Genomic DNA, 288,358 nt, shown 5'->3' with positions numbered 1-288,358 from the left:
ACACAATTGAGGCACCAGAATTTCTTGGAAGTTTTTATAGTATGCGTCTGTTAGACCGTCAGGCCCCGGTGCTTTAAAAGGCTTTAGGTTCTTTATTGCCCTCTTAATTTCAGCTTCCGTTATAGGATTGTTCATAATTTCATTCTGGTGTGTAGAGATTTTTGGTAATTGTAAATCTTGTAAAAAGCAGTCTATATCTTTAGTATTGGGTATTTTATTAATGGAGTACAGTTTTTGATAAAACTCTTTAAATAAGGAAGAAATTTTTCCAGGGTTATGAGTTAATCCCCCATGTGCTAATCTCAGAGGGTGGGAGGTATTCGTTCTTTTTTTTTGCTTGGATTTTCCTGGCTAGAAGTGTGTGCGCTTTATTTGCTAGGGTGAAGTATTTATGACCCAACCAGAGGAAGTTTTGGGCCACTTCTTTAGTTAGAATCGTATCTAATTCTTCTTTTATCCTCTGAATTCGTCTAAGTATATTAATTGTCATGTTTGAAGCATGTGTTGATTGCAGTCTATTGAGTTCTCTTTCCAAATTATCTTTGATGCATTGCTTATTCCTTTTCAGGTGTGATGTAAGACTAATTATTTGGCCTCTTATGAAGGATTTGTGGGCATTCCACCAAGAAGAGGTGGAGGTGGAGTCCGGAGAATTAATATGGAAGTATTCCTGGAGAGAGGATGCTATTTGTGTAACATTGTGTTTAGAAGAGAACAAAAAAGGGGGAACTCTCCATTTCGGTCTCGAGGGAAAATTTGAAAATGGTGCAATTTTGGATATGATCATGGAATGATCTGATATAGAGTTATGAATTATATCGGATTGCTTGAGGCCATTTATCAAGTCTTTGGATAGTAAGATATAATCTATCCGGGCAGCGCTTAGATGGGGATGGGAGAAGTGGGAAAAATCCATCTTATTGGGGTGGGACTCTCTCCATGAATCAACCAGATTTAATTCCCTCAGAAACTTAAAAAAGGATTTTGGTGGTTTTGGCCTGTTTATCTTAGCACTTGAACTGGAACAGTCCACTGAGGGGTTTATTACTAGATTTAGGTCACCTCCTATAATTAAGCTCCCTGTGCAATGTTTCCTTATAAGCTCTAAACATGAGTTATAAAAGATACTGTTTTTTGTAGAAGGGCCGTATATATTGATTATTGAGATTTTCTTGCCCTGAATAGTGCCCGTTGTTATAAGAAGTCTACCTTCTTTATCCCTGAATACTTTCTCACAGGTAAAAGAGGTATTTTTGTGGATCAAGATTGCTACTCCATTAGTTTTAGTTTCGGAGTTATTGGACAAATAAAAAATGGGGTAATCTTTATGTAAGAAGGTAGGAGAGTGATGGCGTATAAAGTGGGTCTCCTGTAGCAGGAGAATGTTTGGCGCCTTGGCAGCGTATACTTTAAAACACTTTGCTCTCTTAAAAGGACTATTAAACCCCTGAGTATTATGGGACAAAATTTTCATATTTTACTAAACTGAAGAGATGATATCTAGAGCTAAGAGACCACAAGCCTTTTCCCCTCCCTGTCATGTGAATGCAAGAACACCTTGTGCATCTACCCCATAGCTGTTTCTTATGTTCTATCTTAACCATTTTGTAAGCGTAACACAAACATAAAACAAAACGAAATAACCAACAAATGAACATTACACTAATGTTTAACCTTGTGTAACTAGAACCCAATCGGGTGGTGTGGGAACTTCAGGTGTCAGGTAAACGAAGTACCTGTACAGAAGCTCCAAGTGGAGTGCCACTTCCTCTGACCCGTCATATGGGGGTATTGTTTAAAATGTAACACAACTTCTTAGTCCACCTGAAAAAAAAAAGTGATAAAAGAACACAACTAGTGGGTTGATAAGAGCTCGATTTACCTACATAGACCAGCCTTATTAGAGTTTGAGTTCTGATTAATTCACAGAAAGCGAAAAAGCAAGCCTGCTTTTAGGAATAAACAACCTTTAAATCCCAGGGAGATTGTTTATTGAGAGTTAAGTGCTGCTGGTTTGCAAGGATAAAGTCTTTCTTGCAGAGGGGATCTTGGAGGGAGTCACTTGCTTCTCTCTGAGTTTCTTGGAGGACGAGTAGTGAACTTCAGTCCATTCTCTCTGGGTTCTCTTGGCCGAGCTGGGGTTTTCCACTATCATATCTTCCTGTGATGAGAGTAGGTTGTTCTCCTTTAATGCTTTTAGGCCGGCCTGGAGAGAGGTAATTTGGTACTTTTTTTGTCCCAGGGTAACGAGAAGGGCGAAGGGGAAGCCCCACTTGTACATTATGGCTTTTTTCTGCAGAATTGATGTCACCGGTTTCAAAGATCTGCGTTTCGCTAAGGTTATTGGCGAGATGTCTGGATATATTTGCACTCTGTATTCCCCAATGCCCTGTGAACCCAGATCTCTTGCTGCTTTTAGTAGAAGTTCCCTGAGTTCGGGGTAATGAAGCTTCATTATTATGTCTCTGGGTTTGCTTGAGTCTCTGGGTGGTTTCAGAGCCCTGTGCATGCGATCCATACGGAACATTTCCTCCGGCTGGTCTGGGATCAGAGCTTTGAACATGGCCAAAATATACTCTTTAAAGTCCTTGATGCTCTCTGGGACTCCTTTAACCCTTAAATTTTCTCTACGTCCTCTGTTGTCTAAATCCTCTAACTTTGCTTCTGACACTGCGTTAGTTTCCTCCTGTGCCTCCATTTTATCCTGTAAGCCATTTAGTGAGTCTGACATGTCGTCTACTCTCTTCTCTAAGTTATTGGTCCTCTCCCCTAGTTCTTCAATCTGGGAGGACAAGGTGTGCACCGCCGCTCGAATTTCCAGTCTCAGTGACTCTTTTAATTCGTTCAGCAGGTCTGAGATATCTTTGAGTGTAACAGTACTCACTGTGCACGCTGCTGTCACTCCTGTGGCGGGCGCGTCCTCCTCTCCCTGTCCCTGTTGTTTATCCGGCGCCATCTTTGTTCGATCTCGCGGCTTGAAGAAGTCTGTTGAAGAAGGCGGTATTCCTTTGTTCTTTCCGGATTTGGCTGTCATACCCGGGTGCGGCAGGCTCTAGTCTACCCAGTAGTATATGGGTCCGAGCTTCAGGTGGGCATTTAATAGCACAAAAGTCCCTTCGTAGACGGGTCAGATGCGGAGCCTACAAGAGACACGTCCTCTCCATAGCGCGCCGCGCATGCGCTCCTTTACCTTATTTTTTTATCCAGTCCTCTTCAGCATTAAATTCTAAGCGGATTTGCCGTATCCCCGTGGCAGAACGAGTGATTTATGAAATAGCCCTGCAATGTTCCATGGCTTGAATATTTTTCTTCCTGGTAGAGGCAGAGCAGTGCACAGTAGCTCTGCCTCCTCTACAGTCAATCTCCGCCTCTCCCAGCCCCTCTCAGTCTTTTTTCACTGAGAGGGGCGGGGAGAGGCAGAGATCGGCGGAGATTGACTGGAGAGGAGGCAAAGCTACTGCGCACAGCTCTGCCTTACCTGGGGAGTAAAAAAATCTGCAACCTGCAATTAGTCGTGGAACATTGCAGGGCTATTTCTGGGCTATAAATCACTCTTTCTCCAGTGGGATTCAGCCTAGAATTTAATGCTTAAGAGGACTGGATATGAAAATAAGGAAAAAAAAGAGACTTCAGTTTTTCTTTAAAGTATGAAGCAACCCATTATTACCTACCTATTTCTGTCTGTAACTTGTTTCTAATAGAAAAAAATCAAAACAAGCTTGATTGTAATCATGGCAAGTTTTGTTAAAGGACTTCCCATAATTCCCATCTCTCTGTTTGTGTCATTGGTACAGAACATACCCAGAAGTCTGCACAAATTAGGAAATCAAATTTCTTGCATCTGTCAGCATCTAATTTCTTAGTACAGGTGACAGGAGATCCCTTCACATAGGAATGGACAACTGTTGGCCTATGGAAAAAAGGAAGACCGGGAGCCCTTATGGTGCAGTATCATTTGAACCAATAGTGGCAGAATGTTGTAAGGTGATTATACTCACAAATATGGGTTTCAGTCCTGCAACCAACGTATGTGAAAAAGAAACCGTTTCCGATTGGTATCCTTCTGGGTCTGGTGGGTCGCTCTCCTCCTTTGGTCCTGTCTACTGTTGAACTAGGTCAACTAGTAGTGGGGAACATGCACCTCAAAGAGGTGGGGGGTTACACTGGGTAAAGTATTGGGGAGGCACCCATGGGAGTAGATATGAAACTCAAAATAATATAAGGAGACCACTAGATCAGCAGAGAGGATCATTGGGACCCCCCCCCCCCCCCCTGACCTCATTCACAACTTCAGACTGGGTTCCAAAACAATGAGGATAACCAACCACCCCTCCCACCCAAAGTAACCGGCTGCTTCTTCACCCGTCTCCCACCAGGTCTATCAGGACCTCAAGGCACAGGAACACATTCTTGCCCTCTGCTGTTGAACTCCAGAACTCAAAACAAATTCCGGTACAACCCTGTCATACTTACCAAATAAAACCAATTCTGATTCATTTATTACTTTGGAAATACAGTATATCTGTGGGGGATGCTCTCTTTTCCAGAATAATTCATTGCTTCCTCTGATGATGACCTCCTGGCAGAAAATGCATCACTTTGTTACAGGGGCGTAACTAGAGAGGAGCAGTCCCTGCAACCATAGTGGCCCTAGAGCTGTGAAGGGGCCCCAATTACTAATCCTCCCTTCCTTCAATACAGAGGTCCATCCTTCCAATGAGGAGTTTTTGTGGCTACATCTGTTATGGGTGTGAAGGCCATGATGGCCACACTTGTTGTATGACCCTTCCAAGTTGGGTCCCAGGCTGTGAGTGCCACTAACGGGAGGCAAGGGAAGAGATGCGAATATTAGAGGGAATCAAAGTGTTGCTGGAGAGCAGTGACGTAGCAATAGGGGGTGCAGAGGTTGCGACCCCACCAGGGCCCTTGGGCCGAAGGGGCTCTAAGGGGCTCACCCTCAACCACTGTATTAGCTCTCTATTGGTCCTGTGCTAGTAATAATCACTTCTATAGATGCTTTGAATAGTAGTAATCATTAACAAACTGTTCCCCATCCCCTTCTTGCACCTCTTTCTTGTCCTTGGCAGGTTTTGGTATGGCATATCAATTGTTCTGTATAGAGTGCTTGGGGAGGCCCCATTTAAGACTTGCACTGGGGCCCATAGCTCCTTAGCTCCCTTACTGCTGGGGCCCCCCATGATTTGTAATTATGTCCCTGCATGCTTAGATTCAGAGCGGAGAAAGCATGCAGCTTTTTCGATAGAAGCACTGTATATAATTGATGTGGTGGCTGGATAGTGTTCTGGTTAAGGGCTCTGCCTCTGCCCCAGGAGACCTGGGTTCAAATCTTGTCTCTGCCTGTTCAGTAAGCCAGCACCTATTCAGTAGGAGCCCTTGAGTAAGACTCCCTAACACTGCTACTGCCTATAGAGTGTGTCCTTGTGGCTGCAGCTCTGGTGCTTTGAGTGCGCCAGGAGAAAAGCGCGATATAAATGTTCTGTGTCTGTGTGTTGATAAAGATTAGGAATGCTCATTCGGATGCCGCAGAATTTAAACTTCCACATTTCCGATGGGAATTTACCATTTTCCATCGGAAGTTTGAAAATGGATTCCGTGGAAATCCGATTATTCACAACTCGGTAATTTTAGCCAATCACAGGACTCGGAAGCATTGAACCAATCAGAGAATTGGTCAGAATTTTTCTGCAGAAACCAGATTACCGCAGTCATTTTAGACCAATCACAAGATTCCGTTTTTACAATTTTTTGTTTCATTTTTTGCATTCTCAGCTGAAAAAAATGACAAATAAAATATTCCTCGGAAATTCAGAAATTCAGAAATGGTAAAAGTATAAAATTGGAATTCTGTAAAAACGGAAATCGGAAAAAAGAAAATAGGAAAAAACGGAAGTCGTGAATGGGCGGAAATTGGAATTTCTTCAGAATCGGAAAAATGGGGGCATTTTCAACCATGCCTAATAAAGATGGCTTTTGTTGTTGTTATAGTAAAAGCGGAATGACACTTTAACTGGAAAAGCCCCTCATGGACAGAAAAAAAAAGAAAATCAAATACTTGTGATGTTAAATTGGTAATTAATATTTTTCTCCTTTTTTTTGGTATGTGTTCCAACTTGCTCCATACAGTTTAGCCTACTACGAGCCTTGCCCCGAGCACTTTCTCATTCCTGTTGTATCATGGCAAAAACACAGCATGACAACCTCACAGCATAAATCACAGTGAAACCACCTACTGCCGTATAAGAGGGGCTTAGGTTAGCTGTCAGGTATTTGCTCTCCTGGGGTTCAGAAGCAGAGGAAGTCCTGTAGTCTGCTCACTGTACAATGGACGATTTGTCTGGATTCTGCACACACACTGAGGCCAGGACCTGCTTGATTTGCACTAAATGGGATATGGTCTTCATTCTCTGTCTTCTGTTCCAGTTTGCAGGTAGGAAGAGCGCAGTATGCTGCATGTCCTGTACTGTTCACCGGAGATGCTCAGTGTGACGTTTCTGCATTGCTGTGACCTTACTATTCTTATGATTGATCCTCTAAACCAGGCATGGGCAAACTTGGCCCTCCAGCTGTTGAGGAACTACAAGTCCCACAATGCATTGCAGGAGTCTTACAGCCACAGTCATGACTCATAAAGACAAATGCATTGTGGGACTTGTAGTTCCTTAACAGCTGGAGGGCCAAGTTTGCCCATGGCTGCTCTAAACTGTCCCCTAGTGGCCATTTTACTAACACAAATATTTATTTTATCCAGTTCCCTAATGTGTTTATCTGTGATGCGCAGAAACGTATTCTAGTATGCTAATTTCCATTGACTAAGCAAGAAAAAGAAATGGTGCCTATTTAAAGCGGACCTGAAATCAGAACTTCCTTTCTGCTCTAAAAGATACACAACAGCATAATTACCTTTTTTTTTTCTTTATTACAGCTGATACAAATCCTGCAATAAATCTGCAGTGTGTCTACTTCCTGCTTTCATGGAAGCAGATATAGGGTTAACACCCTGGGCCATATGCAATTCACTTTTTCACCTGAGTTTTCTCCTAGGAGATAATTTTTCATTTTTGATTAAAAATAACTTTCCAGCATTTTTCAACTAAAAAAAAGTGCCAAAAAGTAGGTGAAAAGGTATTCTCAAAATTATTTTGAGTATTTTTTTGCTTTCTAGTGGTTTAACCACTTGAGTACCAGCACCCTCGGCACCCTTAAGGACCAGAGGGTGCTGGTCCAGTAAACCGCCGCTTTCCAACGAATTGCCGCTAAAATCCGCTGCTCCCGCCGGTCACGCCGCTCTCTCCCCGCCGCAGGCTGCTCTCTCTGCCGTCGCTACGACGGCAGAGCACTGTGAGCCGGGCAGGAGCAGTTTTCATTGGCTCCTGACCCTGTCACTCCATGTAAGCCAATGGGAACGGCTTACAGGAATGACAGGGCCAGGAGCCAATGAAAACGGCTCCTGCCCGGCTCACAGTGCTCTGCTGTCATAGAGGTGGCAGGCCAGCTGATTGTGGCGGGGGCAGAGCAGACCGCGTGGCGGGAACGGGCGAGGGCGCACGGTGAATGGGACGTAGAGTTTACATTGGGTCAGAACCGCAGCGCCCCCTGCCCGCCGTAGATTTCAACTACGCCGGTCCGCAGGTAGTTAAAATGCATTTTATTGACAAGTTTAAAAATATCACTTAGGAGAAAACTCAGGAGAAAAGGTTAATTGCATATGGGCCTCTGTGTTTGTAGATTAGCTGCTCTGCCATGGCAGAGGAGATTTCTGAGCTGACACAGCTGAGAGATCAAATTGCAGTGGAGATTAGTCAGAGATGAAGGGGAATTAGACAGGCTAAACTCTCTAAATACATACAGGGTGCATTTCTTTATGTTTTCCTTCTGTCCTGTGCAAGAGTTCAGGTCCACTTTAAAGAAAACATGTGAGGCCTTGAACCCACTACAAATCGCAAATCGCTAGCATTATTAATTAGTATTTTGTAAGCGGTTTCATGTGTGTTTTCCGGCACTTTTGGGAGCAATTTTAAAAAGTGTAAGCTTTTTGCCAGCGATTGTGTAGCGATTAACGATTAGCAATTTTAATTGTGACTGGTCCTTTCAATGTATCATACATTTTTTCAGTTTGCAGTAATTTAAAATCGCACTCAAATCACTATGTGTAGAGATTCATGAGCGATTTACCAGCGCTTCAATACATTACATTGAAGCACAGACATTACATTGAAGCGCTCCCAGAATGCTGCATTCCAGCGATTGTGATTTGGCTGATCGCAATCACTACTGTGGAATTTGTTACATTAATTTACATTGGCAGAGCGTTTAGAGAAAGCGCTAGCGATTGAAAGCATTCCCTAAATGCTCAAAAAATGCTCTAGCGGGTTCCAGGCCTGACTTCTGTAATGAAAATAAATGGATACTTACCTTGCGAGAGAGAAGCCTCTGGATTCTAAAGAGGCTTCCCCATCCTCGTATGCTCACTTGTTTCAGCCCTGGGAGCCCCAAAGAGTGGCTATTTGTGCATGCGCAGTAGCGCCGTTCAGCCAGAATAGTCAAGCCTGTTTGGGTCCACGCTACTGTACAAGCACAGAGGGTACGGACCTACACAGTAGCGCAGACTCAATCCTACACGGCCTTTTCCGAAAAATCTGAGTGAGATGGTGCTAGAGCGCCTGCGTGAGCTTCCGACAGGTCCTACTCGGGGGTCCCAGTGCTGGAATCATCCTGCAGAGGAAGAGGAAGGAAGCCTCTTTAGGATTCAGAGGCTTCCCTCTCCCAAGGTAAGTATCCCCTAAGGGCACTTTTTTTCCCTCCAGCTCCATAAGCACCGTCCTCCCCTGTGCCTCCACTAAGCGGCAATCAGCTCAGTAAAGTCAGCAGAGGACCTTCTGTGCATGCGCAGACCTTCTGCGCAAATGCAGAAGACCCCCGCTGATGTCACTGAGTCAGACTGGGCCCAACTGAGCCAAGTACCGGAGCTGATCGCGGCTTAACGGAGGACTACGGGAGAACGGCGAGGGACACATCCATGCTTATGGGACTGGAGGAAGCCCAGAGTAAGTAAAACATTTTTAATCGCTGACATCTCTGGGTCACTTAAAGGCCATGGTCATACTTATTTGAAACGCACATAATAATGGTCTATGGGCCGCACAAAAACGCATTGGTATGCATTTTTTTATGCGTTTTTAAATGCTCAGGAAGTTCATTCTTTCTGCAGACTGTATGCAGAATGCATGTGTTCTGCATGCAATGCATTCCTATGGTGAAAAAAATGCATGTGTCTAGCATGCGGTTTTGATGTGTTTTTGCCCAAAGGAGGTAAAAACTAATTTGAAAATTATTTATTTTTACTCGTTTAATATGAATATTAATGAAACAAAGCAAATGGAAACGCATGAAAAACGCATGAAAAACGCACATTCAAAAAAACACAAATGCAGGAAAAAACGCATAAAATGCCCATAGCAGAAAACTGATGGTTTACGGCATGGACAAGTATGACCTTAGCCTGTGTAGCTAATTGCTGGTTAATTAGCCAACAGCAATTGTTAACACAAACCACGTGTTTTAATTGTGAACGTTCACTATCACATTTAAAAAAAAAAAACACTTCTGTGAAAATATAAATTGATGGTGAATGTGACAACCTCAGGCAGCTGATTAAGAAACCTCTCAGCATGGCCCACAGTGCAGTGCGGGAATGATCAGAGCTCTTTTCAACGGGATGTATGTTGCACCATTTTTAACTGGTCCGTAATGGTAAAGATTTCACTCAGTTTTTGTACAGTTGTAGAACTATTGACCTTTACAAAAACTTGACTAGAATCAGTTGAAAAGGGCTCCTCCTCAGCAATCTGTATTAAAAGGGCTCCTCCATAGACTTCAATGTTATTCTTTCAAATATGGGCTACAAGTATCCTTATAAAAAATACATAATAAAATGATTATATCGTAAAACCATGCGCTAATGCCCAGCCCCTGATGAGTCCGCACGGACGAAAAGCATAGGGCGGAGCAAGGTGCGTCTGATGTCACTGGACATGGAACTTGAATGCTGGCCGGGTTTGAATACTGGAAAGACGAGTGGATGCGCCGGAGTGGATATGGGACGCCGCAGCCACACTGATGGTGACACCGCTGGGCTATCAGCCTGATAGGCTTGCAATACATCTGATGACGTGAGTGCGCAATACAGCGCAGGGCATTGTTGCATTTCTTAAACAGAACCCGAGGTGGGTTCTTAAAATCCTAATAGCAGACCGTGGCTGGCTGTGTATAATCACCAGCCTCTGTTGCTATATATCGTCCCTCCAAGGCCCCCTTGTGCTCTGCTCAGGGCCGGCGCTACCATAGAGGCAAAGGAGGCAGCTGCCCCAGGGTGCCAGAGCTTGTAGGGGCCCCCAGTGGCTACAAGAGGAAAACATTTTTTTTCAAATCGACCTTATAGTTCCTGAGAAAATCGATTTTAAGGTTTCAAAGGAAAAAAGTACACTTTTAAATGCGGTAAATGTCACTTTTAGTACCTAATGGTAGTGTAATTTTACATAAATCAAAGGAAAGAGCAATACATTTCCTGACAGAGTTTCCAGGGGGTCCATATGCAGCCGCAGCGCTTTGGCCAGGTATCGCTATACAGCCGCAATATGGCTGTATGAAGATCCCTGGCATTTTTTTCCTATTTTCCCTTTTTTTTATGTTTAGAGTGTGGGAATTTTTTTTTTTAATTATGTGGGGTCCCCCCTCCTGAAACTTTTTAACCCCTTGTCCCCCATGCAGGCTGGGGTAGCCATAATGTGGAGCAGCAACCGATTGGGGCTTCAAACCCTGACTATACCCAGGGCCGGATTTGTACTTTCCAGTGCCCTAGGCCTGCTGTCATCTACCCCCCCCCCCCCCCCCCCCCGCCACCACTACCAAAAAACATTCGGACCAACACTGACTATCAATCATTGGTTTGAATGGGCTCATTTCAGTTGTGCTGCTCTGCCTCCCATTCAGCCAAGAATCAGAGGATGCTCTGTCTGCTCAATAATTCCTGCAATTTGTGCTCCTGCCCGAATGTGCACAGCAGCCAATAGTGTTCTGGGAATGCATACTTGAGAAATGACGCTGATATATGTACTTGTCAAGAATGCATAACACTATACTGGCGTTGGTTGCTGTGCACATCTGGGCAGGAGCAGAAAACTTGCGCAAGTCACAAGTGGCCAGAGCATGCGCTGCTTCTTTGTCCTCTGTGCGACTGGCTGCAGTCATAGCCACATACAGGTGACAGGGAGCGTGAGTGGCCAGAGCATGCGCTGCTTCTTTGTCCTCTGTGCGACTGGCTGCAGTCAGAGCCACAGACAGGTGGCAGGGAGTGCGAGTGGCCAGAGCATGCGCTGCTTCTTTGTCCTCTGTGCGACTGGCTGCAGTCATAGCCACAAACAGGTGACAGGGAGCGTGAGTGGCCAGAGCATGCGCTGCTTCTTTGTCCTCTGTGCGACTGGCTGCAGTCATAGCCACAAACAGGTGACAGGGAGCATGAGTGGCCAGAGCATGCGCTGCTTCTTTGTCCTCTGTGAGACTGGCTGCAGTCAGAGTCACAAACAGGTGACAGGGAGCGTGAGTGGCCAGAGCATGCGCTGCTTCGTTGTCCTCTGTGAGACTGGCTGCAGTCAGAGCCACAAACAGGTGACAGGGAGCGTGAGTGGCCAGAGCATGCGCTGCTTCTTTGTCCTCTGTGCGACTGGCTGCAGTCAGAGCCACAAACAGGTGACAGGGAGCGTGAGTGGCCAGAGCATGCGCTGCTTCTTTGTCCTCTGTGCGACTGGCTGCAGTCATAGCCACAAACAGGTGACAGGACAGCTCAATGGAGAGAAACAGAGAACAGGTATGTAGCAAACATCCTCTCAATACCCACTTTTATATGTTTGGTTGTAATTAGAGCGGACCTGAACTCAGAACTTCCTCTCTGCTTCAAAAGATACACAATAACATAATAACCTTTAAAAAAAACATTTCTTTGTTACAGCTGATACAAATCCTGCAATAAATCGGCAGTGTCTACTTCCTGCTTTCATGGAAGCAGACATATTGTTAACATCCTGTGCTTTCAAATTAGCTTAGATGTTGTGGCAGTCAGGGGACACAGGAGAGATCAAATTACAACGTCAGATTAGACACAGATGAGGGGGAATTACACAGGCTCTCTAAAAAAATACAAGGTAGATTTTTCTATGTTTTCCTTCTGTCCTGTGCAAGAGTTCAGCTCCACTTTAAAGCATCTGAATGATATTTATTTATATTTGAAAAATCTATGTATCTCTTTTGAATGCTGAATGTACATGGTGGTGTGCTCTAACATATTGACAGTATACAGGAACAAAGTCTTAAGAAGGCTTATTCACAGAAAGATTACTCTTTTTCTTTTAAGCCAATAAATGGTATCATCCTCATTTAAAACTCTCTGCTTTCGCTGTGGCTAAAATGGTACAATGCTTTACTGCTACAGGAAAGGAGAAGGATGCCAAACTATACAGACTAGCATAGAGGTAGTAACAGCTCAGGTGACAGTGACAGTTTAGCAATGAAATTAAAGCAAACAGCATTTTATTCCTCTCATAGATGGTAGGAACAGAAAATGAGTCAGGAAAGAGTTAACTGAGACCACTGCTGGCTAGGAAGAAAAAAAAACCCTAAAGCCATAAATTTAAGTAGACTAGAGATAAGAAAGTGTAATTTACAGATGCTGGGGTCAGTGTTACAACTGTAAAGGAGAAAGTGAAGAAATTAGCAGGGTTCACTGATGTCTTTGAATGCCTGCATTAAAACTCAGCGGAACTTAGTTCTATCTGCTTTGTAATGTAAATCCCTGGTATTTCTCACATCAACTTGTATGATCATGATAAGAGGAATTGATCATCAGATGTGGTGACAGCAGATGTTGATTGAGAGAGAGACTTGCTGGAATTGGGGAACTCTGGAATTCAGCTATTAGTGCAGAGCAGGGCGCTGGCTGGCTGCGCTGCGGGACCAGAAGAGGTGATTAATTTTGACATATGACCTCTTCTCTCTCCAAGTCATGCCGCCCTTCTTATCTTATCTGATTTTATCGCCCTAGGCCGTGGCCTTTGTGGCCTTTCCAGAAATCCGGCCCTGACTATACCAGCTGCATAAAAAGGTCCCTTAATGCCAATTTTTGCTCCGGGGTATCTGTTGGGGGGGGGGCAGGTTTATTTTGCCCTGGGGCCCCATTGTTGCTTAAACCGGCCCTGGCTCTGCTCTGCCCCCCATAAATCACAGCCGTGCTGTCGACACGCAGCGTGTCACCAGCCGACTGTTTACAATTGCCTATCAATCTCCGCCGCTCCCTCGCCTCCTCCATAGCTCCGGTCCCCGCCCGCGTCCCTTTCCTTCCCGCTGATTGGAGGGAAGGGATGCAAGCAATTCTTCTTCCCGAAGCAACTATTCATGCTTTTAATCTCTCTTCTCCTTCTCTCTAGAGTTTCCGGTTTTCTGTTGCTTTTCAGAAGTATCTTTATGCATCAGCTCATTTGTTACAAGATATACTCATACAGCTGACAATCACTTAGATTGTTGCCAGGAACAGAGATATCTAGATTTCGCTTAAAGCAAATCTGTCAGTCAGAGCTATTTATTTTCTGCGGGTCATGTGTCAGATTGGTTAGCACTCTCGTCTTGCAGTGCTGGGTCCCCGTTCGTATCCCAGCTGGGGCATTTTCTGTATTGTTTGCATGGTTTCCCCGTGTCTGTGTGGGTTTCCTCCGGGCACTTTGGTTTCCTCCCATGTCCCCAAAAACATACAGATAAGATACTTGGCTTCCTCCTAAATTTGCCCTAGACTACGATACAGACACTACACAATAAATACATAGACATATGACTGGTAGGGATTACATTGTGAGCCCCTCTGAGAAACAGCTAAGTGACAGGACTATATGCACTCTGTCCAGCGCTGTGGTCTTATGGTGCCATATGGTCAATACCTTAATTAGGGGACAACAAGACAGCCGCCATCAATCTTTCAGCAGGCTCTCTACCTATTTATTACAAATGTAAAATAGTAGATGCTAACTATATGAGTGTCTTAATACAATATTACCTTCCAAGTGTTTTTGGAACTATTTGGTATGCTTCTCTGGGATCACAGAGAAGCATACCAAATTACACGGGAATTAATTACATAACCTATTACACGGGAATTAATTACATGGGAATTAATTCCTGGGATTTCCTGCTAACATCAAAATAGTGGTGATTGGCCAGAGAGAGAGAGAGCGATCAGCTGTTTAACACACGTCCTTGTCCACAGACATCAGGGTCTGCTTCATGGTCCCACGGAAATCAGTAGCAAGCCAAAATCAAAATAAAACAGTGATATAGGTCACGACCCCTAGGACCTGACGGGGTAATAGGGGATACTGGCAGAGTGGACCGTAGGTCAAGGACAGGCTAGCAGGACAGGAAGGCCTAACTCACAGGGAGCCCAGGAAGGAACTGGCAGGCAGGAGAAAACCCAGGAAGGGAGCAGACTGATTGGTTCCCAGGAGGCAATGGGGAGATAAGGGGAATCCCATGTAAGAAGCTGACAGCTAGAATCCCAGGAGGGGTACTGACTAACAGAGTAAGTTCTGGAGATACTGACAGTCAGAGGTGGTCCTTGGGAAGGGAGCTGACAGGCTAAGAACCCAGGAGGGAATGGTAAGGCTGGAGGAAACCCAGAGAAGCTGCAGGTAACTGGAGAGCTACCAGAGGGAACTGGAAGGATGAGGGAACCCCAGGGGAGCTGCAGGTGACTGGAGAGCTCCCGAAGGGAACAGGCATACTGGGGGAAACCCAAGGAAGCTGCAGATGACTGGATAGCTCCTGGAGGGAACTGGCAGGCTGAGGGAAACCCAGGGAAGCTGTAGGTGACAGGAGAGCTCCAGAGGGAACTCACAGGCTGAGGGATCCCCAAGGAAGCAGCGGACAGAGAGCTGACAGGGAAGATCCCAGGAAGGGATCAGATAGGCAGGGATACAGGCAGGGAAATGACTGGCAGTATAACCGACAGGCAAGGATCCCGTGTTAGGCTGCAGGCTGACAGGCAACTTACAGACACGCAGGATTAGCAACAGGCATTAGCCAATAAGGGGAAACGGCTTGGAAGGGGAGATCGTGGTGGTAGGGAAGCCAAAAAGGAGACAACTTGGAGGGGGAACATCAATGTAACGCCGTGGCTGATGACCAGGGATGCAACAGCATTCAAATAGAGTAAGGGCCGGTGCACACCAAAAAGCGCTAGTGTAAAAGCAAACGCTCTGTGCTTTTTAAAGTGATTGTTCTAGGCGATTCTAGGCATGTGCCTAGTGATTTTCTAATCATGCCTAGCAGGGATGCTCAGCAGAGCTCGAATATTCGAGTAGCTCGAATATTCGAGCTCTTTTTTTAGCCATTCGAGCTCGAATACCGAGCTCGAATAGCTACAGCTATTCGAATGGGCTATTTGAGTTAACTCGAATAGCCCACTCACTATTCGAGCTATTCGAGCAAACAGCGCTATTCGAGCGCGAATACCGAGCTCGAATAGCGTCATAGCCCAGATTGATGTCCTTAGAGCCAATCAGAGGGCTCCCAGGCCCTCTGACGGCAGCCAATCACAGAGGGGGACCCTGGCCAGCCCCTACCCTATAAATAGCGGCCGCCATGTTAGGTTTTTCCGTCCTTGCCTGACTTTGTACAGAGAGAGATCTGCTCCTTTGTGCTTTGGCTTAGCAAGAGCTCTATAGTGGTCAATTGCCTAGCGTTTTTGCTCACATACACCTCCTATACAGACCTATATTGTTGTTAGTTAGATAGACATTGTATTTTAGTTAGTAGCTTGTGTGTTACATAGAGACAGACAGCTGCTGCTGCAGGCAAGCTTACACAGCTTTAGGCCTCAGGGCCTTGCCTGTGTGGGCAGCTGTCCTCCTGTCCTCTGTTAGTTTATTTCTCATCTATACCAGTGTTTCTGCTGTCCTGAGTGATTGTATTTTGTAGTTATACTGTAACTGTACTAGGACACTCACTGTCACTGTTTGTTCATAGCTCCTGCGTGTGTGCATGCACTGTCTGTACAGTACACACACTCTATTTCCTTCTGATTACTACTGATTATTGTAATTTCTAGTTGTACTTACTGTTACTACTTACTACTAGGGACACTCAGTCACTGTTCATAGGCTAGCTCCTGCGTGTGTGTGTGCGTGCACTGTCTGTACAGTACACACACTCTATTTCCTTCTGATTACTACTGATTATTGTAATTTCTAGTTGTACTACTTACTGTTACTACTTACTGTACTAGGGACACTCAGTCACTGTTCATAGGCTAGCTCGTGCGTGTGTGTGTGCGTGCACTGTCTGTACAGTACACACACTCTATTTCCTTCTACTGAATCTGATTACTACTGATTATTGTATTTTCTAGTTAGTGTACTAGGGGACACACTCACTGTTCACTGTTCACACTTACTGATTACCGATTATTGTATTTTGTATTTGTACTGTACTAGTAATCACTTAGCGATCTAATCACTTAGTGATTAGTGTCACCTCACCCACCAACCCACTCCATTAAAGTACCCCACTTTTTCACCCGCCCTTTTAAAAAACTTTTTTGTTTACGCCCAAAACATCTAAGATGTCTGGAAGTGGCAGCCAGCGCGGTTTGGGCAAGGGGAAGGGCAGCAAGGGAATCAGGAGGAGAGGGAGCAGCATTGTGGCAAGCCGCGCCACCATGCACAGTTCTGCAGCAGCAGCAGCTGCGTCAGTGGCTAACATTCCTCCTATAGGCACTGGCCGTGGACGCCTTGGGCGCCCAGCAGGAGCATCTGCAACTCACGCTGCAGAGACACAGCAGCAGCAGCGTGTAGTACCTGCTCCTATTTTCCTCCAACCGGGTCGGAAACGTCCCATTGAGGAAAAGGATGCAGCCACTGTGGTGCAACTGATGACGGAGGATGAGCAGCCCGCCATCAGCTCTGCATACGAGGCCTCCACCCTCACCACCACCACCACCCCTGTTCGCAGCAGCCGCCCAGCAGGGCCTGGGGTGGAGGAGGAGGCCAGTTCACCGTCACAAGTTGGCGACCTGTCACTCAGCAGTATTTTTACCCCAGGCACCATCAGGGTATTGTCTGCTGTTGTTGGCGATTTTGAGGAGGAGATGCTGATGGGCACTTTGGGGGAGGAGGGATTGGACAGCAAGACTGTGGCGACAGTCAAGCAGCCCATCCATGCATCAGGAGAGGAGTTTGGGGGGTCATCATCCCAGCAGGACATGTTTCAGGAGGGGGAGGATGATGATGACACGGTGACAGACAAAGACTGGGTGCCACCAGCTCCTGGGGATGTCGTCATCAGCAGCTCTGAGGAGGAGGAGGAGGATGTGCTTGTGGGCCTTGCAAGGAGGCGCATCATTGCAAGCATTGGCAGCAGTAGGCAGGTCCCACAGCCTGCTGGTGTCTCAGGCTTAGCAGCAGCAGCAGCAGCAGCATCTGCCAGTACCACCACCAGCTGCACCCAAGCCCCCCCCCCCCCAACCACCACAGGGAGACAGGCAGCAGCGGCTCCAGGCCGTAGGGGGTTGTTCTTGTCACCAATCTGGCGATTTTTCACAATGCCCACAGTTGACAGCAAGTACGCCACTTGCAACCACTGTCAGCGGAAGTTGAGCAGAGGTGCAGACCCCTTAAAGTTCAGCACCAGCTCGCTCATCAACCACCTTGCTGCTAAACATTTCCACCAGCATGAGGAGTTCCAGAGGCTGAAGGCAACTGGTGCTGGCAGTGGCACCACACCCATCACTGCACAGCCTTCAGCAGAAGCAGCAGCAACAGCAGCCACCCGCCCTCCTGCTCCTCCAGCACCACCAGCAGGAGTGCGGAAACGCACTGCTCCTCCCCCCTCTGCAACTCCTGCCGCCGACACTGAGGCCTGTTCTGGCAGCCAGTCCTCAGTGGCCTCCTCTGCTGTGTCTGCTGATTCCCATGCTAGCAAAAGGCCACGCCAGAGCCTTTTGAGCGAGTCCTTCCAGGGGGTGGTTAGGGCTCTGCCTCCCAGCAGCCGTCGCGTGCGTCAGCTGAACGGCTTGCTGGCACGGGCCATGTGCTCCCAACTCCTGCCGTACACGCTCGTGCAGGAGGTGAGCGACATGCGTGCGCTGCTTGCTTGTGCAGCCCCAGACTGGCAGCTCCCCAGCAGACACTACTTTGCCCGCAAGACCATTCCTGCACTGCACCGCTTTGTGATGGCCAATGTGGAGCGAGGGCTGGAGCACGCGGTTGGTGAAAGCGTCCACGTCACCATGGACTCCTGGAGCAGCCGCTTCGGGACAGGCCACTACCTGTCCTTCACTGTCCACTGGGTCAGCTTGGTGGAAGGGGGTGAGGATGGGAGAGCAGCAGCGGGCACAGCAGCAGCAGCAACACAGTGGGTGGTGCCACCCCGCAGGGTCAGGGGAACTGCAGCAGGTTCCTCCGATCCTCTGCCATCCTCCGGCACACCTGGCCAAACCCCCCACCTCAGCAGCAGCGTGAAGGCCCGCCACTGCCAAGCACTGCTGCAGTTGGTCAGCCTTGGGAAGACCAAACTGACGGCAACCCATGTGTTGGCCAAACTCCAGGAGCAGGAGAGGATTTGGCTGACCCCCAGAGGCTTCAGAGTCGGAGAGGTGGTGGCCGACAATGGGGCCAATCTGGTTGCCGCAATTGACAGGGGAAACCTGACCCACATCCCCTGTCTTGCCCACGTGCTGAACCTGGTGGTGCAGAAGTTCTTGCGCACCTACCAGGGTGAGGGCGAACTGTTGGAAACGGCAAGGAATGTTGTGCGTCACTTCCGGCGCTCGCCTGCAGCCTGTGCGAGCCTGGAAGACGTGCAAAAGGAGCTGGAGCTGCCACGCCATTGGCTGATCCTTGACGTTCCAACTCGCTGGAACTCCACCCTGGCGATGTTGGAGCGTCTGGTTGAACAGAAGCATGCTGTCAACCAGTACCTTGCCCTGGCCACTGTTTCCGTCGCTCAGAAAAGGGACAAGACCAGCAACATCCCGTCCATCATCCCTGATGACGACTGGAGGCACATGCAGCAGGTGTGCTTAGTGCTGGCTCCCTTTCTGCAGGCCACTAACATGGTGAGCAGGGACCATGCTATGGTCTGCGAGTGGGTGCCCCTGGTTTGTCTGCTGAACAGGGCCCTTGATGCTTTGCTGGAACAGGGAGCGGCAGCCTTGGCCCAGCAGGAGCGGCATGCAGCTGCACAGTCCACCTCTGAGGGGGAGGAGGCGGAGGACTTGGTGGAGGTCCCTGACCTTGCTGCTGATGAGGGGGATCAGCACAGCGCGGCTGAGTTGGTGCGGGGGTGGAGAGAGGATGAGGCTGAGGAGGCAGAGGAGGAGGATGAGGACAGCACTGCCGTCGATGTGCCAGCACACGTGGCCCGCCTCTTCCCAATGGCAGCGCACATGCTGACATGCCTGCGCAAGGACCCCAGGGTGATCCAGATGAAGCAGAGGGAGGACATCTGGATCAGCATGATGTTGGACCCACGCCTCAAGGGGAAGTTGAGCCAGTTCCTGCCGCCTGCAGGAGGAGACCCAGTGCAACAAATAAGGAGCTTGCAGCAGGCCCTTGTTGAGCGCTTGGAGGAAGCCTTCCCCCAGCCTTCCACCCCCACTGTCCAGCCAGCACAAAGGCAGCAGCAGGTGCCTGCATCCAGCAGCAAGCGCCCCACAGACCTGCTGTCTCTCAGCAACGAGCTCTACAGGACTGTAGAGGCTCCGGCAGCAGTGACTAGAGAGGAGGTGCATGCAGCAGCATCCTCCTCCGGTCACAGCCAGCGCCTGACCCGCAGCAGCTGCGTCAGTGGCTAACATTCCTCCTATAGGCACTGGCCGTGGACGCCTTGGGCGCCCAGCAGGAGCATCTGCAACTCACGCTGCAGAGACACAGCAGCAGCAGCGTGTAGTACCTGCTCCTATTTTCCTCCAGCCGGGTCGGAAACGTCCCATTGAGGAAAAGGATGCAGCCACTGTGGTACAACTGATGACGGAGGATGAGCAGCCCGCCATCAGCTCTGCATCCGAGGCCTCCACCCTCACCACCACCCCCACCACCACCCCTGTTCGCAGCAGCCGCCCAGCAGGGCCTGGGGTGGAGGAGAAGGCCAGTTCACCGTCACAAGTTGGCGACCTGTCACTCAGCAGTATTTTTACCCCAGGCACCATCAGGGTATTGTCTGCTGTTGTTGGCGATTTTGAGGAGGAGATGCTGATGGGCACTTTGGGGGAGGAGGGATTGGACAGCAAGACTGTGGCGACAGTCAAGCAGCCCATCCATGCATCAGGAGAGGAGTTTGGGGGGGTCATCATCCCAGCAGGACATGTTTCAGGAGGGGGAGGATGATGATGACACGGTGACAGACAAAGACTGGGTGCCACCAGCTCCTGGGGATGTCGTCATCAGCAGCTCTGAGGAGGAGGATGCGCTTGTGGGCCTTGCAAGGAGGCGCATCATTGCAAGCATTGGCAGCAGTAGGCAGGTCCCACAGCCTGCTGGTGTCTCAGGCTCAGCAGCAGCAGCAGCAGCATCTGCCAGTACAACCACCAGCTGCACCCAAGGCCCCCCTCCCCCCCCAACCACCACAGGGAGACAGGCAGCAGCGGCTCCAGGCCGTAGGGGGTTGTTCTTGTCACCAATCTGGCGATTTTTCACAATGCCCACAGTTGACAGCAAGTACGCCACTTGCAACCACTGTCAGCGGAAGTTGAGCAGAGGTGCAGACCCCTTAAAGTTCAGCACCAGCTCGCTCATCAACCACCTTGCTGCTAAACATTTCCACCAGCATGAGGAGTTCCAGAGGCTGAAGGCATCTGGTGCTGGCAGTGGCACCACACCCATCACTGCACAGCAGAAGCAGAAGCAGCAGCAACAGCAGCCACCCGCCCTCCTGCTCCTCCAGCACCACCAGCAGGAGTGCAGAAACGCACTGCTCCTCCCCCCTCTGCAACTCCTGCCGCCGACACTGAGGCCTGTTCTGGCAGCCAGTCCTCAGTGGCCTCCTCTGCTGTGTCCGCTGATTCCCGTGCTAGCAAAAGGCCACGCCAGAGCCTTTTGAGCGAGTCCTTCCAGGGGGTGGTTGGGGCTCTGCCTCCCAGCAGCCGTCGCGTGCGTCAGCTGAACGGCTTGCTGGCACGGGCCATGTGCTCCCAACTCCTGCCGTACACGCTCGTGCAGGAGGTGAGCGACATGCGTGCGCTGTTTGCTTGTGCAGCCCCAGACTGGCAGCTCCCCAGCAGACACTACTTTGCCCGCAAGGCCATTCCTGCACTGCACCGCTTTGTGATGGCCAATGTGGAGCGAGGGCTGGAGCACGCGGTTGGTGAAAGCGTCCACGTCACCATGGACTCCTGGAGCAGCCGCTTCGGGACAGGCCACTACCTGTCCTTCACTGTCCACTGGGTCAGCTTGGTGGAAGGGGGTGAGGATGGGAGAGCAGCAGCGGGCAGAGCAGCAGCAGCAACACAGTGGGTGGTGCCACCCCGCAGGGTCAGGGGAACTGCAGCAGGTTCCTCCGATCCTCTGCCATCCTCCGGCACACCTGGCCAAACTCCCCGCCTCAGCAGCAGCGTGAAGGCCCGCCACTGCCAAGCGCTGCTGCACTTGGTCAGCCTTGGGAAGACCAAACTGACGGCAACCCATGTGTTGGCCAAACTCCAGGAGCAGGAGAGGATTTGGCTGACCCCCAGAGGCTTCAGAGTCGGAGAGGTGGTGGCCGACAATGGGGCCAATCTGGTTGCCGCAATTGACAGGGGAAACCTGACCCACATCCCCTGTCTTGCCCACATGCTGAACCTGGTGGTGCAGAAGTTCTTGCGCACCTACCAGGGGATGGGCGAACTGTTGGAAACGGCAAGGAATGTTGTGCGTCACTTCTGGCGCTCGCCTGCAGCCTGTGCGAGCCTGGAAGATGTGCAAAAGGAGCTGGAGCTGCCACGCCATCGGCTGATCCTTGACGTTCCAACTCGCTGGAACTCCACCCTGGCGATGTTGGAGCGTCTGGTTGAACAGAAGCACGCTGTCAACCAGTACCTTGCCCAGGCCACTGTTTCCGCCGCTCAGAAAAGGGACAAGACCAGCAACATCCCGTCCATCATCCCCGATGACGACTGGAGGCACATGCAGCAGGTGTGCTTAGTGCTGGCTCCCTTTCTGCAGGCCACTAACATGGTGAGCAGGGACCATGCTATTGTCTGCGAGTGGGTGCCCCTGGTTTGTCTGCTGAACAGGGCCCTTGATGCTTTGCTGGAACAGGGAGCGGCAGCCTTGGCCCAGCAGGAGCGGCATGCAGCTGCACAGTCCACCTCTGAGGGGGAGGAGGCGGAGGACTTGGTGGAGGTCCCTGACCTTGCTGCTGATGAGGGGGATCAGCACAGCGCGGCTGAGTTGGTGCGGGGGTGGAGAGAGGATGAGGCTGAGGAGGCAGAGGAGGAGGATGAGGACAGCACTGCCGTCGATGTGCCAGCACACGTGGCCCGCCTCTTCCCAATGGCAGCGCACATGCTGACATGCCTGCGCAAGGACCCCAGGGTGATCCAGATGAAGCAGAGGGAGGACATCTGGATCAGCATGATGTTGGACCCACGCCTCAAGGGGAAGTTGAGCCAGTTCCTGCCGCCTGCAGGAGGAGACCCAGTGCAACAAATAAGGAGCTTGCAGCAGGCCCTTGTTGAGCGCTTGGAGGAAGCCTTCCCCCAGCCTTCCACCCCCACTGTCCAGCCAGCACAAAGGCAGCAGCAGGTGCCTGCATCCAGCAGCAAGCGCCCCACAGACCTGCTGTCTCTCAGCAACGAGCTCTACAGGACTGTAGAGGCTCCGGCAGCAGTGACTAGAGAGGAGGTGCATGCAGCAGCATCCTCCTCCGGTCACAGCCAGCGCCTGACCCGCAGCAGCTGCGTCAGTGGCTAACATTCCTCCTATAGGCACTGGCCGTGGACGTCTTGGGCGCCCAGCAGGAGCATCTGCAACTCACGCTGCAGAGACACAGCAGCAGCAGCGTGTAGTACCTGCTCCTATTTTCCTCCAGCCGGGTCGGAAACGTCCCATTGAGGAAAAGGATGCAGCCACTGTGGTACAACTGATGACGGTCAGCCAGCGCCTGACCCGCATGGTGGCTGACTACATGGGGTCCTACAGCGGGCTTGACAGCAATGCCCCTGTTGATTCCATGGAGTATTGGGTCAAGCGCCTGGAGATCTGGAGCGAGCTGGCGCAGTACGCCCTGGAAGTGCTGTCCTGTCCCCCTTCCAGCGCGCTGTCCGAGCGCTGCTTCAGTGCAGCTGGTGGCGTGGTCAACGAGAAACGCTCACGTCTGTCTCACAAGTCTGTGGACAGACTGACGTTTCTCAAGATGAACCAGGCGTGGGTGGAAGGCGAGTTCCTGGCCCCTGTTGTCGGCGAGAGGGGGACATGAAGTGGCTGCCGGAAGAACCATCGTTAATGTGCCTTACCACCCTTTACCACCTCCTGGCTCCTGCTCACTAAGCCAGCCTGGTTCACTTTGACTATTACGTCGCCTGCAGCCACACATTTTACACCTACAGTGGGCTGCTGTGTACTGCCCTTCTGCTGTCTGTCTGTGTTTCCCACTGCCAGGGTACACAGATTTACCTTCTGCTGCCGCTCTGCCACCAGCTATTACGTCAAACAACAGCTGCCCCTGCTGCCTGTATTTACCTTTAAAAAAAAAAAAAAAAAAAAAAGGTTTAATTTTTCTGAGGTGCCCAGGTTGAAAACTGTGATGTCCCAGTTGTGTATTGGACATGATGTGGGCTTCACGACCGCTGTCTGGGACCTCCTGCTGTGTTTATTTACAGCCCTGGTATCACCGCTAGGTACCAGGGCTATTATGTCACGCTGCCTGCCTGCTGCCACACTCACACTACTCCTCCATTCCTCCTGCTGCTGCTACTGTCTGTCTGTGTTTCCCACTGCCAGGGTACACAGATTTACCTTCTGCTGCCACTCTGCCACCAGCTATTACGTCAAACAATAGCTACTCACATTACTCCTCCATTCCCCCTGCTGCTGCTGCTGTCTGTCTGTGTTTCCCACTGCCAGGGTACACAGATTTACCTTCTGCTGCCACTCTGCCACCAGCTATTACGTCAAACAATAGCTATATCTGTGTAATTTGCTGTAAAAACAAAACAAAAAAACCATTAAAAAAAAAGGTTTCATTTTTCTGAGGTGCCCGGGTTGAAAACTGTGTTGTCCCAGTTGTGTATTGGACACGATGTGGGCTGCACGACCGCTGTCTGGGACCTCCTGTTGTGTTTATTTACGCCCTGGTATCACCGCTAGGTACCAGGGCTATTATGTCACGCTGCCTGCCTCATTGACTGCCTGCTGCCACACACTCATCCTCCTCCTCCTGCTGCTGAATTTACCTCCTGCTGTCTGTGTGTTTCCACTGCCAGGGAGCACATACAATGGCGCTTCCACCATGCGCCACCAGCTATTTGTTACGCTCAAAAATAGCTGCATTTCTTTAAAAAAACTAAAAAAATATATATACTTTTTATTAATACTTTGTGATATTATTTTTAGAGGTGTCCGGGTTGAAAACTGTGTTGTCCCAGTTGTGTATTGGACATGATGTGGGCTTCACGACCGCTGTCTGGAACCTCATGCTGTGTATTTACGGCCTGGTACCACCGCTAGGTACCACAGCCTATTATGTCTCGCTGCCTGCCTCATTGACTGCCTGCTGCCACACAATCATCCTCCTCCTCCTGCTGCTGCTGCTGAATTTACCTCCTGCTGTCTGTGTGTTTCCACTGCCAGGGAGCACATACAATGGCACTTCCAACATGCGTGCGCCACCAGCTATTTATTACGCTCAAAAATAGCTGCATTTCTTTAAAAAAATAAAAAATAAAAGAGAAATAAGTGAAGAAGAAGAAGACGATATAGAAGAAGAAGAAGATATAGAAAAAGAAGAAGAAGAAGAAGGAGAAGAAGAAGAAGAAGAAGATATAGAAAAAGAAGACGAAATAGAAAAATAATAATATGAAGAAGATATAGAAAAAGAAGATATAGAAAAAGATATAGAAGAAGAAGATGAAGAAGAAGAAGATGAAGAAGAAGATGAAGAAGATGAAGATGAAGAAGATGAAGATGAAGAAGATGATGAAGAAGAAGAAGATGATGAAGAAGAAGAAGATGATGAAGAAGAAGAAGATGAAGAAGATGAAGAAGATGAAGAAGAAGAAGAAGATGAATAAGAAGAAGATGAAGAAGAAGAAGAAGATGAAGAAGAAGAAGATGATGAAGAAGAAGAAGATGAAGAAGAAGAAGATGAAGAAGAAGAAGAAGAAGAAGAAGAAGATAAAGAAGAAGAAGATATAGAAGAAGAAGAAGAAGATGAAGAAGAAGAAGAAGAAGAAGAATATATATAAGAAGAAGAAGAAGAAGAAGAAGATATAGAAGAAGAAGATATAGAAGATGAAGAAGAAGAAGAAGATATAGAAGATGAAGAAGAAGAAGAAGAAGTATATACAGTACTGAACAGAATTTTGGACACAACTTCTCTTTCCACCTTTTTTTTTTTTTAAAGGAACATCCCCACATAATCACTTGCTGTTGTTACTTGGAAAAAAAGATGTTTCTTGCATCATTCACCCTCAAAACAAGTGTTGGAAGCTATTTAAGGCCAATTCGAATAGTCAGCTCGAATAATGAGCTCGAATACCGACTCGAATAGTAAGCTCGAAGTCCGAGGTCGAATCGAATAGTAAAAAATATTCGACTCGAATATTCGACCGACCTCGAATAATTTACTATTCGAATTCGACCAAACTCGAATAATAAAAAGGGGTATCCGAGCACCACTGATGCCTAGTGATTTTCGGAACATTTTGGTATAGCGGTTTTTATTTTTTTGTTACAGTGGAGCTGTAACTGAGCAGCTTCTGTAACAAAACCGCTAGGAAAATTGCTCTGCAATGGTACTCGGCAGGGCTGTCCCCTCTCCCCGCTGATTTTTGTACTGACGTTGGAACCATTTTTGAGGAGGGTGAGGGCGGACGTCAGTATAGGTGGACTAAAGGTCGGAGCTACGGTTCATAAGGTCACCGCATATGCGGATGACCTCCTATTTTTTCTAACAGGTACAATGGTTTCCCTTCCATGTCTTATGGCAGAATTTAAACGATATGGCTTTCTTTCAAAATTTAAAATCAACTGGGCAAAGTGTGAGGCTCTGGGAGTAGCGATACAACAAAAGGAATTGGAACAGCTTAAAGGGAATTTCCCCATTAGATGGGTATCAGGCACACTGAAGTACCTAGGGATAAATATTTCACCCGACATACAGAAATTATATCAAAATAATTATAAAACTATGGCACAGGAAGTGAAAAGAGATTTGAATCACTGGAATAGACCAGAGTTTTCGTGGTTTGGAAGAATTAGTATTCTAAAAATGAATATTATGCCAAGGTTACTGTATGTGTTTCAATCAGTACCAATTAAGGTTCCTGTGAAGTTCTTTGTGCAGTTGAGGAAGGACTTCCTCAGATTTGTCTGGTACTCCAAACCACCACGGATAAATTATAAATTGATGACACAGCCAAAGGAAAGAGGAGGTCTAGCAGCTCCAAATCCTCAGTTGTATCACGCCGCAGCCTCTTTAATTAGAATAGTAGACTGGCATAAAAATAATAAAGAAAAAGTTTGGGTAGAAATGGAACAACACTTGATAAATATACCCTTAACAGGGATTCCATGGATGAATAAGAAAGTCCAGATAGTTCATCCAGCTGGTTGTTTTTTAAATAATTCCCTGCAAATATTTCATCTATATGTCAATAGGGCACAATTAATAACACCACCCTCACCCTTACTCCCGATTTCGGATAATCCAGATTTTGTTCCTGGATATAGGAAAAAAAGTTCGGAAAGGCAAATCATTGGTCACCAGCAATTGAGGGCACATATGTTGATCAAAGATGGCCACTGGGAATCCCCACAGAATTTAGGTGTGGATCAGTGGAGCATGTTGCAGTATAGGTCATTTATGAGATCACAAGGTACAAGAGCTGAATTCTCCAGAGGGCTTACGCCCTTTGAGAAAATGTGCACTGAGAAGACCCAGCTTAGAGGTCACCTCTCGAGGATCTACGATTTAATAAATTACCAACAAGACCCGACAAGGAAGTGGAGAACTAAATGGCAACTAGACTTACAAAAGGAATATACAGATACGGAATGGAAGAAAATATTATATCACACGTATAGGAGTTCAATCTCCACAAGAATACAGGAGTCTGGAGTTAAGCTATTAAGTAGGTGGTACTATACCCCTAGTAAATTAAGTAAGATGTTCCCAAGAACAGATCCGGGATGCTGGAGATGTGGGAGGGAGGAGGGGTCTCTGATCCATATTTTTTGGAGTTGTCAGAAAATTAAACCCTATTGGGCAGACGTCAAAAGGTATATGGAAAGAATAACTGGGCTGGCTCTGCCAGGAGACCCAGATTTCTACCTTCTACATGCCAATTCTTTAAGTATTAGAAGATATAAAAAATCTATATTGAGGCATTTAATAAATGCAGCGAGAATACAAATAGCTAGATGGTGGAGATCTGAACATGTTCCATCTGTTGGAGAATGGTTGAGAGAAGTAATGCACATATATTGAATGGAAACGCTAGTGCAAGAAAATAGAGAAGGAGAGACCATAGCACAAGAGGCCTGGAGGGGATGGAGTGACTTTATGGAAACTGAAGAATTTAAAAGATTAGGAAGTGAAGAGGAGGTGGAAGAAGATAGCGGCATTCATTAGGGAACTTAATTAATGGAAGTTGATGGACATGAACGGTTGCTCTGTAGGAATTGAAGCCTGGCATTCGGATCTGGCCTCCCTCGTGTACGGATGTGAAGGGATGTGTGAGAGTGGGATGTGTCTGAGATGTATGAGAGTTGTAGATAAGGGAGGTATCTATTAGTAGAAAGAAAAGGAGTAGGTTTGGGAAAGGTAGATAGAGCTTATAAGGAAGAGTTTGGTGACCCCTGACAGGATAAGAAGAAGATATTTATTGCGACCTCTCTTATATTAGATGTTTTGGTTTTTTTTGTGTTTTCCTCTTTTTCGGGATGTTTGGGGTTTGGTTTTTTATGTATTGAAATTAGTATTTTGATGACAATATAAAATGAATGATATGTGAAAACGAGTTATTTATATTTATAAAATTTGTATAAATAAAGAATCTATAAAAAAAAAAAAAAAAAAAGGAAAATTGCTCTGATCTAGCGCTTTTCAGAGAGATTTTCCACTTTCCAATACTTAACATTGAGGCTGAATCGCAGGGTAATGCAGGCTGCAGGAAGGAAGAGGATCGTGGGAGCTGAGCTGCGTGCCACAAGGAGGTTGGAAAAGGAGGAGGTCGGAACAGGAGGTCTTCTGACTAGGTAAGTAAATGGGTTTTTCTTTTCTTGTTCAGGTGGTGCTGCTGATTGTGGTCAGAACTGCTAAGCATTGTGCATATTGGGGTCAGAACTGCTGAGCATTGTGCATATTGGGGTCAGATCTGCTGTGCATTTTGCTTATTGTGGTCAGATCTGCTTAGGATTGTGCATATTGGGGTCATATCTGATAAGGATTGTGCATATTGGGGTCATATCTGATAACAGTTGTGCATATTGGGGTCATATCTGATAACGGTTGTTCATATTGGGTTGTGCATATTGGGGTCATATCTGATAACGGTTGTGCATATTGGGGTCATATCTGATAACGGTTGTGCATATTGGGGTCATATCTGATAACGGTTGTGCATATTGGGGTCATATCTGATAACGATTGTGCATATTGGGGTCATATCTGATAACGATTGTGCATATTGGGGTCATATCTGATAACGGTTGTGCATATTGGGGTTATTGAACGTGTTTTTTGTTCAAATCTGCTCACATTACGTGTATTTTCTTGAGAAAACCTGCACAATTATGTGAATTTTCTGGGGAAAGGGTCACCAAAACTTGGGCCCTCTGTCTTTGCGTTGCACTTTTAAAGGGAACCCGAGGTGAGAATAATATTGAGGCTGCCATATTTATCTCCTTTTAAGCAATACCAGCTGCCTGGCTGCCGTGTTGGTCCTCTGCCTCTAATACTTTCAACCATAGACCCTGAACAAGCATGCAGCAGGTCAGGGGTTTCTGACAATAATGTCAGAACTGATAAGATTAGCTGCATGCTTGTTTCTGGTGTAATTCAGTTCACTACTGCAGCCAAATAGATCAGCAGGGCTGCCAGGCAACTAGAATTGTTTAAAAGTAAATAATTATGGCAGCGGCCATATCACTCTCACCCTGGGTTCACTTTAAATGACAGTTAGCCCCACCCTCATCTGTTCATGACCACGCCCATTTTTTCGCCACGGTGCGCTTAGTGCGCCGCAGGTTGTAGCCACACCCATTTTTTGCCGGTCATCAGCTCCCCCGGAAATTGGTCCAGCACCTGCATAGCACCCCCTAAAAACAATTCCTGGAGCCACCACTGGAAGGTAGCGATTGTTACACTCCGCCACCATTGCAGGAGAGCCAGTGCAGGAGCGAGGCGAGGTAAGTAACGAGCAATCGTTACTGTAAGTTGTTCCTGATTAACTTTATTTTCAGTATTACTTTTCTTACCTTAATTATATTATATTTTGCTCTTTGGAAGCTTAACATATAACATAGGTAAGGTGAAAACAGGTGAAATTACTTTGTGAATCATGCTCAATCTATGTTGCCCACAACATGCTATGAGATGTTTCTTTTCGTTGCAGTAGAGTTATATGAAACTAAGATCATAATCTTCAAGCGATAGCTCTTTTTTCTTCGGAAATACTATTCTGATGTTCACATGATAGATCAGCAACTACCGTCCCCACCTTAGTAAGAATATAAATAAATGTGGTAGCAAATTAAAGAGATGCAGTGTGCACCCATCAGGCCTCGAAGTAAAAAGTAGTTTAATCTTTTAATTCTGATTGGTCTAAAACTATAAATTGATGCTTTTTATTTTAATTTTCCTTATGTATGTATGTTTATTGATTGACTGACTGTTTGGTACTACAGAGCAGGGCCGGGCCGAGGCGAGAGAGGCTCCAGGAGGGGGTGCACAACGCACTCAGCTATCATTCCCCTATTGTGTCTGAAGCAAAGAAAAATAAGAAAAGGGGATACATGGCAGTGACTGCAAGCCAGATAACTAGAGATTAACTGGTTCTGGCCCGACGCAGTTGGAATCTACGTCCTTGATCTCGCCGCCGAAAATCACTCGCTCTGCCGTTTATATGACGGCATAGCTGTGTGAGCCGGTCAGGAGCCGATTTCATTGGCTCCTAACCCAGTCATCACTGTTCACACAGCTCTGCCGTCATAAAGACATCAGAGAGAGGAACCTGCAGTGGGACAGAGCGGCGTGACCAGTTGGAGCAGCTGATTTTTGCGGCAATTCTTCGTTAAGCGCCATTTTACTGTACCAGCAGTCTCTGGTCCTTAAGAGGGCAGAGACTGCTAATACAGAAGTAGTTAAGGTGTTGGGGGCCCTGGGGCGCCTCTCAGTATAATAGCAATCAGTGTGTCACGGCTGGGGATGCTCATTCAGATTTTGCAGAATTAAAATTTCCGAATTTCAAAGCGGAAATCGGAACTCGGAAATCACCAAATTGGCTGAGTATGTTAAAGAGACTCTGTAACAAAATGTTCAGCCTTATTTCTTCTATCCTATAAGTTCCAGCAGTGGCTGGATGGTGTAATAGTTAAGGGCTCAGCCTCTGACTCTGACACAGGAGACCTGGGTTTGAATCTCAGCTCTGCCTAGGCAAGTCTCCCTAACACTGCTACTGCTTATAGAGCGCGCCCTAGTGGCTGCAGCTCTGGCGCTTTGAGTCTGCCAGGAGAAAAGTGCGATATAAATGTTATTTGTCTTGTCTTATACCTGTTCTAATGTGGTCTGTGGTACTGCTGGTTTTTTTTTAGTTGCACAGTGGCTGTATTATCTCAGTTATATGATCTAATCTTCTCTCTTCTGTCAGCTCTGTCGGCTGAGGCTGGAATGTGTGAAATGTGCTGCACTGCTTGTCATTGGCAGAAGCTATACACACCCTCTCCAAGCTCTGAATGAGTTAGAGACTGAGCTACTCTCAAGCCTATCACACTCTAGTTAGAAGCCATGTCTTTTTTTTGTAAACACTGCCTAAAAATGGCAATTTCAAGCCAGGATTGCAGCAGGGAGTGGCAGAAACAGCACAGAGGGGCCCAGGAGAACATAATGAATAGAATGGTATGCTTTTTATTGTAAGAATTTTAGAGTACAGATTCTCTTTAAGGAGAAAAGTGGATATAAGGAGAAAAAAATACTTTTTCAAAAAGACCTTATAGTTTTGGAGAAAATCAATTCTAAAGTTACGATAGGAAAAAAGTATACATTTATGTTTTTTTTTTTTTGTTAAACACCTCAATATACATTGTGATTTGAATTTTATTAAGTGCAGGTGTCAGTATTATTACAGAGGCAGAGGGGAGCAGCGGCTCAGTCAGAGTAACCATCACCCCCATAAGGCAGGAGAAGCAGGCAATGTACATATCCCATAAAATGACAGTGGCGGGGGGAGCAGCGGCTCAGTTAGAGTGTCTATCACCCCCCTTTAAAAGACAACTGTAGCGAGAAGAATATGGAGGCTGTCATATTTATTTCCTTTAAGACAATACCAGTTGCCTGGTTATCTTGCTAATCCTCTGCCTCTAATACTTTTAGCCATAGACCCGGAACAAGCATGCAGCAGATCAGGTGTTTCTGACATTATTGTCAGATCTGACAAGATAAGATATATATCTGACTTGAAAGGGCTCCCTTTTAGCGCCTCGCTCTCTAAACAGTTTTTGTTACAGAAGCTGATTAGTAACAGCTTTACTGTAACAATATATGAAATCTGTTACACAAAAACACTCCATAAAACGCTAGGCATGTTTAGAAAACCTCTCTAACCATGCTTAGAAACGCTCTGAAAATCTGCTTCAAAAACCTCTAGCTTTTGAAGATCTGCTAGAGCTTTTTGGTGTGTACTGGCCCTAACTCTTACCAACAGAGGCTGGTGTGTCAGAGAGCTAGTCTTCTCAGGGGGCTGTCTGTTGTCTGATTGGTTGTAGTTATATGGTTCCTGGGTCAATTCTGCTGCTAAGAATCATGGGAGGCCTAATATGGGGAGAGAAGACATTACTTCCTATCAATCTTCAAATTTTCAAGCTAAGCACATGTCGAATATAGCAGTTATTTTCAAAATTTGCTATTTGGGTGAAAATATGACACTCCCTTTAATTTCGCTATTTGGGCAAAAACGTGAAAATGTAAGCTTTTTTTTCGCAAAAATTCAGTGAAATCGAAAATGGTATTTTCGATGCGAAAATGACCAAACAAAAAAAGCACTAGTCAGAAATCCGAACTCGGAAATCGATCATAAATCTGTGGAATCGGTAATTGGCTGAGGGAGGAGGGATGGAGGAGCGCACTTTGGTGTCTCAACCTTGGGTGCTGGAGGACCTTGTCCCGGCTCTGCTACAGAGTATCCAGACAGCTCATGGTGACCCAGAAACACTAGGAAAGTATAATTGGCTCAAAAAAACCGAAAAGTCCTCTCGCTAAATAGTGATGCTAAATACAATTTTGCTTTCCTAAAATTAAAGAGATTTGCAATAATTCAGCTTTAAAGTGGACCCAAATTAAAAATACAAGATTTCAGAAATAAAATCTATTTTCTAAATTATAATAATAAATAGCAGCCTTTTTTCAGCTGCAAGATGACAAATATAAAATATTTTACATTTATTGGAGGAACCCCTCCCTTCCTTTCAAATTGCCGGGACAAAATCCGGCAAACTGGTGAAGTAGGTGGTGTCCGGCAATGGAGGAATTGCTAATGGCTGCCCCAAGTATAATCCTAGTTATGAAAAGAGAAGGGTGAAAAGCATGCACTGAAATGCTCATAGGCTTGAAGGAGTGTTTATTTATCATTGTATGTGTCAGAGTGGTGCAACTAAATATTTTTAATTAAAAAAAATGTTTGGTTTGGGTCCGCTTTAAGTGAGCAAGTCTAGTTTCCCATGATGTATCACTCCTGAATATGCAAATTATCTATTTCTGCCCCTTGAAGCCAGGCATATGTTTACTTTGGAAAAGTATTTTTTTAGAAAGTTAAACTTTGAGAGCATCCCCCTCCTTACAATTAGAACCCCTCCCCCCAAGCCCTCTACCAAGCAGGGAGGAGGGGCTTGGACTTCTTTTTTTCTCCACCGGGGGCCCACATTCTGTGCTCTCCTGGCCCTGCCACTTAGACCTAGAGATCAGTACGTCAGAAGTGACAGAACTTACCAATTTCTCTGTCAGGTCTCTCTGGTGCTCCCTCTGCAGTCACTAAGTGTCACTGTCCTGTCTTCCTCTTGTTCTGAATATTTCTGCATGACAACCAACGTGCACCAGACCAAGAGGATGGCAATGAGTAAAGAGGACAGTGACACCTAGTGGCCAGGGCTGAATTTAGGCCAAGGCCACTTAGGCCATGGCCTATGGCACCACAGGAGCAAGGGCCCCAAAGCAGCAGGCTAAACTGGTGAAGAATTTGCAAGCTTGCAAATGCTGCAATGCAATGAGATCAGGTGACCGCAGTACTCTGCTGCTAGCTGCCTGTGCAGCAGCCACCTTGCTTTTATGTGCACCTTTGCATTGTGGGCAGCGGCTATGAACTTGAGCAGCATTGGAGATGGAACGGAAGAGGAAGCTTCTGCACTGGAGACAAGTGGAGAAATAAGTGACACTGATGGCTGCTGCGTTCTGAAAGTGAGCTGGCTACCTATACTGAAAGTGGGGTGAGAAAAGGAGGGATTAAGGGAGTCATCTGTCTACCTATACCAGAGGGAAAGGTGGGAGGGGTCATCTGGCTACCTATACTAGGGGAGGGGTCATCTGGCTACCTGTACGGGGGGGGGGGGAGAGGTCATATGGCTACCTGTACTGGAGGGAATGGGTCATGTCACTACCTATATCGCTGGTGACAGTGACCTTGGGCAGCAAAGAGTACAAATCTGGCCCTGCTAGCGGCTGCAGGCAGCTGGGTTGCCAGGGAGAGACTCAATAGGGTGACTGATAAGCTTTGCCATTGCCACTGTGCTGATCTGTAGATCTGAGTGGCACCAAGCCAGGGGAGCACAGGAGGGAGACCTGGTAAAGAAGGAAGAAGGAATAAGTCTGGGCCCCTCTTCCTAGGATTCCCCCACCCCACCTCACTGATGGGCCAGCAGACCTTGATCACAGGGGCTGATGGCCGATAGTTACGCTAGTGAATATTACAAATCAATATTTCAGGGTTTTTTTCCCCTTCACCACTTGGTTTGACTGGCAGCTTTAGTACTGTATGTAGAAAATATTCTGGTTTTATTGTTCTGTCAGGTGAGTACATGAGGCCATTAGGGATGCTCATTCAGATTCCGTGGAAATGCAATTTTCAAAATTCCGATCGGAAATTGCATTTCCGCATCGGAATGTGGAAATCGGTAATTCAAGTGCGGTTGGCGGATTTCCGCCGGAAATCACGGAAATTTCCACTGACTTTAACATCGATTTTCTCAAAAACGATAAGGTCTTTTTGAAAACTTTTTTTGCATCTTGTTCACAAGATTCAGTTTAATAAACCCTGGAAATTTGGTGTTTTTAGGACTTACGGGGGCTTTGCTATTAACCACTAAAGTCAGTGGATTTTTACTGTAATGTAAAATGCAGAAAATCTGCATTATCCGACATGCGGTAATTTTAAGCCAATCAGAAGACTCAGAATGATTAAACCAATCAGAGAATGGGGATTTAGGCTTAAATGTCCGCATTCTCTGATTGGCTCATTCATTCTGCGTCTTCTGATTGGCTTAAAATTACCGCATATTGGATAATGCGGATTTTCTGCATTTTACATTACAGTAAAAATCTGCTGACTTTAGCGGTTAATAGCAAAGCCTCCGTAAGTCCTAGAAACACCAAATGTCCAGGGTTTATTAAACTGAATCTTGTGAACAAGATGCAAAAAAAGTTTTAAAAAAGACCTTATAGTTTTTGAGAAACTCGATGTTAAAGTTGGCAGAAATGTCCGCAATTTCCGGCGGAAATCCGCATCGGAATGCGGAAATTGGTAGCGGAAAGCAGAATTGGTAGCAGTAGGTAATTGGCAATGGCGGAATGCGTATTTACCAAGGAATAGGAAATTGGCATTTCAGACCATCCCTAGAGGCCATCCCTGTGCTCATGGATGTATACATGGTATGTAGGAGGAGTGCTCCCTTAAAGAGACTCCGTAACAAAAATTGCATCCTGTTTTTTATCATCCTACAAGTTCCAAAAGTTATTCTAATGTGTTCTGGCTAACTGCAGCACTTTATACTATCACTGTCTCTGTAATAAATCAATGTATCTTTCCCCTGTCAGACTTGTCGGCCTGTGTCTGGAAGGCTGCCAAGTTCTTCAGTGTTGTGGTTCTGCTATGAACTCACCCTTCCAGGCCCCTCTCTGCACACTGCCTGTGTGTTATTTAGATAAGAGAGAAGAGAGAAGCTGCTCTAATCTTTTACAAGCTGGATAAATCGTCCTCTGAGCTGGCTGGGCTTTCACATACAGAGGAATTACAAACAAGGGCAAAGCTGTTTGCAGGAAGAAAAGAGCAGCCTGAAACTTCAGTGCATGAGGGAAAGAAACACACAAATGATCTCTTGAGATTCAAAAGGAATGCTGTATACAGCCTGCTTGTGTATGGATGTATTGTTCTATGTGTGGACATACTGTACATCAACATACTTCCTGTTTTGGTGGCCATTTTGTTTGTTTACAAACAAACTTTTAAAAACTGTTTTTAACCACTTTTAATGCGGCGAAGAGCGGCGAAATTGTGACAGAGGGTAATAGGAGATGTCCCCTAACGCACTGCTATGTTTACTTTTGAGCGATTTTAACAATACAGATTCTCTTTAATGCTCTGTTTTAAATAGTTTAATTGGTGGGAGCTTTCAGCCGGGTGCACACATGGCAAAAATGCTTCATGGAGTGGGAAACGCTGCATTTTATGCAGCAATGTTAGTCTCTGGAAAGCAGAAGGACCAGCGTTGCACTTGTGATTTACAGTAAGCGTTCTGCAGACGCTTGTAGTGTTGCTTAATATACAGGCTGGCTGCCAAAACACATATAATGAAAGTCTATGGAAACGCATATGCATTGCATTTTTCATGCATTTTTAAATGCGTTTTTCATTAAAAAGTAAAGATCTGTGATGTGTTCCCGCTTCCTGTGGTCTTCCTAGTGATTTCCATAAATTTGAAAAAAAAAACGCATACAAACTGCATATGCATTTTCTATTAGTGAACCGCAAACGCATTAAAATGCACGCAAAATGCATGAAAAATGCATTCGCGTAATACAATCGCAAAAGCAAAACTCAGTAAATGCGCAATAGCAAATAACAAATGCACCATCCGAAAATGCTACTTTTCACGCTTTGTCATATGTGAACCCAGCCTTCCACATTGACAGCCCTTTTATATTCACACTGGCCTTGTATCCTTCTATGCATTTATTTTAGTTTTTGTTACCTTGTTTACAGATTTTTTTTAGACAGTGCTAGATTACGTCTTACTTTACATTATCCTTTGGAAGTCACCAGCTGCAAAAATGTTAACATTCTTCAAATTTTCTCTCAAGCTAGCTTTCTGACTCATTGCATTTGAATCTAACCACTTTACATCCATACCTTGTTTCTCCCTTATAGAGAACCCGAGGTGTGTTTAAAGAATGTTATCTGCATACAGAGGCTGGATCTGCCTATACAGCCCAGCCTCTGTTGCTATCCCAAACCCCACTAAGGTCCCCCTGCACTCTGCAATTCCTCATAAATCACAGCCGTGCTGTGAGGCTGTGTTTACATCTGTAATGTCAGTCTCGGCTGCTCCCCCGCCTCCTGCATAGCTCCGGTCCCTGCCCCTGTCCCTTCCCTCCAATCAGCAGGGAGGGAAGGGATGCAGGTGGGGACTGGAGTTCTGCAGGAGGCGGGGAGAGCAGCAGACTGACACTATAGAGATAAACACAGCCAGCTCTGACAAGCTGTTTGTCAGCAGCGTGGCTGTGATTTATGAGGAATTGCAGAGTGCAGGGGGACCTTAGGGGGGTTTGGGATAGCAACAGAGGCTGGGCTGTATAGGCAGAACCAGCCTCTGTATGCAGATAATATTCTTCAAACCCACCTCGGGTTCTCTTTAAGGACCAGAGCAGTTTTGACAGTTTAGCTATGTCCCTATTTAATCAGCAATAACTGTAACCCTACTTATGACACCTAAACCAAATATTTATAATTTATCTAACTAGACTTTCATTGTTTGGCATTTTGTTCCCTAAAACTATTTTGTATTCTATACATTTTAATCGGAAAAAAAAGGAAAAATAGAAAAAAAATCTCAATTTTACCAATTCCAGTTTAAAAATAAAAATTGCTACTATAGATAAAAAAAACACAAATTTTGTTTGGCTATTTCTACCGTTTATCACAAAAGTTAGATTTTGTTCCTGTCACAATTTATGGTGAGGATATTTGATTCTGAAATAATGCTATAGTGTGTATTTTTCACTATGAACTGAGAAAATGTATTTTTAATGGTAAAAATCAATCATATTGGCTAACATATATTCCCTTTCACCAATTAGTGCTGCAGCAGATAGTGCCAGAGGTGTGCACATGAGCAAGCCCAATCCTACACAGCACTGCTTCTGCTACAAGACGTATATCTACGTCTTCGTGGCTTTGCTGAGGTCACAGAGGACATAGATATACTGTAGTGGTGGATAAAGTAGTTAAAGGATTCCTGAACTAAGAGGAATATGTGGACTGCCATATTTGTTTCCTTATTCCCAACCACAAGTTATTTTCCCTTAAAAACCAGAGCAATTTTAGCATTTCATGCTCCCCATGCATTCAGAAATTACTTGACCACTACTTATCAGACCTAAATAAGCAATGTATTTTTGAGTGACAAATTATGCTTTAGTTGAGTGGTACTTTTTGTTAATTATTATTTTATTTTATATGCATTTTAAAGAGAATGAGAAGAAACAAATGAAAAAAAGCCCTTATTTTTCAGTTTTCAGCCATTGCAGTTTAAAAATAAAAAGTGGTACTGCAGATAAAACCAACACAACCAACACAAATGCCTTTTAATCATGCTGAATAAACAATTAAAGAGACACTGAAGCGAAAAAAAATATATGATATAATGAATTGGTTGTGTACTATGAATAATTACTAGAAAATTAGCAGCAAAGAAAATATTCTCATATTTTTATTTTCAGGTATATAGTGTTTTTTCTAACATTGCATCATTCTATAATATGTGCAGATTACACAACACTCAGCATTCAAAATTAGTCTTTCAGAGCAGTCTGTAAAGTAATGAACTCTCCTCTAGCAGAGGAAAAGTAAACAGTTCAATTACAGTTGAGATAATAAAAGTCAGATAACAGCCCTCTCCACGACCAAGTTAGTCAGAGAGCTTAATAGCTTTTTTGCATAGAGATAACAACTGGAGTTTCTCAACTCTTCCTGTACTGGAAACAAATTAGACTGATGTATCTGATCTTAATGTTTTATTTCTTAGCTGTGCTTAGTGGTGCTCAAATACCCCTTTTAAAAATTCGAGTTTGGTCGAATTCGAATAGTAAATTATTCGAGGTCAGTCGAATATTCGAGTCGAATAATTTTTACTATTCGATTCGACCTCGGACTTCGAGCTCACTATTCGAGTCGGTATTCGAGCTCATTATTCAAGCTGACTATTCGAATTGGCCTTAAATAGCTTCCAACACTTGTTTTGAGGGTGAATGATGCAAGAAACATCTTTTTTTCCAAGTAACAACAGCAAGTGATTATGTGGGGATGTTCCTTTAAAAAAAAAAGGTGAAAAGAGAAGTTGTGTCCAGAATTTTGTTCAGTACTGTATATACTTCTTCTTCTTCTTCTTCTTTATCTTCTATATCTTCTTCTTTTTCTTCTTCTATATCTTCTTCTTCTATATCTTCTTCTTCTATATCTTCTTCTATATCTTCTTCTTCTTCTTCTATATTGTCTTCTTCTTCTTCTTCTTCTTCTTCTTCTTCTTCTTCTTCATCTTCTTCATCTTCTTCATCATCATCTTCTTCATCTTCTTCATCATCATCTTCTTGATCTTCTTCATCATCATCTTCTTCTTCTTCTTCTTCTTCTTCATCTTCTTCTTCTTCATCTTCTTCTTCTTCATCTTCTTCATCTTCTTCATCTTCTTCTTCTTCATCTTCTTCATCTTCTTCATCTTCTTCTTCTTCATCTTCTTCATCTTCTTCTTCATCTTCTTCATCTTCTTCATCTTCTTCTTCTTCATCTTCTTCATCTTCTTCTTCTTCATTTACTTCTTCTTCATCTTCTTCTTCTTCTTCTTCTTCTTCTTCTTCTTCTTCTTCTTCTTCTTCTTCTTCTTCTTCTTCTTCTTCTTCTTCTTCTTCTTCTTCTTCTTCTTCTTCTTCTTCTTCTTCTTCTTCTTCTTCTTCTTCTTCTTCTTCTTCTTCTTCTTCTTCTTCTACTTCTTCTTCTTCATCTTCCTCTTCTTCATCTTCTTCTTCTTCATCTTCTTCATCTTCTTCTATATCGTCTTCTTCTTCACTTATTTCTCTTTTCAATTTTTTTTTTAAAGAAATGCAGCTATTTTTGAGCGTAACAAATTGCTGGTGGTGCACGCATGTTGGAAGCGCCATTGTATGTGCTCCCTGGCAGTGGAAACACACAGACAGCAGGAGGTAAATTCAGCAGCAGGAGGAGGAGGATGAGTGTGTGGCAGCAGGCAGTCAATGAGGCAGGCAGCATGACATAATAGCCCTGGTACCTAGCGGTGATACCAGGGCTGTAAATAAACACAGCAGGCAGGAGGTCCCAGACAGCGGTCGTGCAGCCCACATCGTGTCCAATACACAACTGGGACAACACAGTTTTCAACCCGGGCACCTCAGAAAAATTAAACCTTTTTTTTTTTTAATGGTTTTTTGGTTTTGTTTGTACAACCAATTACACAGATATATAGCTATTGTTTGACGTAATAGCTGGTGGCAGAGTGGCAGCAGAATGTAATTCTGTGTACCCTGGCAGTGGGAAACACAGACTGACAGCAGCAGCAGCAGGAGGAATGGAGGAGTAATGTGAGCAGCTATTGTTTGACGTAATAGCTGGTGGCAGTGTGGCAGCAGAAGGTAATTCTGTGTACCCTGGCAGTGGGAAACACAGACAGACAGCAGCAGCAGGAGGAATGGAGGAGTAGTGTGAGTGTGGCAGCAGGCAGGCAGCGTGACATAATAGCCCTGGTACCTAGCGGTGATACCAGGGCTGTAAATAAACACAACAGGAGGTCCCAGACAGCGGTCGTGCAGCCCACATCGTGTCCAATACACAACTGGGACAACACAGTTTTCAACCCGGGCACCTCAGAAAAATTAAACCTTTTTTTTTTTTTAATGGTTTTTTGGTTTTGTTTGTAAAACCAATTACACAGATATATAGCTATTGTTTGACGTAATAGCTGGTGGCAGAGTGGCAGCAGAATGTAATTCTGTGTACCCTGGCAGTGGGAAACACAGACCGACAGCAGCAGCAGCAGGAGGAATGGAGGAGTAATGTGAGGAGCTATTGTTTGACGTAATAGCTGGTGGCAGAGTGGCAGCAGAAGGTAATTCTGTGTACCCTGGCAGTGGGAAACACAGACAGACAGCAGAAGGGCAGTACACAGCAGCCCACTGTAGGTGTAAAATGTGTGGCTGCAGGCGACGTAATAGTCAAACTGAACCAGGCTGGCTTAGTGAGCAGGAGCCAGGAGGTGGTAAAGGGTGGTAAGGCACATTAACGATGGTTCTTAGCCAGTTCATGTCCCCCTCTCGCCGACAACAGGGGCCAGGAACTCGCCTTCCACCCACGCCTGGTTCATCTTGAGAAACGTCAGTCTGTCCACAGACTTGTGAGACAGACGTGAGCATTTCTCGGTGACCACGCCACCAGCTGCACTGAAGCAGCGCTCGGACAGCACGCTGGAAGGGGGGCAGGACAGCACTTCCAGGGCGTACTGCACCAGCTCGCTCCAGATCTCCAGGCGCTTGACCCAATACTCCATGGGATCAACAGGGGCATCGCTGTCAAGCCCGCTGTAGGACCCCATGTAGTCAGCCACCATGCGGGTCAGGCGCTGGCTGTGACCGGAGGATGCTGCTGCTGCATCATGCACCTCCTCTCTAGTCACTGCTGCCGGAGCCTCTACAGTCCTGTAGAGCTTGTGGCTGAGAGACAGCAGGTCTGTGGGGCGCTTGCTGCTGGATGCAGGCACCTGCTGCTGCCTCTGTGCTGGCTGCTGGACAGTGGGGGTGGAAGGCTGGGGGAAGGCTTCCTCCAAGCGCTCAACAAGGGCCTGCTGCAAGCTCCTTATTTGTTGCGCTGGGTCTCCTCCTGCAGGCGGCAGGAACTGGCTCAACTTCCCCTTGAGGCGTGGGTCCAACATCATGCTGATCCAGATGTCCTCCCTCTGCTTCATCTGGATCACCCTGGGGTCCTTGCGCAGGCACGCCAGCATGTGCGCTGCCATTGGGAAGAGGCGGGCCACGTGTGCTGGCACATCGACGGCAGTGCTGTCCTCCTCATCCTCCTCCTCTGCCGCCTCATCCTCTCTCCACCCCCGCACCAACTCAGCTGCGCTGTGCTGATCCCCCTCATCAGCAGCAAGGTCAGGGACCTCCACCAAGTCCTCCTCCTCCTCCCCCTCAGAGGTGGACTGTGCAGCTGCTTGCCGCTCCTGCTGGTCCAAGGCTGCCGCTCCCTGTTCCAGCAAAGCATCGAGGGCCCTGTTCAGCAGACAAACCAGGGGCACCCACTCGCAGACCATAGCATAATCCCTGCTCACCATGTTAGTGGCCTGCAGAAAGGGAGCCAGCACTAAACATACCTGCTGCATGTGCCTCCAGTCATCATCGGGGACGATGGACGGGATGTTGCTGGTCTTGTCCCTTCTCTGAGCGGCGGAAACAGTGGCCAGGGCAAGGTACTGGTTGACAGCGTGCTTCTGTTCAACCAGACGCTCCAACATCGCCAGGGTGGAGTTCCAGCGAGTCGGAACGTCAAGGATCAGCCGATGGCGTGGCAGCTCAAGCTCCTTTTGCACATCTTCCAGGCTCGCACAGGCTGCAGCCGAGCGCCGGAAGTGACGCACAACGTTCCTTGCCGTTTCCAGCAGTTCGCCCATCCCCTGGTAGGTGCGCAAGAACTTTTGCACCACCAGGTTCAGCACGTGGGCAAGACAGGGGATGTGGGTCAGGTTTCCCCTGTCTATTGCGGCAACCAGATTGGCCCCATTGTCGGCCACCACCTCTCCGACTCTGAGGCCTCTGGGGGTCAGCCAAATCCTCTCCTGCTCCTGGAGTTTGGCCAACACATGGGTTGCCGTCAGCTTGGTCTTCCCAAGGCTGACCAAGTGCAGCAGCGCTTGGCAGTGGCGGGCCTTCACGCTGCTGCTGAGGCGGGGGGTTTGGCCAGGTGTGCCGGAGGATGGCAGAGGATCGGAGGAACCTGCTGCAGTTCCCCTGACCCTGCGGGGGGGCACCACCCACTGTGTTGCTGCTGCTGTGCCCGCTGCTGCTCTCTGTCACCGTGTCATCATCATCCTCCCCCTCCTGAAACATGTCCTGCTGGGATGATGACCCCCCAAACTCCTCTCCTGATGCATGGATGGGCTGCTTGACTGTCGCCACAGTCTTGCTGTCCAATCCCTCATCCCCCATAGTGCCCATCAGCATCTCCTCCTCCAAATCGCCAACAACAGCAGACAATACCCTGATGGTGCCTGGGGTAAAAATACTGCTGAGTGACAGGTCGCCAACTTGTGACGGTGAACTGGCCTCCTCCCCAGGCCCTGCTGGGTGGCTGCTGCGAACAGGGGTGGTGGTGGTGAGGGTGGAGGCCTCGGATGCAGAGCTGATGGCGGGCTGCTCATCCTCCGTCATCAGTTGCACCACAGTGTCTGCATCCTTTTCCTCAATGGGACGTTTCCGACCCGGCTGGAGGAAAATCGGAGCAGTGCTACACGCTGCTGCTGCTGCTGTGTTTCTGCAGCGTGAGTTGCAGATGCTCCTGCTGGGTGGCGCCCAAGGCGTCCACGGCCAGTGGCTATGGGAGGAATGTTAGCCACTGACGCTGCTGCTGCTGCTGCGGAACTGTGCATGGTGGCGCGGCCGCGCCCGCGGCTTGCCACAATGCTGCTCCCTCTCCTCCTGATTCCCTTGCTGCCCTTCCCCTTGCCCAAACCGCGCTGGCTGCCACTTCCGGACATCTTCCATGTTTTGGGCGTAAACACAAAAGTTTTTGAAAAGGGCGGGTAAAAAGTGGGGTACTTTAATGGAGTGGGTTGGTGGGTGAGGTGACTGAGTGAGTGTCCCGACTCCCTAGTACAGTAAGTAAGTAGTAACAGTCAGGAAGTACAACTAGCAGTTACAATAATCAGTAGTAATCACAAGGAAATAGAGTGTGTGTACACTACAGACAGTGAGTGCACGCACGCGCAAACACGCGCAGGAGCTGGCCTATGAACAGAGAGTGAGTGAGTGTCCCTAGTACAGTAAGTAAGTAGTAACAGTCAGGAAGTACAACTAGAAGTTACAATAATCAGTAGTAATCACAAGGAAATAGAGTGTGTGTACACTACAGACAGTGAGTGCACGCACGCGCACACACGTGCAGGAGCTAGCCTATGAACAGTGACTGAGTGAGTGTCCCTACTACAGTAAGTAAGTAGTAACTGTCAGGAAGTAGAATTTACAATAATCAATCAGTAATCAGAAGGAAATAGAGTGTGTGTACAGTACACAGACAGTGAGTGCACACACACACGCAGGAGCTAGTAGCCTATGAACAGTGACAGTGAGTGTCCTAGTACAGTTACAGTATATAACTATTCAGAAGGAAATAGAGTGTGTGTACAGTACACAGACAGTGAGTGCACGCACACGCAGGAGCTAGTAGCCTATGAACAGTGACAGTCAGTGAGTGTCCTAGTACAGTTACAGTATATAACTATTCAGAAGGAAATAGAGTGTGTGTACAGTACACAGACAGTGAGTGCACGCACACGCAGGAGCTAGCCTATGAACAGGGACAGTCAGTGAGTGTCCTAGTACAGTTACAGTATATAACTATTCAGAAGGAAATAGAGTGTGTGTACAGTACACAGACAGTGAGTGCACGCACACGCAGGAGCTAGTAGCCTATGAACAGTGACAGTCAGTGAGTGTCCTAGTACAGTTACAGCAGGGGTGCCCACACTTTTTCGGCTCGCGAGCTACTTTAAAATTTGCCGAGGCCAGGAGATCTACCAACGTCCCAAATGCTAAGCACGCGTCCCCCCCCCCCCCCCCCGCGTTAGCCAGGTATATGTGCCTGCAGCATAGGTTACATGCCCTCAGTATAGGTTAGCCTGGTATTTGGGCCCTCAGTGTAGGTTAGCCAGGTATATGGGCCCTCAGTGTAGGTTAGCCAGGTATATGGGCCCTCAGTGTAGGTTAGCCAGGTATACGGGCCCTCAGTGTAGGTCAGCCAGGTATTGGTGCCCCCAGTATAGCTTAGCCAGGTATTGGTGCCCCCAGTGTAGCTTAGCCAGGTATAGGTGCCCTCAGTGTAGCTTAGCCAGGCATATGGGCCCCCAGTGTAGCTTAGCCAGGTATATGGGCCCCCAGTGTAGGTTAGCCAGGTATTGGTGCCCCCAGTGTAGCTTAGCCAGGTATTGGTGCCCCCAGTGTAGCTTAGCCAGGTATTGGTGCCCTCAGTGTAGCTTAGCCAGGCATATGGGCCCCCAGTGTAGCTTAGCCAGGTATATGGGCCCCCAGTGTAGGTTAGCCAGGTATTGGTGCCCCCAGTGTAGCTTAGCCAGGTATTGGTGCCCCCAGTGTAGCTTAGCCAGGTATTGGTGCCCCCAGTGTAGCTTAGCCAGGTATTGGTGCCCCCAGTGTAGCTTAGCCAGGTATTGGTGCCCCCAGTGTAGCTTAGCCAGGTATTGGTGCCCTCAGTGTAGCTTAGCCAGGTATAGGTACCTGTAGCGTAGGTTAGCCAGGGTCCTCTGGACTCCTGGAACCTCCGGCAGGCAGGCCGCTGGCCAATATGAATGGCGGGGAGAAGACGCGGCGAGGAGAGAGGCGGCGCGGCCGCTACGTCATGGCTGGGGGCAGCGCCGGGCATGTTACCAGCACGCACGTTGCAGGCTGCCCGGCGCCGCCCCCAGCCATGACGTAGCGGCCGCGCCGCCTCTCTCCTCCCTCTCTGCTCGCCGCGTCTTCTCTCCCCGTCTCCCGTGCATTCTTATTGGCCAGCAGCTAAACATGATGAGCTGCTGGCCGCAAAATTTAATGAGACGCGGCCAAGAGGCCGCGATCTACCGAGGAGGCGGTCGCGATCTACCGGTAGATCGCGATCGACCTATTGGGCAGCCCTGAGTTACAGTATATAACTATTCAGAAGGAAATAGAGTGTGTGTACAGTACACAGACAGTGAGTGCACGCACACGCAGGAGCTAGCCTATGAACAGTGACAGTCAGTGAGTGTCCTAGTACAGTTACAGTATATAACTATTCAGAAGGAAATAGAGTGTGTGTACAGTACACAGACAGTGAGTGAGTGCACGCACACGCAGGAGCTAGCCTATGAACAGTGACAGTCAGTGAGTGTCCTAGTACAGTTACAGTATATAACTATTCAGAAGGAAATAGAGTGTGTGTACACAGACAGTGAGTGCAAGCACACGCAGGAGCTAGTAGCCTATGAACAGTGACAGTGAGTGTCCTAGTACAGTTACAGTATATAACTACAATACAAAATACAATCACTAAGTAGTAAAGGACAGCAGAAATACTGTCTAATACTATCTAATACTGTCTAATACTGTCTAATACTAATGAGAAATAAACTAACAGAGGACAGGAGGACAGCTGCCCACACAGGCAGGCCCTGAGGCCTAAAGCTGTAAGCTTGCCTGCAGCAGCTGGCCTGTCTCTATGTAACACAAAAGCTACTAACTAAAATACAATGTCTATCTAACTAACAACAATATAGGTGTGTATAGGAGGTGTATGTGAGCAAAAACGCTAGGTAAATGACCACAATAGAGCTCTTGCTAAGCCAAAGCACAAAGGAGCAACTCTCTCTCTCTATGCAAGTCTCAGGCAAGGACGGAGAAACGGAACATGGCGGCCGCTATTTATAGGGTAGGGGCTGGCCAGGGTCCCCCTCTGTGATTGGCTGCCGTCAGAGGGCCTGGGAGCCCTCTGATTGGCTCTAAGGACATCAATCTGGGCTATGACGGTATTCGAGCTCGGTATTCGAGCTCGAATACCGTCGTTTGCTCGAATAGCTCGAATAGTGAATGGGCTATTCGCGTTTACTCGAATAGCCCATTCGAATAGCTGCAGCTATTCGGAGCTCGAATACTGAGCTCGAATAGCTGAAAAAGAGCTCAAATATTCGAGCTACTCGAATATTCGAGCTCTGCTGAGCACCACTGGCTGTGCTACACATACAAATCATAATATCATCATTTTTTTTTCGCTTCAGTGTCTCTTTAAATCTTTTTACATTAACCCTGTGGTTTGGGTTCTTCCATCTGGTGTGGTAAAGACACTTCCTTTGGAGGTGTTCACCTTCCGGGTGTGGTGTTATCTACAACCAAGAAGGACCAACCAGGAGTGCAACTATCCAGTTCCAGTAGGACCTGGAATACCGAGCGGGGACAGCTATTTCCCCGTTGGTGATATACGGTGGTTGCATATATAAATACTCTTGTACTACAATCTAACATCTAATACCCCACAATACTGCACCATTTGGTTTCTGGTCTCTCCTTGTCATACAGGTGACCGTGGTATCCCCACAGTGACCACCTTTTCTATTCATAAGCATAATGATGTTTATGTATATGCCTCTGGTTCGCAAGTGAAGTATATAAAGGCATATATATACATACATGCAGCAGTGATGGAATGGTTAAACAATACTAGTTGCCTGGCAGTTCTGCTGATGTCTTTGGCTGCAGTAGTGTCAGAATCACATGCCTGGAACAAGCATATGGTTAATCCAATCAGACTTCAGTCAGAAAAATCTGATCAACATACTTGTTCAGTGTCTATGGCTGAGAGTATTAGAAACAGTTGCTCAACAGGACCCCCCCCCCCCCCCCCCCCCTCTGATTGTATCTGAGCATTATAGTTACTGTGCTCAGTTGCAACATGAGGGTTTTTTTTGCTGCTGGGTCACCCTGCTCTGTGTTAAATGTGACATGCGGTGTCACCAAATGCTGCCATTCAGCTGTAATTTCAACCGAATGGCACTTGTGGCCTGTGGTCAGGCAGGCGGACTGGTCCAGGGCCTAGAGGCCTAAGTAAGCCAATTATGCACAAACTGCGTGGCCAATAAACTGGTAGATGAGTAATTAACCACTTTGCATCCAGACCTTGTTTCCCCCTTATGGACCAGAGCAGTTTTGACATTTTAGCTATGTCCCTATTTAATCAGCAATAACTGTATCCCTACTTATGACACCTAAATGAAATATATATATTTTTTTTTTCAAGACTAACTAGGCTTTCATCCTATGTCATTTTTTCCCTTGAACAATTTTGTCTTTTATGTATTTTAATGGGGATACGAGTTAAAACATGAAAAAAACAAATTATTTCTCCATTTTACCAAGTCCAGTTTAAAAATAAAAAGCACTACTGTAAATAAAAAAACACAAACTTTGTTTGGCTATTTCTACCGTTTATCACAAAACTTAACTTATGTTCCTGTCACAATTTATGGTGAGGAAATTGGATTCTGAAATAATGCTACAGTGTGTATTTTTCACTATGATCTGAGAAAATAAAAGTATTTTTAATGGTAAAAATTAATCTTCTTGGCTCAGGGAACCTATATTCGCTTTCACCAATTAGTGCTACAGCAGATAATAGTGCCAGAGGTTTGCACTGGAGTAAGCCCAATAATGCGCAGCTCTGCTCCAGCTACAAGACTTATATCTACGTCCTCTTGGCTTAAGGGGCCCATACACCTAACGATTTTCCCGCCGAAATACGGGCGTTTTGATCACAGTGATTGAAACGGCCGTGAAATCGCCGCGCACACCGCTGACAGAACGATGGATTTCCATCCGAAATCCATCATTTCCGTCGACTCCCGTCGATCCATCTGTGCGGAAGATTTTTCTCGGTCGCCGCCGGGTCGGGAGCGGGTCGGGAGTAGTGTTGGGCGAACACCTAGATGTTCAGGTTCACGAACGTTCACCGAACATCGCCGCGATGTTCGGATGTTCGCGCCGAACTCCGAACATAATGGAAGTCAATGGGGACCCGAACTTTCGTGCTTTGTAAAGCTTCCTTACACGCTACATACCCCAAATTGCAGGGTATGTGCACCTTGGGAGTGGATACAAGAGGGAAAAAAATATTTGAAAAAGAGCTTATAGTTTTTGAGAAAATTGATTGTAAAGTTTCAAAGGAAAAACTGTCTTTTAAATGTGGAAAATGTCATGTTTCTTTGCACAGGTAACATGCTTTTTGTCGCCATGCAGTCATAAATGTAATACAGAGAAGAGGTTCCAGGAAAAGGGACCGGTAACACTAACCCAGCAGCAGCAGCAGCAGCACACGTGATGGAACAGGAGGAGGAGGCGCAGGAGGAGAAGGCCATGCTTTTTGAGACACAACAACCCAGGCCTTGCATGAGGACAAATAGCGTGCGGATATAGCAATGCTTTTTGCCGCCATGCAGTCATAAATGTAATACAGATGAGAGGTTCAATAAACAGGGACCGGCAACGCTAACCCAGCAGCAGCAGCACACGTGATGGAACAGGAGGAGGTGCAGGAGGAGAAGGCCACGCTTTATGAGACGCAACCCAGGCCTTGCATGAGGACAAAAAGCGTGCGGATATAGCAATGCTTTTTGCCGCCATGCAGTCATAAATGTAATACAGATGAGAGGTTCAATATACAGGGACCGGCAACGCTAACCCAGCAGCAGCAGCAGCAGCACACGTGATGGAACAGGAGGAGGCGCAGGAGGAGAAGGCCACGCTTTTTGAGACGCAACCCAGGCCTTGCATGAGGACAAAAAGCGTGCGGATATAGCAATGCTTTTTGCCGCCATGCAGTCATAAATGTAATACAGATGAGAGGTTCAATAAACAGGGACCGGCAACGCTAACCCAGCAGCAGCAGCAGCACACGTGATGGAACAGGAGGAGGCGCAGGAGGAGAAGGCCACGCTTTTTGAGACACAACATCCCAGGCCTTGCATGAGGACAAAAAGCGTGCGGATATAGCATTGTTTTTTGCCGCCATGCAGTCATAAATGTAATACAGATGAGAGGTTCAATAAACAGGGACCGGCAACGCTAACCCAGGAGCAGCAGCAGCAGCACACGTGATGGAACAGGAGGAGGCGCAGGAGGAGAAGGCCACGCTTTTTGAGACGCAACCCAGGCCTTGCATGAGGACAAAAAGTGTGCGGATATAGCAATGCTTTTTGCCGCCATGCAGTCATAAATGTAATAAAGATGAGAGGTTCAATAAACAGGGACCGGCAACGCTAACCCAGCAGCAGCACACGTGATGGAACAGGAGGAGGCGCAGGAGGAGAAGGCCACGCTTTTTGAGACGCAACCCAGGCCTTGCATGAGGACAAAAAGCGTGCGGATATAGCAATGCATTTTGCCGCCATGCAGTCATAAATGTAATACAGATGAGAGGTTCAATAAACAGGGACCGGCAACGCTAACCCAGCAGCAGCAGCAGCACACGTGATGGAACAGGAGGAGGCACAGGAGGAGAAGGCCACGCTTTTTGAGACACAACATCCCAGGCCTTGCATGAGGACAAAAAGCGTGCGGATATAGCAATGTTTTTTGCCGCCATGCAGTCATAAATGTAATACAGATGAGAGGTTCAATAAACAGGGACCGGCAACGCTAACCCAGCAGCAGCAGCAGCAGCACACGTGATGGAACAGGAGGAGGCGCAGGAGGAGAAGGCCACGCTTTTTGAGACGCAACCCAGGCCTTGCATGAGGACAAAAAGCGTGCGGATATAGCAATGCTTTTTGCCGCCATGCAGTCATAAATGTAATACAGATGAGAGGTTCAATAAACAGGGACCGGCAACGCTAACCCAGCAGCAGCAGCACACGTGATGGAACAGGAGGAGGCGCAGGAGGAGAATGCCACGCTTTTTGAGACACAACATCCCAGGCCTTGCATGAGGACAAAAAGCGTGCAGATATAGCAATGTTGTTTGCCGCCATGCAGTCATAAATGTAATACAGATGAGAGGTTAAATAAACAGGGACCGGCAACGCTAACCCAGCAGCAGCAGCAGCACACGTGATGGAACAGGAGGAGGCGCAGGAGAAGAAGGCCACGCTTTTTGAGACACAACATCCCAGGCCTTGCATGAGGACAAAAAGCGTGCGGATATAGCAATGTTTTTTGCCGCCATGCAGTCATAAATGTAATACAGATGAGAGGTTCAATAAACAGGGACCGGCAACGCTAACCCAGCAGCAGCAGCAGCAGCAGCACACGTGATGGAACAGGAGGAGGCGCAGGAGGAGAAGGCCACGCTTTTTGAGACGCAATTTTGAGACGCAACCCAGGCCTTGCATGAGGACAAAAAGCGTGCGGATATAGCAATGCATTTTGCCGCCATGCAGTCATAAATGTAATACAGATGAGAGGTTCAATAAACAGGGACCGGCAACGCTAACCCAGCAGCAGCAGCAGCACACGTGATGGAACAGGAGGAGGCGCAGAAGGAGAAGGCCACGCTTTTTGAGACACAACATCCCAGGCCTTGCATGAGGACAAAAAGCGTGCGGATATAGCAATGTTTTTTGCCGCCATGCAGTCATAAATGTAATACAGATGAGAGGTTCAATAAACAGGGACAGGCAACCCTAACCCAGCAGCAGCAGCAGCAGCACACGTGATGGAACAGGAGGAGGCGCAGGAGGAGAAGGCCACGCTTTTTGAGACGCAACCCAGGCCTTGCATGAGGACAAAAAGCGTGCGGATATAGCAATGCTTTTTGCCGCCATGCAGTCATAAATGTAATACAGATGAGAGGTTCAATAAACAGGGACCGGCAACGCTAACCCAGCAGCAGCAGCAGCACACGTGATGGAACAGGAGGAGGCGCAGGAGGAGAAGGCCACGCTTTTTGAGACACAACATCCCAGGCCTTGCATGAGGACAAAAAGCGTGCAGATATAGCAATGTTGTTTGCCGCCATGCAGTCATAAATGTAATACAGATGAGAGGTTAAATAAACAGGGACCGGCAACGCTAACCCAGCAGCAGCAGCAGCAGAACACGTGATGGAACAGGAGGAGGCGCAGGAGGAGAAGGCCACGCTTTTTGAGACGCAACCCAGGCCTTGCATGAGGACAAAAAGCGTGCGGATATAGCAATGCTTTTTGCCGCCATGCAGTCATAAATGTAATACAGATGAGAGGTTCAATAAACAGGGACCGGCAACACTAACCCAGCAGCAGCAGCAGCAGCACACGTGATGGAACAGGAGGAGGCGCAGGAGGAGAAGGCCACGCTTTTTGAGACACAACATCCCAGGCCTTGCATGAGGACAAAAAGCGTGCGGATATAGCAATGCTTTTTGCCACCATGCAGTCATAAATGTAATACAGATGAGAGGTTCAATAAACAGGGACTGGAAACGCTAACCCAGCAGCAGCACACGTGATGGAACAGGAGGAGGCGCAGGAGGAGAAGGCCACGCTTTTTGAGACACAACAACCCAGGCCTTGCATGAGGACAAATAGCGTGCGGATATAGCAATGCTTTTTGCCGCCATGCAGTCATAAATGTAATACAGATGAGAGGTTCCGTAACAAGGGACCGGCAACGCTAAACCATCACAGATGTTCATTGGTCATGTTACTTGGTTGGGGTCCTGGAGTGTTGTGTAGTCGTTTCCAATCCAGGATTGATTCATTTTAATTTGAGTCAGACGGTCTGCATTTTCTGTGAAGAGGCGGATACGCCGATCTGTGACGATGCCTCCGGCAGCACTGAAACAGCGTTCCGACATAACGCTGGCTGCCGGGCAAGCCAGCACCTCTATTGCTTACATTGCCAGTTCGTGCCAGGTGTCTAGCTTCGATACCCAATAGTTGAAGGGTGCAGATGGATTGTTCAACACAGCTACACCATCTGACATGTAGTCCTTGACCATCTTCTCCAGGCGATCGGTGTTGGAGGTGGATGCGCACGCTTGCTGTTCTGTGGGCTGCTGCATGGGTGTCAGAAAATTTTCCCACTCCAAGGACACTGCCGATACCATTCCCTTTTGGGCACTAGCTGCGGCTTGTGTTGTTTGCTGCCCTCCTGGTCGTCCTGGGTTTGCGGAAGTCAGTCTGTTGGCGTACAACTGGCTAGAGGAGGGGGAGGATGTCAATCTTCTCTCTAAAGTCTCCACAAGGGCCTGCTGATATTCTTCCATTTTGACCTGACTGACTCTTTCTTCAAGCAGTTTTGGAACATTGTGTTTGTACCGTGGATCCAGAAGGGTATAAACCCAGTAATTGGTGTTGTCCATAATGCGCACAATGCGTGGGTCGCGTTCAATGCAGTCTAGCATGAATTGAGCCATGTGTGCCAGAGTCCTGCCAGAATCCTCATCATCCTCTTGTGAGCGTTGTGATAGTTGTTGTGATGCATCATAGTCGTCACCTTCTTCCTGGTCTGCTTCTGCTGACCATTCGCGCTGAATTGTGGAAGTCCAACGTTCACCGCTCTGGCCCTCGTCAGTGGTGGCAGGAAATTTCTGCTCCAACTCCAGCTGTTCCTCCTCCTCTTCTTCGTCATAGCTGCTGGGGCCAGCGTTTCCTGAGGCGGATGGCCTGATGTTGGTACCATCACGCTGATCGTTTTCTCCTTCAGATTCCCCCAGTTGCATCATGACAGCTGTTTCCTTGATTTTCAACATTGACCTCTTCAGTAAACACAGCAGTGGTATGGTAATGCTGACTGAAGAGTTGTCACTGCTCACAAGCAACGTGGATTGTTCAAAATTTTGGAGGACTTGGCAGAGGTCCAACATGTTGGCCCAATCGGATCCACAGAAGCTTGGCAGCTGTCCGGATGCGCCTCGGTACTGCCCTGTCATGTACTGGACCACTGCACTCTTCTGCTCCCAAAAGCGGGCTAGCATGTGCAGCGTAGAATTCCAGCGCGTAGGGACATCACACAGCAAGCGATGGTGGGGGAGATTGAAGCGCTCCTGCATCTTGGCGAGTGCCCCCGAAGCAGTACTGGAATTTCTACAATGTTTGGCCACTCGTCGCACCTTCAACAGAAGATCGGCCACGCCTGGGTATGTCCTCAGGAAGCGCTGAACTACTAGGTTCATCACGTGCGCCAGGCAAGGGATGTGTGTCAGCTTAGCCAACCTTAAAGCGCGAATGAGATTACTCCCATTATCACACACAACCATGCCCGGTTTCAGGTCCAGCGGTGCCAGCCACAAATCCGTCTGTTCCTTTATTCCCCTCCAAATTTCCTCCCCTGTGTGCTGCTTATCCCCAAGGCAGATCAGCTTCAGCAACGCTTGCTGACGCATGCCAACAGCTGTGCTGCACTGCTTCCACGATCCTACTGCTGCTGGGTTAGCGTTTCCGGATGAGGTACAGCTTTGAGATGCATTGGAGGAGAAGGAGTCAGAGAGGTAGGTGCTGCTGTTGTTATCCAGTGGGAGGGACTGCGGTGCAGCTGTTTGCGGCGTGGGCAACACCCGCGCCGTAGCAGGCGAGGAATCGCTGCCAGGCTCCACAAGGTTCACCCAGTGCGCGGTAAGGGAGATGTATCGACCCTGGCCGAACGCACTCATCCAGGTGTCAGTGGTGAGGTGAACCTTGCAGGCAACGGCATTCTTCAAGCTTCGGGTTATTTTGCTGACCACGTGCTCATGCAACTCAGGCACTGCAGAGCGTGCAAAGTGGTAGCGGCTGGGAACCACGTAACGTGGGATGGCCACTGACATCATGCCCTTGAAGCTGTTTGTCTCCACCACTCGATATGGCAGCATTTCGCAGGCCAGAAGCTTGGCTATGCTGGCTGTTACTGCCACGGCCCGGGGGTCATTTGCTGGCAATTTCCTCTTGCGCTCAAACATCTCCGAGACAGACAACTGAACCGTAGGGCTGCACACTGAAGGGCTGTTGGTTGTTGTGTTTGATGAACACTGGGAGACCTCAAGAGCACTACTCCGGAAAGTGACAGTGTCAGCGTCGTCTGATGTTTGTGAATGTTGTGAACCACGCAATGGCTGGGCTACTGCTGCTGCTGAGGCGGGTCTGGTGGTGATTCTGGTGACCCCAAGGGAGGCAGTGTTGCTGGTACCCTGTCCTGGCGGCCACAGAGTGGGATGTTTGGATACCATGTGGCGGGTCATGCTGGTGGTGGAGAGGTTGTTAATATGTTTCCCCCTGCTCAGGCGGGTCTTGCACACCTTGCAAATCACCATGGTACCATCCTCACTGCAGTCTTCAAAGAAAGGCCAGACTTTGGAGCACCTGCCTTGCTGGCGATTTCTGTTTGCGCCTCTTTTGCCTCTCACTTGAACTTCCACGCTTGTGGTGCCTGAAATTGCGCGCCGCCTACCTTGTGGCACAAGGCGAACTCGTGCAGCAGTGGGTTTTTCAACAGACTCATCTGTGCTGCTGCTACGACGGCGATGTTCTCGTTCACAAACAAAATCTTGGTCTATGTCCACATTGTCCATACCCTCCTCTTCCATCTCCTCAAACTCGTCATATGTCATTGTGGGGGGCCGCCGCCGTGGAGTAGAGCTCCCCAGAACAACCTCTGTGCAGCTCACTCCAACGTCGTCTTCTAGATCTTGTCGGCCGACCTCCTGCAATTGCAACCCCTCCTGCCCAACTTGCTCTGGGATTTGGGTTTCAAAGTCCTCGGACTCGCCTTGTATTTCAGTGCGCGGTGCATTTCCCACAGTTAATGGTTGTGAATCCGGGCACAACATTTCTGGCTTTTCCTCCATTGACCTTTCAAAGGTGGAAGTTTGTTGGGCTGGGAATAGCTCCTGTAAATACCCCATTGTGTCCTGAGGTAATTCATCGGACTGGTTATCTGGCAGTTGTGTGCGTGGTGTCGCTGCCGGTTGTGTCAGCTTTGTGCCCACTGGCTCCTTGTAACTGGCTGAGGACTCGGACCTCGTGCGTGATGTGCTGGTGCTGCTTAACCCACTGCTGGATGCTTGAGAGGTCATCCAAGTAATTATCTGGTCCTGTTCTTTTGGATTTGTGAGGGTTGTTGTCCTGGACAACATGGGCGGTATTGAGTGGGTTTTCTTGGGTGCTCCCCTGTGGCCTGTACGTGAACCGTCAGGGGAAACACCTCTTTCCTTGCCCCTCCCTCTTTCACCGGATTTCTTCCTCATTTCACTTATCCTTAAAGTACACGCTGACTGGCAGCAGTACAGTGGCAGTACAGAAATGCTATACAGTGGTGGGTGAGCGGTGTACCACTATTCCCAGCAGCGACACAGAGCACAATGCTATACAGTGGTGGGTGAGCGGTGTACCACTATTCCCAGCAGTGACACAGAGCAGAATGCTATACAGTGGTGGGTGAGCGGTGTACTACTGTTCCAAGCAGACACAGAGTGGCAGTAAACACAATAATGCTATATAGTGCTGGGTGAGCGGTGTACACAGAGTGGCAGTAAACACAATGCTATATAGTGTGGCTGAGCGAGCGGTGTACTACTGTTCCCAGCAGACACAGAGTGGCAGTAAACACAATGCTATATAGTGTGGCTGAGCGAGCGGTGTACTACTGTTCCCAGCAGACACAGAGTGGCAGTAAACACAATGCTATATAGTGTGGCTGAGCGAGGTACACAGAGTGGCAGTAAACACAATGCTATATAGTGTGGCTGAGCGAGCGGTGTACTACTGTTCCCAGCAGACACAGAGTGGCAGTAAACACAATGCTATATAGTGTGGCTGAGCGAGGTACACAGAGTGGCAGTAAACACAATGCTATATAGTGTCGCTGAGCGAGCGGTGTACTACTGTTCCCAGCAGACACAGAGTGGCAGTAAACACAATGCTATATAGTGTGGCTGAGCGAGGTACACAGAGTGGCAGTAAACACAATGCTATATAGTGTGGCTGAGCGAGCGGTGTACTACTGTTCCTAGCAGACACAAAGTGGCAGTAAACACAATGCTATATAGTGTGGCTGAGCGAGGTACACAGAGTGGCAGTAAACACAATGCTATATAGTGTGGCTGAGCGAGCAGTGTACTACTGTTCCCAGCAGACACAGAGTGGCAGTGAACACAATGCTATATAGTGTGGCTGAGCGAGGTACACAGAGTGGCAGTAAACACAATGCTATATAGTGTGGCTGAGCGAGCGGTGTACTACTGTTCCCAGCAGACACAGAGTGGCAGTAAACACAATGCTATATAGTGTGGCTGAGCGAGGTACACAGAGTGGCAGTAAACACAATGCTATATAGTGTGGCTGAGAGAGCGGTGTACTACTGTTCCCAGCAGACACAGAGTGGCAGTAAACACAATGCTATATAGTGTGGCTGAGCGAGCGGTGTACTACTATTCCCAGCAGACACAGAATGGCAGTAAACACAATGCTATATAGTGTGGCTGAGCGAGCGGTGTACTACTGTTCCCAGCAGACACAGAGTGGCAGTAAACACAATGCTATATAGTGTGGCTGAGCGAGGTACACAGAGTGGCAGTAAACACATCGCTATATAGTGTGGCTGAGCGAGCGGTGTACTACTATTCCCAGCAGACACAAAGTGGCAGTAAACACAATGCTATATAGTGTGGCTGAGCGAGCGGTGTACTACTGTTCCCAGCAGACACAGAGTGGCAGTAAACACAATGCTATATAGTGTGGCTGAGCGAGGTACACAGAGTGGCAGTAAACACAATGCTATATAGTGTGGCTGAGCGAGCGGTGTACTACTATTTCCAGCAGACACAGAGTGGCAGTAAACACAATGCTATATAGTGTGGCCGAGCGAGGTACACAGAGTGGCAGTAAACACAATGCTATATAGTGTGGCTGAGCGAGGTACACAGAGTGGCAGTAAACACAATGCTATATAGTGTGGCTAAGTGAGCTTTGTACTACTGTTCCCAGCAGACACAAAGTGGCAGTAAACACAATGCTATATAGTGTGGCTGAGCAAGGTACACAGAGTGGCAGTAAACACAATGCTATATAGTGTGGCTGAGCGAGCGGTGTACTACTGTTCCCAGCAGACACAGAGTGGCAGTAAACACAATGCTATATAGTGTGGCAGAGCGAGCGATGTACTACTGTTCCCAGCAGACACAGAGTGGCAGTAAAGACAATGCTATATAGTGTGGCTGAGCGAGGTACACAGAGTGGCAGTAAACACAATGCTATATAGTGTGGCTGAGCGAGGTACACAGAGTGGCAGTAAACACAATGCTATATAGTGTGGCTGAGCAAGCGGTGTACTACTCTTCCCAGCAGACACAAAGTGGCAGTAAACACAATGCTATATAGTGTGGCTGAGCGAGGTAAACAGAGTGGCAAAAAACACAATGCTATATAGTGTGGCTGAGCGAGCGGTGTACTACTGTTCCCAGCAGACACAGAGTGGCAGTAAACACAATGCTATATAGTGTGGCTGAGCGAGGTACACAGAGTGGCAGTAAACACAATGCTATATAGTGTGGCTGAGCGAGCGGTGTACTACTGTTCCCAGCAGACACAGAGTGGCAGTAAACACAATGCTATATAGTGTGGCTGAGCGAGGTACACAGAGTGGCAGTAAACACAATGCTATATAGTGTGGCTGAGCGAGCGGTGTACTACTGTTCCCAGCAGACACAGAGTGGCAGTAAACACAATGCTATATAGTGTGGCTGAGCGAGGTACACAGAGTGGCACTAAACACAATGCTATATAGTGTGGCTGAGCGAGCGGTGTACTACTATTCCCAGCAGACACAGAGTGGCAGTAAACACAATGCTATATAGTGTGGCTGAGCGAGCGGTGTACTACTGTTTCCAGCAGACACAGAGTGGCAGTAAACACAATGCTATATAGTGTGGCTGAGCGAGGTACACAGAGTGGCAGTAAACACAATGCTATATAGTGTGGCTGAGCGAGCGGTGTACTACTATTCCCAGCAGACACAAAGTGGCAGTAAACACAATGCTATATAGTGTGGCTGAGCGAGCGGTGTACTACTGTTCCCAGCAGACACAGAGTGGCAGTAAACACAATGCTATATAGTGTGGCTGAGCGAGGTACACAGAGTGGCAGTAAACACAATGCTATATAGTGTGGCTGAGCGAGCGGTGTACTACTATTCCCAGCAGACAAAGAGTGGCAGTAAACACAATGCTATATAGTGTAGCTGAGTGAGGTACACAGAGTGGCAGTAAACACAATGCTATATAGTGTGGCTGAGCGAGCGGTGTACTACTATTCCCAGCAGACACAGAGTGGCAGTAAACACAATGCTATATAGTGTGGCTGAGCGAGGTACACAGAGTGGCAGTAAACACAATGCTATATAGTGTGGCTGAGCGAGCGGTGTACTACTATTCCCAGCAGCGACACAATGACTGGGGGGACCCTGGCTAGCATGGCTGGAGCACGAACTACCCTGCCTGCCTACCCAAAGCTAAACCCACAGACAAATGGCGGTGATATGACGTGGTTCGGGTATTTTCTTACCCGAACCACGTGACCGTTCGGCCAATCAGAGCGCGTTCGGGTCCGAACCACGTGACCCGTTCGGCCAATCACAGCGCTAGCCGAACGTGCGCTCTTAGTTCGGCCATGTGGCCGAACGGTTTGGCCGAGCACCATCAGGTGTTCGGCCGAACTCGAACATCACCCGAACAGGGTGATGTTCTGCAGAACCCGAACAGTGGCGAACACTGTTCGCCCAACACTAGTCGGGAGTGCGCTCGAATGCCTGACGACCGACGCAATACAGCTTCCGCATCCCGGCATCAGGCATAATTTCCTGTGTCACTGCAGTGACAGCGGAAGTACAAATAGAGGGCGCTCTATTTGAACTTCCGCTGTCACTGAAGTGACAGAAAGTTATACGCGGATGCCAGCCGGAAGCCGATGTGCAGAAGATGCCGGGACCAGGCGGAGAAGACAGCGGTGGACCAGGGGACTCGCGCCGGCGGAGCAGGTAATGTATGCAAGGGGGGAGGCGGCAGCAGTGGCAGCTCCACAGATTGTGATCGGTTTCAGGCTGAAATCGATTCACAATCTGTTTGCAGTAAAGGTGGCCATAGGATCCCTCTCTGATCAGATTCGATCAGAGAGAGATCTATCTTTTGGTCGAACCTGATGGCAAATCGACCAGTGTATGGCCACCTTTAGATGAAGTCACAGATGATATAGATATTACTGTAGTGGTTGAAAAAGTGGTTAATCAAAAGCTAAAGGTTTTAATTGGCAGGATGTAATACCCTCCCTGGGTCAGTGTATTTTTGCTTGTTAGGAGTCTTTTTAGCTCGTTAATCTTTTATTTGTGACTCATTAAACAACTTTTAAAAGCGAAGCCTAACACATAATTAAACCAAACTCCTCTGCTTTTATCTCACAGTGGGATCCTCTACAACCACAACAAGAAATGTACTGCAGACTACAAGCAGCAAATCTTTGGACTTTACACCAACATCACCCAGGCGGACACCTATCAGAGTTATGGATACAAATCTTAAGGCTCAGAACACGTCTACTTCATCAACATCTTCATTTGCACAGTCAAAGGATGAAGCAAAAAGAACAGGAAAGACTAGATTAAGCCGGTCTACCAAAGTCCTATCCAGGAAGAACCCAAACCCACCAAGAAAGATCAAGCCTCTTCCAGCATCTACATTAACAACCACCCCATCAACACAAGGCAGCCCTGGGAAATCTGGAAGAGCTGGTAGTCAAGTGGCAACCACTACATATGTTGTAACTACTACAAGAGATATGAAAGCTAACACCACAACGCCAACAAATGATCCTACTTCAATACCAACATCTAAACCTGTTTCTACTACACAAGGTGTTACTTCTGTGCATGTTCCTACAAACCCAATATGGACTGATACTACCAGAACAACACCAATAAGCTTACCTAACAATGTTATTTCAACCACACCATCATCGACATCAGGATCATCTCATACAACAACTACAATAGGGCAGACTGTGACTATGAATGCTGAAACTAAAGGAACAACTACAGATGAGACAACAGCAACCATTAAACAAATAATTAGTACATCTGCGCCAATCACAGGACCTAATACAGCAACTACAGTGAGGTCAACAATGACTATGACTGCTGAAACCAAGGGAACAACCACAGAAGAGACAGCAGTAACAACCTCTGAACAAACAACAACAAGATTTGCAGCAGTTACAGGACCTGACACGTCAACTACAGCAGGGTCAGCATTGGCTACAACTGTTGAAATCAAAGGAACAACCACAGAAGAGACAGTAGTAACCACACCTGAACAAACAACTACAAGATTTGCAGCAGCTACAGGACCTGACACGTCAACTACAGTGGGGTCAACAGTGGCTACAACTGCTGAAACCAAAGGAACAACCACAGAAGGAACAATAGAAACAACCCCTGAACAAAGAAATACAGAATCTACAACAGGATCATCTCATACAACAACTACAATGGGGCCAACTGTGACTATGACTGCTGAAACTAAAGGAACAACTACTTATGAGACAACAGCAACCATTAAACAAATAATTAGTACATCTGTGCCAATCACAGGACCTGATACAGCAACTACAGTGGGGTCAACAGTGGCTATAACTACTGAAACAAAGGGAACAACGACAGATGGGACAAGAGTAACAACCCCTGAACAAATAACTACAACATTTTCAGCAGTTACAGGACCTCATACAGCAACTACAGTGTGGTCATCAGTGACTATGACTACTGAAACTAAGGGAGCAACCGTAGAAAAGATGTTAGAAGCAACCCCTGAACAAACAACAATAGTAACCACCCCTGAACAAGTAACTACAAGCTTTGCAGCTGAAACAGCAACTACAGTCGGCTCATCAGTGGCTATGACTGCTGAAACCAAGGGAACAACCGCGGAAAAGAATTTAGAAGCAACCCTTGAACAAACAACTACAAGATTTGCAGCAGTTACTGGACCTGACACAGCAAATACCGTGGTGTCAACAGTGGCTACAACTGCTGAAACCAAAGGAACTACCACAGAAGGAACAATAGAGACAACCCCTAAACAAATAACTACAAAACCTACAGCAGTTACAGTTTCTTATACAACAACTGCAATGGGATCAACAGTAGTTACAACTGCTATCACCAAAGAAACAACCACAGATGGGACAATAGGAACAACCCCTGAAGAAATAAATACGGAATCTACAACAGGATCATCTCATACAACAACTACAATGGGGCCAACTGTGACTATGACTGCTGAAACTAAAGGAACAACTACAGATGAGTCAACAGCAACCATTAAACAAATGATTAGTACATCTGCGCCAATCACAGGACCTGATACAGCAACTACAGTGGGGTCAACAGTGACTATGACTGCTGAAACCAAGGGAACAACCACAGAAGAGACAGTAGTAACAATCCCTGAACAAACAACTACAAGATTTGCAGCAGTTACAGGACCTGACACGTCATCTACAGCAGTGGCTACAACTGCCAAAATGGTAGAAACAACCACAAAAGGAACAATGGAATCAAACCCTGAACAAATAACTACAAGATTTGCAGCAGATATAGCACCTTATACAGCAACTACAGTGGGGTCAACAGTGACTATGACTGCTGAAACCAAGGGAACAACCACAGAAGAGACAGCAGTAACAACCTCTGAGCAAACAACTACAAGATTTGCAGCAGTTACAGGACTTGATACAGCAACTACAGTGGGGTCAACAATGAGTATGACTGCTGAAACGAAGGGAACAACCACAGAAGAGACAGTAGTACCAACCCCTGAACAAACAACTACAAGATTTGCAGCAGTTACAGGACTTGATACAGCAACTACAGTGGGGTCAACAATGAGTATGACTGCTGAAACGAAGAGAACAACCACAGAAGAGACAGTAGTAACAACCCCTGAACAAACAACTACAAGATTTGCAGCAGCTACAGGAACTGACACGTCAACTACAGTGGGGTCAACGGTGGCTACAACTGCTGAAACCAAAGGAACAACCACAGAAGCAACAATAGAAACAACCCCTGAACAAAGAAATACAGAATCTACAACAGGATCATCTCATACAACAACTACAATGGGGCCAACTGTGACTATGACTGCTGAAACTAGAGGAACAACTACTTATGAGACAACAGCAACCACTAAACAAATAATTAGTACATCTGTGCCAATCACAGGACCTGATACAGCAACTACAGTGGGGTCAACAATGACTATGACTGCTGAAACCAAGGGAACAACCACAGAAGAGGCAGCAGTAACAACCTCTGAACAAACAACTACAAGATTTGCAGCAGTTACAGGACCTGACATGTCAACTACAGCGGGGTCAGCAGTGGCTACAACTGTTGAAATCAAAGGAACAACCACAGAAGGAACAATAGAAATAACCCCTAAACAAGTACCTTTGAAATCTTCAGAAGTTACAGTTCCTCATAGAACAACTACAGCAGGATTATCAGTAGCTACAACTGCTATAACTAAAGAAACAACCACAGAAGGAACAATAAAAACAACCCCTGAGAAAAGAAATACTGAATCTACAACAGGATCATCTCATACAACAACTACAATGGGGCCAACTGTGACTATGACTGCTGAAACTAAAGGAACAACTACAGATGAGACAACAGCAACCATTAAACAAATAATTAGTACATCTGCACCAATCACAGCACCTGATACAGCAACTACAGTGGGGTCAACAATGACTATGACTGCTGAAACCAAGGGAACAACCACAGAACAGACAGCAGTAACAACCTCTGAACAAACAACTACAAGATTTGCAGCAGTTACAGGACCTGATACAGCAACTACAGTGGGGTCAACAATGACAATGACTGCTGAAACGAAGGGAACAACCACAGAAAAGACAGTAGTAACAACCCCTGAACAAACAACTACAAGATTTGCAGCAGCTACAGGACCTGACATGTCAACTACAGTGGGGTCAACAGTGGCTACAACTGCTGAAACCAAAGGAACAACCACAGAAGGAACAATAGAAACAACCCCTGAACAAAGAAATACAGAATCTACAACAGGATCATCTCATACAACAACTACAATGGGGCCAACTGTGACTATGACTGCTGAAACTAAAGGAACAACTACATATGAGACAACAGCAACCATTAAACAAATAATTAGTACATCTGCGCCAATCACAGGACCTGATACAGCAACTACAGTGGGGTCAACAGTGGCTACAACTGCTATAACTAAAGAAACAACCACAGAGGGAACAATAGAAACAACCCCTGAACAAAGAAATACAGAATCAACAACAGGATCATCTCATACAACAACTACAATGGGGCCAACTGTGACTATGACTGCTGAAACTAAAGGAACAACTACAGATGAGACAACAGCAACCATTAAACAAATAATTAGTACATTTGCGCAAATCACAGGACCTGATACAGCAACTACAGTGGGGTCAACAGTGACTATGACTGCTGAAACCAAGGGAACAACCCCAGAAGAGACAGCAGTAACAACCTCTGAACAAACAACTACAAGATTTGCAGCAGTTACAGGACCTGATACAGCAACTACAGTGGGGTCAACAATGACTATGACTGCTGAAACGAAGGGAACAACCACAGAAGAGACAGTAGTAACAACCCCTGAACAAACAACTACAAGATTAGCAGCAGCTACAGGACCTGACATGTCAACTACAGTGGGGTCAACAGTGGCTACAACTGCTGAAACCAAAGGAACAACCACAGAAGGAACAATAGAAACAACCCCTGAACAAAGAAATACAGAATCTACAACAGGATCATCTCATACAACAACTACAATGGGGCCAACTGTGACTATGACTGCTGAAACTAAAGGAACAACTACATATGAGACAACAGCAACCATTAAACAAATAATTAGTACATCTGCGCCAATCACAGGACCTGATACAGCAACTACAGTGGGGTCAACAGTGGCTACAACTGCTATAACTAAAGAAACAACCACAGAGGGAACAATAGAAACAACCCCTGAACAAAGAAATACAGAATCTACAACAGGATCATCTCATACAACAACTACAATGGGGCCAACTGTGACTATGACTGCTGAAACTAAAGGAACAACTACAGATGAGACAACAGCAACCATTAAACAAATAATTAGTACATCTGCGCCAATCACAGGACCTGATACAGCAACTACAGTGGGGTCAACAATGACAATGACTGCTGAAACCAAGGGAACAACGACAGAAGAGACAGCAGTAACAACCTCTGAACAAACAACAACAAGATTTGCAGCAGTTACAGGACCTGGCACGTCAACTACAGTGGGGTCAACGGTGGCTACAACTGCTGAAACCAAAGGAACAACCACAGAAGCAACAATAGAAACAACCCCTGAACAAAGAAATACAGAATCTACAACAGGATCATCTCATACAACAACTACAATGGGGCCAACTGTGACTATGACTGCTGAAACTAAAGGAACAACTACAGATGAGACAACAGCAACCATTAAACAAATAATTAGTACATCTGCGCCAATCACAGGACCTGATACAGCAACTACAGTGGGGTCAACAATGACTATGACTGCTGAAACCAAGGGAACAACCACAGAAGAGGCAGCAGTAACAACCTCTGAACAAACAACAACAAGATTTGCAGCAGTTACAGGACCTGATACAGCAACTACAGTGGGGTCAGAAGTGGCTACAACTGCGGAAATCAAAGGAACAACCACAGAAGGAACAATAGAAATAAATCCTGAACAAGTACCTTTGAAATCTGCAGCAGTTACAGTTCCTCATACAACAACTACAACGGGATCATCAGTATCTACAACTGCAATAACTAAAGAAACAACCACAGAAGGAACAATAGAAACAACCCCTGAGAAAAGAAATACAGAATCTACAACAGGATCATCTCATACAACAACTACAATGGGGCCAACTGTGACTATGACTGCTGAAACTAAAGGAACAACTACAGATGAGACAACAGCAACTATTAAACAAATAATTAGTACATCTGCGCCAATCACAGGACCTGATACAGCAACTACAGTGGGGTCAACAATGACTATGACTGCTGAAACCAAGGGAACAACCACAGAAAAGGCAGCAGTAACAACCTCTGAACAAACAACTACAAGATTTGCAGCAGTTACAGGACCTGATACAGCAACTACAGTGGGGTCAGAAGTGGCTACAACTGCGGAAATCAAAGGAACAACCACAGAAGGAACAATAGAAATAAATCCTGAACAAGTACCTTTGAAATCTGCAGCAGTTACAGTTCCTCATACAACAACTACAACGGGATCATCAGTATCTACAACTGCAATAACTAAAGAAACAACCACAGAAGGAACAATAGAAACAACCCCTGAGAAAAGAAATACAGAATCTACAACAGGATCATCTCATACAACAACTACAATGGGGCCAACTGTGACTATGACTGCTGAAACTAAAGGAACAACTACATATGAGACAACAGCAACCATTAAACAAATAATTAGTACATCTGCGCCAATCACAGGACCTGATACAGCAACTACAGTGGGGTCAACAGTGGCTACAACTGCTATAACTAAAGAAACAACCACAGAGGGAACAATAGAAACAACCCCTGAACAAAGAAATACAGAATCTACAACAGGATCATCTCATACAACAACTACAATGGGGCCAACTGTGACTATGACTGCTGAAACGAAAGGAACAACTACAGATGAGACAACAGCAACCATTAAACAAATAATTAGTACATCTGCGCCAATCACAGGACCTGATACAGCAACTACAGTGGGGTCAACAATGACTATGACTGCTGAAACGAAGGGAACAACCACAGAAGAGACAGTAGTAACAACCCCTGAACAAACAACTACAAGATTTGCAGCAGCTACAGGACCTGACATGTCAACTACAGTGGGGTCAACAGTGGCTACAACTGCTGAAACCAAAGGAACAACCACAGAAGGAACAATAGAAACAACCCCTGAACAAAGAAATACAGAATCTACAACAGGATCATCTCATACAACAACTACAATGGGGCCAACTGTGACTATGACTGCTGAAACTAAAGGAACAACTACTTATGAGACAACAGCAACCATTAAGCAAATAATTGGTACATCTGTGCCAATCACAGGACCTGAAACAGCAACTACAGTGGGGTCAACAATGACTATGACTGCTGAAACCAAGGGAACAACCACAGAAGAGGCAGCAGTAACAACCTCTGAACAAACAACTACAAGATTTGCAGCAGTTACAGGACCTGGCACGTCAACTACAGCGGGGTCAGCAGTGGCTACAACTGTTGAAATCAAAGTAACAACCACAGAAGGAACAATAGAAGTAACCCCTAAACAAGTACCTTTGAAATCTTCTGAAGTTACAGTTCCTCATACAACAACTACAGCAGGATCATCAGTAGCTACAACTGCTATAACTAAAGAAACAACCACAGAAGGAACAATAGAAACAACCCCTGAGAAAAGAAATACTGAATCTACAACAGGATCATCTCATACAACAACTACAATGGGGCCAACTGTGACTCTGACTGCTGAAACTAAAGGAACAACTACAGATGAGACAACAGCAACCATTAAACAAATAATTAGTACATCTGCGCCAATCACAGGACCTGATACAGCAACTACAGTGGGGTCAACAATGACTATGACTGCTGAAACCAAGGGAACAACCACAGAAGAGACAGCAGTAACAACCTCTGAACAAACAACTACAAGATTTGCAGCAGTTACAGGACCTGATACAGCAACTACAGTGGGGTCAACAATGACTATGACTGCTGAAACCAAGGGAACAACCACAGAAGAGGCAGCAGTAACAACCTCTGAACAAACAACTACAAGATTTGCAGCAGTTACAGGACCTGGCACGTCAACTACAGCGGGGTCAGCAGTGGCTACAACTGTTGAAATCAAAGTAACAACCACAGAAGGAACAATAGAAATAAATCCTGAACAAGTACCTTTGAAATCTGCAGCAGTTACAGTTCCTCATACAACAACTACAACGGGATCATCAGTATCTACAACTGCAATAACTAAAGAAACAACCACAGAAGGAACAATAGAAACAACCCCTGAGAAAAGAAATACAGAATCTACAACAGGATCATCTCATACAACAACTACAATGGGGCCAACTGTGACTATGACTGCTGAAACTAAAGGAACAACTACAGATGAGACAACAGCAACCATTAAACAAATAATTAGTACATCTGCGCCAATCACAGGACCTGATACAGCAACTACAGTGGGGTCAACAATGACTATGACTGCTGAAACCAAGGGAACAACCACAGAAGAGACAGCAGTAACAACCTCTGAACAAACAACTACAAGATTTGCAGCAGTTACAGGACCTGATACAGCAACTACAGTGGGGTCAACAATGACTATGACTGCTGAAATGAAGGGAACAGCCACAGAAGAGACAGTAGTAACAACCCCTGACCAAACAACTACAAGATTTGCAGCAGCTACAGGACCTGACATGTCAACTACAGTGGGGTCAACAGTGGCTACAACTGCTATAACTAAAGAAACAACCACAGAGGGAACAATAGAAAAAACCCCTGAACAAAGAAATACAGAATCTACAACAGGATCATCTCATACAACAACTACAATGGGGCCAACTGTGACTATGACTGCTGAAACGAAAGGAACAACTACAGATGAGACAACAACAACCATTAAACAAATAATTAGTACATCTGCGCCAATCACAGGACCTGATACAGCAACTACAGTGTGGTCAACAGTGACTATGACTGCTGAAACCAAGGGAACAACCACAGAAGAGACAGTAGTAACAACTCCTGAACAAACAACTACAAGATTTGCAGCAGTTACAGGACCTGACACGTCATCTACAGCAGTGGCTACAACTGCCAAAATGGTAGAAACAACCACAAAAGGAACAATGGAATCAAACCCTGAACAAATGACTACAAGATTTGCAGCAGATATAGCACCTTATACAGCAACTACAGTGGGGTCAACAGTGACTATGACTGCTGAAACCAAGGGAACAACCACAGAAGAGACAGTAGTAACAATCCCTGAACAAACAACTACAAGATTTGCAGCAGTTACAGGACCTGATACAGCAACTACAGTGGGGTCAGCAGTGGCTACAACTGCGGAAATCAAAGGAACAACCACAGAAGGAACAATAGAAATAACTCCTGAACAAGTTCCTTTGAAATCTGCAGCAGTTACAGTTCCTCTTACAACAACTACAACGGGATCATCAGTATCTACAACTGCAATAACTAAAGAAACAACCACAGAAGGAACAATAGAAACAACCCCTGAGAAAAGAAATACAGAATCTACAACAGGATCATCTCATACAACAACTACAATGGGGCCAACTGTGACTATGACTGCTGAAACTAAAGGAACAACTACAGATAAGACAACAGCAACCATTAAACAAATAATTAGTACATCTGCGCCAATCACAGGACCTGATACAGCAACTACAGTGGGGTCAACAATGACTATGACTGCTGAAACCAATGGAACAACCACAGAAGAGGCAGCAGTAACAACCTCTGAACAAACAACTACAAGATTTGCAGCAGTTACAGGACCTGATACAGCAACTACAGTGGGGTCAACAATGACTATGACTGCTGAAACGAAGGGAACAACCACAGAAGAGACAGTAGTAACAACCCCTGAACAAACAACTACAAGATTTGCAGCAGCTACAGGACCTGACATGTCAACTACAGTGGAGTCAACAGTGGCTACAACTGCTGAAACCAAAGGAACAACCACAGAAGGAACAATAGAAACAACCCCTGAACAAAGAAATACAGAATCTACAACAGGATCATCTCATACAACAACTACAATGGGGCCAACTGTGACTATGACTGCTGAAACTAAAGGAACAACTACATATGAGACAACAGCAACCATTAAACAAATAATTAGTACATCTGCGCCAATCACAGGACCTGATACAGCAACTACAGTGGGGTCAACAGTGGCTACAACTTCTATAACTAAAGAAACAACCACAGAGGGAACAATAGAAACAACCCCTGAACAAAGAAATACAGAATCTACAACAGGATCATCTCATACAACAACTACAATGGGGCCAACTGTGACTATGACTGCTGAAACTAAAGGAACAACTACAGATGAGACAACAGCAACCATTAAACAAATAATTAGTACATCTGCGCCAATCACAGGACCTGATACAGCAACTACAGTGGGGTCAACAATGACAATGACTGCTGAAACCAAGGGAACAACCACAGAAGAGGCAGCAGTAACAACCTCTGAACAAACAACTACAAGATTTGCAGCAGTTACAGGACCTGATACAGCAACTACAGTGGGGTCAACAATGACTATGACTGCTGAAACGAAGGGAACAACCACAGAAGAGACAGTAGTAACAACCCCTGAACAAACAACTACAAGATTTGCAGCAGCTACAGGACCTGACATGTCAACTACAGTGGGGTCAACAGTGGCTACAACTGCTGAAACCAAAGGAACAACCACAGAAGGAACAATAGAAACAACCCCTGAACAAAGAAATACAGAATCTACAACAGGATCATCTCATACAACAACTACAATGGGGCCAACTGTGACTATGACTGCTGAAACTAAAGGAACAACTACATATGAGACAACAGCAACCATTAAACAAATAATTAGTACATCTGCACCAATCACAGGACCTGATACAGCAACTACAGTGGGGTCAACAGTGGCTACAACTGCTATAACTAAAGAAACAACCACAGAGGGAACAATAGAAACAACCCCTGAACAAAGAAATACAGAATCTACAACAGGATCATCTCATACAACAACTACAATGGGGCCAACTGTGACTATGACTGCTGAAACGAAAGGAACAACTACAGATGAGACAACAGCAACCATTAAACAAATAATTAGTACATCTGCGCCAATCACAGGACCTGATACAGCAACTACAGTGGGGTCAACAGTGACTATGACTGCTGAAACCAAGGGAACAACCCCAGAAGAGACAGTAGTAACAACCCCTGAACAAACAACTACAAGATTTGCAGCAGTTACAGGACCTGACACGTCATCTACAGCAGTGGCTACAACTGCCAAAATGGTAGAACAAAAAAGAACTATAACATTTCCAGCAGTTACAGGACCTGATACAGCAACTACAGTGGGGTCAACAGTGAGTATGATTCTTGGAACCAAAGAAACAGCCATAGAAGGGACAACTGAAACCACTCCTGAACAAATATTTATTAAATCTACAGCAGGTACAGGATCTCACACAGTAAGGACAGAGGGGTCAGTGGCCTCTATCACTGATGAAACTAAAGGCACAATCACAGAAGAGACAACAGCAACCATTCAACAAATAACTACCACATCTGCAGCAGTTACAGAACCTCATACAGTAACTACAGAGGATTCAACAGTGACTATAACTGCTGAAACCAAAGAGATGACTACAGAAGAGACAATAGTAGCAACCCCTGAACAAATAACTTCTAAATCTTCAGCAGTCACAAAACCACATACAGTACCTACAGACAGTTCACCAGTTGCTAAGACTGCTGAAACCAAAGGAATGACCACAGAAGAGATAACAGCAACCATTGAACAAAGGACTACAGCAGTTACAGGACCTGATACAGCAACTACAGTGTGGTCAACAGTGAGTATGACTGTTGGAACTGAAGAAACTGCTACAAAAGGGACAACTGAAACAACTTCTGAACAAATAACTATTAAATCTACAGCAGTTACAGAACCTCATACAGTAACTACAGTGGGGCCAACAGTCTCTATGACTGCTGAAACTAAAGGAACGACCACAGAAGAGACAACAGCAAGCATTCAACAAATAACTACTGAATCTGAAGCAGTTACAGAGCCTCCTACAGTAACTACAGAGGGCTCAACAGTGACTATAACTGCTGAAACTAAAGACATGACTACAGAAGAAACAATAGTAACAACCTCTGAAAAAATACCCACTGAATCTGCAGCAGTTACAGAACCTCATTCAATAACTAAAAAACATTCAACAGTTGCTATGACTGCCGAAACCAAAGGAATGACCACAGAAAAGACAATAGTATCAACCTCTGAACAAATAACTTCTAAATCTCCAGCAGTTACAGGACCACATATAGTAACTACAGAGGGCTCAACAGTTGCTATGACTGCTGAAACCAAAGGAACGACCACCACAGAAGAGATAACAGCAACCATTGAACAAAAAACTACAAGATTTGCGGCAGTTACTGGACCGGATACAGCAACTACACTGGGGTCAACAGTGAGTATCAGTGTTGGAACCAAAGAAACAGCCATAGAAGGGACCACTGAAACCACTCCTGAACAAATAAGTCTTAAATCTACAGCAGGTACAGGACCTCACACAGTAACGACAGAGGGATCAACGGTCTCTATGACTGATGAAACTACAGGAACGACCACAGAAGAGACAACAGCAACCATTCAACAAATAACTACTAAAACTGCAGCGGTTACAGAACCTCATACAGTAACTACAGAGGGTTCAACAGTGACTATAACTGCTGAAACCCAAGAGAGAACTACAGAAGGGACAATAGTAACAACCCCTGAACAAATAACTACTGAATCCGCAGCAATTACAGAACCTCATACAGTAACTACAGACATTTTAACAGTTGCTATGACTGCTGAAACCAAAGGAATGACAACAGAAGAGACAAAAGTAACAACTCCTGAACAAATAACTTCTAAATCTACAGCAGTTTCAGGACCACATACAGAAACTACAGACAGTTCAATGGTTGCTATGACTGCTGAATCCAAAGGAACAACCACAGAAGAGATAACAGCAACCATTGAGCAAAAAACTGCAAGATTTACATCAGTTACAGGACCTGATACAGCAACTACAGTGGGGTCAACAATGACTATGACTGCTGAAACGAAGGGAACAACCACAGAAGAGACAGTAGTAACAACCCCTGAACAAACAACTACAAGATTTGCAGCAGCTACAGGACCTGACATGTCAACTACAGTGGAGTCAACAGTGGCTACAACTGCTGAAACCAAAGGAACAACCACAGAAGGAACAATAGAAACAACCCCTGAACAAAGAAATACAGAATCTACAACAGGATCATCTCATACAACAACTACAATGGGGCCAACTGTGACTATGACTGCTGAAACTAAAGGAACAACTACATATGAGACAACAGCAACCATTAAACAAATAATTAGTACATCTGCGCCAATCACAGGACCTGATACAGCAACTACAGTGGGGTCAACAGTGGCTACAACTTCTATAACTAAAGAAACAACCACAGAGGGAACAATAGAAACAACCCCTGAACAAAGAAATACAGAATCTACAACAGGATCATCTCATACAACAACTACAATGGGGCCAACTGTGACTATAACTGCTGAAACTAAAGAAACAACTACAGATGAGACAACAGCAACCATTAAACAAATAATTAGTACATCTGCGCCAATCTCAGGACCTGATACAGCAACTACAGTGGGGTCAACAATGACAATGACTGCTGAAACCAAGGGAACAACCACAGAAGAGGCAGCAGTAACAACCTCTGAACAAACAACTACAAGATTTGCAGCAGTTACAGGACCTGATACAGCAACTACAGTGGGGTCAACAATGACTATGACTGCTGAAACGAAGGGAACAACCACAGAAGAGACAGTAGTAACAACCCCTGAACAAACAACTACAAGATTTGCAGCAGCTACAGGACCTGACATGTCAACTACAGTGGGGTCAACAGTGGCTACAACTGCTGAAACCAAAGGAACAACCACAGAAGGAACAATAGAAACAACCCCTGAACAAAGAAATACAGAATCTACAACAGGATCATCTCATACAACAACTACAATGGGGCCAACTGTGACTATGACTGCTGAAACTAAAGGAACAACTACATATGAGACAACAGCAACCATTAAACAAATAATTAGTACATCTGCGCCAATCACAGGACCTGATACAGCAACTACAGTGGGGTCAACAGTGGCTACAACTGCTATAACTAAAGAAACAACCACAGAGGGAACAATAGAAACAACCCCTGAACAAAGAAATACAGAATCTACAACAGGATCATCTCATACAACAACTACAATGGGGCCAACTGTGACTATGACTGCTGAAACTAAAGGAACAACTACAGATGAGACAACAGCAACCATTAAACAAATAATTAGTACATCTGCGCCAATCACAGGACCTGATACAGCAACTACAGTGGGGTCAACAGTGACTATGACTGCTGAAACCAAGGGAACAACCCCAGAAGAGACAGTAGTAACAACCTCTGAACAAACAACTACAAGATTTGCAGCAGTTACAGGACCTGACACGTCATCTACAGCAGTGGCTACAACTGCCAAAATGGTAGAACAAAAAAGAACTATAACATTTCCAGCAGTTACAGGACCTGATACAGCAACTACAGTGGGGTCAACAGTGAGTATGATTCTTGGAACCAAAGAAACAGCCATAGAAGGGACAACTGAAACCACTCCTGAACAAATATTTATCAAATCTACAGCAGGTACAGGATCTCACACAGTAAGGACAGAGGGGTCAGTGGCCTCTATCACTGATGAAACTAAAGGCACAATCACAGAAGAGACAACAGCAACCATTCAACAAATAACTACCACATCTGCAGCAGTTACAGAACCTCATACAGTAACTACAGAGGATTCAACAGTGACTATAACTGCTGAAACCAAAGAGATGACTACAGAAGAGACAATAGTAGCAACCCCTGAACAAATAACTTCTAAATCTTCAGCAGTCACAAAACCACATACAGTACCTACAGACAGTTCACCAGTTGCTAAGACTGCTGAAACCAAAGGAATGACCACAGAAGAGATAACAGCAACCATTGAACAAAGGACTACAGCAGTTACAGGACCTGATACAGCAACTACAGTGTGGTCAACAGTGAGTATGACTGTTGGAACTGAAGAAACTGCTACAAAAGGGACAACTGAAACAACTTCTGAACAAATAACTATTAAATCTACAGCAGTTACAGAACCTCATACAGTAACTACAGTGGGGCCAACAGTCTCTATGACTGCTGAAACTAAAGGAACGACCACAGAAGAGACAACAGCAAGCATTCAACAAATAACTACTGAATCTGAAGCAGTTACAGAGCCTCCTACAGTAACTACAGAGGGCTCAACAGTGACTATAACTGCTGAAACTAAAGACATGACTACAGAAGAAACAATAGTAACAACCTCTGAAAAAATACCCACTGAATCTGCAGCAGTTACAGAACCTCATTCAATAACTAAAAAACATTCAACAGTTGCTATGACTGCCGAAACCAAAGGAATGACCACAGAAAAGACAATAGTATCAACCTCTGAACAAATAACTTCTAAATCTCCAGCAGTTACAGGACCACATATAGTAACTACAGAGGGCTCAACAGTTGCTATGACTGCTGAAACCAAAGGAACGACCACCACAGAAGAGATAACAGCAACCATTGAACAAAAAACTACAAGATTTGCGGCAGTTACTGGACCGGATACAGCAACTACACTGGGGTCAACAGTGAGTATCAGTGTTGGAACCAAAGAAACAGCCATAGAAGGGACCACTGAAACCACTCCTGAACAAATAAGTCTTAAATCTACAGCAGGTACAGGACCTCACACAGTAACGACAGAGGGATCAACGGTCTCTATGACTGATGAAACTACAGGAACGACCACAGAAGAGACAACAGCAACCATTCAACAAATAACTACTAAAACTGCAGCGGTTACAGAACCTCATACAGTAACTACAGAGGGTTCAACAGTGACTATAACTGCTGAAACCCAAGAGAGAACTACAGAAGGGACAATAGTAACAACCCCTGAACAAATAACTACTGAATCCGCAGCAATTACAGAACCTCATACAGTAACTACAGACATTTTAACAGTTGCTATGACTGCTGAAACCAAAGGAATGACAACAGAAGAGACAAAAGTAACAACTCCTGAACAAATAACTTCTAAATCTACAGCAGTTTCAGGACCACATACAGAAACTACAGACAGTTCAATGGTTGCTATGACTGCTGAATCCAAAGGAACAACCACAGAAGAGATAACAGCAACCATTGAGCAAAAAACTGCAAGATTTACATCAGTTACAGGACCTGATACAGCAACTTCAGTGGGATCAACAGAGAGTATGAGTATTAGAACCAAAGAAATAGCCACAGAAGAGTCAATTAAAACAACTCCTGAACAAAGAACTATTAAATCTACAGCAGGTACAGGACCTCACACATTAACAACAGTGGGGTCAACTGTCTCTATGACTGATGAAATGAAAGGAACAATCACAGAAGAGACAACAGCAACTATTCAACAAATAACTGCTGAATCTGCAGCAATTACAGAACCTCATACAGTAACTACAGATGGTCCAACAGTTGCTAAGACTGCTGAATCCAAAGGAATGACAACAGAAGAGATAACAGCAACCATTGAACAAAGAACTACAAGATTCACATCAGTTACAGGATCTGATACAGCAACTACAGTGGGCTCAACAGTGACTATAACTGATGAAACCAAACAGACAGCTACAAAAGAGACAATAGTAATAACCCCTGAAAAAATAACCTCTAAATCTTCAGCAGTCACAGAACCACATACAGTAGCTACAGACAGTTCACCAGTTGCTAAGACTGCTGAAACCAAAGGAACAACCACAGAAGAGATAAAAGCAACCATTGAACAAAGGACTACAAGATTTGCAGCAGTTACAGGACCAGGTACAGCAACTACAATGGGGTCAACAGTGAGTATGACTGTTGGAACTGAAGAAACTACCACAGAAGAGACAATTGAAACAACTTCTGGACAAATTACTATTAAATCTACAGCAGTCACAGAACCTCATACAGTAACTACAGTGGAGTCAACAGTCTCTATGACTGGTGAAACTAAAGGAACAACCACAGAAGAGACAGCAGCAAGCATTCAACAAATAACTACTAAATCTGAAGCAGTTACAGAGCCTCCTACAGTAACTACAGAGGGCTCAACAGTGACTATAACTACTGAAACCAAAGACATGACTACAGAAGAGACAATAGTAACAACCTCCGAACAAATAACTACTGAATCTGCAGCAATTACAGAACCTCATACAGTAACTACAGGGGGTTCAACAGTGACTATAACTGCTGAAACCAAAGACATGACTACAGAAGAGACGCTCGTAACAACACCTGAACAAATAACTACTGAATCTGCAGCAATTACAGAACCTCATACAGTAACTACAGACGGTTCAACAGTTGCTAAGACTGCTGAAACCAAAGCGATGACCACAGAAGAGATAACTACAACCATTGAACAAAGAACTACACGATTCACATCAGTTACAGGGTCTGATACAGCAACTACAGTGGGCTCAACAGTGAATATGACTATTGGAACTAAAGAAACGGCCACAGAAGGGACAATTGAGGCAACTCCTGAACAAATAATTATTAAATCTACAGCAGTTACAGGACCTTACACATTAGCTACAGTGGAGTCAACAGTCTCTATGACTGCTGAAACTAAAGGAACAATCACAGAAAAGACAGCAGCAAACATTGAACAAAGGACTACAAGATTTGCAGCAATTACAGGACCTGATACAGCAACTACAGTGGGGTCAACAGTGAGTATGACTGTTGGAACTGAAGAAACTGCCACAGAAGGGACAATTGAAACAACTTCTGAACAAATTACTATTAAATCTACAGCAGTTACAGAAACTCAAACAGTAACTACAATGGAGCCAACAGTCTCTATTACTGCTGAAACTAAAGGAACGACCACAGAAGAGATAACAGCAAGCATTCAACAAATAACTACTAAATCTGAAGCAGTTACAGAACCTTCTACAGTAACTATAGAGGGTTCAACAATGACTATAGCTGTTGAAACTAAAGACATGACTACAGAAGAGACAATAGTAACAACCTCTGAACAAATAACAACTGAATCTGCAGCAATTACAGCACCTCATACAGTAACTACAGAGGGTTCAGGAGTGACTATAACTGCTGAAACCAAAGAGACGACTACAGAAGAGACAATAGTAGCAACCCCTGAACAAATAACTACTGAATCAGCAGCAACACTAGCAATATCAAGAACAGCAGCTGGCAGGCCAACATCAGCTGTTGGTATTACAGAAGGATCTACACTTTCTCCGGTAACAACAATAGAAGGAAAATCAACACCTACCACAGCAGATAGTACTCTGGAAAAAGAAACAGAAGCTGCAGAAAATGCAACATCATTGCCCACAACCCATAAAGTGGTAACCACATCTGGAACAGAAGGTGATAGTAGCACAACTGCTCTAACGTTAGAAGAAATTACTAAGGAAATACCCTCAAAGGTCACAGGAATGACAACAATGGTAACTGACACTACAAGTGCCTCTTTGCCTGAGCATTTGGGGACAGGTGCATTTACAGTAGCTGTTACAAAAACAGCACATACAGCCTCTGTAAAAGCAACAACAGTAGAAAGTACAACAGATGTGGCAACAAGAATAACTTCTCCACACACTGAAGAAGCATCAACAAAATATTTAACCAATACAACCATGACAACACCAATAACCAATACACTGATCACAATGAAAACAACTAGGGCTGAATCAACTACAACCACAACTAGTGCATCATTGTCCATGGAAGCTGAAGTAGCACTCATGACAAGCACAAGCAAAGGAGATTTAACATTATCTGCAACTACTGTGAAAGAAGAAGATGGAACGTCACATCCCGCAGATAAAACAACATTTGGTCCATCTACAGTAACAACTGCATCATATACTGATAATATATCTACAGAAAAATTTGCAACAAAGCCATCCATATCTACAGTAGCAGAATCACGTTTTCCTGCATCTGTCACTGTTATACCTACAGAAGTGACAACATTGTTGACATTAGGGACAGTTGAAGACAGCGCAATAACATCTTCAAGTATGCCAATGGGGCTGACAGCAGCATCAACCTCAAGAACGTCTGTAAAAACAGAAGCACTCATTGCCGTCCTAACAGCAAAGTCTATAGAATCTATACCAAAAACAACATCAACAGAATTCAAAACTGTTTATTTATCAAACATGACTACATTGGGATCAACACCAGTCCCTACCATTGCGAAAACTAAAGAATCCACTGAAGATGTTGCCACTTTGTTGCCCAAGACATCTAAAGTTACTGCAGTTACAGATGAAACTTTACTAAGTAAGATAACAACAGTAAAATCATTAGATGATATAACCTCCCTTTCTGAACGTCTTACAACAAAGCTGTCACAAGAAACTGATGAGGCAAGTACCATAGCAATGTTAGATACTGTATCTGCAGTTGCAGTAACAGGAGGTGAACCTGCAGAATCTACAACAGTTAGAGGACCTCATACAACAAGTATAGAGAGGTCAACTGTGACTATGACTGCTGAAACTAAAGGAACAACTACAGAGGAGACATCTGCAATCAATGAACACATAATTAGTAGGTCTGCACCAATTACAGGACCTCAAACAACAACTATGGTGGGGTCAGCAGAGACTATGGCTGCTGAAACCAAAGAGATGCCTACAGAAGTGACAAGTGTAACAACCACTGAACAAATAGCTACAACATTTGCAGCAGTTACAGGACCTAATACAGCAACTACAGTCGGGTCATCAGTGGCTATGACTGCTGAAACCAAAGGAACAATCACAAAAGAGACTATAGTTACAACCCCTGAACAACTAACTACAACATTTGCAGCAGTTACAGAACCTCATACAGCAACTACAGTGGCGTCAACTGTGGCTATGACTGTTGAAACCAAGGGAACAATCACAGAAGAGACATTAGTAACATCCCCTGAACAAACAACTAAAAGATTTTCAGCAGTCACAGGAATTGACACAGCAACTACAGTTGGGTCATCAGTGGCTATGACCGCTGAAATCAAGGGGACAATCACAAAAGAGGCTATAGCAACAACTCCTGAAGAAATAACTACAACATTTGCAGCAGTTACAAGACCTCTGACAGCAACTACAACAGGGTCAGCAGTGACTATGACTGCTGAAACCAAGGGAACAACCACAGACGAGACATTAGTAACAACCGCTGAACAAACAACTACAAGATTTCCAGCAGTTACAGGACCTGACACAGCAACCACAATGGTGTCAACAGTGGCTTCAACTGCTGAAACCAATGAAACAACCGCAGAAGGAACAATGGGAAAAACCTCTCCACAAATTATGTCTAAGTCTTCAGAAATTACAGCATCTCATACAGCAACTGCGGTGGGGTCAACTGTGACTATGACTACTGAATCCAAAGGAACAACCAATGAACAAACAACAGCAATCTATGAAGAAACAGAACATACAAAATCCATAATGCCAGCACCTGTAGAAGGTACAAAGACAGCCCCTTCTACTGAAGGCCCAAACATATCTTCTTCAGCTATAACAAATTATGCTACTTTGTCTTTTACTGCATCCACACCAGTATCCAAATTTGCAGCAACTTCTTTTAATGTGGTAACAACTGAAACTCATGCTGACATTTTAAATACATCGCCAGAGACAGCAACTTTAGCGATATCAAGAACATCCGCTGGCATGCCAACATCAGCTGTTGGTGTAGGAGGATCAACCGTTTCCTCAACAACTACAACAAGAGAAGAAAAAGCAACATCTACCACAGATGCAGCTACAGTGGAAAAAGAAGCATCTGCAACTTATGAAACTACAACATCTCTGCCAATTACCCATGAAGCAATAATCACACTTGGGGCAACAGGCGAAAGTAGAACACGTTTTCTAACATCAGCATATGTTACTAACGATCTGCCCTCAAAAGAAGCAGGAACGGTTACAACAGTAGTTAACACAAAAAGTGCCTCTTCACCCGAGGATTTGGGGACAGGTGCATCTACAGTAGCTGTTACACAAACTGCACATACCATAGAAGCAACAACGGCAGATCATACAACAAACAAAACATTTGCTGAAGGGGCTAAAACATCAACAGATGTTTCAGTGACAATAACCTCTCCACATACTGAAAAAACTTCAAGAGAATCAACAAATACAACCATAACAGCAGGAACCACCACACTGATGGACATGATAATAACTAGTGCTGAATCTACGACAACCACGACTGCAGCATCATTGTCCTTGGAAGCTAAAGTAACACTGATGACAAGCACGAGTGATGGAGCTTCAACATTGCTTGCAACTACTGTGCAAGAAGATGGGACTTCACATCCTGAAGCTATTACAACATTTGGCACATCGAGAGTAACGACTGCATCATCTACTGATAATACATCAACAGAAAAAGCAGCAACTACACTGTCAATATCTACTGCAACAGAAACAGTGTTTCCTGCATCTGCCACTGTAATACCTACACAAGTGACAACAGAAGACAGTGCAACAACATCTGCAAGTGTTTTAACAGTGCTGACGGTAGCAGCAACCTCAGGAACAGCTTCACTCTCTGCATCATCAGCCGTTGAGCCTGTTAACACAGCACAGGCATATACACAGTTGTTTAAAACAACTCCAATGAAAAGTACAAGAGCTGCTTCAGCTGGAATAGTGAGCACAGCTTTGACTGATACAACATTGAAAATATCTGTAGAATCTGGAGCAGGACCATCTACAGTATCAGCAGTAAAAGGTATAACAGCAATCATGTGCGCTGTAATGACAGGTTTTCTGGTAATTAGGAATGCTCATTCGGATTCTGCGGAATTGAAAACTCCAAATTGGCATTTCTGATTGGAATTTGGAAATCGGAAAACGGAAATTGGAATTCCACAGAATTTTAACCCAATCATAGAACTCGGAAGCATTGGATCAATCAGAGAATGCAGATTTCTTTTTTTTTTTGCAAAAATAAGATCAGCATGGCAATTTTAGACCATTTTGGTGGCCATACATGGTACAATTTTTTTCATCCAATCTTACCATTTCTATGTAATATAAGGGAACTGCCTACATTATCCTTTCAGTATATTCACTTAATTTACCCTTATACTACATAGAAATGGTAAGATTGGATGAAAAAATTGTACCATGTATGGCCACCATAAGACTGATTTTACAATTTCAGTTTCTCAGATTTCAGTTTTTTTGATTTCCGTTTTTCCAATTTCCAGTTTTGCGTTGTTTTTTTTTTCATTCACTAATGCAAACAAATGACTAACAAAATACTTCTCGAAAATCGGAAAATTGAAAATCATAAAACCGGAAAATCAGGAAAAACAGAAATTGGCATTGGTCGGAATCAGAATTTCCGTGGAATTGGAAATGGCCGTTTCTAAACATCCCTACTGGTAATATTACGAGGACACCTATAGGTGCTTTAGTACACAATCTACGATAGCTATCTGCAGTATCTATAAATATATCAGGATGGGTACTTCTGGAAGAAAAGCCAAGGAAACTGATCCTTTTTATCTTTTAACAAGGACCACTATTGTGAAAAAAGTAGGCAGTAAAAATCTGACAGAACCGACAGGTTTTGCGCCAGTCCATCTCCTCATGGGGGATTCTCAGGGTTTTCTTTGTTTTCAACAGCATTTCCTGAACAGCAGTTTAACTGCCAAAATAGTAAGATACAAGCCAGCCTCCCTACTCACTTGCACACTATTTTGTCAGTTAGACTTTGCAACTGCTGTTCAGGAAATGCTGTTGAAAACAAAGAAAACCCAGAGAATCCCCCATGAGGAGGTGGACTGGCCAAAAACCTGTCAGTTCAGTCAAATATTAACTGCCTACTTTTTGACGATAGTGGTCCTTTAACCTCCCTAGCGTTCTGGATGAGCTTGTCCAGAGACGCTAGAGGGCACCGCACAGGCCCCGCTGGGCCGATTTTGATAATTTTTTTTTCAAACACGTAGCTAGCTTTTTGTTAGCTGCGTGTTTGCCCGGATCACCGCCGCTTGCTGCCGATCCGCCGCTACCCGACGCAAAAGAGGGCCCCCCCCGCAGACCCCGTGCACAGCCTGGCTAATCGCCGCCAGGCTGCGCTTTGGGGTGGATCGGGAGTCCCAGTGACGTCACGACGTCGATGACGTCGATGACGTCACTCCGGTCGTCGCCATGGCGATGGGGGAAGCCCTCAAGGAAATCCCGTTCAGAACGGGATTTCCTTATGGGCGTGATCGCCGGCGGCGATCAGAAGGATGGGAGGGAGAGAAGAGGAAAGGGAGAATCATGTAGCTAGCGCTAGGCTAGCTACATAGAAGAAAAAAAAATCGGGCGAAAAAAACCCAGCAGGTTAACTCTCCTTACCTGAATTTCAGTCCGCTTCATTAGCAGTAGCTAACTAAAAGTAAAACAGACGTTTGCCTTCTTAAAACAGAAGTTATTTGCAATATTCAGGTTGGAGTGAGCATTAGAGGCATCCTACAATGCATCACTGTTGATTATGCAAATCCTTTGCTGTCCAATAGCTAGACACACCTGCAGAACCGCTGGAATTCAGTGATGTGCCAGCTTATTCATTGTACAGAGACAGACTAATCCAACATGCATACAGACTGTTTAGGAAGGGTTGATCATCATCAGTCCATGACATGGATTAAATTTGGCTTTAGGGGGTAGGACTTGAAACACCCATAATAAACACAAATAGGGATGGTTTGAAATGCCCATTTCCAATTACGTGGAAATTCCAATTTCCGCCAATGTCAATTTCCAGTTTTGATTTTTCCAATTTCCAGTTTTTCTGATTTTCTGATTTCAGTTTTTCCAATTCTCCATTTTTACAACTTCCAATTGTATAATTTCAGAGAATGTGTTAATTTTCGCATCAAGGGATGCAAAAAAAAAAATCTAAAAATTGACAAAATGGAATCTTGCGATTGGTCTAAAATTACTGCTATAATCCGATTTTTTTCAGAACAAGGCTGCATTCTCCGATTGGCCCAATGCTTCTGAGTTGTCTGATTTGGTTAAAATTACAGAGTTGTGATTTAAAATGCCAATTTCCGATCAGAAAAGCAGAAGTTTCAATTCTGCAGAATCTGAATGAGCATCTCTATTTTAAGAAGTCAAAGTTCTGATTTTCATATCATCTTGGTAAAGAGCCTTTTTGATCACTTTTGGCCCCTTATGCTGGGCATACACAGTTCTTTTTTGAGCCATTAAGATGGATCGATAGATAATTTCCGACATGTCCGATCTCCCGCCCGATCGTTTCGCTGCTCGATTCCGGATTGCAGTGAATGGAAAAAGATAAGAAAAACAAGCTGAAGATAACATAATTGACTGTGGAATCAAGCGGCAAAATGATTGAGCGGGAGAATGGATCAAAAATGAGCCGTGCATGCCCAGAATTACACATTCCTAGTAGTTCTGGTTCACCATGAGCTTGCTGGGCAATTTGTATCTCTAAATAATAGTAGTGTTGGTGTTGCAAGGCAGTGAACTCCTGACCCTGTCTGCTTGTTTGGTGCTGTATTTGGGTGTTCCGAATTCGGCATAGAGAACACTAACACAACTGAAAAGTACTATTTTGGGTGTGTTATGCTCCACATGGTCGTTTTCCCATACTGTGAGTCATAGTTATCGGATACTGTGAGTCATAGTTATCTGTCATTTAGAGAGCAACCAACCTGCCTAGTACGGCAGTGAGTGTCCAAGTACATTTAATTATTCTTTCGGTCATCGAGACAAATAACAATGGTATTCTAGTTTCCTCATCCCATTTAATAACCTTTGAATGTCATTTTTGAATGTCACCTCTAGCGTCATGCATTACTGATATTTTTTTTCTGTGTTTACTTGCAGTGGATTTTGGCAGACTGGAAGCTCAAGAGGTAAATATCCGTGAAATGAAACTACTGGCAGCACGGAATGAACTGACTTTATTATTGTTGCACAGACAAAAATTAAAACAAAAATTGGAAGGTCAAAGGTCAGGGTTATTGATACAAGTAGTATAGGTGTCTTATGTATTGCAAATTCTAAATCCTGATTTGGTTTTATCCAGAGTCTCTGATGCTTTAGGATTTGGCTTAGCACATTTGGGTGCATATCTAAAAATGGGTTCATAATTCATAATTCCATTTCCTTCTGTGGCCTTACAAGTCACAGAACTGTGTGGAGCTAAGCTACAGCACTGAGCTCTCAAGGCAGCTTAATGCTCTTTTATCTCTGAATGCAGGGGATTAAGCTTGAGAGAGCTTCTGTGTGCAAGCTGCAAAGATGGACACTGACAAGTACCAATACAGACTGAAAATAGCAGTATGAGTGTGGTGCTTATTAACCTCTTGAGGACCATGGTGTTAAACCCCCCTAGTGACCAGGACATTTTTTGAGAAATTGGCCACTGCAGGCTTAAGGCCAAGCTGCAGGGCCACACGACACAGCACACTAGTGACCCTCCCCCCTTTTCTCCCCACCAGAGAACAGAGCTCTCTGTTGGTAGGGTCTGATCGCCCCCCAGATGTTTGTTAGTTTGTGTATGTTTGTTTATGTGTGTTTATTTTTAATAAAAAGTGTTTTTTTATATTTGATATACTCCTCCCTCCCCCCTCCCTGCCAGCCAATCCACGTCATAGGCTTCAGCCTATTACAGCCGATCACCCCTGTGCCTAAGTACAGCGCTGCTGCAGATCGCAGTGCTGTACCAGTACTTAGACGGCAGTTTCGCCATCTAACAGTCTCCCGAGCGTCTCCCGAGCGGCCATTGCCGCTCGGAGACTGAGGGCGGAGTTCCGCTCCACCCACAAAGCAGGAGATGTGCGCGCAGCCTGCGTGCGATCTCTTGCAAACCAGAGCCCCAGGACTTTACGCCGATCGGCGTTAGGCGGTCCTGGGACTGCTGCCACGCCCATCGGCATGGCGCGGTCGGCTACTGTTTAATTAATTTATTACAAAATTTCATACTATAGGTATGGGCATTGTGCAGGACAGTTTCTGAAAATGTGGTGCCCTAAACAAGCCCAGTCCAGTGTCCTCCTCCCCGTTATACCCTCCAGTCATCTATATTTGTGTGGCTTCATCATGCCCCTATCCTAAAAGGAACCCGAGGTGTGAGACCTATGGAAGCTGCCATATTTAATTCCTTTTAAATAATACGCCTGGCAGTCTGATCTTTTTGGTCAGTAGGGCTTTAATCACACAGCTGAAACAAGCATGTGACTAATCTTGTCAGATTTGTCATAGACATCTGATCTGCTGCATGCAGGGTCAGGGTCTATGGATTAATATATTAGAGGCAGAGGATCAGCAGGACAGCCTAGCAATGTGCAGTTATTAAAAGGAAATAAATATAGCAGGCTCGATATCACTCTCATCTTGGGTTCCCTTTAACAAATTGCTTCTATTATGTACCCTAGAACAAAATCCTACATATTGTCAACTATATAACACATTCTGCAGTTATGACTCTCCTGTAACCAATGTTTCTATACCCTCCTGTGACATCACATGTGCCTTTGTTATGTTTCACTCCCCCTTATTTCCCTCTCTTCTCGACATATAACTACAGGGAAATAGATTTGGGCACATCTACCTGATTCTTCTTTAGAAGTCCTCAGTACTGGCTCTCACATCCTGTTCTCACATCCTGTTCCATGCTCTGCCAGGGCTGAATTTCTGAAAAGGCCAAACAGGCCTGGGCCCTGGGTGGCTGCAGCCCAGGAGGGCAACTGGGCATGAAAAGGGGTTGCTACATATGAATAAGTAGACTGAAAATAGGGAGCAACACATGAAAAAAGGGAAACTGATGCTGTTCATAAAAGAGAAGGGCTACATACATGGATGATACACATGGAAGAAGGGGCTGCACATGGAATAGGAGAGACGCTGCTGCACTAGAAAAGGGAACCACAGCATACTTGGCCTAGGGGCACACAAAGTATAACTCTGGCCTTGTACCCTGCACTTGTCACTCAACATCACAAAATGTATATAGCTAGAAGCTGCTGGACACATCCAAACATTCTGTTTACCTAACGTTATACTGTGGAAGTCAGTAGCAACAGTTTTACACTGTGCTGTGTGAGGGCTGGATGAGTGGGCGGGTACGCAAAGAGGAAGTAGCACCACAGCTGGAAATGCTGGACTATATGATTGAGATTCTTCCCAGCTCCTAACCTTCCCGGCTTATGCATAGAAACAGTCCTATGTGTGTTAAAGTGGATCCGAGATAAACTTTTACTCATTGCATAATTGTGTTCCTTTCCTATTGTTTATAGGGCATTCCTCAAACCAAATACTTTTTAGTTTTTGTTTTAATACTCTTATTCCCTATAAACTAAATAAGCCACACCCACAGGTTTTCAGAGATCCTTGGCAGTAGCAAGGGCTCATGGGAGCTCTGTCTGGGCAGGAGGAGGGGGAGGTGTTACTAGCCATTGATTTCAGAGGCAAAGGGGAGGAGGGAGGAGGGGGGTTAGGTTTTTTTCACAGGCTGAGGGCTCAAGATACAGATAAGCCTGCCTCTGTGTAATGTTTACAAACACCATGGCTGCTGTCATTGTATCACAGGAAGAAATAATAATTTTCTATTAAAGCTGTTTGCAGCTAGATTTGCTGTGTAAACGATCTAAACTTTAGATAAGATATATAGACAAGTTACTTGTTATAGTTAGTTTTTCATCTCGGATCTGCTTTAAGTAACTGCAATAAAGTCTGCTACTTAATTTTGTGTATGTGTATATATGTGCCCAATTATATGAATGTCTAATTATTTTATATTTTTTCCTTTGCAGAGGGAAATTCTTACAAAACATTTAAGTAAGTTATTATTATTATTGTTATTATTAATAAACTTTATTTTTAAAGTACTAACATATTACTCAGTGCTGTACAACAGATTGGGGAGACATTACAGCATTAAATAATGTTACACAGGTCTATTAGGTAAAAAAAATAGTGATGTAAACAATGAAGGGATAAGTATAGCAGACAAAGTTATAGTAAGTTAAAATACAAAGCTAAGTACAATACTTACATTATTCTTAGGTGAAAATAAACTGATGAGATAAACAATGGTATCTATCCTCCTTCTCCTAAAAAATACTTTTTAAGGCATCCCACTGTTTTATTTTAAGTTTAAATCTACTTTTTAAGTTATTACTGTTTAATTGTCTCTGCTCAATGACACCTTCATTGAAGTATGCCAGAGCTAAAATCTTTGACCTATTAACCCTTTTTATCTCTTTCTTGCTCCGAGAAGCCATTAACTGCCAGGAAAATGTTTTATGGCTATAATATCTTATCAGTGAGGTGGTTTATGCTATAGTCCGATCCAATCTCCACCCAAACAGAAACTGTCACTTGCATACCTGATTTTTAACTTTTTCAGGCAAAGAAAGAAAAAAAAAGGAAAGCAGAATAGCTATTTGTGTGCTTGGCATAATACATACTCATGTCTATCTCATTGTATCATATGCCACCTTGGATGTCCTTTAAAGTGAACTCATAACTTTAAAAAATAAAAAGTCAGTGATTAGCGAAAACGCTGATATTCTTTTCATATTAATTGTTGCGAAAATAATGTTATATTTTGACTTTCACGTGAAAATGTCATTGAAAATAATTTTGTAATAAGTTTGTGATTTTTTTGCACTTATCATACATTTTTGCGCTAAAAATAAACAATTTGAAAATGGACCAATTAAATCTCACCAAGGTGGAATTTAATTGGTCTATTTTCAAACTGCAAAAATTTGCATATGCAAGATTTGCATAACCCTGTATCAACTCTGACTTATTTGAAGCTCACTGACCATTCCAGCTGTGACTCACTTTGGTGGCCGCATTTCAACTGCCCATGCAGAATGCTAGCGAGTACTGGGATGGTACATGGGAGCAGCTGACAGGTGGTGAATCCACCATCCTTGGTGAGGCTATCCATCACTGAGCTGGTTGAAAGAGGCAGGAAGTACCAGAAATATAGCAATCAATGAGACAAAAAGATGGCAGGCACTACAGCAATGTGGGATTACAGGTCTGTGATATATCATGTGGTCTGGGGGGTAATATAGACTGGCTTCTCTCACCCTAGTTAAAGCTCTGTGTGCTCTTGAACTTGAAGTGTTCATAAATGCATCAAATAGAAAGAGAGAGAAATCCGGCACTGCAGTGCAAAAGTGCAATTTATTGTGTGCAGGAAACGTCAGTTTCACATACTGTTAATGCGCTTTGCTGGAATGCAACAAGCAGAAAATGGTCCTACCATGGGTTAAGTGGATGACAGTGGGTGCAGGGTGCAGACGGGCAGCCTAACGGCTGTTTCACGTAGTGTTGCTTCTTTTGAGGCTGCTTGTTGCAGTCCAGAAAAGAACATTAACAGCATGTAAACTGACGTGTCCTGCACACAACAAATAGTACTTTTGCATTGCGGTGCCAGATTTCTCCCTCTTTCTATTTGATGCAGTACCAGAAAAAATGCTTCCACCAAATATTTGGCAAAAAAGGGGCACCAGAGTTTACAATGTAAAAAATGTTGACTTGTAGTCAGTAATGTTACTGCTTAAGTGTACTAAAATGAATTAATTATATTATTTTCTTTTTACTTCCCAAGCTGTAACGGCACCATCTACAACATCACCGACAACTGTCCGAGAAAAATCTATAGTCAGTTCATCAAGTGATGTTGCTACAAGAGGAATACTCACCAAAGATGAAACCCCTATGATACCATTGAGAAAATCTAAAGAAAGCACAACTACATCTGTACATCTATCCACCACAGGAAGTACTACTGACACGATAACACCAACATCAGGGAAAAGTCCACTTCCTGCTTTAACAGCTGTAGATTCAACTCAACGAACCACTGAAAAAGCACCTGGTAAATCTACATCTACTCAAATTACAGGGCTAAGCAATGCTTCAGAAACTTCCATATCTACAGCAAGAAGCACAGAACCTTCCACAAGTGGATCCAAAGCATCTACAACTATTTCAACAACCCCTACAGTTGTAGAAGATGCAAAAGTAACCAGTAAGCAAAGCACAAAATCGGCATTAGATACCATTACCGAAGGTAGGTTAGCAACCACAAGAGCTGAATCAAGTGTAACAAATACTTATGCAATCCCTTCACCTCCTGAACAATCAATCACTGTAACATCAAAGATAGATGCCAAAGTTTCTGATGCTATAACAACATCTTCTACTGGAGCTATTCTTGGAACATCTACAGGTCATACAACTGTAAGCAAATTAACAGCTAAAGATGATACATCCACCAAAGGGGCAGATTCAATAACAACATCCTTAGAACTGACAAGTCTGCCATCAAGCATAACCACTGATGTTCCAGCATTACAGTCCACAAAAGCAGTAGCTACGGTATCCACAAATACTGCTGCAACGTCAACAATTGGCATCACCCCATTAACACATATGGTTACAGTTAAAACAATTGCAACATCGGAACAAGCATACACAGTGGGGACACTAGGCTCAACAACAAATATAGCCACTACAACAGAAGAAACATTAAGCTTAACTACAACAACAGCATTACCACATGCATCTGCCGAATGGACAAAAGCCAATGGAGAAACAGTGACAACAAATAAAGATCTAGAATTTTCAACAACAGAATCCACAAATGCAACAACATACAGACCTGGAACAGCTGCTCAGAGTGTTACACCACCTATGGTAACTATTCTACCAACAGAAATCCCAATAACTACAAAGGCAGCTGGGACAATATCTACTTTACAAGCTAACATTGCAGAAAGTCAAACAATTTCTAGAGCTAGTGAAATACCAACAAAAGAAGGAGCACAATTTGGAACCCTGGAAACAATAGTAGTATCTGCAGAACCTTTTGCTAGTTCAAAGGCTAAAACAGTCACACCTGGGCCAGTTTTAGAAGGTACAGCGGCTACATCTGTTGTCTCATCAAAAGAAGTGTTAACTTTGTCTACACAACCTAAAACAGATAAAGGTGACACAACTACAAAAACCACATCCAAAATTGTCAAAGTTACTTCTACACTGACAACAAATGAAACAACAGCAACAACATTTGGGACTGGAGTAACAAAAACAACACCTGTAGGCAAAATAATAACCCAAGAAATATCTACTACAAATGCTATAGCCACAACAGGGGCTGCCATTATGGGACTTACACAAACTGTTGTAGTTACTCAACCAACAAAATCTCCAGCAATAATGACTACCACATTGTCTTCACAAGCACCTACTACAGACAGTCAAACAAAATTTACATCTGTTCAAATGACAATAACAGAAACAACAAAAACAGAAGCAGCAACATCATCTAGAGAGCGTTTAACTGGCCCAACAACTTTTCAAACTGAACGTGGGTCAACAATGAAAAATGCAACTGATGTATCTGTAGCCCATGCAGAAAAGATGTCCACTTTGTCTACACAACCTAAAACTGGAATAACTTTAGAAACGACATCCAAAATTGTAAGAAGGGATGACCCCACAATATCTCCAGAGGTGATAGCAACATCAGGTAAACAAAAAGAAAAAGAGACTACAGACAATTTAGGACCTTTCAGTTTTTCAACAGCTGTAACTGTAGAAACATTACCAGCTACCCTAGGAGCCACCATTGCAGGAATTACAAAAGAGTTGCCAAAAACTAAACCTCAGACAGTCACAAGCATCAGTAATGCTTCTACAGTAGCAGGTGGGGACATTTTATTGGCATCTACACCAACACATATAACACCATCAAAGATGACATCAGCTACAACAGAAAATGTTATAGATCCTCTAATATTAACAACACCCACAAGAGCTGCATCAGAACCAACTTCAGGACAAGACAAAACTTCTATAGAAGCTGCAAAAGCTGAAACAACACCAACCAGAGGACAATTAGCAGAGAGCACACTTCAGCCTACCAAATCTACACTACAAAAGCAGGAATCTATAGGAACAGCTTCAAACTCAACATTGCCAAAGACTACAACGTCTTCAGAAGATATCCTCAGTTCATCTCCAGTTTACACAACTTTACCAGTTACAAGTATTAAAGATTTAATTGATGTCACTACAACACAGTTCAGGGGATCAACACAAACAAAAACAATGACTACTGTAAGTACTGCTGCAGTGTTTTCAACAAGTACAGACGTTCCAACTGAATATCCAAGAACATCAACAAGAACTGCCACATCCACGACAACCCACCCATCATCCACTACTGAGTATGCAACACCATTAGTTACTAGTTTAAAAGCAGGTAGTCTGATGACTACAGGTATAATAATTACAGCCACTACAGATAATCCTACAGGAGCTATGAGCAAACATGCAACACTGGAGCATGCTGCAACATCTTCCACTATAACTATGCTTGAAGTATCTACTGAAACATTTCCAGGGACTACAATAACATCAGTAGATAGCTCAACTGCAAGTGCAGGAAAAGCTGACATTGAAACTAGATCACCATTAGACAACATAATACCTACAAAAGCAGTACAAGAAATAAAAACTGAACACGCCAATCAAACAACTCCACATAGTACATATACAACTGGAGAACTAACAACATTAACTAAGCCAACTGAAATAACATCCCATATAGTTCTATTCACAGACTCCAAAGCAACAACTGCTTCAAAATCACTAACTGAAGACGTTTCTACTGCTCAAGTGAAAACCAAAAATACAACTACAATTAAATCAATGTCCAGTTCTAGTGCAGACATTACTAAGCCAAGTATTGGAGGATCTAAAAAGACACCAACAATGGAAAACACAACAGCAGACAAAATGTCTACTACAGCAATAAAATCACCAGGTACCACTCTGGAAGCGAACATCTTTGCATCATCTGCATCATTTGTAGGTGCAACAAAAGAGTATTCAACAAAAGCCACACCAAGAACCACTATATCTGGGACAATTGCAGGAAGTACAACAATGTTCATTACAACAATCAAGAAATCCATCAATGATACAGCCAAAGAAACAAAAGGCACAACAACAGCAGCTGGTGTCTCTAAATCACTTGTGGAAACTGGAATATCAGTGATGAAAGATGCAACAACAGGAGCCCAGCCATCAACTACAACATCTTTAACAGATTCAAGTACACTAACTCAAACAGGTATAACAACAATAAAACCTACCAAATCAATGGAAACATCTTTGAACACAGAACTCTCAATCAGTACTAAAAATGCTTTTGACCAAGTGGCAATATCTACATCAACCTTTCAAGAATCAATGACTATAAGGGCAATAAATAGCACAATTTTACCAGGAACTACTACATCTGCAACAACCATACAAATTCATATTTCAACAGATCCTCACACAACTGGCACTACATCAGGACTGACAACTGATACTGTGATACCAACAAATTTGACTACTATTTCATCACGTGCAAATGAATCTATTACAACATTAACTACAACCTTGACCACTAAACCAAAATTGCTTCTTACAGCTGAAACTTCTGCTAGAACACTAACACCTAACACTGCTACATCAGCACATCCACCCAACGCTACTTGGATAGTTCAAACCACTAAACCTATTACAACCATGAACAAGGCCACATCTGTAGCTACTGAAACTAGAACCTTCCTCAAAGCTGAAAATACTACGTTATCATCGACAACTGGAGCTTTTACACAAATACCAACATTTACAGCCAAAACTACAGTGATAAAAACTTCTGAATCGCTTTCATCTGCAAAAACAGATGACTGGTCAGCAACCGAGTCAAAAACAACTGGAGCTTTCATAGTGACTAGCACAACTGCTTCACCACCAACAATTGTTAATGCGACAGCACTGACCACCACAGACTTAATTACAAAAATAAAAACAAGTGAAGGCTCAACTACTAAATTTAAAACACCTCTAACTAATGGAACTATTATATTAGAATCAATAACTAGCACTTCTACAGAACCACATTCAACTGAACCAAGTGGACTTGTAAAGACAACAGACACTATAACCGCTACTACTAAAATAGTTCTTGCAAATCAACACACCACATCATCAACAAGTAACACTATTACAACTATACTCTCTGATACTTCTACTACAACAGAAATTACAACAAATGCTAACATTGCTGAATCTGCAGCACCTGCCAAAGCCCCAACTACTACATCAGCAGCAACAAACAATGCTAGTTTGGAAGTACACGCCAGTACTGAAATTATTTCAACAGGGAAAGTGATCAAAAATACAACTCTTGACCCTAAAGGATCTCTGCCAGATAAAACTGCTACAACAACACTAATGACTAACACTGTAACATCAGTACCCTCAATCAAGACCTCATTAGCAGCACACACTACTGAATCTATCATATCAACTAAATCAACTGAAATTGTAACAGCAGAACCTAAAAAAAATGGTACAACCCTTTTGTTTGAGGGACATGGAGCATCTACTACAACAGTTAGGTCATTAGGATCCACAGGGAAGACAGCAGAAGACGTGTCAAAAGAAACAACTACAAATTTTATTTCAGGAGTATCTACAATTACTGAAAGTTCAGTATCTGCAAAACAAGCAACAGCATTAAAATCTCCAGCAAAGGCAACTACAAGTGTTTTTACAGGATCATCCTCAGCAGAAGGAATAACAGACTCAACAGTCTCAAGAAAAGCAACTTCTAACACTACAAGTGAAATTCATGTTCAACAGTCAACTGAACGATTTGGACTCTCAAGACAAATACCCACTACAGTTCCAGCAATTAAAAGCACAACAGTAGAGCAAACCGGACAAACCTCTCCTTTGCTAAAAGTTACAGTAGAGCCAACCACTCAGGGTACAACAGATATTTTATCGTCCTCAGATTCAGTAGTAACTGATACAAGTATCCCTACAGAAGCAATAACAAAAACAGACACAAAAACTTCAACAGTCCAAAAGGAAGCAACACAAAGCACTGTGGTACCTTGGAAAGGAATTATAACAAAAACTGTTAAAGATACAACCTTGCAGAGTACCACAAATTCAACTACAAAAACGACACCTGTTTGGGGAACTGGGGAACTTTCAAAGCAAACAACAGATTCTTTTATTGCAGTCACACAAAATACCTCAGGAGTAACCTCATCAAGAGATGTTCAAATGAAAGGAACTGCTTCTACTGTAGCAATTACAAAAGCAACAGTTCAAGGTGTAGATGTAGTTAGAATTGTTACTACGGGTGCAGCTATTAATATAACCAAGCACACAACTGGTGGAACTGCCAGTGGAACACAGCCAGTAGTGGACACCACAACAAGACCATTAGTAACTTTATCAAGCATTAGTTCAATAATTTCCAATACAACCAAAGAAAGGACTGTCAGTACAATATTGAGGACTACTACAATACAACCTTCTATGAACGCAACGAAAAGTACGCCAGCTATTACCAAAACAACCACAGGACCTAAACCTAGTAATATTAACACTACCAAACCTGGGACCTTTAATTTTAGCCATACTACAGTAACTGTAAATAGAACAACTGCTTACATTACAAGAAATGCTACGACAGTCCACAGCGCAGAGAAAACAACAATCCATACGAATACAACTGCAGAAAAGCCACCAGGTAAATTGTATTGTTTTGAACAGTATATTATATGCATTTTGTGAATGAAATCAGGTAAAGCATATTGCATGAACAAAACTTTAAAGGAAATTTATTTATTTTTTATAATCGTTCATTATCGATTGTGCCCATCAACTGAGATTATTTACAACCAATCCGATCAGAATTTCTGATTGCTCGAAAGATTTTTCACTAGAAATTGGACCGTTAGTGGCCAGCTTTAGTCTAACTGCTATTCTTACATGCATCACACAATTCTTATGTACAAGATTCATTGACATGAGTGATACAAAAGATTTGATATTCTTTTTTGGATTCAGATTTGAGGAAATTTGGGATTCGTCCCATCTCTAGCGTTTAACAAACCTCCCAGTTTTACTTTCAATTCTGCATTACTAATTCAGAAAATGTCTCAGGTGAGTTGGGTGGGAGAGACAGAGGGAAGAGGAAGTGACACAAGGCTTTCCCTGTAGCATTCTACAAAATGAAATTATTAAAGAAAACCTGTAATGAAAAAAGTTCCCTTGGGGGGTACTCACCTCAGTAGGGGGAAGCCTCTGGACCCTATAGAGGCTCCCCCCATCCTCCTCTGTCCCATGGCGGTCTCTCTGCAGCCCCCAGAACGCTCAAATCGATAGAAGGTAGATTCCGGGCACCCAGAACGCACAGGCGACAAATCTGACAGCCTGTGCAATATTTACCTTTTCTGGCTCCAGTGGGGCGCTGTTGCGGCTCTTCTGATGGAGATAGGTGAAATTAGCTGATCTTCGCCGGGTCTGCTCTACTGCGCAGGCGCAGGAGACTTGCGCCTGCGCAGTAGAGCGGCCCAACGGAGATCGGCTATTTTCACCTATCTCCGTGGGATACAGCGCCTGCGCTGGAGCCAAAAGGTAAATATTTACATCACCGCCGGTCCGGGAGGATTTTCTCCACCGCCGTTGGACCGGCAAGGAAGACAGGGGAAGCCTCAATAGGATTTGGAGGCTTCCCCCACCCGAGGTGAGTACCCACCAGAGGAGTGTTTTTCATTACAGATTTTCTTTAAGAAAAGATGAAAAAGGGCTTTAAAAATTCATATACTTAATGCAGGAGAAAACAGCAAAGCTGGCACTCGATGACAGATAGTGTGTACAACAAGCTTAAGATCAAAAGACCTGTGCTCTTGGTGAGGCATAGCATCCAGACGATCCAGTAAAGTAAGGCCAGGCAACATAATCCCAAAAAATCTTCACCGATTTATTACCCTCTATGGGTTAAACACACATCAGAGTGCACGAGTCTCTGAAGAAGCGGTACTGGGCTGTTAGGCTGCGGTTTCCTCCTATCCCCCACTGCACTGTAAATCTGCTATCTGTGTAATCTCTAGAGGGTAATAAAGCTGTCAAGATTTTTTGGAATTCTGGTACTTGGCCTTTCTTTAAAAATTCATGACAAGGTTTTCTGGAGCACTTGTCATCACTAATGTTTTCCAAGCCTATTAAAGACCCCAGTGTTGGGTTGGTGCTGCTGCAGTAAGAGGTAGGAAAACCAGTATCAGGGTCTGACAGGTGAAGGACTCTTATGCAAAAATGTGTGCATTAAACTTTTGGAGTATAATGAAAAAAAAAGTATAATAAAAATAGAGTAATGGGTTTTATACTGCCCTCTTGGAAAGCACTATTGTCCTATTTCTGTACTATGTGCTTGAATATTTACTTTGGGTTTCAATTGTGTGGTGTAACTTTATGTAGAGGTTTTTAGATTTGCTTAAATGCATTATTATTATTCAGTTGGTGCAGTAAACTTCTTTTAACACGTTTTATATTTTGTAGGGATTTTGTGATTTTACATATTTTTACTTTATAATTCACAAGCAATAAATAGCTATAAAAAGGTCTGTGTCAAACCTCCCCGCACTTATAAGCCGAATATTTAACTTTGCCAAATTCACCGACACTGCAGATGCAGTCAGATGGAACTTTTTATTGCCATGCTGTCGCATAGAAAAACCTTGTAGAGATCTTACTGCCCCCTCAGGGAATCAGCGGCGCTTGGAAAACTTCAGGCCCTACAGATCGTAGTGCATCGAGCTGTCAGCCACTCGCTATATTAGCTTGACCCCTAAGAATTGGTGAAAAGCAGGGAGATACCTCAAGCAATGAATCCCCCACAGCTCTATTTACCAGCTCTTATGGCCATCAGCAGCCCTTGACCTGGCTAATGTGTGCGAGTTATCTCTAGGCCTATTACACATTTGCCCAAAGTGGACAAAATAAAAAACAGAGTTAAAATGTATTGTATAGTATATTTTGATATTTTTGTATAAATCCACTGCTTAATTGAAATCAGGTTCCTTCCTATGTTGATTGCAGGCCAATAGCTTGATTTAAGAGTCATTTATCAAAGGTATGTATTTTTGAAGCTCCCTTTCTCACCTACCATATAGATTTGGCTGGGTGCTATGATATTGTTGGTCTATATCAATTATAGTGGCATTATCAAATAAGCTCCAGGCCAAACCTGTAAACATATGTTAGTTCAGTGGAAGAATTTAAACAAGGACCTTCTTTTCAATGACTCTAAAGTCAAGCTAAGAGCCTAAATAGACTTTTCCCACACTACAGACAGCCATGAGACCTGGTAAATAGAGTTAAGAGGACCCCTACAATTGAACAATCTCTCTCTGCTTCCGGCTTTTATAACTGAAAGGTGGAGATAGATCTCCTGAAGGCATCAACATTTTTCCCTTTATTTAAAAAAGAGCTAAATGTATACAGCACCTTGAAAAGCCCCCTGTGCAAGGCAATACCCGGCTAAAGCTAAAAGTGATAAAGAGCATTGCTGAGTCCAGCACCAGCTTACATGAGCTACAACTCACATTGGCCTCAATTCACTAAACTTTATCAAACACTTTATCGAATGTTTGATAATTGACCTCATGGGTAAAATCTAATTTTGAATTCACTAAGGTGTTATAGATTTATTTAATGTTTTATCGATAAAATGTTCAATAAATCTATAACACCTTAGTGAATTCAAAATAGATTGTACCCATGAGGTAAATTATCAAAGGTTTGATAAAGTGTTTGATAATGTTTAGTGAATTGAGGCCATTGTCTTACAATTCGTGATTGAGTGCAAGGTTCAGTTAGGTGTGGTAACCAGCAGCCATTGTGGAATTAATGCTCAGTTTAGTGCAGCTTTACTAAACTTTACTGCATTGTGCCCTATGTAGTGTAGTAAACAATAACATGTCAAAACTGCTGTCCTCAGATGTCCTGAACAGTTTTGTAGATAAATCCAATTAATCCTTCAGTGTTCAGCTTTAATTTGACATACCTGAGTCATCCTATTTAAACATGACCGTCTTTTATAAAGTCAAGGTTATATACCCATGAGATCTTTGTTATCCAACACTGTATGTATTAGTGAGAAACCATTTGGCATATTCATAAAATTACCAATAAATAACAATAACAATAACAATAACAATAATATTTATATAGCGCTTTTCTCCCTGGGGACTCAAAGCGCTGCGACCCTGCATTATGCAGTCTCAAAGGCTCGGGAAAAGAGGTGAGTTTTTAGCCTTTTTTTAAAGCTGTCCAGAGAAGGAGCCTCTCGTACTGATTGTGGAAGTGAGTTCCATAGAGTAGGGGCTGCGTAGGAAAAGGCCCGAGCACCAAATGTTAAGTGTATCCTGGGAATAACCAGCTTCATCTTGTTGGCAGAGCGGAGGGTGCATGAAGGGGCATAAAGTTCCAATAGATCCGCTATGTATTTGGGTCCCATGTGGTGTAGAGCCTTGAATGTCAGCAGGCAGATCTTAAAATTGATTCTCCATTTTACTGGCAACCAGTGAAGAGTTTGCAGTACTGGTGTGATGTGTGAGCTGCGGGGGGCATTAGCTAGGAGTCTGGCTGCAGCATTCTGTACTAGCTGTAAGGGGCGCAGAGCCTTATCTGTAGATCCGATGAACAGGGCGTTGCAGTAGTCTAGGCGGGAGGATACAAATGCATGAACCAGGGCAGGTAGGTCTTCAGCTGGGATAAGGTGTTTGATTTTCGCTATATTTCTTAGATGGAAGAAGGAAGACTTGACGACAGCTGATACCTGCTGTCTGAGTTTTAGATTTCCATCCAGGATCACCCCAAGGTTTCGCACAGAGTCTTTATACTGTACAGTATCTCCCCCAATTGCTAGTTTGAGGTGGTGAGCGTTTTGAACTTTATCCATCATGTGTGGACCACCTACCACCAACACCTCTGTTTTGTCAGAGTTCAGCCTCAGCCAGCTGGTGTTCATCCAATTTTGTAAATCCACTAGACACGCATTTATGGATGCTGATGGGTCTTGGGTGCCAGGCTTGAAGGACAGATACAGTTGTGTGTCATCTGCATAACAATGGTATCCTAGGCCATAGTTCTGGATTATTTTGCCCAGTGGGAGCATGTAGGCTGCAAAGAGTAATGGTGATAGTACAGAACCCTGTGGAACTCCATAGGCAAGTGGCACTGGATTAGAGTAGTGTGTGCCCAGACATACTTGCTGTGTCCTGCCAGATAGGAAGGTCTGAAACCAGCTAAGAACAGTACCCCTTAGGCCACAGTAATTCTTCAGTCGCTGGATAAGAATTTCATGATCCACAGTATCAAATGCTGCTGACAAGTCAAGAAGAATCAGAACTGAGCAATCACCCTTGTCCCTTGCAGTAAGTAGATCATTCATTACTCGGACTAATGCTGTTTCAGTGCTGTGCCTTTTCCTGAATCCTGACTGAAAAGTATCAAAGATGTTGTTATCTGTAAGCCTGGCTTCTAGCTGGTTGGCGACTGCTTTCTCGATAACTTTTGATAGGAATGGTAAGTTCGCCACAGGTCTGTAGTTGGTTACAGAATCAGGATCTAGTGATGGTTTCTTCAGGAGGGGTTTTATGATTGCTTTCTTTAGTTCTTCTGGGAAAAGACCACTTTGCAAGGAGCACTGAGTGATTTTGTGAAGTGCTGGCCTGATCAGCTCTGGGCACTGCATTAAGGATCCAGTTGGGCCAGGATCCAGGTCGCAGGTAGTGGGGCGGAGACTTTGAATGAGAATTCCAAAATCTTCTACACTCAGAGTGTCAAAGACTTGCCATGGTGGTACGGTAGTAGGCATATGCAACGTCCAGTGGTCAATTGATGTAGTAAATGCTGCTCTTTCAGTTGAGTTAAACAAATCATTTTATATTTTTAAAAGCCATCAGAAAAAAAACCTTCTAAAGCTTAGATCTAGAGAAAAATATTATTTTAGTTTTGTACTGAATACGTGATAAGGGATTGACTCTCTTTTTGGGAGTTTAAAAATTACCTCCATTCCCAAAGCAGATTTTTTTCCCTTTCTTTCTGTTCCTGTGACCTGTGTGGGCATCCAAGAATTTGACATGATCCCATCTGGTCACAGGATAGGGAATGACATACAAAAATAAAAAACTTAGTGAGAGTTTTAAATAGGGGCTAGTCTAGTTGAGTTTACCCATGTCCTGCCTACAACAATCTGGTCATCACCACTAGTTCAGCTGGATAACGTAGCGGTTAAGGCTGTTGACTTTGATGTAGGGTTTGAGCCTTTTGATCAGGGTTCAAATACCGACTGAAGACAGTATGTAAAACAGTAAGGAGTCTTTGGGCAAGGCTCCTTAATGATCCTGGTCGCCAGTGGAATGTGCCCTAAGTGACTGCACCCCTGAAGCGCTTTGTGTCGATCAGGAAAAAAGTGCTATATTAGTGTACTTTGTCTTGGCTGCTCTCTAATGTGTAAGAAATAGGGGATCCAGCCAGAAACACTATTCATGCCACCAAACAAATAGGTTTAGCAAAGTTGAGCGGAGGCAGCAGCCAAAGCAAGTGACTTACCTGAAGCTTAGTGGCCAAAGGCTGTGGTCAGTTTTTCAATTTCAGCTTAAATGTTTGCCCCTGGGTCCCCTGTTTCTTATATTAGTGGAGACAACCAGATTGCCACGAGCAGGAAGCAGCTGCTGATCTATGAGGTTTCCTGACAAAAAAATGTATAATTTATTGCTTTCACTGTCTCTGCTGGAGAGACCTACTCGCTTCTTGTTCAGAGACTACAAAATAAGAAAAAAAAACATTGACAGATGAGGGCACAGAGACGATTAAAAACCCAGGACACGGTCAGTCCTCTTATAATACTATCAAAAAATAAATATATGAACCTAGTACTGAGCTGTACATTTGCCTAATCTCACTAATATTATAAATGCAAAAGTTTGGATGTTTGATGTTAAGCAACAATGGCCAAATGGATTTGAATGAAATTTGGCACACACATAGTAGATTACCTGGTGGAATAACATATAGGATACTTTTTATCCCCATAACCAAAATTGGCCGGAGACGGACGCAAATTTTCACTGGAAAAATGTAAACTGCAGCCAATCTTACACTGTTAAAGGCAGGAGTCTCACACTTTGCACAGTAGGTCACTGGGTGACTGGGATTAATATTCAGAAAAGTGGGTGGAGCCTATAAAAACTATCAAAATTCACCTATTGATTTTTAAGGGGAGTATTTAATTGCTGCCATTCTTGCACTGCTAATGGCACAAGTCTCAAACCTGGTACAGCTGGTCATTGGGTGACTGGGCTCAAATTCAGAAAACGGAGTGGAGCCACAAAAAGCCAATCCGATTTGTTTCATTTCAATGCAAATTATTGATAATAATAATTCCTTTTTTTGTATAGCACTTTTCTCCTGTCAGACTCAAAGCACTTGTGAGGCAGCGCACTTAGTAGGCAGTAGCAGTGTTAGGGAGTCTTGCCCAAATAACTCCTTACTGCATAGGTGCTGGCTTACTGAACAGGCAGAGCCGAGATTCGAACCCAGGTCTCCTGTGTCAGAGGTGGAGCCCTTAACCATTACACTATCCAGCCAATGCCAAAGAACACAAAGAACACAAAGCTCACAAACTTGGTCATTGAGTAATTGAGTGTTAGTGTTAGAAAAAGTGGGTGGAGCCAACACCAGCCAAATACATGCCCGGGCAACATAAGTTAGTTAATAAAAGTGTTTCATGACAATGTGTTTAATACATCCACTCTTTCATCCATCTGACTTTAATGTACAGTATCTTATCAATGTATTGTTTGAACTGTGTTTCAGTGGCAAGTGAATCCATAGATTTGGACAGTTGGCGTATTATACTTATTGGCCTGGGAGTAATAGCAGGAACAGTTTTGTCTTTGATGACTTGCTTTGTGGTAAGTTTGACACATTTTTAAGATTGGTTCTGGTATCACTATACCTAAAGACATATAACCTGCCTCTGCAATTCATTTTAGTGACCCACATAATTATAATATTATTAAAAAGAACAATGTGAAGTACACCCATAAGTTTACTATGCCAATTCACAGGGGATTTCCCCAGCTAAACACTTTTAAAAATCACATCCCCCCCCCCCGCCTTACACACATACACACACTCACACACTAATGAACCTCTGTACAGCTTTTTTTTTACACATCCTCAGTTCAGTATAGCTCATCCAACTAGCTTGCTACCTTCCCCTTTTAAAGTCACCTCCAATCAGCCATATCCTTTTAGCAGTGGTAGCTGTTTAAAGTGAGAAGCTGGAGAATGTCCCATCTACTCAAAGGCCACTGAATATTTTATGTTGTTTGTCGAACTACAAAATTACCGTAGCTTAAAGTACCCCATCCCTTTATTAACCACTTATGTCGTTCATGGCAGTATATCTCCAGCTCGCAGGACTTCAGTTCCTATGCCCCAGGGGCATAGATATACGCCTCCCACTGTGATCGCTGCTGTGCGTGCTCCCGCTCGCTCCCGTGCACATTCTCGTCTCTGCCCATTAGTGCACAGATCAGTGAATAAGAACACAGTTCCCATTTACTAATCTAAGTGCCTGTGATCAATGATCACAGCATCAATGAGATGCTGTGGTCATTGCAATAAGAGAAAGTAACATATACACACAACTCCTTCTGCGTACTGCTCAGTAGTGTGTGTGTGTGTGGGGGGGGGGGGGATTTCTAATGGCCAAATACTAAAATGACACCTACATACATTGATTTTATAAAAAAAAAAAAATACAAACATTTCCCTTTCAAATCAACCCCTTACCTCCCCTACTCTCCCAAAGTTTCCAAAGTAAAAAAATGTATATATTAAAGAACAACAACACATAAATAGTTACCTTAGGGACTGTGTTTTTTTTTTTACTATAAATGTCATAAGGGTATATTACTGTTATTTTTAGCAAACATGGGCTTATAATTAGTGTCAGAAGCAAAAACTGAAAAAAAAAATCACCTTTATTTCCAAATAAAATATTGTTGCCATACATTGTACTAGGGACATATTTTATACATTGCAATAATTGGGTATAAAATGGGCAAATAAAATGTGTGGATTTTATTTACAGCAGCACATTTTATTTTGAAACTATAATGGCCAAAAACTAAGAAATAATGATGTTCTTCCATTTTTTTTTTCTTATTATTGCTGTTAAAATGCGTTTAGAATAAAATAATTACAGAAGGGGAAAAATCCCTCAGTAGGGAAGTGGTGAAGTGGCACTTAACCTAGAGAAAGGTTGAATACTGGGGGGCAGTGTCTTCCTGCTGTCAGTTCAGGCAATGAAGAATTTGACACTAGCGTAGTTCCATTCATCTGCTGACTCAGCACAATCTCTGTGTTTAAGTCAGTGTGGTATGCTGGCTGAGTAACCTGATATGAAGTGGAGACTCTGTTTACTGCTTTCACTGTATTGAACTCTTTCATGGGGTTAAAGCCCATATGCAATTAGTTTTTTTTTTTTCAGATGAGTTTTCTCTTGGGAGATATTTTATTTCTTCTCTTTAAAATAACTTTTCAGCTCTTTGCAATTGAAAAAGTACCAAAAAGTAAGTAAAAAGTACTATCAAAATTATTTGGAGTATAATATGATTGCTTGCCAGTGATGTTTAATACATTTTATTAACAAGGTGTAAAAATATGTTGGGCTCTATTCACAAAACTTCTCATAAATAACTTATTTCTATCAACTTATTGATAAAAATAACCTTTCAGCATGTTTACAAGCAAAATAATCACTCAAAATAAGTTGTTCCTGGTTAACTTTATTTCAATATTACTTTTCTTGCCTTAATTATATTACATTTTTGCTCTTTGGGAGCTTAAAAATGTAATATATGTAAGGTGAAAACAGAGGAAAACAGGTGAAAAAGCTTTGTAAATCATGCCCAATCTACGAGAAAACTCAGGAGAAAAAGTAAATTGCACACAGGAGAAAAGTCGAAAAATTAGAATATCGTGCAAAAGTAAATTAATTTCAGTAATTCAACTTAAAAGTCATAAAAGATGAAACTATTATATGAACCAATATATGAAATAGGAACCATTTGCAGGGGTTTTGGATGAATTAGCTGATTAGAGTCTAACACTTTGCACCTAGAATATTGAACATTTTCACAATATTCGAATGGTCTGAGATTTGGATTTTGGGGTCTACATAAGCTGTGAGCCATAATCATCAAAACTATAACAAATAATGGTTTGAAATATCTTGCTTTGCATGTAATGAGTCTATTTCATATATTAGTTTCACCTTTTTAAGCTGAATTACTGAAATAAATGGACTTTTGCACAATATTCTAATTTTTCACATTTCACCTGTATTTGCCGTTTTGTGTCTTAGCCTAATGACAGAGTTGTGTTATGTACACATATTATCTATGTTTGTCTAAAACTGTATCATAGTGTTCTTGGCCAAGTATACAGTACATCCAGTTGGGTTGGAAATCGCTTGAATTTGTATTTTGTCTTTTCTAGATGCTGTATCTTAGAAGGATGTCATATTTCTCTCGAAATGTGTATGTAATAAATGAGCCCTGACACAGCTATCTAAGGAATGAATATATCTGAAAGAAAGGGACGTGTTTCCGCTCCAAGTGTTAATCTCAGGAAATCTTTCCAAGTGGAAGTGAAGAGCTCCACAAATGCCATTTCATTCTGCTTGCTGTTGTTTTAAAATGTACAGGAAGATTTGAAGACTTTACACATGATGACAAGTTTATTGTTTATTAGAGACCATTCTTCAGAAGACCAAAGGAATAAATCATTCTTGAAGGGAATCCAATTTTGCCGGCCACATTGTAAACAGAACTGGTTTTCGACAATGGAAGCCCTTTGAGCTAAACTTATGAATTATGTACCATAGATTCAGATATGTCAATCGTATCTTCATATAACCAAAAAACGACATTTCAGGGCCTGCTGGTTGTCTTATTGTCATCAGTCCTGCTGTCAGCCATTTCCACAATATCTATGGATTGTATCGCGTTTTCGAACATCTGCTCACAAAATCAACAATTGTGTTGAAGAAGACGTATCATCCAGTAATCAAGTACAGCCTATCGCATACTCATCTTTGGTAAAGCAGAAGATAGAGGAAGCCCTTCTATGCGATGGCTGCTATTGCTAATTTTACCCAGACAAGACCTTTTTTTTTTTTTTGGAAACCAGTCAAATGATTTTTTAAAATATATACTGTGAATATATATATATATATATATATATATATATATATATATATATATATATATATATATATATATATATATATATATATATTTTACAAACTCATACAGCTGGACCTTTTTTTGACCAGATAGAAAATCCAAAAATCACAAGACCTAACTTACATATGCACTTTGAAGGATCCCCAATGGGAATATCATAAGAGATGCATCGAACTAACATATTATTTCCAATTGTCTCCTGTAATAAAAATGCAGTCCTTTCCTGTGCCAAATTAAAGCACAAGAGGGACTGTTCAAATGTTGGCAAATGAGTAATTACGTGATTACAGTCTCATGCAGGCACCCGCAGTGAGAATTTTCAATCAGCCAAGGCTACCCTTTATCTTACTGTGGATGCTGCATACAACTGTGATCACATAACCACTAATTCACACCTCACCCTGCTCTGATATTAGCCAAGTTATAAATCATGGATGCGTGATATGACCAATTTCAGCCGTTGTCAAGGCTTCATTTTAGGTTTTCCAATATTATGTAGTTTATTATTGCACTATGTAAGACCTGAGGGCATTTGGTCTTAAAGTGACTCCAAGCACCTCTCATGGGTATGCTTTTAAGCCAGACGACTTCCAACAAACTTGTGCTATGACCCCTTTGGACGAGCCTCTTGCAATGGCCATGCGTGTCACTTCCTCTTCCTGCTTCATTCAGTGATGCACTTCTCTAACAGAGAAGACAGGGGTGACACGGAAATTATAACATAGCCAAGATGGCAGCCGCAATTTTTAAAATGAAATCAAACTAAAACTAGTTGGTGCAGAACAGCGATTTCAAATGAAAGAGGAGAGCACAAGCTACAGAATGATATGCATCTTTAAGTACTTTGCATTACTGGTCAGAGTCTCTAGGCATACCCATGAGAGGTGCTCGGAGTCCCTTTAAAGGAAACCTGACATGAGTAGCACATGGCAGCAGGCATATTTGTATCCTTTTAAATAACACCAGTTGTCTGATAGTCCTGCTGATCTCTTTGGCTGCAGTAATGTCTGAATGATAAATGATACACCTGAAACAAGCATGTAGCTAATCCAGACAGTTTTCAGACAGAGCACTTGATCTGCATGCTTGTTCAGGGTCTATGGCTAAAAGTATTACAGGCAGAGGATCAGCAGGACAGCCAGGCAAGTCTTCATTGTTTAAAAGGAAATAAATATGTCAGCTTACATATCCATCATAATTCAGTATGTATACGTCACCATGACAAGAATTATTTTGTATAAAAATGTATTTTGTGTAAATATTATTTAATTTATTAGCTGTGATGCTTTGTAAAGTGTGCACATTGCTGCTGTACTTTCTGATTTATGATATCTGTTATGTTTCTTTACATATAACTTGTCAGTAGTAGGGTTCTCATTATTTTTAATGAACACCCCAGCTTAACCCTTCATTTCCAACTGCATTTTTTAGAAGCAGTGCATCGCAAATAAAGTAAATACCTCTAAAGAGTTACATCTGTTTTATCTAAGTGCTTTATCATGCTATATAATGCAGATCTCAGAGGCCCGAGGGATTTAAAAAAAAACAAAAGAAAACTTTTTGCTCACTATGAATTGTATTGACCCAGGTTAGCTCTGTAGACATTCGGAACTGAAAGTTTGGAAACAAAATTGTGGGGCCCTTATTTGCTTTGTTCTCCTAAATTTTATCTTAAAGTACACAGAGGCAAGTGCTGTATACATTGAGCAGCCTCAGTGTCCTTACAGGCTGTCTCCAGGCTCCCCCCAGGCTCTGCTGTCCCCCAATAAAAAAAACGCCAGGCTAGCAACACCCAGATTGTCGCTAGCTGGCTATTTATTATTATTTTATTATTATTTTTTATTTATATAGGCTGTCAGTCACCTGCCACTTCCCCGCCTCCTCTATAGCTCGGCTCCCCGCTTGTGTCCCTTCCCACCCTGCCTCCTTAAGCTTCCTCCAATCAGCTTACGGAGGCGGGAAGGGACACAGGCAGGGAGCCGTGCTATAGAGGAGGCAGGGGAGCAGCGGTGACTGACAGCCTTAGGTAAACAGCCAGCTAGCGACAATCTGCGTGTCGCTAGCCTGGCGTTTTTTTTTATTGGGGGACAGCAGAGCCCGGGGGGAGCCTGGAGACAGTGTGTAAGGACACAGAGGCTGCTCAATGTATACAGCACTTGCCTCTGTGTACTAAAAGGATCTTATTAATAAAATGCCTTTTAACTACCTGGAGACGTGGGCGTGGCCGCGGCGGCAGCCCCAGGACCGCCTAATGCCAATTGGCGTCAGGTCCTGGAGCTGGCTACTGAAGGAGATTGCGCGCAGGGTGCACGCGCATCACCTTCTCGGGGGGCGGAGCACTGCTCTGTCTTTAGTCTCCGAGCGGCTATTGTTAGATGGCGTAATAGCCGATCAGCAGCATCGCTGTACTGGGGACAGCCGTGTGACACAGCTGTCCCCCTGGGGGACAAGAGAGCGGTCGGCTCTCATAGGCAGAAGCCTATGACAGCCGATCGCGTGATTGGCCGGCTGGGGAAGGGAGGGGATTTCTGAAACAAAACAACACACAAAATTAGTACAAAAAAGTACAAAAACATTAACATAAATATTTATAAAAAAATAAAATAAACACAGAGGGGGCGATCAGACCCCTCTCAAAAAGAGAGCTCTGTTGGTAGGGAGAAAAGGGGGAGGGGGGAACCACTTATGTGCTGTGCTGTGCGGCCCTGCAGCTTGGCCTTAAAGCTGCAGTAGCCAATTATGAAAACAGCAGCCTGGTCTTTAGGGGGGTTTACCACTGTGGCCCTCATGTGGTTAAGCCACCTGCAAGCAAGAAAATATTCACACTAATTTTGATACTTTTTCAGCTATGTTTTTGGTACATTTTTAATTGCAAAGCAATGCAAACTTTATTTAAAAGAACATTAAAAATGATCTCCTAGGAGAAAACTCAAGAGAAAACGTTAAGGCATATGGGCCTGGATCTCTTAAATTCTACAGTGTTTTCCACTATTTCTAAACCTTAATCATTGAATCTCACTAATAATGTGGCCCTTATTCAATTTACAATGGCCTCAATTCACTAAGCTTATCTCCTGTCTTTAATAACTCTTCTAGAGTTGTTACCATGGTGATAAGGCATGTAGTATTCAGGAAACATTTTACCTCAGGCAAACCTAAAGTTAACTCTTCTGTCTTTAAGTTAACTCTTTAATCCTTAAAATAACTCCAGAGTTAAAGACAGGCTGTTCATTAACTGCGTGTGAAAATAACTACAGAGGAGGTAAATTAACTACAGAGGAGGTAAATTAACTACAGAAGAGGTAAATTAACTACAGAAGAGGTAACGTAAGGAATGGAGAGATAAGATAACTCTCTCACTATGTGGAGGTAAGTTTTCTCTTGCCTTATTATCTCCAGCATGATCTTAGTGAATTGAGGCCTATGGCCTCAATTCACTAAACTTATCTCCTGTCTTTAATAACTCTTCTAGAGTTGTTACCATGGTGATAAGGCATGTAGTATTCAGGAAACATTTTACCTCAGGCAAGCCTAAAGTTAACTCTTCTGTCTTTAAATTAACTCTCCAATCCTTAAAATAACTCTAGAGTTAAAGACAGGCTGTTAATTAGCTGCATGTGAAAATAACTACAGAGGAGGTAAATTAACTACAGAGGAGGTAAATTAACTACAGAGGAGGTAAATTAACTACAGGAGAGGTAACTTAAGGAATGAAGAGTTAAGATAACTCTCTCACGTGTGGAGGTAAGTTTTCTCTTGCCTTATTATTTCTAGCATGATCTTAGTGAATTGAGGCCTTTGTCTCCTAAGTTTTCTCCTAAGAGATAATTTTTCATCTTCAAGTTTAAATAACTTTACAAGCCTCTGCAATTGAAAAACTACCAAAAACAGGCAACAAAGCAGTGCAAATATTATAATATGTTCCTGTGTCAGTGCTTTTGCGCTAGTGCGCATGTCCTGCACTGACAGCCGTTGGGACAGGATGCAGGACAGGCCAGCCGAGACGGCCGGTGGGCGTGTGTGCGCGCGGCAGGCAGGTGCGCCCGGCAGTGACAGACCTAGAGCCCGTTTTTAAATGGGCTTAGACCACTAGTTTTGAATATTTTTTTGCTTGCTGGTGGCTTAAAAGGTGTTTTCTTGATAAGGTGTGAAAATATTACCTGGGAGAAAAAGTAAATTGAATAAGGTCCAGTGTATGCTTTCATCCTGAGTTTGCCACCTCTCGCTTGTCATTGTTTTCAGCAAGGGAACTGAACAGGGTGAAATTAAGCCAGCTGGCAATTTTATTATTTGCTTAGATTTTTCCACTGCACTCAAGACAAATTCCACACTTAGGCCCAGTGCACACTGATCGGTTTTAGCAGCGATCCGCCAGCCGCATCCGCCAGTGAAAACGCTTGGCTAATGTATTTCAATGGGATGGTGCACACCAGAGGTTTGAGTTTTTTTCCAAACCGCAAACGTGCCTCCTGCTGCACGCTTTGTGGTTTTCAGAAGCGTTTCGTCCTCAATGTAAAGTATAGGAAAAACGCAAACCGCTGTGGAAAACGCTACATCAGAGAGGTTTTCAGGTTTTCCAGGCGTTTTTTGTTACAGAAGCTGTTCTGTAACAGTATTTGTAATCTGCTACACAAAAACACTCCCAAAAACACTAGGCATTTTTAGAAAACGTCTCTAAACATGCCTAGAATCGCTCTGAAATCAGCTCCAAAAACCGCTAGCGTTTTGACGATCTACTAGCGGTTTTGGTGTGCACTGGGTCTACGAGCTGGTGCACACCAGAGCGGTTCTGGAGAGTTTTTAAAAATGCTAGTGGTTTGAAAACTGCTTGGGTAATGTATTTCAATGGGCTGGTGCACACCAGAGTAGTTTGTTTTTTCCACAAATGCAATCTCGGGCTGCAGCATTTTTTAGATTTCTGAGGTGTTTCTGCCTCAATGTTAAAGTATAGGAAAGTGGCAAACCGCTCTGAAAAAATGCTAGATCAGATCAGTTTTCCAAGTGTTTTTGTTACAGAAGCTGTTCAGCAACAGCTTTACTGTAACAATATATGAAATATGCTACACAAAAATGCTCAAAAAAAACACTAGGCATGTTTAAAAAATCTCTCTCAGGCCCCATTTACACTTAGAAGCACAAAACGCCAGCAATTTTTGGCGGCGTTTTGCAGGAGTGATTTTTCCATGATTTCACGCGGAAATATCACTGGACATTGCAGAGATTTATCCGCAATCGCATTTAGCGCTTCTATAGCACCGAAACGCGATCACCGGGAAAAAATATGGCTGTATGGGATAGGGCTTGGACCAGTACAACAGAGTAACCAAGCAGCTCGGGGTGTTTGGAAAATAGCGAGAGAACACATGCAGCAAGGTGTGAGATCACTGTGACATTTAGTACTATTAATGTATTCATCATTTCTTTATTTATACTATTTCACAATGCACATGTTGCAGAATAGAATAGACATAGTGTAATACAATAAGAGGAAATACTCTCATTGAAAAGGATAATAGGAATAAAGGAACACTCAGAACTGGGCTTGGAGTTGGCTAATGTTGAAAAGTTTCTGTAAGCTGTCAGTTCTTTCATCGCGACCTTTCCATTTTGGCTGTGAGTTACCCATTTCACCAAACAAGTCTGTCTAGATTTTTGGTACAACAGAAACCAACATTTCTAAACTAGTTTTTAGTATAAAAAGTAAGTACTAATATTTAAAGTGAAACTTAAAGGGGCACTATGGCGAACAATTGTAAAATTTAAAATACAGTACGTGCAAACGTAAACAAAAAAGTACATTTTTTTCCAGAGTAAAATGACTAAATTACTTTTCTCCTATGGTGCTGTCACTTACAGTAGGTAGTAGAAATCTGACAGAAGCGACAGGTTTTGGACTAGTCCATCTCTTCATGGGGGGATTCTCAGGGATTTATTTATTTTCAAAAGCACTTAGTGAATGACAGTTGCTATATCCAACTGCCAAAAACTGTGTAGTGAGCAGGGAAGCTGGCCAGCACCATTGTTTAAATCCTTTTTAGAGAATATCTTTACAAAGAGTAAAAGCCTTGCTGAGAATACCCTATGAAAAGATGGGCTAGACCAAAACCTGTCACTTCTGCCAGATTTCTGCTACCTACTGAAAGTGACAGCAACATAGGAGAAAAGTAATTTATGGCTCATTTTACTCTGGAAAAAAACATACTTCTTATTTGTCTATGTTTGCACATATTTTAAATTTTGCAATTTTTTTGCCATAGTGCCCCTTTAAAGAGGAGCTGTCAGCCATACTATTTCAGAAAAAAAACACATATATAAGTAGATAAATACTTACTCTACTTACATAACATATGTATTGCATTGTCCACGTTTTGATTTTAGTGATTTTTCTATAGTAAAAAAAGAGAAAATCCTTCTTAGGATTCTCCAATTTAATGGTGTCTATCTTAAAGCCAATCCTGATGTCATTTCCTTCCTTCCTCTCCTCTGCCTGATTGTGTATGCATTGCCCTCCCTCCTCCAAGTCTTCAGGCACTCCCACCCAGCTCTGCAATAGAAAGTGCAATGTCTCAGCATGAGGAATATTGGCCCATCAAAGAGGAGCAGAGGTGTGGGAGGGGAAAACAGGAGGGAAAGAGGCTTCAGCCAGTCAGGCTGCATTAGTTAAGTCTGAGGGGAAAGTAAAGAAGCAAAAAAAGACAAACTGGCATGCCCCGCAACTTCCTTTGTGCAGCAATGTCTTGAATAAGAGTCAGGTAAACTGGGGAATAAACATTTATCAGCAAGAAAATATAAACACTACAGGTTCTCATTAAGTGTGCTTTTAGTGCCCTTCTAACCCTAAAATCCACCTTCCTAATAGTGATGGGCGAACATCCAGATGTTCGGGTTCGGGGGGTTCGGCCGAACATGCCCCCGATATTCGGCATGTTCGGGCCGAACCCCGAACCCAACCCGAACATGTCCCTTTGGGGCCCCTATAGGTTCCTAGAATAAAGGGAGAGCATGCCCCGAGCGCGGGGGGGGGGTCGGAAATGCCCCCCACCCCTCCCCGCTAAGCTCTCCCTTCTGCTGGACCCTATAAAATTAAATCTAAGTCCCCTGAAGGTACCTTGCAGGCTGGCAGGAGGAGGGCAGGAAGCGGGCAGCCGGAGAGCATAGGCGCTAGTACCATCTGATACTTCCGCCCTCTCTCTGACGCACTTCCTGTTTACATTTGTAAGTCACGTCAAGAGAGAGCAGAAGTACCGCGATGACGCGTACAAGGGTACGCGTCATCTACATGATGACACGTACCCTCGTACGCGTCATCGCGGTACTCCTTCTGTCTCTTGACGCGACTTACAAAAGTAAACAGGAAGTGCATTAGAGAGAGGGCGGAAGTACCAGATGGTACTAGCGCCTATGCTCTCCGGCTGCCCGCTTCCTGCCCTCCTCCTGCCAGCCTGCAAGGTACCTTCGGGGGACTTAGATTTAATTTTATAGGGTCCAGCAGAAGGGAGAGCTTAGCGGGGAGGGGTGGGGGGCATTTCCAACCCCCCCCCCCCCGCGCGCTCGGGGCATGCTCTCCCTTTATGCTGGGACCCTATAGGGGGCTATGTTCGGCCGGAATCGGCTGTGTTCGGCCAAACAAAGAAGGCCTGTTTGGGTTCGGGCAGCGTGGCCGAGCACCATCCCGAACACCATGAGGTGTTCGGGGCGTGCCGAACCGAACCCGAACAGGCCAAAATCCGGGCGAACCCGAACAGTGGCGATCACTGTTCGCCCATCACTACTTCCTAACCTTATAATGTTCAAAATGTTAAAAATCCTGCCTTTTCTGATTGGTACGGTGCTTCTGAGTTCTGGGATTAGGCAAAAACTTCTGAATTGCGGTAATGCAACATAACTGCAGAATTCCAATTTCCGCATACCGATTTACTATCAGATACTCAGGAATCGGAATTCCGCAGACATTTTCTAAGCATCCCTACTTTGGAATAACTTGCCACACCCAATCAAGACAGGTCAAACCTTAGAGACGTTTACATCAAAACAGAAAAGCCACCTGTTTAGTCTGATGTTTATGATCACATAACGTTCTCCACTGTAATGTGTCACAAACCGGAACTATGTACTGATCTAAGACAAGTGTATGCACTTTGGGTCCTAAGAGGATAAACAAATATGCATAGCCCAAAATAACCCTAAAGTAGCCATGCATCTAGTGATTTGGCTGAACGATCGACTATTCAATTCAATCATTTTATAGAATCGAGAGAGAATCGAGAGTGTTCCAGAATTCCCAATCAATGAAAAGTGGCTGATTTCGTGTCGAATTGACCAGCTTAGTCGATGGAGCAGAATTGATTTTTGCATTCAGAGCATGGAGACGCAACATCGGTCGAATCAAATGTGAAGGTGAGGATTACTAGCTGCCCGATCGCCGCATACAAAGTGTATAATACACTTTGTAATGGATGCAAAGTGTATTATACAGGCTGCCTCCTGCCCTGGTGGTCCCAGTGATCGAGGGACCACCAGGGCAGGCTGCAGCCCCTCAGGTAAGCACCTAAACACACTGATCTGCCCCCCCTTCCCTCTGATCACCCACAGCACCCCTCAGACCCTCCCTGCCCACCCCCTTGACCCCTGTTTGCACTCAATCACCCCCCTAATCACCCATCAATCACTCCCTGTCACTATCTGTCACGTTATTTTTTTGGTTAGGTCCTAAACTGCCCCCTGGGGGCTCCTGATCACCCCCCACACTCTCAGATCCTCCCCAGCCCCCCCCCCCTGTGTACTGTATACATCTATCCTCCCCTGTAATCACCTGTCAATCACCCGTCAATCACCCGTCAATCACCCGTCAATCACCCATCAATCACCACCTGTCACTGCCACCTATCAGATCAGACCCTAACCTGCCTCTTACGGGCATCTGATCACCCACCCACACCATCAGATCGCCCGCAGACCCACCCTCAGATCACCTCCAAAGTGCATTTTTTACATCTGTTCTGCCATCTAATCACCCACTGATCACCCATCAATCACCCCCTGTCACCACCTGTCACTGCTACCCATCAGATCAGACCCCTATCTGCCCCTAGGGCACCCAATCATCCGCCCACACCCTCAGAACGACCTCAGAACCCCCAGACCTCCCCTGTGTACTGTATACATCTATTTGCCCCTGTGATCACCTGTCAATCACCTGTCAATCACCCGTCAATCACTCCGTCACCACCTGTCACTGCCACCCATCAGATCAGACCCTAACCTGCCTCTTATGGGCATCTGATCACCCACCCACACCATAAGATCACCCGCAGACCCACCCTCAGATCACCTCCAAAGTGCATTGCTTACATCTGTTCTGCCATCTAATCACTCACTGATCACCCATCAATCACCCCCTGTCACTGCTACCCATCAGATCAGACCCTAATCTGCTCCTTGGGCACCCAATCACCCGCCCACACCCTCAGAATGCCCTCAGACCTCAGCCCTGATCACCTCACCAGTGCATTGCTTGCATCTATTCCCCCCTCTAATCACACCTTGAGACACCCATCAATCACCTCCTGTCACCCCCTAGCACACCTACCCATCAGATCAGGCCATAATTTGCCCCGTGTGGGCTCCTGATCACTCGGCCAAACCCTCAGATCCCCCTCAGACCCCCTTCCGATCAGCTCCCCAGTGCATTGATTGCATCTATTTTCCCCTCTAATCACCCCCGGAGACACCCATCAATCACCTCCTGTCACCCCCTAGCACTCCTATCAATCAGATCAGGCCCTAATCTGCCGGCTTCTGATCACCCAGCCAAACCCTCACCCACCCCACTGCAGTGACAGAATTTTTTTTCTGATCACTGCTGGTCTCTATGACTTAATTGTGGCTGAGACCAACCGTTATGCCACACAATACGCATCCGCCAATCCAAGAAGCAACCATGCCCAGCCTTTTCAGTGGAAACTACTCCAAGTTTCCGAACGTAACATTTTTTGGGGCCTTCTCCTTAACATGGGTCTAGTCAAAAATAATGTATTGTGGTCTTATTGGTCTAAGCACCCAATACATCACATGCCCATGTTCTCTGCTGCCATGTCCAGGACACGATTTGAGAACATCCTGCTCTTCCTGCACTTCAGTGCCAATACAACCTGTCATCTAAGAGGCCACCCTGCTTATGAACGGTTCCTCAAAATTCACCCCCTCATAGACCACCTGTCATCAAAATTTGCAGATGCTTATACCCCTGAACAGTCATTTTGAGGCATTTGGTTTCCAGACTACTCACGGTTTTGGGCCCCTAAAATGACAGGGCAGTATAGGAACCCCACAAGTGACCCCGTTTTAGAAAAAAGACACCCCAAGGTATTCTGTTAGGTGTATGACGAGTTCATAGAAGATGTTTTTTTTTTGTCACAAGTTAGCGGAAATTGATTTTTATTGTTTTTTTTTTTCACAAAGTGTCAATTTCCGCTAACTTGTGACAAAAAAAATCCTCTATGAACTCACCATACTTCTAACAGAATACCTTGGGGTGTCTTCTTTCTAAAATGGGGTAATTTGTGGGGTTCCTATACTGCCCTGGCATTTTAAGGGCCCTAAACCGTGAGGAGTAGTCTAGAAACCAAATGCCTCAAAATGACCTGTGAATAGAACGTTGGGCCCCTTAGCGCAGTTAGGCTGCAAAAAAAGTGTCACACATGTGGTATCGCTGTACTCAGGAGAAGTAGTATAATGTGTTTCGGGGTGTATTTTTACACATACCCATGCTGGGTGGGAGAAATCTCTCTGTAAATGGACAATTGTGTGTAAAAAAATCAAAAAAATGTCATTTACAGAGATATTTCTCCCACCCAGCATGGGTATATGTAAAAATACACCACAAAACACATTATACTACTTCTTCTGAGTACGGCGGTACCACATGTGTGGCACTTTTTTGCAGCCTAACTGCGCTAAGGGGCCCAAAGTCCAATGAGTACCTTTAGGATTTCACAGGTCATTTTGAGACATTTGGGTTCAAGACTACTCCTCATGGTTTAGGGCACCCCAAGGTATTCCGTTAGGTGTATGACGAGTTCATAGAAGATTTTATTTTTGTCACAAGTTAGCGGAAATTGATTTTTATTGTTTTTTTTTTCACAAAGTGTCAATTTCCGCTAACTTGTGACAAAAAAAAAATCTTCTGTGAACTCACCATACTCCTAACAGAATACCTTGGGGTGTCTTCTTTCTAAAATGGGGTCACTTGTGGGGTTCCTACACTGCCCTGACATTTTAGGGGCCCTAAACTGTGAGGAGGAGTCTAGAAACCAAATGCCTCAAAATTACTTGTGAATAGGACGTTGGGCGCCTTAGCGCACCTAGGCTGCAAAAAAGTGCCACACATGTGGTATCGCCGTACTCAGGAGAAGTAGTATAATGTGTTTTGGGGTGTATTTTTACACATACCCATGCTGGGTGGGAGAAATCTCTCTGTAAATAGACAATTGTGTGTGAAAAAAATCAAAAAAATTTCATTTACAGAGATATTTCTCCCACCCAGCATGGGTATGTGTAAAATACACCACAAAACACATTATACTACTTCTCCTGAGTACGACGGTACCACATGTGTGGCACTTTTGTGCAGCCTAACTGCGCTAAGGGGCCCAAAGTCCAATGAGTACCTTTAGGATTTCACAGGTCATTTTGAGACATTTGGTTTCAAGACTACTCCTCATGGTTTAGGGCCCCTAAAAAGTCAGGGCAGTATAGGAACCCCACAAGTGACACCATTTTAGAAAGAAGACGCCCCAATGTATTCCGTTAGGTGTATGACAAGTTCGTAGAAGATTTTATTTTTGTCACAAGTTAGCGGAAATTGATTTTTATTGTTTTTTTTTTTCACAAAGTGTCAATTTCCGCTAACTTGTGACAAAAAAATCTTCTATGAACTCACTATACTCCTAACAGAATACCTTGTGGTGTTGTCTTTCTAAAATGGGGTCACTTGTGGGGTTCCTAAACTGCCTTGGTATTTTAGGGGCCCTAAACCGTGAGGAGTAGTAAACACACCCCACAAATTACCAATTTTGGAAAGTAGACACCTTAAGGTATTCACAGAGGGGCATGGTGAGTCCGTGGCAGATTTCATTTTTTTTTTGTCACAAGTAGAGTTGAGCTGAAATTTTCGTAATTTCGCATTACTATAATTACGCATGCGAAATTTGCGATTACGATGCGAAATTAGCGTAGCGAAATTGCCATTAAAATCGTAATTGAAAATACCGTAAGCGTAATTTTCAACGCGAAATTTCGCGTTTCGTTCATGCCGTAATTTCGCATTAAACGCTACCGTAATTTCGCGTTAAACCGTAACGCTCCGTATAATATAAAAAAGCCGCCGACTTTAAGGGTTAATAGCAAAGCCCCCTTAAATGCTAAGAGCCTCAAATTTGTAGAATATATTAAGGAGATCAGGAGGAATAAGAGGAAAAAAATTTTTTTCAAAAAGACCTTATAGTTTTTGAGAAAATCGATGTTAAAGTTTCAAAGGAAAAATGTAAACATTTAAAAACCCGCCGACTTTAACGGTTAATAGCAAAGCCTGCTTAAAGTTTAGGAACACCAAATTCCCAGGGTATATTAAGGGGATCAGTGGGAATAAGAGGGAAACATTTTTTTTCAAAAAGACCTTATAGTTTTTGTGAAAATCGATTTTTAAGTTTCAAGGGCGAAAATGTCTTTTAAATGCGGAAAATGTCAGTTTTTTTTGCACAGGTAACAATAGTGTATTATTTTCATAGATTCCCCCAAGTGGGAAGAGTTTTACTTACTTCGTTCTGAGTGTGGGAAATATAAAAAAAAAACGACGTGGGGTCCCCCCTCCCAGACCTCTTTAACCCCTTGTCCCCCATGCAGGCTGGGATAGCCAGAATGCGGAGCACCGGCCGCGTGGGGCTCCGCACCCTGACTATACCAGCCCGCATGGTCCATGGATTGGGGGGTCTCAGAAGGGGAGGGGCAGCCAAGCTTTCCCCTCCCCCTCCGAGCCCTTGTCCAATCCAAGGACAAGGGGCTCTTCTCCACCTCCGATGGGCGGTGGAGGTGGAGGCCGCGATTTCCTGGGTGGGGGGTTCATGGTGGAATCTGGGAGTCCCCTTTAAAAAGGGGTCCCCCAGATGCCCACCCCCCTCCCAGGAGAAATGAGTATAGAGGTACTTGTAGTACCCCTTACCCATTTCCTTTAAGAGTTAAAAGTAAATAAACACACAAACACATAGAAAAAGTATTTTAATTGAACAAAAAACATAACCACGAAAAAAGTCCTTTAATATTCTTAATTAACCATTAATACTTACCTGTCCCTTTAAATAAATGATCCCTCGCAATATCCTCGGAAATGTTGTATCAGTTACAATGTAACAAAGTTATTATGTAACAACTTTGTTACATTGTAACTACGCCGCACCCGACGCCACTCGCCGCTCAGCCGCCGCATACGCGTCCGTGCAGGACGCTAAGTCCCCGCAGCTCCCGCTGTCCACCCCGCTCACATCTGTCACCCACATGTCACCCACATGTGGGTGACATGTGGGTGACATGTGGGAGAGGCGGGGAGGGCAGCGGAGCCGGCGGGGACTTAGCGTCCTGCACGGACCCGACAGAGCTCTGAGCTATATAGCTCAGAGCTCTGAGAAGCATCTTTGTATTTGGGCTCCAAGGAGCCCCATTGGTCCTTAGCAGACCAATGGGGTTCCTTCAAATCAGAAGGAACCCCATTGGTCTGCTAAGGACCAATGGGGCTCCTTGGAGCCCAAATACAAAGATGCTTTCGAGAGCTCTGAGCTATAGCTCAGAGCTCTGTCGGGTCCTGCAGCGCAAGTTACATTGTAACTGATAGAACATTTCCGAGGATATTGCGTGGGATCATTTATTTAAAGGGACAGGTAAGTATTAATGGTTAATTAAGAATATTAAAGGACTTTTTTCGTGGTTATGTTTTTTGTTCAATTAAAATACTTTTTCTATGTGTTTGTGTGTTTATTTACTTTTAACTCTTAAAGGAAATGGGTAAGGGGTACTACAAGTACCTCTATACTCATTTCTCCTGGGAGGGGGGTGGGCATCTGGGGGACCCCTTTTTAAAGGGGACTCCCAGATTCCACCATGAACCCCCCACCCAGGAAATCGCGGCCTCCACCTCCACCGCCCATCGGAGGTGGAGAAGAGCCCCTTGTCCTTGGATTGGACAAGGGCTCGGAGGGGGAGGGGAAAGCTTGGCTGCCCCTCCCCTTCCGAGACCCCCCAATCCATGGACCATGCGGGCTGGTATAGTCAGGGTGCGGAGCCCCACGCGGCCGGTGCTCCGCATTCTGGCTATCCCAGCCTGCATGGGGGACAAGGGGTTAAAGAGGTCTGGGAGGGGGGACCCCACGTCGGTTTTTTTTTATATTTCCCACACTCAGAACGAAGTAAGTAAAACTCTTCCCACTTGGGGGAATCTATGAAAATAATACACTATTGTTACCTGTGCAAAAAAAACTGACATTTTCCGCATTTAAAAGACATTTTCGCCCTTGAAACTTAAAAATCGATTTTCTCAAAAACTATAAGGTCTTTTTGAAAAAAAAATTTTTCCTCTTATTCCCACTGATCCCCTTAATATACCCTGGGAATTTGGTGTTCCTAAACTTTAAGCAGGCTTTGCTATTAACCGTTAAAGTCGGCGGGTTTTTAAATGTTTACATTTTTCCTTTGAAATTTTAACATCGATTTTCTCAAAAACTATAAGGTCTTTTTGAAAAAAAAATTTTTCCTCTTATTCCCACTGATCCCCTTAATATACCCTGGGAATTTGGTGTTCCTAAACTTTAAGCAGGCTTTGCTATTAACCGTTAAAGTCGGCGGGTTTTTAAATGTTTACATTTTTCCTTTGAAACTGTAACATCGATTTTCTCAAAAACTATAAGGTCTTTTTGAAAAAAATTTTTTTCCTCTTATTCCTCCTGATCTCCTTAATATATTCTCCAAATTTGAGGCTCTTAGCATTTAAGGGGGCTTTGCTATTAACCCTTAAAGTCAGCGGCTTTTTTATATTATACGGAGCGTTACGGTTTAACGCGAAATTACGGTAGCGTTTAATGCGAAATTACGGCATGATACGACTGTAATGCGAAAATTACGCGAAAATTACGCTTACGCGAAATTTCGCGAAATCCTTCTTCATTACGATGATGTACTTACGGCCATAATCGTAATTACACTAATTACGCGAAATTTCACAAAATCGTAATTAGGTCATTACGCTCATCTCTAGTCACAAGTTAGCAGAAATGGAAACTTTTTTTTGTCACAAAGTGTCATTTTCCGCTAACTTGTGACAAAAAATAAAATCTTCTATGAACTCACCATGCCTCTCAGTGAATACTTTGGGATGTCTTCTTTCCAAAATGGGGTCATTTGGGGGGTATTTATACTATCCTGGAATTTTAGCACCTCATGAAACATGGCAGGTGGTCAGAAAAGTCAGAGATGCTTCAAAATGGGAAAATTCACTTTTTGCACCATAGTTTGTAAACGCTATAACTTTTACCCAAACCAATAAATATACACTAAATGTTTTTTTTTTTTATCAAAGACATGTAGCACAATAAATTTGGACAAAAATGTATATAGAAATTTTACTTTATTTGAAAAATGTCAGCACAGAAAGTTACAAAAAAATCTTTTTTTTTGACAAAATGCATGTCTTTTTTGATGAATATATTAAAAACTAAAACTCGCAGCAGCAATCAAATAGCACCAAAAGAAAGCTGTATTAGTGACAAGAAAAGGAGGTAAAATTCATTTAGATAGTAGGATGTATGACCGAGCAATAAACCGTTTAAGCTGCAGTGGTCTGAATGGAGAAAAAGGCTCTGGTCCTTAACCTCCTTGCCGGTTATCCCGAACTCAGTTCGGGGTAACCTGCGCAGGAGGATTTCTCAGGCCCCGCTGGGCCGATTTGCATAATTTTTTCCCTACACGCAGCTAGCACTTTGCTAGCTGCGTGTAGTACGCAATCGCCGCTGCTCGCCGCGGAATCGCCGCTACCAGCCGCGCCGAGCCGCCCCCCCCCCCCCTGCCCCAGACCCCTGCGCAGCCTGGCCAATCAGTGCCAGGCAGCGCTAAGGGGCGGATCGGGATTCCCTCTGACGTCACGACGTCCATGACGTCGGTGACGTCATCCCGCCCGGTCGCCATGGCGGGGAAGCCCTGCAGGAAATCCCGTTCTCAGCGGGATTTCCTGCATACTCTGATCGCCGAAGGCGATCGGAGTGGGCGGGGGGATGCCGCCGCTCAGCGGCTATCATGTAGCGAGCCCTGGGCTCGCTACATAATTTAAAAAAAAATTTAAAAAAAGTGCGGCGCTGCCTCCTTGCCGGATTTTTTAGACCGGCAAGGAGGTTAAGGGGCGAAAAGACTGTGGTCCTTAAGTGGTTAATAAAGTCGATCGCTTTGTTGACTGAATCAGAATCACTAGATGTATGGCTACCTTTAGAGTGAGCAAGGCAGATTTTAGTAGAAATTGATAGGTGAAGATGAAGATAAATAGTGAAGAGAAGCAAAGCGCTGGCTAGAATATCTTTCTCAGGGAAATATATGCCTGGAGCTGCAATACAGCTTGCTTCCTGTCCTGCCTAAAGTTAGCTGGTGTGTGAAATAGGAGTGATCATGTGAATTTCAAATTACTTCTTCCAGCTTGCAAGCAAGAGACATGTGGCTGAAGGTGGTGGCAAAGAACAGTGGCAGATGTAGTGGTATGGGTAGAGCATGAAACTCATTTTAATATTTCACTCTTTAGCCAGCTTACTGCCCGTCTCATTCATATTTAGTTTTGTGCACGAGAGGTGCATTAATCATGGTGCTGGTACAGCCTGCTGAAGAATTAAACCTCACATTAAAGTGTAACTGTTGGGCATAAAATAAAATTAAAAAATATATATTTTATTTTTATCTGGTAAACAAGTAATAAGAATGCTAACCAGGTAATCCAAAAGTAAAAAAATCACTATTACTTTTCTTGTTGATAAATGAACATTCCCCAGTATCTTATTTGGTACATTGGCATGCTGTGCTGCCTTTTTTTGCTTTTTTACTTTCCCCTCAGACGTAACTATTGCAGCCTGATTGGCTGAAGCCTCTTTCCCTTCTGTTTTCTCCTCCCACACCTCTGTTCCTCTCTGATTGGCCAATATTTCTCATGCTGAAACAATGCACTTTCTGTTGCAGAGATGGGTAGAAAGTCCTGAAGACTTGGAGGAGGACGAGCAATGCATACACAATCAGGCAGAGGAGAGTAAGGGAGGAAATGACACCAGGATTGGCTGCAAGATAAACACAGTTAAATGTAGAATCTTTAGAAGTATTTTCTCTTTTATTTACTATAGAAAAATCAAAACATGGACAGTGTAATACATCTGTTATGTAAGTAGAGCAAATATTTATCTACTTAAATATTTGTTTGTTTTATGAGATGGTATGGCTGACAGCTCCTCTTTAAGTGATATTTCAAGACCCCACTGTCTGAACAGGAAGCAAGAAAAGAGTCTTATGTTTGTATAAATAGCGTCAGGTAAGCACAGCTCTAAAACAGATTTTAAAGGTATTATTCATATAATTTACATTAGATTGCATGTGTGCTTTTAGACTTAAGCGCAATGCGCACTAACACTTTAACATTAACCCTTAGAATGCCACGGACATTTATAAGCGTTCTGTGTTTTTGCAATAATACGCAATGGGCGTCTAAAAGCATTTTAATACAAAATCACTTCCGCTTGCAGTGGATGTCTATAATCCATTTTGTCTCCTTACATTCCTGTACTATGAATGTCTAAAAGGGGTTTCATACAAAGTTTTATTTGGAATATTCAGTTCTAAGTTGATGCAGAATCACTTCAGCTTGAAAACAGACCAATCAAACTGAAACATTTTACAATAGATCCCCTTGATCATTAGCATAATCCTGTACAATAATATAGCATACTTTTCAATCTACTCAAATTTATTTGCACCCTTAATGATATATTGTGTTTAGTGTAGATTTTGATACATGTAGATTTGGGCAAGACATTTAACCACTCTGCGACCGCCTATAGGATGGCGGCCACAGAGTGGCTCTCTTGTTCCTCGCGTGCGTGATCTCGTGAAGCGAGGGATTAGCAGGGAACGAACACTCGCGCTCGCACGTGTTTACTGCAGGAGGAGAGAGGAGACTGCTATCGGAGCTAGCAGGCTGTCAGGGGGATAAACAACTGCAATTTTCTTTTGTACAACATTGCGATCTAGAGGCACACAGACTGATCCCTCTCATAGACTGATGCCTATGAAAGGTGATCTTGCTGATTGGATCTCTGGGGGAGGGAGGGGGAGAAGAAAATATAAAAAAATTAGCTTATTTTACTAAAATAAATATTTAAATTAATTAAAAATAAAATCACAGCAGCAATCAGATCTCACCAACAGAAAGATTTGTTGGTGGGCAGAAAAGGAGGCAAAATGCAAGTGGGTAGTAAGTTGGATGGCCAAGCAATTAACCATTCAAGCTGCGCAGTGCCGAAGTGTAAAAAATCACCTGGACACTAGGGGGGTTTAAGCCTGTGGTCCTCAAGAGGTTAAGCCTCATCTCCATGGTACAATTTTCTGTCAGATCGGATCTATTAGACAGATTTATTAGATAATTTCAAACCGGTCCAATCAGATTGCATTAGATTTTGCAGTAGATCTTGGGTACTTATCAAGGCAAAATCACAAAATTGATCTGAAACAATTTGGATGTCTACACATGATGCAATTTCTTATTAGATCTATTAGATCTATCTAATAGATCCAGCTATCTGATGGAAAATTGTACCGTGTAGATGAGGTCTAAAGTAGGATTATACTCCCTCAAAACTAAAATTTTAGGAACCTCTCTTAGGTACATAAAAGAACATTTGAAAGCATTCCCTTTGCTTTGCAGAGGGCAGTACAGGCTTGCTTATCTCTATCTAATTGGCATATGTAATGATTGCCAGCAAGAATCTCTCTGCCTGTGTCTCCACTCTGCCCCCCTCCTTTTATGTGAAAGCGAATCAGCTGTTGCCAAGGAGATGTGTCTATTCAGCAGAGGGAGGGGAGAGATTAATCAAGACACAGACCAAGAGTGTCTCCTGACCGGCCATAATTGCATTTGCCAATTAGCCAGAGATAAGCAAGCCTTTACTGCTCTCTGTAGTGAAAATTAATGTTTTTACACACGGAGAATGTGTGGGACTGCTTTCAAATATTTTTTACACACCTATGAGTAGTTACTGAAATTTTAATTTCGGGAGTATAATCCCATTTTAATAGACAGAATACAAACCTAACTGGCACTGGTGGGTAGCTTTTTTTTATAAAAAATAGCTGGCAGTCTAAGGGTTAAAGACAGTGCGCAGAACTGTGTATTATTTTTACACACTGCTTTGATTAATTTCTGTGTCCAGATTTGCTGACGTATAACTCAGATATAGTATAATACTGAACAAATAGAGTTATATAAATAAAAGGTATATAAGTAACTTTAAGAATATTTTTGGCACTGTGACCCAGGGACCAAATTCCTAAATTAGAATCCCCTCCGTTACATTACTACATCATCCGCAGCTCATAGTCCATAAAAAAGATACAGTTCATAATTAGCTAACTTTTTTCGTGTGTTTGAACTTGTCTCAGTGTTGTCCTGATCACCTGTAGCCAAGCCTCGGGTCTTTTCCTCATTCCTCGCACCGTACGTGGCTGCGCAGCTTGAAATGACTCCAATATAAATCACCAGCGATGAACCCAGCTGCTTTGCACTGTCATATAAAAGGGAAGGTGAATCAATTAACTGTCATTTGTTTCTCTGCAAAGCCACCAAGCGTTTTGGACTACAAGAAGATCTGCTGGTGATCAGGTTCCTGCACTGCAAAGATGTTGCGTGGATTTGGCAGACAACAATGGAATATTATCTTCACTCTCTTCGTCTTTCTCCAGTTTGCAGGTAAAGGACTACAAGTCCGTCAATGGAATTTAATACAAGTTAAGACTAGGGAACTGCATTGGGTTGAGAAAAGAATGTGTAAACTCAGAATGCATTCCGCTTTATATGCAAATATTAATTTAACGTTAATGTGTTTGTACCTCTACTTAAAGTGCATCTCCTGTTTCCCAAACAAAAAACATCATCTCTATAGCATTTAAGTATTTGCACAAACTGTGTTGCTGGCATGTATGGGATTACTCTGGTTATTCCCAGATCACTGCTTATGAGGTCTGCATGTTCCAAAGTGAAAACTGTCTAGCAGGGTATTCAGCTGTAAGTGAAGGGGGAAGTGATTCCACCCACCTGCCATATAGGCACAGCCAATATCCACATGGATGTGCAGAATCCCTTCTTCTGCCACTGTCATTGTAGCAAATCCAGCAAAACAGGTGTAAAGGGATGCAATGCATTTTACTACCTTCTTTGTGCAGAGTTGTGAACCTGCCTGTCCTCCTGTGCTGGCCAAAGTCTGTCCATGTGCTGCGCATGTGCGCCAGGCATGACATACGACACAGGGACACGGGGACACAGGACAGGGCAATTATTATAATGGATCCTTTCTATTTTTCAATCATTTATATTCTTTACGTTTCCTAAGGATTCCCAACAAATTATATATATATATATATATATATATATATATATATATATATATATATATATATTGTATTTATTTATTTTTGCAACTGCAGACTACAGTTGAGAGAGATTTTTGGGGGCGAAAGAATATTCTTTATTTATTTCTCCATTTAGTAAACAAGTAATGTGGCAAACAATGCCACTACAACATAGTAACAATGCAATCCTAGGAACAACTGTACATGTGTATCATCATGGTTCTATGCCATGGAAGTTCTGGTCTGGTCACAACTGTCTCTGATGAGTCTCAGGGCTAGATATGCGTTTGTTTCAACACATAGATCGGTCATCGAGTTTCAGTTTGTAAAAGGAAGTCCATTTGCACCAAATTCTTTTACAGTTTTTAATGACATTTTTGCTTGCTGGACACTCATTTTATAAGGGCCAAATCTTTATGTACACAGGCGTGTGTATGTGTGTGTGTGTGTGTGTGCGTGCGTGCGTGCGTGCGTGTGTGTGTGTGTGTGTGTGTGTGGGTGTGTGTGTGTGTTTGTGAGTGTATGTGTGTGGTGTGCATGCGTGCGTGTGTGTGTGTGTGTGTGTGTGTGCGTGTGCGTGTGTGTGTGTGTGGGTGTGTGTGTGTGTGTGTGTGTGTGCGTGTGTGCGTGCGTGCGTGCAAGCGTGCGTGCGTGCGCGTGCGTGCGTGTGCGCGCGTGCACGCGTGTGTGTGTGTGTGTGTGTGTGTGTGTGTGTGTGTAAGGTTCTTGGTTCTATCTCAGTACTATCACTTTACATGCATATGCTATAAGCTCTAAAAGCTTGCATTTTATGGGTTGGTAGGGGGAGTCATTTGCAATATTACCCAACAACAACATTTCTGGGGAGAGGGGCAGACTGATATTGAATATCCTCTGGATCTCCGCATGCACTTGCTGCCAGAACGGGGTTATACGTCCAGTGGACGAGGGATAGATTTTTAGCAATCTTCCTGGGGATAAATAAATTTGAGAGTAATTAGTATGTCACAAGATGCCAAGTTTGATGTAAAGGAGAAATTTTAAATGTTCTCCCAGCTATCTGGTGTTAATTCTGGTATGTCAGATTGCCACTTATTTAGGCGATCCTCCAGTATTCCTCGTCTTCTGGAAGGAAACGTCTTAAATAAGACAAGACACAGAACATTTATATTGCGCTTTTCTCCTGTAGGACTCAAAGTGCTAGAGCTGCAACCACTAGGGCGCGCTCTATAGGAAGCAGCAGCATTAGGGAGTCTTGCCCAAGGTCTTCTACTGAATAGGTGCTGGCTTACTGAATAGGAGGAAGTGGGTAGTGGGTGTCAGGACACCTTCTGAAAAAGGACACAGGGAACAAAAACGGGGAGCCCAATGGTGCAGTACGTCAATACAATCGGGTAATTGTAGTAAGTGAAAATCTACTCACATAGGTAGGTTGCAGAGGGGCAACCGACCGCAGGAAGCAGGTGGAGACCATAAACCCGACTCCACTCGGGGAGGTCACCGAGGACCTGGATGCGGTCGCACTCCTTGGGAAAAAAAGGGGGACAGGTGTCCACCGTGGTGTACACCGCACGTGGTCTGTCTCCACCCCTCAAACGGGACAAGTATGGGGGTACAAAATGCACTAGACAATTGTAAAGAGGCGCCCTAATCGTAGGTAAAAGCATCTAAAAACAGTTTAAAATTGACAAAAACGTGAGGTAGCTTACCTCAATGACGACAAATCTTTGTAATAAACAAAAGATTTATTATAGCACAGGCCACGCGTTTCGCGGGTCCAAGCCCGCTTCCTCATGCCAATACAAGTGCCAAGCTAAATGAAATATTTAGCCAAGGGAGGCTATATATATATATATACACACACAGCGATAGCGCGCCGGACTCCTAAAGAGCAGGGAATTCCTCAGGCCAACCTGAGCTCGGGCTAACCGCTCGCAGCTCATCTCTCCCAGCCCGAGCTCAGGTCGGGCTTACCGCCAGGGAGGCTACATGGGAACACAGCCTAATGGTGGTACACTAGCTGAACAGTGTACTGATCCCTGTTTCAGTATTTCTTCTGAAATGTCCCTTTCCTTATCTCTTGTTGTAGATAATCTGTCTGCACTGTGAAGATACATCAGGTGACATTTCGGCTGATCAGCTATCTTATTTGATTATTATAATTGAAATTGGATGAAAGTGCTGCCAAGTGCATGCCCGACTGAACATGCTTCCAATTTTGGGGCAAAATTGGTTGCATTAGTTGATCGGACATGCTTCAAGATGTAGGCCTTACTTGCTTGTTCGCGTGCGCAGCGGTAACGGCGAGTGATATCGGGACAAGCGATGAAACCTCTGGCGCTGTGTGTGTATGTATGCATGTAATGTACATGTGCTGAAATGTGCATTTATACATTACATGTCCTGCGTCGTGGTGCCCGTCTGCCTTCATCCACGTTCATACATGCTGTTGGTGCATAGCACGCCTCTGCGTGACGTCACACATGCGCCACGCCGGCAAAATGTATGCGGATATTTGAGGAGCGACAGAAGACGGATGGCCACCGCGATACTGGACAGGTAATTTATAAATGCACATTACAGCTCATATACATTATTAGCATTTATAGGGCTGCACTGCCAACAGTCTATGTAAAGTTTACTAATAATTCCACTCAACTTATATTTAGTCAAATCCTGTAAAGAAACCTTTGCCTAAAGTTCTACAAGGTAACTGGTGGTGGGATTGCTGTTCCACTTTTCCAGTGAGAAATGTTGTAGGTTATATATACATTACATGTATACACACATACACAGGGCCGGGCCGAGGCATAGGCTGGAGAGGCTCCAGCCTCAGGGCGCAGTGTAAGAGGGGGCGCAGAATTCATTCAGCTGTCATTCCTAATTGTGTTTGAAGCAGAAAGAAATAAGAAAAGGGGATACATGGCAGTGACTGCAAGCCAGATAACTAGATATTAAGGTGTTGGGGAGGTTGTGGGCCCTGTGGCGCCTCTTAGTCTAATAGCAATCAGTGAGTGATGGCTGGGGTGGCAGGGATGGAGGGGCGCACTTTGGGGTCTCAGCCTTGGGTGCTGGAGGACCTTGTCCCAGCTCTGCACATACATACAGTACATACACAGCAGTGAGGTGAAGGATGTGGCGGCCTCGGACGATTCCTGAGAGATTTCAGCTGACAAATCTCTCTCTCTTATCAGATTCGATCAAAGAGAGATTAGACTCGTGGCTGAATCTGGCCACCATTGCTAGATGTATGGCTACCTTGAATCATCCTTGTGCAGATCTTGTCCACACTTCTCACATGCCTAAAGCCCTAGTTCGCCCTATTAGATTTTTCATAATCGGTAAAGGTGATGAATAGAAGGTTATGCCAATGTTCATATGTGAAGCAATCCAGAGTTTCCTTTCAGAAAAGTCAGTCACATGACCTAGATTTGTGTACAAAGCATAAAGTTGCCAGCAAAATGAGTTTCTTCTTGTGCACAGAGCTTTCCCCTTCCTCTCTATCTGCTCTCTCCTTTGGGCAGGGTCAGCTTTTTGTTTACAGTAAAAGATTGGCTTGTGCTTTCTCCCAGCTATGTCCTGACTACCTCATGTAGGTCATAGTGGGATGGGGTGTGGAGCTTGGGTAACTCATGCAAAGCAGGTGGTTTTTGGTGCTTGGCATCACGCACTGAGCTAGGCATGCATGCACGATCCAAAAAACAATATCTTGCTAATCACACAATTAGGACAATCAATTGGAGATCAGTGATCCATTCACTGCCTTGCACTACTCGAATGCTGCCAATTCAACGCAGCTCATCTCAGTCACTTTTTTATTACCATGAGTACCCACATGCTGATTGTAACCCAGTGTAAAAATCCCCTGCTGTCCTATCCTCCGGACAAAAAGTTTGGCAAAATGCTATTCCACCAATTCCTGTCCACACAACAGCAGTGGCTGGATAGTGTACTGGTTAAGGCCACCACCTTTGACATGGGAGACCAGGGTTTGAATCTTGGCTAGGGTCAATACCTATTCAGTATGGAGTTCAAGGCAAGACTTTCTAACACTGCAGGGTGGCCTTTCGAGCGCATCCCAGTGTCTGCAGCTCTTGAGTGCTTTGAGTCCAACAGGAGAAAAGCGCTATATAAATGTTAGTATTATTATTATCGGATTATTATAACTATTATCTTTCAGAGAAAGTAGGTAGGGAGTTGCACCACTGGATGAGTGAGGTTTCAACAAAACTGGAATTCTTGCTTGAGGTCAGCTGGAGATTTTTAAAGTGGGCTCCTGCCAGGACATTAATGGAAATGACAGGACAAGTTTTTGACAAACTCATTAGTTTATGTTTAATTTAGCATAATAAAATAATTTTCAGTTACATTTTAAAAATGTGGAATGAGGTTGTTTTGTTCTGTGACTGTCCAGCAGTCATGAGCAAAAATGACAATATTCCCTTTGCATACATTTTTGCAAAAATAATGTAAATTTCGACTTTCAGTCGAAAATGCCCCTGAAAACCATTTTGTAATACGTTTGTGATTTTTTTGCAGTTTTCCAATTTTTCGCGTTTAAAATTGGATTTTTTTTAAGGTTTTGTGTGTTTTTGTGAATTTTCGCATCAGGGGAGAAAATTGGAGTGGTTTTTCTTTTTTTTGTGCATTTTCACCAAAAAAGTGTTGTCTTTGACCCTAATGTGAAAAATGCAATGTATTTTTGTGAATACGTTCTCAAAATCAGAAATAGCATTCAGGGCCGGCCTTAGGTTTCACAGCGCCCTGAGCGAACCAGATTTTGGTGCCCCCCCCCCCCATTCATCCTCTTCACGCACGCAGACACAGATTGCACACATGCAGATCACACAGACACATGCAGATCTCGCACACACATGCAGATCTCGCACACACACATACACACACTCACAAATGCAGATCTCATACAAGCAGATCACACACACACGCAGATCTCGCTCTCGCGCGCACGCGCGCGCACACACACACACACACACACACACACACACACACACACGCAGATCTCGTACACACACATGCAGATCACACACACACATATACACACTCACACACATATACATATATATATATATATATATATATATATATACATATATATATATATATATATATATATATATATATATATATATATATACATATATACACACTCACACATGCTGATCACATACAAGCAGATCTCGCGCACACACACATGCGGATCTCACACATAGACATATACACACTCATACATGCAGATCACATACAAGCAGATCGCACACACACACAGATCACATACAAGCAGCACACACACACACGCAGATCACATACAAGCAGCACACACACACGCAGATCACATACAAGCAGCACACACACACGCAGATCACATACAAGCAGCACACACACACACGCAGATCGCATACAAGCAGCACACACACACACACACGCAGATCACATACAAGCAGCACACACACACACGGGCAGATCACATACAAGCAGCACACACACACGCGCAGATCACATACAAGCAGCACACACACACGGGCAGATCACATACAAGCAGCACACACACACGGGCAGATCACATACAAGCAGCACACACACATGCGCAGATCACATACAAGCAGATCGCACATACGCAGAACACAAACACACACACACACACACACACACCACACACACACACACTTACACACACACACCACACACACACACACTTACACACACACCACACACACACACAAATAAGAAGCCCCCTGGCACTCAGCTTCCCTCCCTCCAATAAAAGTATCTTTCCCCGGCACACAGCTTCCCTCCTTCCCTTTGATTAATGCGCCCCGCTCTGAGCACCTGTCATTTCCCTTCCTCCCTTCCTTCCTTCCCTCCCTCCCTCATAGAGAATGGTGCAGGCAGTGTCACTTACCATCCATCTCGCAAACAGCAGCTCTGGTCAGCTCCCGGGACATAAGGGCTTTGCTTGATGACCTCATCAAGCGAGCACCCTTAAAGCCACAATGCAGAAGAATGTCCCGGGAGCTCAGCTGAGCAAAGCTGCTGTTTGTTTGCGAGATAGACGGTGAGTCAGAGCCACTGCCTGCACCGTTCTCTAGGAGGGAGGGAAGGAAGGAAGGGAAATAAGAGGTGCTCAGAGCGGGCGCATAGGGAAAGAGGGAAGCTGTGCGGCGGCCGGCGGGGAAGATACTTTTATCTTAGGGAGGGAAGCGTTCGCCCCCCTGAAAGCAGGCGCCCTGAGCGACCGCTCCGGTCGCTCAGGTCAAAGGCCGGCCGTGATAGCATTTTCAATGTGAAAATGACAATTCGCAAGCAACACTGCTGTCCGGCTACGTTGCACTGTTAAACATTGGCATATGCATTTAGCCCTCCTGTTTCCTGGACTCCTCAGTGTATCCTTTTAGTTCTAGTTGAACTTGATGGATGTGTTTTTTCAACCAAACTAACAATGTAACTATGGACGGAGGCTTTTTGGTCATTTGTAGCCAGGGCCGGTTCATAAAGCAGAACGCAATGGATGTTGCAAGGTAGGTGTCGGTTGTTTGGGAGGTGGGTGCGAGCAGCTCTTCCCGGCGCTGGCCACGTTTGGAGGGGTCGTCTGCACTCCCAGCCTCCCCCTCCGGGGTGCCGCTGTGGGGTTTCCGAGCAGTTAGAGGGCTTGGAGCTCTGCAGCTCCCCAATTGATGGGGGCATGAGGAGCCTTTCCGTGGCGCCTCTGGATAGTGCTAAATGCTGCACGAACTAATCCCCTCAGGCCAACCGTTTTGCTGTAATTAGTTTTAGACCCTGCATATTTTGGCATGCGAAAGCAAATGCATATTTGCATGAGCATTGCCTTGTGATTAGCCAATTAGGCCAAATTTGCAAAGCCAGATATATCAGGTTTTAACTTGGTGTTTGATGCACGCACTACTGCTGTGCTCTCATGAAACAAGGCCGGTTCGCTCATGAAGCATTTTCATCAGGTGCATAGATTACAGGGGCAGCATGTCTGTACTGTGTTTACACTAACAGCATGCAGTCAGAGTAGGAGGAGAAGTGAGAGGAGAGCGAGTTAGGTGAAGAGATCATCATTGGGGAAAAGCAGCTTGATGTGCTGTACGATGAGTCTGATAGTGAGTGGGGAGTCAGGAGAGCAGCAGTGTTTCATTTGACTTGCACTGCAGAAGGGAGGAGATGGCATTGCTGTCCTGACTGAGGAGGAGTGGAATAGCTGAGGGTGAGCAGTTTGTTTGTCACAGACACACAGGCAGCCAGTGTGCAATTGTGTTGAGCTGCAGCATGTCATGTGAGAACATTAAGGCCTCTTTCACACCAAGACGTTGCGTTTTAGGGGATGTTACGATCGCAAAACGTGCCCCTAATGCAACGCATGGTGGTGTTGAAGTTGGATGTCAGATTGAGCCTCGTTATGTGGCTCTTGGTGCGCTGTTTTCGTTCTATCTATACTGATAGAACACAGGATAGTGATGGGAAGTCCAGGTCTTTTCAAGGATTCAGATGATTGTAATTGGATCATTGAAAAGATCCGGATCTTTGAACCGAATCATTTGAATCATTTTACTAGGGAAGCAGACTGGGGGTGAAATGACTAGCAGGACACGACTTTCCCTGCACTGTACATTCTGTATGTTCCTGTTTCTTCCAGACAGACATCCACTGTGAACCGAATCGTTCATTGTGATGATGCGGATGATTCGACTCACAAAAAAGATCCGGATCAAATGAACGATTTATTCATGATCCGGACAATACTATGAGTCCAGGTTACGTCACCACAGTGCAGTGAATATTAATCAGCCATGTGGCTGGTCACTGAGCATGTGCAAGCAGTCTAACGCAGCTAAAGCCCAGTATAACCACAGCATGCTGCACTTTACCAGAACGTGCAGAGTTACAATGTTACAGGCTGCTCTAACGTGCTCCTGTAACGTCCCACTGTGAAAGCAGCCTAAAGGAAGCAGAGTAAATTGTCGGGTGCTGTGCGATCATTCCAAATCAGGAGGGTGCATTCTCCCAGGTTTGCCTCAAGCAGCAAATAGTCTAGAACCGGCTTTGTTTGTAGCCCCTTACACACTTCATGGAGTTTTGATTCACCGTGAGCTTGCTGGGCAATCTGTAACTATGTTGCATCAAATAAGTTCTATTTTAGCGCATCATTTTTTCTATTCTCAGAACAATGTATTCTCCAGTTCTGGCATACACATTGAGGTTTATTTGTTCACTTGTGTTGTTTGTTCCCATCAATTCCTCTGTTAAATCAAATGCACATGTATATCCATTATTTACTAAGCTAATGCACACTGTACTTGAGTTGACTAATTGTGGTGTTATGCTTGAAATACTTTCTTTTTGTTTTCACTCTTACTGCTGTTATACTTGGAAATAAGGATAGATTTGTACTTTTTTTGCCCCAGGCCAATGTACTTGTAGCTCCCTCTTCCACATCTAATATCCACGTATAGCAGCCCCTCTCGTTTATGTTCAGCTCTCTTCTTTCATGCATCACTCTCCATTTTAAGTGCCTTTTTTTCCATTTGCAGCCTCGTGTTCCATATTCATTAACCTTGCTTTAATGTTTAGCAGTCGCCCAAGACCAAGGCCTTTGTAGCCTTTCCAGAAAATCAGCCCTGCTTTTGAAGTATGCTGTGTTGACGATATTACTGTGTATGTAATCAGCACTGCCTAATATGTTGGCGCTTTATAAATACAATAAATAAATAAATAAATGTACACAACCTTGGCATGTTCAACCACTTCGGGACCAGCCGCCTAACCCCCCTTAAGGACCAGGGCATTTTGCGGTGGAGGGGGTGCGCGCGTTTGGGGGGATCGGGCGGCCGGATCCTGTCTGTGGCTGCCTGGGCAGTGTCCCCCTCATAGTGGCAAGTGTCCCCCCTGTAGCTGGCAGCCATCACTTACCTTCCAGGTTCCAGCGATGAGCCTCAATAGCCTCTTTCTTCTCCAGCCGGCATCTCCGCTCCAAATGACGCTCAGGTCGGACCCGGCGCTGCCGTCAGACGGAGCAGAGATGCCTGCCAGAGCAGAGGGGGGCGCCGATCGTCGCTGGAATGGCAGGGAGGTGAGTGGATCCTCTTCTTTTCCCCCCTGCCGCCTCCGCTGTCAGAGTGATCACTACGATCCGATGATCACGCGATGGCTGCTGATCACTAGGGGGAGATGCCAGCTGTCATATGACAGCTTAATCTCCCCCTCCGGGTGCGCACGATCGCGTCGGGAGCAGTGGTTTAGCACGGACGTTGAATGAACATCCGGTCAGAAGGGTACCACCACCTGCCGGACGTTGATTCAACCTGCGGCGGTCCCCAATAGGTTAATAAAACAATTAAATGAGGGGAAAACATATTTAAAGAGAAACCATAACCAAGATTTGAACTTCATCCCAATCAGTAGATGATATCTCCTTTCCCATATGAAATCTTTTCCTTCTCAAAAACGGATCATCAGGGGGCTCTGTATGGCTAATATTGTGGTGAAACCCCTCCCACAGTGTGATGTCAGGACCATGGTTCTGACACCACACTGTGGGAGCCTTGTTGCATTGTGGGAAATAACAACTGTTTACAGCTGTTTCCAACTCCCAAAAAAGCAAGCAGCATCTCCTTCCAGTGACATCACCTGCCAGCAGTAAAAATGTCACCATGTGATGAAAGTCAGAATGTAAATCAGGGAGAGGAAAGACTGTACAATGGGCAAACACTGACTAAATTATTTATACATTGTATATTGTAAAATAAAGCACTTTTTTAATATTATATTATTTTCACTGGCGTTCCACTTTAAGTATTTATTCAACCCCCATGTCATTGCTTAAAAATAGCCAACAATTTAGTAATTTATTTTAATTTTACTGTCAAAGCACCGACAACACTACATTCAAGTAGTTCAAAGTAAAGGCTGATTTAGGGGTTGTCAGCTTTAACCTCCTTGGCAGTAACCCCGAGTCAGGCTTGGGGTGGAATAAAGAAGCCAAGATCAGTAATCCTGAACCTGACTCTGGGTAGCCGCTGGGAAGTATGCAGAGGCAGTGTAGTGCAGTGGGAGTGTCAACTCACTTTCCCCGGGATCAAGACTCTGGAAGCCATTATTCTTCTGGTCCTCAGGGGCCCTGGATCCCTTGAGGGAGATCTCACTATAGCACACTATAGACTCAAAGCAGATAATGTGCCTCTGCAGTGTGTTAAAGCCAGTGATTTTCATGGAATTGAACTTGAGATTAGATCATCAGGCCAAACTACTGTACATTTGTATAATTGTAAAAATTAGAATTCCCTGTAAAAATGCTACAGCTGCTCTCATGTCCATGATGTCCTCGGAATTAGGGTCATGCTGACAGATCCTTCAGTGTCTTGATTCAGTACTTCCTTGCCCAGAAATACTTGGCATCAGCACGCTGCTGAATGATCCATATGCAGCATAGATAGTTTCAGAAACATCTCCAAGTCACTGGTATTTAGATGGAAGCTTCCCTGTCACCTTCCTGCACGGTTGCTGGAATGGAGATTTCAACTGCTATGCTTAAAGGAGTCATCAGGCTATTTATCCTACCCCCCGATCTACTTACCTGAGGCTTCCTCCATCCCCTTTCAGCTGACATGTCCCACACCGCAGCTCCGCTCCCAGCCACCGGCCCGGGATCTTCGATGGTGTCTCGCCAGGCTGTCCCCTACTGCACCTGCGCTAGCGCTGCTGTCAATGAAGTCCACGTTGTCCCGGACTGTACTGCACCTGTGCAGTACAGTCTGGGCAACGTGGACTAGATTGAAAGCAGCGCTCAAGCAGGCACAGAAGAGGACAACCTTGAGGTCGGCCACTGCACCAGCTGGGACCCCGGGCGGGCGGCTGAAAGTGGAGCTGCAGCGTGTGACGTGTCAAGGCAATTACCGAAGAACAGTTGCTCAGTCGAACTGCCAGAATAGTGTGCGAGCGAGGATACTAGCTGGCTGACATCTTTGTATAGATACTTGCTTTGCTTGCTTGCTAGGTACCCCATAAGGAGAAAGACTAGTCCAAAGAGGTAACAAGTAAGAAGAATCAACTTAAAAAAACACTGTGCTAAAAAAAACAAAAGTGCTGATCGTATACCATATGTGAATTGCTGCGCATTGCTATCTGTTTCCAATCGCATGCAAATAAAGCGGTTTAACTAACTGGAGCTCCTTGCAGCCCCCTGCAGTCATCCAGTGCCCGCACCATCCTTCCACAACTCTCCAGCCCGCAGTGGTGACCCCCTTAACCCTCCTGGTGGTCTATTAAAATCCACCAGGGGGCAGCGCAGCAGTCTTTTTTAATTTTTTTTTTTTTGAAATGATGTAGCGAGCCCAGGGCTCGCTACATGATAGCCGCTATGCAGCGGCATCCCCCCGCCCGCTACGATCAGGAAATCCCGCTCTAAGAACAGGATTTCAAGGAGGGCTTCCACCCACACCATGGCGATGGGGCGGGATGACGTCACCGACGTGATTGGCCAGGCAGCGCACGGGATCTGAGGGGGGGGGGCGGATAGCGGCGATCGAGCGTGGGGCGGCGGCGATCGGTGTGCTCACGCAGCTAGCAAAGTGCTAGCTGCGTGCAGCAAAAAAAAAAAATATGAAAATCGGCCCAGCAGGGCCTGAAAAAACCTCCTGCGCGGCTTACCCTAAACTATGTTCGGAGTTACCGCCAGGAAGGTTAAAGCTGGAAGATCATGCCAGTCACTGGCTGCTGAGCATGAGCAGCTCCGAGCTGAACGGACCCTGATTTGGCTCCTGTTGGCGGGACCATTCCGCACATGCTCAATCGCAATTTCCCCATACTGCACATGTGCAGAACGCTACCGTGCATGGGCAAGCGATAAGGAGGCAATTGGCCAACCAGCCTTGAGGGGGTCACTGCTGCAGGCAAACAGTTTGTCTCACAGCCAGACAGTGTGTTATTGTGTTGAGCTGCAGCATGCTGCGTGAGAACTATAAATGAAGCAAAGTAAATTGTCGGGTGCTGTGCGATCATTCAAAATCAGTAAGGGAGGGGGGCACATTTTCACAAGTCTGTCTCAGACAGCAAAAGGTCTAGAACCAGCGCTGATCATAACATTATGTCTATGGCAGCCCCAGGCAGGTCAGGAGCAGCACGGGTTAGAGTGCGCACAGAAATAACCTGCTTTGGTTTTATGGATATTCAACCCTACAGTATAAAAACTTTACAGAATAAAAGAAATAGTGATTTTTTTTTATAAAAATGATAATCTGTTATTGATAAAAAAAAATAAAGATTTCAGCAGCAATCAGAGACCACCAAAAGAAAGCTCTGTTTATGAGAAGAAATTGAGGTAAAATTCATTTGGGTTCTAAGTTGTATGGCCGAGCAATAAACAATGAAGTGCTGAATTGTAAAAAATTGCTTGGTCACTAAGGGGATATAAACCTGTGGTCCTCAAGAGGTTGTTCACCATGATCCAAATGTCCATACACATATATTGGGCATTATAGCTTAAATGTTCACGGCTGTGTTTTCTAGTAGTCTTGATGGCGCAATTCTCAAATTTGTATTGGCAATTGCGTTAGTACGCACAAATTGCCAACACTACTCCCAATGCCATTGTCAATATTGTAAAGCTAAATCCTCGCCTGACAATAGATCAGGGAAACTCACAGCGACGTCTCCCGGCAAATGAATAATAATAATAATCCTAAAATTTGTATAGCGCTTTTTTCTTGTTGGACTCAAAGTGCTCAAGAGCTGCAGCCACTGGGACGTGCTCAAGAGGCCACCCTGCAGTGTTAGGGAGTCTCGCCTAAGGACTTTTTACTAAATAGGTACTGACCCTAGCCAGGCTTCGAACCCTGCGCGGGGGAGTCATGTCCAAGTTCTCACTAGCTGTCCTCAAATCTTACAATCTAATCCCTGTTATAATGTTGGTCAGGGGTCAGCTGGTGATAGTAAAAAGTACAAATCTGGCCCAGCATGTGCATACAGGTTGCCCTTTTGTTGTGTTATAGTTTAGAAATTAATTTCAAAAGTAGCAACCAGTAGCACATTTTGGTCTGCTTTGCCTTGCCCAGTGTAAGTTCTGGGAACTGGGAGTGCTGGAGGTAGAAACAATATTCACATGTACTCGCTAAAGGCTTTGACTGGCAGGTTTAAAAATAACACCGAAAGCTGCTCTTGAGCTGTTGAGCAGTTGAGCAGAATGAGGTTTATAGACCTGCCACATCTAATTGACATAAATGTAAGCACGTACTCCATGTCAGCAGAAGCTAAGGAGCAGAACACAGGGCAGGAGTTTCACCTGCAGAGTGCTTTTACTAAGGACGGCATTCAGTGAGCTGCATTTCTGGTCTGTGTAATGAGATACTGTGTGCTGCTGGGCACCAAACAGTTTTATGCTTGTGAAATTGTTCCCCATAAGCCACACAAGGGTTGCCAATGCATATAAAAGACTGAACACAATTGCTGTTGCCATTGTTAAAGGTCCACTATCGTGAAAAAAAGTAAAATTAAACATACAAAAAATAAAAATGTAAAATACGTGTAAACACATACAAATAAAAAGTGCATTTCTTCCAGAGTAAAATGAGCTATACATTATTTTTCTCCTATGTTGCTGTCACTTACAGTAGGTAGCAGAAATCTGACAGGTTTTGGATTAGCCCACCTTCCCATGCGGTATTCTCAGGGTTTTCTTTATTTTCAAAAACACTTAGTGAACGTCTGTTTCTCAGTACAACTGCCAAAATAGTGAGCAACCAGGTAGGAAGGCCACCCTGCATCTTTGTATAGATCCCTTCCATGGGGTGCTTTTGTATAGAATGAACAAAATAAGAAACATCCCCCATGAAGAGGTGGACTAGTCAAAAACCTGTCAGTTCTGTCAGATTTATACTACTTACTGTAAGCTACAGCAACGTCGGAGAAAAGTAATTTATGGCTTTTTCTCTGAAAGAAATGTACTTCTTATTTGTATGTGTTTACATGTATTTTTAATGTTATTTATTTATTTATTCATGATGATAGAGGTCTTTTAAGTGTGGAAAATGATACCCATCATTTACACGTGGAAAAGCATTTTGGACCCAATGGATATTTCTCAAAATTAAATGAGTTTGGGTACGTACACACAGCACATTTACATCACCAACACATATCTTCCAGCTTTCGTGGTCAGGGATGGTTATAGTCAGCCAACTTCGCTATGCTGGGACTACGCGTAGTTTTAGGCAATTACGCTTCGCAAATCTACGGCTTCGAAATCAAATATTAATTTTGTAAGCATTTTGTACACTACGCGTTAAAATACGCAATAACGCGTAGTGCGAAGCGTAATGTATGCGGATGCTTATACCCATATGCAGAAAATTGTACACATTAATTCCTCTGCAAATACTTATACTGGGAACTCTTTTTTTGCGTACATTCCCCTTTCCAATGAATAAATTTGTAAGCATACAATAGCTTGCAAAAAATTAGACGTGAGTAACGCATTCATAATTCACTACGCAATACACTTGTTAACTACCCATAGTGGGCGTAAGCTACGCGTAGCGGTACTTCGCTTCTCGTAAATTCGTAAGCGTAGTTTGGAAACTTCACCTACGACCTATGATGCGTAGATGCGAACTACGATGCGTAAATTCGCACTGGCGTAGTTTCTGTTCATGCCTGTTCGTGGTGTTCAAATAAGTAATCCACAGAGCTAGTTACAGCTTGGCTCATCACTATTGTAGATCCACTTGACCAGAAGTGGGATACACCCGGGGTATTGTAAAAAACAGTAGTTAGGTATTGCAAACCTTGATACATATAAAGCATGTATAGCAACCAATATACAGTTTTAAAGGGGGTACTGTGTCAATAATAAGAACCAATATAGAACAAGAGGACAGGCACACCAAGTTGTTAGATGCTCATGCTCAAGTTGTTAGATGCTCAAGATCTTGATGTATGTTAAAGAGAAACTACAACCTAGAATTGATCTTTATCCCAATCAGTGGCTGATACCCCCTTTTACATGAGAAATATAATGCTTTTCACAAACAGACCATCAGGGGGCGCTGTATGATGGATTTTGTGCTGAAACCCCTCCCACAAGAAGCTGTGAGTACCGCGGTACTTTTGGCAGTTTGTTACAATGTAACAAGGTTCACAGACAGGAATTAGCTGTTTACAGCTGTCTCTAACAGCCAAAACAGCTAGTAGCAGCTATATAGCCTGCCCACAGTAAAAAATGTCACCATGTAATAAATGTCAGAATGTAAATCGGGGAGAGGAAAGATTTTACAATGAGCAAACACTGACTAAATCATTTATACATAATTATTGTAAAAATGAAGCACTTTTTTTTACTACATTATTTTCACTGGAGTTCCTCTTTAAAGGCAATGGGTACCGTTTAAAAAAAGAAAAAGTCAGATACTCACCTAAGGAGAGGGAAGGCTCGGTCCTAATGAGCCTTCCCTCTCCTCTCCTGGTGCCCTCGGTGCTGCGCTGGCTCCCCCGTTCGCGTCCGCCGCCGCAGGGACTTCGGAGGTCTTCGGGAGCACTCGGGCTTCCGAAGACGGGCCGCTCCGTACTACGCACGCGCGAGTGCGTCATAGAGGACACTCGCGCATGCGTAGTATGGAGCGGCCGCGTCATCGGGAGCCCGAGTGCTCCCGAAGGCTTCCGAAAGCTCCCTTCGGCATGTGGAAGTGGCAGTATTTGACCGAACTGGTCGAATACTGCCACGGGGGATCCTGCGCGGGACCGGGCACCGGGAGAGGAGGGGGAAGGCTCATTAGGACCGAGCCTTCCCTCTCCTTAGGTGAGTATCTGACTTTTTCTTTTTTTTAACGGTAAACATTCACTTTAAGCTTGATTTGGTACTGTAGGTCCAGACTTACATGTTGTTATTGTATAGACCTTTGTAACAGTTTTACAATATAAGATTTCATGAGCATCTACCAACTTGGTGTGTGTGTGTCTTCTTGTTCTATATATACCCTCAGTATTCCCACCTCCATAGTATAGATGAACCTGCTCAACAGGAAGCCATGGAAAATCTCTGTGTACTGATTGAAGATAAACTGTCACCTGAAGCACTCATGAAATAACATATTGAGTGAGATTTATCTCAGGTCTGTGGGCAACTTAAGGAAAAAACGGGGAAATTAAAGTTGGAGTGATGGTATCGGTATCAGTTTCAAGAGAATCTGTGACCAAGGATTGAACTTCATCCCAATCAGTAGCTGATACCCCCTTTCCCATGGGAAATCTTTTCTTTTTCTCAAACGGATCATTAGGGGGCTCTGTATGGCTGATATTGTGGTGAAACCCCTCCCACAGTACATCACACTGTGGGAGCCTTGTTGCATTGTGGGAAATAACAGCTGTTTAAAACTGCCAATAAAAGCAAACAGCAGCTACTTCCACTGACATCACCTGCCAGCAGAAAAAATGTCATCATATGATAAATTGATTTGTATGTGTAGTACAGGTAAGAAATAAAACATTAGGAGCAGAGACATAAGTCTTATATTGTTTCCAGTACAGGAAGAGTTAAGAAACTCCAGTTGGTATCTATGCAAAAAAGCCATTGAGCTCCACAACTTTCAAAATCGCAGGAACCTCTGTCTTCGGAAGCTTGTTATCTCAGCTGTAGGTCAATGTATTTTATTTTTCTCAGGTCAGGACAGGTCAATAGTTCACAAGACTGCTCTGTAAAAACATTTAGAATGCTGAGTAGTGTGTAAACTGCAAGTATTAGAGAATGCTGCAATGCTATAAAAAACACTATATAACTGAAAATAAAAATATGAGAATATTTTCTTTGCTACTAATCTTCTAGTAATTATCTGTACTACACAACCAATTCATTGTATCATATATATTTTTTTGGTTCAGTGTCTCTTTAACCCTTCCTACCTCATGCCTAACCTTAACCACTTGAGGACCTAGGGCTTTCTACCCCTTAAGGACCGGCCACTTTTTTTCCATTCAGACCACTGCAGCTTTCACGGTTTATTGCTCGCTCATACAACCTATCACTTAAATGAATTTTGGCTCCTTTTCTTGTCACTAATAAAGCTTTCTTTTGGTGCTATTTGATTGCTCCTGCGATTTTTACTTTTTATTATATTCATCAAAAAAGACATGAATTTTGGCAAAAAAAATGATTTTTTTAACTTTCTGTGCTGACATTTTTCAAATAAAGTAAAATTTCTGTATACATGCAGCGCGAAAAATGTGGACAAACATGTTTTTGATAAAAAAAAAACCCATTCAGTGTATATTTATTGGTTTGGGTAAAAGTTATAGCGTTTACAAACTATGGTGCAAAAAGTGAATTTTCCCATTTTCAAGCATCTATGACTTTTCTGACCCCCTGTCATGTTTCATGAGGGGCTAGAATTCCAGGATAGTATAAATACCCCCCAAATGACCCCATTTTGGAAAGAAGACATCCCAAAGTATTCACTGAGAGGCATAGTGAGTTCATAGAAGATGTTATTTTTTGTCACAAGTAAGCGGAAAATGACACTTTGTGAAAAAAAAAAAAGTTTCCATTTCTTCTAACTTGCGACAAAAAAAATTGAAATCTGCCACGGACTCACCATGCCCCTCTCTGAATACCTTGAAGGGTCTACTTTCCAAAATGGGGTCATTTGTGGGGTGTGTTTACTGTCCTGACATTTTGGGGGGTGCTAAATTGTAAGCACCCCTGTAAAGCCTAAAGGTGCTCATTGGACTTTGGACCCCTTAGCGCAGTTAGGCTGCAAAAAAGTGCCACACATGTGGTATTGCCGTACTCAGGAGAAGTAGTATAATGTGTTTTGGGGTGTATTTTTACACATACCCATGCTGGGTGGGAGAAATATCTCTGTAAATGACAATTTGTTAATTTTTTTTACACACAATTGTCCATTTACAGAGATCTTTCTCCCACTCAGCATGGGTATGTGTAAAAATACACCCCAAAACACATTATACTGCTTCTCCTGAGTACGGCGATACCACATGTGTGGCACTTTTTTGCACCCTAACTGCGCTAAAGGGCCCAAAGTCCAATGAGTACCTTTAGGATTTCACAGGTCATTTTGAGAAATTTCGTTTCAAGACTACTCCTCACGGTTTAGGGCCCCTAAAATGCCAGGGCAGTATAGGAACCCCACAAATGACCCCATTTTAGAAAGAAGACACCCCAAGGTATTCCGTTAGGAGTATGGTGAGTTCATAGAAGATTTTATTTTTTGTCACAAGTTAGTGGAAAATGACACTTTGTGAAAAAACACAATTAAAATCAATTTCCGCTAACTTGTGACTAAAATGGGGTCATTTGTGGGGTTCCTATACTGCCCTGGCATTTTAGGGGCCCTAAACCGTGAGGAGTAGTCTTGAAACGAAATTTCTCAAAATGACCTGTGAAAGTAGTCTTGAAACGAAATTTCTCAAAATGACCTGTGAAATCCTAAAGGTACTTATTGGACTTTGGGCCCTTTAGCGCAGTTAGGGTGCAAAAAAGTGCCACACATGTGGTATCACCGTACTTGGGAGAAGTAGTACAATGTGTTTTGGGGTGTATTTTTACACATACCCATGCTGGGTGGGAGAAACACCTCTGTAAATGACAATCTTTTGATTTTTTTACACACAATTGTCCATTTACAGCGGTATTTCTCCCACCCAGCATGGGTATGTGTAAAACCTTTAGGATTTCACAGGTCATTTTTGTTTCAAGACTACTCCTCACGGTTTAGGGCCCCTAAAATGCCAGGGCAGTATAAGAACCCCACTAATGACCCCATTTTAGAAAGAAGACACCCCAAGGTATTCCGTTAGGAGTATGGTGAGTTCATAGAAGTTTTTATTTTTTTGTCACAAGTTAGCGGAAATTGATTTTAATTGTTTTTTTTCACAAAGTGTCATTTTCCGCTAACTTGTGACAAAAAATAAAATCTTCTATGAACTCACCATACTCCTAACGGAATACGTTTGGGTGTCTTCTTTCTAGAATGGGGTCATTTGTGGGGTTCCTATACTGCCCTGGCATTTTAGGGGCCCTAAACCGTGAGGAGTAGTCTTGAAACAAAAATGACCTGTGAAATCCTAAAGGTACTCATTGCACTTTGGGCCCCTTAGCGCAGTTAGGCTGCAAAAAAGTGCCAATCATGTGGTATCGCCGTACTCGGGAGATGTAGTATAATGTGTTTTGGGGTGTATTTTTACACATACCCATGCTGGGTGGGAGAAATACCTCTGTAAATGACAATTGTTTGATTTTTTTTACACACAATTGTCCATTTACAGAGAGATTTCTCCCACCCAGCATGGGTATGTGTAAAAATACACCCCAAAACACATTATACTACTTCTCCTGAGTACGGCGATACCACATGTGTGACACTTTTTTGCAGCCTAGGTGCGCTAAGGGGCCCAACGTCCTAATCACAGGTCATTTTAAAGCATTTGTTTTCTAGACTACTCCTCTCGGTTTAGGGCCCCTAAAATGCCAGGGCCGTATAGGAACCCCACAAGTGACCCCATTTTAGAAAGAAGACACCCCAAGGTATTCCGTTAGGTGTATGGCGAGTTCATAGAAGATTTTATTTTTTGTCACAAGTTAGTGAAAAATGACACTTTGTGAAAAAAAAACCAAAAATCAATTTCCGCTAACTTTTGACAAAAAATAAAATCTTCTATGAACTCATCATACACCTAACAGAATACATTGGGGTGTCTTTTTTCTAAAATGAGGTCCGTTTCTGGGGTTCCTATACCGCCCTGGCATTTTACGGGCCCAAAACCGTGAGTAGTCTGGAAACCAAATGTCTCAAAATGACTGTTCAGGGGTATAAGCATCTGCAAATTTTGATGACAGGTGGTCTATGAGGGGGCGAATTTTGTGGAACCGGTCATATGCAGGGTGGCCTTTTAGATGACAGGTTGTATTGGGCCTGATCTGATGGATAGGAGTGCTAGGGGGTGACAGGAGGTGATTGATGGGTGTCTCAGGGGGTGGTTAGAGGGGAAAATAGATGCAATCAATGCACTGGGGAGGTGATCGGAAGGGGGTCTGAGGGGGATCCGAGGGTTTGGCCGAGTGATCAGGAGCCCACACGGGGCAAATTAGGGCCTGATCTGATGGGTAGGTGTGCTAGGGGGTGACAGGAGGTGATTGATGGGTGTCTCAAGGTGTGATTAGAGGGGGGAATAGATGCAAGCAATGCACTGGCAAGGTGATCAGGGCTGGGGCCTGAGGGCATTCTGAGCGTGTGGGCGGGTGATTGAGTGCCCTAGGGGCAGATAGGGGTCTAATCTGATAGGTAGCAGTGACAGGGGGTGATTGATGGGTAATTAGTGGGTGTTTAGGGTAGAGAACAGATATAAACACTGCCCTTGGGAAGTGATCTGACGTCGGATCTGCGGGCGAACTATTGGTGTGGGTGGGTGATCAGATTGCCCGCAAGGGGCAGGTTAGGGGCTGATTGATGAGTGGCAGTGACAGGGGGTGATTGATGGGTGGCAGTGCCAGGAAATGATTGATGGGTGGCAGTGGCAGGGGGTGATTGATGGGTGATTGACAGGTGATTGACAGGTGATCAGTGGGTTATTACAGGAAAGAACAGATGTAACTAATGCACTGGCAAATTGATAAGGGGGGTCTGAGGGCAATCTGAGCGTGTAGGCGGGTAATTGGGTGCCCGCAAGGGGCAGATTAGGGTCTGATCTGATGGGTAACAGTGACAGGTGGTGATAGGGGGTGATTGATGGGTGATTGATGGGTAATTACTGGGTGTTTAGAGGAGAGAATAGATGTAAACACTGCGCTTGGGTGGTGATCTGATGTCAGATCTGCGGGCGATCTATTGGTGTGGGTGGGTGATCAGATTGCCCGCAAGGGGCAGGTTAGGGGCTGATTGATGGGTGGCAGTGACAGGGGGTGATTGATGGGAGGCAGTGACAGGGGGTGATTGATGGGTGATTAACAGGTGATCAGTGGGTTATTACAGGGAAGGACAGATGTAAATAATGCCCTGGCGAATTGATAAGGGGGGGGGGGGGGGTCTGAGGGCAATCTGAGCGTGTAGGCGGGTGATTGGGTGCCTGCAAGGGGCAGATAAGGGTCTGATCTGATGGGTAACAGTGACAGGTGGTGATAGGGGGTGATTGATGGGTAATTAGTGGGTGTTTAGAGGAGAGAATAGATGTAAACACTGCGTTTGGGTGGTGATCTGATGTCGGATCTGCGGGCGATCTATTGGTGTGGGTGGGTGATCAGATTGCCCGCAAGGGGCAGGTTAGGGGCTGATTGATGGGTGGCAGTGACAGGGGGTGATTGATGGGTGGCAGTGACAGGGGGTGATTGATGGGTGATTGACAGGTGATCAGTGGGTTATTACAGGGAAGAACAGATGTAAATATTGCACTGGCGAATTGATAAGAGGGGGTCTGAGGGCAATCTGAGCGTGTAGGCGGGTGATTGGGTGCCCGCAAGGGGCAGATTAGGGTCTGATCTGATGGGTAACAGTGACAGGTGGTGATAGGGGGTTATTGATGGGTGATTGATGGGTAATTAGTGGGTGTTTAGAGGAGAGAATAGATGTAAACACTGCGTTTGGGTAGTGATCTGATGTCGGATCTGCGGGCGATCTATTGGTGTGGGTGGGTGATCAGATTGCCCGCAAGGGGCAGGTTAGGGGCTGATTGATGGGTGGCAGTGACAGGGGGTGATTGATGGGTGATTGACAGGTGATTGACAGGTGATTGACAGGTGATCAGGGGGGATAGATGCATACAGTACACAGGGGGGGGAGGTCTGGGGGGGGGGTCTGGGGAGAATCTGAGGCGTGGGGGGGTGATCAGGAGGGGGCAGTGGGCAGGGGGGGAGATAAAAAAAAAATAGCGTTGACAGATAGTGACAGGGAGTGATTGATGGGTGATTAGGGGGGTGATTGGGTGCAAACAGGGGTCTGGGGGGTGGGCAGGGGGGGGTCTGAGGGGTGCTGTGGGCGATCTGGGGCAGGGGGGGGGAGAAATCAGTGTGCTTGGGTGCAGACTAGGGTGGCTGCAGCCTGCCCTGGTGGTCCCTCGAACACTGGGGCCACCAGGGCAGGAGGCAGCCTGTATAATACACTTTGTAAACATTACAAAGTGTATTATACACTTTGTATGCGGCGATCGCGGGGTTAACATCCCGCCGGCGCTTCCGTATAGCCGGCGGGATGTTGCGGCGGGCGAGCGGTGACAGGCGCCGGCGGAGGATCGCGTCACGGATGACGCGATCGCTCCGCCCATGCCCTTAGAAGGACCGCCGCCTCTGTGGGTGAGCCGGTCCTTCAGGGCTCCACTTCCCGGCCGCCTCTGTGCGTTAGGCGGTCGGGAAGTGGTTAACTGTCCCTACCACTGCAAAACCCACACCCAAGGCTAAACTTAACTCTTGCTACCCAAAGCCTAACCTTAACTATCCCCGCCCCTGCTAACCCCGCACCCTCAGCTAACCTTAACCTTTTCTCACTACCGCTAAAAAAATAAAATCAGGAGGGGAAGGTATAAATATCGGGCACTGCGGGTGCCCACTTTTTCCCTCCTTGCTGATAAATTTACTGGGCTCCAATCGCAGTGTTCAAACTTCCACCGCTAGTGGGTGCCAAAATTTCCTGCTTCCGGTGGCATACAGTCTGCATAGCCTTCATTTATTGACCTAATTGCAAATTTAGACATCAGTGATTTTTCTAATCACATTGGCCATAAGAAACATCTGAGTTTTTCTCTGGGCATGCTATCCTATTTACAAATTACCTTTTCAGCGTCTAGCAAATCAAAAGTACTAAAAGTACTGTAAGTAAGAAAGTAATTTAGAAACTTTACTTAAAGGGACACTATCAATAAACATGTTTTTTTGCAATTGAGATAGGAAATGTTTTGGAAGTGCTGCTAAGTATACATTTCACTGCTTATCTATTTGATTATTGTTATCTAATTCATTTCTCATTTTTCTGACAGCAGTCTGCTGAAATTCTGACAGCAGACTCAGCCATGAGGGGAGGGGGGAAATTCCCTTCACAGTGCATCATTAACTCTATGGGCTCGATTCACAAAGCGGTGATAACCCAGTTAAAGACTTTAGGCGTGATAACCATTTTTATCATGCCTAAACTCAGTTTAGGCATGATAAGTTTAGGCATGATAAGTTTAGGCATGCTAAGTTTAGATAAGTTTAGATCGCATGCAAAGTCCCGCACGCAAAGCAGCGCCATTAAACTCTATGCGAAGTGCACCAGACTTTGCTAGCGCAAAACTTTTGATCAGCTGTGCACTGCGGTGCTAACCCAGTTGGTGCTTAAACTTATCACGCCTAAAAACTTATCACACCTAAACTTATCACACCTAAACTTATCATGCCTAAACAGAGTTTAGGCGTGATAAAGGGCTTTTCACCAGGGTGCTAACTGTTAGCACCGCTTTGTGAATCAGGCCCTATGTGTGCAGAGAGCTCAGTCAGAAACAGGTAGAGCTTTCTCTCACAGAGAGCAGAGGAAATGTATCTTATGTGCAACATAATCATCTGTAATACCGTAGTGTGTGAAACCTGATACGTGTTTTCAAATAATCTGCTTCAATATTACACTGTTCTTAGCATGTCAGACTGCAGAGATTTACCTCTGTAAATGAGACATTCCAAACGTACCTAAAATCTACACACAATGAATTACAGCTTTTGCCTCTGATATTTAACATGAAAAGTAGGAAAATGATAACACAGCTACTTAGACATTATTTGTACGTTGTCATTTTAGAACACGTGGGCATTGATAGTATTCCTTTAATAATTATATGTGGACTATGATAAATAGCTATCTGATCTAAAATCTATCCAATACCTATCTATATTGATAATGTATGACCTTAGTCAAAGTACTCCACTTGAACCTCAGTCTTGTGCAGCTTAAACAGACCCCACCCTCCACTCCACCCCATTCTCCTATGGGTCAGCCTTTCCCAATCAATGTTCAACTGACAAATTGATCAAAGGGGGCTTCCTTTTTTAATAGATTTTGGTTTAAAACAAATAAAATATCTAATCTATTGAAATGGTCTGCTAGTGTGTGCCCAGATATACTCTTCCTGATCTGAACTCCTCAGATAATAAATCAACAGAGATAGCGAAAACTACCTGAAAGAGGAACTGCAGTGAACATAACATAATAAATAACATTCAGTGTGTTTTACAATTTTCACTTATAAATTATTTAGTCAGTGGTTGCTGTCTGATTTACAAACTGAAATTGATCACAGTTGACAACATCTTTAGACCTGGCAGGTGATTTCTGTGGAATGCCTTTTAAAGGCAGTAGGAAATATATCTGGTCCCCCAGAAAGCCTGGGGGACGGTAATTCTGCAAATCTCTCCAGCCTTTGCTAAGCAACACTGGGAGGGCAGAGTTACATAGCAATAAACAGCAATCAGTGGTGTAGCTAAGGAGCTGTGGGCCCTGATGCAAGTTTTACACAGGTCACCCCCCCGACCCCCCCCCCCAAGCACTCTATACATAACAATTGATACGGCACATCAAAACCTGCCAATGGAAACTACAGTGTCAGAGGTGCAAGAAGGGGATGGGGAACAGTTTGCTAATGATTACCACTGTTCAAAGTATCTATAGAAGTGATTATTATTAGCACAGGACCAATAGAGAGCCAATACTGTAGTTGAGGGAGGGCCCTTCGGGGCCCCTCTGGCCCAAGGGCTCCGATGCGGTCGCAACCTCTGCAACCCCTATTGCCATGCCCCTGACAACATTATATAGATATAGGATTTCTTTCTGATACTGAAACCAGAAATTAGCACAAAAGTTGGCAGTGGCATAGCTAAGGAGCTATGGGCCCCGGTGCAAGTTTTACATGGGGCCCCCAAGCACTCTATACATAACAATAGATATGTACCTGCCAAGGATTTTCACAGTGTCAGAGGTGCAAGAAGGGGATGGGAAACAGTTTGTTAGGGCCCTTTTCCACCGGCGCGTTTGCGCTGGCTGAATCGGAAAGACGCAAACCGCTAGCGATTTTACAATCGCTACGGTTTGCTTTTTAACATAGGAATCGTGGTAGGTCATTTCCACTACCGCGATTCGTTTCTTACGGGAACGCGAACGTGCTGCGGAGCGATATTTGCCGCGATTTTGCTATGCAGTGCACAGCATAGCAAAATCTCGGCCGCAAACGTCGGGGAATCGCCGGTAATTGCGATTCAGCAATCGCTAGCGTTCAGCGTGAACGCTAGCGACTGCTAGTGGAAAAGGGCCCTTAATGATTACTACTATTTAAAGCATCTATAGTAGTGATTATTACCTGCACAGGGCCAATAGAGGGATAAAATTGTGCTTGAGAGAGGGCCCCTTGGGGCCCCTCTGACCCAAAGGCCCTGATGCGGTCACTACCTCTGCAAACCCTATTGCTACTCCACTGAAAGTAGGTATCCTGAATACGTAGCAGTAAGCACTCTCACCTTGCAGTGCTGGGTCCCCAGTTTGATTCCCAGCCAGGGCACTATCTGCACTGGGTTTGTATGATCTCCCCGTGTCTGTGTTGGTTTCCTCTGGGCACTCCAGTTTCCTCCCACATCACAAAAATATACAGATAAGTTGATTGGTTCCCCCCTAGACTACAATACATACATAGACATATGACCATGGTAGGGAATAGATTGTAACCCCTCCGAGGGACAGTTAAGTGACAATATACTCTGTACAGTGCTGCAGAAGATGTTGCTGCTCTATAAATGCTAAATAATAATAATAAATGACTGCATTCTACTGTATGTCACAACAGTGCCTCTTTGATATACAGTAGCTGAATGATCATTGAGTAGTCACTAGTTAGTGATGAGTGGAATCACTAAAATCTCGATTCGGATGTCTTTCTGGTATTCCGGGATATTTTTTTTCGGTTTCCAGGACAATATCCTTGTTTTGCTTTGGCTTTTACTATGGCCAACTTTCTAGGCTGATTCCTAAGCCGCCAAACATTTTTATTTTTTGGGGGGGTGACAGTCATGTAAGAATGTTTTGGCCTTCATTAGTGCAAGGTATGGATTGTTTAGGCTTTATGGGTAAGATTTGTCAATGCCATAATTTTTACCCCTAGGAACTACCAATCCATACCTTGCACAAATGAAAGCCAAAATGTCATTAAAGGATTTATTGTATGGCTCTGTAAAATTAGTAAGGTATATAGATACAATAAACAAGCTGGTATGGATGTAAACCTGGCTTACTCCACAATTTGCACAAACTATTTTAACGCTTCAGGATCTAATGCTGACACCTTGTGGCTTACAGTATAATAACATGCCAATGAGGAATTTGTATACTGCTAGAGATAATCCCAAGTGTTTATTCAGTTCTGATAAAAGATCAGACAGCTGTGGACTTCCCAAAATTTCACCTAGCATCTGTTGTAACTGTGAGTAAGAACCTTTACCATGTAGGTACCTGTCCCACCAGAAAATAGAATTCCAAATCAGAATCAGAATCACGTTTATTTCGCCAAGTACAATGGGGGTTGTACCCGGAATTATTTTTGGCTCAGACAGGGTCGGAGATGGTGCAAACACATGCATGCAATCCAACATGTACAGTCAGGTACAGTAGTACAAGTAGCATATACCTATATATACAGCACACTAACTATAATGACAGACGCGTGGGGGAGTCTGGAGAGCTGTGTGAGGGGAGCAGCCGGTGGCCATCTGCCGGTGGCGCTCGCTCAGCTCTGCAGCAGCTCCAGGCACCCCTCCGTGTGTCCTGGAGAGAGTGGACAGCGAAAGAGAGAGAGAAACAGCAGGAATAGCTAAGAGACTTAGGAAGGAAAGAGAAAAGAGAAATAACCAGGGCAAGAGGAGAGAGACAGAGGCAGAGTCCCCCCAGGGCTGCAGGATAAAAAAAGCACCCCAGGGTCCAACAAAACAGTCCAAACAGAGTCTATCCCCGTGGAGAAGTTGCCAGGTGTAGTCCGCTAGTCCTCCAGGCTGAGTGGTGGGTGGTGGAACAGGCTGACCGCTGGACCTCACGGCTGAGTGGTGGGTGGTGGAGCAGGCTGACCTCTGGTCCTCCCGGCTGAGTGGTGGGTGGTGGAGCAGGCTGACTGCTGGTACTCCCAGCTGAGTGGTGGACGACACAAGCCTCGGCAGTGGCAGATGACCCTGGTAAGGCTGGGGGCCGTGGCTGGTAAAGACCCACTACCACGTGGGAGGCCTGACAGGAAGCGGCGGTGGTCAGGCCTCCTGCCCGCATGGAGTGGCGGTGGCTGAGGGGCTGGCTCGGGGCAGCAGCCGAGCAGCACCAAAAGTGCCTGTGCCCGAGAAGAGAAAAAGCCCGAACAGCTGATCAGCTGTCAGCCCATAGGCGGTTTGTGCAGCCGGGCGCACCGACCCGTTGGAGGCCTGCATGGCCTCGTCCTCCGTGGCTGGAGTGTGCGGAGGATGGTGGCCTCTCCCCTAGGAGCCATCCTGTCATCGGGCCTCAATCCTGCTTGGGGTCGTCGCGAAAAGTGTCCCTGATGGTCCGGGGCAGCGGCGGCAGATCAGCGGAGCTCCGTGCTTGCTAGACTCCATGCTGCTCGTGAGCTCCCGAACAGCTGATCCTCTCACCTGCCTTCCCGCCCGCGGTCCGTGGCTGTTGCAGGGCCAGACTGACTCCGCCGATGTCCTCCGCCTCTTACCCCGCACAAAGATATGAAGCCAGAGGTGAGTGGAGGGAGAGACCTCCTCAAAAAAGCGAAAAAGGCCGGAGCCCTGTGGCCGTGGCGTCCGAGTCCGGCGCCATCTTGGTCAGTAGTAGCTATATATGAAATGTACGTTTTTAGTGATCGGTCTTTAGTTTTCAGTATTCTATATGTTGCTGCATTATTTTTATATGAATAAATACAAATTAATAAAAAGGTAATGTTCCCATAGGTGACTCTAGGTAGATACCTGGGTAAGGTAAGATGGTCCGCATATGCCAGAAATGTTCTGGCAAGTAGAACATATTCTGTGGTCCTTTATCGAATGCAAAAACATTTTTTTATCAGATAATCCATGCCTTAAAAATTCCTGAGGCAAGAAAAAGGGACATTTAAAGAGAGACTGAAGCAGTTTTTAAAACGGGTTTTTACCTTTTATTTAGCTTAAGCATGTTGGTCCCTGCTAAAACGCCACTATCCCGCGGCAGAACATGGTTTTTCTAACCCCCAAATCCCCTGGGAAAGAAATCAGGGAGCACTTCCTTGTAGAGGCAGAGCTTTGGGCTTTAGCTCTGCCTCTACTCGCGTCAATCCCCGCTGATCGCCGCCTCTCCCCACCCCTCTCAGTCTTCTTTCACTGAGAGGGGTGGGGTGAGGCGGAGATCAGCGGGCAGATTGACGCGAATGGAGGCAGAGCTACAGCCAAAACCTCTGCCTCCCTCCCTGGGTAGCAAATTCTACGACCAGGAAAGTTGTGGATTTTTGCCCTAGGATTTGGGGGGATAAAAAACCCTCTCTCTGCAGCTGGAAAGCGGCGTTTTAGCAGGGACCAACATGCTTAAGCTAAATAAAAGGTAAAAACCCATTTTTTAACTGGCTTCAGAGTCGATTTAAGAAACAAATACATGTGAAGAACTGACGTGCCCCCACACACCTTTAGTCACTCATAACGCCTATAGACAGACACAGCATGCAAAACTCAAGAGCAGAAGACATATGGGCCCATATGCAGATCACTTTTTCTCCTGAGCTTTCTCCTAGAAAATACATTTTCATCTTCTTTAAAATAACTTTTTGGCACTTTGCAACTGAACACTTACTAAAAAGTAGGAGAAAAAATACTATTACTTTGAGTATTAATCCCACTTTAAGTGGTAAAAACCCAGGAATGTGAGGTTGTTAAAAAAAAAAATTTTTAACAAGAGATCAAAGAAGAACTGGCATACTAAACTAACTCTTTAAGTCACCTCCCTGTAAAGTAACATTCCCCATAGAAATGTTTTAAAACCATTAGCACATTGGAATTTCCAACTCATAAAGAAGTTAATTTTTCACACCATCAGATTCATGCTCACATCCAACTATTTTGCATTTTTGGACATTTTTCTTTACAAACAAGAGACACAGCAACGGGGTCAGGGTTTGCACCAGGTTTCACCAATCTCTTTTTGAGCTGTTTAAAGGACAACTGAAATGATAAAAATGTGGAGCCTGCCATATTTATTTTCTCTCAAACAGTACCAGTTGCCTAGCGAGGAGAACGCCAGCGCATACCGCTAAGGCTGCATCTGAAATGACCACCAGCTCAGTGTGTAGCACCTAAATAGATTTTCTGCTGTTCAACAAAATGTAAGTTACACATTTTCTTTTTGCTTAGCTGCTCCCAAGGTTTTACATTTAGGTTAGGTCACTTGCCCAGAGGTTTGCCTCACCGTGGCGCAAGTGTCTAGTATAATATACTTTGCATGCAAACCATATTGGAAGCTAAAGTTCCTCCTAGCTTAATAAATGTTAGCACTTGTCTTGGATGCAGGGCATGCATTTTTCAGTCTGGCAGAGGCGGTGTATGCCTGTGCGATTAACCATTCAATTGCAACATGTGTCTAGGGATGCGCAGCCTTTCCCCCCCCCCCCACCTTTTCTTAACTTTGTAACTATGTAACTATCAGGTTAGCTGCTCCCAGCCCCCCCTCCTGAGTTTCCTGTTTGCATAATAAGTAGTAGCAGATTTGCATATGATTTGCATCTGAATTGAATGCGAAGTGTGCAGAAAATCTATTTAGGTGCTACACACTGAGCTGGTGGTCATTTCAGAGGCAGCCTTAGCGGTATGCGCTGGCGTTCTCCTCGCTGTTCAACAAAATGTAAGTTACACATTTTCTTTTTGCTTAGCTGCTCCCAAGGTTTTACATTTAGGTTAGGTTACTTGCCCGGAGGTTTTCCTCACCGTGGCGCAAGTGTCTAGTGTAATATACTTTGCATGCAAACCATATAGGAAGCTAAAGTTCCTCCTAGCTTAATAAATGTTAGCACTTGTCTTGGATGCAGGGCATGCATTTTTCAGTCTGGCAGAGGCGGTGTATGCCTGTGCGATTAACCATTCAATTGCAACATGTGTTTAGGGATGCGCAGCTTTCCCCCCCACACACCTTTTCTTAACTTTGTAAGTACCAGTTGCCTGGCAACCCTACTGATCGATTTGGCTGCAGCAGTGTCTGAATCAGAGCAGAAAAAGCATGCAGCTAAATCTTGTCAGATCTGAAAATAATGTCAGAAACACCTGATCTGCTGCATGCTTGTCCAGAGTCTGTGTCATAAAGTATTAGAGGCAGAGGATCAGCAGGACAGCCACGCAACTGGTATTGCTTTACAATAAATAAATATGGCAGCCTCCATATACCTCTTGCTTGAGTTGTCCTTTATAAAACAGATGATCCTCTGTTTCAGTCCAAAACGTGTACTCTATTGGAGATTGATCACCTACATACTGTGTCTCTGGCAGGGATACATCTAGATCATAGTATATGTAAATATATTACAGATTTCAGAGGCCAAAGTGAAGAATATATGAATATATTAAACAGTGGCCCATTCTTTTAAATAACCCTTTTTTCAAAAATTATACTTCTTTGCACACCAAAGATTAACCCTCAAGTGTACCAGAGACCTTGCCATCTAAAGATTTGATACTTACCCGGGGCTTTTTCCCGCCTCATAAACACGTGTGAGTCCATCGCTGTCCTCCTGCAGTCAGTCATTTAGCCACGGTCAGCCCCGATAATAGGCATGCGCAGTAGACCCAGACTGATGCAATTGAGCCAGTTACTGGGGCCGACCACGGCTGAATTGGAGACTGTTGGAGAATGCTGAGAGATTCAGATGTGTTTAGGCGGCGGGAGAGAGCTTCGGGTAAGTATCACATTTTTAGGTAGGGAGGTCTCTAGTTTACTTTAAGGTGATTTAAACAAATATTTTAGTTTGAAGTAAGAAATACACCAAAGTTTAAAAATGTGAGTACACCAAACTGCTGTATACAGGAAAGATAAGAGGTGCAGTTAAATGTATGTCCACCAGGTGTCATTGTTGTTTAACTCTTATTATTGGCACAGCACAGTTTACCTCTCCTACATAGGAAAAAATGTGTTACAAATGATCATGACTGTGTAATATACATAACAGGTTGGTGGAACAAAACAAAAAAACAAATAACAAAAAAAAACTTTTGCGGTCGGAGAGAGAGATGAGCTTGAAAGGAACCCAAAGTTAGAGACCTCTGGAGGCTGTCCTATTTATTTCCTTTTTAAACTAGTTGCCTGGCAGTACTGCTCATTTATCTGGTCAGTAGTGGCTGAATCACACACCTGAAACAAGCATGCAGCTAATCCAGTCATACTTGAGTCAGAGACAACTGATCTTCATGCTTGTTTGAGGCCTGTGGTAGGGGTGGTTTGGAAATGCCTGTTGCAAATTCCACAGAAATTCCAGTTTTTGCCAATGCCGATTATTGATCTTGCGGATTTTCAATTTCTGTTTTCCAGTTTTTGAGTTGTACTTCCAAGTTGACTCTGCTTTCTCTAGTTGGTCCAATGCTTCTGAGTTCTGGGATTGGGCTAAAATTACCAAGTTGCTATACTGCGGTATTTCCGCAGAAATCTGATTTCTGTTTTCTGATTTTCAAGGAGTCCTTTTGTAGGTCATTTTTTTGCATTCTCTGATTGGCGAAGTATTTCCGAATTGACTCTTCATTCTCTAATTGGCCCAATGCTTCAGAGTTCTGTGATTGGCTAAATTTACTGAGTTGCTGTAATGTGATATTTCCACAGAGATCCGCTTTCCGCTTTCGGAGTTCTGCTCTTCATTTCCGTGGAATCCGGATGAGCATCCCTAGTACAAGGCTAAAAACTTTAGCGACTGTGGATCAGCAGTACAACCAGGCAATGTACATTGTTCGAAAGGAAATAAATATGTCGGCCTTCATACATCTCTCCCCTCAAGTTCCCTTTCATTTTTGCCGAAGTAATTTTTCACATCTAATAAGCCTTTTTTTTAATCTTTTATTTTGTTTGTATTAGATATTGGATTTTCACAAGATACACATTTTAGCAAAGATGAGAACGTTCTTAAAAATGTGTTTTCTCCTGTCCATTGACTTCAATGCATTTGGTGAAAATGTGTTTATCGCATGACCGTGTTAATTCAGGAATATTTTCTTCTGTGTGAATATGGCTTTTCTCATTCACTTTGACCTCAATGCTTTTGGAAAAAGTGTGTTAGTGCATGCCAATATATTTTGTGAGTAATCTTATCTCTGTTATAATATTCTCACCTGTTCTAAAACCCAAAACTTTTGCGACTTGCCATAATGGTGCGCAAAAAAATTGATTTTTGAATAGATGAGAATATTTGTTGAAATATAGGAGCATGAGAACACAAAACACATTTTCACACAGATAAGGCTACTCACAAAACATTTGGGCATGCAAAAATTCACTTTTTGAAATATGGCACTTCAATAACTAGTATTAACTGAGGCACACCTCTGAGAGACTTCCGTACCAGCAGTCCATGTCCCCTTACGGACCAGAGACTGCTGGCACGGTAAAACACCGCCTACCGACGAATCACCACACATACCCGCCACTCTCGCCGGTCACGGCACTGCCTCATCACAGCAGGCTTCTCTCTATGTCGGCAGAGTGCTGACAGCTTTTCAGGAGCCGCTTTCATTGGTACCTGACGCTCTCTATCAATGGGAGCCAATGTGTTTGGCTCTCCGTGATCACGCAGTCAAGAGTCATTGAAAGTTGACCCATCTATCTGATGGCACATTGCATAATATGTCGGCACTTTATAAATACAATAAATAAATAAATGATTTGTACCAGACATAAGAGTATTTTTTTACACACCTAAAGCTGGCCATATGCATAGAGATTTCGACTTAATGTTCCTAAATGATTGATTCCTTGATTCAATTAATTGATTCCTTTCTGAAAAGAATCGATTTAGAAGGCATAGATTCATATCACACACTGCACATCAATTTCCAAAAGATTCCAGCGGGAATCTATAAAAAATCAATTGAACCATAGTGTTGCACTGTTTAATGCAATGCAATGCTATAGACCATCGATCTACTAATGCTGTCGCCCTATGCCCAATCAACCTAAATTTCCCATGCTGTCTGACTCTGAAAGATCCCTTTAACCAATTTTTGGTTACAAATCCATCAAAATTTGTTTGATCTGACATTTTGGAGAATCAACTCCCAGCAGATGAATTGAATCTGCTGGGAATTAAATGGGCAAAATGATAGAATCGAAAATGTATGTGTATGGGCACATTAAAGAGACTCAGAGATGAGTCTCACTACAGTTTTTTTTTACTTACCCGAGGCTTCCTCCAGCCTCATAGGCATGGCTGTGTCCCTTGCCGTCCTCCTACGATGTCCTATTCAGCCACTGTGAGCCCCAGTAAGTGGCTCAGTGACATCAGCGGCAGACCTTCTGCGCATGCGCGGACCGACTGCACATGCGCAGAGCTTCTGCACAAGAGCAGAAGGCCCCGACTGATGTCACTCAGTCAGACTGAGTCCCACTGAGCTGCTTACCAGGGGTTGACTGCGGGAGAATGGCGGCGCTGAATATATATATATATATATATATATATATATATATATATATATGTTCATAAAGCACCAACATATTTCATGGCACTGTACAATATAAAAGAGAAACATAGGGAAAATAATAGTAAAAACAATGGTATACACCAATACACAAAGTACAGAATTGATACAAAATACAGAACTGGTAATTACAGTGACAGACGTAACACGATGAATAAAATGTGTAACAAATTTTCAAGAAACAAAATGGTGAGAGAGTCCTGCAAGTCTCAAGCTTACAAGCTTAAAAAAAATTGGGTTGGGGGGTACAAGAGGAAGGGTAGTATACAGTAATCATCCCTCTAAGCAGTGTATTTTTTAGGATATGTAGTAGGAGTGCAGCTTGGCCTTAGGTCAAAGGGGGAATTGCCTAATGGCCTAAGGTAGAGTGTATGCTTGTCGGAAAAAGTGAGTTTTGAGGGAGCATTTAATGTTACCAAGGGTTGGAGAGAGAAGGATGTGTTGTGGAAAGGCATTCCAGGGTTGGACTGGGACACGAAGGGCCTACCAGGAAAGTTTCAGCTTGGGGCCTACCATCCCAACCCCCCTTTTTGGGCTCACATATGCATGTACTGTAGAAATTTTGCGCAGATGACAGTGCTATATAAATACATAATTTGGTAGGACATTAGACTATGGTAGGGAATAGATTGTGAGCTCTTCTGAGGACAGTCCATAACAGGGAGATGGCTACATGTGGCACCGGCAAGTACCACACGGAAACAAAATGGGAGTGGCCATGCACTGGAACATGAGCGTGATCATGATGGGTCATGCACAGACCCAAAAATACACAAACTAGGTAGGGGTGTTATCCACAGAGTGTTCTGACCAGATAAACTTTAGATAAGATAATCAAGTAGTTACATGCCTCATGATAATTCATCAAGAAGTCAGATGCCGCTAAATAAAAATATTAAGTAGTCACACACCTCCAGATAAAATAATTAAGTAGCCAGGTGCCTCACAAAGAATAAAATAAATAGCCAGGAGCATCAAAATAAAATAATTTAGTAGCCAAATGGGCCCTTTATACATAAATGAAGTAGTCATGTTCCCCAGAAAACAGAATTAAGTAGCCATGTGTTCATATATACCAGTATTAGGTAACTAGGGCTGGCTGGGGAGGGCTGGGTGCTTTGCTGGGTGCTACTGCCAGCAATGCTGGGTGGCTTTACAGTATGCAGGGCCTGAGGCAAGTGCCATATGAAGGCCCTAGAGCCTGAGTATAGTTGTCCCCAGTATAAGTAGCCAGCTTAGGTGTCCAAAGTATAGGTAGTTACTAGGTGGTCCCAGTATAGATAGCAAGGTATAGGTGTCCCCATTATAGGTAGTTAGCTATAGACACCCCCAGTATAAGTAGCAAGTTATGGGTGTCCCCAGTATAGGTAGTTAGCTATAGGTGTCCTTAGTACAGGTAGTTAATTACAGGTGTCCCCAGTATAGGTAGTTAGCGATAGGTGTCCCCAGTATAGGTAGTTAGCTATAGGTGTCCTGTCCCCAGTATAGATAGAAAGTTATAGGTGTCCCCTCAGTATAGGTAGTTAGCTATAGGTGTCCCCAGTATAGGTAATTAACTATAGGTTCCCCCACCCAGTATATGTAGCAAGTTACAGGTGTCCCCAGTATAGATAGTTAGGTACAGGTGTCCTCTGTATAGGTAGCCTGGAAGAGGGTGCTTGCTGGCACACAGCGGTAGAGAGGAGGCTCAACTCCCCACTCCCTCACCTGGGCCTGCCCCCTCCTTCTGCGCTCCCCCCAGTTTTTAGCGCAGTGGCGCAGAAGGCAGGGAAGGACTCACCTCGTCATGGTTCCAGATGCGGGAGCTCTGCCGCAGAGCCTCTGCATTTAACCTGTCTTCAGTCTCCAATGCTGCTCATTGTACTCCCAAAAAAGGATGCCCACAGATGAGGGAGGGGGGAGTTTGGGCCCTCTTCCCACTGCTGTGTGCCCAAGCCCCCTATCCTGCGCTGCTACCCCTCCTGCTGCTCGGCGGGGCCTGGGAGGGCCCATTTAAAGTAAAGGAGCTAGGCCTACCGGGAATTCTCCTGTGTTTCTCATGGCCCAGTCCAACCCTGCAGGCGAAAACTTGTATACCTGAATATCGAGCTATCAAAAGATAACTATTCGAGCTATCAAAAGATTGTCACTAGACAATTTTCATACTTGTTTAAAGGTTCTTCTGGGATATTCTTAGAGATAAAGACCTCAGAATTGTTATGACTTAAAAAGACAAACGTTTATATGCTATATAGTGAGACATTTAAATTTTAAACTTATTATTTGTTATTACTTTGCAGTAAGAGGAACACCAAGTGCAGATTTAACCTCAACAGCAGCTACTGGAGATACAACAGTATTATCTGAGAAAACATCAGCAAAAACTACCACAATATTACCTACATCGGTGGCAGAAACAACAAAAGGTACAGATGCAACAACATTATCATCTACAGAATTTAGTACAATTATGCAAACATCAGCAGATGCAGAGTCCCCCAGATTAGTGTCAACAGCGATGGCAGGAACTACAAAAGATGCAACAAAAGAAACTGCAGGAACTACAACAGTAAATTCAGAAACAGACATAGAAACAACAACTGCTTCTGCTGAAAAAACATCCGCAGAATCTACCATAATATCTTCTACATCAGTGGCAGAAGCAACAAAAAGTACAGATATTACAAAAACAATGTCACCTACAGAAATTAGCACAGCTATACAGAAATCAACAGATGCAGAGTCCACCACAATAGTGTCAACCTCAGTGGCAGAAACAACAAAAGATGCAACAATAGAAACTGTGGGAACTACAGCAGTATCTTCAGAAACAACAAGTGTTACTGCTGAAAAAACATCAGTAGAATTTACCACAACAATACCTACATCAGTGGCAGGAACAACAAAAGATCTAACAACAGAAACTGCAGGAATTTCAAAAGTATCTTCAGAAACAACAACTGTTACTGCTGAAAAAACATCAATAGAATATACCACAATATCTCCTACATCACTGGCAGAAACAACAAAAGGTACAGATGCAACAACAGTGTCTTCTACAGAAATTAGTACAACTATACAAAAATCAACAGATGCAGAGTCTACCACAGTAGTGTCAACATCGATAGTAGGAACAATAAAAGATGCAAAAACAGAAACTGTAGGAACTACAACAGTATCTTCAGAAACAACAACTGCTAATACTGAAAAAACATCAGCAGAATCTACCACAATATCTGCTACATCCGTGGCAGACACAACGAAAGGTACAGATGCAACAACAGTGTCATCTACAGAAATCAGTACAACTATACAAAAATCACCAGGTGCAGAGTCTACCACAATAGTGTCAACCTCAATGGCAGGAACAACAAAAGATCTAACAACAGAAACTGCAGGATCCACTATGTTATCTTTAGAAACGACAACTGTTACTGCTGAAAAAAAATCAGCAGGATCTACCACAATTTTACACACATCAGTGGCAGACACAACAAAAAGTACAGATGCAACAACAGTGTCATCTACAGAAATTAATACAACTATAAAAAAATCTATCACAGTAGTGTCAACCTCAGTGGCAGGAACAACAAAAGATCTAACAACAGAAACTGCAGGAACTACAACGTTATCTTTAGAAAACACAAGTGTTACTGCTGAAAAAACATCAGCAGAATTGGCAACAACATTACCCACATCAGTGGCAGAAACAACAAAAGGTAAAGATACAACAACAGCACCATCTACAGAAATTAGTACAACTTTACAAAAATCAACAGAGGCAGAGTCTACCACAATAGTGTCAACATCGATTGCAGGAACAACAAAAGATGTAATAACAGAAATAACAGGAACTACAACAGTATCTTCAGAAACAACAACTGTTACTGCTGAAAAAACATCAGCAGAATCTACACCAACATTACCCACATCAGTAGCAGAAACGACAAAAGGTACAGATGCAACAACAGTGTCATCTACAGAAATTAGTACAACTATACAAATATCAACGGATGCAGAGTCCACCACATTAGTGTCAACATTGATGGCAGGAACCACAAAAGATGCAACAACGGAAACTGCAGGAACTACAACAGTATCTTCAGAAACAACAACCACCACGGCTGAAAAAACATCAGCAGAATGTACCACAATAGCTCCTACATTAGTGGCAGACACAACCAAAGGTACAGATACAACAACAGTGTCATCTACAGAAATTAGTACAACTTTACAAAAATCAACAGATACAGAGTCCACCACAGTAGTATCAACCTCAATTGCAGGAACACCAAAAGATGCAACAACAGAATCTGCAGGAGCTACAATGTTATCTTTGGAAACAACAACTGTTACTGCTGAAAACAAATCAGAAGAATTTACCACAACATTACCCACATCAGTGGCAGACACAACAAAGGGTACAGATACAACAACAGTATCATCTACAGAACCTAGTACAATTATGCAAACATCAACAGATGCAAAGTCTACCACATTAGTGTCAACATCGATGGCAGGAACAACAAAAGATGCGACAACAGAAACTGCAGGAAGTGCAACAGTATCTTCAGAAACAACTGTTACTGATGAAAAAACATCAGCAGAATCTACTACAATATCACCTACCTCAGTGTCAGACACAACAAAAGGTACAGATGCAACAACAGTGTCATCTACAGAAATTAGTACAACCTTGCAAAAATCAACAGAGGCAGAGTCTACCACAGTAGTGTCAACATCGATTACAGGAACAACACAAGATGCACCAACAGAAACAACAGGAACTACAACAGTATCTTTAGAAACAATAACTGTTACTGCTGAAAAAACATCAGCAGAATCTACCACAACACTACCCACATCAGTGGCAGAAACAATAAAAGGTACAGATGCAAAAACACTGTCATCTACAGAAATTAGTACAACTATACAAATATCAACTGATGCAGAGTCCACCACAGTAGTATCAACATCTATGGCAGGAACTAGAAAAGATGCAACAACAGAAACTGCAGGAGCTACAACAGTATCATCAGAAACAACTGTTACTGCTGAAAAAACATCAGCAGACTCTATCACAATATCTCCTACATCAGTGGCAGACACAACAAAGGGTACAGATACAACAACAGTATCATCTACAAAACCCAGTACAATTATGCAAACATCAACGGATGCAGAGTCTACCACATTAGTGTCAACATCGATGACAGGAACAACAAAGGATGCAACAACAGAAACTGCAGGAAGTGCAACAGTATCTTCAGAAACAACTGTTACTGCTGAAAAAACGTCAGCAGAATCTACGACAATATCACCTACCTCAGTGTCAGACACAACAAAAGGTACAGATGCAACAACAGTGTCATCTACAGAAATTAGTACAACCTTGCAAAAATCAACAGAGGCAGAGTCTACCACAGTAGTGTCAACATCGATTACAGGAACACCACAAGATGCACCAACAGAAACAACAGGAACTACAACAGTATCTTTAGAAACAACAACTGTTACTGCTGAAAAAACATCAGCAGAATCTTCCACAACACTACCCACATCAGTGGCAGAAACAACAAAAGGTACAGATGCAAAAACACTGTCATCTACAGAAATTAGTACAACTATACAAATATCAACTGATGCAGAGTCCACCACAGTAGTATCAACATCGATGGCAGGAACTACAAAAGATGCAACAACAGAAACTGCAGGAGCTACAACAGTATCATCAGAAACAACTGTTACTGCTGAAAAAACATCAGCAGAATCTATCACAATATCTCCTACATCAGTGGCAGACACAACAAAGGGTACAGATACAACAACAGTATCATCTACAGAACCCAGTACAATTATGCAAACATCAACGGATGCAGAGTCTACCACATTAGTGTCAACATCGATGACAGGAACAACAAAGGATGCAACAACAGAAACTGCAGGAAGTACAACAGTATCTTCAGAAACAACTGTTACTGCTGAAAAAACGTCAGCAGAATCTACAACAATATCACCTACCTCAGTGTCAGACACAACAAAAGGTACAGATGCAACAACAGTATTATCTACAGAAATTAGTGCAACCTTACAAAAATCAACAGATGCAGAGTCTACCACATTAGTGTCAACATCAATTGCAGGAACAACAAAAGATGTAACAACAGAAACAACAGGAACTACAATAGTATCTTCAGAAACAACAACTGCTGAAAAAACATCAGCAGAATCTTCCACAACACTACTCACATCAGTGGCAGAAACAACAAAAGGTACAGATGCAAAAACATTGTTATCTACAGAAATTAGTACAACTATACAAATATCAACTGATGCAGAGTCCACCACAGTAGTATCAACATCGATGGCAGGAACTACAGAAGGTGCAACAACAGAAACTGCAGGAACTACAACAGTATCTTCAGAAACAACTGTTACTGCTGAAAAAACATCAGCAGACTCTACGACAATATCACCTACCTCAGTGTCAGACACAAAAGGTACAGAAGCAACAACAGTGTCATCTACAGAAATTAGTACAACCTTACAGAAATCAACAGAGGCAGAGTCTACTACAATAGTGCCAACATCAATTGCAGGAACAACAAAAGATGTAACAACAGAAACAACAGGAACTACAACAGTATCTTTAGAAACAACAACTGTTACTGCTGAAAAAACATCAGCAGAATCTACCACAACACTACCCACATCAGTGGCAGAAACAACAAAAGGTACAGATGCAACAACAGTGTCATCTACAGAAATTAGTACAACTATACAAATATCAACGGATGCAGAGTCCACCACATTAGTGTCAACATCGATGGCAGGAACTACAAAAGATGCAACAACAGAAACTGCTGGAGCTACAACAGTATCTTCAGAAACAACAACTGCCACTGCTGAAAAAACATCAGTAGAATCTACCACAATAGTTCCTACATTAGTGGCAGACACAACAAAAGGTACAGATACAACAACAGTGTCATCTACACAAATTAGTACAACTTTACAAAAATCAACAGATACAGAGTCTACCACAGTAGTATTAACCTCAATGGCAGGAACTACAACAGATGTAACAACAGAAACAACAGGAACCACAACAGTATCTTCAAAAACAACTGTTACTGCTGCCAAAACATCAGCAGAATCTATCCCAGTATCTTCTACATCACTGGCAGAAACAACAAAAGGTATAGAACAAACAACGGTGTCATCTACAGAACCTAGTATAAATATGCAAACATCAACGGATGCAGAGTCTACCACAATATTGTCAACATCCATGGCAGGAACTACAAAAAATGTGACAACAGAAACTGCTGGAACTACAAAAGTATCTTCAGAAACAACTGTTACTGCTGTAGAAACATCAGCAGAATCTACCACAATATCTCCTACATCAGTTGCAGAAACAATAAAAGGTACAGATGTAACAACAACATCATCATTTACAGAAATGAGTACAACTATACAAAAATCAACAGATGCAGAGTCCACCGCAATAGTATTAGCCTCAATGACGGAAACAACAAAAGATGCAACAACAGAAACTGCAGGAACTATAACAGTCTCTTCAGAAACAACTGTTAATGCTGAAAAAACATCGGCAGAATCTACCACAATATTTCCTACATCAGAGGCAGAAACAACAAAAGGTACAGATGCAACAACAGTGTCATCTACAGAAATTAGTGAGTCTACCACAATGGCAGGAACAGCAAAAGATCTAACAACAGAAACAAAATCTTCAACAATATCTGCTACTTCAATGGCAGAAGCAACAAAAGGTACAGATTCAACAACAGTGTCATCTACAGAAAAGAGTACACTGCAAAAATCAACAGATGCAGAGTCTGCCACATTAGTTTCAATATCAATGGCGGAAACAACAAAAGGTACAGATGCAACAACAGTGTCATCTACAGAAATTAGTACAAATATACAAAAATCTACAGATGCAGAGTCCACCACAGTAATGTCAACCTCAATGGCAGGAACAGCAAAAGATGCACCAACAGAAACTACAGAAATTACAACAGTATCTTCAACAACATCAGCAGAATCTACCACTATATCTCCTACATCAATGGCAGAAACAACGAAAGGTACAGATGCAATAATATTATCATCTGCAGAACCTAGTACAACTTTGCAAACATCAACAGATGCAGAGTCCACTGCATTAGTGTCAACATTGATGGCAGGAACTACAAAAGATGCAACAACAGAATCTGCAGGAACTACAACAGTATCTTCAGAGACAACAGCTGTTACTACTGAAAAAACATTAACAGATTCTTCCACAACATTACCTACATCAGTGGCTGGCACAACAAAAGGTACAGATGCAACAACAGTGTTATCTACAGAAATTAGTACAACTATACAAAAATCAACAGATGCAGAGTCTACCACAGTAGTGTCAACCTTAATGGCAGGAACAACAAAAGATGCACCAACAGAATCAAAAGGAGCTACAACAGTATCTTCAGAAACAACAACTGTTACGGCTGAAAAAACATCAGCAGAATCTACCACAATATCTCCTACATCAATGGCAGAAACAACAAAAGGTACAGATGCAACAACAGTATCATCTTCAGGACTTAGTACAACTATGCAAACCTTCACAGATGCAGAGTCTACCGCATTATTGTCCATATTGATGGCAGGAACAACAAAAGATGCAACAACAGAAACTGCAGAAGCTACAACAGTATCTTCAGAAACAACAACTGTTAATGCTGAAAAAACATCAACACAATCTATTACAATATCTCCTACATCAGTCGCAGACACAACAAAAGGCACAGATGCAACAACCGTGTCATCTACAGAAATAGGTACACCTAACCAAAAATCAACAGATGCAGAGTCTACCACAGTAGTGTCATCATCGATGGGGGAAACAACAAGTGATGCAAAAACAGAAACTGCAGGAACTACAACAGTATCATCAGAAACAACAACTGCTACTACTACTGAAAAAACATCAGCAGAATCTACCACATTACTACCCACATCAGTGACAGAAACACCAAAAGGCACAGATACAACAACAGTATCATCTACAGGACTTAGTACAACTATGCAAACCTCAACAGATGCAGAGTCCACCACATTACTGTCAACTTTAATGGCAGTAACAACAAAAGATGCAACAATAGAAACTGCAGGAAGTACAACAGTATCTTTAGAATCAACTGTTGCTGCTGAAAAGACATCAAAAGAATCTACCACAATATCTTCTACATTACTGACAGAAACACCAAAAGGTACAGCTGCAACAACAGTGTCATCTACAGAAATTAGTACAACTATACAAAAATCTACAGATGCAGAGTCTACCACAGTAGTGTCAACCTCAATTGCAGGAACAACAAAGGATGCAACAACAGAATCAAAAGGAGCTACAACAGTATCTTCAGAAAAAACAAGTGTTACTACTGAAAAAGCTTCAGCAGAATCTACCACAATATCTCCTACATCAGTAGCAGACACAACCAAAGGTACAGATGCAACAACAGTGGCATCTACAGAAATTAGCACAACTATACAAAAATCAACAGATGCAGAAACCACCACATTAGTGTCAAGCTCAGTGGCAGAAACAACAAAAGATGCAACAATAGAAACTGCAAGAACTACAGCAGTATCTTCAGAAACAACAACTTTTACTGCTGGAAAAACATCAGCAGAATCTACCACAACATTACCTACAACGGTGGCAAAAACAGCAAAAGGTACAGATGCAACAACGGTGTTATCTACAGAAATTAGTACAACTATACAAAAATCAACAGATGCAGAGTCTACCACAGTAGTGTCAACCTCAATGGCGGAAACAGCAAAAGATGCAACAACAGAAACTGCAGGAACTACAACAGTATCTTCAGAATCAACAACTGCTACTGCTGAAAAAACGTCAGCAGAATCTACCACAACATTACCTACATCAGTGGCAGAAACACCAAAAGGCACAGATACAACAACAGTATTATCTACAGGACTTAGTACAACTATGCAAACCTCAACAGATGCAGAGTCTACCACATTAGTGTCAACCTCAGTGGCAGGAACAACAAAAGATCTAACAACAGAAACTGCAGGAACTTCTACTGCATCTTCAGTAAGCACAAGTGTTACTTCTGAATTAACATCAGCAGAATCTACCACAATATCTCCTACATCAGTGGCAGATACAACAAAAGGTACAGATGCAACAACAGTGTCATCTACAGAAATTAGTACAACTTTACAAAAATCAACAGTATCCACCACAAAAGTATCAACTTCATTGGCAGCCACATCAAAAGATGCAACAACAGAAACTGCAGGAACTACAACAGTATATTCAGAAACAACAACCAATACTGCTGAAAAAACATCCGCAGAATCTACCACAACATTACCTACATCAGTGGCAGAAACACCAAAAGGTACAGATGCAACAACAGCACTATCAACCAAAATTAGTACACTGCAAAAATCAACAGATGCAGAGTCTACCACATTAGTGTCAACATCAATGGCAGGAACAACAAAAGATGCAGCTACTGAAACTGCAGGAAGTACAACAGCATTTTCAGAAAGAACAACAGCTGTGTTAGTTACAGAAGTTACATCAAAAACATCTGGAAGTGCAATAGCTGCAATGACAGAAGGTACGTAACACTATCGCATGGGTGGTTATAGGTTTATGGTTTATAGTTGTATGATAAGTCCCCCTTACCTTATCTTTGGAGACTCACTAAGCAAATAGATCCAACAATTTTAAGCAGAAGCTAAATTGGGCTTGATTCGCAAAGCGGTGCTAACTGTTAGCACACTTGTGAAAAGCCACTTATCAAGCCAAAAAATCCTTTGCGCGTGCTAATTAGCGTTTGCGCGCAAAGTCCGGCATGCAAAACTTTGCACGCACAAAGGCCAGTGATTACGAAATGAAGATGAAGATGGCGCACCCAATGCGCCTTTAACTGCGCAATGGATACACCCTAAATGTCGCACCTATTCGACGTTTAGGGCGCATCCAATGCACCGCTATAGGTGCATTGAGTGCGCCGTTTTCTGTTACAGAGGCGCTCAGTGTTGATGATACTGGCAGATACTGTTTACTCCTATCTGTTATTGCCTGATGAAGCGGGTTTGTACCCCGCGAAACACATTGCACTTTATTTGGAGTATCCAATAAAATTGTTTTGACTGAAAATCCACAGTCGTATGTTCTGCTTGGAGGGGGTAAGTCCACCACTGCCTCCTCTATTACCAAGATGGGTTTTTAAGTTATTTTAGTGTTTTTTATCCTGTTGGCGCCTCTGTTGTCCTATTATCTACATCAAGTCCACCCTGGGTGGAGGGTTGTACCCTTCCTTCTTCTACTACAGAGAGTGACTTTTTAATCCTGAGTGGGGTCAGGACAATCTCCCTACCTGCTTTGACAGTGGTTGCCTAATTGGTAACTCTGGTTTGTGAGTATTAAATTAATATTATTACTCTTACAATTATACATTACCAGTACATACTACACTATATTGGGCTCTTGGTGTTCTCTCTTTTTCTCTTGCCTACCAAACAGAGATGCGCACGCATCAGCACGCCCAATCTTCTGCAAAACAGGCCCGCAGGACCTTACGCCGATCGGCAAGAGGTAATCCCGGGGCTGCCCCTGCGTCTACGCCCAGGCCCAGCGTGACGCGGTTGGCAAGTAGTTAAAAATAAGGGTAAGCTTTTGGCTATTTCACCTTCATCAGACTCAAATCCTGTATGATGCGAGTCTGATGAAGGGAAAATAGGCGAAAGTAAAAGAGCATAGAGAACTGTTATATTTAAGTAGCCCATGCTACCTCTGATTTCCTCTTCCTTCGGGCATCTGTGTGCTGTTTGCTGACCCCGTAAGGCGCCTAATGACATGCATCCGAAGCCAGAGGATTTTAACATACAGCACACAGATGCTTGGAGGAAGAGGAAACACACTGCAACGAGGTCTAGGTAATTATAACAGCGTTCCTTGCTCTTACTCTAAACAAGAGGAGAAGTGGGCCTCTATAGCCCTTTGGGCCCCCTGTGGTCATGGTGGTTGCAGGGGCTATTGTTATGCCATTACTTTTTAAAGGATACCCAAAGTGACCTGTGACATGATGAGCTAGACATGTGTACAGTGCCTAGCACACAAATAACTAGGCTGTGTTCCTTTTTTTCTTTCTCTGCCTGAAAGAGTTAAACATCAGGTATATAAGTGGCAGTTCCTGTCTGAGTCAGGACTGGGTCAGACTACAGTGTGACCCTCACTGATAAGAAATTACAACTATAAAACACTATAAAACTGAGAGGAGGAAAGAGATAAAAAGGGTCACACATTTCTAAATCTAAATTTTATAGGTTCATAAATTTTAGCTCTGGCATACTTCAATGAATGTGTCATTGAGCAAAACAAAAACAAAAACACAGTAAAAACTTAAAAAGTAGATTTAAATATAAAATACAACTGTGGAATATTTTAAAAAAAGTCATTTTTAGGAGAAGAAGGATAAATACAATTGTTTATTTCATTAGTTTGTTTTCACCTTGGGTGTCCTTTAATCAGTAGTTTCCCCTGTAGAATCAAATCTTACAGGTGATTGTCCTCATTTCTTATTTCACCTGCTTCTGAGGAGAATAAGGGTGTGGTCTTAGACATTAGAGGACAGGCTGAAACTCATTTGAATGTGAGTTTGCACAAAAATAGCATAGAGCAGTTTGTTACAATGCATTGATGTTCCCCTTCTGACAGGAGTTTAAGCAGGTGCTACAACAGCCAATTGAGAGTAGAGATGGCCCAAACGGTTTGCCCACGAACGGTTCCAGGCGAACTTTAGGTGGTTCACGTTCGTTGGCGAAGGTGAACTTTTGTGGTAGTTCAATTCGCCCTTATAATGCTCTGACCCTATACAACACAGTCAGCAGGCACATTGTCACCAATCAGACTGCACTCACTCCTGGAGCCCCACTCCCCCTTATAAAAGGCACGGTTCTCCTGCCGTTTTACTCATTTATCTGCCTACAGTAATTAGTTAAGGGACAGCTGCTGACAGACTCTGCTAGGGAAAGCTTAGTTAGGCTCTTGTAGGCTTGTTAACTTGCTCCTGGCTGATTGTTATTTCTTAGATTGCACACTCCCTCACTCTCTCCTCCTCCGGAAGAGGGTCTTGTCTTTCAGGGAATTGTAGGATTTCAAAAGCCAGCTTACATACCTTGGCCTGGAATTGAACCCAGGTCTTAGTGCATGGTAGGCAACTCTCTTCACCACTATACCACCACCAACACTACATGCTGAAGCCAGCCTAGCATGTACCATTATGATATATCCAAGAGAAAAATGAGCTTGCTTTGGGATTTGTAGGATTTCAAAAGCCAACTCACATGCATTGGCCAGGAATTGAACCCAGGCCTGCCGCCAGGTAGGCTGCTATCCACACCATTATACCACCAACACAACACACTACAATGCTACATGTGGAAGCCAGTCTAGCATGTGCCAATGTGATATACCCAAGAAAAAAATGATCTCTCTCTCTCTAGGACTTGATGCCATTGAAGTGAATTTTCAGCTTAAAACCATCAACGGATACTGGCAGAATTTCACAGGCAATTTCGGAATTCCGCTGGATTGAAAAAGCAATTCCGTTCTGACCAAACGGAATGGGATGACCAATTTCCACCCAAAATTGCTTCAGCATGTAGCATTGTAGTGTGGCCTGGGTTCAATTCCTGGCTAATGCATGTGAGTTGGCTTTTAAAATCCTACAAATCCCTAAGCAAGCTCATTTTCTCTTGAATATATCATAATGGTACATGCTAGGCTGGCTTCAGCATGTAGCATTGTAGTGTGTTGTGTTGGTGGTGTAATGGCTAGGATAGCAGCCTACCATGCGGTAGGCCTGGGTTCAATTCTTGGCCAATGCATGTGAGTTGGCTTTTGAAATCCTACAAATCCCTAAGCAAGCTCATTTTTTTCTTAGCTATATCATAATGGTCCATGCCAGGCTGGCTTCAGCATGTAGTTTTGGTGGTGGTATAGTGGTGAAGAGAGTTGCCTACCAAACACTAAGACCTGGGTTCAATTCCCAGCAAAGGTATGTAAGCTGGCTTTTGAAATCCTACAATTCCCTGGAAGACAAGACCCTCCTCCTCCAGATGAGGAGGAGGAGAGAGTGAGGGAGGATTACACTTCCTGATGTTGTAAAGTAGTGTAGGCCTGCGATTGAATATCGAATGAGATTTCTGACCTTAAAATACTGCTTTGTGTTAAATCTAGATTTGTTTCTGGCACTTTTGATGTCTATTCCACTCAGCCATGTCTTCCTCCAGGTATTAGACCCCTTGAAACCTATTTTCCATCACTTTTCTGGCCAGCATGAGTGTTTCCAGTTTTTAAAGTTTGCCTACCCATTAAAGTCTATTGCGGTTCGCGAAAGTTTGCACGAACTGAACCTTCCGCGAAAGTTCGCAAATGGGGTTTACGAACCAAAAATCGGAGGTTCGCAACATCTCTAATTGAGAGTGAGCATTAGCAATAGCAGGAGAAATCAAACAAAAGACTATCCCCTGAAAGAATGGCAAAAAGTTTCTAACAAAAATAACAACTTTACTAATTACTGTTTTTGCATCTACAGGAACAACAACAAAAAGTACAGTAATGCAAAGCACAAATGAAACAGCAAAAGGTACTGTAGATGTTCTCTCAACAGCACTACCCACAGAATCAACTGCTGCAGTTACTACAGAGGCAAAAACACAGTTTACGGCTGAAGGTTCATCATCGACAGACGGAACAACGGTATTGTCACCGAAGTTTACAACCACGGTATTCCAAAGTACTCTACCTGTAACTGCAACAGCAGACATTTCACTGGGTGCAACTACAGTAAATACAAAAGAAACAATGGCAGTAACAAAAGAAAATACAGAAGGGGCAACATCAGCATTATCCACAGGAAGCACAGCAGAAAGCACAACAAGGGCAGCAACAGAAGAAACAAAATCCACGACTGCCGCCCCTCAAACCAGTGTAATATCAACTACAACAGTCACAGCCGTCACAAGCAAACTAACTGAGATTACTGTGGTTTCAACAGAACCCACAGTAAGCAGCTCAAAAATAGCACCAGATGATTCAAAAATAACTGCCTCAAGTCCGTCTACTAAAATTACAGTTTCCACCATCCTAGTAACAGGAAATACAGCTGAAACAACCTTAGTGAGTGAGGTTTCTCTATCTTCAGCTTCATCGACAACAATGTCAGATATTACAGAAAACACCACAGAGGGTGCAACAATGCCAGTTACAGAAAGTGCAATAGTTACTACTGTTGCTACCACAGAAAAAGGAGCTGCAAGCTCCACACAGATATCAATGGAAACAGAAACCACTACTGCCATATCGAAAACACTTGCCGAGAGTTCAGTAGCTGCAACAGCAACAAGTCCTTCAACAGAAACATCAATAACAAAAACTGAGAGCAAAGAGGGAACAACAGAAATTACAACAAAATCAAGCGAAGGAAAAGTCACGTCATCTGCAGAACATTCTACAGAGCTTACATCAGGAAGAACTACAGAACATGAAAGATTATTATCCACCAATAAAGAAATACAATCTACGCAAATAACAGAAACTAGCAGTAGCACAGCAAAAACAACTACAAATGATACTGCATTAACTACAATAGGAACTGAAGTGACAACTACAGACGGCAAAACAACAACAGTAACTGGAGTGTTAACATCAACAATTACAGCAGACACCATAGAGTCTACGACTAAAAGTACTGCAGGAATAAAATCTGAGGGTGCAACAGTTGTTACTAGAAAAACAGAAATTACAACAGGTGCTACAACTGGAACTAAGGAAGGAACCGGAACAACAGTAGTAGCAGTAGGAAGTTCATCAAAGTTCACCACCACAGCATCACCAAGGGATAGTACTAAAGGCTCAACATCAACACCAGAAGCCACCACAAAATTGACTACACTAGTCACTGCTAGTAAAACAACAGGAAGTGAAGGCTCAGTGTCAGTTGCAGAAACCACTACACTAATAGAATCAAAAGCTACAACTTTTGATATGACAACAGTAGTAGCAACAGAAACAAAATCTGTAACATCAATGCCAACAAATGCCACAACAGTTACAAAAAACACTACTCAAATAACATCAGGCATCATAATAGCAGCAACTGTTGAAAATATTAAGGGAGAAGGGTTAAAAGCAACCACGCCAGTAATTACAAGTAAAGCGAAAACTGTAAGTTCATCAACGCTTTCCATATTAATCACTAAAGAAACTAAAAGGCCTACTTCAGAAGCTGAAAAACCTACTACTACAGAAGGAACAACCGCAGCACCTAGTGGAAGTACAACTTTAACAACTAAGGTAGGATCAACAGCGCTTGTTGCAGGAATAACAACGGAAAGTTCAACTGCTAAGATTACAGAAACCACCACGGTTGTAAGTAATGAAAACATGACATCAGTCATGGGGAAGGAAGGCATCCCTGCAATACCTACAAAAGATAAAGTAACAACTACATCAGAAGGCTCAAGAACATCAACAAAAGAGGTATTAACAATATCAACAACAAGAGGATCAACAAATGAAAGTTCAACACAAGTGGGTCATGTTACAGCTCACACTGGTCATGTTAACCAAACAACAACAAACCTTAACTTGACAAAAGAACCAATTAAGGAGCATCAAAAAGGTATTTCTGTGCTAACTAAAACATATGATACTTTAATTTCAGCTTTGATCATACTGAGATAATAGGCCTGGTTTATGAAAGCAGATCCCCAGGGGAAAGCTGTAAGTGATTAGCTAAACCTGGGCTGGGTTTTATTTTTGTCTGCTATTAGTGGAGAAAAATTGCAGCCCTCCTTTGGAAAGGGGCAATATAGAGCATAATGGGGGATGCCAAGAGGTTAATAAAATGATAAGTTGTATGACTGCTGTCTCATGCTACTGTCCTAAGTGGAGAACTTTAAGTTAACCCAAGGTGATCCCTGGCCAAAATAAAAAGATACTTACCTAGGTAGAGGGAAACCTCTGCATCCCCCCGAGGCTTCCTGTGTCCACCTTGGCTCTACCAGGGCTGCCCGAGATCCTACTAAAGATTGTGACCACGCTCTTCTTCATGCATGAGGGTAAGCATGCTGCACCTGCATGCTTACGCCCGTGCCTGTGCAGAAGCACTCACACAGGAGTAGTATGGCTACACTCTCTGCACCAGTGTGCAGCACCTATATAGACAGAGAGTCTATATAGGTGCTGCACACTGAGCTGGTGGTCATTTCAGATGCAGCCTTAGTGGTATGCGCTGGCGTTCTCCTCGCTCTCCAACAAAATGTAAGTTTTTTTTGCTTAGCTGCTCCCAAGGTTTTAAATTTAGGTTAGGTCACTTGCCTGGAGGTCTGCCTCACAGTGGCGCAAATGTCTAGTACTGTATACTTTGCATGCAAACCATACTGAAAGCTAAAGTTCCTCCTAGCGTAATAAATGTTAGCATTGTTTTGGATGCAGGGCATGCATTTTTCAGTCTAATAGAGGCGGTGTATGCCTGTGCGATTAACCATTCCATTGCAGCATGTGTCTAGGGATGCGCAGCCTTCCCCCCACTTTTTCTTAACTTTGTAACTGTATAACTATCAGGTTAGCTGCTCCCAGCCCCTCCTTCTGAGTTTCCTGTTTGCATAATAAGTAGTAGCAGATTTGCATATGATTTGCATCTGAATTGAATGCGAAGTGTGCAGAGAGTCTATATAGGTGCTGCACACTGAGCTGGTGGTCATTTCAGATGCAGCCTTAGTGGTATGCGCTGGCGTTCTCCTCGCTCTCCAACAAAATGTAAGTTATACATTTTTTTTGCTTAGCTACTCCCAAAGTTTTAAATTTAGGTTAGGTCACTTGCCCGGAGGATTGCCTCACCGTGGCGCAAGTGTCTAGTACTGTATACTTTGCATGCAAACCATACTGGAAGGTAAAGTTCCTCCTAGTGTAATAAATGTTAGCATTGTTTTGGATGCAGGGCATGCATTTTTCAGTCTAATAGAGGCGGTGTATGTCTGTGCGATTATCCATTCCATTGCAGCATGTGTCTAGGGATGCGCAGCCTTCCCCCCACTTTTTCTTAACTTTGTAACTGTATAACTATCAGGTTAGCTGCTCCCAGCCCCTCCTTCTGAGTTTCCTGTTTGCATAATAAGTAGTAGCAGATTTGCATATGATTTGCATCTGAATTGAATGCGAAGTGTGCAGAGAGTCTATATAGGTGCTGCATACTGAGCTGGTGGTCATTTCAGATGCAGCCTTAGTGGTATGCGCTGGCGTTCTCCTCGCTCTCCAACAAAATGTAAGTTATACATTTTTTTTGCTTAGCTACTCCCAAGTAGAGATGAGCGTAATGACCTAATTACGATTTCGCGAAATTTCGCGTAATTAGTGTAATTACGATTATGGCCGTAAGTACATAATCGTAATGAAGAAGGATTTCGCGAAATTTCGCGTAAGCGTAATTTTCGCGTAATTTTCGCATTATAGTCGTATCATGCCGTAATTTCGCATTAAACGCTACCGTAATTTCGCGTTAAACCGTAATGCTCCGTATAATATAAAAAAACCGCCGACTTTAAGGGTTAATAGCAAAGCCCCCTTAAATGCTAAGAGCCTCAAATTTGGAGAATATATTAAGGAGATCAGGAGGAATAAGAGGAAATTTTTTTTTTCAAAAAGACCTTATAGTTTTTGAGAAAATCGATGTTAAAGTTTCAAAGGAAAAATGTAAACATTTAAAAACCCGCCGACTTTAACGGTTAATAGCAAAGCCTGCTTAAAGTTTAGGAACACCAAATTCCCAGGGTATATTAAGGGGATCAGTGGGAATAAGAGGAAAACATTTTTTTTCAAAAAGACCTTATAGTTTTTGAGAAAATCGATTTTTAAGTTTCAAGGGCGAAAATGTCTTTTAAATGCGGAAAATGTCAGTTTTTTTTGCACAGGTAACAATAGTGTATTATTTTCATAGATTCCCCCAAGTGGGAAGAGTTTTACTTACTTCGTTCTGAGTGTGGGAAATATAAAAAAAAACGACGTGAGGTCCCCCCTTCCAGACCTCTTTAACCCCTTGTCCCCCATGCAGGCTGGGATAGCCAGAATGCGGAGCACCGGCCGCGTGGGGCTCCGCACCCTGACTATACCAGCCCGCATGGTCCATGGATTGGGGGGTCTCGGAAGGGGAGGGGCAGCCAAGCTTTCCCCTCCCCCTCCGAGCCCTTGTCCAATCCAAGGACAAGGGGCTCTTCTCCACCTCCGATGGGCGGTGGAGGTGGAGGCCGCGATTTCCTGGGGGGGAGGTTCATGGTGGAATCTGGGAGTCCCCTTTAAAAATTGGTCCCCCAGATGCCCACCCCCCCTCCCAGGAGAAATGAGTATAGAGGTACTTGTACCCCTTACCCATTTCCTTTAAGAGTTAAAGTAAATAAACACACAGACACTTAGAAAAAGTATTTTAATTGAACAAAAAACATAACCACGAACAAAGTCCTTTAATATTCTTAATTAACCATTAATACTTACCTGTCCCTTTAAATAAATGATCCCTCGCAATATCCTCGGAAATGTTCTATCAGTTACAATGTAACACAGTTATTACAATGTAACAACTTTGTTACATTGTAACTACGCCACACCCGACGTCACTCACCGCCGCCGCCGCCGCCGCGTCTGTGCTGCAGGACCGACAGAGCTCTGAGCTATAGCTCAGAGCTCTCTAAGCATCTTTGTATTTGGGCTCCAAGGAGCCCCATTGGTCCTTAGCAGACCAATGGGGTTCCTTATGATTTGAAGGAACCCCATTGGTCTGCTAAGGACCAATGGGGCTCCTTGGAGCCAAAATACAAAGATGCTTTAAAGAGCTCTGAGCTATAGCTCAGAGCTCTGTCGGTCCGTGCAGCGCAGACGCGGCGGCGGCGGCGGCGAGTGACGTCGGGTGCGGCGTAGTTACAATGTAACAAAGTTGTTCCATTGTAATAACTTTGTTACATTGTAACTGATAGAACATTTCCGAGGCTATTTCGAGGGATCATTTATTTAAAGGGACAGGTAAGTATTAATGGTTAATTAAGAATATTAAAGGACTTTTTTCGTGGTTATGTTTTTTGTTCAATTAAAATACTTTTTCTAAGTGTTTGTGTGTTTATTTACTTTTAACTCTTAAAGGAAATGGGTAAGGGGTACAAGTACCTCTATACTCATTTCTCCTGGGAGGGGGGTGGGCATCTGGGGGACCCCTTTTTAAAGGGGACTCCCAGATTCCACCATGAACCTCCCCCCCAGGAAATCGCGGCCTCCACCTCCACCGCCCATCGGAGGTGGAGAAGAGCCCCTTGTCCTTGGATTGGACAAGGGCTCGGAGGGGGAGGGGAAAGCTTGGCTGCCCCTCCCCTTCCGAGACCCCCCAATCCATGGACCATGCGGGCTGGTATAGTCAGGGTGCGGAGCCCCATGTGGCTGGTGCTCCGCATTCTGGCTATCCCAGCCTGCATGGGGGACAAGGGGTTAAAGAGGTCTGGGAGGGGGGACCCCACGTCGTTTTTTTTTTAATATTTCCCACACTCAGAACGAAGTAAGTAAAACTCTTCCCACTTGGGGGAATCTATGAAAATAATACACTATTGTTACCTGTGCAAAAAAAACTGACATTTTCCGCATTTAAAAGACATTTTCGCCCTTGAAACTTAAAAATCGATTTTCTCAAAAACTATAAGGTCTTTTTGAAAAAATTTTTTTCCTCTTATTCCCACCGATCCCCTTAATATACCCTGGGAATTTGGTGTTCCTAAACTTTAAGCAGGCTTTGCTATTAACCATTAAAGTTGGCGGGTTTTTAAATGTTTACATTTTTCCTTTGAAACTTTAACATCGATTTTCTCAAAAACTATAAGGTCTTTTTGAAAAAAAAAATTTTCCTCTTATTCCTCCTGATCTCCTTAATATATTCTCCAAATTTGAGGCTCTTAGCATTTAAGGGGGCTTTGCTATTAACCCTTAAAGTCGGCGGCTTTTTTATATTATACGGAGCGTTACGGTTTAATGCGAAATTACGGTAGCGTTTAATGCGAAATTACGGCATGACCGAAACGCGAAATTACGCGTTGAAAATTACGCTTACGGTATTTTCAATTACGATTTTAATGGCAATTACGCTACTGTAATTTCGCATCGTAATCGCAAATTTCGCATGCGTAATTTTAGTAATGCGAAATTACGAAAATTTCAGCTCAACTCTACTCCCAAGGTTTTAAATTTAGGTTAGGTCACTTGCCCGGAGGTTTGCCTCACCGTGGCGCAAGTGTCTAGTACTGTATACTTTGCATGCAAACCATACTGGAAGCTAAAGTTCCTCCTAGCGTAATAAATGTTAGCATTGTTTTGGATGCAGGGCATGCATTTTTCAGTCTAATAGAGGCGGTGTATGCCTGCGCGATTAACCATTCCATTGCAGCATGTGTCTAGGGATGCGCAGCCTTCCCCCCACTTTTTCTTAATTTTACTATAGGTTTAACTATTGGCAGTCCCAAACCAGTTAAGATACTTAAAGTTTGGTGGAGTTGGCAAAATAAATTAAGCCCAATGTGTTGCAAGATTCTCTGAAAATCAATATCATGTTAATGGTATTATCATACCTATGTAGAGGAAGCATATTTTGCAGTAATTTGCAAAAGTTTGTTTATATTGATATATTAATTATTTATATGTTCCTTATCTTTCCTAATCTTTGCTCTACAGTTGCTGCTACCAAAGCTCCACACTAGGCAGGTGCTCAGGGCTCTTGCTCCTTTAGGGGCTCCCAATTCAGGAACTGCAAAGGTCACAAAACTTTTACTGTCAGCATTAAAATGTAAGATGCCCCACATTCTTTGTGCCCAGCACCACATGTTTTTTTAAAACCGTTTCCACTACCACTCTTGTCTCTTGCTACAGGGTTCATTCAATTCTGGTTTACACAAAAATAACTTTCTGTTGCTATTTTTATGTACATATTATGCAAAGGCATTGCATTATGTTCCTTAAAAAAATGTAATATGGGAGTGCAGTGAATTAGCGCAGGTGTTAAATTGGAGAAGCAACAATTCCAGTACAGTTGCTGGATTGATAAGACCAGCATTTGTATATTTAACATTAACATTACATACACAAATACAGCCTGCTGTCTGAAAGGTTTTGTTTTTTTAAATTGATATCACAAAAACACTCATGCAGCATCAGATTAGGTTTATAGGAATTTTACAATGAAAGTGGGATTTCTCAATTATTACAGACATATAGTAAGGTCAATGTACCATGTTTATTGGATGGTGACTCAGAGGGCTTGGCTCTTAGACTGACCTGCACTAGTTTTGTACTCTGTTTACTGCCTGATGAAGCGGGACTGTACCTGCGAAACGCGTTGCTTTGTGGAGTACTTGAATAAATATTGTTGACTTAAATTTCGTCAGAATCTGTGTCTACTTACTGAGGAGGTTAGTCCACCGCTACCTCCACTTTAAATGTTTTTTAAACATCTTTACCCTATTTTTGGCGCCTCTGTTCCAATCCTTGTTTCCTACTCAATATAATTTTCACATTACTGACGCATATGTTGATGAACTATTTTTCACTCTGACATTGTGATCAATATCTTTCCTTATGGCAGATGGAGACGAGCTTCCATTTTGGGCTATCATTCTTATTGGACTGGCATCAGCATGCGGCACAGTCCTGACCTTTGCTACATGCTGTTGTGTAAGTATCACAGATATTGCAGCTGAAAATTATTATTGAAGGTAAATACCATAATTCTGCCCAGGGCAGGTCCTAGCTACCATGGAGCATGGGGAAAAATTAACATGGAACTTCCCTGACCCGGGAGCCCTTAAAGTGATACTGAAGTGAAAATAAACATATGATATAATGAACTGCATGTGTAGTACAGCTAAGAAATAGAGCATTGTAGCAAAGAAAATAGTCTCATATTGTTTCCAGTACAGGACAAGTTAAGAAACTTCAGTTATTGTCTATGCAATAGAGCTTCTTTGAGCTCTTTGACCAAACTTAGTTGAAGACAGTCCTGGTTTCTGAAGCACTTAAAGAGAACCAGAGACGAAGCACCCTCGTGTATTTTATTACATTTATCAGTGGGAACATGACAGTAAACACCTACCCTGCTTTTAGTTTTATTCTTCTCAGTCTAATCTATCTGTTATCAACTGTGATAAGAATCCACCGACTGATTCAGTCGAGGTTTGACCTGGAATCATTATAGCTGAGTCACTCTTCTGTGGAGTCTTTTCAAGCCCAAGCCTGTCCCCTCCTGGCTCAGATTTCATACTCAGAGCTGTTGACATGGGAGGGGCTGCTGCTGCCGAGAAAGAAGCTCTGACACACACAAGTGTATCTGTGTGCAGTGTGCAGCCAGTCATTATCTACTGTATGCAGTTTCATTTCTATGAGAGACACTTCCTACAGACAGCCACACAGCATACCAGAATAATAGTTGAAAGCAGACAGATGAAAGGCTGCAGCAGCCCTGCTTGTCTGTAGTCTCATATAGCCTAGACAGCACATCCAGAACAACTCATAACCCGGAAGCAGAAGAAATATGAGCCGGCGGCCATATTGGATATTTCCTGGAGCAATAATGGATAAAAAACACTCAAACAGGCACACCAGAGTGGCAAAATTATCAGGTAGAGCATTTATTCTTTACAAGCTATTAACTGATATGTTTATTTTGTGTGAATCGTTCATCTCTGGTTCCCTTTAAATAGCCAAAAACAGTGGAAGACAGGTTAAGATAAGGTTTTACTGCAGGGAAGTTCAAATGATCATTAGCTCTGCTTTGTTTTATGGTTTAAAATAGAGTGTGGTTTGCAAACTGCAAATATGACAGAATGACAGAATGTTATTAAAAAAAAAAAAAAACTATATAACTAAAAACATATTAATTAATTATTATTTTTTTTTACTTTAGTGTCACTTTTATAAAGTAGAATAAGTTACAGAATGCCTTCCTGAATGCAGCATTAGGTGGCCCACATGCTCCCCACCCCCAGATCATATTGTCCCCCAGGGGCCCCAGTGCTGGCTGAAGTCGCCACCCAAACTAATAGTAGTCCCTTGGGGGAACGCTGGCTGGACATGTAAGCGAGCTCAGCTGCATGTACTCTGCAGGGCTTCATGAAGCTCAGATCAGGTTTGCTGAATCACTGAGGCTGGGTGCACACATAAGCATAACATAGAGTGAAAGGGCGCGTTTTATGTCTGGTTTCATTTTATGTTGTGTGCGTTTTTTTCTGCATTTTGACTGTTTTTGGTGCGTTGTATGCGTTTTCCATGCGTTTTTCTTTTGCGTTTTATGCAAACCACTAGGAGGACAACAGGAAGTGGAAATATATCATAAAACATTTTTTCCAAAAATGCATAGAAAAATGCATGTAAAATGCATACCATTGCATTTACATTGATTTCATTATGTGCATTTTTGCTGCGTTTTTGAAGACTATGCAACAAAACCAGCGTTTTTAAAAATGCACATATATTTTTTTTGATATGTGTTTTTTCCTGCAGCCCATAGACTTCCATTAGCGGCAAAAACGCAGCGTTTTCCACAATGCTAGCGTTTCTGCTATGTGTGCACCTAGCCTTACAGTATAGTATCCTGTGTTCTCCAAGCTAAATACATCATCTTCAACTAAATGTGTCTTGTTTTACAGTAAAGATTTTACACGTCGCTACTTTAGGAATCACAACATTTTTGTGTTTTTCTTTACAGTGTATGGCTGGAAAAAGCAAACCTATCTACACTGCCAGTACTGGACTGTACATTGTAAATGATATATGAGAAAGGACCACACTGATTTTGGAATGATGCACTTGGAAAATGTCTTCCTGGGATTGCCAACTTTGGTTTCAGAACGGTTTCACCCAATGCACTTATCAGCTTACGGCAAGTTTCAGACTGGCAACCGGCGGTACAGGAGCGTTGCGGTGCGATGATCGCATCACACCACAAAGCTAAAAATAGCCTACGGAGATTACTGCGGTAATTTCCCTTCTGGCTGCAAGGCAAGTAGGAAGTGAGATTCTCTAGCGCTCACTTCCTGTGGTCGAAATTCGAATTGCCCAGAAGTGTACTGAAAAAATACACTTCCACACATGCGCACCATAATGTGAACACCAAACATTTTTAAATCTCTGCGTTACCATAGGCTTACATGATTTCCAGTTGCTGCACGTTGCCACACAAGCTGGTCCCCAACGAGCTGTTGCCCGTGCGTTAAATTACAGACTTCCGGCACATTGCACCATGCCAGGTATGAAATGGACCACAGATTTTTATTGGTGTGAGCAAAACAGGGCAACACACAGGGTAACACCCCGCGCCAGTGTAAAATGGGGCCTCAGTGATGTATGTGCATGTGGTTTAAAGGGAACCTAAACTGAGAAGGATATGGATTTTTCCTTTTAAAATAATACCATCTGCCTGACTCTCCTGCTGATCCTGTGTCTCTAATACTTTTAGCCACAGCCCCTTAACAAGCATGCAGATCAGGTGCTCTGACTGAAGTCAGACTGGATTAGCTGCATGCTTGTTTCAGGTGTGTGATTCACCCACTACTGCAGCCAAACAGATCAGCAGGACTGCCAAGCAAATGGTATTGTTTAAAAGGAAACATCCAAATCCCTTTCAGTTTAGGTTCCCTTTAATTTAATTGCATTAGGATACAGTATTAAAGTGGAATGCTGGTCCAGCTTGACATAGAGAAATATATTGTTTCCCACTTTCCATACTCTTTATTGCCTATATAGTGATCTTACCTGCCTTTATTCCAAAATAATACCTACCTGTGTAAAAAGCTCAACTTGCCCTCAAGATCCCAGTGCAGCAATTCTGGGAGCTACATGAATATGTTATATCCTATTCAGTAAAACAGCTGTCCAGTGAGGAAAATAAATTAGCACTTTTCTGTGGACAATCAGAGAAACTTGCCCACAGAAGCTCTCTGACGTGTTCCCTTTAGCCTTGTCTTCAGCACTCATCAGCTGGGAGAGATTACAGTGGTATAGGTGTTAGCACAGTGATTGATAAGGCTTGAAACCTCTGAACAGGTAGTTTTTCTTTTCAATTTATCAAAAATGATTTTTTTTTTTGCAAAACATTTATTGCAAAATTAATTTAAAAATGCTTCTCTATGAATAAATATAAAAAAACCTGTTCCTTTACTAATGTGTAGTATTGTGCTAAACCAAACTCATGGACCTCCTTTTGGTGCACCGAAAGGTGAAAGCCATGGTTTCAGTGATTGATGAGGCAGTATTGGGGACCATGTGCATGGATTAGTGATGAACACGTATTTCGCATAATCGTAATTCACAATTTTAATGCAAAATCGTAATGCAAAATTTCAGGAAAATGTGCAATTTATTTCATATGTAAATGTAATCAGTAACCGTAATTTTGCAATTTCACACAATTTTTTTTGCAATTTTCTTCCAAATTTTTGAATAGCAAAACGCCCATACATGCTATTGTCACCAATGTAACGTGTTAAGGGAAAAAGTGAGAATAAGTAAAAAAAAAAAGTATTTTTCAAAAAGACCTTGTTAATTTTGAGAAAATTGATTTTAAAAATGCAAAGGAAAGTGTTTTTTAAACTCTGAAAAATAATAAATTAACTGTTTTAAGTTCCAGGACGTAGATTCTACGTCCTAATTAGTCCCCCTGTATGGGGGTACGTCCTGCATTAAATCCCACTGTTTACCGCTCCTGTGCATGTACGTGTGCGCGCATTCCTGTGCACGCGTGCTCCCACATGTGCACGCCCCCGTGCAAGTGACCGCTCATGCACGTGACCGTGCATGCTTGTGCACAGTCACGTGAATGATCCTGTGAATGATTGTTGCTGTTAGCTAGCAACAATCATTCAATAAAGTTATAAAAAAAAAAAGTTGTAAAAGTAAAAAAAAAAATTTACAGTGACATGGGCCCAATAAAATAATTTTAAATTCCACATTCATTTTTAACCCAAACTTAGCCTATTAACCCATTATTAACCCCTGCAATACCTATGCCTTTTTATAAACATTTAACGACTGCCGCCAGTAGCGATCGGATGCAATTGCTAGGGCGAAAGTTTCAGGCCCCAATGCTCTACAGATGTAACGCTCTGCCGTTGCCTAGTGATGCATCTGTACAGCTCTATGCCCCCTGAACTGTCGCCCTAGCTAACGCATTCGATCGCCACAGGTGCGCAGACTGGGGATAACGGTCCGCCACATGCTCAGCTAGAAGTAAAAAATGGCATGTGGGGTATCATTTTAATCGGGAAGGGCCAAAAAATTTGTTTGTAAATGTTTTATGACTGTGGGGTCTGGGGTGTGAGATGTGAAAATTAGGGAGGGGGAAAAATGAAAAAAAAAATTGTTTTCTGCATTTACACCTAATTTTCCCCATAAATGGACTATAAAACAAAATAGTTTGGGGGAAAAATATTACCCAATGAAAGCCTAGATTGTATTGAAAAAAACAAGATATGTATCACTAAGATGGCGTAGATAATTATAAAGTTACTGTTGTATCAAAACGACACAGCTAAAGTGTCAAAAACGCCAGGAACTTTGAGTTGTAAAAACCGTGGAACTCGAAAGGGTTAAAAAACATTTTTCTTTGCATTTTCAAAATCGATTTTCTCAAAAACGACAAGCTCTTTCTGAAATAAATCTGTTTTTGATTTATCCCCACTATTTCCCTAAACATACAAAGCAATGTTGATGATGATAGGATATATGGGGGCTTTGCTATTAACCACTAAAGTTGGCACAAAATTTCGTGAAATTTTGCGTATTTATGTGAAATTACGAATGGATTACGCTAAATCAATTGAATGTCCAAATCGTAATAACGTATGTAATTGCAAAAAATTACATAACATTTTACATAGTCATAATTAGCAGATTACGATCATCATCACTAGCGTGGAGGTGGAGAAAGGGGAAAGAGTTTAGACAATGGGGAGGAAGGGGAGGTTTTTAAGGTAGAAATGTTATTACTACTGTCCCTTACGTCCTGCAAGGAAGGCCAGGATAGAGAGTGAGGGAAGCAATGTGGAACTCACTAAAATCCATAACATTTGACATACACTGTGTATGTATATATATATATATATATATATATATATATATATATATATATATATATATATATATATATATATATATATATAAGCAAGAAGTTTTAGGCTGCTTTCACAGTGGGATGTTACAGGCGCAAGTTAGAGCAGCCAGTAACGCAGCCCACCGCACAGTAATGAAAACTCAATGGGCTGTTCACAGTGCCCACGTTGCGTTACATTGTAACGCTGCACGTCAGGAGAACGTACTGCATGCAGTACTGACTGCTTGCACATGCTCAGTAATGTTGGGGAGGAGGGGAGAGCGGCCAGGAACATGGCTGAAATTAATATTCACTGCACGGTGTGACGTGTGCAGTGTTTACTTCCTGGAGCGGCCGCTCTGTGCGGCGATTGGCTGGCGGGACCAAGTGATGCCGCATGCGTCCAAGAGTACGCATCACGGACGCCAGAGTGAGCTGCACAACGCGACTCAGTCTGACGTCCACATCCAACACCACCAGGCGTTGCGTTAGGGGCACGTTATGCGACCATAACGTCCTCTACAACGCAACGTCCTGGTGGGAAAGTAGCCTGAAAGAGCACCACATGCCAAGTGTTTCTCTCAACTAGAGCAATTCTTTTATGCCACTGGTTAGGCTAAAAGTTTTGGTCACAATTTTTTTCTAAACTGGCATTCTTAAAAAAAAATAATGTACACTCAGAGGTCTACAGTTTTTATAAGTTGTATTTTTCCTGGAGTTCTGATCTTAAAGTGAACCCGAGGCAAAAATAAACTGATGAGATAAACAATGGTATTTTTGCTCCTACTCCTAAAAATGACTTTTTTTTAGATATCCCATGGTTTTATTTTATATTTAAACATTCATAAACTATGTTGAAAGTTTTGTTGCCTCTGCTCGGTGGCACTGGCAGCCTAATAAGTATCCCAGAGTTAAAAAAGGTCAGTACTTCATATATCTCCCTCTGCTCTCCGAAATTGTAATCTGCCAGGAAAACTTTTTATGGCTGTAATTAGCTTATCAGTGATGTTTAGTATTGCAAAGTCCCCAGTATCTGGCACGAGCGGGATCGCCTGATGCCGGATACCTGTGCTTGCTGGTTGCTTGAACAACCGGACAAAGTAGTGCCATACTCCCCCTAATATACTCAAGGAGGCTGTAGAGATACCTACCAGTCTCCTCCTATCTCCCCAGCAGGCTTAGAGCGGCTATCTGGCTTCCCCATGGCATGGAAGCTGGAGTGTCAGCTGACCTGCATTGGGTCATGTGACACTCTGGCTTCCGTACACAGATGCTGGAAGTCACTCAGAGCCCACAGGGGCAGATAGAGGGAGGCTGGCAGGTATTGCTACTGCCTCCGTGAGTATATTACAGCCTGTCAGCTTCCTACCAGCACCCACAGAATGCCCCTAACGGAGGTCCCCATTATCCCTCAGGCATGCCAGTTAGTTAAGACTTCCTGCTGCCTGAATTCCGGATAACGCTGACTTTGCTGTATATTCCGACAAGGTACTGACAAGACAGAAGCTGTCACTTACATGCCTAGAATTTAACTCTTTCAGGCAGCAAAATAAAGTAAGTAAAACTGTCTGGTGATTAATATGTTTTGCACTGTACCTACACATGTTTATCTCATCATGTCACATGTTGTCTCTGATACACTTTAAAGGAGAACTGTAGAGAGAGATGTATGGAGGCTGACATATTTATTTCCATTTAAGCAATACCAGTTGCCTGGCTATCCTGCTAATCCTCTGCCTCTAATACTATTAGCCATAGACCCCGAACAAGCATACAGTAGATCAGGTATTTCTGACAATTTTGACAGATAAGACAAGATTAGCTGCATGTTGTTTCTGGTGTGATTCAGACACTTCTTCAGCCAAATAGATCAGCAGGGCTGCCAGGCAACTGGTATTGCTTAAAAGGAAATAAATATGGCAGCCTCCGTATACCTCTTACTTCAGTCTTCCATTAATAGCTATAATGCTGAAGTAATAGCTTTAATCCTGCAGAGGGCAGTGCAGGGCAGGCTTGCTTTCTACATTATTTATCGGAAATGTCAGCTATAAGCTCACATGTTCACTCTATGAATGGAAAATGTCATTTCTGCTTTGGTTGTTTTTGTACAGGCATGCCATGTATAGTTGTATCTGTGTATATTTTGGCTTTCTATTTATTTGTTGATATTAGAATTCTTAATACTGGATGGAAGTAAAAAAAAATGGTTTGAATCTATTTTCTAATAAATGCACTGTTTATAAAGAAAAAAATAGTTTTTATTTTTATTTGCTGCAAACCCCTCAAACGAATGCATCAGCTATGCAACAACTATATATTAAGTTGGTGGTCGTATATTGGATTTAGGGCTTGTTCACACTATGAGCGCTTTTCGTTTTTAACAGTGCTGGTAATTTTCTAAAAGAGCTTTAAAAAGCGCTTGAGCAATGTTTCTCAATGTGAGTGAGCGATGAGCTTTTTTTTTTCCAATAACCACCATCCAACTGAGCATTAAGTCTATATCCAAGGTTTGTAAACACAAAGGCTCATAGATTAAACACCAAAACCAGATGCCGTTATGTTTGAAAAATAAAGCATATTCTTCTCATTTCTATGTGTAATAACATTTTATTGAAATCAATGCTGACAACCAATAAAAACAATTTAAAACCAAATAAAAAAACTCCCAAAGACTGAAGGTAATCAGTCAGCCTGTTGCCACGAATGTATACAATAATATTCAAATATATAGATATTGAAAAAGGGCAAGTCAAAAACAGGTGATGTATGCCACAAATACAATAGGTATAAACAGTGCTCAATCATACAACAGTGTAGTGATAATAAATACACTCAAAAACTAAAAGCAATGTGCAAACTGCAAAAAAATAACATACAATCCTAGTGTTAAGAATGGAGTGTGAATGCCCACAGTAGGTCTAGCAAAAATAGTAAAAGAAAGTGCTGTGCATAAAATGTGCAAAAGTGAAAAAAATTCTTACCTAGAATTGGATGACAAACAGGGTGATTGGCCAGAATCACATTACTGCTATTGCCAAAATGTTTCCAAAAATACATAGGATTTTTGTAAAAAGTGTGCTTTTTTTTTTTTTACAAAATATAATAAAACAAATGCAATTATGTTTGTTTAGTCAGTACAAAATAAACGTGAAGTGAGAGGGATGTGGAGGCTGCCATATTAATTTCCTTTTAAACAATACCAGTTGCCTGGCAGCCCTGCTGATCTCTTTGGCTACATTAGTGTCTGAATTGCACGCCTGAAACAAGCATGCAGCTATTCTTGTCATATTTTGTCAGAAACATCTGATCTGCATGCTTGTTTGGGGTCAATGGCTAAAAGCATTAGAGTTAGAGGATCTGCAGGACAGCTAGGCAATGTGCATTGTTTAAGAACCCTTGCACTCTAGGGGCCTGATTCACAAAGCGGTGCAAACTTTTTTGCGGACTTTTGCGCGCGCAAAGTGCTGCGATTCGCGCGATCGCGGCACTTTGCGCGCGCAAAAGTCCGCGAAAAAGTTTGCACCGCTTTGTGAATCAGGCCCTAGGACTTTTCGTTTCTCTCCCCCGTTGCTCATTCGCCGTTACCCTGTCGCAGTGACCATTAGTCTCTATGAGACTGGCCAAACTACCCGCATTGCGACGCGACAGAAATGCTTTTGATGGTACAGAGATTAGAGATGGCCCGAACGGTTCCAGGCGAACTTCGGGTGGTTCGCCCCATAATGCTCTATTGAGCAGAACTTTGACCCTCTACATCACAGTCAGCAGGCACATTGTCACCAGTCAGACTACACTCACTCTTGGAGCCCCCCCCTTATAAAAGACAAGGTTCTGCAGTCGTTCTTCCAGCCCTCCGCAGTCTATCTAGTCCCTCGCTGTCGGCACGGTCCGCACTCCATAGTCACTGGCATTCCATGCACTGTTACGCACCTCCTCAATCGCAGTTTGCAAGACTTGCAACTGCGCAGGTGCAGAAGGCTCCTGGCTTTGGGAACACAATCAAGGAGGCGCACGGGAGGACAGTGAGGGACCAGATAGACTACAGGGGGCTGTCAGAGGCCCCAGGCACATAAAAAATAACTTTTCCTTTCACGAAAACCTGGAGCTTCCTCCAGCCCCCTCCGCCCTGATCGCTCCCTCACCGCCGTCTTCCTCGATCCTCCGTTATTGGTCCCGGTAACTTCAGCCACTTAGGGCCAACCAGCGCAGTGCGGCAGCGTTTGGTCCCCCGCCACTCTCCCATGGCCAGGAGCATTCTGCGCCTGCTCAGTAGTACTGTGCGGGGGGGGGGGGGGGGTCAGCGCACGGCCGGGTCGCACATGCGCAGTAAGCCCCGACTCCTGAAGTTAGTGGGGAGCAATAATGGAGCATCCACAAGGCAGAGGCTGGCGGCAAGGGACGGATCAGGCCGAAGGAGGCTGGAGGAAGCCCCAAGCATGTATGAGTTTTTTTCAAATGATATGATCCTTATTCAAAACAATTCTTCAATACGTAAGGAAACATGACTAAAAATATACAATATTAAAGGGGCACTACAGCGAAAAACTGTAAAATGTAAAATATGTGCAAACATATACAAATAAGAAGTATGTTTCTTCCAGAGTAAAATGAGCCATAAATTACTTTTCTCCTATGTTGCTGTCACTTACAGTAGGTAGTAGAATCTGACAGAAGCGGCAGGTATTGAGCTAGCCCATCTCTTCACAGGGGATTTTCCGCAAGGCTTTTATTCTTTATAAAGATATTCCCTAAAAAGGATTTAAACAAAGATGCTGGCCAGCTCAATGGGCCATGTAACTAGAAACATAAAGTATTAAATAAAAAAGTACAATAATAATCTGTACCGACTTATGTCTCCCTTTGTGATTCCTTCTGTCCCTTGTGCATCCTTCTGACCCCCTGTATCTCTCTCTGTCATCTATGCCTCCTTCTTTCCCTTTGTACCTCCTTCTGTCCCCTTGTGATTCTGATCCTTGTGTGTTCATTTATAGTGTGACTATGCAAAAAAAATATGAAGCGATATGTTGTTCCATGTCAAGGCTCCATAATCCAACCCTTAATATAAAATTCTCACTCTAGTAGAGTGACCAGATTTTTGTGGGTCCAACCTGGGACGGGGAGGGAGGCGGCGCAAAGTGGGGAGGACTGAGGAGTGCGCAGCGGTGAAGACTGGGGGGGGGGGCTGCGCCGCGCCGAAAAATGGGCGTGGCCATGACATTGTATGGGCGGAGCTAACGTAATGATGTAACAGCGAGGCATAAGAAAGCAGTGTTTATGCCATGATGTGGACAAACGAGACTTTGCATCATGGGTGTGCAGAAACTGTGTGATGCTAATAGTATACCGTAACCACAGAGCAGCAAACATAGCCATCTATGACCATTAAATAATAAATGCAGTAACAGTTACCCCGGACACCAGAAAATAAACGCAATAGGCAACATGTCAGCACAAAATAACCGCAATGCGGGCAACATGTCAGTGTAAAATAAATGCAATGCGGGCAAACATGTCAGTTTAAAATAAACGCAATGTGGGCAAACATTTCACCAGAAAATAAATGCAATGCGGGCAAACATTTCACCAGAAAATAAACGCAATGTCGGCAAACATGTCAGTACAAAATAAACGCAATGCAGGCAAACATGTCAGTACAAAATAAACGCAATGCGGGCAACATGTCAGTACAAAATAAACGCAATGCGGGCAAACATGTCAGTACAAAATAAACGCAATGCGGGCAAACATGTCAGTACAAAATAAACGCAATTCGGGCAACATGTCAGTACAAAATAAACGCAATGCGGGCAAACATTTCACCAGAAAAGAAACGCAATGCGGGCAAACATGTCAGTACAAAATAAACGCAATGCGGGCAAACATGTCAGTACAAAATAAACGCAATGCGGGCAACATGTCAGTACAAAATAAACGCAATGCGGGCAACATGTCGGTACAAAATAAATGCAATGCGGGCAAACATTTCACCAGAAAAGAAACGCAATGCGGGCAAACATTTCACCAGAAAAGAAACGCAATGCGGGCAAACATTTCACCAGAAAAGAAACGCAATGCGGGCAAACATTTCACCAGAAAAGAAACGCACTGTGGGCAAACATTTCACCAGAAAAGAAACTCAATGCGGGCAAACCTTTCACCAGAAAAGAAGCGCACTGCGGGCAAACATTTCACCAGAAAAGAAACAATGCGGGCAAACATTTCACCAGAAAAGAAACAATGCGGGCAAACATTTCACCAGAAAAGAAACAATGCGGGCAAACATTTCACCAGAAAAGAAACCTAATGCGGGCAAGCATTTCACCTGGAAAAGAAAGCATTTACTCACCTGGCAGAAGTCTCCGGCCTCTGGCGCGCTGCTCCTGGGACCGTCTTACTTCTCCTGCAGTCTCCCGCGCTGACAGGGCTACGGCAAGATGGCGCCCGAAGCCCTGTACTGGAGACACAAATAGGTCTCCAGTACAGGGCTTCGGCAGCCATCTTGCCGTAGCCCTGCTCGCCTGCCGGTGTCGGAAACAGACACCGGAAGAGGAGGCTGGAGCAGGGCTGCAAGCAATGAACTGGCACGGCGTCTATAGACGCCGCTGCCAGTTCATTGAGGAGAGAGTGGCCAGAGTCCCGAGGCCGGGACGTCCCGCTGCTAAAAGCGGGACGTTTCCCGGGACCTCATTAAGCCTGGGACAGCGGACCCCGAATTCGGGACGCGTCCCGGGCAATCCGGGACGTCTGGTCACTCTAACTCTAGCCCCTCCCCACCCTTTTGGAACATTTCTCTAGGCCACTGTTTTTTTTTTTGTTTTTGTTTTTTTGCCTTTGTTGTAATCTGGCCCTGGTGTGCCTTGTTTTTGAACGGGAGGCAGAAACATCAGCCCACAATATATGTCTCTATATATACCTTTTGCGCAATTTTCTATATATATCGCAGCAGGAGCGAGCGACAGCTTCTTTCAGATGACGTACGTGCAGGCACGAGGGGAGAGGAATACCTGCATTACAATAGAGGACGCTGGGGTTAGGAGCCGGTAATGGGGGATAGAAGGCGGGAACGGAGGCATGCATGACTCAAACAAGGGAGCGGTAAGTGAGGGCTTACACTTTCCTAACAGCATACATTGGCCTCAATTCACTAAGATCACGCTGGAGATAATAAGGCAAGAGAAAACTTACCTCCACACCGTGAGAGAGTTATCTTATCTCTTCATTCCTTAAGTTACCTCCTCTGTAGTTAATTTACCTCCTCTGTAGTTAATTTACCTCCTCTGTAGTTATTTTCACACGCAGTTAATAAACCGCCTGTCTTTAACTCTGGAGTTATTTTAAGGATTGAAGAGTTAACTTAAAGACAGAAGAGTTAACTTTAGGTTTGCCTGAGGTAAAATGTTTCCTGAGTACTACATGCCTCATCACCGTGGTGATCACTCTAGAAACGTTATTAAAGACAGGAGATAAGCTTAGTGAATTGAGGCCAATGTCTTTTTATACTGTTGGGCTTTGGTATCCTTTAACCATAACTTGGTATATAATGCTGTGTGCTAAAATTATTTGAGGTTTAAAGGGAACCTAAAGCAAGAAGTATATGAAGGCTTCCATATTTACTTCCTTTTAAACAATACCAGTTGCCTAGCAGCCCTGCTGGTCTATTTGGCTGCAGCAGTGTCTGAATCACAACAGAAACAAGCCTGCAGCAAATATTGTCAGATCTGACAATAATGTCAGAAACACCTGGGTGTCGATTCACTATGCGGCGATAAGTGTTAGCGCCGCAGTGAAAAGCCCATTAGCGCATGTAAAGTAGCTTTGCACGCACTAAATAGTGATGCTACATCGTGGCGAAAACGTCGCACTGCGCGCAAAGAGCGGTGCGACGAAAACTTTGCGTGATGCGACGATAACGTCGCATGCGGTGCAACGGAAATGGGCCATATGTTGCCCCTGAAATGTCGCACCAGTGCGCCCTAAAGGTCGCTCCGTCAGGCACACTGGTGCGACCTTAAAGAGGCACCATGTGCCTCACCGCACCGCATGCGTCGCAACGTGCGATGTTTTTGGCACACCGCAGTACCGCACGCAGTGCAATGTTTTCGGCGCACAAAGTCATTTGCGCTGCAGTTTGGACATCTTAACCTTTAAGACGTCCACACTGCCGTACCGCCGCTTTGTGAATCGAGCCTCTGATCTGCTGCATGCTTGTTCAGGGTGTATAGCTAACAGTTTTTGAGGCAGAGGATCAGCAGGATGCCAGGCAACTAGTATTGCTTACAAGGAAATAAATATGGCAGTCTACATATAACTCTCACTTCAGGTTCCTTTTAACTATGGCAGTAGACTGGAATATTGCTTAAACTACCACTATTGTGCAAAAATTGTAAACATTTTAAATACATACATACAGTATAAGATGTTTATTTCTCACAGAGTAAAAAGCTCTATACATTTAGGCCTGGTCCACACTAGTTCCGGAAACGTATCCGTGGACCCGTTTTAAAACCTGATCAAAACCGGAGCCACAGATAGCAATGTTAAAAATAGCAGCTGTCTTCACCCAAACAAAAAACGGATCCGTCTGCATTTGCGGGGACTAGTTTTTAAAACCTGAACGGAAGGTCCAGATCTGCTGCATTTTCACTCAACGGATCTGGATCCTGATACACGGAGGGGTAGTGGCAGGCAATGGAAAAAAGGATCCCCTCTACACAGGCAAATTTGGACAGAGAAACGGATCAGTTTCTGTGTCACAGCCTGGGGGGTGGGGAGGGGGCCACTATGCTGGAGGGGTATAGCAGGCAGGACAGGGGGTGGCAGCAGTCGGCGGGGAGGGGGGACATCCCCCCCCTCCCTCACCTGGGTCCACCATCCCCGCTACCCCCTCCAGGTAGCTTCCAAAACTTGTTAAAATGTATAATGAGAGCGAGCAGGGAGCTTACCTACTCCTACTTCCCCGCTTCGGTTCATGATCCAGTTCTTTTTAATAAATTGATTCGAATGAATCGATTCATTGAAAAGAGGTGAACTTCCCATCACTAGTGTCACTGCCTGCAATGCTGTCCTCTGAAGTATAGAGGGCAGCATTGCAGGCAGTGACCGGTAGTGAAGGGAAGTTTGTCTCTTTTCAATAAATCGATTCATTCGAATCAATTCATTAAAAAGAACCGGATCATGAACCGAAGCGGGGAAGTAGGAGTTGGTAAGCTTCCTGCTTGCTCCCATTATACATTTTAACAAGTTTTAGAAACTAGCTGGAGGGGGAGTGGGGACGGGGGACCCAGGTGAGGGAGATGTCCCTGCTGACCGCTGCCACCCCTGTCCTGCCTGCTATACCCCTCCAGCATGGCGGCTGCCTCTCCACCCACGGCTGGGCATAGGTTTCCACGGACTGGAAACGTATGCTACAAAAAAAGGCATTTTTAAGAAAACAGGGGAAGAAAAAAAAAAGTTTAGCAAAATAGATCCGTTTAAAACGGATCCGATCTGCAATGGACCTAGTGTGGACCTAGGCTAAGTTATTCCTATATTGCAGTCACTTACAGGGGGCAGTAAAACATTAACAGACATGACAGGTTTTGAACTAGTCCCTCTCATGGGGGATTCTCTCATTTTTATTTGTTTTCAAACGCACTTACTGAACAGCAGTTTCTCCATTCAACTGTCAGATTATTGTGCAGGGAGTAGGGAGGCATTTTTGTATAGATCATTTCCACGGTTGTGTTTGGAAGGAGGAAATAAAAGGAATCCCCCATGAGAGGGACTAGTTTAAAACCTGTCATGTCTGTCAGATTTTGAATACCTACTGTAAGGGCTTGTTCACACTAAGGGCGCTTTGGTTTTTTTTAAGCGCAGCGATTTTCAAAACTGCCCTAAAAGCGCTTGAGCAATGATTCCCTATGAGAGTGTTCATATCTGAGCTGTTCGATTCCGATCCGCTCACCAAAGCGCTGTCTGTAACATTTGTGGGGCGATTTGCCTCAATGAAAGGTATAGGGAAATCACAAAATGCTTGAAAAAGCGCTCTGTATAGCGATTTCCCCAACACTTTCATGAATAAATACATTGTATTTATTCATTTCCGGGAGAAAGAGTTCACTTCCTGACTGACGACAGGAAGTGAAAAAATGAATTGCTCTGCAAAAGCACTTAGAAAAGCGCTTTACAAAAATATCGCAACATGCAGGTAAGCGCTGGAAGGCCGTAAAAATAATTGCGCACAAAAACGCAAAATTCAAGCGCTCGTGCTTGCAATTTATGATGTGAACAAGGACTAAGTGATGGTAACATAGGAAAAAAACTCATTTATAGGGCTTGATTCACTAAAGCGTGCTAACAGTTAGCACGCTGGTGAAAAGCCCATTATCACGCCTAAACTCAGTTTAGGCGTGCTAAAATAAACTTGTGCGCAAAGTCCCGTGCGCAAAGTTTTTTGCAGCGCCCATTAAACCTTATGCGACGTTGCGCGCGCACCAGACTTTACGCGCGCAAAACTTTGTGTGCGGGACTTTGCACGCGAGTTTATTCCTCAAAACGGTGCTAACCTACTTAGTGCAATGGTTATCACGTCCAAAAGTCTTTAGGCGTGCTAAGTAGGTTAGCACCGCTTTGTGAATCAAGCCCATAGTGTATTTTACTTTGGAACAAATGTACACCTTAGGCTCCTTTCACACTAGGGTGTCACATTGTGGTACTCTCCGCTGCTGCTTCCCCATTGCAGTGGCCAATAATGTCAATGAGACAGGTTACAGTACCTGTGGTGCCTCTGGCGACACAGACTCTGCAGTAAGTTACTGATCTACACGAGGGGTAACGTTCTGCGCACAATCACATTGGAGTCAATGGCACTGCAACAATCTTTATAGATTGTTGCGAAAGCAGTGACGCATTGATGCGCATACCGGGGAAGTCAGCTGACACGTTTCCTGTCTGGAGACAGACACAAGGGGCATCTGGCATCACTTGCGTACATGCTCGGGTGGCGGGGGATGCAGATTTCCTTGTCGGACACGGGGAGGACTCTGCATGCAATGACGTGGTACAAGGCTCTGGGCGCTAGTAATAGGCTCTTCTGCCGAACGCACCCCATGCCACACCATGGGCTTGATTCACTAAAGCGTGAAAACTGCTATCACAGCAGTTATCACGCGCTCTGCCGCTCGCAAAAGTTTACACACGGACAGCATTAGTTCACGTGATAAACGAAGGTTATAGTGTGATTACGTGCGCTTTTCATGTGATCGCACGCAAACGTTCGTTTATCGGGCTTGATTCACTAAAGCGCAATAAGACAAATATCTCACCTTATCAAAGTTATCACACATCAACACGCCTTATCAGAGTAGCATAGCAAGTGCTACAACCCGCAGGGGCTCAGGGCAGGAGTGCCATTGCCAATTAGCAGGCATACATTTGTAGTGCTCGCTATGCTACTCTGATAAGGCGTGTTAACTTTCATAACAGGCTTGATTCACTAAACCGTGATAACTCATATCACAGCCGAATCAATAAAACGACAACAGTGCCCAAATTTACAGTATGCACCTGCCTAATTTTGTTTAAACAATTATTGAGCACTTTCTGTAAATGCAATAAACTTCATTTCACCTCTCAAATATCACTGTGTGTGTCTCCTATATGATACATTTAACTGACATTTTTTATCGTAACAACCAACGATTTATACAGAAAAATCATGACGATAAACATCCCACTGTATGCAATTACTTGTATCCTAATTTTACAGTCTTTAGCAATAATGGTCCTTTAAATCCCAGAGATGTTTATGGGCCCCTTAGTGAGAGATAGGAGAGGTGACAGAAACTTGACTCTCACTATAGTGCTAAATTCAGAGGTGCTTTAGTGTCTCATTTGACCTTAAACAATCCTTGGAAAAAGGTTGGTGACAATGGCTCTAGAGGGGTTCTATTTACAGAGATGAAAGTGCAGTCAGAGGTGGAAATGATCAGTTGGCAATGCAACAAAGGTTTATTTTACTACTAAAAGTGAGCCTTGCATTGAATGCCATAGGAAAGTAAGTTACAGACACTCCCTGGGTGTGAGGACAAGCCTTGTACATTGCTGAGGAGCAGAGCCAATTTCTGTGTGTTGTATATACTATTGTGCAATAGGAAAAATGAAGCTACAAACCTATTTAAGAATAAGCAACACAAAGGCAGAAAATGGCACGACACACCTGACGGACAGGTAACTATCTCATAATTCTCATCAAAGCTGAATTTGCTACAATGGGTGACTACAAAATGTTGCAGAGCATCATCAATATTATTATTGATTGACCGATTTGCTTGTCATGGCATGTGCTTGTCTACAAATGACCTTTATTACTGCTCTGCCATACATAAAAGGCTGTGGAAAATTGTACAGATTACAATACATACTTAAAAATGTACTTGTCTCCCGGAGTAAAATGCACTATATATTACTTTTTTCCTATGTTGCTGTCACTTACAGTAGTAAGTGAAAATTGGACAGATCTGGCAGGTTGGGTGCGTACATGGCAGAAACGCTAGCGTAATGGAAAACGCTGTGTTTTTGCCGCTAATGGAAGTCTATGGGCAGCAGGAAAAAACACATATAAAAAACGCATATGCGTTTTCAATGCGTTTTACAGTATGTGTTTTGCAAAACGCTGGTACTTTTGCATATTATGCAGGATGGCTGCCAAAACGCACATAATGAAAGTCGATGGGAATGCAATGGTATGCGTTTTTCATGCGTTTTCCATGCATCTTGAAAAAACTGCATATGCGTTTTGTATTAGTGAACCGCAAACACATTAAAACTCACGCAAAACGCTTGAAAAACTCATCGCAAACGCACCAAAAACCCAGTAAAAACGCTCAAAAACTGCACACAACATTAACATTACACTAGACATAAAATGCAGCCTTTCACGCTATGTCATATGTGAACCCAGCCTGATGGTTTGGACTAGTCCATCTCCTCAGCTGGGATTCTCAGGTACCGTATTTTCCGCAGTATACATGCACTTTTTCTCCCCCCCCCCCCCCCAAAAAAAAAGTCCCTGCATCTTATACGGCAAAGGCAGGGAATCCCCGACTTCCGAACGCCAGATGATACAAATCGTCGACCTGCTGCCACGTCGGGGATCCCCTGCCTTTGTGTGCCTGCTCCCCCATGCCTGCCTTCCTCCTTCCCTCCCCCATGTGTCTCCTGGCCCCCCTGGTGTAGTGTGTATAGCGGCAACTCACCTTTGCCATGCTCCCGCAATGATTGCAGATCTCCGCGCTCCCCCTGCTTGCCTGTGATCCTTCCTTTGTGTCTCTGGTCCCCCTGGTGTTGCAGTGAGTAGCGAAAAGTGGCAGCTTACCTTCGCAATGTGGCCGTGATGACTGCAGACATCCGTCTCCCCTGCACTTCTCGCTCTAGCGAGTGGCATAAACTGTGCGTCATCAGTTCAGGCCGCTTGCTAGAGGAAGAAGTGCAGGGAGGTCTGTAATCATTGCGGGAGCATAGCAAAGGTGAGTTGCTGTTATTCACACTACACCCGGGGGGCCAGGAGACACAATGGGGAGGAAGGAAAGCATGCAGGGAAGGGAAACAGACAGAAGGGCACACAGGATGACCCATGGAAGACACAGGAAGACACAAAGGGGATACATTAGGGCACATGGGGAGACATGGAGGGCACACGAGGACACATGGGGAACACAGGAGGACCCATGGGGAACACTGGAGGACTCATGGGAGACACAGGAAGACAAATAGGGTATACATGAGGTGACATGAGGGCACAGGGGGACACATGGGGGATAAAGGAGGACCTATGGGAGACACAGGAAGACACATAGGGGGATATATGAGGACACATGGGGAGACATGGGGGGCAGAGGAGTACACATGGGGATACAGGAGGATACATGGGGATACAGGAGGACACATGGGGGACACATGGGATACACAGGAGGACACATGGGGGGACACAGTAGGACAACATCTGGGAGAGAACAAGTACAAGATGCTCCTGGAACATGGATGCACCAGGCTTAGTAAATATTTTTTCCCCTGATTTTCGTCTTCTAAACCTGGGTGCGTCTTATATTCGGGAGCATCTTATATGGTGGAAAATACGGTATTTCTTTATTTACAAAAGCACTTACTGAACTGCAGTCTCTCAGCCCGAATGCCAAAATGGTATGCAAATGAGTAGAGAAACCGGCTTACGTCTTTGTATAGATCCTTTCCAGGGAGGGCTTTTGTAAACAAAAAAGGTAATACTATATTGAGACTATCCTACGAAGAGATGGAGTAATCTAAAAATTGTCAAATTTCTCAGCCTTTTACTATGAACCGTAAGTGACAACAGTAAGTTAAGTGACAACAGTAAGTTTCACCTTATGGTCGAGAGGAATTTTCACATTTTAGCACTCCTCCCTTTCATTCCCCAATTTCCCCAATAACTTTATCACTACTTATCACAACAAAATGATCTATACATTGTTGTTTTTTCAACACCAATTAGGCTTTCTTTAGGCGGTACATTATGCTAAGTATTATTTTATTCTAATTGCATTTTAATGGGAATAATAATAAAAAAAATTGAAAACATTTACTATTTCTCAGTTTTTGGCCAGTATGGTTTTAAAATAAAACGTAAAACTGTGGATAAAAGCCGCACATTTTATTTGCCTATTTGTCCTGGTTATTGTAGCATTTAAATTATATCCCTAGTTTAGTGTATGGTGACAATATTTTATTTGCATTGTGCATTTCATTCAGTTTTACATCCATCACTAATTTCACGCACATAATTTAATAATAATATACCCTCCTAACATACATATTAAAACATTTTTATTCCCTAATGTCTGCAGGTTTAATTTTACTATTTGGCCACAAGATGTCCTTGTGCATTATTCCCTATTTGCGTACACTAAGTACGTAAATAGGAAGTAATGCGTGGCTGTGTTACTACGGAAGTGAAGCAGGCATCTCATTGAAGCCGACGATCGCGGGGACTTACAGTGGAGATGAATGAATGGTAACAAAATTCCCATTCCCATTTTCAAACTAGAAATCACTGGGCCAACCTGCAAAACTTTGGATGGTCCCCCTCCACCCTCGTTTCTGCACAGGTAAACTGAGAACCAATGTTATTCAAATGGCTAATGCACCTTTGAATGTGTTTTCCCCATGCAGATAAAAACTTACAGCACTGAAGCACTGCACACATTTTCTCTATCAATTACATTAGCGTCTGTGATAAAACGCACATTTTCCCACATACAGACACATATGGTGTGCAGAATACGCATACAGAAATCCGACAGAGGAGTGTGCTCCCAGCCCCAGCTTATTACACTCACTCTGTCCATCTCTGATGGAGCAGAACTGGCTCTGCAGACTTCTTCACCATCACTACCGTACAGAGCACTTGGGGAGGGGTAGAGAGGGAGGGGCCTGATGCACAATGAATGATGAGTGAAAATGCCAATATTCTTTTCACATTCATTTTTGAGAAAATAATGTTAAATTCAATTTTCGAGCAAAAATGCCATCAAAAACAAGTTTTGTTATTTTTTGTGGCTTTGCGCTTTTCAATAATTTTTGTGCTAAAATATTGATTTTCCGTGTTTCGTGATAAAAATATTTGCGGTAAAAACGTGGTTTCCTGTGATTTCACACTTTTTGGAAAATAGTGCACTAAAATATCATTTTACGTGTTTTAACGAAAATACAAGCTATTTTCTCAAAAAATTTTCTCAAAATCGAAAATAGCATTTTCAATATGAAATTACAAGCAACACTGATCTTTACACCTCTCGTTCTCTCTAATGACTACATGTCCCAGTAGAAGAGTATTGGTAATATCTGGGATTAGAAGGATCAAGAAGAATTTGAGGAAGTGAATGTTTTAGGTCAGTATTACATTCAATATTAGGGTTAGGCAAGAACTGATGTTTATGGTTAGGTGCCAGTATCAGGCTAAGTTAGGATATATCAGTTGTCATGTTTGGCTGATAGGTCAGTTTTTGTGGCACTTCCAAGACTTAAGTGTTATGGTCAGGGCCGGATTTACCACAAGGCACTGTAGGCACGTGCCTAACCCTAACATTTTGAAAAGCTTTACCTCTCTTACCTAACGGAGTACAAATGTGTGACCAGATGGCCAGGCAATGAGAGTGGTTTTGTGAAGTGTGACCTTACCTCCAGCCTGCCTGCACCGTGTTCCTATGTAGAGACCAATGTATGCTCAGTAGGGATGGTTGGGAAATTTCCGCAGAATTCTGATTTTCACGTTTCCGGAAATTGGCTTTCTGTAGCACTAATCAGAAATTGGTTGCAGAAACTGGAATTCCGTGGAAATGCCACATTACCGAAACTCGAAAATTTTAGCCCAATCACAGAACTAGTAAGCATTGGACCTGAGAGAATGCAGAATGTTTCTGCAATCAGAATACCACAGAAATTGTGGATCAATCACAAGAATCAGATACTACCGAGTTTTTCCGAGCCTTCTGATTGGCCTAAAATTTGTGTATCCCAGTTTTCACGGTAAACCTCCACATTCTCTGATCGGTCTAATACTACCGTGTATTTCAGAATTCCGAGACTTGTAATTGGCCTAAAATCAGAAATTTTAGCCCAATCACACTTGGAAATACTTGGTAGTATTGGACTAATACTGCAGGAAGTTTTGGCCAATAAGAAGACTCAGAACAACTCAGTACTATCTGAGCCATTTGATTGGTCTAAAATGTCTGCAGTATTAAGATTTCCACAGTAAACTTTTGCATTCTCTTGGTCAATAGGTTAATTTTGCCTGAGGGCCCCATTGTAGCTAGAACTAGCCTGGCTGTAGAGCCAAGTTCCAGCCCTATCTATATTCCTATACAAGGAGGTACAGAAAGAAAAAATTAATATAGCACACAATGCCTCACTCAGGGCACTTTGCTAGGTATGACACAGTTTAGCCTTGACAAATCTCTTGCATGAACCAACTCGCTCTTCTGCAAATTCTGTACCTGTGTCACATATGGAACTCTGTTATAGCGTAACTGTCGGGCATAATATCAAAAATCAAATGTTTTATCCGGTAAACAAGTAATACGGATGCTAACCAGGAAATCCAGAAGTTAAAAATCACTCTTATTTTTTTTCTCCATAAAAGATCATTCCCCAGTTTCCCTGACTCTTATTTGGTACATCTGCTGTACAAAGGAAGTTTCAGGGCATGCTGGGTTTTCTTTTTTTCTTGTTTACTTTCCCCGTGACATAACTAGTGCAGCCTGATTGGCTGAAGCCTCTTTCCCTCCTGTTTTCCCCTCCCACACCTCTCTGATTGGCCAATATTTCTCATACTGAGCCAATGCACTTTCTATTGCAGAGCTGGGTGGGACTGTCTGAAGACTCTGAGGAGGGCGGGCAATGATACACAGTCAGAGTAAGGGAGAAAATGATGTCAGAATTGGCTTCAAGATAGACAGGCCTTGATTCACAAAGCCGTGCTAACTGTTTAGCACGGGCATGCTAAACAGTTAGCACGTGAAGTGCCGCGCGCGGACTTTTGCACGCGCAAAGTGCCGCAGCCGATTCCACGCAAAGTCCGCGTTATCGAGCACAAATGTCCGTGATAGCGGCACTTTGCGCGCGCAAAAGTCTGCGTGCGGCACTTCACGTGCTAACTGTTTAGCACGCCCGAGCTAAACAGTTAGCATGGCTTTGTGAATCAAGGCCACAGAGTCAAAATGCTAAATCCTAAGAAGGATTTTCTCTTTTTTTACTATAGAAAAATCACTTAAATCAAAATGTGGACAGTGCAATACATATGTTATGTAAGTAGAGCAAGTATTTAGCTACTTATATATGTGTTGTTGTTTTTTCTGAGATAGTATGGCTGACAGCTCCTCTTTAAAAAGCACCGGGGAACTATGTGAACCAACTAGATGACCTTAGCTTAGTCTGGGGTTTTTATAAAATATTTAAACTTGATAAAAATATTTAAACGTGATAATCCTAGAAACTACTAGTATATTACTGCAGATTATTCTTGCACTTCAGTACAACACATAACTTAGAGAAATATCCCATTAATTAACCACTTAAATTCTAAGCATCATATCTTGTTTCCTTTGACAGGTTAACAAGGCAACTGGTTGTCGGTTCATCGATAAATCAGGGGTATAATTAGACTAATTAAGTTTTAGAAGGAACTTAATAAAGAAGCAGCAGTTGTAACCTTTAGATCTTTAGTTATTTAATCCTGCTAGTATGTGGCCACCTCCGTGGAGCCTGAGGCTGGGTGGAAGAAAAATTGTGAAATTCACAAGCATAATAATGAGAAAATGAAGTGGAAGGGAGAGGATCTTACTGGAGGGAAAGAAAGGTTGGAGGATAGAAAGGAAGGTAAGAAGTGTGGAAACTATAGTAGTATGAAAGGTTAAAAGGTTGTAGAAAGGAGAACTCCTGATCTGGTAATAAGTTTACCTTCACAGCACATATTCAAGGGAATATACTTTACTTTACAGCTCTACTTTAGAACTACACTTCTCAAACAGTACATCTGGTCAGTCACTTCCTTCCATTCCTTCTCTTCCCACTGGAATCGTAAATCATAAACAGAAAGAGATAATTTGTTTCCTCCTAGAGAAATTTATGGCAGAAGCCTCTATGCTCAAGTTTAAGCATTAGCCGCATTTGCAGCAGTATATCTACATCCCATGGATAGACTGTTCCTGTTCCAGGGGCGTAGATATTTGTCTTAAGGATTTAATGCACGGCACACTCTCATGCGTGCACCCGCAACCTTCCCCCATCTCCATGGCAGGGTTGTAGTTCACAGTTCCCATTCACTGATCAACGTGCCTGTGATCACCGGCATCAATGAGAAAAAGGGGTTGCTTAATTGTCTAAATATACGTTTCATCACCACAGACCAAGGGACCCAGCTTTGTGTGAGAGCTAAGTAGTGGAATGGAGTGAATTAGACAGGAGGGTGTGGAAGGCACATGATGACCTAGTTCATTTTGGTGAGGATCCTTTCACACTATGCACATTGTATTGTGATACGATTGCAACAGTGCCAAAAATTGCGTCATACGTTAGAAGCAGTGGTGCTCATCCGGATTCCGGATATCCGAACTACCCAGATAATCCGAACTTTTTCCACTATCCGAACCTTGAATAGCAATTTGGATATTTTTTAAAATCCGAATTGACTATCCGAGCAAACTTGGATTTCCCATCTGAAATCCGAAATCCGGGCGGATAGTTAGTTCAGATATCCGAGCAAAAGACAAAATCACCTTCAATGACAAAAATCCCTTTCGAAGGCATCCAGGGAGAGAGAGAGAGAGAGAGAGAGAGAGAGAGAGAGAGAGAGAGAGAGAGAGAGAGAGAGAGAGAGAGAGAGAGAAAGAGAGAGAGAGAAAGAGAGACCTCCGAACCTTTTTTTTTTTTTCCATTTTCAGGTCACTTCCGGTGTTCTATCCGGATATCTGAATCCGGCCGTATACTGATTTTGGATATCCAATTCGGATCCGAATTGGAACATTTTAAACTCGAATATCCTACCTGGATCGGATAGAGGGGTATCCGGATTCAAATTAGATCCTGATAGTTAAAAGTGGTATCCGAGCAGCACTGGTTAGAAGAAACCACTTGGGGTACATAATACAGACAATGGTATACGCCAATATACAAAATTGGTAACAAAATACAGAATCAATACAAAATACAGAATTAGTATTTACAGTGACAAAAAATAACACAATGAATAAAAATGTATAACAAATTCAAAGACACAAAAGGTGAAAGAGCCCTGCCCTTGCAAGCTTACAATCTAAAGGAATAGGGGGGAATCAAGAGGTGGGGTAGCATACAAAAAGGAAACCTAGAGGGAGTGTGTTTTTAGGATATCTAGTAGGAGTGGAACATTGTCTTAGCTCAAAGGAGGGATGGCCTAAGGTAGAGCATATGCTTGTAGGAAAAAGTGAGTTTTAAGGGAACGTTTAAAGATATCAAAGGTTGGAGAGTGACGGATGTGTTGTGGAAGGGCATTCTAGAGGAGGGGTGAAACACATGCAAAATCTTGCATATGTGAATGCAAGTACTGTAGGTAATCCTTGAGGAGGACAAAAGAAGGTCATGAGCAGATCTTAGATTGCGACTGGGTTGGTAGGTATCTGTAAACTAATGAGAAAATGTACAGGGGAAGGAGATTGTGGAGTTTGTAGGTTAGGGTTTGTAGGTTAGGTTAGATCTGGTGCACTAGAGTCCTGTTTGCAAGGACCCACAATGTGAGTGTGATGCGAGTGCGACACATACAGTGAAGCATAAAGTATGCTTCACTGCCAATGTAAATGCAAAGCATGCTGCGCATTATCCCAATGGAACCTGGTGCACTCAAATCATTGAGTTTGGGTATTTCAGTAGACTTCCATCTCTCAGCAATAGTTAATCTTGTTGCTTTCAATAAATGAGAAACTATGATCTTCACCTGGGCTGGGATGAGATGGCTTTGAAGGTGGAGTACAGCTAATTGGGGTATGCACAATTGAAGGTAAAGAGGTGCCCTGGTTGAAATAAAAGCATCTAAAAACAGCTTAAAATCGAGGAAATAATATGAGGTGGCTTACCTCAATAACGAAATCCTTGTATATGACAAAAGATTTTTATTTAGCACAGGCAACGCGTTTCGTGGGTCCAAGCCCGCTTCATCAGGCCAATAAAAGTGCCAAATGAACAAGTCGATATGGCAAAGGGAGCCTCTCTCTAGCTAATTGGGGTGGCAGTGGACCTAATTTTATGGGTAAGGAATTAATACAGTCCCTAAATTGTTGCCAGATTATTTGAATTTTGGGGCAGAACCAAAAAAATATGCGGGAGCGATCCAATTTGTCCACAATTTCTCCAGCATAATTGATAACTATTTTTCTGGAATTTAGATATTTTATCAGGAGTTAAATAGCACTGCTGTGATATTTTCAATGGGTTACACAATGGGAGATTTTTTTTAATTTCTTTAGCTGCTATATGCCAGTCGGAGAGTTGGAAGTTCACATTGAAAACGTTACACCAATGAGTTAGTTGCCAGTGATGTTGTTGTTGTTTGGCTGAGTTAATGATGGGATACAGTAAAGCCGTGCTCTTCTGGAGCTCTTGAATTTTATTGAATAGTATAGCTAATTTGCAATGTTGCTCATCCAATATTCGGGTATCCGAAGTACTCAGATAATCCGAACTTTTTCCACTATCAGAACTTTGAATAGGAATTCGGATATCTTTGTAAATCCGAATAGCACTCTCCGAGCAAATTCGGATTTCCATGTTAAAAAATCAGAAATCCGGGCAGATAGTTAGTTATGATACCCGAGCCGAGGCCTTCAATGGCTAAAATCCCTTTTGGAGCAGATGCATTCAGTCCTAGAGAGAAAGAGAGAGAGAGAGACAGAGTGAGAGAGAGAGAGAGAGTTTTGGAAGCAATTAAAGCCATTTACAGGCCACCTCCGGTTTTCTATCCGGATATCTGAATCCGTCCGGATATCCAGGATATTGGGTTCGGATATCCGATTCTACTCGGATACCAAAAAGTTCGGATTTGGATATTCGATTCAGATCTGGATATCTGGGTATTCAATTCGGATTTTGAAAAGGGGTATCCGAGCAGCACTGCTAATTTGTAAGGTATTTTGGGACTCTGGAGAAGTGCAGGTTGGAGTAGATAAAAAATGCTTAATCTGAAGATATTTAAAGAGGTCCTTGGCTGGGATTCCATAAGTAGATTTGAGCTCGTTAAATGATTTTATCCCTGATGTGTGTAATAGATCTTCTATGTATCTAATTCCGTCTGATTCCCAGTTTTTTAAATAAATGTCATCAATGCAAGCATATAATGTGGAAATAGTGTTTAAGAGAGATTAACTGAGAGGATGAGTTAAAGGGACACTTAAGCCAGAAAAAAATGAGTTTTACTCACCTGGGGCTTCTACCAGCCCCCTGCAGCAGTCCTGTGCCCTCGCAGCCACTCAAAGATACGCGTTGCCGCATTACCTATATATTTTTGTATGCGTTGCGGCCCGCAATAGCGCTAATTACAGTCAGGAATGCGGAGAAAGCTACGCATGGCCAGTCCTGTCGGGCCTGTCGGCGGAAATGAAACTAGCTGGCAGCGGGGGACCAGAGCATTAGTGAGTGGCTGCAAGGGCACAGGACTGCTGCAGGGGGCTGGTAGAAGCCCCAGGTGAGTAAAACTCATTTTTTTTCTGGCTTAAGTGTCCCTTTAAGGTGTACTTTAGATAGTAGTTTGCAACTCTTTAAGTAATTTGAAACTATAGGATTCTTTATGGAGGGAAGGGGTCTGTCCAATAGTGCGTAGGCCAAGCTATCTTTGTATGATTTATTAGGAAAGCTTTCAGACTCCAAAGATATCCAGATTCTTGGTTTGTCTTCTCCCTAGATAGGGGAGATTAAGTCTATCATTGTTGCAGTATAGTATGCTTCAAAATTGGGCAGACCAAACCCCAAATTGGAGAAGGGGATGGATAAAATGTGGTTAGCAATTCGAGCTTTCTCGTTTCCCCACACAAATCTGTTGATTATGTTTTGCAGAGATTTAAAGTCGTGTTTAGGAACTGGGATAGGGAGATTCCTGAATAGATAAATAAACTGGGGAAGAAGGAACATTTTGACTCACTTTGACTTACTCAGCCAAGAGAACTCATATTTAGGCAAGTCTTGTCCTGAGCTGTGACGTTGAGGGTGTAATGTAGATACCCAAGTATTTGATATGGGAGGATGACCAGGAGTGTAGTACTGATAATTAATAGAACATTAGTAGCAAAGAAAATAGTATCATATTTTAATTTTTATATACATATAGTTGTTGTTTTTTTTTTATAACTAACATTGCAAAACTTTCTAATATTTGCAATTACAAGTCACACTCTGTATTTTAAACTATAACACAAACAAAGCTAATGGCCCTTTGAACTTCCCAGGAGTAAAAATGTTATCTAAATGTGTCCCTGACTGTTTCTTTGGTGTAATTATGCTCCTGAAAGCAACAAATTGGTTGTGGAGCTCAGAGAAGCTATTTTGCATACATAACAGCTGAAGTCTCTTAACTCTCCCTGTACTGGAAACAATATCTGTGCTGCTAATGTTCTATTTCTTAGCTGTACTACACATACAAATCATTATATCATACGTTTATTTTTACTTCAGAACCCTATAAGGACCAGAGACTGATGGTACCACAAAACGCGACATACCGACAAATTGCTGCACGGACCCATTGCTCCCATCACCGCAGGTCCCTCTCTCTGCCATCCCTATGACAGCAGAGCTCTGTGTGCTGGTCAGGAGCTGCTTTCATTGGCTCCCAACACTGTCCCAACACTGTCCACCAATGGGATTGGCTTAGAGTGATGACAGGGTCAGAAGCCAATGAAATTGGCTCAAGACTGACTAACACAGCTCTGCCGTCATATAGACACTTAGACAGCACGGCGAGCAGCAGGTTGCGGTGCGATCGGCGGGAGCAGTGGGACCACTTGGTGGCGATCTACATTTGAAATCTACGTCATGTCAGAGCCGCACAGCCACAAGCAGGACATAGATTTCAACCGCGCTTGTCCGGAAGTAGTTAAAGAGGAACTGCAATGAAAACAGCACAACATCAATTATTTAGTCAGTGTTTGCTATTTGCAAAATCTTTCCTTTCCCTGATTCCTATTCTGAAATTTATCACAGGTGGCATCATCTTTAGTCCTGTCAGGCAATCTCTGCTGAATGTTCATTTACTGAGAGTTCTGAAGCCAGTAAGAAAATATACCTTGTCTCCCAGAATGCTTTGGTGAGGGGAAATCCCACATAGCTATTAGCTAATTCAATATACACCAAGAGATATAGGAAGTTTTTAATGCTGAAATCAGGAAAACTACCGTAAAAGTGGGTATCCGGAATAACTTACTGCAGTCTACCATACATCATCATTAAATACTTACATGCATACCATGCATCATTAAACATAATTAAGATACATAATTACATGTATTTGCTAATTGACACCTAAGTCTGTATAATTAAAAGTTATTCATAATGTGTCAATCTATTTCACAAATCCCATACAACACACACACACACACACCCAAAAAATTTTTTTTTAAAAAAAATAAAATATATATATATATATATATATATATATATATATATATATATATATATATATATATATATATATATATATATACATACACACACAAAATCATTATCAATATGAATAAAAAACTACATCAATCTCTTTTTGCTTGAATATGAACTAAACTATTTACTATTTAGGATTTATGATGTTCTTGATGTGTCAATAAAGTCATACACAATAAATAAGTATTATATTCTGTCAGCTGTATAGTGATTCAGATTAATCAGATATTTAGTAGTATTAGTACATGATATTTCTACTGTAAGGACAGACTTCAGGAACAGTTTAGTAACAAAAACACCTCTAAGGTAACAGTTATCCAAGATGTCACAAGACGTTACTAGTTGGTTATACAGGTGACATGTCAAAAATTACAATATTGTGCAATATAGTCCATTAATTTTAGTAATTCAACTTAAAGGGACCCCAAGCAGACATTAAAATGGGTAAATTAACTTACCTGAGGCTTCCTCCAGCGCCTCTTAGTTGATGAAGTCCTTTAACGTCATTCGGGCTCCCTCTGATCTGCCCCCTGGTGGCTTCATTAGAGTGGAGACTTTGGCCAAATGTCATGGGCCAGTGCGTATGCACTTCTCCTTCGCGCGGCTGTCTTGCTGGCATGCCCACCAGCAAAAGCGTTCGGCACATGTGCAGTTCATTCTTTCAAGAAGTCTGCAAGTGCAGGACGCTTACACCAATGGGTGCACGGGCAAGACACCCGTGCGGACTGGCCCATGACTTCGGCCCAAGTTTCCGCTCTATTGGAGCCACCAGGGGGGGAACGGAGGGAGTCCGGAGGATGTTGAAGGACTTCATTACCTACAAGGGGCTGGAGGAAGCCTCAGGTAAGTTCACTTGCCCATTTTAATGTCTGCTCAGGGTCCCTTTAAAAGGTGAAACTAACATAGATATGAAATAGACTCATAGGGCTCGATTCACAAAGCGGTGCTAACCCAGTTAGCATGCCTAAAAGACTTTAGGCATGATAACCATTGCACCATGCTGGTGAAAAGCCAGTTTAGGCGTGATAAGTTTAGGTGTGATAAGTTTAGGTGTGATAAGTTTAGGCATGCTAAGTTTAGATAAGTTTAGATCGCTTGCAAAGTCCCGCACGCAAAGCAGCGCCATTAAACTTTATACAAAGTGCACCAGTCTTTGCTAGCGTAAAACTTTTGATCAGCTGTGCACTGCGGTGCTAACGCAGTTGGCGCTTAAACTTAGCATGCCTAAACTTATCACACCTAAACTTATCATGCCTAAACTTATCACACCTAAACTTATCACACCTAAACTTATCATGCCTAAACTGAGTTTAGGCATGATAAAGGGCTTTTCACCAGGGTGCTAACTGTTAGCACCGCTTTGTGAATCAAGCCCATTGAATGCTAAGCGAGATATTTCAAGCCTTTATTTGTTATAATGTTGAGGATTATGGTTTACAGCTTATGTAAACCTCAAAATCAAAATCTCAGACCATTAGAATATTGTGAAAATGTTCAATATTCTAGGCTCAAAGTGTCAGACTCTAATTAGATAATTCATCCAAAACACCTGCAAATGGTTCCTATTTCATATATTAATTTCACCTTTTAAATTGAATTACTGAAATAAATGGACTTTTGCTAGGTTTGAACTTTCGGAATAGAACAGTTCCGAAGTTTTGCATCAGAATTTGGCCTCTTCTTTTAAAGAGACTCTGTAACTTTAAAAAGATCCCCTGGGGGGTACTCACCTCGGGTGGGGGAAGCCTCTGGATCCTAATGAGGCTTCCCACACCGTTCTGCGTCCCACGGGGGTCTCGCTGCAGCCCTCTGAACAGCCGGCGACAGGCCCGACTGTAATTTCAATATTTACCTTTGCTGGCTCCAGCGGGGGCGCTGTGGCTGCATTCGGCTCGGAAATAGACGGAAATACCCGATCTCCGTCGGGTCCGCTCTACTGCGCAGGCGCCGGAGACTTGCGCCTGCGCAGTAGAGCAGACCCGACGGCGATCGGGTATTTCCGCCTACTTCGGAGCCGACAGCCGTCAGAGCGCCTGCGCAGGAGCCAGGAAGGTAAATATTACATCACGGCTGTACGGAGGGCTGCAGCGAGACCCCCGAGGGACGCAGGATGGCGTGGGAAGCCTCATTAGGATCCTGAGGCTTCCCCCACCCGAGGTGAGTACCCCCTAGGGGACGTTTTGCCGTTACAGTTCCTCTTTAAAATCACGGAACTTCCAAGTACCACGTTCTGTTCTGGAAATTGGCTTCAGAAACATTAATTTCCAGCAAACAGTAATTGCCGTCTAAAACAAGAATTTCAGCCCATATTAAGGTCAACAAAAAGTTGCCAGGGATTCCCTGGTCCCCGAAGGCCACACTAAAGTGGCAGAATGAGTGGTTTTTCCCATTAATGGGGGGTCCAGGGGAAAAGAGCATCCCCTGCCCTGGTTCCTTGGGCCCCTGATCCATGGGAAAAACTGCTTGTTCTACCACTCCAACGTGGCCTTCAGGGATTAGCCTCAGTAACTGTCTCAGTCGTGTTAATCTGTCCCTATTTAATGCAATACAATAACCTGTATTGAATTCAATATTAAAACAAAACTGATTACCAAAAAAAAAAATGCTTGAAAATGATTTGAAATTAATTGAACCACTTTTTGCACAGAAATCCTGGAGAAATAGAATGCCAGTGAATCCCCCCAGGGTGTCGTCGGCCCCCTTCTTCTCCTGGGGTACTGGAGGTGGGGAAGAGCCCCTTGTCCATGGATTGGACAAGGGCTGAGGGGAGGCTTGGCTGTCCCTATCCGCCAGAGTCCTCCTATACCGTGCACTATGCTCACTATTCTCACTATGCTCAGGGTGAGAAGCCCCACTTGACCTGTGCTCCGCATTCTGGCTATCATATATCCTATATGAGGGATAAGGAGTTAAAGAGGCTCGGGAGGGGGGACCCTACATCATTTTTTCTATATATTTCCCACACTCTGATCATATATATATATATATATATATATATATATATATATATATATATATTCATATACTTGTTAATACATTATCTGTCATTACTTTGCCACTTTTTCCCTCTAAATGTAACATTCATTTTCTTAAAAACTAAAAGGTCTTTTTGAAAAAAAGTTTTTCCTCTTGTTCTCTTCCTTAGTTTACTCTGCAAGTTTGGTGTTTCTAGCCATTGACTGTTATGTTAAACGTGGATAATCCATATTACCGATATGCAGTAATTTTAAGCCAATCAGAAGACTGAAAATGAATAAGCCAATCAGAGAATGCAGACATTTCCACCTCGATCTCCATTCTCTGATCGGCTTAATTATTCTGAGTCTTCTGATAGTCTTCAAATTGCTGCATATTGGTAATGCGGACTTTTCACATTTAACATTACAGTCAACGGCCGCTGACTTTAGCGGTTTATAGCAATGCCCCGTACATGCTAGAAACACCATATGTGCAGGGTATGTTAAGGAGGACAGTGGGAACAATAGTGAAAAAAAAAAACTTAAAAAAGACCTTGTAATTTTTGAAAAAAATCGATGTTAAAGTTGCAGTAAGCGGATTTTCCGTGGAAATTTTCACATTTTCTGCGAAAATCCACTTACCGCACTAATATTACCGCTTTCTGCATTTTGATGCGGAAATGGGATTCCCGATCAGAAATTCGAATGTGCATCCCCAATGCCAATGATTGGGAATCAACCTGCGGTGTATGGGCAGCCAACAGATCTATTCTATCAGAGAGAGATTTGTATCTTGGTCATATCTGCCCATTATTGATAGACAAAACACATATAAACCCTACAGGAGAGGACTATTTAAAACTTAACTTTTAATAAGACTGTTCTAAAAGGGATCCAATTTGCTAAATGAATTAGATGCGATAAATGGGTAGGAGATATAGGTCTTGGTCATAAAAGACCACCCTCCACTTCCCCACTAGTAATCTATAACCCCCACACACAACTCGACATGTTTCATTTCCTCAACAGGAAATTTCGTCAGGAGTGATCAGTGCTCAGTGTAAGAGTGCCATAGTGCTAAAAATATAATTACATTATATACATCACATAGCTAATACAAATCTAGCAAAGTAACAAAGTATCGGCCGCAATCCTGCAGGCTGCAGGATTGCGGCCGATACTTTGTTACTTTGCTAGATTTGTATTAGCTATGTGATGTATATAATGTAATTATATTTTTAGCACTATGGCACTCTTACACTGAGCACTGATCACTCCTGACGAAATTTCCTGTTGAGGAAATGAAACATGTCGAGTTGTGTGTGGGGGTTATAGATTACTAGTGGGGAAGTGGAGGGTGGTCTTTTATGACCGAGACCTATATCTCCTACCCATTTATCGCATCTAATTCATTTAGCAAATTGGATCCCTTTTAGAACAGTCTTATTAAAAGTTAAGTTTTAAATAGTCCTCTCCTGTAGGGTTTATATGTGTTTTGTATATTTAATCAGGTGTGTTGTTTCATTATTGATAGACATATGCAGGGCCGGATATCTGGGAAGGCCACCAAGGTCAAGGCCTAGGGCAATAAAAATCATTAGGGCGCTGGACTTTGAGAGATAAGAGGTCACATGTCAAAGTAAATCATCTCCCCTGCTTTTCTCTGGTCTGCCTGAATTCCAGAGATCCCTGCATCTCTCTCACTTGTGTAGAGTGTGTTTGAGGGCAGTCAGTATATGTTATCACCTGAGGATTATGTCGTATGTATGATGGTGGGGACATACAAGCTGCTGTGAGAAGTGCCAGCCTGGGTTTAGTAGCATAACTCTTGAGTTCTGTAAGGTTTTTTCATGCACAAATTCAAAATCACAAACAGGAATCTTCTCCCTCTGCGCTGTCAGATTTATTACTGGTCTGGTCACCTCTTAAAGACCTGTGACCTGTTAAATTTATGGTTTGTTTGTTTTTCCTAGGGAATGACCACAGCATTCTCTGTGCTACAGTTTAACTCTTTCCTGACTCATGTTAGAAGAGCATTGTACTTTGCTAGCTAGCTATCAGTGAAACAGGATGGCAATTATATTACATTTATTTATATTTGCAAAACAAACTATGTATCTTCTTCTGATGCTGAATGTATATATAGTTGTGTGCTCTAACATCTTGTTAGTATAAAGTCTACAAACATATACAAAGTCTGAAGAAGCCAAAGGCTCACTTTTTTATTTACAGTTAGCTAATAAATGTTATCATTCTGTTTTAATAACTTCAAAACTTCCTACTGACTCATCTGTCCTTCCTTGCCTTGCCCTAAGTACTATATTGTCACTGTTTAAAGCACATCTATGTCAGCATGTGTAGTTTTAGATCTTCTACTCACATGTTCTCTGTTTTGGATGAGCTTCTTTCAATGGAGGGGAGCTCATTCAAACCAGTTATTGCTACTCAGAGGGTTGCAGAGAATTTGATGGGGGGGGGGGGGGTTGGAGTCAGCTGGCCTAGGGGCACTTGGAAGTACAAATCCGGCCCTGGACATATGGGCACCTTTAGAGTCAAGACTGCATACTCTGTAAAGAGCTGTGGAAGATGTGAGAGTTATGTTAATACTACATAATAATTATGAATGTAGGTTATAGTTAAGCTACTGCTGGTTATAGATCATGGAGATGTAGGAAGAGCCGGGTGATCAATGGTCCAAACTGAGTCATTTTCCTGGAAGAGTGCAGGCATCATGCCCCTATTGTTTATTACCATCTTTAGCCATCACACTTTCTTGGAAAAGTAAAGCTTGATACAGCTGATTACTAATTTACTCTAATCCAATTCAAATTAATATTGGGGATTATGTTTTTCAATTCATATCAAGGGAACATCTTAATTCATGCACAACTCATAAAACCTAGACCAAGACTAGCAATTTGATCGCATTACACACTGCATATCCTCCGCATTGTTCTCTAGCACTGACTAACAGTTTTAATTATTCAAATTAAATAACTAGAACTGTTCAAAAAATTGATTGACAGGTTGATTGCGTATTGATTCCACACATGTTGAAGAGTAATGCATTATGAATTCACCAGATCATCTAATTAACTGTGACAAGTGCACTCTAACAAGCAGACTTGTAATTCTGACAAATGGCAGAATTAAAGGATTTATTGAGTATGTTTTAATATTCAGCATGATTACAATTTATGTCACATTTGGTTTGTTTCCTTCTCTGCCAAGATATTTATCCAGTGGGAAAACTTAAATAGAAACCGTAACCAACGATTGAACTTCATTCCAATCAGCAGCTAAATATTGTTTTTTTCTCAAATAGATAATCAGGGGGCTTTGTATGGCTGATATTGAGGTGTAACCCCTCCCACAGGGTTATGTCAGCACCATAGTGCTGACATCACACTGTGGGAGCCTTGTTGCATTGTGGGAAATAACAGCAGTTTCCAACTGCCAAAAATGCATCATCTCTTCCCACAGACATCACCTGCCAGCAGTAAAGATGTCTCCATGTAATAAATGAATGCAATATGGGAGAAGAAATATTTTCAATGGGCAAACACTGACTAAATCATTTATAAACAATTTTTTCCATTACGTTATTTTCACTGCAGTTCCTCTTTAAGGAGTTAATCAGTGATGCTCATCCAATATTCGGGTATCCGAACTACCCAGATAATCCGAACTTTTTCCACTAACCGAACTTTGAATAGCAATTCAGACATTTTTTTAAAATCTGAATAGCACTATCCGAGCAAACTCGGATTTCTCATCTGAAATTCAGGCGGATCGGATAGTTTGTTCAGATATCCGAGCAGAAGCCAAAATCACATTCGATGGCAAAAATTGCTGAGAGAGAGAGAGAAGAGAGAGAAGAGAGAGAAGAGAGAGAAGAGAGAGAGAAGAGAGAGAGAGAAGAGAGAGAGGAGAGAGAGGAGAGAGAGAGAGAGAGAGAGAAGAGAGAGAAGAGAGAGAAGAGAGAGAAGAGAGAGAAGAGAGAGAAGAGAGAGAAGAGAGAAGAGAGAGAAGAGAGAAAAAAGAGAAAAGAGAGAAGAGAGAGAAGAGAGAGAAGAGAGAAAAGAGAGAAGAGAGAAGAGAGAAGAGAGAGAGAAGAGAGAGAGAGAGAGAGAGAGAGAGAGAGAGAAGAGAAAGAGAGAAGAGAGAGAGAGAGAAGAGAGAGGGAAGAGAGAGGGAAGAGAGAGAGAAGAGAGAGAGAGAGAGAGAGGAGGGAGAGAGAGAGAGAGAGCGAAAGAGAAGAGAGAGAGAGAGGCAGAGAGCAGCCAGAGACAATGGCAGCACTGAACATGAGCTCCTGAAACTTTACCAATTTTACCTTGTAATGGGCAACTGAATGGACACAAAGGACACAACCAAGACACAGCCAAGACCAAGACATAACATGGAAACCAGAGGAGCCTATGGAAGTCTAAAGAATAAAAAGACTAAAGATTAAAAAGCAAATGCTCTGAATGGAGAAGATAACCACCTATAAAAGGATAAACAAGCTGTGTCACTCAGGAAAAGCAACAAGCAGCAGCAGCCAGCTCCAGCCAACCAACAGATCCTAACACCAGCAGAGAGTAACCCCAGAACTGACCAAACCTGCAGAAAACAAGGTAAGGGCATTTCTGCTGAATATTACTTATAGAAATAGGAAAAAGTTTATCAAGGGATTCACAATGGAAACCATATTAGAGCCAGCAGATGAAAAGGCAAGCCATGATGCAGATAAGCCCAGCACATCTAGCAGCAGGAGGTCTGGCACTCGGGAGATTGTTTACTCTCCTGGCAATAAAAGCAATGATGCAAAGAAAGAAGAAAGACTGAAGCTAACTAAAAGCATGCCAGAGACCCTGTTTGCTGACTATTCCTCTAACCCTAGAGTAAGAACAAACCTGATATTTTTTACACATGACACCCAAGCTTGGCATACTGCCATCTGTGAAAAATTTGAAAAAAGCATTAAAAAAAATGGCATCACGAATGGGAGACAAATCAGAATAAAAGACAAGGAGGACCCAGAGGTTACTACACTTACAGTAACTGTATACCACAATGGCAGTGTCTTGATCCAGGGGGCAGAACGTTACTTAAATATTTTCGAAAAGAGTTATCCTGATATTGAAAGACTTGCAATTAACTTTAAAGAAAACCAGACAAACTCTGTCAACACAAACAATGGTCGTAAATCATCTGCAAGGACTGCTCCTAGAGAGAAGGCTGAAGACCAATCTCCAAAACAACAGCCCCTCTCCAGAGACCAGACACCAGGCTTCTCACACCCCTCCCTGGAGACTCTCAGAGAAAGTCTGTCCCAATTAGAAAGGGACTTCACCCTTTTCAGGGAAGAAAGGAAAAGCAGCCAAGGTGTGAAAAATGCAAATGATCAACTGAGAGAAGAAATAGCCAGGATGAAAGCTGAGCACACTGCAGCCTTGCATGATATCAACATTTCCCTACAAAAACTACAGGAGGAAAACTCACAACTTAAAGAGGAGATCAGGAAATTAAAAATATTAAAACAGCCACAAAAGTTAGAGGAGACAACAAAAAGCACAAAGGCCCCCACAAAACCTATGCCGACCAAAGACAGTGCTCCGCACATCACACAGGATACAATAATCACCCAAGAGACTAGTGACAATCACAGCCATCCAGCCCCCTCTCCAAATACTGCCAACACAGCCTCATCCAACAACCCACAGCCCAAGCCTAAACACCAAGCAAATCGCTCCTATAAACATCGCAGTCCTGACATTGTGCTGGTTATAGACTCTAATGGAAAATACCTGGACATAAGAAGACTCTTTCCAGGGATGCATGCCATCAAAATCATCACTTCAACTATTGAACAAGTAACACAGGTCATTAATGAGCCTTATTTCACCGACCCAAAACATCTCATCCTGCACACCGGCACCAATGACATTATACAAGAAAACACCACAGACCAAGAAACCATCACATACAAACTGTCACAACTGGTTAAAAGGGCACAGCAGAAATTCCCCAGCACAAAGATTATCCTCTCTTCCCTGCTCCCAAGAAGAGACATTCCTCACCAGACAATTACACAGATCAATGCAGAGCTGGCCTCCAGTCTCAGATCCTCACCAGACATACAACTGGCACAGCACACCACAATCACAACCGACCATCTGTACAACAACAAGCACCTTGACAAACAAGGAGTCAGCCGCCTAGCAAAGGAACTAAAAGACATGGTGCTAAGTAGACCCCAGAGACTCCAAGAAAGCCCCAACTCAACAATCAGACAGCAAACCACAATGTCCCAACACCAGAGAGAGAGCCCACAAGCATGGAAAACATGTAGGAAACCGCCTGCCCCACAATGGCAACACAAAGCGACAGAGGGTAGCATCATGGCGGAAATCAGAACTTTGCTTATCAATATACAAAGCAGATTGAGGTGACACCCACAACAGTGTCCACCCTCCCCCTGAAAATACTGAGTCCTATGAAAATTTCTGCTCATTACAAGGTAAACCGACTCAAAATGACATCCCTTATCATCAGTAGCTGGAACATCCAAGGGCTGAACGCCTCAGCTTTTGGATCCAAAACAAATGATCCAGACTTTAAAAAGAGACTTGAAAACATTGATATCCAAATCCTCCTGGAGACATGGACCCGGGCAGAGGATGAATCTTTCGTACCCATGGGGTACCGGGAATTCTCCATATCTGCCCAGAAAAACAGGAACATTAAACAGGGCCGCCGTTCAGGAGGCATACTAATCTGGTATAAGGAGGAGCTCACAGAGCACATCAAAGCAATCAAACGAGGAGACAGCCACATCTGGATCAAAATAAACAGCTCCATCCTCACCTCTCAGTCTGACATGTACCTGTGTGCAGCATACATCCCCCCAACAGAGTCCCCTTACTACAAACCTGACATCTATGAGGTCCTACAAAGAGAAGCCAGCCACTTCCAGTCTCAGGGCAGAGTGCTCATCTATGGAGACCTCAACGCTAGAACAGGCACAGAGAAGGACTATCTGACCTCTGAGGGAAACACATACATACTTGGAGGAGAGAGCTACTACCAGGAACCAATGCAGACAGCAAGAAACAGCTATGACAAGACAGTAAACAAAAGTGGGAAATCCCTGTTGAACCTGTGCCGGAGCCTCGGCCTATACATAATGAATGGGCGAACCAGGGGTGACTCTCTTGGGAGATTTACTATGAACTCACATGTAGGCAGCAGTGTGGTAGATTATGCTGTCACAGACACAGACCCCATAAACATCAATGCCCTCATAGTCACCCCTGAAACACACCTGTCAGACCACAACCAAATCCTGCTGTACCTGAAATCCACCGATAAACCAACCACACAGCAACCTCACCAGAACAGTCTCTACAAGCTGCCACCATCCTTCAAATGGCCCAAAGAGTCTGCCATCAAATTCACCAACATGACCAACACTGCCAAAATCCAAGAACTGCTGACAAACTTTCATACCAACCTATATGAACTGAACAAACAAGGTGTCAACCATGCAGTGAAGGACTTCAGCAACATCTTATATAACATGGCAGTACTCGCCGGCCTCAAGCAGACCAACTTTAAGAGATCCACAAATAAACAGTCCCAAAAATGGTTTGACAGTGAGTGCAAGGCTCTACGTAATTCTCTAAGGGCAGCCTCTAACCAAAAGCACAGAGACCCCAACAACCAGGACCTAAGGGAAGCCCATGACCACCTACAGAGACAATACAAAGACACCCTCAGGCGGAAAAAACAGAGCCACATCTCCCACAAACTCCAACAGCTGGAGGACTCCCTCCAAGACAACTCATTCTGGGAGACCTGGAACCACATTGGGACAAAGCCCAAGAAAAGCCCTCTCCACATCCAAAATGGCCACATCTGGCTCCACTACTTCAGGGACCTCTACAAAGACATCCCAGAAAATGCCCAAACCCCGGAACAGAAACAAATAGCCGCAAAGCTGAAGGACATGGAGGAGACAATCAAGGACTTTCAAAACCCCCTGGATACACCAATCACGATGGAGGAAATAAGAGAAAGAACAAAGCTGATAAAATGTAAGAAGGCTAGCGGTACCGATGGCATCCTGCCAGAGATGATCAAATACAGCCCCCCGGACATACATGAGGCACTCGCAAGACTTTTCAACCTTATCCTGAGTGCGGGCTCCTTTCCTCAGGCCTGGAGTGAAGGCCTCATAACACCCATCTACAAGAATGGGGACAGATATGATCCAGCAAACTACAGAGGAATCTGTGTCAGCAGTACACTGGGGAAACTGTTTAACAGCATCATCAATAAAAGGATCCTCTCCTTCCTCACACAGCAGGACGTACTCAGCAAAAGCCAAGCTGGGTTCATGCCAAACCACCGCACAACCGACCACATCTACACACTGCACAGCCTTATCAAGACTCATGTCCACAGCTCACGTGGCAAAATACACGCTTGCTTTGTGGATTTTAAGAAGGCGTTTGACTCGGTGTGGCACCCAGGCCTTTTCCTAAAACTCCTAGAGAGCGGAATAGGAGGTAGAATCTATGATGTCATCAAGAGTTCATATACTGGGAACCAATGCAGTGTGAAAGTGGACGGGAAGAGAAGCGCGTTCTTCAAGCAGGGTCGAGGAGTCAGGCAGGGCTGCAGTTTGAGCCCAACGCTCTTTAACATATTTATTAACCAACTGGCTGTAGCCCTGGAATCCTCCCCAGCACCAGGCCTCCTCCTGCATGACCACGAGGTGAAGTTCCTGCTGTATGCAGATGATCTCCTGCTGCTCTCCCCAACAGAAAGGGGCCTACAGGACAGCCTGGCAGTACTGGAGAGTTTCTGCACCACATGGGCACTGCCCATCAACCCAAAGAAGACAAAAGTGATGGTGTTCCAGAGAAAAAATCTAAAAATGCCCACCTCCTCATTTATATTAAATGGCTGCCCACTGGAGACCACAAACAGTTACACCTACCTGGGGCTGGAAATTAACCAAACTGGGAGCTTTAAACCAGCAGTAGAGGCCCTGAAGGAAAAAGCCTGCAGAACGTTTTATGCCATCAGAAGGCAACTTTACCACCTAAAACCACCGGTGAGAGTCTGGGTAAAGATATTCAACAGCATCATCACCCCAATCCTGCTCTATAGCAGTGAGGTATGGGGCCCGGTCACCTACCCTGACCAATCAAAATGGGACTCCAGCCCAACAGAAATCTTCCATCTAGAGTTCTGCAAGTATCTTCTCCAAGTCCATCGCAGCACTTCGAACTCAGCTTGCCGGGCAGAGCTAGGCAGATTCCCACTATGGCTGACTATCCAGCAGAGGGCGCTCTCATATTGGGCGCATATACAGAGCAGCAACCCCAGCACTTACCACCATAAAGCCTCACTGAGCCAGGGTGGGGAGGCCATACCACGCTCTCTGAAACAAAACGTCAAGAGCCAGCCCAGCCAAGACCACCAACACAGGCTGACAAAAGCCCAAATAAAAGGAATGATAGAAAGCTGCAAGGACCGATACATAGAGGAATGGAGAAGTGACATAAAGAACTCCCAGAAACTCACTATCTACCAATCACTACAGAGGGAGTACACAATGGCCCCATATCTGGAGAGGCTACACCACCACAAAGATAGACAGGCCTTGAGCCTGTACCGTCTGAGTGCCCACAACCTGGAGATAGAGACAGGACGACACAGACAGACATGGAAGCCCCGGGAGGAGAGACTGTGCAGGCAATGTGACCAGGGGGTCCTGGAGGATGAGGCCCACTTCCTGCTACACTGCAGCAAATATACACCGTTGAGGACCGCCCATTTCCAAAGACTCTCCGCCCACATTGCAGATTTCACCTCCACAGATGAGGAGAGGAAACTCTACATCATACTGGGGGAAGAGGAAGAAACTGTGCAAATAGCTGCCCGATATGTCACGGCCTGCCACCAACTGAGAGGAACATGATAACACATGGACTGTATAACCCCATACTCCCCTCCCCTATGGACTGTATGCCTATACCCCCCTCCCCTATGGACTATATACCCCATCCCCCCCATACCATCCCGTACATCCTCCTATGGACTGTATACCCATGTCCTTCCCTTATTCCCACAATCCCCCCCACATTAATGTTCTATTTTGCTTTGGCAATGCTAAATGTATTTGGTCCTGCCAATAAAGCTTTTTTGGATTTGGATTTGGATTTGGATTTGGAGAGAGAGAGAGAGAGAGAGAGAGAGAGAGAGAGAGAGAGAGAGAGAGAGAGAGAGAAGAGAGAGGGAAGAGAGAGGGAAGAGAGAGAGAAGAGAGAGAGAAGAGAGAGAGAAGAGAGAGAGAGAGAGAGAGAGGGAGAGAGAGAGAGAGAGAGAAAGAGAAGAGAGAGAGAGAGAGAGAGAGAGGGAGAGAGAGAGAGAGAGAGAGAGAGAGAAAGAGAAGAGAGAGAGAGAGAGAGAGAGAGAGAGAGAGAGAGAGAGAGAGAGTTCTGGGTATCCGGATCCGAATTCAATTCGGATTTTGAAAAGGGGTATCCGAGCAGCACTGGAGCTAATTATCCCATGAGAAAAACTTAGGCAGAGGCTGGATAGTGTAATTGTTTAGGGCTCTGGCACTGACATAGGAGACCTGGGTTAAAATCTCGTCTCTTCTTATTCAGTAAGCCAGTACCTATTTAGTAAGGACTTCTTGGGCAAGAACATTGCTACTGCCTACTCATTGAACCCCCAGTGGCTTCCTCTCAACTGCTTTGAGTCTGACAGGAGAAAAGTACTCTTTGAATATTGTTGGAATATTTACATTTCACTGCACCATTTCCATGTTACCATGTGGATAACAATTAGTTGACTTTTCTTATAATTTTGTCAAGATGCTACTATGTGTCTTCCCCCCCTACCCCCTCCTTATGTAATAGATGGTTACGGGATCTGATGAATACAACAATGGGGGAGGGAGACAAGCAGAGACCAAAAGGTGCTCCCTGTGCATATAAGTACAAGAGATAAACACAGAATCAGAAACTCTCAACTTAGCACAACGAGTCTTGTCATATCTGTTGAGCTCAGTTTTAAAGAGGTGTGTGTGTGTGTGTGTGTGTGTGTGTGTGTGTGTGTGTGTGTGTGTGTGTGTGTTTGTGTGTGTGTGTGTGTGTGTGTGTGTATGTTTGTGTGTGTGTGTGTGTGTGTGTGTGTGAGTGTGTGTGTGTGTGTGTGTGTGTGTGTGTGTGTGTGTGTGTGTGTGTGTGTGTGTGTGTGTGTGTGTGTGTGTTGTGTGTGTGTGTGTGTGTGTGTGTGTATGTTTGTGTGTGTGTGTGTGTGTGTGTGTGTGAGTGTAGGGGGACTGTAATTCACCAGTATATCACAGCTTGACATGCACAAGAACCCTAATTCCAGGTTACAGGGGATTAAGCTTCCTTGCTGGATTTCACGTGTTAAGCTACAATGAGACCTATTAGAAGAAACGCATTGGGCGGAGCCAGTGCAAGCTGATGTCATCATCCCAGGAAGTGTATTAGTCAGCCTGTCTTGTGCTGCCCGAGGGTGTGGGATCTCAATAGCGGGCCGCCGCGGAGATTAGCCTTAAGTGCCCGTGCGACCAGTCGGCCATCATTCCTGTGGTACTTGCTGGATGTCCGCCCCAATACACTAGATCCACCTGGTCTTTGAGGAGGCTACAATCCAGTGAGTGTCAGTCCTGTTGTTTCTGGATGTGGATGCAGTGTTATCAAGCTGTTTATTTCTGTCAACAACGTGTGTCTTTGAAGAGTGTCATAGCACTGCTGAGTTTTGCAGTCTTACGCTATGCCATCTTTGTTTCCCGTTTAGGTTCATTATTCTGTGGAGAATGCAGGGAGGTCATTTATATATTTTCTGCTATCTTAATCTGGAACTGTGTCCATCTGTGCACCAATGATTGCTGCTATACCTAGAGACTTTTCTCAATAGACTATACATATATGACAGGTGCAGTCTTGTGAGAATGGTCGCCCATTGAGGATCAAGAAATGATCCATTGAGTGAAGATTTGTGAAACGATGCTGTACAGACACATCCCTAGCCTTGAGGCCAGCAATGTGTTCTGTTGCTAAGTAGGGAGTGTAGGGACCTTAATCTGTGGATGACGGAGTGGCTTTAATTGTTCAACAGGGCTAGTAAAAAATAACCACAAATGGTCATGCATGGGCATCAGGGGTGATTGAAAATCTGACGAGATGAATCTTTAACGATACCTGAGCAATATCAGTCGGCGGCTGCTGTACACACATAACGATCATCGGCTGAAACGGTCATTATCGGCCATTTCAGGCGACAGTTATAACATGTGTGTACATAGCTTCAATCTTTCCACTATATAAGTTGAGATTTTATTTGAGATTTTATTTCCTTACTAGTGCACATATTGCCAGTATTTTACTCTCAAATTGCTTTTATTGCAAATAATGGTCAGTAGTAGAGATGTCGCAAACATAGAATTTTCTGTTTGCAAACGGTGAATGCAAACTTCTGCAAAATGTTCGCCAACGGGCGAATCTGGCGAACCGCCATAGACTTCAATGGGCAGGCAAAGACTGTTTCTGGCCACAAAAGTGATGAAAAAGTTGTTTCAAGAGGCCTAACGCCTGGACTGTGGAATGCCAGAGGGGGATCCATGCTAAAAGTCTCATCAGAAATTATGGAGTTGACGCAAAGTCATGGTTTAAACTCTAATGGGCAGAAATCACATTGTGCACAGCTCTGGGTGTCAGTGGGCTGTGGAGTGTCTCACACAGAGAGATACAATAGTACTATCAGAATACAGTGAAATAATAATGCATTGGAGTGGTTCTGTGCCTGCAACTTAATGAGGCAACAGCTGTAGTGTGCACACAGCTCTGGGTGTCAGTGGGCTGTGTGTCACATACCCAAAAAACACAGGAGACCGATGTTCTAGCCCTCAAAAGGGCTATTTGGAGTGCTTTCACAGCAAGTGAGGAAAAATAACACAGGCCTTGCTAATTCTTTCCCTACCTATCTGCAGCAAGTCTGACCCTGCTCTCATGAACAGTCAGCAACCAGCAGAGAATGAATCCAATATGGCCACCACAACTGCTTTTTGATAGGGGGGCAGGGGGTCCAGGAAGGGTTGCTACCTGATTGGCTGTCATGTGTATGCTGACTGTGAGGTAAGGGGTCAAAGTTTAGCTCAATGATAATGAATAGGGGGTGAATTGAACACACCAAATGTTCTCTCTTTGTCTAGTCAGTAGGTTACAAACATTCAACATATATAAGTTACACTTGTAAAGTATAACCTAAAGTCCTTGTTCAGTTCCATTAGGGAGTTATTAAAATAACCAACCATACTTAGTGTCCTTCCTGTTGAGGGAAAATATTTGAGAGAATCTGGCATAGTATAAATTACATGAATAAGTAATGGCATCCACTGTGGAACCCTGAAACTGAACAACAACAAGACAAAAGAATAACAAAATACTTGTGTGGTTGCAAGTTATATAAGAAAAGCAGAGGAGTTAACATAAACAGTTACCAAGGGATAATTAACTGTTATTGATCCAAGTATGGGTAGATCCCGAAGCAGTATAAATAAGAAGTGGTCTGTGTCGTAAGCTTGATTTGGATTCCATATTTGGATCTCAGGCAACTATCCCAAATTTTGAAAAAGGGGGCTGTATCGTTCCTGGTTATACACATTATATACTTGTTCAAGAAAATATTATTTACACGCCTAATCACTTTCAAATCGCTACATAGAAAAATATTTTAATTCACACTCCAGTACCTGAGATATAAGTAGGACATGTTAGTTCAAGTTCCTCTCTAATGATGTTCCAATTATTTACACTTGATCAGCTCAATCTAATTTTGGGTATTTGAGGTAGTAGCGATACGTGCAGTGATGTGCTTATTTCTTCTACGTGCAATATTTTCATTACTGTTCATTTAACTTGTATTTAATGGAATACAAAATGTAAACGGTGCATGGAATTTGGTACACACTACCTGGCCAAAATATAAGATAATAAAAAGAAAGGTTCCACTTTGAATAACCACATAACTAAGAGCCAATGGCCCATATACAATTAATGTTTTCTCCTGAATTTTCTCCTAGGAGATCATTTTTCACCCTCTCTTTAAAACTACTTTTCAGTACTCTACTACTGAAAAGTACCAAAAAGTAGGTGAAAAATTACTACTGCACAAACGGACTATCAATGATAATCATGGGTCAAGTTGTCGAGATTAACCAATATTGACAGGCATCATCTTGGACAACTGTTTTTATTCAGTACATAACTCTACCTAGTGCCTTTAAAGTACACCTGAGGCCGATAAAAATAAAATATTTATACATACCTGAGGCTTCCTCCAGCCCCCTTCAGGCTAATCAGTCCCTCGCCATCCTTCGGACCTGCCTGAATCTTCTACAAGATTCCCTGTTAACTTCATGAATCAGGTTGTAAGGCACAGTCTGGCCATGCACGACCAATTGCACCCCCAATGCCAGGATGGGAGAGATCTTTTGCGATCCTGACAGCCCTGGATCCCAGTCTGGAGGAGAAAAGGAGGTCTGTAGATGGGCAGAGGATCCTAATGATTTGAGCAGCTTTGATGACTCCCAGTAGCTTGCAAAGTGCGAAGTGCCACGTGCAAAGTGCCACGTACCAAGTGCAAAGTGCCACGTGCAAAGTGCAAAGAGCCAAGTGCCATGTGCTAAGTGCCACGTGCAAAGTGTCAAGTGCAAAGTGCCACGTGCAAAGTGCCAAGTGCAAAGTGCCACGTGCCAAGTGCAAAGTGCCAAGTGCAAAGTGCTAAGTGCCAAGTGCAAAGTTCCACATGCCACTGCCAAGTGCCACGTCCGGCATGCTCCTGGCAGACGTTACACCTTCTGCTGCTGCTGCATTGCCCTGCTCCTGCTGCCTGTGCTGCTCACACCGCCAGGGTGCCACAGGCCACTGCTGCTGTGCTGATACCACCTATATTTAACCCAAAACACAATTGCTACATAATTTTTTGGAGGTGTCTTGGCTGAAAACAGTCATGTCCCAGATGTGCGGTTGAACTTTGGACATAATGTGGGCTGCACGACCGCTGTCTGGAACCTAGTCCTGATGTTAATTGTCAGCCATTTTTTTTTTTGGGGGGGGGGATTTTAAGTCCCCACATGATCAATTAGTGTTTCCCTTTAAACAATTATGCTACATGCCTCATTTACCCTAAAAAAAAGTTTTAAAAGCAATTTAAAGGCCACTTCTGGTTTTGCTATCCGGATATCTGAATCCGCCCGGATACCCGGGATACTGAGGTCGGATATCCGATTCAGATTCGGATCGCAAAAGTTTGAACTCGGATATCCGACCCGGATCGGATATCTAGGTATCCGGATCCGAATCGGATTTGGATTTTGAAAAGGGGTGTCCGAGCAGCACTGCTGGGCATCAATTCTACCAAAATGAGTGATCAATTGATTTAAAATAGTTTTTGATCAAAAATCAATCAAAAGTATAAATCGAACAGGAATGGAAGATTTAGGTTAATTGAGGGTGGGACAGAAGCATCAGTAGATTAGCACAAAAAATGGCCTGCAAAAATGTCATAGGCGCACCTTGAGAATAATTGATTGCTGTGCATCTAGTTTGTATTTAAAGGATTTATATGTGACCTTATTTTAGTTGTAGAATACATTTTGATGTGTCTTACAGCTTGAACCCATCACATAAAAAATTGGTAGGGACAAACTCAATCCATCATTTAAAAAAAAAAGTCACAATTAAAATTATGATCAGGCCCTGTTCACAGTGGTCAGTTGCATTGTAGAATATTTCTGCATGTCAACTCACTGCCCATACAATTTAAGGGCCCTTTTCCACTAGCAATTGCAATCACAAATCACAAACGCCACCCATTGCCATTCTACATTAATTTTGTTATGCAATTGCGATTTTCGGTTTGCAAATTGAATCACTGTAGTGGAACATACTTCTCATGATTTCTATTATATAGTAGCAACCCTAGCGATTTAAAAATCACTAGCAATTTTCAATTTTGCGATTTATCTGTGCAGTGAAAAAAGGCCCTTATAGGGCTGTTCACAGTACCAGATGACATTATTCTAACTCACTGTATGCTGGCTTCCTATTAAAGTCTATGTCCAGTCTCCACTGCAGTTCACAGTCATTATAACGTGTTATGCAACTGGCTACTGTGAACCTAGCCTTAAACTTTGGAAAATTTACACACAACAGTAACTTACATCCTGGTTGTTAGCAGTGCTGCTCGGATACCCCTTTTCAAAATCCAAAGACACCCAGACACCTCCAAAAAATTACACAGCAATTGTGTTAAGATTATCACCATGGCACCTAGTGTTGGTACCACGGCTGTAAAAAAAATTTGAACCAGGCTTATTACTGAAGACGGAGCCTGGAGGTTGTGGTGGTAAAGGGTGGTGGTAAGGCAGGCATAGTGAAAAACCACTCAGCCACTTCATTTCCCTCTCTTGCCAACAACAGGGGCCAGGAACTCACCAACCACCCAAGCCTGGTTCATTTTCAGAAACGTCAGTCTGTCCACAGACTGGGTGGACAGACAAGAGCTCTTCTCGGTGACCACACCACTGGCCGCACTGAAGCACATTTCTGACAGAATGCTGGAAGGCGGGCAGGACAGCACTTCCAGGGCGTACTGCGCCAGCTCGCTCCAGATATCCAGGTGCTTAACCGAGTAATCCAAGGAGTCCACAGGGGTGCCGGTGGCAAGCCCGCTGTAAGACCCCATGTAGTCTGCCACCATCCGGGTCAGGTGCTGGTTCTGGCTTTGAGAGCCGGATGCTGCTGCAGGCACCTCCTCTGTAGGCAGTGGTACTGGCATGGTGTAGAGCGCCTTTGTCAGAGACAGCAGGTTTGTTGGGCGCCTGGTGCTGCTGGATGCAGGCACCTGCTGCTGTGCTGGCTGGACTGTGACAGCAGGGGGGTGGGAGTCTGGGGGAAGGCTTCCTCTAATCCCTGAACCAGAATCTGCTGCAAGTCCCTGATTCGGCGCACCGGGTAACCTCCTCCAGGCAGGAACTGAGCCAGCTTCCCCTTCAGCCATGGGTCTAGCGAGATAACAGTGCTGTCCTCCTCCACCTCTGATTCCTGAGCCTCCTCCTGCTCTCTCCACCCCCCCACCAATGCAGCTGCACTCCGCTGTGACCCCTCTTCTTCATGGTCAGGGACCTCCAACACCTCAAACTGCAAGTCCTCCTCAACCTCCTCCTCCTGCCGCACAGAGGTGGACTGTGCAGTTGGCTGCTGCTCCTGCTGGATCAATGCTGCCTCTCCCACTTCCAGCAGAGCATAAAGGGCCTTGTCCAGCATGCACTCAATGGTCACCCACTCACACAGTGACGCACAGTCCAGGCTGACCATGTTGGTGGCCTCCAGGAAGGGTGCCGGCACCAAGCACACCAGCTGCATTTTTACCCAATCAGCACTGAGGATGATGTCTGGGAGGTGGGTGGTGCTGGTCCCGGACAAGGTGGCCTCTATGGTGGCTTTGGCCAGGAACTGGTTGACAGCCCCCTTCTGTTCAACCAGATGTTCCAACATTGCCAGGGTGGAATTCCAGTGTGTTGGAATGTCTATGATGAGCCGGTGCCGTGGGAGGTTTAACTCCAGCTGCACGGCTTCCAGGGACGCTGTGGCACCACCCGAGCGGCGAAAATGACCCACGGTTTTCCTTGCCACTCCCAAAAGAGTGTCCATACCCTGGTAGGTGCGCAGGAATTTCTGCACCACCAGGTTCAGGACGTGGGCCAGACAGGGGATGTGGGTGAGGTTTCCCCGGTGGATGGCGGCAACCAGGTTGGCCCCATTGTCAGACACCACCTCTCCGACTTTCCTTTCCTGCTCTCGGAGTTTGGCCAGGACGTGGTCTGCTGTCAGTCTGTTCTTCCCCAGGCTGACCATCTCCAGCAGCGCTTGGCAGTGGTGGGCCTTCACGCTGCTGCTGAGGTTTGCCGGAGGATAGAACCGGATCAGAGCTGGAACCTGCTGCACTTCCCCTGACCCTGCTGTGGGGTGGCAACACCCACTGGGGTGATGAAGCTGCTGTTGCTGTGCCCGATGCTGCTGTCCCCTCCTCACCCACTTCTACCAAACTGACCCAGTGTGCGGTGAAGGACAAATAGCGGCCTGTCCCAAACCGGCTGCTCCATGAGTCCATTGTCACATGGACCTGCTTACCCACCACATGGTCAAGCCCACGTTCCACGTTGGCCTTTACAAATTGGTGCAGTGCTGGGATGGCCGTGCGTGTGAAGTAGTGCCAGCTGGGGATTGGCCAATCTGGCGCTGCGCACTGCAGGAGCGCACGCATCTGGCTCCCCTCCTGCAAAAACGAGTACGGGAGGAGCTGGGAGGACATGGCCTGTGTAAGCAAGCCATTCAGCTGGCATATGAGACGGCTGCCGGGAGGCTGAGCCCTGACCACGAAAGACTCGCTCAGCAGGGTCTGGTGGCGTTTTTGGCTTGCTGAGGAGGGAGTAGAGGAGAACACTGAGGAGGACTGGCTGCCTGAACAGGCCTCAGTGTCGGCAGGAGTGGCAAAGAGGGCTATGGTGCTCTGACCAGTGCAAGGGCCAGCACCAGCTTCCTTCAGCCTCTTGAATGCTTTGTGCTCATGTTTGTGTTTTTTTTCCAGATGATTTATGAAGATGGAGGTGCCATAGTTGGAGGGGTTAGACCTAGTGTTGGGCGAACAGTGTTCGCCACTGTTCGGGTTCTGCAGAACATCACCCTGTTCGGGTGATGTTCGAGTTCGGCCGAACACCTGACGGTGCTCGGCCAAACCGTTCGGCCACATGGCCGAACTAAGAGCGCATGGCCGAACGTTCCCCGAACGTTCGGCTAGCGCTGTGATTGGCCGAACGGGTCACGTGGTTCGGGCCCGAACGCGCTCTGATTGGCCGAACGGTCACGTGGTTCGGGTAAATAAATACCCGAACCACGTCATATCTCCGCCATTTGTCTGTGGGTTTAGCTTTGGGTAGGCAGGCAGGGTAGTTCGCTCTCCAGCCACGCTAGCCAGGGTCCCCCCCAGTCATTGTGTGTCGCTGCTGGGAACAGTAGTACACCGCTCGCTCAGCCACACTATATATAGCATTGTTTACTGCCACTGTGTACCTCGCTCAGCCACGCTATATATATAGCATTGTGTTTTCTGACACTCTGTGTACACGGCTTAGCCTGACTAATATAGCATTGTGTGTACTGCCACTGTGCACCTCGCTCAGCCACGCTATATATAGCATTGTGTGTACTGCCACTGTGCACCTCGCTCAGCCACGCTATATATAGCATTGTGTGTACTGCCACTGTGCACCTCGCTCAGCCACGCTATATATATAGCATTGTGTTTTCTGACACTCTGTGTACACGGCTTAGCCTGACTAATATAGCATTGTGTGTACTGCCACTGTGCACCTCGCTCAGCCACGCTATATATAGCATTGTGTGTACTGCCACTGTGCACCTCGCTCAGCCTGGCTATATATAGCATTGTGTGTACTGCCACTGTGCACCTCGCTCAGCCACGCTATATATAGCATTGTGTTTTCTGACACTCTGTGTACACGGCTTAGCCTGACTAATATAGCATTGTGTGTACTGCCACTGTGCACCTCGCTCAGCCACGCTATATATAGCATTGTGTGTACTGCCACTGTGCACCTCGCTCAGCCACGCTATATATAGCATTGTGTGTACTGCCACTGTGCACCTCGCTCAGCCACGCTATATATAGCATTGTGTGTACTGCCACTGTGCACCTCGCTCAGCCACGCTATATATAGCATTGTGTTTTCTGACACTCTGTGTACACGGCTTAGCCTGACTAATATAGCATTGTGTGTACTGCCACTGTGCACCTCGCTCAGCCACGCTATATATAGCATTGTGTGTACTGCCACTGTGCACCTCGCTCAGCCACGCTATATATAGCATTGTGTGTACTGCCACTGTGCACCTCGATCAGCCACGCTATATATAGCATTGTGTGTACTGCCACTGTGCACCTCGCTCAGCCACGCTATATATATAGCATTGTGTTTTCTGACACTCTGTGTACACGGCTTAGCCTGACTAATATAGCATTGTGTGTACTGCCACTGTGCACCTCGCTCAGCCACGCTATATATAGCATTGTGTGTACTGCCACTGTGCACCTCGCTCAGCCACGCTATATATAGCATTGTGTGTACTGCCACTGTGCACCTCGCTCAGCCACGCTATATATAGCATTGTGTGTACTGCCACTGTGCACCTCGCTCAGCCACGCTATATATAGCATTGTGTTTTCTGACACTCTGTGTACACGGCTTAGCCTGACTAATATAGCATTGTGTGTACTGCCACTGTGCACCTCGCTCAGCCACGCTATATATAGCATTGTGTTTTCTGACACTCTGTGTACACGGCTTAGCCTGGCTCTATAGCATTGTGTGTACTGCCACTGTGCACCTCGCTCAGCCACGCTATATATAGCATTGTGTTTACTGCCACTCTGTGTACACCGCTCAGCCAGACTATATACCGTTGTTTACTGACACTCTGTGTACACCGCTCAGCCAGACTATATACCATTGTTTACTGACACTCTGTGTACACGGCTCAGCCTGACTATAAAGCATTGTGTGTACTGCCACTGTGCACCTCGCTCAGCCACGCTATATATAGCATTGTGTTTTCTGACACTCTGTGTACACGGCTTAGCCTGACTATATAGCATTGTGTGTACTGCCACTGTGCACCTCGCTCAGCCACGCTATATATAGCATTGTGTTTACTGCCACTCTGTGTACACCGCTCAGCCAGACTATATACCGTTGTTTACTGACACTCTGTGTACACCGCTCAGCCAGACTATATACCATTGTTTACTGACACTCTGTGTACACGGCTTAGCCTGACTAATATAGCATTGTGTGTACTGCCACTGTGCACCTCGCTCAGCCACGCTATATATAGCATTGTGTTTTCTGACACTCTGTGTACACGGCTTAGCCAGACTATATAGCATTGTGTGTACTGCCACTCTGTGTACACCGCTCAGCCAGACTATATAGCATTGTGTTTACTTCCACTCTGTGTCTGCTGGGCCTGGGAACAGTAGTACACCGCTCACCCGCCACTGTATAGCATTGTGCTCTGTGTCGCTGCTGGGAATAGTGGTACTGTATAGCATTTCTGTACTGCCACTGTACTGCTGCCAGTCAGCGTGTACTGTAAGGATAAGTGAAATGAGGAAGAAATCCGGTGAAAGAGGAAGGGGCAAGGGAAGAGGTGTTTCCCCTGACGGTTCACGTACAGGCCACAGGGGAGCACCCAAGAAAACCCACTCAATACCGCCCATGTTGTCCAGGACAACAACCCTCACAAATCCAAAAGAACAGGACCAGATAATTACTTGGATGACCTCTCAAGCGTCCAGCAGTGGGTTAAGCAGCACCAGCACATCACGCACGAGGTCCGAGTCCTCAGCCAGTTACAAGGAGCCAGTGGGCACAAAGCTGACACAACCGGCAGCGACACCACGCACACAACTGCCAGATAACCAGTCCGATGAATTACCTCAGGACACAATGGGGTATTCGCAGGAGCTATTCCCAGCCCAACAAACTTCCACCTATGAAAGGTCAATGGAGGAACAGCCAGAAATGTTGTGCCCGGATTCACAACCATTAACTGTGGGAAATGCACCGCACACTGAAATACAAGGCGAGTCCGAGGAGGACTCGGAAACCCAAATCCCAGAGCAAGTTGGGCAGGAGGGGTTGCAATTGCAGGAGGTCGGCCGACAAGATCTGGAAGACGACGTTGGAGTGAGCTGCGCAGAGGTTGTTCTGGGGAGCTCTACTCCACGGCGGCGGCCCCCCACAATGACATATGACGAGTTTGAGGAGATGGAAGAGGAGGGTATGGACAATGTGGACAGAGACCCAGATTTTATTTGTGAACGAGAACATCGCCGTCGTAGCAGCAGCACAGATGAGTCTGTTGAAGAACCCACTGCTGCACGAGTTCGCCTTGTGCCACAAGGTAGGCGGCGCGCAATTTCAGGCACCACAAGCGTGGAAGTTAGAGTGAGAGGCAAAAGAGGAGGAAACAGAAATCGCCAGCAAGGAGGCAGGTGCTCCAAAGTCTGGGCTTTCTTTCAAGACTGCACTGAGGATGTTACCATGGCGATTTGCAAGGTGTGCAAGACTCGCCTGAGCAGGGGGAAAAGTATTAACAACCTCTCCACCACCAGCATGAGCCGCCACATGCTATCCAAACATCCCACTCTGTGGGCAAACGCGGCAGGACAGGGTACCAGCAACACTGCCTCCCTTGGGTTCACCAGACTCACCACCAGACCCGCCTCAGCAGCAGCAGTAGCCCAGCCATTGCGTGGTTCACAACATTCACAAACATCAGACGACGCTGACACTGTCACTTTCCGGAGTAGTGCTCTTGAGGTCTCCCAGTGTTCATCAAACACAACAACCAACAGCCCTTCCGTGTGCAGCGCTACGGTTCAGTTGTCTGTGTCGGAGATGTTTGAGCGCAAGAGGAAATTGCCAGCAAATGACCCCCGGGCCGTGGCATTAACAGCCAGCATAGCCAAGCTTCTGGCCTGCGAAATGCTGCCATATCGAGTGGTGGAGACAAACAGCTTCAAGGGCATGATGTCAGTGGCCATCCCACGTTACGTGGTTCCCAGCCGCTACCACTTTGCGCGCTCTGCAGTGCCTGAGTTGCATGAGCACATGGTCAGCAAAATAACCCGAAGCTTGAAGAATGCCGTTGCCTGCAAGGTTCACCTCACCACTGACACTTGGACGAGTGCGTTCGGCCAGGGTCGATACATCTCCCTTACCGCGCACTGGGTGAACCTTGTGGAGCCTGGCAGCGATTCCTCACCTGCTACGGCGCGGGTGTTGCCCATGCCGCAAACAGCTGCACCGCCGTCCCTCCCACTGGATAACAACAGCAGCACCTACCTCTCTGACTCCTTCTCCTCCAACGCATCTCAAAGCTGTACCTCATCCGGAAACGCTAACCCAGCAGCAGTAGGATCGTGGAAGCAGTGCAACACAGCTGTTGGCATGCGTCAGCAAGCGTTGCTGAAGCTGATCTGCCTTGGGGATAAGCAGCACACAGGGGAGGAAATTTGGAAGGGAATAAAGGAACAGACGGATTTGTGGCTGGCACCGCTGGACTTGAAACCGGGCATGGTTGTGTGTGATAATGGGAGTAATCTTATTTGCGCTTTAAGGTTGGCTAAGCTGACACACATCCCTTGCCTGGCGCACGTGATGAACCTAGTAGTTCAGCGGTTCCTGAGGACATACCCAGGCGTGGCCGATCTTCTGTTGAAGGTGCGTCGAGTGGCCAAACATTGTAGAAATTCCAGTACTGCTTCGGGGGCACTCGCCAAGATGCAGGAGCGCTTCAATCTCCCCCACCATCGCTTGCTGTGTGATGTCCCTACGCGCTGGAATTCTACGCTGCACATGCTAGCCCGCTTTTGCGAGCAGAAGAGTGCAGTGGTCCAGTACATGACGGCGCAGTACCGAGACGCATCCGGCCAGCTGCCAAGCTTCTGTGGATCCGATTGGGCCAACATGTTGGACCTCTGCCAAGTCCTCCAAAATTTTGAGCAATCCACGTTGCTTGTGAGCAGTGACAACTCTTCAGTCAGCATTACCATACCACTGCTGTGTTTACTGAAGAGGTCGATGTTGAAAATCAAGGAAACAGCTGTCATGATGCAACTGGGGGAATCTGAAGGAGAAAACGATCAGCGTGATGGTACCAACATCAGGCCATCCGCCTCAGGGAACGCTGGCCCCAGCAGCTATGACGAAGAAGAGGAGGAGGAACAGCTGGAGTTGGAGCAGGAATTTTATGCCACCACTGACGAGGGCCAGAGCGGTGCACGTTGGACTTCCACAATTCAACGCGAATGGTCAGCAGAAGCAGACCAGGAGGAAGGTGACGACTATGATGCATCACAACAACTATCACAACGCTCACAAGAGGATGATGAGGATTCTGGTAGGACTCTGGCACACATGGCTCAATTCATGCTAGACTGCATTGAACGTGACCCACGCATTGTGCGCATTCTGGACAACACCAATTACTGGGTTTATACCCTTCTGGATCCACGGTACAAACACAATGTTCCAAAACTGCTTGAAGAAAGAGTCAGACAGGTCAAAATGGAAGAATACCAGCAGGCCCTTGTGGAGACTTTAGAGAGGAGATTGACATCCTCCCCCTCCTCTAGCCAGTTGTACGCAGACAGACTGACTCCCGCAAACCCAGGACGACCAGGAGGGCAGCAAACAACGCAAGCCGCAGCTAGTGCCCAAAAGGGAATGGTATCGGCAGTGTCCTTGGAGTGGGAAAATTTTCTGACACCCATGCAGCAGCAGCCCACTGAACAGCAAGCGTGCAGATCCACCTCCAACACCGATCGCCTGGAGAAGATGGTCAAGGACTACATGTCAGATGACGTAGCTGTGTCGAACAATCCATCTGCACCCTTCAACTATTGGGTATCGAAGCTAGACACCTGGCACGAACTGGCAATGTACGCAATAGAGGTGCTGGCTTGCCCGGCAGCCAGCGTTATGTCGGAACGCTGTTTCAGTGCTGCCGGAGGCATCGTCACAGATCGGCGTATCCGCCTCTCCACAGAAAATGCAGACCGTCTGACTCAAATTAAAATGAATCAATCCTGGATTGGAAATGACTACGCAACACTCCAGGACCCCAACCAAGTAACATGACCAATGAACATCTGGGATGGTGTAGCGTTTCCGGTCCCTGTTTATTGAACCTCTCATCTGTATTACATTTATGACTGCATGGCGGCAAAAAGCATTGCTGCTATATCCGCACGCTTCTTGCCCTCATGCAAGGCCTGGGTTGTTGTGTCTTACAAAGCGTGGCCTTCTCCTCCTGCGCCTCCTCCTGTTCCATCACATCTGCTGCTGCTGGGTTAGCGTTGCCGCGTGGTCCCTGTTTATTGAACCACTTATCTTTATTACATTTATGACTGCATGGCGGTACAAAGCATGCTATCCGCACGCTTCTTGCCCTCATGCAAGGCCTGGGTTGCTGTGTCTCACAAAGCGTGGCCTTCTCCTCCTGCGCCTGCTCCTGTTCCATCACGTCTGCTGCTGCTGGGTTAGCGTTGCCGCGTGGTCCCTGTTTATTGAACCACTTATCTTTATTACATTTATGACTGCATGGCGGTACAAAGCATGCTATCCGCATGCTTCTTGCCCTCATGCAAGGCCTGGGTTGTTGTGTCTTACAAAGCGTGGCCTTCTCCTCCTGCGCCTGCTCCTGTTCCATCACGTCTGCTGCTGCTGGGTTAGCGTTGCCGCGTGGTCCCTGTTTATTGAACCACTTATCTTTATTACATTTATGACTGCATGGCGGTACAAAGCATGCTATCCGCACGCTTCTTGCCCTCATGCAAGGCCTGGGTTGTTGTGTCTCACAAAGCGTGGCCTTCTCCTCCTGCGCCTCCGTCTGTTCCATCACGTCTGCTGCTGCTGGGTTAGCGTTGCCGCGTGGTCCCTGTTTATTGAACCACTTATCTTTATTACATTTATGACTGCATGGCGGTACAAAGCATGCTATCCGCACGCTTCTTGCCCTCATGCAAGGCCTGGGTTGTTGTGTCTCACAAAGCGTGGCCTTCTCCTCCTGCGCCTCCTCCTGTTCCATCACGTCTGCTGCTGCTGGGTTAGCGTTGCCGCGTGGTCCCTGTTTATTGAACCACTTATCTTTATTACATTTATGACTGCATGGCGGTACAAAGCATGCTATCCGCACGCTTCTTGCCCTCATGCAAGGCCTGGGTTGTTGTGTCTCACAAAGCGTGGCCTTCTCCTCCTGCGCCTCCTCCTGTTCCATCACGTCTGCTGCTGCTGGGTTAGCGTTGCCGCGTGGTCCCTGTTTATTGAACCACTTATCTTTATTACATTTATGACTGCATGGCAGTACAAAGCATGCTATCCGCACGCTTCTTGCCCTCATGCAAGGCCTGGGTTGTTGTGTCTCACAAAGCGTGGCCTTCTCCTCCTGCGCCTCCTCCTGTTCCATCACGTCTGCTGCTGCTGGGTTAGCGTTGCCGCGTGGTCCCTGTTTATTGAACCACTTATCTTTATTACATTTATGACTGCATGGCGGTACAAAGCATGCTATCCGCACGCTTCTTGTCCTCATGCAAGGCCTGGGTTGTTGTGTCTCACAAAGCGTGGCCTTCTCCTCCTGCGCCTCCTCCTGTTCCATCACGTGTGCTGCTGCTGGGTTAGCGTTACCGGTCCCTTTTCCTGGAACCTCTTATATGTATTACATTTATGACTGCATGCCGACAAAAAACATGTTACCTGTGCAAAGAAAACAGACATTTCCCGCATTTAAAAGACAGTTTTCCCTTTGAAACTTTAAAATCGATTTTCTCAAAAACTATAAGCTCTTTTTGCTAAAAATTTTTTTCCTCTTGTACCCACTCCCAAGGTGCACATACCCTGTAAATTTGGGGTATGTAGCATGTAAGGAGGCTTTACAAACCACAAAAGTTCGGGTCCCCATTGACTTCCATTATGTTCGGAGTTCGGGTCGAACACCCGAACATCGCGGCCATGTTCGGCCTGTTCGGCCCGAACCCGAACATCTAGATGTTCGCCCAACACACCCTCTGCTCAGCTTCACATGGCACACATTACAAGTCACAAACTTGCTTTCCAGTGATGACAGATGAAAAAACTGCCAGATTGGGGAGTGCAATTTTCCCTTACGCCCAGAATGGGATGCTGTCGCTGCTGCTGATTTTCTCCCTGTGGTGGTTGGGGCCTGAGGGTTGAGTGGTGCGGCTGGTGGTAGTAGTGGCAGATGAAGCAGCAGGCTGTGGGTCACGCATTCCATGTCCACTGCTGCTCCTGACAATGTCAGCGATGCTGATCCTCCGTGCCAGACCCACTGACGCATCCTCCTCCTCAGAGTCAGAGCTGACATCCACCTCCTGTGGATGGTAGTCCTGCTTGCTGGTAGTTTAAAAGGCATTTTATTAACAGGCTGTGAAAATATCACTCAGGAGAAAAGTCGGGAGAAAAAGTAAATTGTATATGGGCCAAGGTGAGATAATTAATGAGAACGTTTATGAACTAACTCTTTCAGATGTTGCAGTGTTATGTTCTGTGTTGATCATGTATAAATCTATCACCATGATGTGATCTACCACACAATACAACTGTAAAATCACAAACATTCTTTTTAATAATTACATGACAACATATAATGTTTTATTAGCATGTTTATAGCTTTGGACTGATATCAATAACTATGTGAGGCAATTACCGCTGAGAGTAAACATGCACTGATAATTGAGGACAGGCACGGAAGCTTTGAAGTTTCACATAGATTGATGCACTTGCTGGAAGCCAAATGATTGTGTTTTAAAAGTAACTTCAGCTCCATCTTCTGACATGCCGAAGTTACTCCCTGTGCGCTGCTATAGTCGTAATTCCTATTACGGCCTATGGTGGCGCCAGCTGCGCCCAAGTCTTCTGCATTGGATTCACAGTGTTCGTCTGACAGGGTCCAGAGTGGGACAATTGGAGCAGCTGTTCGTTTTGGGGTAGTACGAGTAAGTTAGTAGTGCACGCTACAGCTAGTAGAGTGCACTACTGCAGCTACATAGCCACATCGCACTGCGCCGCAGGTGTCCTGAAACACAATCATGGCAATGGAATAGTTTCCACTGCGTGCACGTTTGTGTGGAGCGGGGTGGAGCGATCCGAGGATCTGCAGCATGCTGCAGATTCTCACACTGCTGCATCTGCCCACACCTGCCTCCCATCTCCTCAATTCATTTCCGCATTGGGAGATGCGGAAGTGATGCGGACAGCAACGGAATCTTGGTGGATTCCTGTCCGTGCTGAGCAATGCTGGACTGGAGGACAGCGTTGGAAATTTCTACAGGATCACAGATGGATTTCCTGAAAGGCCACAAGCAGGGTTGAGCAGAAACTATGCCCAAATGTAATTACGCATCGTAATTCATAATTACAAATCGTAATTCATAATTATGCATCATATTTGTAATGCAAAGTTTGTAAACTACGCTTACAAATTTATGCGCAAAATCTACCGCTATGCATATTTACGGCTGTTACGCGTGGTTCACATGTATATTTCAAAGTCACTTCCGAATGTGTTATACGTGTACATTTTTATGTGTACGGGTGGATGTCACTCATCGGTTAGTACCTAGAACATATTTATCAGATGTACGCTATTGTCAAGGGGAATTTACACATAGAATCAGTAAATGAATGCGGACATTTTTCCACATACAGACAAAAATGTCCTCATACAACTAAGTTCAGATGACGCGTAATTTCGTAATTTAATGCGTAATTACGTTTGACGACCGTAGGCGAAAACCGGTCATAGAAACGTAATTCCCCCATGCGTAATTGCGGATAATTATGCGTAATTAAACATAATCATAGTTTGCTCATTACGAGCAACCCTATCCACAAGTACCCAGGCCCTGGGCGACTGCAGCCCAAAGTGGCACCTGGGCAGGAAAGCTACATATGAAAGAGGAATGTGAAAATGGGGATTAACACATTAAACTGACGCTCAAGGGAGCTGTTCATGGAAGAAAGGGGCTGCTTTACATGGATATTGCACATAGAAGAGGGGGCTGCACACGGAATGGGAGGAGCACTGCTGCACAAGAAAGGGAAGCAACAACATACTTGGCCTGAGGGCAGAATGGGGAAGATTTATCAACGCATTACCAACAGTTTTTTCTTCTTAATCTGTTCTAACCAGCAGGGAGAACAGTTCTGCATGGTAATAAGAACCTTCTTAAATCCTAGGTAATAGTGGCAGTTTAGCATGAATTTCTAGAGCTGCACTACAGTTAAGAGAAGTGCAAATCCATCCCTAAACTTAAACAGATTAAGAAGTGCTTGATAGCAGTTCTACAGATGTAGAACTGCTGGCTAGACATTATTGCAGAGTGCAGGCTAGACATAATTTGTGATGTGCTCCTCCCCCTTGCTGAATTCCTCCTCAGAGCCTGCTGCTATCAATACAGCAGGTGTGTCGGTTACCTCAGCAACAGCAATTCCCCTCACACACTGCACTGTCTGAGAGACCTTTCTAGCATATTCCTATTATACAACAGTTTAAGAAGGATTCTGCACTATCTAATGATTTCTTAAGATGTGTGAGACAGTTCTGCATGGATTTCTAAAAACTGTGAAGGATTGCGGAATAGCCGCCGCGTGCCCTGACGGCGTGGCGGCTACTTCCGCGTCCAGCCCGGCGGTCTACACGCGGCGACATGTCTCTGATGTGATTCAGCCTTCCTGTGCACATAGGCTGAGGAATACAGTCAGAGGCTTTATGCAAAGCAGCGAGGGATCAGCTGACGCCCCTGGTCAGCTGATCCCAGGGCAGATGCGGATTGGCTGGAAGGGACTGGGCGGCGCTGATCAGCGCTGCACTATATAACCACTCGTCCCTCAGTCTCACGTTGTCTGCCGTTGCGAATGCTTCATGTGTTAGCACACAGACCTTAGTCAGATCCTACAGTGTGTTAGAACCGGGAAGGACCTGGGAATTCACACTGAGCTAGATTACTGTCTCAATGCTATGTTATGCTTTAGACTAGTTCCAGGGTGTTGTGACTACGGACCTCACACCCAAGCCTAGGATACTGTCTCTATGTTATGTTATGCTTTAGACTAGTTCCAGGGTGTTGTGACTACGGTCCTCACACCCAAGCCTAGGATACTGTCTCTATGCTATGTTATGCTTTAGACTAGTTCCAGGGTGTTGTGACTACGTACCTCACACCCAAGCCTAGGATACTGTATTATTCTATGTTATGTGATAGACTAGTTCCAGGGTGTTGTGAATACGGATCTCACACCCAAGACTAGCACTGTGTACTTGCATTACCTTAGCCCGCCCCTAGGGTGTAGAGAGCTAGGATCTCACATCTAGTTAGGGCAAGTTTGTTCATACTAGCAGCAGGGCATCCTGCAACCAGGCTTAGGCCCCTCTCCTAGGGAGCCTTTAGCCTATAGGTATTCACCCACAGTCTGGGGTGAATTCCCTTCTTCTTCTTACCTCCAGCTCCCCTGGTGGTTATCATTCAAAGTACTACTGTTACATCAAACACTCATATCTCAGGTGTCCAGAGGTTAGACATACCTGGATTATTGGTGATACTGCAGATCATCCATAATCTGGTGTATATCTGCATTACTGGTGATTCTGCAGATCACTAATAATCAGATTCTCTCTGCGTGTTGACACCCATCGTTACAAAAACCTACTAATATTTTGTCTCAGACACTCATGATACATCTGGCCCAATGAGTATAAATCCGGCCTTGTACAGGATCCAAAGGCTTCCCTCTTCTTAGTTAAAGGACAACTGAAGTGAGAAGCATATGGAGTCTTTTTTTGTTTTGCATACTTTACACAATAACAGACTTGACTGTTATAATGTTTGTGCTTGTAATCTTGATTTTACATTTTTACAAGTTATGTAAAATTACAATCATGGAAGTGATTTGAACATATTTTCGCATTAAAATATGTTTTGAACCTATTTCACGTGCAAAAATAAATTTTCACCAAATGCATTGAAGCCAATGGGCAGTTTCATAAATATGAATATTTTGCAACATTATGAGTTAATGCAAAATTACATATTTTAATTAGGATTGTCTGAAAAATTAATTTCACATTAGTTTGAAATTTTACATTACGATTTTGCATCTTAATTGCAAATTTTGCAGGAAAATCACCACTACTAATTTAGGTTTAACCTTCTTCTTGTATTAGTGTTGGAATAGGTTTTAAATAAATATACTGTACGTACCACATAAGTTATTGAATCACTTTTTTTACTTTTTAAGGAACCTCTATCTAAACAAAATAGTATAACCCCCCCCCCCCCCCCCCCCCAAAAAAAAAACAAAAAAAACATTTTCACTAAATTCTAAAATGCTGTGTTGAAAATGATGTGTGTTGTTACAGTCGAGTTTAACCCATTTATAACATAGGACTGTGGCCATCCGATTCTAAAAGAAAGGAGTGTCAGGTCTGCCCCAGCAATAGGGACACAAAGACAAACACATTCAGTGATGAATGAAAATGCAGATATTCTTTTTGCATTAATTTTTGCAAAAATAATGTTAAATTTGACTTTCAAGTGAAAATGCCTTTGAAAATCATTTTGGAATATGTTTATGATCTTTCGATTTTTTTTGCTATAAAAGGTGCGATTGTTCACATTTTTTTGTTGTTGCTGTTTTCAGCTTTAGAAGGTAATTTGCTCTTAACTCATAAATGACATTTTAGGCAAAAATTCTGACAATTTTAATGAAAAGTTTGCAAATTGCTTGTTCCCAAAATTTCCCATTGCAAAAATACAGTATATTTTCACAAATATATTTTCAAAATCGAAAATAGCATTTTTAATGCAAAAAAAGATTTTGTTGAAAATTTGCTGGAGAAAAAACACAAAAAAAGTGTACTGTATCTGCAAAGAACAGTCAATAAGTGTAACTTTTTTTCCTCACATGCATCTAAAAACACACTCAAACACATGCAAGTTCTTGCACAAAGATGCTTTGGAACTAGTACTTGATTTCTAGTGGCTTGACTTGCTTGATTGGTTGTTGTTTGTTTGACATTGCAAGTAAAAATGTTGTATTATTACGTGTTCTGTTTTTTCTTGAAGTAGCATAACTTTGACATAACAACCTTTTATTCACTTATATTATTATCTTGGGGTTTATTTTACCTTTTTTTATTAAAAATATAGGTATATTATAAAAAGAAAGGCCAAGGGGGTCACACCAAAAATATTAAAACCAAGGATTAAGAAGGTAACCAAGAGGTAAGAAACAAATTGGATGGTAATGTTAGTTCTTAAAGTATTTTATGGCTGACTTAAGACGTGGATTGTAACAGAAAGCTAACATAGGAGGAAGGTTAATTAATATAGTATTAAAAAAATGCCAATGAGCAAAACCTTTTTGATATTTATCCAATTTTCCACACCTGGGGGCACCTGTCAAAACCAATGACTATAATGTATTTTGAATTTGACTTATTCATTCTTTAAGTCACGGTTCCATTAGATTCTATTTTACTAATTGGAATCAGATTACAGAGGTACAGACAGCTAAAAATGTGATGTTTAGCTGTATCTCATCCTCTTCCCCGGGATTGCTTCATCTCTGTATTGCAGCCAATTAAAAAAATTATCACAGGCACAATTAACATTCCTGAGATGGGAGCTGTTGACACAGATAATAATTCTTGTTACACTGGGAAAATGATCATACATCTATATAAAGATATGAAGGAACCTAAAAAACTTTACTTCGCTTAGTCTATAACATAAAACCAAAGTGTGCTGCTTTAGTAATGTGCCAAAATCTAACGCTACGTTTTCCTTTAACTTTTTGATCATTGAGAGACCATTTCCCGGAAGAGAATAGAAGTATAGTTCCTCTTAGTTCACAGAGGAGAATTGGCACCAGGCTGATGAACTATCGGCAGGGTATTTCCCTTAAATCAGTCCACACACTTGCCAATCCTCTATTATTTACAGTATATGGTGCTGAGATGTTCAGCAATGTTTTTTTAGGATATCTACAAAATGATATCACTAAGGCCTGGGACCCACTAGCAGTGCTTTAGTAGTGTTTGCGGCAGAGCTTTGTGGCAGTTGAACCCTGTGATGGCGGGTCCACCGCAGTGCTTGGCCATTGCGCTCAGCAATCAGGCAGCAGCATTTCTGGAGCAATCCCAGAGGAATTGCATTGAAGTTATGCAGGGCCAAATCAGGATGACTCCAAGAATAGTGGTAAAATTGGTGGAAATCGACAGTGCTTTGTGATTCATGACAAAGTGGCACCAGTGGGGCCCAGGCCTAACTGTTCCTTTAGAAGAGCCCACAATCTAATCCTTTCCATCAGTAGTGTAATTAGAAATCACTGGGCCTCCCTGTGAAACTATGGATGGGGCCACCTCCTGCAACTCCAACCTCCCCTCCCGGTTTCTGCGTAGGTAAAATGAGAATCAATGTTATTCAGTTGGCTAGTGCTCACTTGAATGTGTTTTCCCCATGCAGATAAAAACAGACAGCAGCGAAGCACTTCACACATTTTCTGTACCAATGACATTAGCTTATGTGATAAATGTGCATGTTTTTTGCAGACACACATGGGGCTTGATTTACTAAACCATGATAAGACAAATATCACCCCTTATCAAAGTTATCACACGTTATCAAAGTTAACACGCCTTATCAGAGTAGCATAGTGAGCACTACGAACTTATTCCTGCTAATTGGCAATGGCACTCGTCCTGCCCTGAGCCTTTGCGGGTTCGTAGCGCTCGCTATGCTACTCTGATAAGGGTCTTGATTCACTAAAGTGTGATAACTGTTATCACAGCTGCGCTATGCAATTTTTGCGCGAGTTTGCCGCAATTTTCACGTGTACATTTTGTGCATGCAAATTTTTGCATTTGCGCGCTAATTTTCACCCACTAACGTGAATTTTAGCGCATGTTAACCTTCTCATTCATGCAAAGGTCAACGTGATCATGAAGGTTTAATGCGCGCTTAAATGCGAAAATTAGCGCACGCAAACCTTTACGCGCGATTAAGCGGAAAAACTTGCAGCTCTTATCACAGCTGTGATAGCATTTATCACAGCTTTGTGATTCTGGGACTTGATTCACAAAGCGGTGATGATAAATGGTACCACGGCCGTGATAAGAGCTTCATGCAAGTTTTTCTGCTTTATAATGCGTAAAGGTTTGCGTGCGCTAATTTCTCATTTTAGCGCACGTTAAACATTCACGATCATGCATTAACCTTCACGTTTGCACGAATGCAAAGGTTAACGCGTGCTAAAATTTGTGTTAGTGCACAAACGCGAAAATTAGCGCACGAACGCGAAAATTTGCACACAAAAAATTACACGCGAAAATTGTGGCAAACTCGCACGAATCGCATAGCGCAGCCGTGATAACAGTTATCACACTTTAGTGAATCAAGCCCCTTATCAGAGTAGCATAGTGAGCGCTACGAACCCACAGGGGCTCAGGGCAGGATGAGTGCCATTGCCAATTAGCAGGCATAAGTCTGTAGCGTTCGCTATGCTACTCTGATAAGGCGTGTTAACTTTGATAACGTGAGATAACTTTGGATAACGTGTGATAACTTTTGATAAGGTGTGATATTTGTCTTATCACGGTTTAGTGAATTAAGCCCATGGTGTGATCTCTGATGGAGCAGAACTGGCTCTGCAAACTTCTCCAGCATCACTACAGTACACAACACTTGGGGACGGGGTAGAGAGGCCAGGGGCAGTGCACTATACACAATACCCAGCTGCACACTGAATAGGGACTGTCTAAAAATTGTGATCTACAAAACTTTGTATGATTCCTTATCAGTGGCTGAGCAGATGCAGTCATTAAAACAATTGTGCAGAAAGCTTTTTTCTCTACATGCCCTTAGTTGTCAGTCTCTCAGTACAGGAAAAAAAAAATCTTCTCCCCCACTGGACCCCCTGTTGCTCCTGAGTGCACCTGCCGCTGCATCCCTTGCAGGGTCTATTGTTGCACCCCTGCTTGCCATGCTTATAGGATACCCGAGGTGACATGTGACATGATGAGATAGACATGTGTATGTACAGTGCCTAGCACACAAATAACTAGGCTGTGTTACTTTTTTTTTTCTATCTCTGCTTTGCTTGCTGGTGGCTTAAAAGGTGTATTGATAAGAAGGGAAAATATCACTTAGGAGAAAACTTAGGAGAAAAGGTGAAGACTATGGGGCCCTTTGTTTATTTTTTGGATGTAACAATTCCTCTATTCAAATATGTAACCAAACTAATGTTTAGTAAAATTGTGGGCTAATCAAAGGGTAATCAACAGGTTAAAATTCACCCAGCTAAACCTATCCTTTTCTGTGAAGGTTTTGAAAAACTGGAAATGTGTCTGTTTTCTGGCATACAAATGTGATGTTGTAGACTGGACTAGCCACCTATCACATTATCTTTTTTGCTAATAATAACGGCACATTTCTTCTGACAGCCAAGGACTCTACAGTACAAACTGGACTTAACACCTATAAAAGTAACTTGGCTTGCTTGAAGTGTTCAAACCACTACAAAAAGCACACATAAAGAGGACCTTTACAAAATGTAGCATAATTAATGATTAAAATTGCCTTTTTACACAATATTTGTTTACAAATTATTAGTCAATGTTTATCTATTGTAAAATATTTTCTTTCTCTGATTTTCACTCTTAAAGGATACCCGAACTGAAATGTGACATAATGAGATAGACATGTGTATGTACAGTGCCTAGCACACAAATAACTATGCTGTGTTCCTTTTTTTTCTTTCTCTGTCTGAAAGAGTTAAATATCAGGTATGTAAGTGGCTGACTCAGTCCTGACTCAGACAGGAAGTGACTACAGTGTGACCCTCACTGATAAGAAATTCCTCTTTTTATCTCTTTCTTGCTCTCAGAAGCCATTTTCTGCTAGGAAAGTGTTTTATAGTTGGAATTTCTTATCAGGGAGGGTCACACTGTAATCGCTTCATGTCTGAGTCAGGACTGAGTCAGCCACTTACATACCTGATATTTAACTCTTTCAGGCACAGAAGGAAAAAAAGGAGCACAGCATAGTTATTTGTGTGCTAGGCACTGTACATACACATGTCTATCTCATCATGTCACATGTCAGTTGAGGTATCCTTTAACTTTATTACAAATGCTGGTAATGTTGGAAGTGTTGGAAGTGTTTATGATACTGAAATCAGGATACATGATGTAAAATTGAGTACCCTGAATAATACATTACATTCCACTATATGTCATTGTGGTGCCTCTTTAAAGGGAACCTAAACGGAGAAGGATATGGATTTTTCCCTTTACAATAATAATAGTTGCCTGGCTGTCCTGCTGATCCTGTGTCTCTAATACTTATAGCCACAGGTTGTGATTCAGCCACTACTGCAGCCAAAGAGATGAGCAAGACTGCCAAGCAACTGGTATTGTTTAAAAGGAAACATCCATATCCCACTCAGTTAAAGATCCATTTAAAGAGGAACTCCAGCGAAAATAATGTAATGACCAAAAGTGCTTCATTTTTACAATAATTACATTTAAATGATTTAGTCAGTGTTTGCCCATTGTAAAATCTTTCCTCTTTTTCTGCTGGCAGGTGACATCAGTGGAAATAGATGCTGCTTGCTTTTTTGGCAGTTAGAAACTGCTGTTATTTCCCACAATGCAACAATACTCCCACGGAGTGATGTCAGCACCATGGTCCTGACATCACACTGTGGGAGGGGTTTCACCACAATATCAGCCATACAGAGCCCCCTGATGATCCGTTTGAAAAGATTTCTCATGGGAAAGGGGGTATCAGCTACTGACTGGGATGAAGTTCAATCCTTTAGTTATGCTTTCTCTTTAAAGATAACCTAAAGTCAAAAAAAAAAAAATGAGATGAACTCACCTGGGGGCTGGGGCTTCCCTCAGCCCCCTGCAGCCGATCGGTGCCCTCGCAGCTCCGCTCCGATGCCTCTGCACCCGCCGGCGAACACTTCTGGTTTGGCCGGGTGCAGAGGCATCAGAGCGGAGCTGCGAGGGCACCGATCGGCTGCAGGGGGCTGAGGGAAGCCCCAGGTGAGTTCATCTCATTTTTTTTTTTTGCCTTTAGGTTCACTTTAAGTGTTCTTACTTCATTTTTAAATCAATCTTGAAGTCACAAAAAAACCCTTAAAAGTTAGGTACGTACCTCCTCAGCTTCACATTCCAGCATGCATATGCAAGAAGGTGAGTAGTAGTTAGGTTTAGTGGTTAGGATTAGGATTAGGAGTCATTATAGGACATTCATTGTTAGAAAAAAATATGGCAAAGTAAAATTCAACAACAAGGCTTAGTAGGTTAGGATTAGGTGTCACAAAGAATGTATGTTGTGGAGGTATGTTATGGAGGTTAGGGTCAGGTACTAGGAAGGGGTTATGTGGTTCAGGATTCAGGAACATTAGGATTTTGTTTATGGAAAGATTTGTCATTGAGGAGGAGGTCATTGATAAGAATTGATAAGAAGTGATTTTCGTGGTGGGACTGGGAAATGATCCTATGGAGAAAATGCCATTTTCTGTGGCACACGAGAGGAATCGGACTTGGACGCAGGATACAGCCGGTATGGCTTATCCTGGTCCTGCACAAATTTCCATCAACGTTAAATACTATTCCCCCTCCAAGCTGCCATGATTGGTGGAGAATGAAATAATTCGGCTTCCAGCAATTGCTGGAGGCCGAATTATAGTGTTTTATAAGTAACTTCAGCTTCTCGTCTTCCTACACGGCGCTGAAGTTACTCACTGCTGCGCCCAAGTCTCCTGCTTTGGAATGAAAGTGATTGTTTTCTGTGTACTCCAGAGTCTCAGGCAAATGATATTTTACAATGGTTGAAATAGAGTGACCAGATTTTTGTCGGTTTAACCTGGGACGGGGGGGGGGGGGGGGGGGGGGGGCTGCACTGTGCTGAAAAATGGGCGTGGTCATGACATTGTATGGGCGGAGCTAACAAAATGATGTAACAGCGAGACATAAGAAAGCAGTGTTTACGCCATGATGTGGTCAAATGTGGATTCGCATCATGGGTGTTCAGAAACTGTGTGATGCTATTCAATAGTATACCGTAACCCCAAAGCAACAAACATAGCCAACTATGACCATTAAATAATAAATGCAGCAACAGTTACCCCAGACACCAGAAAATAATATGGGCACATTTCAGCACAAAATAAACGCAATGCGTGCACATTTCAGCACAAAATAAGCGCAATGTGGGCACATTTCAGCACAAAATACATGCAATGTGGGCACATTTCAGCACAAAACGCAATGTGGGCACATTTCAGCACAAAAACGCAATGTGGGCACATTTCAGCACAAAATAAATGCAATGTGGGCACATTACAGCACAAAATAAACGCAATGGGCAACATTTCAGCACAAAATAAAGGCAATGGGGGCACATTTCAGCACAAAACGCAATGTGGGCACATTTCAGCACAAAACGCAATGTGGGCACATTTCAGCACAAAACGCAATGTGGGCACATTTCAGCACAAAATAAACGCAACATTATGTGGGCACATTACAGCACAAAATAAATGCAATGGGCATTGGGGGCACATTTCACCTGGAAAAAAAAAATAATTTACTCACCAGGCAGAAGTCTCCTCTCGCTCCTGGCCGGCCTCTGGCGCGCTGCTCCTGGGATCGTCTTGCTCCTCCTCCTACAGTCTCCTGCGCTGACAGGCAGAGCAGGGCTATGGCAAGATGGCGCCCGAAGCCCTGTACTGGAGACACAAATAGCCTCCAGTACAGGGCTTCGGCAGCCATCTTACCGTAGCCCTGCTCGCCTGCCGGTGTCGGAACATCGGAAGACTAAGGTGGCTGGAGCGGAGCTGTAGGCAATGAACTGGCACGGCGTCTGTTGATGCCGCTGCCAGTTCATGCAGTTACAGTGGCCAGAGTCCCGAGGCCGGGACGTCCCGCAGCTAAAAGCGCAACGTTTCCCGGGACCTCATGCTGCATGGGACAGCGGACCCCGAATCCAGGACGCGTCCCGGACAATCCGGGACGTCTGGTCACTCTAGTTGAAATAGCTTTACTGTCCAACAAACCAGGCACAATTTCCAAATTCAAAAAGTCATTTCTTAGGGACATTCTCACAGCAACTAGGCAGTTAATTGGCAAACATTGGAAAACAACCCAGCGCCTGACCTTGGCGCCACCATAAATGTTAATATATCTATGGCTATGCAGCAGAGTAATTCGTGTCCCGGTGGTTACCAGACCACAAATTACTTCTCCCTCTGAGTTGCTATTACTCGGAAGGGAAATAGTAATTATTATTTCAGTGGCCGCAGGGTGAGCCGTCAGCCACCATTTCCATCCCCCTTGCAGGCCAATGTGCCTAGAGGAGGAATGTTTCAGAATGAACTGGAGGAATGTGCAGAAGGTTATAGGTCACCAAGGAGGAGTTAAAGTGTGTGTCAGGTAGTGTAAATTTTATAATTTTGTAACTTTTTCCAAAACTTTTAAATAGGGGTGGGACGACGAATCCTGCGAATCCACGAATCCCTCGAATATTAGGAAATATTCGAGATTTGTGGATTCGAATCCCGACACCATTTTCCACTATACGAATCCGCCGAATCCCGACGCTGCATCGCCGCGCATCCGCCGCTCGCACTCGTCCTCCTCCGACCTCCTCCGACCCCCCCCCGCGCCTCCTCCGCCCGCCCGCATACTGTATCCACTCACCTATCCATAGCGGAGCGCAGAGCGGCAGACCTCTCGCTGACTTCCTGGTTCCCCCTAGTGACCGGCTCTTACAATGACGTCATCAGTAAGAGCCGGTCCGGCCACTAGAGGGAACAGGGAAGTAACGAAGAGGTCTGCCGCTCTGCGCTCCACTGGAAAGGTGAGTAGATTCTTATGCAGGGGTGAGCGGAGGGGGCCGTGGGGGGGTTGGCGGTAAGCGGAGGAGGCACGGGGGGGGGGGGTGTTCTACCTACCGGACACTATCCTTACCTACCTACATACGGGCCGCTATACCTACCTACCTACAGGCCGCTATACCTTTCTACAGGCCCCTATACCTACCTAAAGGCCCCCTATACCTACCTAAAGGCCCCCTATACATGCCTACCTACCTACCTAAAGGCCCCTATACCTACCTCAAGGCCCCTATACCTACCTACCTACCTAAAGGCCCCTATACCTACCTACCTACCTAAAGGCCCCTATACCTACCTACCTACCTACCTAAAGGCCCCTATACCTACCTACCTACCTACCTACAGGCCACTATACCTACCTACAGGCCTCAATACCTACCTACCCACCTACCTACAGGCCCCCTATACGTACCTACCTACCTAAAGGCACCTATACCTACCTACCTACCGGACACTATACCTACCTACCTACAGGCAACGATACCTACCTACAGGCCACTGTACCTACCTACCTACCGGCCACTATCCTTACCTACCTACCTACAGGCCGCTATACCTACCTACCTACCTACAGACCGCTATACCCACCTACCTACAGGCCCCTATACCTACCTAAAGGCCCCCTATACCTACCTAAAGGCCCCTATACCTACCTAAAGGCCCCCTATACGTACCTACCTACCTACCTAAAGGCCCCTATACCTACCAAAAGGCCCCTATACCTACCTACCTACCTAAAGGCCCCTATACCTACCTACCTACCTACCTACAGGCCACTATACCTACCTACAGGCCTCAATACCTACCTACCTACCCACCTACCTACAGGCTCCCTATACATACCTACCTACCTAAAGGCACCTATACCTGCCTACCTACATACCTACCTATACTTAAGGCCCTATACCCTGCTACCTATACTGAAGGTCCCTTTACCTACCTACCTACCTACCTACCTAAAGGACCCTATACCTACTTACCTACATACCTACATATACTTAAGGCCCTATACCCTGCTACCTATACTGAAGGTCCCTTTACCTACCTACCTACCTACCTAAAGGCCCCTATACCTACCTACCTACCACCTACCTATACTTAAGGCCCTATACCCTGCTACCTATACTGAAGGTCCCTTTACCTACCTACCTACCTATACTGAAGGCACATTTCCCTTACTACATATACTTAAGGCCCCTATACCTAGCTACCTACCTATACTGAAGGCACATATACCCTGCTACCTATACTGAAGGCACATATACCCTGCTACCTATACTGAAGGCCCCTATACCTAGTTACCTACCAATACTGAAAGCACATGTACTGTGCTACCTATACTGAAAGCCCCTATACCTTGCTACCAATACTGAAGGCACATGTACCTTGCTACCGATACTGAAGGCCTCTATACTCTGCTACCTACCTATACTGAAGGCTCATATACCCTGCTACTTAAACTGAAGGCCCATATACCCTGCTACCTATACTGAAAGCCCATATACCCTGCTACCTATACTGAAGGCCCATATACCCTGCTACCTATACTGAAGGCCCATATACCCTGCTACCTATACGGCAGGCCCCTATACCTTGCTACCTATACTGAAAGCTACCAATATTGAAGGCACCCATACCTAGCTAGCTATACTGAAGGCAACTTTACCTCGCTACCTATGCCTGGGTACCTATACTGCGGGCAACTATACCACGGATCGCACAATTCTTAAGTGCAGGATTCGTTAGATTCGGGATTCGAAAGGTTCGAGATATTCGAGAACCTTTTTAGATTCGGATCCGGATTCAGATTAAAAAAAATTGTGGATTCGTTCCAGCCCTACTTTTAAAATATCTTTTGCCAAAAAATACCATTCAAGGAAAGGCTAGTTTGTCCTGAAATAAACAATATATTTACGAATTAGGTCTCAGAAGTAGCAAAAAAAAGTTCTTAAATTTATAAAAATAAGGGAGAGACACTAAATAAAAATTGCACAACTCACCATATGGGAGGAGCCCCCGAATCAATATACCAATAGCAACAAACAAATTAGATGCGGAAGTCTCTAGCACATACAAAAAGATGGGCTGGGTTTCGAACTAGAGACCCAGCGCTGCAAGGCCACTATGCAACTGTGCTGTCCCAGCATTACAGAGGCACATGCCATTTGCATAAGCTCTGCATGGTGATCGCAGTGCAATCTCTGTGAAATAGCCATATAGTTAAGCTGGCCAGGACGTGTATAGGTTTTAAATTGTATGTTTGACTTCACTTGGGACATATGTGTGAATTCTGGAATTTTCTTCATGCTCTGTTCAATAAATCTTTTTGCATGTGCTAGAGACTTACACATCTAATTTGTTCGTTGCTAAAAAAAAAAAAAAAAAAAAAAAAGTTATTGCTGATTAAATAGGGACACAGTTAAAATGTCTAATCTTCCCAAGTCCATAAGGTGAAAACAAACTCTAGCGCTGAAGTGGATAAAATTAGTGAAGAACAAACTGACCTAAACTAGACTATAACAAATATTATTATGTAGTTAGTGCTAGTGTTGGTGTTTGAATTCAGCATTGCATTTCACGTGACGTCAAACTTTCTCCTTCTTTACATTGCATTTCCTGTGACTCCAATCTTCCTCGTTCCAAATCAGTTTCATATTTATTTAGAGAGTGTCTTGTATAACATAAGATGGAGATTAGGGAGGCAAAGAATGAGATTATTGAAATTGCCACCCATTTCCCATATTTACATATATACAGTTTGTGGATCTCTATGGTTGTCACATGCAGGAACATGAAGGAGAACAGGGACATGCATGACACATACACTCTTACTACAACCAGATAATCCAGTCCCAAAGACTCTAACTTCATGTTGCTAAAAATGAACAAGTCAACAAAGACAGCTCATGTGACAAACATTAAAACCACTGAGCGGTGGAGTGAATAACATGGATTATCTCATTACACTGGATTCTGGCAAGCGTCAGGATACGTTAGACAGCAAGTGAACAGTAAATTAATTGTCTGCAAAGGCCCTTATCCAGTTAACTTTTTTCCATAAGTTTTCTACCAGTAGATACTTTTTCATCTTATAATAAAAATAACTTTTTAATACGTAAAAGTAGGTTAAAAAAAAGTAATACCAAACCTATTCTGAGTATTTTTTTTGTATAGTGGGACCTTTAAAAGTATTTTTTGGTAAGGTTTGAAAATTAAAGATGAATGAGCGAGAATCGTGAGTTTGATCTTGCTGCAAATCGGCCTTTCCTGCTTAGGGCTCTTTTACACTAGTAACTGATCCGTGCATTTTGATGGATCACTCCTAGATTGCATTTAGAAGGGTAACATGAAAGTCTATTTGGCTTTCATGTTAACTTTCACATCAGACAAAGCATTCCAGAGCGTTACATTGCAACATATTTGCGAGCTTCGTAACATCCAGCTGCGGCATTTTCCCATTCGGTGAATTATAACTACTGCCGCTAATCAGCGTCGCACCGCAACTTTCCGATGTCACTCAATGCGTGCATGAAACCAGGCTCATGCACTCGTAGGCTAATGGGAAAGATCCCATACCAAAGATTCCAATGAGAAAAACTCAGTGATTCACCATTGGTTCTTGCTGACTGATCATCGGCAAACCATAGGGGTGGTATAGTGCCAACATTTTGGTTAAAAGTTCACAATGGGCATCTGCTGAGCAGATGATTTCCTCCCAGGATGCACAGCAAGCCCCAGCAGCCAATGAAAACAGATCCCATCACAGGTAGATATAAAGTGGGAGGGAGAGAAAGGTTTATCACTTCATCTTATGTTGTTTGTGTGAAAGAAGGTAGAGAGACAGAGATAGGTAAATAAGTGTATGCTTCAAGGAGAGATAGCTGTAGGTGGGTCTGTTTTACCAACTTGCAACTCTAGAGTGTAATGTGTGCTGTGCAGATGTATATAAGTTAGAACTATGTGTGCCAGTTACAAGTTACAGCAAGGTATCTGTAGACATCCTGCTTGTATGCTACTAGCTGTACACTGCACCTAGTAATGTGAGAAGAACTGTCAACAATAGCATTCCTTATGCTGTGCATAGTAACTTAGGTAGAAGTGTGTGGCATTGATTGGGCACTGCTCTTCTGCAGGGTCACAGGATCCCTTAACTAGCTGTACTACCAACAGAGAGAACTGTCATTCATTGGATTGATTGAGTTATTATATGCTGCTTTAGTATGCATTTACTTTAAGTGCCCATTAACCACTTTACCCCCACGCGTACGAATTTCTCCGTCCCTTTTTCCATCCTTTCACTACCAGGGACGGAGAAATCCGTACTTTTCGCGCTCCCACCGCTGCCCACACTCCCGCTCGCTCTAGCGCGCACTCCTGCTCGTAAACACGCCTCCGGCCGCTCGCCCGGAGATCAATGAATGGGAAAATCCACAATGATCCGCTGCTTCTCCGATAAGCAGCGCGATCATTGTGTAAAAAAAAAATTCACAGCCTCCTAGTACTTCCTGCAAGCGTCCGGAAGGACACTTGCAGGTCGCATTAAACAAAAAGTTACTGTTGCTATCTTGTAGCCAAATAGTAAAACTACACCCTAAAGCATTTTTCACATACAAATAAATTACTTTTACACAAAAAATTAACTCCTTACCTCCCACACTTGTAATTTGTAATAAAAAAAAAAAAATTACAATTAAAAAAAATACATAAATAGTTACCTTAGGGACTGAACTTTTTAAATATTTATGTTAAGAGGGTATAACACTGTTACTTTATAAACTATGGGCTTGTAATTAGGGATGGACGCAAAACTGAAAAAAATGCACCTTTATTTCCAAATAAAATATTGGCGCCAAACATTGTGATAGGGACATAATTTAAACGGTTTTATAACTGGGACAAATGGGCAAATACATTTCATTGGTTTTAATTACAGTAGCATGCATTATTTAAAAACTATAAAGGCCGAAAACTGAAAAATAATAAATTTTTTCCCACATTTTTTCCTATTTTCCCATTAAAACACATTTAGAATAAAATAATTCTTGGCATAATGTCCCACCTAAAGAAAGCCTAATTGGTGGTGAAAAAAACAAGATATAGTTCATTTCATTGCGATAAGTAATAATAAAGTTATAGATGAATGAATGGAAAGAGCGCTGAAAGGTGAAAATTGCTCTGGTGGTCAAGGTTTAGTAAATGATCCACCTTCAATCAGATCAGATAGTTTAGGATGGTGAGAATCAACAACAAAAAATCAATGTATCAATTGTTTTCTTGTAAAAAAAAAAAAAAAACAACAACAACAAAAAAACAAACACCAGGAAAATCAAATATTTTTATTGTATCACATGTGGTCACCTTAATATTTCTTAAGACAGAGCCTAAACATTATGCAAGATTTTATCAAGATCAAGAGTAGAATGAAACACAAATATCTTTGCTTCATGCCCAGTAAGCTGGTGCTTTATGGGTCTCAAAATGTGTATTAAGTGGTGCTCGGAATGGGTCAATTACGAATATGCAAATGTTGTGCAATTTTTTGCAATTACGCATTGTGTAATTGCGATGATGTTACGTACAGCATACTATGTTTGTGAGTTCTAATTATGTCTGTAATTATGCAGTTATGCGTAATCTGCCTTCAATGTGTAAAAATATTCACATCAGTTGTGTTCATATGTGAAGAAACATTTTCATTCATCAGTGCAGTATATTGCACATGCGTTGCTACTATTTAAATATTCAATACAGAAAATGCGTTCCTATGCAAAACAAAACTTGCGTTCATCAGCCAGTATACTGCACACGCATGGCTATTACTTAAATATTCAATGCAAAAAAATGCATTTATATGCGAAAAAAACGCACTCAGTATACTGAACATGTGCAGCTATTATTTAAAAATTCAATGCGAAAAAATCAGTTTGCATGTGTAAGAATGGACATGTCCAAAATTAAGTGTAAATTACATGAACATGCATAGTTATGGTTAGCGATTACATTTACGTGCAAAATTTGTTACGCGTAATCTGCATTCCGATTACAATGTGTAACTGCAAATTATGCATGGGCATAATTTCTGCCCAACACTGTATGTATTGTTTGTTGTAGGACAAGTGGTATGCAATAAGCTTGCACCTTATGGATTCCTATAAATTTGTCACTACTCAGGCCACAATGTGATACCACTGATATTGATACCTTTTTGCAGCATATAATGATTAGGGATGAGCAGAAACTACGACTATGCGTAATTACACATCATAATTCGCATTTACGCATTGTAATTGTACTGCAACATTTTGGGGAAAAGCATAACTAATTTTGAATGTAATTGTAAGAATTCATAATTATGCATGAATTTACATGTAATTTACGTGCAATTTCATGCCGACTTTGGCAGTTAATAGCAAAGCCACCATAAAGTTGCCAAGAGTGCCACATGTTAAGGAGAATAGTGGGTACAGGTTAAAAAAACATTTTAAAAAAAGATGTAGTAGTTTACTGAGAAAATTGATTTTAAAAATACAAAGGAAAATAGTTTTACACTGTTATTTTTTGAGTTTTAAAACCATTTTTCTTTGCATTCTTAAAATCCATTTTCAATCGATTTTTTAAAAACTACAAGGTCTTTTTGAAAAAATATTTTTCTGACTTGTACCCACTATTCTGCTTAACATATGTAGCAATTTTGGTAGCAATAGCATGCTTTGCTATAGATTTGCTACTCACCACCAAAGTCAGCACGTAGAAAGGCGTGAATATAGAAAATAAGACTAGAACCACATAGAATTGCTTTGTCTTTGCTTGTGTCTTTGCATCCTACAAGTTTTGATACACTTATCATTAGGGGATGGATTATACAGCACAGGGAAAGATGTAAGATAAAAAGAAAAACAGATATATGTAAAAAGAGAGAACCGAGAGCCCTGTATAGTGTAGTAGTTATTGGTAAATGGGTTATTGTAACGAGTACAAATATTATACTCATAAACCAGGGTTATCTCCAGGCAACCACTGTATAGGCAGGTGAGGAGATTATCTTGTCCCCACTCAGGATTAAGAAGTCGCTCTCTGTAGACAGAAAGAAAGGGATATCCCCCTCCACCAGGGGTGGATATCAATTATAATGTAAGGAGAACAGAGGCGCCAAAAGGATAAAATCATATATTAAAAGTCCTACCTGGACCAAATGCTGTTGTGTACTCCAATTATCTATTGCCTGATGAAGCGGGTATAAGTCTGCGAAACGCGTTGCAAAAACCCCCTGGAGTGAGCCAATAAATTTATTTTGCCTTGAATGCACAGCTTCTTGTGTCTGCTTGCAGGAGGTAAGTCCACCACTGCCTAATAAACTTTTTAATATATGATTTTATCCTTTTGGCGCCTCTGTTCTCCTTACGTTAAAATAGAAAACCACTAGTTCCTGTGCAGGTATTTTTATGACCAATTAAAGAGACCTATAAAATTAATAACAAGTGTAAAACAGCAGTAAGTCTTCCAACATTTGTTATTTGACACCAATGTAGATTATTGACATATGGTTATAAAAATGTAAACAAATAATATTATAAAACATAAATAGTCAATATAGTAATTGATTGAAAAAAATATAGATCTGCCATTTAACCACTCCCCCCTCCATTCACTTCTTAAAATGTGCACACACATGCACATTTTAGAAAAATGGTAGTTTTTAAAATATCCTATGTGCACTAATAAGTGCAAAAATGTGTATGTTTTAAAATGTTCTTTTTCCAAAAAGTGGTTACATTAATATAATAAAAATGTTTTAATACATGTAAGGTATTGTCAATGAGTTTCATGCCATTTATTTTCCATGCATTGTAATTGAAAAATAGGGATTTAAACCTTTTGCCCCTAATGGTTTTGGCAGGTTTTTTCACACTCTTTATCTTCCAAGAGTATTTTGCCTAAACTCAGGTCACCTGCCTCCATAATTACTAGAGAGCACATACTAAAGTTACAGTTAATGATATAGTAAAGCCATTGGCAGATTAACAATCATTCTTTAGTTATTACTCAGCCAACAGCTAAATTCCATATTATGAGCCATTGATTTATTTATTTTCATTCTCTTTAATTACAGCATTTTTATTTTACTGTTAAGTACTTAAGACTTATTTAATATTTTTATTGTTGTGGCGAAAGTGGAGAAATCCAAGACCACAGTTAACATTTTGCTTATTATTGAACTGTAACTCTTCATTTACTTAGCTATTCCTTTCTCAGGATTTTAATATGGATAACTTACCCTCCATGCAGAGATAGAGATAAAAAAAAAAGCTGCTGGAAAAGCCAGCCTCACCTCTCCCGAGGGACACGGCTGTCCCCAGTACAGCACTGCAGTAGATCGCAGTGCTGTACAATGGAAATAGACGGCGGTTTAGCCGTCTAACAGTATCCTAGCGGTGATCGGCGCTGGTAGACTGATGACGGAGTGGAGGTCCGTACCTCAAGCATGGATGCGCGCGCATTGGTGTGTGCAATCCCCTTTAAAACCCCACCCCAGGACCTGACACCTTTTGCCTTTACGCGGTCCTGGGACTGCCACCTTCCTAATGCCTATCGGCATTAGGCGGTCGAGAGGGGTTAAGCAACTTAGTAAACAAAAAGGTAAATAGGAAGAATCATGTATACTGTACCTGGGGAACCTCTTGTGTGGTCTCTTATTGCGCACAAATGAAACTTCTCTTCTTTTCTTGCCACCAACAGAGCTTTCTGTTTGCATCTGATTGTTGCTGCAATTTTTATTTTTTAATTATTTTATAGGTTTTTTTTTCATTAAATTGTGCTATTTTTTTTAAATTTTCATTCTTCCATCCTCTCTCCCTCCCTCCGAGATCCAGCCCCTATGATCACCTCTCTAAGGCATTAGCCTATGAAAGGGATAAGATTGTGAACCTCTCCTGGGGACAGCTCAGTGACAGCTTTCCCCTCTACAGCACTGCACTATATTGCAGTGCTGTACAAGTAATTGTGGTGTTTTTTTTCCTATTTACAGCCTGCCAGCTCTGATCGTGGCTGGCAGGCTATTTATGGTGCGAAGCTCCATGATTCCCACTAATCTCTGCCCCCCAAATTTGACGCCAATCGAGCACTACTGCTTATCAGAGGAGCATAGAATGATGGTGAGAACTGCATGGGGCTGGAAGAAGCCCCAAGTAAGTTAAACGGGCCACTTTTATTTCACTTAAGGCTCCCTTTAAGGCTGTATTCACAGTGGAACGTTGCGTTTAATGCGACTTTAAAGTCGCAACGTATCTGCGTTAAGAGGTAACGCACTGCATGCAGTGAGTTAACATAACGCAACATTTTTTACTGCGACTTTAACGTCGCACTGTGAACGACCCAAAGGATTATCATTGCAGTGCGGTAAGCTGCGTTATACAGTAAGACTTTATAACGTGCGACCTTAATGTCCCACTGTGAATGCAACTTAATCCTCAGACAATTAGCTTTATTTGATTCCTATTGCTGTGACCTGGATGGGATTGTAATCACACAATCTAGATACAGCTCTTGCCACTACTGATGTCTGAGTGCATAAGTATACCTATAACGTATACCTATAAAGAGATTATACACATTGTAGAGTGTAGCAATAGTGTGTTTACTTTTTCCAAAGTAGTCAATGATATACTTTATATATTAAATGATTTGCTTAACAAATGATCACAAAGCCAATGCTTCACAGCCTAGTATAATTACATCATCTTGATATTTATATACGATTTTAATTAAAACTAAATATTGATATGCCCACATGATATTTAAAAAAATAAACATTGTACATGAGATATATATATTTTTTAGAGTATATACAGGCCCGGATTTACGTCACAGGAGCCTATAGGCACAGATGTGCTGGCACCCTAGACTTCTCCCTCCAGAAACCCAGAAACCCCCACCAAACCGCACCACAAGTGTGCTGGCTGAACCAGCTGTGACTTCTCCCTTACTAGTAGGGTACATAGATAGTTACTGGTGTCCCTTAACATTACTTAGCCAGCTAGTGGTGCCCCGACTGAAGGGAGATCTTGTCAGTGGAATGCTGAGAGCAAAGTGACTAAACTCTCATTTAAGCTCAGGATTCTGCATAGGGAAGGAGGATTCTGCTAGGGGAGAGGAGTGAGCCGGCCCTCCATCATCAGGTGCCTGTAGGCATGTGCCTACAGTGCCTTATGGTAAATCCGGCCCTGCGTATATGAGATATATTCTTTTTTTTTTAAACACAACCTCGTATTTCATATTATGGACAGAAAGAAAACAATTTTCATACCCAAAAAAGAAAAATAAGATCATAAACGGTCAGACAGTGAGGTAATGTTTCTTCTATGATATAATCTCAGACAAATAGCCAAAGAAAAGTGCTCAGTTTTTACCTTCCAAACAACATCAAAATATTGGGATCAACATTTTTTAAAAAAAGAAAGAAAAAAAATTATTGTTTGAAGAGTTGTTGTGAGACAGCCTTTGTCATGTTAGAAAAATGTTATACTGCTAAAAAGATAACATACAGAAATTGGACAACTGGTCAGATGATGAAGGTACTTTGCACCAATGAATAAAATCTGGAACACTTCAATACATTCAACATATGTGAGAAGAAGAGCCAATGGAAGCTGAGTGTATACAGTCAATGTTCAGCCTTCAAGCTTGAAAAGGGGCTTGCCACCCAAAACAGGCTGTCACTGTATGGGCTGACTTTGTTTAACTATTTTACCAAATTTCAATAAAAGGCTTTTTAACTATATGGTGGTGCCCACCGTAAGATTCATTGGACTAGAGTCAATTGTGAACCAACTGCTCATAATTTAACTTCTGCCACATCATATATTTCATAATTTAACTTCTGCCACATCATATATTTACGACCCCGTACACAACGCTTCATGACCGAGGGGGTAATTATATGTACCCACTTTGTTTACCTCGCCATTCCCAGTTACTGCATCACAGACCCGCCAATCACACACCATCTTGCCGTCTTGTGATCAGGGAATGAGAAGAGCCTTTTTCTCAGACCCGAACACAGTGCCTATAGTGAATGAAAAGCCATGTTTGCAACACGCAGCTTTCAATTACTAAAATCTGACGTAAAAAACACATAAACAGTACTTCCGTGTGCTCTTATGAGCACACAGAAGTTCAGTGTAGTGCCAAAATAGCGGTGCCATCTTGTGGCCAAAAAGTGAAATGCACCCTAAGACGTCCTTACATCCAGAGATACATTTACATTAATAAATGTTAAAAAATATTTGAACCCCTTATACCTTTTACCTTAGTTACCAAAATAAAACACACAAAAATACATTAAAATAGTTACCCTATAGACTTTTTAATATGTATGTCATGAGGGTATATTACTGTCAATTTTGCAAATAAAGGATCACAAAATTAAAAAAAAAACACAAAACACAAAAAAAGACTTAATTTCCAGATAGAGTATTATCGCCAAACATTATACTAAAGATACAATTTAAATGTTGTAATAACTGGGACAAATATGCAAATAAAATGTGTGGGTTTTATGTATCAAAGCACATTTTATTTTAAAACTACAGTGGCTGAAAACTGAGAAATAATGTTTTTTTTTCCTATTATTCCCTGTAAAATGCATAGAAAAGAAAATAAATCTTAGCAAAAAGTACCTCCAAAAGAAAGCCTAATTTGTGGTAAGAAACAAGATATAGATCATTTCAATGTGATAAGTAATGACAAAGTTATTGGCGAATGAATGGGAGGAGCATGGTGGAAAAATCGCTCTGGTTTAAAAAAGAACTGTAGTTGATAAGTGGTTTAATAAAAAAGTGCCCAGGTTATTTTGTTATATTCTTTACATCTCTTCATTATATTCTTAACATTCATTCATCTATTTTCCAACTTTTGTAAATGAACAGAGTAGGGTAAGAGTGATAATTTCATGTTTCATCATTTTCATGTTATTTTTTCACTGACTATAAGTAGCAACATTTATTGGACAAAAATGCAAAGATTGGCATTTCTGGTTTGGTCTTCAACAACTCTGAAAATAGTCAAGAGTCATAATATAAAGTTAAAGTAAAAGGGCTATAAAAGTTTTGGTGATTAAGATATGTGAAATGTTCTTGACTCCACCTTCAAGCCATGCCAACCATGCAGAATCACATTTGAGGATTCTTAATGTATGCCAAAATTATTAGGTCCAGCATTGTTCCTGTATTGGTCATTGTGAATGACAGAGGTCAAACAATATGAAATATTAGTCGATCCACCCCCATCCATGAAATGGTGTCACCACCTTTGACAAACAATTTAAAGTTAAAATCAGTTGACATGTTGACTTCATTTTTCCCATATGGTCCATGATCTTACTACTGGAAACTAGGAAAAACATCATTTGTTCAAGGATGGCATGGGTCTTTAACATGTCTTGGAGTACACTGATAACAGTGTTTTTTTTCACAGCCGGTAAGATAATAATGATACTTTTTTCAGGAAACTTAGACAATTTAAGTGTTTTATCAGGAAAATAACTACATTTAAAAAAAAAAACGTTTGCGCAGTCCTGGTATTATTATTGCTTTCTGCAGACTATAGCTCTTTTGTAACATTTTCTTATAGGGTGTTACATTAAAGATATGAGAGATCATTCATAAAACATGTCTTTACTAGCGTCTCTTCAGCTACAGGGCTATGCATGTAAACGTTCTGCAGGTTACTGTCAAAAATGAAACCTAGGCAGCACAAGGTTCTGCATAAGCTAAATACTGAAAAAACAAGCTACTTATATCCTATAAAATATTCTTGATGTTAAATTGCAACAAAAAAAGTAAAGACATTACTTGTTGAGTAAGTGTATAGTTGAGTATGTAATTGGATTTATTATTTGGATGTATATATTTGTATGAGTAATGGTATTAAGTACTAAAGCAACTGTAGTATGTGAAAGTAAAATGTTGTTAAATAAAACATTGAATTACTACACACACACACACATATATATATATATATATATATATATATATATATACATATATATATATATATATATATATATATATATATATATATATATATATATATATATATATATATATATATATATATATATTAGTGTAGTGGGATAATAACTAGCATCAAATTAAGAAGTTGTTTATTCCAAAGTTTTCTCCTAGGAGAAAAAAATGTCATCTTCTGCACTCTGCAATTGAAAAAGTACCAAAACATACTTTTTAGCTCTTGCTGGTGGCTTAAAAGGCATTTGATTTATAATGTGAAAATATTGAGTAATAAAATATGTGAATTAGAAGAGATCAGTAAAAAAAAGCATGAATCAAAACTGTGTTTTCTGTTGCTAAATGGGTATGTAAATTAGATTACTATTATTTACAATTGTACAGTCATAAATACAGGGCAATATTATTTAATTTAATTAAATAAACATGAGTCCTACATATAACCAAATTGTAGAAAATATTACATATACTTTTCAAAGAATTTTATTAAATATTTACATTTTTTAATCAATTCAGTAAAAAAAAGTTAAATACAATTGCAAAGATCAAAAACTGCATTCTAAGGTAAACATTATATTTTTAAAATGGAAAAAAAGCATACATTTGTTCTACAAATCCACACCTTTTTATTAGAAATGCATAAAAGGAAAAAGCATCAAAGCATCAAGAAAGTGTATATTAAGAAAAATAATAACATTATAAAAAACGATATCATCCTGACAAACGTCTTGATTATAAAAAAACAAAAAAAAGAAAAAAAGTTCACATTGTTCCTGAAAGGTTTCCTAATGATAGTTCAAAGACAAATAAACATAAAAGGCAGAAGTGTGAAAAAGAAAAAAGCAAACATTAGTTATAGCTGTAAAGAACAATTCAAAGTATGAAATTAACCATCTATTTTACATTTTTGGAAAGGTTTTTTTTTTGCCTAGGGGGGTGAAGGTAAAACATCTTTTGACAGTAGCGTAGGTGTAGCAGAAGCAAGTTCAGTGTGGAAACGCTGGGGTTATAAAAATGTAAGTAGATATGAATTAATTTATTTTAACAAAAAGAAATATAAAATACATGAATGATGTAAAATTAAGACAGGAGATATTATTGCACAAAAAAAGATAAATTAATATCTAAAATAAAACAAAGGGGGGGGAAAAGAAAGAGGAATGATAACACTTACCTTTTCTAGATAAAGCATTATGAGTTATGATAGCAAGGAGCTGAAATCAAAGGACTTGCTGGCTGATGGTGCACAGGCACACCCTATTCTTGTACAATATGTAATAAATAAAATATATCAGAGAGTACTACAAGACAAATCCTGGTAGGACTGTCAGTCTCTATAGTTACACGTCAGCTCCTGTAGCTGTTAAGTGTTTCGGTATTGTTCTATTAACAGCTACGGACATTGAGTTTTGAATGTCTGTTGATTTTTAAAAATAGTTACAATTCCAGATAAAATATTAATTTTGTTACAGAATCTATAAAATCAAGTGCTCTTTGCCCTAAAGTTTATAATGGTGTACATACAGAGATAATCAAATATTGTGGCAATACAAGGCAGGAAATATTTCCAACGGAAGGATGTCTATGTTTGGTCAAACCTTTGATCGCACTAAGCAGTCACAGCAAGTAATTATTTTTTAAATGACCTTCTAGTTTTAAAAAGTTCCAAAATGTTTAAAATGTTGCTGTAGATTAGAATATCTCTGGCCAATGTATTTGACAGAAAGGTTATTTAGTATGCAGCCTTACTACCTCAACAAAATTAGCTACTGTCAAAGACAGGGCTCTTTTGAATGAGTCATCATAGCAGGATCAATTTTGACCTTTCACTCTCCTCCCCATGTAACACCTGAGTGGTCTTAGTACTAATGGGGACAGGATGGGAGAGCATAGCAAGGTTAGAAAGAGGCATGGCAAGAGGCAGGCAGAGGTATGGGAAAAACAAAAGTGGGTGTAGCTGCCAGGCTTCTGAGTCAGTAAGTTCAACAAAACAAAAAGCACTCACTGAGGTTCAGCAGGGCTTTGCTATTGAGAAAACTCAGTGCTGTAGAAATAGTCGGTAGCATACTACTACACATACTGCATGATAAGGAGGTAGTGACAATATGGTTACTTCTTAGTAAGCTAAAAAAAAAATGTTTTGACTACCGGTACATTACCAGCAACATTATCAATATTATCATAGTTAAACCTCACCTACTGTTGGAGATTTTTAAGAAGTGACTTTCTGGATCAAATTCACGTTACCACCATCATAAAAATGCAAATGCAAAATGCTAAAGCAGCCTAAAATACGCAAACACAACTTAAAAATACAAAACACCAAAGGTGTTTCCAGGAGTAGTTGCAATCTTGGAACCAGGAGAGCAAGAGGGTAATACGAGAAGGAAAGAAAAAAACATTGTATGTGGAAATGTTTACTATTTAATACAGTATATGCAAGGAGGCCATTAGTGTTGGACCCACATTTGGTCTCAGATCCACTTTTTATTTATAATTTATTTATTTAATGTATTTATAAGGCGCCCCCTTCCCTCCAGTATAGGTAGCCAGATGACTCCCTTAATCCCTCCACCCCTCTTCAGTATAGCCAGCTCTCCTTCACACCGCAGCTACCCTCAGTGTCTCTCATTTCTCCAATCTTTTCCAGAGCAGAAGCTTCCTCTTTCTTTCCGTCTCCAATGCTGCCCAAGTCCATAGCCGTCGGCCATAATGCAAACATGCACAGAGAGCAAGGTGGCCACTGCACAGGCGGCTAGCAGCAGAGTACTGTGGTCAGGCGCTAGCCTGATCTCCCTGCATTGCACCATTTGCAAGCTTGCAAATGCTGCACCTGTTTAGCCTGCTGCCCACCTGCCCTTGCTCCTGTGGTGCCCTAGGCCATGGCCTAGGTGGCCTTGGCCTAAATCCGGCCCTGTGCCTAACACTGTAACACTAACCCTCCGCTATCTGTGCCTAACCCTAGCAATAACCTGGAAAATATTACTAGAGGTTGATAAAAGGGTTGCAAAAGTTCAGTCTTGCAGAGCTCAAATCATCAAAGGGGATCCACAATTTTTTTTAAAAAAGTAATACAAACAACAACATTTTGGGCAAAAACTCTTTTGGTATATACTCAACCAAACATGTCCAGTAGAGATGGCCCGAACGGTTCGCCGGCGAACGGTTCCAGGTGAATTTCGGTGGTTTGCGCTCGCCCACGAACGCAAAGTTTATGGCGGTTCGATTCACCTCCTATACTACATCATTAGGGTCAACTTTGACCCTCTACATCACAGTCAGCAGGCTACACTCCCTCCTGAAGCCACTTCCCTTCTTATAAAAAGCAGGCAGCGTCAGGCATTGGACTCACTCGTGTGCCTGCATTAATTAGAGAAGGGAAAGCTGCTGCAGACTCTTGTAGGGAAAGCTTAGTTAGGCTCTAGTAGGCTTCTTAGCTTGCTCCTTGCTGATTCTTATTGCTAAAAAAAAGCACCCCTCAGCAGCTCTTTTGAGAGCTAATCATGTTCTTGTGATCCACTTTTTTGTGTGTGTTTGTCACACTGACACTTGTGTTGCATAGACAGCCTTGATAATTCCTACTGTGTGTGCCACTGCCAGGCCCAGCACATTCAGTGACTACCTGTGTGTGTGACAGGTGCACATTGTAATACCCATCACTGCATATACCTACCTACCTGTTGTTCACAGTGCACCCACCTACCTACGTGAGTGCACGCAGTGTCACTGTGCCTGTCCGGTACCTGTCTGTATGTGACAGGTGCACATTGTAATACCCATCACTGCATATACCTACCTGTTGTGTTCAGTGCACCCACCTACCTACGTGAGTGCACACAGTGTGTTATACCACCAAAGTGCCATAACCCCAGGGCTCAGCGGTGTGGACATTTTTTGTGTGTCTGCCTCAGATGAGAGCAATGCCATCTGTACTCTCTGCCACAGAAAATTGAGGCGTGGAAAGACCAAGACCCGCGTAGGGACAACTTCCTTACGAAGGCACATGCTTACAAAGCACAAACTGCAATGGGATGACCAGCTGAGGAAAAGCAGCACACAAAAGCAAAGCCACACACCGCAGTGGAAGATACCAGGCCGCAATTTTTTCTCAAGAAAGGCGATACCTAAACTGTACCGTGATGTTGAAAGGTAAGTGGTGACATCTCTGGCACACAGCGTTGGGTCAAGGGTCCATCTGACCACAGATGTCTGGTCTGCAAAGCATGCTCAGGCCTGCCCGAAGACTAAGTCAGTCCCCACACACAGCATCTCTGCCTGCACACTGTGTGACTGCCTGCCCCAAGACTAAGTCAGTCCCCACACAGCATCTCTGCCCGCACGCCGGTTGACTGCCTTCTCCACCACCAACAGGGTCCAGGACTCCAGGCGGATTCCTGAAGTTTTAATAATTTTTCTGGTGCGTGTACATGCCTGCCTAATTTTTCTGGCTGCACTGCAGCTGCAACAACAAAACAAAAGGCATGTACATGTGCCAATTCCCCTATGTGATCGTTACCTTGCCACGGTGAAAGGGCTTGCGTATCACAATGAAGCAATGACCGACGGCTATATGAGTGTGTCGGGGGGGGGGGCGGCACACCCACAATAATAAGGTCGTTGCTTCATTGTGGACAGACCGAATTGGATCAGCTGGACAGTCACTGTTCTGTCATTCAGCTATCTCAGCCCGGCGACCATATGGGCTTGAAAACCGCCACTGCCTGCACTCTCGCCATGGTGCGCACCAGTCCAGCACGGCCGTCACTACACAAACAGCTGTTTGTGGTGTGTTACACAGTGAGTTTGGTGTGTCAGTGTGAAGCAGTACTCTAATTACACTCCCTGAATGATGTGTACACATGCAAGATGTTTTAAAGCACTTTAGGCCTGCAATTTAGCATTCAATGTGATTTCTGCCCTTAAAATGCTGCTTGGCGTCCAATCCAGATTTTTCCCCAGGACTTTTGGCATTTATCCCACTCCGCTATGCCCCCCTCCAGGTGCTAGACCCCTTGAAACATCTTTTCCATCACTTTTGTGGCCAGCATTAGTGTTTCTAGTTTTCAAAGTTCGCCTTCCCATTGAAGGCTATTGCGGTTTGCGAAAGTTCGCACGAATCAAGCTTTCGCGGAAATTAGAGATGGACCAAACCTCCGATTTTCAGTTTGCGAACCGTGAACACGTTCACGGTTCGCAAACTGAAAATCGGAGGTTTGGTCCATCTCTAATGTCCAGCACCCACCTAAATAACACAAAACACCAAAGGTACAAATATTACATCAAAATCTCAGGGGCAAACTAAACTTTAATTTTTTATGTCACAAAAAATCTTTACAGTTGAAATTGAACAAATATGTATTGGTATATGGTATATGGTCTCGGGATGCTCATCCGAGATTACGTTGAATTGAAATTTCCAATCAGAAATCTGCATTTTTGATTGGAACTCGGAAATCACAAAACAGAAATCGGAATTCTGCTGAAATGTTTCCAATTTTCTAATTTCCAAATTTGCTTTGTCATCTTTGCATCCTCTGATGCCAAAAAAAAATGACAATGCACTCCTTGGAAATCAGGAAATCGGAAAAACTGAAAATCGGACATTGGCAATGGCGGAATTGGAATTTCCGCAGAATCGGAAATGGGCATTTCCAACCATTCCTAATTTGGTCATGACTTTTTCATTTTGTGAAGGAAGTCCCTGATTGCTTTAACTCCCTCCTGACTGCCTAACGGTGATCAGCGGTGGGAGGCTGGCACCCCCAGGACTGCCTAACACCAATTGGTGTCAAGTTCTGGGGGCACAGATTCGCAGGGAATGTGCGCTGATGCGTGATGGAGCGGAGCTTCGAGATCAGCTTGCCAGCCTGCGATTGCAGCTGGCAGGCTGCTAAAAATAATGAAAACCATTTATTTTGGTTATAGTGGGTAGGAGGCACCCGGTCTAGGTTGCATCATAGTATAAAGTAGTATTATATCAAGATATCAAATGGTGACTAATCCAATCACTATAAAGTATGGAATGATAAAAACGTCCTACCTTATAGGTGTTTGGCAGACTATAAAAACAAGTCGAAGTTTACAAGTAGAAGTTTACGCCCAGATGCTCGTCCATAATCCCTAACAGGCACTTGTATTGACCTGAGGAAGCGGCTGTGAGCCGTGAAACGCGTTGTCAAAGTGCATCAATAAAAAAACCGAATGCTTATTTGTAAACTTCTACTTGTTTTTATAGTCTGCCAAACACCTATTAGGTAGGACGTTTTTATCATTCCATACTTTATAGTGATTGGATTAGTCACCATTTGATATCTTGATATAATACTACTTTATACTATGATGCAACCTAGACCGGACGCCTCCTACCCACTATAAACATAGTTGTTTCCCTCATACATACCCTGTATCGAGGGTGATCCAGTCGAGGTTCTCAACGTAAAAATCATTTTGTCAGGAGCAGCAACCATCTTGGAACCAAAAGGCCGAGTGGGGACGGTTTTTCTCCACCTGCGAACACGAGTGGTTGCCTTGCTGCAACCCAGCTTTGTGAGTATATGCTCATTTGTTTTTTTTATATATCCATACAAACTAACGATATTGCACCAGATTGGGCTCCCGGACCTGTTGGTGTTTTTCCCTCATTACTCTACATTTATTTCGGTTGTACAGTGACAAAGCTGTCCCCTCAAATGGCTCACAATGCGTGATCCCTTCTCATAGGCTGATGCCGATGAGAGGGGATCAGTGATTGGATCTCGGGAGAGAGGGAGAGGGGGAGGGATAAACATTTTTTTTTAAAAATTGAATTTATAAAAAAATAGGAATAAAATTAATTTAAAAAAAATTGCAGCAGCAATCAGAGATCATCACCAGAAAGCTCTGCTGGTGGCAAGAAAAGGAGGCAGGATTCATTTGGGTAGTAAGTTGTATGGCCTTGCAGCACACTGTTAAAGATAATCTGTACTCTAAAATTCTTACAATAAAAAGCATACCATTCTATTCATTATGTTCTCCTGGGCCCCTCTGTGCTGTTTCTGCCACTCCCTGCTGCAATCCTGGCTTGTAATTGCCAGTTTTAGGCAGTGTTTACAAACAAAAGACATGGCTGCTAACCAGCTTGTGATAGGCTGAGAGGAGCTCAGTCTGTGACTCATACAGAGCCTGCAGGGGGCATGGAGAGGGTGTGTATAGCTTCTATCCAATCACAAGCAGAGCAGCACATTCCAGCCTGAGTGCCTGAGCCCGACAAAGCCGTCAGAGGAAAGAAGATTCGATTATATAACAGAGATAATACAGCCACTGTGCAACTAGGAAAGTCTGCAGTAAGGCAGACCACATTAGAACAGGTATAGAAACTTATAGGATAGAAGAAATAAGGCTGAAAATTTTATTACAGAGTCTCTTTAAAGCAAACCTGAACTGAAAATTGAAAGTCAAAATAAACATTCCCACGACATCCTTGCCTTCCGTGTAGTCTACGCATCATCAATCTCTTTTACCTCTCCTGTGTCCTGTTTGTTCACTGTGATTGATGGAATTCTCCGTCCTCCATTTTAAAAATGGCCATTACCACATAACAGCTTCCTGGTCAGCACACTGTTAAACTGTAATATTGCCCACTTGAGCCTTAGGGAAACAAGGACATTACCTTGCACATCAGTTGTCCTTTCAGCTGTAACTGACAGCAACTGATATACAACTGACAGCAACTGATATACAACTGACAGCAACTGATTTATTTTAGTTCTGTCAAAATCTAGTCAGAAATTGAAGGGACCACTGTTAGAAGAAAATGGTGAGCTTCTAAGAGGAACTGACGGTGAGGTATGTATTTGCAGGTATATCATGTGTTACTTTTAAATAATTTTATTCAGTTCAGGACCCCTGAATTGCCTGGTCACTGGGGGGGAGGGGGGGTTAAGCCTGTTGTCTTAAAGTGATTAAAGCAAGGGCAGCAATCGTTGGACCTAACTGACTGATTGCTGGTTCTTTTCATGAACAGGCCCTAAAAAATGTAATGGACTGTGTTATACCTTACAACAACTCCTTGTATTAAATCAGTATTCTGTTTTTGGCAAATGTCAAGCCAGAATTCTTGTAAGTAAAGTATACACAACTAACGCCTACTTTATATTTTCAAACAGCACAGGTAATACATGTTGACATGAATACTGCTAAATTGTCTGTCATAATCTTTTTTATTAACCGCTTCTTCTTGGTACAGGTATCGTTACACTTGTACGTCACACAACAGTAGATACAAAACTAAGATTAAGAAGAAGTGTGGCTGGTGAGTAATGTCCGTAGTTGCTATGTTTTCCCCATACAACTGTGTATGTACATAGTTTTGTATTCTTATGCACTCCTTCAAACAGCCTGAGTTTTTGTTACTTTTTAGTTCAGGTGCTACAAGTTTGGGAGTCATTGTGACTGATAATTTGGCAGAGGCTAGGTGCACACTTAGCAGAAATGCTAGCGTTGCGGAAAACGCTGCATTTTTGCCTCTGATGGAAGTCCATGGGCCGCAGGAAAAAATGCATATAAAAAACACACATGTGTTGTGTATGAGTGCACTGGATTTGTTGCATAATATGCAAAAACGCATCAAAAATGCATAATGAAAGTCAATGGAAATGCAAAGGGTTTATGTTTTTCATGCATTTTACATGCATTTTTATATGAGTTTTTGTAAAAAAAAAATGTATTTGTGATGTATTTCCGCTTCCTGTTGTCTTCCTAGTTATTTGCATAAAATGCAATTGAAAAATGCATGTCAAACGCATACAAAACTCATATGCGTTTTGTATATGCAAACCACAAAAGCATTAAATTCACGCAAAATGCTTAAAAAACGCATCTGTGGTTAAAAAATGCAAATGCACCAAAAATGCAGTAAAAACGCACAAAAACACCCCCCATCCCCCCCCCCCCCCCCCACATACACACACACAAACATTACATAAAACTTGACCTTTCATGTTATGTTATATGTGCACCTACCCTGAAGAAAATTTTCAGCTCAGTCGCCAGTGGTGAGCAAAAATGGCAACATTCTTTTTGAATCAATTTTCACTAAAATTATATAAAATCGACTTTGAGCAAAAATGCCTTCGAAAATCATGTTTTAATACGTTGGTGATTTTTTTTTTTAGATATATTTTGCTATTTTGGCAATTTAGGCAAAAAAAAATTTGGCAATTTTGGTGAAAATGTTGGAGATTTTTGGGGGGGCAAAACAAAAAACACATAAAAAAATACCATGTATTTTTGCAAATATAAGTCGAAAATAGCATTTTCAATGTGGATATAACTTTGGCGAAAATCTGCAAGAAACACTGTAAGTCATGAAACCATGATAATCTTTTTTCAGAAACTGGAAGTCAACAATGTTCAGCTATGGTAAAGGAAAGAAATAGTGCTTAGATAAACTATCAAACATGCCAGAGGATTGCTGTTGGATTTGTATGGTTGGGTGGTAGGGGATAAAACTGAAAAATGTATTATAGCAGCACGATTCTGCAGAAGAATTAACACACATATTAAGTATTACTTGGAGCACTATATTATAGGTTACAACCAGAAGTTATGCTTCTTCGACACTGAGCAGCTCCCACTCTATGTAGCTGCACAGCATATTTAGAAGTGCAGCCTTTGTATGTATATTCATACACATCATTGAGAATAATGGCTGCAGGCCCATGGAAGGCACATATGGTGGAATCTTAGAGTCCCCTTCAATAACAAGAGTTGTCCACCCTTCAAAGTCAAATACGCAAAAGAATACATTAGTATCCCTTAGCAATTCCTACAAACATTTGAAAGTGTCTTGTTATCATTACAAAACAAAAGGGAGGATGCAAGGGCCCATATGCAATTCACTTTTTTCACTTGAGTTTTCTCCTACGTGATATTTTTAAACTTGCCAATAAAATGCCTTTTAAACCACCAGAAAGCAAGAAACGACTGAAAATAATTTTGATAGTACATTTCTACCTACTTTTTGGTACTTTTTTAGGTAAAAAGTGTTGAAAAGTTAATTTAAATCGAAGATGAAAACTTATCTCCTAGGAGAAAACTCAGGAGAAAAAGTGAATTGCATATGGGCCAATGTGAGGTATGAATAAAACACATTGTGGAACTCAAAGAAGCAAAAAATAAACTTTGGGGAGAGGGTACAATGAACTAATGGTGGTCTGTAAGAAGCATATTACAAGCATATGTTTATTTATCATGTCTAAGTCACGTTATTGATTTTTATTTTGACCAGCAAGAAGAGGCTGTTGCGTTGACAACTGTTCATTCTTATTAGAGCTTCTGGGTCTGTGTTCATGCAGCTGCCCAAGTAAGTAAATGTTTTCTGTTGTAGTGTTAACTAGGAAAAGCCCCACCCTAGCCATCATAAGTTCCACCGTCTGTCTACCCCATCTACTCTGGGTAAAGAGGAGAGGACATCACCTGTTTGCCATAGTATATTACTTCAAAGACCAGAACTCAGTGTTTAAAAATACTACGTTTGGGGGCCCGTTTAATTTTCTGAGGCAGTTTGTGAGGCAATCAGACAATAAGTATAACTATCATTTAAAGGTCCACTATCGTGAAAATTGTAAAATTTTAAATACATATAAACACATACAAGTAAGAAGTATGTTTGTTTAAGAGTAAAATGAGCCATAAATTACTTATCTCCCATGTTGCTGCCACTTACAGTAGGGAGTATTAATCTGAAAAAAATGACAGATTTTGAACTAGCTCAACTCCTCACGGGGGGTCTCAGGGTTTTCTTTATATTCATAAGCACTTAGTGAATGTCATTTGCTTTGTCCAACTGCCAAAAAAGTTTACGGTGAGCAGGGAGGCTGGTCAGCATCTTTGTATAAATCCTTTTCAGGGAATGTCTCTATAAACAATAAAGGCCATGCTTAGTGCAAAACTTGTCTGTTATTTCGGATTTGTACTACCTATTGTAAGTGACAGCAACATAGGAGAAAAGTAAGTTTGAGAAGGGAAATACTTGGAGAGAGCAAACTCCTGAATTAGTGACTGATCCAGCGAAACAATTCATTGCTTGCAGGTCTACCACCCCTTATCCGCCTTTACAAGGATCAGCAATTGATCTTTTCCAATGTCAGGTATTAAGAGAAACAAAGCTTTATTGTACCCTCATGATGATAGAAACCTTACTCCAAATGAATGGAGAGCGATAAAATGGTTGAAATCTCGTCATGATCTGACAGTTAAAAAGGCGGATAAGGGGGGTAACATACTTGTGCAATCTACAGCAAAATATGTCCAGGAAGCCAGACGACAACTTGATGATTCCTCTACCTATGTTAGGTTAAAATCTGATCCCACCTTGGCAATACAAGGCAAACACAGCTCTCTTCTACGAGGTGGAGTGCAGGCTGGTTTTTCAACACGTAAATTTGGAGATGATTTACTCCCAGATTTCCCCAAGAAACCAGTTATCTAGTTTCTCCCAAAAGTGCACAAATCCCTGGTGGATCCCCCTGGCAGGCTCATCGTGTCTGGGTCTGGGAGGGGGTCAGTTACCGAACCCCTCTCTAGGTACCTGGACCATGCCCTTAGACCACTCCTTCTCCAGATTTCATTGTATCTGAAAGATAGCGCATGTGTTACAAAAGGTGGAAGAAATGGGGTGGTGTGAAGGAAATCGGCTGGCAACCATCGATGTGGTGAACCTGTATAACAGGATACCACATCGAAAATCATTCGAAAATTCTAGCCAAGAGATTGAAGCTGGTGATTGAGAAACTAGTTTTTCAAGATCAGACCGGTTTTATTCCCTCCTGTTCTACTAAATTGAATCTCAGACGACTTTCCCTAACCTCCAGTACTCTCATAACAACTCAGGCTCCAGAATTCTCCTTGCTTTGGATACTAACAAGGCATTTGATACTGTCTCATGGCAATATCTGCTGGAGGTCCTTTCAGCATTTAGATTTGGGGATACATTTAAGAAGTGGGTGGAAATTTTATATACAAAACCTTCTGCCCGGGTTCGGGTTAATGACCATTTATCAACTGTATTTGATATCGGGAGGGGCACTAGGCAGGGTTGCCCTTTATCTCCCCTGCTGTTTGCATTGGCCATGGAACCCCTGGCCGCCTATATTAGAGATGATCCGGGCATAGGTGGTTGGGTCATTAAAAATGTTCACAAGAAAATTTCGCTATATGCGGACGACGTTCTTTTATATTTAGATGCACTTGGGTCGTCACTACATAGAGTGTTGGGGGTTTAAGAGAGGTTTGGAAAGTTGTCCGGATTAAAGGTAAATTGGGCCAAATATATTCTGTGTCCGGTGGATTTGTTATCCCCAAGTTCCTTACCAAACGATCTCCCCCTACAAGTCAGCCTTTCTTTCAAATATCTGGGTATCTGGATAAAACCCTGTAATGATGATTATATTAAGCTCAATCTACTCCCAGCTATACAAAATACTGAGGATAAATTAAAGAGATGGTCCTCTCTGCCTCTGGACCGGCACAGACTAACCAGCAAGCTCATGGTGACCAAGAACTCTTTGGAGTGTGTAAGGGACTACAATGGTTCTAAAAGCCCGGGCCTCTGGACCTTATGGGTAGAGTTAACACTATAAAGATGATAGTGGCCCCTAAGCTCCTATACGTTCTGCTTATGTCTCCTATTTGGGTTCAGAATAAGCTATTTGCCAAAATAAATTCTATAGTAAAAAACTTTATCTGGGCCAATAGAGCTCCTAGGATGTCACTGAATATGCTATGCCTACCAGTAAGTAAGGGTGGTCTTGCGCTACCTCATTTCCAGCTATATTATTTTGCTGCCCAGCTAACATATGTATATAGGTGGCTACATTGTATTAGAGATGATGCATCTTTAGACACGGAGGCTGACATTGCTTATTCCTATGAGACCTTATGTAGCTTCATATATAGAGGGGAGGGATTCTCCTGTTTAGGGGTGGAAATTCTAACATATTCCCTTAAAATTTTTCATAAATGCCAGAAGTTGGTGGGTGAAGGTAGGACACCATATTCCCCCAGCGCTCCTCTTTGGTGCAACTCGAACCTACCAGAATTTCAGTCTATGGAGAATGTAGGTTTTTGGGTTAAAAGAGGTGTAAAATACCTCAATCATCTCTTTTCTAATGACAAATTAAAATCGTGGCCTCAGTTTGTAAGAGAATTTCAAATACCGTTCACAGCTCGTCTCCAATATTTCCAACGCCACCATGCAACTAGATCCCAATTCGGTAGTCTTAGTGTGGTGCTGCGCCCGGGCATTGTTGAATCGTGGCTATTGAATAAGGATTCCAGTAAATTAATATCCAAATTTTACTCTAACCTGCTCATTTCAACATATAGTTCTAAACTGGTAGATGTTAGAGCTAAGTGGGAGGACTGGGGGAAGGAATCTCTTCTTTAGAATGGGCAGATTTTGAGGAGACTTACATGAAGACTGTAATTAGCTCTAGAGACAAACTTATACAGATGCGTTGGCTCCATCAAACTTATTACACCCCTCACAAGATTTCTAAATTCTCGCCAGACTCTACTGATGCCTGGAGATGTGGGCATCGCCCCGGTAATTTTAAGCATATGACCTGGGATTGTTCATTGACACAGTCCTTCTGGAATAAAATCCTACAATTTATAAATGACAAGCTTGGTATTGGTGTGATCTCCTCTTATAAACACTGTATATTAGGAATGTTGGAGGATGCCTCGTTAAGCAATAAGAAAAAAACGCTAGTGCATCTACTGTGCTTCTATACCAGGAAAGCAATAGCTATAGAATGGAAAAAACCCTCTGAACCTTCTATGTCAGTTTGGAAACAACTGATAAATTCGGCCCTTCCGTTTTATCAATTAACATGGATGATTAGATGATCTAGTTCTAAATTTGATAAAATATGGGGTGTGCGGCTTCGTTGTGTTGGATCAACTAGTGACAATATGGATATTACTCCTAACATTATTGATATTATATAATTTTTCTTTATTCTGTACTGATTGTTGCTGCACTGATGGGAATGTAATATTGTACCTCTGTATCTCATTGTCTTTATTGATATTATTCGTATGAAAGTAATGTACTGATATCCTTGATATATAATTCATGTCATTTTGCACTGTCGGTTGTCATGTGATTTGTGTTGTTTTGTTGGAAAACAATAAAAAGACTTTTAAAACAGATTTGGAGGGGAGTGGTTTTAACAAATATCAGGGACCGCGATGGGGACGTCGGTAGCTCCCCCATTTGCAAATTTATTTTTTTTCTAAGTGGGAAGATGTTTACATCCATGGGGAAAGAAATCCCTATAGATGTGAGGCATGGTTCAGGTACATGGATGATGTGCTTGTCGTTTGGGGATCCACCAGGGAGAAATTTGATCAATTTTTGTCATATCTGCAGCAGAATGATATGAACATGCAATTTACCGGAGAATGGAGAGGGAATAGCGCTTCCTTTCTTGATCTTACCTTAGAGGTGGTGGGAGATAGAGTGATCACAAAGGGCTTCCGTAAAGCTATGGTAACAAACTCCTGGAATAAATTGAAGCTTCATGAATTGGTGCCCACGTATACCTTGTCTGTTTAAGTGGAATTAATAGGTGAAAAGTATTTTATGGCTCATTTTACTCTGGAAGAAATATACTTTTTATTTGTATGTGTTTGCATGTATTCAGGCACGGACTGGGCAGGGGGGATTGGGGGCATTTTCACCCAAGGCCGCCTTCTACTCTCATGTTTTGGGTCGCTGGCCTGGATAGGAAGGTGAGTGAGTGGCCGGGTGCGTGTAGCGGCAGCCACTGAGCAGCTAGAGGAATGCACGGAAGAGCGGGATCAGATGGAATCTACGCTGTTCTGTCACACGTAACTCACACCCTCTCCTTACAGTGTCCAATCAGCAGAGCAGAAGGGAGCTGGTGTGATTTGTATCCTCTCACAGAATGTAAGGGCATCCAGGAAATGAACACTTCTCCAGACAGAGCATCACATCACATCACATCACATCAGCGACCTGACAAGCTGCTCCTGTGTTCTTGCAAGAAGTCAGCTTTGCAGGAGGGGTAGCCAATAGAGAACGCTGCCTTTGCTTTTCTCTCTGGTGCACTGCCAGGTGACCCTTAGATTAAAAGGTCAGTTAGAGTGCAGTTGAACAGTCTAAGTTTCCTCCCCTCCAAAAATAGACTACATGAATACATGGTTAATAAAGTTTTTCTTACCAAGTTAGCTCTAATATCAATAAGCTCTGCAACACTGATCGTGACATCCCAACTACAGGATGCGACTCCTGGGAACTTTGTAGGAGGGTTAAATCCCCCAGTTACCCAGAAGTACTGCTCCAACGGATAGTGACCACTCCATATAAGTCACAACAATCAGTACCAATTAGGTATTCAATTATTGTACCACCCATCATCAGTTTACTTCACCATATCTGGTTTATAATGACTATGTCATACATTTATATGTTCATCTTATTCTTTGTATTAACAATGTACACCTTACTGATATTACTGTATTATGGCTATTTAAGCCTTGTTGTTAATTAAGAAAAATTTTCCAATAAAAATTATTGAAACATAAGTTTCCTCCCCTCCAGATGTATGAAGCAGGAGCACGTGTGTCTCTGGCTCTCTGCTCTCTGGTGCTAGCTGTAATATTGTATATGGGAGGACAGATAATGACACAAATCCCTTTAGGTGAACCACAATCACCACTACAAATAGTATTATGTAATCAGGGATATAACAAAAAGAAAAAATAGGAAACCAATTTGCAAAATATACTTTTTATTTAATAGTCCCAAAAGGTGCAGAAATTTGTATACAAAATCTTCAATCACATTTTAAAGTGCGTAAATTGTAGACAAGGCAACAAGATTGATTTGTTTCGGGTCAGCGACCCTTCTTCAGGCCTTTATACATATAATGAATATCTGCACTCACAGGATACACAACTAAGTCTCATCTGGACAATTACTAAGCCAGAATAGACCACCAACAGAAGGTCTAGGAGTGGAGCCCCATGAAAGCAGGACATTAGGACCACCTGGTTGATTTTCAAAATCGCCAGCATTTACAAAAATAAATCTGCAAATGCTCATAGTGTGCACACGCCCTTACTCTGCCAAGACTGCCAGGCAATGATACATCTGCACACAAGAAAGATAAGTATTTGGGCTGGGGCTGCCGTGAAAGGGACTCTGGGTTGTGTTTTCCCCCAGGTCAAAGGGTCCCAGTCCTCCCCACATGTATTTTAAATTGTACAGTTTTTCGCGATAGTGGTCCTTTAAGGTGAAAATGAGGTCCTTGGCCAGCATCAACCACTTCTTCCACTTCCACAGTCCATTCCTCAATGCTATGGGATAGGTTCTTGTGATGGTGAAGCAAGGATTCCCCAATACTTGGCAACAATAGAAGCAGTTCTAAAGGTTCTTGTCTGTTTAAACAAGAAATGACAGAAAGGCCTCAAATCATTAAGGGCAGTTCGATAAAATACCACATTCAGTATTTTACTTTTTTTTTCCAAATTCACTAAGATTTCTGGCATGCGGCAGAAGTTCGGTAATATACCAAAAAAAACATGCTTTCATTCACTAAGCCCAACTTGGTTTTACCAGCTGTAGAGCAGGTCAGGCAGGAAACTGTGAGTCTTCCCATAAGTGAGGTGCAAGAGTTGGGGTTTACTGTCCATTGCATTCCCAGCATTCCTTTAGATGTGCATGCAACCACAAGAGAGAGCTATTCTATGTACCAGTATATAGATATGAACATCTAAAGGTATACAGAAAAGCTTTTTTAAATGTCTCTTTCTGCTACTCTGCTGTGCTGGAGTTCCACCCTCCAGAGAATCAGATCAAATAGGATGAGAAGCAGGGCTATGTGGATCTCCCTATTGGCTGTCTTGCTCTCCCTATTAGCTGTGTTGCTCTCCCTATTGGTTTTACTTGGTTTACTGAATGCTTTGATCTTTGTAAATTGCAATTTCTTGATAATACTCCTTCCAAACAGATCCAAAAAACTTTGAATACATTTACGGAAGAACTGCTAAGGGCTGGCTAGTGTACTGGCTAAGGGCACCACCTCTGAAATAGGAGACCAGGGTTTGGATCTCAGTTCTTCCTATTCAGTAAGCCAGCACCTATTCAGTAAGGAGTCCTTGTGCAAGACTCCCTAATACTGCAGGGTGGCCTACTGATCATGCTCTTAATGGCTACAGAGTCCAACAGAAGACAAGCACTAGATAAATATTATTATTATTATTATTATTATTATTATTATTATTATTATTATTATTATTATTATTATGGCATACAGAGATCTGGTCACTGTGGTTTTGGCAATTGTAAGCAATAGCAACATAATTTCCGATCTATCTAATAAAAATAAGGAAAAACCAAGAGATAGCGTTTGAGCCAGTTAGGGAGGGAGTTCCAACATTACAGCTACAGATTTCATTACCCTGCAACCTTCATCAGGCTACAGCTATGAGACCCAGCCCCAGCAGTTTAATAGAACAACGCTAGAACATGGTAGAGCATTTTGGGGACATGGTTTTAGCATTGGAAAAATATGCTGTCATGAGTTTCACTGGTGCTTTTCGTAATAAACAAAATTGAACCATTTTCTATTTTTGTGATGATTATCCGTTACTAAAAAGTACAAAAAAGCATTTACAAGTTCTACTGCTATTTTTTAAATGATGTTGTTGTAGCTTCCTCTTTATGCAAGGGACTGGCTGATATTTGGTCTGATCATTAATAATATTTTTATGTCACATACTAATACACTTAACTCAACAGCAACAACAGCAACAACAACAGCAAAAACAACAGCAACAACAAAAAAAACAACAACAACAACAACAACTACAAAAACAACCACAACAACAACACGGCCTCCTCCTCCTCCTGCAAGTAAGCTTCAGATAAATGTTAATTTTTATTGAGTTTGTTCACAACACTGTATGTCTAGTTGCATGCAGTGGCAATATACAGTACATCACAGCATTCTTAAGAAAAAAAAAACATACTTTGTGACGTATATGACATGAACATGTGTTGGACTTGATGCAGTGCACACTTGAACACCAGAGCAATTTTCACCTTTCAGCGCTCCTTCCATTCATTTGTCTATAACTTTATTATTACTTATCACAATGAAATGAACTATATCTTGTTTTTTTCGCCACCAATTAGGCTTTCTTTAGGTGGGACATTATGCCAATAATTATTTTATTCTAAATGTGTTGTAATGGTAAAATAGGAAAAAATGTGGGAAAAAACACAGCGGCGGTAGCGTGGAAGGTACGTACCGCGTGGGATAAATCCCTATAATACTTTTAAAAAACAGAGAATCATTAATAAATCTTGTCCAGCATCCCAAGTTACCAGGAACTATGAACTCCAATTTACAGTTTTCTAATACTTTCTGTATGTGTGCCAAGGACAATTTATAAGTACGTTAGGAGAAGAAAAGATCAAAATCCTTTATGGACCAGACCTCAGACATATCAGACACCTTGTAGTATACAAAAGAGCATATTTGTGCATAAAACAAAAAAGTGTAAAAGTGCCCCCCAAACTAAACAGTCTAGTAGTTAACCACCTTAGCTGTAATCCTGAGTCAGGCTCAGGACAGAAATGCGCAGCTCTGAGCGGTAATCTCATGCCTGAGTGAGTTATACGTAGATGCTGCTGCAGGTCTCTGTAGTATGTTTTCTTTTTCTTGTTTTTAGGGTCTTAAAGCTTGTGAAAAAATTGCATGGCTTTTAGACCCTAAATCTGGAACTAACCATAACGTCAAGTAGGTTAACATAAAAATCCCCTGCTATTTGTAGCCACAGTGCCCACTAGTTTATCGGGTGCTGGAGACACCAAATTTCCCCCCTATAGCCAAAATTTCTATGGGGGGGGCGGGCAGCTATGGCATCATCTAAAATTCTGTGGCACCTCAGGTTCCCAAATGCCTTGCTTCCGTGCTGACTGATATATTTCACTTTGTTCTAATCAAACTTCTGTTGTGCTATTGTCATGCTTCAGGTCCAGGAACAGAACTGTACAAATAAACCCTTACGGTTGGTTCATTATGTAATATCACTGTCTATATCACTCTGTAATTATTTTACATGGCTGGTAAACATATATTGTCATCTTCCCTTTCGCAACTTGCCTCTATCTGCAGACTTAGCCTCCCCACATTCCGTGAAGTTTAGACATGTCTTTTGAGTAATCATTACCTGTTACCACGGTGCGTTATTGATTAATGATTAATGCACACTATCCATCTTACCTGTGGGAGTGTTAGACTTCTGTCACCTATTTTATATATGCTCTATAAATACACTATTAATATGTTGACATTTAGATTACATTTTTAACACTGCCTCACCAGGGGTGGCTGGATAGCATAATGGTTAAAGGATACCAGAGCCCAAATGATTGTGAGAGATGTAGGGAGTAGGCATGTATGGTGAGCTGTCCTGATGCTCACCGCTCCCTTGTTCTCCAATCTGCCCCTCCGATGTTCCTAAATGCCCCCTCCCCCGACAGCCACTTCCTGGATGGCTTGGTTGGGTATCATTGCACCTGCGATGGCCCAGTTGCATGTATCCGACCTACAGCATGCAACCGCAGTCGGGACCGCTCTGTGCAGGTGCATGACATCATTGTGATGTCATGTGCCTGTGCAGGGCACTCCCTGCCATGACCATGCACTGTAGGACATGCGCAACTGGGCCAGCGCAGGCGTAGTAATGCCTTAGGAGGATCGGAAAACGGGACGAGTGCTGAGCATCAGGACAGCTCACCATACATGCCTGCTCCCCTCATTCTCATATTCATTTGGGCTCTGGTATCCTTTAAGGGCTCTGCCTCTGACACAGGACACCTGGGTTCAAATCTCTTTTTTTCCTGTTCAGTAAGCCAGGATCTTAGGAGAAGTCCTCCTTAACACTGCTACTGCCTACTGAGCGTGCCCTAGTGGCTGCAGCTCAAGCACTTAGAGTCCTTCAGGAGAAAAGTACAATATAAATGTTATTTGCCTTTTGTTGTCTCCATAATTCATAGCTAATGTGGGTAGGAGAAACAAGATATTTAGTAATTTACTAAAAAAAAGTATCATTGCACAAGCTTTAACCTCCCTGGCGGTATGAGAAGTGCAGCTGCGCGGCC

The 288,358-nt window shown here is 43.4% G+C and overlaps 2 protein-coding genes across 2 annotated transcripts; both read left to right on the top strand.

The window, feature by feature from the left end:
* Positions 1-59,378: 59,378 nt before the first annotated feature.
* On the top strand, positions 59,379-79,251 carry LOC137527307 (pneumococcal serine-rich repeat protein-like). Its single transcript, XM_068247814.1, has 3 exons — positions 59,379-59,448; positions 59,869-78,971; positions 79,177-79,251. The coding sequence occupies exons 1-3, from the start codon at positions 59,379-59,381 to the stop codon at positions 79,249-79,251; spliced, it is 19,248 nt and encodes a 6,415-aa protein (XP_068103915.1).
* Positions 79,252-79,340: 89 nt separating this feature from the next.
* On the top strand, positions 79,341-185,867 carry LOC137527306 (serine-rich adhesin for platelets-like). The gene is made up of 8 exons (XM_068247813.1): positions 79,341-81,342; positions 84,462-84,490; positions 87,392-87,416; positions 89,209-95,211; positions 162,410-170,782; positions 174,770-176,857; positions 182,843-182,931; positions 184,961-185,867. The coding sequence occupies exons 1-8, from the start codon at positions 79,341-79,343 to the stop codon at positions 185,027-185,029; spliced, it is 18,678 nt and encodes a 6,225-aa protein (XP_068103914.1). The 3' UTR covers positions 185,030-185,867.
* The last annotated feature ends 102,491 nt before the right edge of the window (positions 185,868-288,358 follow it).

This window comes from Hyperolius riggenbachi, chromosome 8 (genome assembly GCF_040937935.1).
Source record: "Hyperolius riggenbachi isolate aHypRig1 chromosome 8, aHypRig1.pri, whole genome shotgun sequence".
In the NCBI taxonomy this organism is placed as follows: Eukaryota; Metazoa; Chordata; class Amphibia; order Anura; family Hyperoliidae; genus Hyperolius; species Hyperolius riggenbachi.
Note: the sequence above shows the minus strand (reverse complement) of the source record. Positions and strands in the feature narration are given on the sequence as shown.

What these genes read in the sequence shown, in the direction of transcription:
- LOC137527307 (XM_068247814.1), top strand. Translation starts at nt 59,379, where the DNA reads ATGTGCAGAAGATGCCGGGACCAGGCGGAGAAGACAGCGGTGGACCAG. An exon ending in GACTCGCGCCGGCGGAGCAG is followed by an intron (nt 59,449 to 59,868) that starts GTAATGTATGCA and finishes TTTATCTCACAG; the next exon opens with TGGGATCCTCTACAACCACA. An exon ending in TGTCACAAGAAACTGATGAG is followed by an intron (nt 78,972 to 79,176) that starts GCAAGTACCATA and finishes CACCAATTACAG; the next exon opens with GACCTCAAACAACAACTATG.
- LOC137527306 (XM_068247813.1), top strand. Translation starts at nt 79,341, where the DNA reads ATGACTGCTGAAACCAAAGGAACAATCACAAAAGAGACTATAGTTACA. An exon ending in AATTCTTACAAAACATTTAA is followed by an intron (nt 87,417 to 89,208) that starts GTAAGTTATTAT and finishes TTACTTCCCAAG; the next exon opens with CTGTAACGGCACCATCTACA. An exon ending in AATAGCTGCAATGACAGAAG is followed by an intron (nt 170,783 to 174,769) that starts GTACGTAACACT and finishes TTGCATCTACAG; the next exon opens with GAACAACAACAAAAAGTACA.